Here is a 288,358-nt window from a genome sequence, read left to right as displayed (position 1 = left end):
GTTTACCTGTTTAATGTGCTGCAGCTGAGCAGCTAATTAGCATCTAGCTGCTAACTGACGTTAGCGGTGAATGTTTGTTTGGTGGCTCGTTCAACAAGCTGCAGGACAAGACGTGTGTTCATGTTTCTAAGTTATCATCAAGTTTTGATGATGTGGACAGAGGCTGTTTCATTCACTACCGTGTTTAAAAGAGGAAGGTATCAGCATTGAGTATTTTCTATATTTCATTTTATTTAAACAGTGGACATCTTAAATATTGTTTTCATTTAAGATCATGGGCAAAAGTTCCTTGCTGTTTCTGGCTGTAAGTGTGTTACAGAATAAATAGAAAACAAAGTTTTATTTGTCTCCCCCCTTTTTGTCGCTGATCCTAAAAATGATCTGATCCGTGACTCAAATGAACGAACCGTGAGTTTTGTGATCCGTTGCACTCCTAGTGTTAACATGTCAGCTTTGTAGACTATATTTTGTATGTCGTTCACACACACTTTCTGATGTGAACCTACACTTTTAGATCTGTGAATGTTTTTAGTGTTCAGCACTGATCTGTTCCTGTATCACATTATAAACTTTGTGCTACTTTATATATTTCTGTATACTAAGAAAATACACAGGAAACACGTGTAAATCATGTGATTTGTTGTCTGTTTTTGATGAGAACATAAATCTGTTGTCACAATAGAACAATACTATAAATTTGAATTTCACTTTGTTGGTAAAATGACACATTCCACTCCACGGCTAAAATGAGCACTTCTTTGTTTAGAAACAACATGTATATGCTAAATGTCTTTAAAGAAGCAGCCTTTTCACCACTCAGGGGTTTTTGTTTTTGAAAGCAAATTGTTTTATTGGCATATAAAATTGACCCCGCCCCTCTGATTTCATCAGGTGGGACAATGATATAGTTTGATGCAGTTTGTTGTAAAATTGCATGTTGGTTTTCCTCCTGTCCTCCCCAATGTTTTGAGTCACCAGTCGCCACTTACATATATATATATATATATATATATATATATATATATATATATACACACACACACAAACATATGAAATAATTACATGTACAGTTTTGCTTTACATTTTATTTTCTCTTTCTCTACACAAACAATCGCACAATCAAAATTTGCTCATTTAAGTACGAGTCTCGGGCGCGAACACACGGCATCCCGACGTACAACCAATCATCATGTGTGACATCATCTGTGAACACAGGATCCCGCCTATCTGGCAGGCTGAGCCAATCTGGTGCCTACAACGGCCCACCCACAAGACTGACACAGACCAATGACTGTACTGATAGAATTAAAATAAAGAAGTAAAAACAAGGATAATATCTTGTGATTAAATGTTGAATAATGTAGCAGTTATAGTTAAAAAAATAATAACAAATGAGAAAAAACAAAACAGCTTCCAATTGAAATACATTAGTTTGAAAGTCATGCTGAGTGTCAGGAAAAAAGTGGAAAATTCGTGTCCATGCATATGAATCTATATATTAAATTCTGTTACTATTACTGCAACCTTTAATCAACCTTTTTTTTGTGAGATTAATTTGCACGTCAATATATTTTTTCGAACTGTTGTTTTTGTCATGAGTACTTTAAGACAGAACGCGAATATTATGCAGCAAACAAGCAAGTGAAGGTCTAAGACGCATTTAAATAAAACAAAGTGTATTGTGTGATTAGCTGTAATCACCATGCAAAATAAGGGAGCAGGTACACAGAAGATGTTTGTTTTAACTGATTCTGACATCCACACTAAATTTATGCAATTGAAGCAATGATGATTTCCTGTCTGTTTCTAGCTTCTCTACTGTGTGTGTTACTTCATGTTTCTTGGCATCTATTGTCAGTTTGTCTCCATGTGTTGCTGTACCTCATGGGACTGTACGACTATGACTACCATTACTGGTTGAGCCTTAGCAGGTAGTGTACAGTGGGTTTATCAGAGCGTGTTTGCTGAAAACAGCTGCCTGCTGCTGCTAGAAATGAGGTCAATGAGAGCGCTGAGTAATTTTGCCCTAAAACCAAATCTATGAGGATACAAAGCTCAGATGGTGAGAATATGAGTGACCAGTTGTACTTTACATGTAGACAAAAGAAAACCCCTTTTATTCATTGATTTATTTATTATTTACAACTCATTTTAAGACAGAGTGAACAAAGTGACAGATAAGGAGAGAAAGATACGAGAGCTTTAAGACTTTCATGCTTGTCTTGAAAACTGAACAGTAAATGTTATTGAAACCTCTCTCTCTCTCTGAGTCACCTCATCCCTCTTTTTCTCTTCCTCCATCCCCATCTTTGTCCTCATTATCCCCCTTTTTCAGTCACCTCTCCCGACCTCTGTCTGTCTGTCTGTCTGTCTGTCCTCTCTCCCCTTCTACAGTATATCCCTCTAAATCTGTACCTTTCTGCTTCCTGCTTTGATCTCATCTGTTCCGACTTATTCCCACTTTCCTCTACACACGCTGTCTTTGCTTTCTAAGCACATTATGCACTTTGTTTCCCTCAGTAGTAGGTGAGCAAGATTAAGCTGAGTTAGTTCCTTGCTCTCCTCTCTTCATGCTCTTCCTGCTGTCAGACTTCATTTCCTCCATGTGTTCTGCAGAATGTACTGTACATCCATCTTTTCCTGTCTTCTTTGTAAACCCACTTACACTATGTTTTATTATGAGTTTATTTTTGCCTCTCTCTTATTAATATTTTTAATTATAAATAGCACCTTTACTTCTGCCCACCAGTCTGATTCTTCAACATCCTCTTTACAGTTTTCCAGTAGTAGATAACATCTTCTGTCCTTCACATTGGGTAAACGGCACCACATGCCTTCTAATCATGATGTTTGAATCTTTGTCCTCCAGCAAACTCGCCTCCTCTCCTCCCTCAGTGTCAATGCTGTTTGGAGTATTGCTTCTTGTGTGAGGAAGTTTTTTTTCCAGATGGCAAAACACTTTTGATTGGAATGTCTTTATTGACTGATCAGCTGATCTGACGGGACAGTAAAAGGAACAGCTGGGCTGGACTGTCCTGTGAAAACAGCTTTACTGCAATGTTAGTATTGTGTTTTATTATTTACCAACACAAACATCCTCCACATCACTGCAAAAACACAAGCAGAAACAAACAAACAATATAGACAATAGGGCTGTAGTCTGCTGGTCGACTGGTCGATTAGTTGGTCGATATGCTCTCTCTGACTAAATTCTCATTGGTCGAATAATCTCCGTGTTATTTTCATAAGGAGAAAAGTGCTACATCAATAGCTTTCCAGGATTAATCCATTATGTCCTGCGGCGGGAGGAACAGACTAACAAATTACGGGGTGTTTTGAATACACCCCCGTTTTCACAAGTTTGAACTCGCCCAACCTAATGGAGACTGCTGGGTCTGACTGTACTCAACGTTTACTGAACGTTTACTGAATCTGTGTTTCTCCATAATGACACAATGAGAACCAGGCTAAAAAAGTATTTTTTAATATTTGATATCCGAATGAATATCCATTCATTTGGAAATCAATAGCGTTTGGGAGTCTGTGCAGCTCTGTTCCGGTACGTGAGTCAACCTCTGTCGTTGCCTGGGAAACTACTGGTAGCGTAACGCCGTTGAGGAATACGTCATTGCATAGTGTATTTGCGTAGCGAGTGGGAAAGAGCGAGGGGCAGAGAAGTGACGGTGGATGCAGGCGGAGCAGAGGAAAAGGTTAGTAGTAAGTTGTCAGTCTGGCAGTAAATGTACAGTACAGACTACAGTGTGTCAGTTAATAAATGCTAAAAAGTCACGTCTGTTGTCTCCCCAAATGCTGGAAAAGTGAAGGAGGTTGGCTCCAAAGTTAGCAACAATGGGTTAGCCTAGCCTGAAGACACAAAACAGAGAAATACAGAACAGAGAAATGTGTGACTGCCGAGTTTACTGTGTCCTAATAGACAAAGCGCTTCCATAATCTGACCGTAGACTTTCAGGAACTGCCTGATACTGAATATCTTTGAACAGTGTCCCACTGTAGACTTCCAGTCTTGAATTGTTGGAGCCAGATTTGATTTCCAAAATAATATTGTATGATTATAATACTGTAGATTAATCATATAAACTGTGAAGCTCTTACATCATCATATTTACTCATAAAATAAAAATATTATGTGTGTAGAATTTGAGTCATAAATGAATCATTAAAACACTGTAACATTCTTTATGATTTCTTCATAAACCAAAAAGCTTTTTCTAACTTTCCATTCCAAGTGCATCTTGGTTCATTGAGGAAACGTATACAGCTACAGTCCTGCTGTTGTTATTACTGCCATAATATCAGCTGAGCCTGGACAGGACATCACTTATACTTTACCTGTGCTCTCTCACAAACTAATGAGGCTTTATAGCTGGTTTCTCCCTCACGTCCATTCTGTTCTGTTGGTAATAAACAGATTTTAATCAGTCTCATTCTATAGGCCTGACAGCTGTAGATCCATAATCAGTATCAGAGTAGCAGTTATCAGGCGTTTTCCTTTTAAAACTATGACTTATTTTACACGTTTGACAGTTGAGACGATGCACCTGGTGAGTAACTGTTGTCTCCTCAAAATGAGGCTGGAGTGAGCGAGTACGTCTGCTTTGGTGAATTAAACTCCTCCATCCTCACATGTGATGCATCTCTCTCTTTGGGCAATAATTCAGTATAAATATGAATTGAATTGATTTGACATGATGGTTAGTTGTCTGTCTCCTCCACAAGAGTCTAACACTTTGTGAACAGGAAGGAAAAAATGTCAACAAATATAAACCAGCAATTACATTTCCTTCAAAACATATTAGGCAAAACAATTCAACAGTATGAACATCTATTTAAGATCTGTCTTCTCTTTCTTTGTTTCTATACTTATTGAACGTAACACTCAGTGTTTGCTGTTGTGGACAATGATGAGACTTCTTGATCACTGAGGTCCATTTCAACCATAAAGACTCAATAACACTGAGAGTAAAATACACAAATAAAGAGCAGGATCAAATCCTTCTTAATTCTCAAGTTATTTATTTATTTCTTTTTATTTACAGCTGGTCGTTCCCAGAGAGCAAGCCACGTTGATTCAGAGCAACTCATCTCCATGTCTGACAGTAACAGTCCAATCCAGAGCCGCATTAGAATGATGTATGTAGGAGACGAGTTGTGTGGCGACAGTGGCGAGGAAAAACTCCCTCTAACGTGGAGAAACCTCGGGAGGAACCAGGCTCTCTGGAAGAAGCCCCTCCTCCTGAGGGCTGGGGGTCCTCCTGCTGCTTCAGACCACGATACGAGCTGCTGGTCCAACCTGAATCTCCATCTTCTCCTTCACCACCTGCAGAAAGACAAAAGAGAGGAACACACTTACCTGTGATGTCCAGTTCCCGTGGTCGCTCACCTCCACTGCATCATCTTCAGGAGAGTGCCACACAGTCCCCCATCTCCACACTGCTCTACATCTGAGAACAGAGAAAAACACTTGCAGTCATACAGAGTGGGTGGATTAGACAATCCCTGTGAACAACAACGTGTGTGTGGGCTCACTGTCTGGAGAAACAGTTCAAATCAAACAACATCAGAGTCACTTTGACTTCAGGAAGAGACACTTTTGTCATCTTACCCGTCTTTGGTAGAAAAGGATGTAGGCATCTCGCTGCCGCCGCTCACAGACAGAGGCCCCCTTTGTCTCTGTGACCTCTGAATCGTTATAAATGAGCCAGCGGTCAGCGAGGTCATCCAGCTCCACATCTGGGTGCACTCCGTCACTTATGTAGTGTCCTAACAGGAGAGGAGTCACTGTTAGATCAGGTGTCTTAACTTGCACAGGTTATGAAGGTCAACTGATCTCTACAGCTGACTTGTGTATGATTCATTTCAGTTCAAAAAATGGTTTAACAAAAATGCTCAAATAATGAGTCTGAGAAGCTGATAGATGAACCACAGAAGGTGACAGTGTGATGTCAGTGTGTCATCATCTTACCTTGTTCCCCTCCAGAGCCTAAATGGCTGATGACGCTCACCAGACTGTACCAACCATCAGCCTGAGGAGGAACACAGTCAACAACACACACATATAAAACACCAGTACACACAGACCACATGTTTACTTTGTATTTGGACTCAGGTGAGTTGTTTCTTACCTGGCTGGAGGTCACCAGCAGCTCTCTGAACAGCTCCACTGGGTATCGAAGCTTCTCCAGCTGCAGGAACGGAGTGAAGCGGAAACGTTTCAGATGAAGCATCAGCACCCTGTAGACAGGAAGTAAACACAAGAAGAAGAAAAGACATGAGAACAAGGAGATGAAGGAGAAGTAAAGTGTGTGTGTGTGTGTGTGTGTGTAGTTCAGCAGGTCCTTTAAGGTCAGTGGACCACAGTTGGATGTGATGTCACTCACTTGGGAAGGTTCACAAAGGTGGACTGCTGGCCAGATGTGTTGGCACCGCAGTCACACCTGAAGTCCAAGTCTGTCTCCTGAACAACAGAGACAACATGCTGTCAGTGACATACTGCATAATAAAACAGCAAGGATGATGTCACTGAAGGAGGACAGGTGGATCTTACCTTCAGGTAATCCTGGAGCATCTGCTGGACTGAAGCTCCAGGCACCAGGTCCAGAGACAGGTTGTTGAAGTCCTCTTCTCTGGTAGTCCGGGCTCCACACCTGCACATTCAAGGTACAGAACATAAAATTACAGCTGCAGAGGTCATGATGAGGCGTCCTGTTGTAGGGATTTAGTAGCACAGCTGGAAGGTTAAAGAAGGTTCAAAATCTCTGTGGCATCCTGATTTAACATTAAGACTTAATGTGGAAACTTTTGACAATGTTTTGTATTTATGGGGAAAAGAAGGAAAATGGGAGAAACATGTTTTGCTGTTTCACTGAAGATATGTGATATGACATATGGCATATATACATAAAAAAGCTGTATGAAGAGACAAGTGTGTTGAGCTGTGATTGTGTGTGATGTGTTTCTCTGTCTTCTTTTACCTCTTGCAGATCCTTGTGTTCTTCATCTGGAACTCAAAGTGGTCTTCAACGGGGCACCTGTAGCTTCTTCCCACGCGGGCAGCTGCTTCCTGCAGCGCTGGCGACAAACTCCTCATCTGATCCAGGAGAGTTGTCAGCAACTCATGAGCATCCTGAACACACAGAGACACACACAGGGTTTGATGCACAGAGGAGGAAATATCAGGAGGAGGTGAAACAAGAGAAACAATCAAAGCAGCTGACTCACTTTCTGGTTGAAATCCTGGAACTCCTGAGCCTGGACAGAGAGGGTGCTCTTGAACATAAAGAGGGCCTGGAGTTTGTCACGGACGTCGATGGAGCGGTGAAGCAACGTGATGTTCATGAGTCTTCTGCAGAGGGTGAAGAAAAAATAAGAGAGGAGAGCTTCTGCTGTTATTTCAGTTCAATGTGTGTGTGTGTGTGTGTGTGTGTGTGTGTGTGTGTGTGTGTGTGTGTGTGTGTGTGGCTGCTGTACCTGATCAGTTCAGCCTGAGGCACTGAACCCCACACCTCCACCTGGCACATGATGTCTGTGATGAAGTCCTTCATAGTGAACAGGCTCTGAAGGCTGGAGTTCATATAGCAGATCTGAGCTGGATTGGGAAAGCTGACACACAAACACAACTTGTCAGCACACACATCAACATCACTAGCTGCAGCTGCTTTTCTCTCACTAGTTAGATTTCACTTTGCTTTGATGGATTTATGTTCTATTACAGATCCATTTGTTAGTTTAGAGATGTGACAGAGCAACAACAAACCTTCTGTTAAATATTTGTGTTTTGAAACAGATTTACTCACCCAAACCAGTCGACCTGCTGACTTCTGAGGCTCTGGGAGGTCATGACATCACCATGACGGACGTGATGTGTTTTGGCACTACAAGAAGAGAGAAACACACACATAAACATACAGTCAATGTTTTCATGTAAAAGTGATGTAACGATCACACATGTGTTGACAGAGCTGATGCTGATGCTGCAGTACTGCCACACTAAAGAGACCAGATGTTGTCTGAAGAGCTTTTCATGTGAAAAAGTGAGAAAATGTTGATTACAATCAGGAACTATCTGATCAAAGAATAAGTCAACAAATCTGATCAGACATCAGATGGCAGCTTTTGATATTTTTGTGCTTTTGAATGTGAACTATGAACATGTGAAAGTGACCTGTTGGAGGACGAGTCCTGGTTGGCCAGTGTCCGATACCCAGAGAGGAGGAAAGATGTGAGTCTGTGCAGCTCATGTTTTCTGTTGGCTGCTTTCTTCTCTGTCTTCGTCACAGCTTCCTCCTCTTCCTCAGTGAGAGCATCAAACTCCACCACCTCATCAACCTCATCAGCAGTGAGAGTCCCATCTGTAGCTTTGACAGGGCTGCAACATGGAGGGAGAGACAGGCTGTAATTCTGTAGCAGACTTTGTTTTTGCTTGACTTTCTTTCTTCCTGACAAACACTGTCAGTGATGTGAAAAGAGTCTCGTTACCTCCTCTGAGGTTTCTGAGGGATTCTCTGCTCTCCGTCGTCTCCCTGGTCGTCGGCAGCCGGAGCGACTCGTCGATTTCTCTGTTGGAGGAAACAAAGACTCTCACAGTTCAGTAACACAGAGACACACTTTTGAATCCTTTACTAGTCCAGACTGGTGACTGTGTGATTGATGTGAAGCAGTGAAACTTACTCTGCAGCAGTCGAAGACTCGGCACCTCCAGCGAGTCTTCTTCTCTGGTTGTTGGTTGGCTGGAGCGTCTGAGGAGGTGACTCTGCTGACAAACACAGCTGGTTAATCTACTGCTGACTTAGTTTGAACTGTGGATAAATCATTTCCTGACTCTTAGTACAGACACTGTCAGCTCTGCTAGTGGGAGGAGGAATGATGTTTTTACCTCTGTTGGTGGCCGGAGCGCTGTCCCCTTTCCTCTCTTTCCCTTTCGCTCTTCTGACGTGACAACAAAAACTATCATAAGAATAAAGTATGTCTGACATCTTTTGTGGCTAAATACCAAATAGAGAGTTTACAAACTGCTCAAATCAGGTGAATGTGAAGCACTTCCTGTCAAACATACCACAGGTCGACCGAACAGTCTGTGCAGCCAAGGAGTCCTTCCTGGTGGCTTCTCCACAGAGGACTTCTGACTGCTGATAAAACACAAACACACTTTGACTTTTCACCATCAACTCATGTTTACAATCATTTGACAGCATTGTTTGAATGGACTGATCACTCTCCATAGTCAATACAGCAAATAACAGAATAGTGTCATTTGACTCATTTATTCAACTTTGAGTCATTTATGAAGCAAAAATCTCAAACATTTCCTGGTTCCAGCTTCATAAATGTGAGGATTTGCTGCCTTTCTCTGGTTTATGTCGTTGTTTACTGAATATCTTTTGACATTTGTGGATGTCAACTTGGAACTTGTAGACTAGAATTAATAGATTAATAGAAAAAATCATTAATAATGAAGATAATTGTTAGTAGCAGGTGTAAACCAGAGCTGGTTTTAAGTGCAAGTCAAGTCTTTGTAAGCAAATGACAAGTTAGTGTGTGACGCAGGGGACCATTACAAATATAGAAAAAGTAGAAACCCTGTAACACTTGTAATAAATCCTACTAATTGATATTTGTTGTTGATGCTGATGATTCAACTCTGTGCTCACTCTGGAGGCTGTAGTTAGTGTTGATGTGTTGGAGTACATCATGATGGAAGTTTCTGACTCCATACATTTAAGAGAAGTTGACTAAATATCAGAAACACCTTTCAATATACTGTAGTCCACTACAACATCACTACAGTCTGCATCTCATGGTACAGGTGTTTCTATTTTTCTGCTCACTCAGTTCACTGTGTGCAGGTGAACTTTTCTTACCTCGCACTAGAGATGGAGCACAGCTGGCTCTCATCTTCCACAACTGACACTTGATTTTTCTGTTCAGGATAAAGAAAAATGTAGCAAATTAATTGTTAATTGAAAGAAAAATCATGTGTCTTCATAGCAGATATAAGCTGTGTTCACAGACCCTGCTATCTATAAAACTCTTGTTGAAGAAAGTCAGAGAAATAGCACTATTTCTGACTTCCAAGTTGACATAAACAAGGTGGAAAGTACAGAAACTGTGTAACATTTGTAAAACTAACCTTTCGTAGACAGCGAGGCATTTTAAACATGGTTGTAGATCTTTCCGTAGATACAACGTGAGTAAAATGTTAACCAGCTGCTCTGTACTGTTTCAGGATCTTAAGTCAAAATCTGCTGAGCTGAATCAGAATGTCCTTTGTTGCATCATGACATGACAGTTCTAGAATGTCAGTCTCTATGACACAGACACTGCTGTCCATCCAATACTGTACATTATAGAATACAGACAGTGTACATGATTAAAATCATATATAGTCATTGCTACTAACAGTAGATACAGTATTTTAGTCTTGACTGCCTCACAAAGCATAAGCAAAGTGTCAACAAATGTTCAACAAGCAGACAAACCTGAATTTATAAATGAATATATATTGAAATGAACTTAATAGAATGTATTTACTGTCAATTATTATCATAGATCACTAATAATATCTGATCCTGAGCTGATGGCTGAGATCAGTCACTGTTGGTTAGTGTGTTCTTTAAAAGGCTGGCACTGTTTTATGTTCTCTTTACTGTCAACAAATCCCATTAAAAGACCAAAACCAATAGTGTGTTCATCCATCTCTCCATACTTTCTGTCTCAGAAAGTCTCCTACTGAAGATTCAAGTCTTTGAAAACAGCTCACAAATTACAGTTTCATTTTCTACAGCTGGGCACTGTAGTTGTAGTTTGTATTACAGTTTTTTCAGTTGCTAACAAGCACCAATTAATACTGAAACCACTTTTTCAAAACTTTTCATACAGTGTGCATTACCAACATGAATCTCAGCCAAACAGTAAATCTCACCTCAAAAACTCACTCAAACCACTCAAACAGAGTGGTTACATAGATATAAAATGAGCTCATTTGAAAATAACACGGGCAACAATTCTTATCGTCTTGTTTATCGTCACTCATGACACACTGACCTAAAAAACACTAACAGGGGCATAACATAAATGATGAAGTTTTATCTTTGAAGTTTGAAGGATTTTTCACATAAATCGGTATATCATTATAGAATGATGTCTCAACTCAGGGATGCTGGTGGGCTTCTTTGCATGAACTGCTTCAGGTCCTTCCACAGCATTTCTATAGGATTAAGGTCAGGACTTTGACTTTGCCATTCCAAAACATTAACTTTCTTCTGCTCTAGCCATTGTTTGGTAGAACAACTCGTGTGTTTAGGATTGTTGTCTTACTGCATGACCCACTTTCTGTTGAGCACAGACAGATGACATTTTTTTTGACATTTTCCTGTAGAATGTGCTGGTACAACTCAGAACTCATAGTTCCTTCAATGATTGCAAGCTGTCCTGGTTCAGAGGCATCAAAGCAGCTCAAACCATGATACTACCACCACCATGTTTCACAGATGGGATAAGGTTCTTGTCCTGGAATGCAGTGTTTGCTCATTGCAAAACATAATGCTTCTCATTTAAGCCAAAAAGTTCAATTTTGGTCTAATCCATCCACAGAACATTGTTCCAGTCACCTTGTGGCTGATCCATGTGGTCTTGAGCGAACCGCAGATGGCAACAATGTTCTTTCTGGAGAGAAGTGTTTTTTTCATTGCAACTCTGCCATGCATATAATCCACCTGGTGGTGGACTCATGAACATTGATTGTAGCCACTGAAAGAGAGGCCGTTAGTTTCCTAGACGTTACCCTGGGGTTTATTGAGTCCTCCCGGAGTATTACACACCTGCTCTTGGTGTGATTTTTGTTGTTCGACCACTCCTAGGCCGGGTAACAATGGTGTTGGATGTCTTCAATTTATATACAATCTGCCTGACAGTTGACTGGTGGGGGTTGTAACCTTTTCTAGCCTGCTAAGCATCAACAACTCTTCTTCTAAGGTCCTCAGAAATATCCTTTGTTTGAGCCATGAGCATAAAACTCATACTTTGATAGTGAGGACCCAGATTCTTCTTCTTTAAATAAGACAGGGCCTCTCAGATTCACACTTGATTGTCATCCCATTGATTGAAACACCCGACTCTAATTTCCCCTTCAAATAAATTGATAATCCTAGAGGTTCACATACTTTTCCATGCACAAATATGTAACACTGAATCATTTTCCTCAATAAATAAATGAACAAATGTAAGGTTTTTGTCTCATTTGTGTAACTGATGCCTCTTTATCTAGTTTTGGGACTTCAATGGAAATGTGATCACGTTTCAGGTCATATCTGTGCAGAAATAGAGCAAATTCTAAAGGGTTCACAAACTTTCAAGCAGCACTGTATATTTCTATAAAATGCAGCAAACCCTACTCAATATCAAATCATTCTTTCAAAGTACTGGCATGTTCTCTATCCAAGAGGGACATATAGTCAATCATAGCACAAGTATAATTACAAGTATAAGACATAGCAAGGTGTGACGTCACCCACTGGTTTGCATTGGAACCAGTTTGAAGCAAGCCCCCAGGAACAGCACCAGGCTTTGAAGCCAATTTGACATGGTGGCCAAACTGTGTAATTCACGTGATACTACTGGGCCCAAAAATATTTTTTCCCATATACTTACACTGTGAAAGAGACATCTGTAAATCAGCGGATACTTTTTTTTGAGCATCAAAGCCCCTTCGAAATGACTCATTTCAGTATCAGAATTTGATCCAGGTGAGCCAACTGTCAATCACAGCTGTCAATCAATGCCTACATGGCAGACATCAAAGCTACTATAAGTTTTCAAATCTTATTAAGGGAGCAATCATTTCCAAATTTTTGCTCATTGAAAGAAATGACTGACTTAGTATTTCTGGAGAGAAGTTGAGGATTTTTGAATGGGAGTCAGTTGGAGCATCATGTGGCCGTCAGCAGTATTGCACTTTAAGGTACTTCCGCGTTGCCTTCAGCCTCAAGCTGTGGTAGTTGCCACTTGATTTAGTATGATGCTGTCATGTATGAATGTTTTATTAGGTGTATGTAAATATTCCACATTACTGCAGTCACATTTTAGCTTGAACAGCATGTAGTTTTCAATTTGGAAAAAAGAAGAGATTCATAAACCTGAGGGTCAGGTCAAAAAATATTTCCATCCCTGTATTCCTGGTCATGCATATGAGTGTGTACATGCTGCAGTGGGTCTCATTGTTGGTGTGTGGTGTGTTTGTGATTCACTGTCTCTCTTCCTGGATACTGACTGCAGCGCCCTTCTCCCCTGGCTCGCCTTCCCAAATATCACTTGTCAATCATACTCTGTATTAGATGGTGCCCTTCAGGTGGCTCAGTGGAAGTCTTGTGTGTGAGTCCATGTTTGTGTAAACATGTGATGGTAAAAGTAGAGTAATGAACCTCTTCTTTTCAGAGGACGAGTGTAGACTCAGACAGTGTTGGTATTGATCCTGCAGGACACAAGCAGATGACACAAACACTGTCAAGGTTGGCCAGTTCACACATAAGCTTAAAATACTCAACCAACACCAAGTCTGCCATCTGGCACTTCATTTTCAGTTTGTTTAGACTACACAGGGATGTGCAGAGGATGTTAGAGGGGCAGGGACAGATTCATAAAAGGCGATTTTTGCATATAATTAAATAATATATGCATGGAATTACTACTTTTGCAACACTGTTAAAGGGATATTAAAATTTATGTATTTAAAACAAACCCATGACTGAGGTTGGTTCAAACACTGCTGGATGACATAAGCTTTAGATAAGGTACATTAGACACTGGTTTATAAAACATTTTAACAGTTAACATTCCTTCCTCCCTTCCCTCCCTCCCTCCCTTCAAAAATATTGACAGAAGTGCTTGAACTTAACTATTTTCCTAAACGTATAATGACATTTAGTAATTCATGTAAATGTAGCTGCATTCACTGTCCTTATACACATATTCACCTGTTGAGCAAACATAACACATAAAATACAAAGAAAGGAAATATGTATGCTTACTGTAAATGTAATTGTACATTAGACGTTACTTTAATGTCTGACATTAATAACACAAACACAGTGACAACATCACTGCTGACTATAGTGAACTTAATGCAGATCAATTTGACACTAGGAACTTAGATTAATTTAGCTAACACTGAACGCATCTCATTGGCTGCTAGTTACAGAAGGGAGGAAAACATCCTTAATTTTGTCATATTTCTTTAGTGCATCATATAATCCTTATCTTGTAGCTAGTGGGGCCTTAAAGACTCAAATCAGCTTAGAAAAACAATTATTAGAACATGAAAAGGTAAAGGGTAATTCATCTAAGGCCTTTCTTGTTAAAAGAGACGTCACACGATTGGCCAGCATTTTCTATGCCAAACATAGACTATTTGAAATGGGGGACAAACCTGGGCAACTGCTTACACGTCTAGCAGCAGGTAGACAGGAATAAAATCCAATCTCTTCAATAAAAGATGGTTCAGGGAAGAACCATTATGAGACTAAGGCTCTTACTGAGAACTTTTACAAAAAGCTCTATACCTCTGAGTCCACTTTGAGCATGGACTATATACATAACTTCCTAGAAAACCTCAACCTCCCATCGCTTTCTGATGCAGACCAGATTGCTCTTAGGAGTCCTATGAAACTTTACAAAAATACTTTTTCTTTTTTGCAAAGCTTGTCTCACTTTTTACTCTTTCAAATAATCAACCATCTACATAACTTTTCAGTACATATGTTTTTTTATTATTATAACATCAAAACAATGTTTTTGTCTCAAGGGAGCGTCTTATCGCTTATAACACTTATAACAACACCATACAAACAGCACCAGAATTAAATAACAATAAGTGCAATTTTTTTTTTTTTTAAAGTCTCTATAGTGCCCTTTATTATAACACCAAAACAATGTTTTTGTCTCAAGTGAGGCTCTTATCACTTAATAGAAAAAACAACAGCAAACAAACAGCACCAGGATTAAATAACAACTGCAACTTAAAAAAAGAAAAAAAGTCTCTATAGAGTGCTTTTCACTTTTTCTGCTTTTTGGCAATGAAATCATATGCCTGAAGCTTGGCTACACCTGAGACTCGTTTGAGGGTTTTCTCTGTGGGACTAGCTACAGCAGCAGTGGCTCTTGCTCCAGCAAATCATTCACACCTTCATGGAGATGGCCTCAGGCTTTGGAGAGGAGCTCCCTGACCAGTAGCACCATCTCAACATGCAACACATGGAGCATGGGCTTCTCATGCTGCAACTTCAGGAACACCTGGAATGTTGGAAGCACACCTGAAAATCAGATTAGAACCTGATTAAAAGTGGCTGAATATGTTTCTAGATATTTAGACCAAGGGTGGTATTAGACAAAGTTGCATGAGTTACTACATAATTTCAACTAGGAACAGGACTCTGACCAGGCCACTCAAAAAAGAAAAGTGACTTAACATCCCTCTGTAAAGATCTATCAAGGCTGTGAGCTTGTCGAACTGTGAGAAGAACTGCACACAGATGCATGTCTTCCAGTTTTTGTCGACCACTGTTCCGATCCTTACAGACTTTGCCATTTGCCGTCGGGGAAGAATGATCTTAGCCTTCTCATCAGGTGTCACTTGATACTTGTCAAGAATCTGATTCAGGAGCCATCTGCATCATAAAAGGCATTATGCACATTAGATTAAGGGAAGACAACACCTGAAATAGCTATATTTGTTCTGACTTATTTCATGAGTTTGCCCAATTTGCATAATTTCATGATATAACATTAAGGTTGTAATACAGAAATATACTACATGTGCGTCTATATTAATAAGTTTCACTGATAGAAGAACAAGATTTATTTTGTCCCTATTCAACTGTGGTAAGTGGCCCTAAAACACCAACCCACACCCACGTTTAGGTTATTAAGAAATTTCACATAGGATTGGCTATGTTGGCCTACTAGTACAGAGAAAATCTAAGGTTTAAGTAGTATAAAGTAAGTATCTCAATGATTTGTTAATTATTGTTTAATTGCCATTAATAATTTAACCAAAAAGAAGAATAAGAATTTAAGAATATATTAATCAATAATGCAGAAGATGAGGGATGTGCAGTGTCACTGTTAGACAATGTCCTGTAAATTTGGTGCATCACGCGGTTGCGCCACCATGTGGAGCCTCATACTTTTTAATGAGATTGAGCTACAGGAGTGTTTGGTGACTGCCCATAAGGGCCATATGAACTGTAAAACAAACACACCTCTCTGCCTTTGGAGGAAGATTAAAGTCGCAGCGTACCTCGATCTGCTCACTGTGGCAGTCTTGTTGTTAAACTCTGAGGCATGAAGCTGTAGAAATTTCTATGGAGTTGTTGTTTGATGGCTATCCGATTTAGCTATCTAAGGTTCAAGCTAATACTAAACTAGCATCTTGAACAGGAGCAGCTGCTCGGTTAATGCAAGCTGAGAGCTGAGTAATTACACATGCTTCCAACAAAATCAACTCAAAAGTGATGAACTGTATAAGCGGCAGTAAATGGACTGATAAAGTATGAGCGACAGTGTTGTTCGTCCCCAGGACATCCGTCCAGCTGAGCAGCTGTTTCCAGCAGCTGGACTAACGTTAGCTACAGTAAACACACATCACTCCATTATGTAGATCGACTCTGCAGATTATTTTATATTAAACCAGTCAGACTGATGTCTGTTATGGGGAGACTGGGGTAATCTGTTTTACATTTACACAAAATGTGGAATACATTACACTCACTACTGTATATCTGAACAGGCTGTATATACTTTACATAGCCACTTACTATATGTATACAAAGTAATGTCTTTTTTTTTTTACTATTTAATATTTCCCACCTCTCCCAGTCGCACTCTTCACTTCATTGCACTATTTGTATCCTGTTTACAATTCCCATACACAGTTTCACCTGTATATAGTCATTTCTTGAGCATATTCCTGAGGACTGTAGTATTATTATTCTTTGTAAGTACATTGAGTGCCACTAAACCGGAGTAAAATTCATTATGTGTTTAAACCTACTTGGCCAATAAAGATGATTGTGATTCTGATTGGCATCCCTAGTATAAAGGATAATGTTAATGCCATCTCACCTGTGTTTGTGTTGCTTGTGAGGGGACAGGACACCGTAGACACCGATCAGTGGATCCAGAAGCTCCTGTACTCTGTTGCACACTTCCAGCATTTGTAGGACCCTGTAACTGATGGGATGTATCAGGCTCTTGTTTTCCAAATGCAGCAAGGACTGAAACTCTCAAAAAAATTCCTTCTGTTTGGGGAATTTTTCGATGTCATATTAGACATCAAAGCAAAATTCTTCCACAAATCCCTCGAAAGGATTCAAAAGGGCCTTGGCTGCATTTGAGATCATATGAACTGTATCTGCGGAGTGATGGGTTTTCTCTTCTGGCTTGTGTCTCTACTCCAGACTTTTTCCCCCTCACAACACTGCAGTTGTCCAACAGTAGACCAACAACCTGATTCCAGTTCAGGTTGTAGGACTGGAGAATTTCAGTCAATTCTTGTGTGAGGGTTGAGGCATCTGCAATATTGCTGGGTTAAAACCTTCCCCATGTCCTCATAACGCATAAGAACATTTAGGATTCTGTCCATGTTGCCATATGTTGCCTCGTCTGCATTTAACGAAAACATCTGCGTTTTCAGTTTATTTGACAGTTCGTGTGTGCACAGATAGGATGCATATGCATTAGACATGGACAGTCTTGACAGTGCGTGCCAGTCTTCTGCACCCGATTTTATGAGGTTGACCAGTGGTTGCACGATGGTTAGTGACAGGTCATGTTAAGCAATAAACAAACATATACGCACTTTATGGTGGCACACACGGTCGGCCATGGATTGTGATTCCATTGGCTCTTGAGTGTGACAATCTGCCAATAGCAAACATCAGCTCTCACTGTTTTTTTTTTTTCACCATCGAAGTCCATAAACGAGATAGAGAGTGAGTAGGAAGTCCCACCCCCCCCCCACCATTTTTTTTTTCTCCTCGGATCTACAGTGATCTCATAAATGGCCTTTTTGAATTCTAAATGACAGAAATCCGTTGTAGCGAGGGAGAACTTTAATCCGTGATGACATTAGCCATATAAACTATGTTAACTAAGTGTTGTTAACTAGCTGATGTTAACATTATTGTTGGCTAAAAGTACTCTCTCAGCCTGAGATAAATCACGCACCAGCATCAGCAGTTAAGCAAGTTAAGTTACGTTTTTGCCTTTGTTAAATTGATGACATTAATAAAGTTCAAAATTATTTGATTTGATTTGATTAAGTATTTAACGGTGGCACTATTTACACCTAGAACACTCAATTTACCCCATCCCCATGCTCATGTTACCCCTACCTTGGGGCAAGTTGTGCCATACGGCTTTTTAGAGGGGTCATTGTTCTAAAACCACAATAATTAGATAACTTGTTTTAATTCCCATGGGTACACAACAACTTGAAGTATATATAGTAACTGTTTGTATTTGAAACAAATACTTTTTTTTTTTGTAGTAAAATCATCAAATGTAAAAAGTGGCTCATGTTACCCTGTTCTCCCCTATACAGACGAATACGCCAGAGGTTGTATTGTCTGTTTTTCTGCAGTGTTTCAATGTCTGTTACTTAAATAGTCTGTGTGACTCAAATGTGCACACATAACTCATTCATAGATCCCAGCTCAACGGTAACTCTCTCTCTACATGGGCTGTATAAATGGAGTGAGACCACAGTGGGGTCCAAATTGTCACCAAGGTTTTCTCACTGATGCATTCATCTTTTTTCCACTCTTGCCACCGGAGTATTGAACTGACACTTTTTTGGTTGTTGTTGTTTCCTCTTTGAGCTCTCTGAGAGTCACATCCCTGAGTAGCACAAAATCAATCTAACTTTTGCACATAAAGCACAGGAAACCTGCAAACACTTCCAATAATACTGTTGCTTTGAACAGATGTAGACATGCCACTCTTACCTTCTCATCAGTCCAGATCCCTGTGACCATTTGATCATTTCTTTCTTTCCAGCCATCAGAAAGTACTAAAATGTAGGTTGAAAAGTGATATTAAATACTTTAATATATGTTTGGTTTACTGGTTGATCTGTACTCAGTGCCAGTGTCCAGACCAACATACATGGCTCTACACAACATTTTTATCTCACTCTCTCAAATACAACTTCCTCCTGACTTCTCAACAACCCTGAATGAAATTCTGCTCTCTGAGCTGCAGAGGAGGCACAGGAGAAACAAACTACAGTGCAGATGAGTAAAATGAACCACAATTCAGTAAGGAGAGACTCAACTGAAAGAGAAGCTCAAAGAGCAGTTAAATAAAATTGATTTGACATAATCTGCACAATAGGAAAATATGTGAGTACTCTTTGGCGTTTAGATCCCATACAAACATCATTGTCTTCAGGGAGAGATCATGCCATGAGCTGTACAGGACACTGATGGTGGTGATGAAGGGGTGAGTGCAGTGGCTGAAGATCTGGATGATGAGATGTGGAGTAGGACCCTGAAGAGCTTAGTGGAATGACCCATAGATGCTGGATCTTATGAACACCGGAAGTGAATGAGGTGGAGCAGGGTTGCATCGATCTGACACTGTACGGGATGTGTCGAGGGCCGTGAGTCTGTAGGAGAGCTGCTATCAGTATCAGCAGTCGAGTGGAATTTGAGTCAAGTTTACAGGTTTTAAGTACTGAACGGTCTCAGCACAGCAGCGAGGCGAGTGCGTACAGCTACGGTAATACCCAAGGGACAAACATTTGTCACCACCTGCGCTGTTTAACCGCAGCTAAATGTCACACAGTACTCAAGTGAGCTTTTTACACTGTTTAAGGTTGTAATTTATCACTGGCAGCTAGTCTGGTGACATATAAAATAAAGTATGCGGGAGAAAGCAAGTGCTTTTGGATTTTTTCATTCATTTTATGTTAGCACTATTCATAATACCAAATTCATCCAAATCTGACCCAGAATCTGAAAGTGGTTTAACCTGCTGAATGAATATTTTCATTCATATACACCAACTCCAACTCCAGCCCACATCGAAGGGAGATGAGGAAACACATTAATGGGGATTTGTCCAGTTTGGAAGACCTCACAAGACTTTCTGGTTGTGCCCTTAGTAGTATGCTTTAGTTTTCTGAGTTTGAGGTGTGCCATTACAGCCTCCAGCCAGCATTTATGATATGGTGGTGCAGCCTTTTTCTATTTGAGGATTTGTAGAGCAAGCAGTGCAGAGAGGCCACATGTACACTTGAAGGGTATTAAAAACCCTTCTCCAAACATCCTCCAGCCATGGACAGGACCAAACCATATGGCTGTGAGCAGCCAGATTATCTTTAACATTCTAATCTACTCCTAAAGAAAGTTTGGCCTTTTTACTGCTGCTTTACTGGATGGAGCCTGTTAAGTACTTTAAACTGTAGCTCTTTTTCAAGTATATTAATGAGGAATGAAGATATTACTGATAGCCCAGCTCCTTAAACTGTTGAATTTTTAATCTACTAAATGTTTAATCAAGTGCCCACAAAGTGTCCATTTTAGCGTCTTCCACCTGACATACTTTTAAGCTCAGTAACTGGATGTTTCTTATGCATTCATGTGTGTCCTTGTGAATGTACGCTTTATAAATTAAACAGGAACCCACTCATTAAAAAAATACTCCATAGGTCCTGCTCCTGTTTCACAAATGTTTGCAAGAAACTACAATGACCAGCTGTTTCAGGAAATTACTGAGTTACTGCTATCAAATGAGCTGACTGTCCTGATGGATTGGAAACACTCTATGAGGTCATTTAGGTTCTCATAGACAGTGTTCGCGATCCTGCTGTTGAAGTTCCATCTTGTAGACACTGCTTTTGGCAGCCTTCATGCAACAATCTGGTTGAGAATGCTGGTGCGTTTGGGCGACTGGGTAAAAAAACTAGCAATGCCACCCAAATCGGAAAAGAAAACTCTCACTGCTGGGATGTGAGAAGTGTCTTTCTGCATAATCAAATTCAGCTGGGGTGTGTAGCAATGCACATAATGGAGAATTTTGACCAGCCATCTCTCCCCTCATCACACTGGCTCCATCATATGCTTTTGTGATGAGTTTACCTTTGTCATTGTCAGTGAAAAGACTTCAGGCTCTCCAAAATCACACTGTTCTTGCACAGCATGGTTCCCATCAGGGTATCTCAACACAAGCACCAACTGAGTGTGTGTAGAAATGTCTGTGGTTTCATCTACTTGGATTGCTACAAATCTAGCTGACTTCACCTCCTCCATGATATGTTCCCGGATAACTGATAGCATGCAATCCAGTAGTTCATTTTGCACAGCCTTGACGTGTCCTTGAAAACTGTGGCAAAGCAAGTGCTCTTCAAACACCTTGTCTAGCAATGCCAATAAGTCGACCAGTCCACGAAAAATCCCAGGGTTGCTGGAGCCCTCACTTTCATCTTTGCCTTGCAAGGCTAACTCAACACTCCACAAAACTTTGCACAGTCAATAAGACTTGAATAAGGCTAGAATATAGTGGTTTTTGCTCACCTAATTGTGGTGACGACACACAGCTATCCTGTAGCTGTTGTCCAACTGTGTGCCAATGTTGACCCTCCTAAAAGCTGAATGTTTCAGGCAACTGTCGATATGCATCTTCGTGCTTTTTCACTTTCATCGAGAGATGATGCATGTCGGTGACACCCGTAGTTGTCCATGCAGTGTCAGTGCCATCATCCGGATAGAACAAAATGCAGGGGTAGCAGAACAAAGCATTAGCTTCTTTGCATCCTGCTAACCACTTTTTACGTCCATACCAGCTCCACGAAAATCCCCAGTTACACAACCTTTGTAGATACTTGCTTGATGTTTAAATTTGGTCTGGGTGGTCCTAATTCTTTAGTTGCCAATTTATCCTGATTACTACGAGTTGAGGTAACATTAGCCATGTTGATCTTGAATGTGAGCACTGCCTCAAGTGGTGTCGGAATAATTGGAAAAATGAGTTCCCAACCGTAAAGCAATATTTTAGTGAAAACAGCTATCAAAGTGTTGTTTAAACACTCTGAGCAATAAAATACAACACACTCTTTTTAGCATCCATGTTGAACATGAACACACCGAGGTCGGAAGAACGACTTCCCAACTTGGGAAATGGGACCATCCGAGGAGCATGTGAATGCAATAGGTAATGTCTGATGAAAACACTTTAGTTCAAGCCCATAGAGATTGTCTTGCAGTGCCTGCAGATTGAAAAAAAAATGCCTGAACATGAAAGTCTATCAGAGGGATTTGGGCGATTTTCAACTGGACTGAAATCGTCCGAAAGGGTCAGTGCTCCACAGAACACGACTTGATGCTGCGTGTCATGGAACATGTTTAAGCAAGGGGAAAAAAGAGATAAATTATACTGGTCCAGCTTTTATTAAAAATTCCCAGCAGCTGCTGAGGCAGTCTGCAGCAAGAGAGACAAAGTTGAATGGCAGTCCTCCAATTCACTGTCAACTGAGGTTTTACCTCAAATGGCAGACTGTTTCTTTTCTGTATATCTTGACTGTTATTCTGATGAATGGCTATACAGAGAATGAAGCGATTTTCAAGAGAAAAATACTAAACATTTCATGGACCCAGACTAAATAACCCTGCCAGTGTGACAAAGGACAAGAGCACTTTGAAACACATAGTGCAACAAAGTTGCCAGGAAAAAGAGTGCATCATTAAAAATTGCAAGTGGTCCAATTGGTATTCTGCGTGATTTATCTATGTGTAACACAAACCAAAATCTATACCTGCAAACAGTCAAAGACATTTTTTGTCATGTTCTTGTGTACATGCATACACAAAAAAAATACACAAAGCAGATATCTCAGGTGTTGGTGGTGGATGATTTTCGCAGAGGTGGAAACTCTAAACATGAAACACCATAGGCTTCTTCTGCAGAGCAAGATAAGAGCGAGCAATGCATCTCTGCCTCCCAGGGGCATCAGGCATCTCTGAACTCCTTCAAGTTCTTTCAAGGGGTCCTGCATGCCTCAGGGCTGTCTTCTTCCCTGCCTGTCACATTTCTGGGACACCACACACAAACACTCACACACTGTTTTAAGTTCTTATATAACATGAGAAACATTGTTGTAGCCTCTCAGCTCTTCTGAAAAGCTCACACATCTGCTGCTCTCAGCTCGTGGCTGGATTCTGAGTTACTGCAAATATAGAGTGATTGATGTCACTCTACTACGTATATGTGTGTGTGTGTGTGTGTGTGTGTGGTCCAGGTCATGTTTTGGGGACATAAATCTGTTTAAACAGTCATGTTGTGGGGACTCACCTCCCTTATGGGGACAAAAGGCAAGTCCCCTTAACGTAAAATCATTAATTTTAGGGTGAAGACTTGGTTTAAAGTTAAGGTTAGTTTAGGGTTATGTTAAGGTTAGGGTAAGGGTTAGGGTTAGGCATGTGGTGGTTATGGTTAGGGTTAGGATAAGTCTCCAGGAAATGAATGTAGGTCAATGTAATGTCCTCTGAAGTGATGGAAACATGACTGTGTGTGTGCGTGCGTGTGTGTCAAGTTTATTATAGTTTTGCATTTTTCATTTGTTTTCATTTTTATTTCATTTTGACTATTTGTTTTCAATTTCAATTTAGTTTTAATTAGTTTTTAAAGTGGGTTTGCTAGTTTAGTTTTTATTTTTTCCGAAAATGCTTAGTTTTCTGAGTTTTAGTTTTAGTTTTTTGTGATATGGGTTATTTGTCAAGGGAAGAAAAAGGTCAGAAAAAGTATTGTGTAATAAAAACTTAACAAAACATCATAGCATTTTAAAAAAAATCTACTCACAGTTAGGACAGATGAACAACCATACACAAAACAACTATAAAAGATAACAACAACAACAGTCCACAAGATGCAGCCTAAAGTGCAAAATGTGTGTAATTCTGCTTCTGAGGTGAGATGCAGGTAGTGCTCTGGGTAAAAATCAAAATAGCCAATAGACTAAAGACACACCAACAGCATGAGCCACATGTGACTTTGCTCGGGAGCCAGGAGTCTCAGGGAGCTCAATATGAGAAAAAAACATGAAGAACTCAAAAACCCAAAAAGCTCTAGAGGTTCATTTCATTTAGATGAACCAACTCAAAATTGAGTGCAGCAGGTGCTGCAGCTCTATGGCAAATCATTGCAGTTATTGCAGAAATTAACAATACAATACCTCACATGTTGTACTTGACACCATACAGTGAACACAGTGAATGTTTTGGACACTTAAAATGCATATGTACCTGGTAGTACACTGAGAGCCAGGCACTCTGATTATAAGTTTAAAAATCCTTTAAGACCCTTAAGATCCTTTAAGCTGGACAGTCATTGTTTTTTGAATTTTTACTCACAACTACTTGTCCTATCCTTGAAGAGTACCCGATTTTTTACTTAAACATTACCAACACTATTGTTCTTGATCCAGTGCAGCACTCCCTATTTTTTCTCCATAATGAAATACTTTTTTATTTTCTCCTGCTGCTCTGACAGACAGAGCGATCAGAGCCAGACAGGAAGTTGTCAATCAAGTGAATGGAGAGGGAGTGTCTGTGTCTGTGTGTGTGAGGTTGAGAAAGAGAGAGAGAGCGCGCAAATAAGACCATCTGACAATCTTGACAGATACAGATACATTTCATGGTGTCTGGTTGTCTTGATGTGGTGTTCGGCTGCCATGGCAACAGCTGCTGCCGCCCCACTCCTGTCTGACATTGATTAGCTATGATTGGCTGCTCAAATCCTGTCAGACAAGCAGGAAGCAGCTGTAATTGGCTGTGACATGAGAGCTAGAGAGGCAGGTCTGGCTCTGTTCTCAGTGACCAGCGCAAAGGTTATCCTGCTTATTTTACATGTGTTAGTGTGTTCATCCTGTTATACTTCTGTCTATGTAACTCAACTCATCCAGAACTCTGCAGCACAGATTATTACATGCTCAAAGTCCATTGAGCATGTCACTCCCCTGCTGATTCATTTACACTGGCTCCCTGTGTCATTATTAACATTTAAAGCTCTTCATAATCTATCCCCTGCCTATCTCACAGACCTCCTTCATATTTACGTTCAGGACACACAGCCTGCCTCTTCCTGAGCAGCACGTGTGTGTCGCTGAACTGCTGCGGCTCACACGCATGTACTGTCACACAGACAGCGTTGCTGCTGCAGTGCTGCTACTGCAAGACTTTGATAATGGCTATCAATAATAGAATGTTTCATATCATTAAATTTAGACAGAAGAGGGTTAAGAGGCATGGGCTCAATTGTGTCGAGAAAACAAGCTCTGTGTGTTACCGACTCTCTGCACTGGAGATTCCCACTATAGAGGCTCCCTACCCCAGCGTCATAGGCTGACTCGCAGCCGTTACATTTTTTTATGTCAGTGACATATTCTACAGATATAGACATAGAAACTACAGTAAAAGGTGTAATGTTGCTGGTATGATGTCAATATGACTGTCACACGTCACATGGAAGAAATAGGCAAGACCCCAAATTTCTAGATGACACACTGCTGCAGCTGTACGGCTCATGTGGGCTGTGTTGCTGCTCTATTCTGTTAACATGGGCACCAAACTGAAAAGCTAGAGGCTCTGTGATGCACACAAACTGCTCACACAGGCTCTGTGTCCTGGCCGTTACACTCCCTCTCGTACCATGCAGTCTTCATCAGCATGTCTACTGGCACTACCAGACATCAACACAACACAATAGGTGCCAGGGCCGTCTCCTATGTTGCACCCAAACTTTGGAACTCCCTTCGCCCTCACATTTGAATACTTGACTCCATTACAGAATTCAAAACTGGTCTTAAAACCCATCTTTTTAAACTAGCGTACCCGTTTTAACTGCATCAATTGTTTCTTTTTTTTACTTAATACTGATCCTAACTCTGAGCTATGCTCTGTTGTTTATTGCATGTTTTATTTATGATTGTACTTATGTTTTATTTCTGCTTATTGTATATAATAAAATGTATTATTATATTTATTTATTATTATTAAAACAACAGTCAAGTGTCCATTTGAACAGTGAAAGAGGTTTCCCCCACTCATTCCTGTTCATACTGGCTATTAAAAGATGTCACAGTCACAGTTTTTTAGTGCAAATATGCCTTTAAGGGTTGAACTGAAACTTACATGAGGCTTCAGCAGTCTGAGTCATATCAAGTGGATATCTGCCACATTTAACTAACAAAAATAGGGACTTTGGCACTAAAAAGACTGTAACATTGAAAGATATCTACTTGATTTGACTCATTTGGACACTGAAGCTTCATATTAGCTTCAGATAAACTTTTAAATACATTTTTGCACAGAAGGAGGACTGTGGATTTTGGCCCCCATCTCATACATTGTAAGTTTATTATGAAGGGATCTTCTAATGGTCAGTATGAACAGGAGGAATGATTACAGCAAGAAAAACATGTTTCAATGTTCATTTGGGCTCCTGACTGTTGTTTTAACGCAGACTTGAAAAATTGTGAACCTGTCCTTTAAGGATTGAATTAGGCTTGGTAACAGTTAAGGTAAGGGTGAGGAAACACATTTGCATTCTTTTGCAGACTCTGGGGCTGTAGATCAAGGCATAAAAACACAACATTGACATATTATCAGCTTATAAAGTTGATATGGTGAACATGATAGAAATATATTGTTTATTTCCACATCCATCAAACACACAGCAACATTATCATCCCACTGGAGTCATGTTTGTGTTCATCTGATGAATGTAAGTCCAATATTCACTCTCTTTTTAGCTCTGGTTCAGTCTCTACCAACTTGAAAGAAAAATATCTATCTTCCACTTTAGTCACCAGCTAGTCTCTATCTATGTTTGTCTGGTGTTTGCTGCTGAGCAGGTAGTGTACAGTCAGAGCTTTTTGCAAAAAAAAAAAACAAAACATCTGCCTGCTGTGCTGACACAGAGGCAAAACATTTAAGTTATCGGCTGTAAAACAAGCAAAAAAGAGAAAAATAGCTGACACTAAAACTAAAACGCTCCATAGAGCTGAGGGAAACTGCAGTCAGGTGATAATTCTCTGTAGGTTCATCAATATCAGCGACTCCTTTCACAGTACATTTGATCCAGATGCAACAAACTGTCTCATCAATTGATCAATTTAACAATAATGTTTACAAATACTACATACAGCATCTTTTATTTTTCATTTAATTTCTGTTCATATAGTATATAAGAAAACTGAGGACACCCTGGTCAGTATCACTAAAATATTATGTAATTACAAACCCTTCCATTTAATACAATTTTATTTGATTTTAGAGAAAACCTAAGAAGAAATAAGGCAATTCACTTGAAAAACTGAATGTTTGACTAATTAAACTATAGCAAAAGATCCATATTTAAGAACAAACTGCCACAAAAGTCAGCACACCTTTCATTAATGAGACTCCATTCTTTTACATTTTAAAGGTTCTATATGTAGAATTGGACATTGTCTGTAGAGATTGACTTCATGCAAGGTCTGAACAGTCACTGAAACACCAATTTCCACACATAATACTTGTGTCAAGTCAGAAGCACTTTCCCATTGTCAATGCAAGGTTGTGTAAACAACAAATTGTGTGTGCTTTCATTTTTTGAGGTGCATCTGGGACTGCACAGACTGCACCTTCTGTTTTTGGTAATATGGGTCCTCCTTTACCTCCTCACCACTGCTGGAACTGTGTTTGGGCTTCTGTTCAGTAGCCTACTGATGATCTTGTATCCTCTCCCATCTTTATGAAGTCTCAAAATCTGGTGTCTTTCTTGTTCAGGCAATTCCTCATCATGTTGCATGAGACATCTCAAGTCTGGTCTATCTCAAGTCTGGTTCAAGATGGCGGCCGTGAGGCTCATCCCGGTACAAGCTCTGCTACTGTGTCTTGCACTTCTGTCTATGTTATATGTCAGGAAATTGTCATGTCTGTTCATGTACACACATTGGGAGCTACTATCCCTAAGAGTCAATCTGATCCCAGCCTCGGAACTACACACCCTACCAACGTCACCTGTGGAGATACTGGCCACCAACTCCTCACCTGGCTACCCGTCCTCCAGGAGGCAACAACCAGGCCGAAGAAGACGGGATGCTGGTGTTCTCTCCAGGTTCAGGAGGCGCCCATACCGGCCACCACTACCTGCACTGCTACTGACTAATGTGAGATCCATCCAGAACAAAATTAACAAACTATTTCTTTTAATCCAAACTAACAAGGATACAAGGACTGCTCTGTCATCTGCCTGACCGAAACTTGGCTGGACCACACCATGCCGGACCAAGCGGTAACCCCACCTGGATTTACACTCTACTGAGCTGACAGGTCAGCCAAGGTTTTATTACTCTGAATCATCTCACAGTATTTTATTTATTGTACTTTGGCTGATTATAATTCACAGCCTACCAGCTCTCCAGCTGAAGCCAAATCTACATCTGGAGCCAATTTTTTCTTTTCCCAGTTAGAATTCAGCTGAATACAAATGGGTAGCAGCAAAAGTTCATGAAAGGTCAGGACTCTTATTGAAAATGTGTGGCTGTACAGATGATGCCATTTCATGTCCCACTATTACAACATTACTTCTGCCCTTCAGCTCTGTCCACAGCCATAATGGCTGCTACAGGTGGCTAGTTCCTGTGTTTAATTTCATTCAGACTCAGAAAGAAATGTTTGAAATGATCCATGTAAAAATCAGGTTTATTTCAAAAGCAGTAGGAGGCTGACAGAGCTTGCCCCAATAACCATCAGTATAACGGAGGCCTCTTTCGACCAAATTTCAATCTGAATAGCCAGAATCTCAAAAATGGAGCTGGAGAGAGCAAAGTAAGCATGGCACACAGAGCCACAACTGCCACATTACAAGATATTACAAAATACACCAGGTTGAGCAAGCAATAAGTGAGCTATGATATTGTAAAATAGCATTTTACCCTCCTTTTTGCCTCATTATTTGAATATCAGCTTTTATTTGATCATTTACCTGAAAGCTTTGTGCATACTTCAATATGGACGTGGACAGCTGTGCGCATGCTTTTATACACACTACAAACAGGGCTCAGCGTAGGCACTAAAAGACGAGGTGGCGACTTCAGGACATAAAAAAAAGAGCTCTTTTGTTTGTTGTATTTGGATAAACAACAAGAAAAAGTTGAAAACAGAAAAGGGTGTTCACGAGAATAGGACCAAGGGTGAGGAATACAGTACGTACATGTAACATTAAAAAGCACCCAGTTCGCTTTTCTAGTGCATGTAATGCGTCTGTGCAGTCCCATATTTTGGGACCTTTGGAATTTACGTCACCTGGACCCACATGAATGCTGCAACAATGAACCAGCCCCGTGCTGTTAAAGTAAGAAACTGCCTCTCCATTTTTGATTAGATGGGGTTGCAGCATTCAAACGAAGTACTGAAAAGAAATAAAATACTAATAAGAAATAAAGCATAAAAAAGAAATGAATTGAAGAAAGTGAGAAAAGAAGCAAGAAAAAAATAAAGAAAGAAAGGAGGATAGAAAGAAAGAAAGAGAAAGAAAGAAAACAATGGACATCAGTATATAGAGGAAGAAATAGATTAAAAGACAGAAGACTGGAAAGACAAAGGGAGAAGTAAAGAAAGACAATGGCACCTGCAAATGCAGTTTTGAATGATAAGCTTTCTTTCTATCAGAAATCCTTTCAGTCAGAAGATGATTTATATCTGTTAGCTAACAGTGAATTCAGTCATTTTAAATCCTGCTGGTGAAATAGTCTGTTCCCTCAGTCTGGAATTTTTCAGACCATCGTTGGGAAAAAAAGGACTGAAAGTGGATGTCAGAGGTAGACTGATGGAAACTTGAGTCAGATGATCCCAGAATTTAACAGGCTTTTCTTTCCGATCCCACCTTGAAAACTGAAGCGTGGAGCTGCCTGGAAGTTCATCTTCCTGCAGTGATTCCCTGGTATGCACCACCACCACTGTGCTGACACTGATGAAATTACCTTGCACAAGTGCTGTGTCTGCATGCACTGGAAACCACTGGAAAAAGTCCACATTAATGCATTTATCCTGTAGTTCTCCTATTTTAACATCTGCTGACATCTCTCACTGAGGATATCTTCATGCACATTACAGTATATTACATTTAAAGGGGTTCCCCAAAACTCAGTCAATACAATTCGAAGAAAAGCTTTTTTTTAACTGTTTTGTGGGCTCTGAGCACTGCTAAAATGTGGATGACCTGCATTCAATACTGTTGCTGAACGCATCCTGTGTAGACAGAGATGGAGGATGAGAGCTGCTGCTGCTGCTCTGCTAAATGAGCAGCATTTGCCTGTGTAGACATTGTGTGAGGTTTCTTGGCTTCTAACTTCAGAGTAGTCTCCAGAAACCTAGAGGTCATTTTTGATTCTCAGTTGAACTTTGAGAAACATCTTAAGTAAGTTATTGAGTCATGTTATTTTCAAATAAGAAACATTGCCAAACTAAACTTAGCACAAAAAATAAGGAAGTTTGTGTTTGGTAGATTATTTCTTTGTTGTAACAATGCTTCTTGGCAATAAATCTTATACTGTTGCAAAGCCTGTTTATTTCCCTTTTAAATGGTGTCACATTTGTGAGGAATATGCATTTGTGGGATGAGCAGCAGAGCTGAGTATGTGGGTTGCGCCCATGAAAAATTTGCCAAATCTTCTCTGCCAATGCCAAACAGCTTATTCTGCCATTGACTCTTGTTTGGTGTTTGGTGGATTGGATGATTGAAGTTTGAAGAAACAAGACATATTGGCAATTTAAAAATTTATTCATTTAACAAACAGGAGCCTCAGTAGCGTGTGGAAGAACCATACACAGAACCACAACAGCCTGGCACCTCCTCCTCATGCTAGTCACCAGCCTGGTCACACACTGCTGTGGGATGGCATCCCATTCTTCAATCAGCATTTGTTGCAAGTCAGCCAACGTGGTTGTGTTGGTCACTCTGGCATGAACAACACACCCAAGCTGATTCCACAAGTGTTCAATGGGGTTGAGGTCAGGACTGCTGGCAGGCCATTCCATCCTCTCCACTCCCAAATTCTGGAGGTAGTCTCTGATAAACCCTGCTCTGTGGGGGCGGGTGTTGTCATCTTGGAGGATAGAGTTCGGTCCCAGACTGTGGAGATATGGGATTGCCACTGGTTGCAGAATCTCATCTTGATATCTCTCTGCATTGAGATTGCCTCCAATGATGACAAGCCTGGTTTTTCCAGTGAGAGAGATGCTGCCCCACACAATCACACTGCCTCCACCAAAAGATGTTACTCTATTGGTGCAGCAATCAGTATAGCGTTCTCTGCGTCTTCTCCACACTTTGATCCTACAATCCAACTGCCATAGGCAGAATCTGGACTTATTGCTGAACATAACATTCCTCCACATGTTCAGGTTCCAGTGCATGTGTTGCCGACACAAGCGCAAACGGGCTTGACAGTGAAGGGCAATCATGGCAGGGCTCCTGGCAGCCCTATGAGACCAGAGATTGGCTGCATGCGGTCTGTTCCGGATTGTCTGGGCATGGAGCCATCGGCCATATCGTCCTGCAAACCTTGACTGCAAATCTGTAGAAGACAGCCTACGGTACCTAAGTGCTGACAGGATGAGGAAACGGTCTTTTTGGGGTGTCGTCTTCTTGGGACGCCCACTTTGCGGCCTGTCTGTGACATCCCCAATTATATGGAACTTGGCCCTCACTTTGGAGATGGTACTAGGGCTTACTCCAAATAATGCCGCAACTTGGTTTTGCAGAACACCAGCTTGAAGTTGCCCTATCGCCCAGGCCCTATCCAGATCGGTCAAACATGGCTTGCCAATTCTTGGAGCAGACACCTACTGACCACTGTAGCAGGGCCCATGCTCACAGGTGCTGCCAATCAGGAGCCAATCAGGCACCTGATTGGCAGCACCTGGGGGTACCAGAAGCTCAAAACAAGAGTCAATAGCAACAGCAAAATAAGCTGTTTGGCATTGACAGAGAAGATTTGGCAAAGTTCTCATGGGCGCAACCCACATACTCAGCTCTGCTGCTCATCCCACAAATGCATGTTCCTTACAAATGTGGCACCATTTAAAAGGGAAATAAACAGGCTTTCCAACGGTATAAGATTTATTGCCAAGAAGCATTCTTACAGCAAAGAAATAATCTACCAAACACAAATTTCCTTACTTTTTGAGCTAAGTTTATAAACTAAACCCTTTCCTGTAGCCACCTGCAGCCAGGTGAAACTGACGTTGGGGGCAGTTGGTCTGGCTGGACCTGTATGTGATTGCACTGACAGTGATTGGGTGATAAGGGCCGCTGTTGGCAAGCCACGGGTTTCATTCTAGGCTTTGTCTTCTCCAGGAAGGGCTGGCACATTGTGTGCAGTGTGTTAAACACACCACCAATGAGAGTACATAGAGTTTAGTTGCACATCGATTTATTCATCTGGTGTGCAATAGTGGCAGCATGCTGATTGGGACTGCGGATGTTCCTGTTTCAGTGTAAGTAAACTATCTTGCATATAATTTTGTGGCAGTTTTGTTCTCTGTTGAGGAAATTAAATAGATAAATTTGTTCATAGGAGAGCCCAGTGTTAGGGAGACGTCTTGTCATGATGTAGCTAGGGATGCTAATAGACCACCTCTCTGAGGTACCTGTATGTTTACATTTGAATGGTTCCATCATTTTGGACATTTAATGTTAAATGTGTTACAATGTGTATTGTAGATCTCCTTGAGCATTTGTGTATGAGGGTAGTTAGGAAAATCCGACTGGGGACCCCCACCCCACAGGCCCCAGTGCAACAGCATTGCCTGCATCGTCTATATTTACAGCCCTGATCCAGTGTATAGATTGTGAGCTCCTTTTGTACCAGGTTATGTGTTGTTTTGTCCTGTTAATCTGATCCACATATTGTTAGATGGAGTGCATGTAACCCTTAATGCATTACTGCCAACCAACTTGCTAAAGTGTTTTTATTCAACTATATTTTTTATAATAAAGACTGGTATTTTTAACATAACCTTGTTTCCTATTCATCTTTGCATTTGAGCCTGCTGTTTGCAGCTGGTGAGTGTCACATTATTTTTCCAACAGAGCAAATCATCCATTATTTGTAATGCACTATATTCCTGTTTAAGGCAAATAGGCCTTTCAGGTCAAAGGGTGACTGAGCTTTTGTTGCTCTGCCTCTTAGACGATGGAACAGTCTCCTTCTGGGGGTCAGATCAGAATCTCTTTTGAGTGCTTTAAATGTCATCTCAAAACCTGTTTATTCTCAAAGACATCTTATTGATGCTTGTCCTGATTTGTTCATAGTCTGGCAATCTTTGCTTGTGTTATGAATATTAATTTAAATGGTTTTATTGTCCTTTTTAACTGTGAAGCATGTTGTAATCCTTGTTAAAAGTGCTATATAAATAGCTTTAATTAATTACCAAAGTCAGTAGGATACATCATCTGGGAACCATGATTATCTTTACAAATGTTTGTACTAATCTATCCAGAATATGTATAGAAATCTGTAGAACTCTTTCTTTGGGATCCATGAATGTGTGTACCAAATTTCCTGGCAATCCATCCAATAGTTGTAGAGATATTTCAGTCTGGACCAAAGTGGTTGACCAACCAAACGACATTACCATGCCAGGCTAGCATGGCTAAAAACAACCATAAATGAACAGTTGTGGCAGATGATTAGTGCAGGATTACGTGTAACAAGCAGTTTATGTTTTACATGTTTTAAAAATTGTACATATAATATGAATTGTAATATGAATTATCACTTTTATGTATCAAGTGCTGTACCATATACTAAGCATCGCATTGCTAGTCATGCCTAGCAAGACTGGTTTGTCATGGTTACCTGATGAGATAGGTGGATAGGATAGCTTTTAAAGCTACTATGTGAAGGATTTGACATTCTTCTAAATCAATTATTTTAACATCACAAAATATATAGAAATTGTGTTGTATTTTATTATCTAGATCTGCATGAAAATACACAAACAATCAGGGGATAGATGTGTCAGATGTTTTTCTTTCAAGGGAGTGCTGCAATCTTTTGAAAAAAAAAAAAAACACCTTGCCCTATCTCACTATTCATAGTTAAGAAATCCTTTATAAAACTTGTGGATCTGCACAGAAAACTAATTGGATGTTCCATGGCTGAAACTTCCATGTTATTGAAATACTTTCAAATGTTATTTGACATATCGTAGTCACAAACAAGGACTCATAACATGGAGCTAATAAAAGAAATGGATCTGTCTTTTCTCTATACCTCAGTGCCTGCAGGAAGCACAGGATGTATGTTGGTCAATTATAATGTCATATTCTTTTACTCTTTGCCCATGTGAGATACTGCCCCACATGTATCTACATATGCTTACAGTTAACACTGAATTCAAGTTAAATTCAGCATGACTATAAAGAAATAAAGGATTCTGCTCAGCTCATCACAAGTTGCTCTGAATACATTTACATCGGCAAGATGTCCAAAACTACACTATGCACAGCATTGTGTGTACTTTGATCATGAAAACCAGCATAGAGGTCATTATAAGACATTGATATATTTCTGACTTCTCATTCCTGTCTTCTAGAAATAATTTATGTATAATACTATTATAAAGAGCTTTGTTTTAACACAATGAGGAACTATTGTTAATGAACATATCTGCCAAGTTGCAAAATGTGATGAAAAATGATACTGAACAAATCAGCAAAACGTTAACTGACAACATAACAATCAAAGTATGATAAGACGTAGCCACTCAAAATATTTGGTTACACTTTGAGAAATATCAGAGATCTTGATTAAATACTAAAACTTGGTGTTTTTGTTGCCCAAACCTAAACACATGCAGGATTGAGGATGTGAACCTCGGTCTCCAGTGTCAAGTGTTCTGCTGTTTAAACCATCTTCCACAGCAACCTCCTTACAACTTGTGACGGGTATATAAATGATATGTTTCCTAGGAAAAAAACCCAAAACATTTTGTCCAATCACAGCTTAGCAACCATAACTAGGCATACCTGTGATGCTTTGGATTTCTCCAAAAATTATAGTATTATAGTGGGATACTTGATATTTGAAGAGTTTGGAGGTGGTGTTGTTTTAATCTCCTGCCCAAAAACAAAAACACAAGAGCAAAAGTGTAAGAAACAGATTAAACAGTGTGTTTGTCTGCTCTAACATAAGCTGCAAATGTTAGCATACCTGGCTAACTTTACTGCCTACAATAGTAAGCTAGCATTATTTCCACAGGCAAGGGGCATGTTACTAGCTGACTGTATTATTAAATATGGTTACAGATTAGGAACATCCACCCTGTATATTTCAGTTTAGGCAAGCAGCTCTGTCATGCTCTTTTTACACTCCAGCAACTCCTGTCCAAATATGTTTTTCTATTGTCAGTCTCAAACCATCCCAGGGTCATATGAGAACAAATAAAATTTTAATTACACAACAGATGATAGTCCTGTGCACAGCTATAAACTCATCCATCTACCAGGATGCAGGAGCTGGAGCAGGAATAACTTAACTTAGAGAAAAATAGAGTGGAAATTTCAGCACACACAAAGGATGTCTGGGTCATTTATTTTAAACAAATTCAGCCAACAAAATCCATGGCTGTCCACTACAAATGAGAAGCCTAGCACTTTGTTCATTTCTATGTGAAATTAAAAATCCATTGTTGCAAAAAATAATTAATCACTTTAATGCTAAATCTATCATGCAAGAACAAGAACACAGGGCTTAGTGAACAGTCAATTACATTACCTGTAAAAACATATTGTAATTGGCAGAAGAAAATTTTCGTATATATACATAATTTCTAGAAACAGGGTTGAACTACTCATTGTGTTTAAGACCATCCAAAGACACAGCTGTTCACAATTAAAATAAAATTAAAAAGAGATACAGATCTGAATGTTAAGTTAATGTTTGCAACTTAAATAAAATGAAAATACTAAATAATGGACTCTGCGTAGGAAACAACATCCCACGCGTTTTCTACACTCCACCTTGTCTACTGTTTTAGAATATGAGTATATGAAAATATGATACCTTGTTGTGTGATGACCCTATTTAATCTACCCATACTGTAGTTTGGGTCCTTTTTAGTTTAGTTTTCATGAATACTCCAGGGAGATAGTCACTATTAGGGTACTTGTATCTGTACTAGATACTTTTCTTACAGGCCTGAAGAAATTCATCTGTACTGTAACTTTTTCTGCCTCAGCTGTCACATCATTCTCATCATTTCTCAATGAAATTCTTCTTAATGGTGCAGCAGCAGCAGCAGCCATTAATCATTGTAGTACAGCAGTAAACAGAAACAACTCCTATAGCAGCTGGATATATAGTATAATAAGTCGAGGAGAGTATGTTTGAATTTAACAAGTCCCTTTGGGCTGGAGTCCATTTTGCCTCCACTACCCAGTTCATTAGGACCCTGTTAGTATCTTTTAGATAGTCCGATAGAACTGCAAGAGAAGGAAGGAAAGAAAGCAAATGCAGAGAAAGGAGACAAGTGGAAATAGACTGCTTTATTGACCGTGTTTCTCCTCAAAATCTTCCATACTTCCCAGAAACCGCTCACACACAGTGTGGCTGGCGGTCACATATGTTTTCACACTTATGGTTCATAAACCTCAGGAACAGTCTATCACACCAAGTGACAAAAAGGAATTTTCACCAAGCGGATGTTCAGAAATAAATATAGACTGGAAGCTTTTCATTTCACAAGTGGAAAACCATGTCCTGTTGAATAATTTCCAGCCTCCATACTGACCCTAAAACCTCCATCAGTTGCTGTATCCCACTAATGCCCATGGCTACCTGTGTATTAGTGGGCTAAAACTTATAATGAAACTGCTAATCAAAGGCTTGCAAAAACAGGAACCTGCTCTCACAGCTAGATGCTTGCCACTCACTTCCAACCTTCTCAGCCTCTGCATCCATTCTCTACATTAAGGCTACATATGCCCCATGGTTGACTTAACTCTAGAATCCATGTTCTTGCTGGCATTTTTTCGGCTTCCTGAGGTGCTCTGCATTTGCCCCGACTTTATCTACCTATAATCCTTCTTATCATCCCAGTCCAACATCACAATTCATTCATTCATTTCCTATATGCATTTCCACTTTGACACCTATCTCAGCCCATGAGCCAATGATCAAATATATCAGTTCTAAGTATGCCGCCAAGGCATCACCTCAACACCCACTCTTCCTGACCAAAACAGGAACAATGGCCACTAAATTCTGGTTTCACAAGCATTTTCACTAAGTCTGCATTTCTGGCATATCTTCAGAACATTCCTCTAGCCATTCCTTCCACATTGGTGCAGTTTCCACAGCAGCCAGATTGGGCATCTCAGATCAAAACATTCAGGTAATCAGTCACTGGTTATCTCAGGCTTGTTGCTCCTCACATTCAACTCAGCTCAATTAAAATTTGAATCTTTGGGGGGGCCATAATCAAATGTTGTATTAAATGTTTTCTGTGAGCACACAAATGTTGGTCAAAATCTGAGATGCATTTTTAACACTTTCACATTCTTTTCAGTAATTAGACTCTCATGGTATATTCTCTGTGTTGAAGGAAAAAATGAACCAGAATTAAGTGAGGAAGCAAGTGCAGTGAGAGGCAGGAGACTGAAGCAGCATATATTGAAAAAAACCAAAACAAAAAAAAACACTACAGCTGACAAGGCTGTCTAACTAGTCTCACTAGTTTCTTGGGAATAAGCACAAATGAACAGAAAACTCAAGACTCAGCGACCAGGAAACACTAACAGGGGTATATTTATATGCTAGGAAACAAGTCAAGTCAATGATTAAACCAGCTAATCTACTGGGTGGAAGTAACCTGGCCGCAACCCTCCCACCAGTGGGCAGAGGAGAGAAAGAGAGCACCAGGTTCACTCCCTAACCACTCCCAACAGCACTGCGATTGACACAACAGCCTCTGATCTACAAAAACACTGACCGCTTACAGTAACAAGCATAGTTGTTGGCAACTGCAGTAATCTTTATTTCATCGTCTGTCTCCACCACACTCTCTCTACTCTGCTGTGGGTTTCGCTGATGCTCTGTGTGTGTGTGTGTGTGTGTGTGTGTGTGTGTGTGTGTGTGTGTGTGTGTGTGTGTGTGTGTGTGTGTGTGTAGGAGCTCAGCCCGACACAGAGAGCAGAGGAGAGGATGCAGCGTATCAGACGAACAAATAATTCACTTTTGACAGAAATTCGTCTCTAGAGGGAGCTCTTGCACCCATGTACTAGATGGATCTTCCTCATAGCAAATGCCAGGTGCAGCCATAATTGGCAAATTGACTTAATTTCACATTTTGCAGTATTTCAGTCATATTTTCACAGGCCTAATTCTATTTTCAGTTATTTCTGAAGTTGTAGGGCTTGTAGTGAAGCTGCTGCTAGTACCACAGCAACAGGTTGGAGAGCCATCTGTAGGTTGTTGTTTTTGTTTTGATTGTAAAAATTGTGTTAATAAGAATATTAAGATTTTTTTTGTCTTTCAAGTATGCAACTTTATCATCTACAAATGACTGAACATTAAGATACAATTTCCATTTACTCGGTTCAGGGTGAGGTATGTCCTTGTTGGTATCACATAGTGTAAATTCACCCATTCACCCTAATACTGTAGGATCCTGAAGATGTACGCTGTCGGTGGCTGGGAGGGGTTGGGAGGGCCTTACATTTGTTGTATATAAAAGAAAACAGGTTTACTGAGTTTAACTGTTTACCTTAACTTTGGTTCAGGATCATTTACAGTCATTCTGACTTTTTGGTTGTAAATTGTAAAGATTTACCTTTTTAAATGAGAACAGGGTTATGACTGTAATAAAAAGGGCTGAACAACATGATTTTTATTTTGGGAACATTATTTTTGGGCTTGTGCACAAAATTGGGGCGTCTGGTAAGACATTATAAGCTGTGTTACATCCTATTGATGGAACTGGGGGGAACAAAGACAAGAGCATGACAAACAGAGAAACTGAAGGAGTGAAAATTGAATGAACAGACCATTTATTTTGAGCTAATTATATTGCAAGCATACATTATAATGCAAATATAATGTATAACACAACAAAAGAAAAAAAGAACTTCATAAAACCAATACAGAGGTGGCACCAACCAATAAACCTAATGTCTCTAGACAATGTTTTAACTAGTAACGAGTGTGAAGTGTAAAGGGTACCCCAGGTCACCTTACATTTCACAACAGCTTCTGGACAAACAGAAACCAAATATAGCCACATAACAAATAAAGTATTCCTAGAACAAAAACCTTTTTCATAACATCACTGAACACTGAAAATGTTATTCTGGGAGAAATTTTTATTCCTTTAATTTGATTTAATGGCCACACAACCAGAGCTGTTAACAGTGCCACCTACAAGAGGTTAGACATGATTCATCATTACAACCAGTTCTAACATATTTCTGTCAACTGCCTCATCTGGTAGGAGGACTTTGACATTTGAACTCAGGCCTCTCTTGTGACTCGAGGACAGTCTATTGGCCGACTTCCACCCATATTAGCACCTCTGTTCATAATTAGCTTACTTCTGCTTTTAAACATCATTGTCTCGTCCCCCCGAACTGGAAATCACCAGATGCTGAATGCCATACTGGAGGGTATTATCTTGAATAATGTTTTAAGTGAGTTTTTAAGTTTTTCCGTGATGGAATTTAACATTTTACAAAGAAGATTCTTGTAGTATATCAGAATGATTGGAGTGTTTGATGTACAAAGTTTAAACCTTCAAAGGTAAATGGTTTGAATCATATGAGGAAAACTTTGGAAATGTCTAAAGACCTGAGAACCACAAAGGATCAAATAAGTGAGAATGTGGGCAGATTGAGTCATTCTTATTGTGCAGAATAATGTCAAACAGTTGTGAATGAAAGATCAGAGCTGATAAAACCACGATTCAATCAAAATAAAGGATTTATTAAGGAAGTGATTTTATTCTGTATATGATTCAACATGGTACATTTGACTATCACTAAGAACAATAAAGCTAAGAACTAAAACACAACCTCAGTTCAAACTAGCTGTAAGTTTAAACAAACAGAAGAGGCCCCAGAATGGAGCCTTGGGGAACTCCGCATGTCATTTTTGTCCGCTCAGATGTGTAATTACCTATAGACACAAAGTAATCCCTGTCCTCTAAGTAGGATTCAAACCAGTTCAGTACTGTGCCAGAAAGTCCCACCCAGTTTTCCAGTCTGTCCAGTAATATGTTGTAGTCAACTGTGTCAAATGCAGCACTGAGATCCAGTTATACTAATACTGTAATTTTGCCACTGTCAGTGTTTAGGTGTATGTCATTGAAGACCTTAACAAGAGCAGTCTCAGTGCTGTGGTGTGCTCGAAATCCTGACTGGAAGACATCAAAACGGTTGTTGCCACAAAGTTGTTCAGTTGTTTTTTGATGAGTTTACTTAAAAACGGGAGGTTTGATATGGGTCTATGGTTGCTCATTAGTGAAGTGTCTAGATTGTTCTTTTTTAAAAGTGGCTTGGTGACGGCAGTTTTCAGGGCCTGTGGGAAGACACCTGAGAGAAGAGATGTGTTGACAAGCTGTAGAGGATCTGAGGCCATACAGTGAAACAATTTTGAAAAACCTGTAGGCAGAATATCAAGGCAGCAAGAGGAGGATTTCAGATGTTGTATAATATTCTCCAGGTTTTTGTGGTTGATCGGATGGAATTGTGTCTTCCTACTCAAATTGATTTCAAGTGGACACAGGGACAACACATATCCTGCACCTGATATGAAGGCACTGACTGTCTAATTTTCTGAATTTCGTCAGTGAAGAAGGAGGATTCATTATAAGCCTTGGGGGATAGAAGTTCAGGGGCTACTGACAAAGGAGGGTTTGTTAGCCTGTCAACAGTAGCAAACAAGGCACATGCATTATTATTGTTTTAGGCAATGATGTCAGAGAAGAAGGACTGCTTTGCATTTCTCAGTTCCAAATTATAAATGTGAAGTCTCTCTGGAGATTTGTTTTTTGCCACCTGTGTTCAGCTTTTTGGCACTCTTTTCTCCATTCTTACCAGCATGGCATTTCTCCATGGAGATCTTATCTTACCAGAGACAACCTTCACCTACCATTTTTTGATTATCTCTGTTTGAAAATTTGTGTGCGTGAAGATAGCACTCTCAAAGAAAACACAGGAATGATCAGAGAGAGCAACATCAGTCACTACAACATCAGTCACCCAACACAACAAGTGTTCAGACCCTTAGAGATGATTAAGTCCAGAGTGTGCCCCTTGTTGTGTGTGGGCTCTGTTACATGCTGAGTCAGTCCATAGTTATCAAGAACATAACACAGTTCTTTAGCCAGTTCTCTGTCCTGGGGGTTGTCAACATGGATGTTAAAATCACCAACAATAACTACACAGTCAAAGTCAATACAGATCCTTCTTTTCCAAAGAAGTATCTGATCAAGTCTTGATCACCACATGATTTTCTCTCAGCAAAATCACGTGGTGGTTGTTCAGGTTCATGGTTGAGTAGGCAACATTTCTGACAGCCAGCACCTATACTGAATCTTAAGGGCCATGGGTTTGATTCCACATTTCCAACTATCCTTCCACCCTCTGCCTTCTTTGCAATTACTGAATTGTCCCTGTATTAAAAGGAATGGAAAAGCCACAAAAGAAGTCAGTGTGGCATTGCAATGTTGGAGTTATGGTATGTTTGTATTTTTCTCTTTCTCTCTTTGAAGATCTTAATATGCAGAGACTTGAGGACCTTCTCTGGGACTCAGGGAGCATTGATGGGCAAGATTTTGGTCAGCAATCACCATTGTCCAGTTGGAGTCAAAGACAAATAGTGGTCCAGCATTGTTGGCAAGAGGTGAGGCCACAGAACCTTGGCAACTTGTTTTCAGTTGAGAACATCGTCCAGATGACATGTAATCACTATCACGTAAGAGAAGCTGTCCTCCATTGTGGGGAATGTATGCCCTCAGAGTGGTTTTGTGCAGAGTGTGATCACTTGGTACATAGACACCACACTCTGTACAGTAGGCAAACCACCATGTATGGATTTTATAAATAAATTCCTCCAACAGAGTCTGTGAAACTCCATGATGGCAAATACATCATCTGTGAATAAGGTTGGTGTCTCTTTTTCAATTGATTGGCAATTTTTCCCCCAACAGACAACAGTATTATCTCATATTGAAATCTGTTATCCAAGAAATCTGTTATCCAAGTATTTTGTACCAAGAATAAATATTCTTAAATTTCATTCTGATTGTCTTTTATCCTTGCTGATTGCTGACTAATGAGAGTAGGACATTTCTTAATTTCGTTTTTGCACGCTGTGTGCAAAGACTATTCCCAGATGTCTCCTTTTGTCTGGTGGCCTGACATTTTTTGGGTGTGTCAATGATCGACATAGGTCAAACTGACCTGGCAACAAGAGTATTTACTTTTCCAGAGATTGTAACGGGACCTTTCGGAAACAACTCTTTATCTATCTTTTCTGGTCAGTTGTTTATTTAACATGAAGTGCTCTGTGTACTTGGTACAATTCCACACGCTATCTCGCTTCTACACCAACAGCCTTTCCTCAAATGATATACTCTTGTGACACTGTTGATGTTGCAGTCTCTGTTGGTAAATCTATCATACAGGTTTGCGTAAATGGTAGGATTGTGTAAAAATTAAATATTGTTTATCTAACACATTACTTAAGTTCCTTGTTATTTATTTGTCTTTCATGCTATCAGGCCGATATGATCTTCACATTCCAATGCTAATATGCAAACATTGCAATAAGCAATGGGCTCCAGAATAAAGTGACTTTGTAAGGAGTGGTTACTGGCCTTCTACCATGCAAGCACAGACACCGTTCCACCAAGATCTGTTCCATTTCTTTGAGGCTATGAAAACAGCAGGGATGTCCAGACTGTATTTTCAGAGGCAATATTGGTGCAATAATAATATAAAGCAGTTTACATTAGTTAGCCTGTTTACAGAATCAGAATCATAAATATTTAAGGTTTTCACATAGCTTACAGGGAATTTGCAGATATGTAGATAGAGAAAAATTGGCTATCACGAAAGAGTCACATATAATAAAAAATATGAAAAGAAATGCAGGCTAAAATAGAAATTATATGTTAACTGGCATGTTAATGTAACTTCACCATGGTTGAGCCCTTTTTCTGGCTCGGTCACATAAGGGGCTGACTGTGTCTCCACTATGTAGCATTTCATTAGCTGCAGGAAACACTGCAAACATGCAGGTGAACAGAGAGTGGTCCACTAAAAAACTTGCTCAATCTGCCGCCTCTGCATTTAACTGACAAAACATTCTTAACTCAGACAAAATAAACCAATAAATTCTGTGGGACCCCCACTACCCAATATTAGATGTTTTATCTTGTATCATAATGAATAGACTTTCCTCATGATGATGTGAGAAGCCCCTGCTGTTAAATGTTCCAGTTAATGATGAGCATAGCATCTAAACATTGGTGGATTCAAGGTCACTGGGTGATGATGCTGATGATCATTAAGTATTTGGGCCGTGAGTACATTTTGTGCTGTCCAGTCTTCTTTAAAAGGCTGACTTTCCTACATGTTTTGACATCCTTGCATCCGTATAAAACTCTCCAAATCCCCAACTGATTAAGTCCATAAGGGGCCCCTGGCAGAGTTCCAGAGAGGCCACACTGGGTGCAGACTTCACCAGACTTCCTTCTGATGATTATAAAAAATTTATAACAATATGTATATGACAATATAGTAAGGATACTGATAATAATATGACTTCAACAATGTAAATATACAACTCAAATTCACGATACTCACTTTAAGACAACTTTTTTATTTTTGATTGTACATATACAGTATAAATTATATACTAATTAGTACATTGTAATCTACAGAGTTAAAGGAAAATTCTGGTTTATTTCAACCTGATGTATTTCCTCTAAATATGGTCATTGTGTTTCTATGGATCATGCTAATTTTGCTCTCTCCAGCTCTGTTATAAAGATTCCGGCAATTCAAAAAAATACACAAAATGACTATCATTGGGGCAAGCTGCTGAGCCTTCTACATCTTACCAAATAAACATGATTTTTACATAAATCGCTTTAAAAGTTTGTTTCTGAGTGTGATCGAAAGTAAACACAGAAACCAGCCACCTGTAGCAGCCATTATGGCTAACTGCATAGAGATCTACTGTATATCCAGGACAACTTGCACATCGGTTTGTTTACGTCTGATGCTGTGGAAAGCTCAGTGTCCAGTTTGTAAATTGCTGTAAATGCTGTTTAGCAGTGGCAGTATTTGTGCATCTATTTCAGTTTAGCAGCTGTTTCCAGCAAGTGGACTAACATTAGCTACAGTGAACAACACATATCACTCCATCATATAGATCAGGTCTGTGTATTATCTATATAAAACCAGTCAGACCAAAGTCCATTGTGGGGAGACAGGGATAAGCTATTTTATATTTATTCAATAACATTACAGGTTATTTACTGCTGAAAGCTGCAGCACCTTTGGTTAATGAAAAATGGGTCAAGTTTGTTTGAATTGTTAGATATTTCCAACACTTATAGTCTGATCTCATTTATGTTCTCCAATGAAGCTGGAAGTTGTGCAGCTTTTTGCTGTGTTTACTACTTTAGATTTTGTCGGGCCAATCCTTGATTAGTGACCGACACAAATTTAAATAAATAATATTGTGTCATTATTTATAATTTAAGTAACTTGGTGTTTCTTGAAATCCCTAATGTACTCTGATTTTGCATCAAACATAAGGCATGCTGCCTTATGCATTTGTCCACGTAAATTGAAGATTGTGTGCACAGTGTTGGAGTTTTCAGTTAAATCACAGTAACATTATTTCAAAAACTTGCAACATGTCTAGTGGTAATCTATTTGTAGTCATGCTACCGGCATGGCTCTAGGGATGCCAATGTCTGTCTGCTCCTTGTTCCTTTTTCATTTCTTTAAACATTATTCCTTCTAAACATTAACATTATCATTGTGTGCATGTCTTCTGATTCAGGAGAGAATAAAGCAGTGGTGTGGTTTGATGGTACAGACCAGAAAGAAATCAGCACTGGCAGCTGACCTGTCTCGAGGGATGGCCTCGCATCTAGAGAGAGCTGATCAGCAGGATTAGAGCTTGTCTAGTGCAAACAGAAACTACCACACCTTGAGGCTGAAGCCAATGCAGAAGTACTTTAAAGTGCAGTGCCACCGACAACCACTAGATGCTCCAACTGACTCCTGCTCAAAAACTTCCTCAACTTTTCTCTAGAAATACTAATGCAAACATTTCTTTCAACAAGTCATTATGGTCTCAATTGCTAAATTTGAACCCTCTGATAAGTGAGCTGTAGGTCATTTTGGAAATTATTGCTCTATTAATAAGATTTGAAGACTTATAGAAGCTTTGATGACTGCAGTGCGGGCATTGACTGACAGCTGTGATTGACAGCCTACTGCTCTCCCCGGCTCCAACTACTGTCGTAATATTTCAGTAAGTTTAATGTTACTTGATTATGATACCTGCCCCCAAACCGGCCCCAATGCAAGCCAATGGGTGACCTCACCTTGCTACACCATCTTTATATACAGTCTATGGTCTAGTGTCGGTCTCGGGTGCTGTCTTTGCTCCATTCTGTCCACTTCCTACTGCAGGTGGGGCTCTGATATTGATTTAATGATGTTGTAAAGTCATTACGTGTAAACATGAAAGAAAATAAATTATAAAATATAATAATATTAGCACCACTTACAGTATTCCATCATTGTCTGTCCCCCAAATGCACTCACCTACCAAACAGTGCATAAATATAATGATATTTGTCCTGGTTTAATCTTTTCAAACACATATATCCAAAACATTACAGTGACACAGAACACAGAATTTGGCTCTAAAACCCTCATGGGTTCGAACCAGTTGAGGCTATGGGAAGCTCCAGCTTACAGGTTGTTAAATTACAACCAATCTTAATCTAAAAATGTATGTAAATGAAGCCCCATTTGACACATGTAAACAGAATTTCCAGATTTAGCCACATCAGTGTGGACAGTGTTTTCTCTGGGCTCTACTGTCTGGTTCCTCCCTCCTTCAGATCTATCCAGATGCCGTGGGGAAAGTGGCTGACACTGACTGATGCTTCCCCACGCCCATCTCTCATAGCGGTTGGTCTTTGATAAAGCATGAAAGTACTAAATAAGCTTCCAACTTGAGCACTACAAACTCTCACAGTGAAGTATGATAACACAGGATGGCTGCTGCTTGAATCTGTGCTCCAAATCTTATGAGCTGAGATAACCATATTTTTGATTTCATACAAAGAACTCAAGAATATCTTACATGATTCGGAGAGACTCTTTTGTTCTCTTTTATTATATCTATTGGTGCACTGTCAAACTTTGTGGATGTTTGTGATCTACATTCACAGATAGTTGGTGGATTATCTTCTGCTCTGGCCATCTCCTCTACAACAGCCTGCATGTGTATAGCTGTCTCCTGCTGCCAGGATACTACACATACATATTGTAAGTGGACTGTGGTCTTTCTTCTTTCTTTGTGAATTACCTACAGGATTACAGGATTATTCTTCATGCTGATCATTATTTTATTTTATTTTTTACATATTTCTGTGATTATTCACAGATGCACAAAATGTCTCTTGTTGATATGCCATATACCACTGACTGTCCCATTATGCTCTGCTCAGTAAGGCCAGCAAACATATTGCCTGCCTAAAAGAAGACATCAAGCGCATCTCAGAAGAGCTTAGAAAGAAAGAAGCTATGCTCTGTAGCTACATTAACACTGCTACAGCCCAGACTAAACATATTTCAGTCCTGAACTCCTCAACTCATGGAAATGTAGCTCATGACAACACTGGCCCATGGTCTCACCACTGTCATGGGCCCTATGGACACCATGAGACTATGGACACCACCATTGCTTGGAACGATTCTGCCTAATATACATTTTATTCACATTCACTGGGATTGTACACATTACAGGTTTCCACATTCCCCCTGATGTAAAACTCCTGATACATCATAATAAAAACTCTTACTATCCTCATTCCAGTCTGCATGTATTCAATCAATCAATCCGTTTTATTTAAAATGCAGAATCACCATGCAGTATGGTCCCAATACACTTTACAATTAAAGAGAATACATAGGACAAAACATACAGCAACCAATTTACAACAATAAAAATTAAAATAAAACAACCACTTTAAAAACATCAATGTTAAATGGATGATAAAAGGTGATGGACCCGGCTAAGTTTCAGAGGAAGCTGTAATGAAGTGAATAAAGGTAGGTTTTCAGTCTTAATTTAAAGATTAATAGGATAAACAAGATGAGCAGGAAACAGTTCAGGAAAAAGATTAGACGGTATAGGGTCTAATATGCAGGTTGTAGGTTTGGAAGCAGTTACCAGGCTGGTTAAGGCCTCAGGGGAAATTATTTCAAACTGTGAAAGGGTGCAGTTGGTCTGAGTCACAGTGCCTGCATCCATCAAAGTATTGGAAGGTTCATAGCCATCATTCTGAGAGGAGTGTGGACAAGTGACTTTATCTCTAATTGAGTCAATCTTATTTGTGAAGAAATTTAGAAAATCATCAGCATGTAATGAAGAGCTATTGGCAGGGATGTTCTGTGTTTTTTGAGTTTAGAAACAGAATCAAACATAAATCATGGATTATTTTTATTAATGTTAATCAAGTGAGAGAAATATGCTGTCCTAGCAGCTGAAAGTGCATGTTTATACTTCCTAAAACTCTCAACCCAGGCAAGGTGATAACTCTCTTGTTCTGTCATATGCCACCTGCGCTCAAGCTATCTACAGATCTGTACTGTACATGGGTGTCATCTGAAAACTATTGCACTGATTTAATCTGAGTACGTTTTCTGGTTGTAAGAGGAGCAACAGCATCAAACTTTTTGAGCAAGGTCCTATTCAGATTGTCTGTGAGATGATTAACGGGAATCAGAATTTGCACTACAGGAGTCAAGTAGATCAGGTAAACACTCAGCCAGTATAGACCTGTAGTGGTGTCAATACAGTGATAAGTAATTGTGTCAGGCTCTGAACACTTAGTTGGAGTGCAGAGAGAAACTTTGAAAAAGACAGGAATTATCAGAAACTGGAACCTGTAAAATAGATGAAACATCAACATCAATACCCTTTGTAAAAATAATGTCCAGTCCCAATAATTTCCACAGTTGTGAGTAGCATTCTTCACATGTTGGGTAAAGTCTAGACTAGTAACAAGGTCCATAAATTCTGCTGCTCTAGAATCTAAACAGTCATTTACATGCAAGTTGAAATCACCCAGTAAAATTATTGTATTTATTTATTGGGTCAGTGTACAGTTTTTAACATAAAGGATGCACTGCACTGGAGTTAGCTCAAAGCTAATTTACATCCGCAGTCCCCCACAATCAAAACATACAACAGCACAACAACAAACAGTACAAAACAAAAAGCACACATAACACACCATACAAAATACAAAATACAAAGCTACACACAACAGCACATCACATACACCCACAATGTCAACTACAAATTAATGATGTAAACTTGTCAAATTAAAAACAAGACTACCTGTACTGTTGAGAAGACTATAGATGGAGTGGTCAGCTGATTGGCCTAGATTTTTTAATTTGGCCTTGAATGTATTGATAGAACTACAGCTCTTCATAGGACATTCCACTGAGTTGTGGCTTTCACAGAGAAAGCTGACTGCCCAAATGCAGGGCCATGAAATGTTATGGTACAATCTTGTAGAGAGGATATTCTGGAGGATCTAATAGAACTTACTGAGTGAGTGTACACAAAGTCACATAGTGGAGGAGGGGCCAAACCATTTAAAATTCTATAAACTAGACACAAATTTGAGAATAATCTAAAATTGTCAAAGCTCAGTAAATTGTATTTCTCCAGTAAACTACAGTGATGGAAATGCATTGGCTTTTTGTCCAGAATTTTTAGAGTTTGTTTGTATAAGGACTCAAGAGGTTTTATGGCTGTTTCTCCAGCCTGCCCCCAAAATGTGATGCAATAAGACATGTGGGAAAGAATCATAGCATGCATAAATATCTTGGCTGCGTTAATCATATCATCAAACAATTATCATATTTGACAAGAGCAATTGACAAAAATTCAGAAAACTCAGACAGAAAATTAGGATTGTGCTTTTGTGGTCCATAAATGGTTAAGTTGAAAAATATTCAGAGTTCAATAAAAGTGAATCACCTAAAGAGAATGAAGTCACTGAACTGCCTGATAATAGTATGTAAGACCCCTCAGGAGTTGTAATTGATGAGACAGGTGAACATCTATCATCTGTTTAATATTCCTGAAGCCAGTTACAAGGGCAAATTAGCCAGTAAATGCGAACCCTACATCTCCCTCTGGCTCCTACTGGTAAAGTGATAGCTGTTTATTTGATTAAAATGGTGGAACATGTAATTAGCAGGCTGAGCCGATCACTCACCCAGGAGCCTCTATCCATTTACCATTTGCTCTAATCTGATTAGCTGTGCATGCTGGATTAAGGGCTTCATGACTTTGATGATATGACCACAGATCACATCCTGTTCAAATACAGTAAGTCATGTCAATCACATCACATCTCTTCTGAAAGATGTTCACTCACTCCAATTATGGGTTTACCTGGAGTCTGGAGTTTGCCACTGGAATAATGAAAGACTTTGACAGTAGTATTTACATCTGCATTTACATATATCAGATTAAACATCTATAAAATCTGTAATTATTCAAATGGCACACTCCATATTTACTAAAACAGTCTTACTAGAATTAACCATGGCAAAAGCACCAAACTGACACCACTAAAGGTAATAAAATAGCTATAAGCTGTTATAGATTGATTTTTTGTGTTGATTTAAGCCCAAGGATGGCAGTGTTGGCCCTGCTGTTCTGTCAGTTCAGCTCTTTGGTATGGTGGCCCTTAAAGCTCAATGCAGTGCAGTTAAAGACAACACAGCAAAAAGACAAACACAAGCAAATGATGAAAACATCTACAACAGTTTGACACACATGCGTAGTATTTAGAAGATGCTGCAACATGAGAAAACACAAACAAACACAGAAACATGCTTCAAATAAAGAAAACACAACCAAAAATGTAGTAAATGTAACTTTGGAAGATATATCTAACTCAGACTGCTGAAGTCTCAAAGCTGAACTTCAGAACGCATTTTCAAACAGAAGGAGGACTGTGGATTTTTCCCCCCATCATTGATAATGCTTTTTTTACCAATATGGGCAGAAGAAACAACAGAGCAACAGAGGGCTCTTTCTTTATATGTATTTATATGTATTTCTACATATTTATTAATTCAAAACAGACATGAAAAAACTTAAAGCTGCCCTTTAAACACACAAACAGCTATCATCAGCTATCATATACTGTCATCATAATGAAAACATGAAGGCCATCAGATGTCACAAGGCAGAAACGCCTCGAGTGTTCAGAAGTTTAATGTGAAATCAAGTTTATTTTTACAGTCAAATAAAAGTATGCAGTTACATAAGATTATAAATTGTAAAAATTAGTATAAATTTCGAATCTGGCAAGGGACTTTTATTGCACTTCATACCCATCTCTCTCCCCTTGTTTCCTTTCACCCTCTTCGCCAGTAACTGTCCAATAAAGGCAAAGTTCCCCCTGCCCATCTCCAAAAAACTTAAAAGAACAAAAAAATCCCTTCAGGAAAATGAACTAAAACAAAAATTGGTTCATAACAAAATAAAGAATAACACACCCACCTTCAGTCTCTACTGTAAATTTCAAGCAGGGTTTCAGCCCTCCTCATGGCCTCCTCTGCCTCCTGGTATCTATCTTGTACAATTCTGCTCTTCCCTTACTTTTCATAAATGCAGCCATGTTCTCGCTCACTGAACGCAGTTTTGTTTACTGCATGGAGCTCAGAGATTGGGGCCGTATCCATGATCGTTTTGCAATCTACCCCAATTTCACTGTATGCTGCAGACTTAGTCATCTGGGTCACTTTTACATAATGGAGCACATGTTGATAGCGCTTCACAACCTCCTCAGTGGTTAAAACTGTGAAAACAAGAATGACCAACATGTTATTTTAAGTCTTTTAATGATGAATTATTATTACTTCTGCTAGGGTTAAATCATGAACTTGAATGCTTGATGCTGAGCCACGGTTTTATTTAAAAAAAAAATTATCACCAAAATTATGTTCATTTGGTCATTATGGCATTTTCATAATATCTTAATTCAGATGCAAATTATAAATAAATAAATAAATAAATAAATAAATAAATAAATAAATAAATGTATAAACTTGATTTAATTAAAATGCTAAATGTTAAGATTTCTTACAAACTGTAAAGATATGTTTATTTTATTTTTCAAATAAAAGCCCATAAAACAAAGCACTAAATCCTTTTCAGATACAAAGTGAGAGCCAGCAATGAAAACAGTATTGCATTAACTGTGTTGCCATGTTACTTTGTGACATACAAACACAGGTCATTACAGACAAGATGGACTTACTTACTTTAGTTGAATGGAGCGTGGCACATAGAACGTCTAAGTGTTTGTCTTTCTGAATGCAGTGTGGTCCACATACAGTATGTTTGGTCAAGGTTGAAGCAGTAGATAAGGTTTACAGTATAGAATACTATCTGTACATATAAGAATGAAAGCTTCCCTTGTTGAATGGAGTTTTTACTTTTTAGTTCTTACATGTCTGTGTACCTCCTAATCTGAAAATCTAGCATGATGTACACAGAAATGACTGCAGAAGCCATGGTGGGATGCTCAGAATATATTACCTGGATTTGTCTGTGCCTCCCTCCTCTAACATATCCTGCATAACATAGTAATAGTACAGACATTTCTACTAAACAATTCAAAACTACCCATCTCATAATTTAGCTGCATGCAGCAGTGAGCAGAATCCAAGCACAATATGAGAGGTAAATGAGTGATAAAAATGGAAAGACGAAAAACTAATAAAACAGTCTCTTAGTAACTCTACTGCTTCTTTGAATTTTGCCAAATTGTTAAGGTTTTGAGCATGATATAAATGGAAAACCAATAAGTCACTTGATGAGTCATCTTGGACCCTGGTGCACGAAACAAAGTTTTAACCATGATCCATACAACTAATTAAAAAAAAATCTTAATTCTGTATGCAGCAGCCATACATTTGATTGTAAAATGCCCATCAAGTCTACATGACAACTCTGAGTTGATATTTTAAGTGCACCAATTAAGCAAATAGTGATATACTTTTATCAGTTGCCATGACTTCTCTTTCAAAGAAAAGATCAAAGGTGCTGCATCACCATTCTCTATACTCTCTGTACCACCACTGATCCCCTTGAACCACAGGGAGTTTCATACAACTCTTGTTGTTCTCCCTCAGCTTGAATGTCAAAAGTCCTTAAATTAATTAGCATTCAGTGTCTTTTTCTGTTGATGAAAGATATGCACAAAACATTGCACATGGGATTATTGTATGCAACCATACTTAGTTACTGTAAAACATACCATATGTCAGACATTAACCATGAAAAGTGTGAGCCAGATTAGATGGCCTGTTATATTAATAATACCTTCTATCCCTTTCGTTTTGTAAGACATCTGGAATAACTCCTGTTGCCCTTAATGAGTATGAACCCAAGTCCCCACTTCCATCTAATTGTATTATATAATGTAATTTTTTAATATATATAATTTCACTTTTACAGGTTTGCCCAGGGCATGAGAATACGACAAAGGAAAGTTGTTTGTTTGTTTGTTTGTTTGTTTGTTTGTTTTTGGGGTGGGGTGGGGTTTGCTTTTTACTGTTTGTTGTTGTGCTGTTGTATGTTTTTTGTCGGCGACTACAGATGCAAATTAGCCTCAAGCTAACTCTGGTGCAGTGCATCTTTAATGTTTCAAACTGCACACTGTCCCATTCAATAAATAATCAGTTGCAGGGAGCAGTCAGACACTGTCTAATACGAGTGAGCAGTTGAGGAAAATGTGCTGAAAGGCAATGAGGTGAAAGCGCATGGAGACTGAGAATACCTACAGTGTTTTCCAATCCCAATTTTCACCATAGACACCTCTGGTGAGGAATTTATAGTAGATATAGATCAGCATTACTGATATGAGAAAAATATGATACATTCACTGTTGAACACAGAATCATGGGATGTACAATACTGACTGAAGTTATAGTGTTTTTAAGTATAACAGTGACTAGATGATAGAGGTTTTAACCTTGGGTACAGTCTTTGTGGTAAAACACAGTGTAACCAACAACATTTACCTAGAAACTTTTTCAGAACTTGCTACCGTATATAAAGCTGGATGTAGTGAGGTGTGATGTCACCCACTGGTTTGCACTTGAGCTGGTTTGAAGCCTAGAGTTGCTGCTTATGGTCGGTGCCATCTTTTCCATTTGGAACCAGGACCTTCCAAATAAGGAATTTCACAATCTTGAAATACACCCTGCTACCTCGGACCGAAGCTAACGCTAGCTTACTGGGAACACCAAGCGTTGCACATTTGGGCTACCATTAGCTACTTTAGCTAAATTGTGCTAACAGGACAGATATTGTAATCAAGTAACATTAGACTTTCTTTTTTTTTTGCAACAATAGTCTGACTCAGTGCAAGTCCAGGGAGAGCAGCGGGTGAGCCATCTGTCAGTCACAGCTGTCAATCAACGCCCACACGGCAGACATCAAAGTTACTATAAGTCTTTAAATCTTATTAACAGAGCAATAATTTCCAAAATGACCACCAGCACACTTACTATAGGGCCTGTATTTTTGATTGATTGATTGCATTCGAGACCATAATGACTCGTTGAAAAAAATGATTGACTTAGTATTTCTAGAGAGAAGTTGAGGAGTTTTGAATGGGAGTCAGCAGCACAGATACATTGGCTTCAACCTCAAGCCATGATAGTTGCCCCTTACTTGCAGTTATATTACAGTCTTCCTCAATGAATGGAATGGCTGAGGTGTCATCACGTGATGTAAATACAGCCCCCTCGATCGCATGATGAAAGGTGGTTATATATGACCCTGAAACCCTGTCTCACTCCAGTGATGGTCTTTGGTACCAGATGTGAATGGCCTCCTTGACCTTTCCCCAGCTGTCTATTGACTCATAGTTTATGATTTAGACTCGTTCACAGTCAATGTTGTGAGATGTTAGAACTGACATAACAGTGTGTAAAGTATATTATGACTGTAATGTCAATAAGCCATGCCAAAAGTTTGTATAGCCATTTAATTGGCATAACAAAGAACAAATGTCACATTTAGGGTAGTTCTTTTTGTTTTTTATGGACAAAAAAAAAATAATTGTTGAACAAGCCACTAAAGAGACACAATAGTAATTAATTTTGTATCTCTGGAAGTTGATAGATCTCTGCACTGAACTTAAATTTAAAATATCACTAATTTTTTAATGTTAAACTTTGATGAGCTTCACCATAACAGTAGTATAATTGCTGGTAAAAGGGACATGTCACACAGCACATTAATTTTAATAAACCACACCTTTTCAGTCTTATTTGCCACCAACTTTTCCTTTAAGGGACGACTCCACCTATGTTCTTTTCCAGGATGTTCAAATGGAAATGCCCACTCAAACGTTTGCAAAAAGCAGTGCCGTGGGCTAGAGCCAGAATACTGATGTGATCGGTATATATGTATCAATGTCATCATGCAGAAACCTACGTTAGGTCATGTGAGAAAAAGTTTTTAGAAGGGAAAATGGGCTTGGGAAAATAGCATTTTGATGATAAAACATACTTACTTTGACCAAAATTTGAATTTTTGGATTTGAATATGTAACAAACACTACTGGGAAGCTATAGAATGATATCAAAAACTCAAAAATAATTTGCCACAGTATATTAGTGTTACTTGACCATATTTCCAAACTTAAAGTGACTTTAGCATCAGTGTTTTAACTGTAACACACTAACTATAACATAATTAACATTAGTATTAGCTTGTTGTCCTTTGCTATTATTATTAGCTAAATTATTGTTTTTGTCAAAACAGATTTGCAGCACTGAAACATAAGGAGATTTTTCACAGAGTCAAGAGCTAAATAGTGTCAGTAAAAACAGCAGCTACACGTTTGTGAGCTCTCTTCACTTCACGTTAAATAATCAAAAGTGCTACGAGCTAACCAGCTAACTTTACCCCTGAGTTTAAAGCCTTTTTAATAACATTTTCTCGTTCAATTTAGCTATTATAAAATAAATGTCATTCAATTATAGTTGTAGATATGGGTGGTTTCATGATGAACATAGAAGCCAAAGCAGATAATTACTGGTAACATCTTGGTTTAACATGTGCATTGTGAAACTGCCCCCTCAAAAAGATTCACTGCATGATGCTCCTGGCTGAATCCCAGTTCCCAATTTCCAAATTCATGACTCTGGTATAGAGCATGATGGTTCCACAGAATGACTTCCTTGGACAACTGAATGGAAATGAGCCATCGTTAATATTACCAGTTCAACCTGTGCTTTTCATGCTATGACAAGTCAAAGTGTGCTGTGAAAAAGGTCTGTTGCTGAGATCAAGGAACAAGGCAACATCACTAAGAACAAGTGTGATGGGGCAAGAAGCACAAGCAGACAAATAGACAGTTTTTAAACAAACCACCAGGTTCGCCAAATTTATTATGGAGAGAAAACAAAGGTAAGTAACAAGATTGTGATCCAAACTGTACTTAATAAAGGTGCACATGCACAAAAATTTTCTGTGATATGAGGGAGTATTACTGATATTTTGGGTGTTTTTTCTTTCTGTTTTACCCCAGAACAAAGTGGTTAAGGTAATCTTGATAAACTATTGGCTTGTTTATAACGTGTGATCGTCTGACTGCTAGTAATTCTTGCCCTGTCGCACTTCTTTTTTGCAATGTCACAATGCAACATTGTACCAATGGCTTTGTTAAGTACAATGTTATGAAAAGCTTGGCCAATCTGATTTTTTCTGTGCCCACCCATGTAATGATTTCTGGCTACTCTCCTGCTTTTATGTGCTCCACTTGGGACTGTGACACATACTGTGATGATGCTGGTTGTCAGTTCACTGTTGTTCATGATAGCTTAAATATGAACAGTGCTACATAGCTATATGTCTGTTAAAACAGTTTTCAGTAGCATATTACGTCCTTCTGAATGGTCAAAGACAGCTTTTTTACCGAAGTTTTAGTTAAGTTCATATTTTTCAAATCCTTTCATCACTGAGTATTTCTGTGACATCGTGTCACATTGCCATACCTTGGCTTTTGCTGAAACATCGCCCCTGCTCAGGAGTTTCAGGATTTCAGCCAGACAGTGAGTCAGCTGCTTGTTTCTGTTCAGGAGATCAGGAGTTTGTCACCAGCGCTGCAGGAAGCAGCTGCCAGTGTGGGAAGAAGCTACAGGTGCCCCATTGAAGACCCCTTTGTGGTCCAGACGGAGAACACCAGGACCTGCAAGAGGTAAAAGAACACAGAGAAACACATCACACACAATCACAGCTCAACACACTTTTAGTCTTCATACAATCTTTTTTATGTATATGTGTGTCATATCACATATCTTCAGTGAAACAGCAAAACAAGTTTCTCTCATTTTCATTCTTTTCCCCATAAATACAAAACATTGTCAAAAGTTTCCACATTAAGTCTTAATGTTAAATCAGGATGCCACAGAGATTTTGAACCTTCTTTAACCTTTGAGCTGTGCTACTAAATCCCTACAATAGGACGCCTCATCATGACCTCTGTAGCTGTAATTGTATGTACTGTCCCTTTAATGTGCAGATTAGTTAGAAATTATGAGCTGAAAAACAAGAATCTGTGACAAATTCTGCTTTGGATGGAATCTTCACAGCACACATGGGTGCATGGGTGCATGGCTGCAGGCGTAACCATAATCCTGTTGGGAGCAGAGAGTGTATTTGAGCATGCTGAGTGAATTTAATCTGTTTTTTGGGGGGAGTCAGGTGGGGGTGGTGGATGATTTGAAACAGTCTAATTTAGGAAGCAGTTACAGAGACAGACAGGACACAAGAATTGGTGTACTGTATGTATTAATAAATAATTTACAATTTAAATTCTGCTCTGCTGACATGGTGAGAGGGATGAAGATTGCTGACAAAACTGATGATATGGAGAGCAAAGCAGAGGAGGTGGAGACTGACAAGGGGAGGCAGGTGGTGTAAAACTAGACTGACAGACTGGCAGAGATGCAGGCAGACTTACACACACACATATACAAGCAGATAAACAAAGACAGACTTAATCTGAGAGAAATTTGGATTTTTACACAAGTCACAAGAAGACAGTAATTTAATTTTCCAGTGTTTTCCTGCTTTACTGCACACAAAGTGGGCCTTCTCTTTTGAAAAGTGGTTACCAAGGACAGAAAGCTTCACAGTCTGAGTTCATAGACAAACAGGTAGGTAAGAGATGGTTAATATGACGGCTAAATGGATGTTGGACCTTTGACTTTCAAAGCTTTCAACAAGGCTTTCAGCAACTCTAAGGTGATGTCTCATATTTATCTTCTTTTGGAAAGACCTAAATGTGTGGCAAAAGGTTATATCAAGATAGAAAATGCACTTAGTTTCCCAGACTTGGAACACACTTACATTAAATATATGACAGGAACTCAGTTCTTCTACCATTCTTTTGTATACTGTATATCCTAATCCTGAGACTATTTAAAAGCATATACACTATACTTTCCATCATTCCTTGTCGCTGCATGCTGTCCTTGTCTGTTCTCATTTTCTTGTCTTTTTGTCAGATTGTGTCCCTTGTCTTCCTCACTCTTCCCTCTTGCTTGCATTGATTGTTTACAAGGCATGTTTTTATTGCTTGCATTGTGGATTTTCTGTGTCTTACTTACTTAAGCCATTTATCCTCCATTAAGCTGCTTTATGTTTTGTCTGCTTTTTCCTGGTCAGATTTTACATTTCTGCTGCTCCATTATTATTTTGATTTCACATCTGGACAAAGGACAACAGTTGGAAAGGTGTCATTTAGCTAACACTGGCACACATACTGTGATTTTGATCAATGTGCATTCTCTCAAAAAAAAAAAAAAAAAAAAAAGCAGGAATATCCATCAATTTGGAGCTCACATCCATGCCTCAACAGACAGGACAACTCATGCAGGATCTGGACTGATGAGTGCTGGAGGGTATAATCAGAGCCTAGAAGAAGGTTCAGCAAACAACATTTTGACATGAAGCATGTAAACTGTGATGAAGATACACCTTATATTGAAGTATTAGTATAAAGCTATAACTGTGCTCCAGACTGCATCCCTCCAAAAAACTTTTGTAATTGCTTTTTACTGAGTTTTCATTTAGATAAAAAATGTGCCCTTCAGATATTTTGACCAGTGCATGATAACAGATTTTACTTTATTGAATTATTATTATACAAATGGAAAACATTCACCTTCATGGATAGAAATATTTGTCTCCCTTTTCTGGTCAACAATCTTAAAATATCTATTTTATATCTTACAAAGAGAGCAAACAGTAAAGCTGTTAGATAGAGTACAAAAAAATGACATAAGCATGAATAAATGAATAAATGCATAAATAAATTTAAAAAATGATAGATATTGGTAATGAAAAAGGACATGAATTAATGTCTCGGATTTATTTTCTACATTTCCATAAATAATCTTTAGTTAGGCTATTTCTGTCTTTCTACATTTATTTATTTATTTATTTATGCATTTCTACATTTATTTATTTATTTATCTCTACATTTCTTTCTTTCTTTCTTTATTTCTGTGTCCATATGTTAATGAGGTAGGCAGTCCAGTTATTTGTTGATAGATTAGATTTTGAGTTGGAAACACCGTACTTACCGTATTTAACCCACAAAATTGTTTCTTAATGTAAATATTTAAATTATCGGCCAGCCATATTTTTTGAAAAGCTTTGTGATTAACAAATAAACTAGACAGTCAGGGGACAGACAGTGATGAAGCATCTGTTCAGTGTGAAGATCATTTTCTGAACTTAAGTTAATCGTAAATGAACAATAATAACCATACTGCACAAAGGAGGAAAGTTAGTCATCTTTTGTACTTTAGTGGTCACATATACTTACATTGAGCTCAAACTGATCTAAACTTAGCACAAAAAGTAAGGAAATTTGTGTTTGGTAGATTATTTCTTTGTTGTAACAATGCTTCTTGGCAATAAATCTTATACCCTTAGAAAGCCTGTTTATTTCCCTTTTAAATGGTGCCACATTTGTGAGGAACATGCATTTGTGGGATGAGCAGCAGAGCTGAATATGTGGGTTGCGCCCATGAAAAATTTGCCAAATCTTCTTTGCCAATACCAAACAGGCTTTCCAATGGTATAAGGTTTATTGCCAAGAAGCATTGTTACAACAAAGAAATAATGTACCAAACACAAATTTCCTTACTTTTCGTGCTTTGTTTATATACATTTAATTCACTGGTGTGATTGTATTATATTTACAGAAGCAGCTTGTGCCACAATACAGTGCAGAAGATGAAGACACCTCAAGCCTGGATAGCAGACCCTCTACTGTTCATGTCCACTCTGTCACAGTCTTTGAAAGAAATGTAGTAATGGACAAAAGTATGAACATTCACAGAAATCATTAACATTTATTTTTTATTAATGTACTTGTTACCTGAACAGACTTGGCTGTGATTCCTCTTCTTTTTCTCACTATTAATGTGAAAAGTTAACCACATATTACACATATAATTGTTTGAATGTAATGCACAGCAACAACATTAAAGCCAATGTAATACAAGGCCAGTAGACTTGTCATCATGGATTATTATTACATTTTGGTTGATGTGGACTCTTGGTAATGCAAACAGCATTGGATGATTTTCAGTAAACTGTTGCAAATAATTTATGTTCAGGTTCTCTGCAATCACGTTAACACAAAACTGTACTCATATGTTCTATATGTCACAGTCAACACTTAAGTACAGCTGGTGTATAATATAAAGGAAAAAAGACCACATCTGAATAAATAAACAGAATAAAACTTTATAATAGGAACATGTGAGGGATAACACCGATATCCAGCAGCCACAGCCCAAACCCTGGATGCTTCTGTCTGAAACTACTGAACAAGCTGATGCTCCCATCAACACACCAACACAGGTGCCATCATGCTGTCTCTCCTGGCTGGGCACACTGAGAGGATGATATCCATCTAAGGAATGGTTGCTGGATGTTCTGCATCTTCTGCTTCAGTCCTGCATCAAGCTTCACTCTCTTCATGTGTCCCATGTTGCTGCTGTGATCTTCATCACTCACTGTGATGCAGCTCTGCCCCTCGCTGCAGACTGTGGGCCTGTTGATGGACAGAAGTAAAACACAAGATGTTCCAAAGTTTAAATATTACATACTTCATATAGACAGGGTAGTGACTGTTGATGAGTAAATATATTATAAAATGAACTTCATTAACCTGTGGAGTGGGTCTAAGTTATATCACTGCTTATTGACAGTTATCAAGTGTCATATCACAGTCAAACATTTAAGAACTTCATATTTTTTAGCTATATTAATCTGGTGGATTGTATAAAATTGGTTGAATTGAGAGTAAACTGCTGGACATAAAAAACGTTCCATTCCTGTGAGACAAAAAGGCAGACGTGTATGAGTTACTAACAAGCAGTTACTAACCAGCAAAATGATAGCTGATTAATACAGCAACAGGGATTAGCTAGCGCTAAATCTTAGCCAGTTAGCTTGAGTGTGTTACAGGTTCAGGTTCAGAATGAAGCTCTGGGTCCAAACTGGACAGAGTTACCAGTGCAAAAATATTAAAAACAGTTGTCAGCAATGTTGTTCATATCAGCAAACAGTACACTGCACACTAATGTAATAACTGTACCAATATGCACTTCAATCAATAAGTACCATTCCAAACTGTAAACAGGTCAGAACCATTTCTACCAGGAGAGGGGGGAGCAGAGGGCCCCCTTGGCCACAGTGTTGCCTTTTAGTGGGTCCTCTACAGGGTTTCAAATTATTATTATTATAAAAGTTTATTCGGGCGTGAACATGGAGTCTTCTGTAGAACCAGGAAGTACTCACAGAAATACTTGCTGCAGCTGGGATGCCAAGACAGTGATGGCAGATGACCTGCTTGACACAGCGTGGGGTGATGTGTGGAGTCACGATGATAACAGGCAAAAGTACAAGCACAGGCAAAATGCACTTACTAGTCCCCGGACTCTCACTACCTAAAGGAGGCATCTAGCCTCCTTTAGGTAGTGAGAGACAGAAACAGATCCCCCACTTAGCTGTCTTCACTGTTGACAACACTAAAAGTTGCGAACAGCATCCTCCACAGTGCCACAGCCACGGACCAAAACAGTTCAGTCTCTCTCACACGCTGACTGGCCGTTCAATGCACACTTTTATCCCAACGTGATCCTCCACACCCTCTTGACACAGGTGAGAGTCACACAGCTAACCTGAAGTTGGTTATTTTGCTACTTAAGCTGCTTTTGTTTGGTGATGTGAAGCAAAACTTACTCTAACATTTCATTTTGTTTTACGGAGCAAGGAGCATATTGCTCAGCTCATTAAACTGAGGGGGGAAAATGATCACCTCTTCACCAGGGCCAAAAATTCAGCTAGCATAGCTTGGAGGTAAGGCAATAATAGCCTATAGTTAAATTAGCCCTCATCCTTTACAAAGCCCATAATAATAAGACAAGCAGTAGATGGGGCCTTTCCGTCTTGTGTTTTTTTCTAGTGTTGTCACAGGGGTGCAAGCTGTGACTGTCACCTTGCCCTACTGTGTCACAGTTTCCAATCTTCCTGCTGCTGTTGTTGTTGTTAACTGCCATGATTGATTTCCTTTGCCTTAGGATTGCAAGTGTCCAGTCGTAATTGCCTCCATCCCTGAGGGCACTCCAGGTAACATCAAGTACAGCAGTTGATGACCAGCAAGAGGAGGAGGATAAAAGCCATCCAGAGCCACTTAAGAGAAAGAGAGAGAGGATGAGCTTCCTCAGCTCATGAAGGAAGAAATGAGATTGCGGAGAGAGGCAGAGAGAGAACTGACAGGCTCTTCTCTCTACTCGAGAGATTAGTTGAAACATAAAAAATATTGAATGAATGAATCAAAACAAAGTAATTGTTAAATACATTGTTTGTTTCATTTACAGTGATCTTTACAACAAATTAAAACATAAAGTACATAAGAAGTGGAGTAACGGGGTGTCTGCAAGTCATTAAAAAGTCGTACATTCAATTTTATAAATATTAGGGAAAATGTGTTTATGTATATTTTAGTTCAGCTGAGCAGGGAGTCCCTGGTGGTGCTGCTGCCCCAATAAAGACCCTGGTTCTTCTGTCTGTGGGACATCACCTCCAGAGTGTGTTTGGGGATGCATCTCTCCACTGTCCACTGCATGGTCCATCGACTGGGTTTATAGGGCTGCGTTAATCAAAAGGCTGCTATGTCACTAAGATGTTTTCAGAAAGAGGCAAGAATAAATTGACAGTGCATTCAAAATACTACTTCACAACCATATTTTCACAAAAGAAATCTCACCGCAAAATATTTCAACAGACAAAACTGTTTCACAAAACATTTGAAATAAATAGGAATTATAGCTTTACAATTCTTTTACTTGCCTGTTAAAGGTTCTATACGTAGAATTGTGAAGCAATTTACATGTATTACTAGATTTTATTGCCAATGAGTGAATGGGTAGTAATGTAATGAAAAAAATGAGACTTTCTCTGACTTTCTCGGTTGTCTGTAACAGCCTGTGGACTGATTTCTATATGAAGGACTCGGGCCAGATTTTCTGTGAAAATTCAATGGCAGTGACGTTTTTGCGCACTCTGGAGTGCCTTGCCTCTCTCCCGCTAACGTCAATAAACAACCAGCATAATGACACAACAACACAAGAAAATTGATGCTATCTGACTAGAAACACCCTGCAGATATTACCCATCTAGCCAATGAGACAGCTAACTGCCTCCATCAACCGTTTCACACAGCCGCACACTGACAAGTCGCTCCACAGCCACTCCCGAACACACACAGCTATAGCAACATTGTTTCCTCAACAAAGGAGCAGAAAACAAGCTCCAGAGTGATAGCAGAACATAGCTTACCTCTTTAGTTTTTCCTGTTGGTAGCCCAAAGGTCAATAATAAGCACACATTCACAACAAAACTGCAGCTCGTTGTTCCCCGGCCACCGATCACTGAGCCTACCAGTGTTTAGCAAACACGGTTGGTAAAGAAAAGTTGGCGGTTTGTGGGTTGGGTCAGGTTCAGGTGATTGATTAATGCCTATTTTTGAGAGTTGGGTGGTGGTGGATTGGCTTTCAATGGTCAGCGGCCACAGTGCAGCAGGAGCCTCTGTGTGTTTGTGTGTGTGTGTGTGTGTGTGTGTGTGTGTGTGTGTGTGTGGGCGAGCAAGCGAGCGCATGTACATACAGCAGGGTGATGCAGGCTGCTACATCCACCTCAGGATCATCCTCCAGGGCCATGATGTCACCAGCCTCAAGGCAGATGTTATGGAGGACAGCACATGCTGTTATGAATTGAAATGGTAAAATGGTGAAAAAAAGAAAGAAAGAAAGAGATTATACCCTCTGAAAAAATAATTAATCCTGTTGGATTTAGGGGAGACTGGGGATGGTTGCAATACTTTTTGCATTTACTCTGAGTTACTCAAAGACTATTTGGACCAGACCAACCAAATTTTTATATAATAAACTTACATCTGTAAGTTTAATATATAAAATACCATTTAAAGATGATTACATATGACATATCGGTCACAATATTTATCAGTTAGTTATATTTATTAGTCAGATGTTGCAAATGACCCCAACCCTGGAGACACAACACGATCAGGGACGGTTGTAACATATTAAAAATACATTAAACTGCACTAATTAACTTGTGTTTTTCATCTCAATTAGCATAGCATTCTGAAAATATGTATTGTTTTACAATAATATTATAATATTATTTATTTATACAATATTATTATACAATTATTTATTTATTTAGAAATATTTATCAAATAACAGTTATGTTTGTTTATGCACAGATTATAGGCCTACCTTGAGTCAATGTGCAGATGTTAGAGATGCTAATGAATCTCTCCATATTTCAGTGTTAGACAGGTTGCAGGTCAGAGTTGGTGTGGAATAAACAGATATAATGCTGTCCTCTTCTTTTGTTGAGTGAGTAGAAGAAGGACAAGATCATCATCACTGGATGATGTCAACATCAGTGCATGTCGGCTCCATGGGAAGAAATTGACAGTGTTTGTCTTCATAAGTACATGATGATGATGATGATGCATATGATGATACATGAATCAATATATTTATTCATTGGTTTTATTTCTCTGCCCACTGTAGCGAGTGAGCCTACCTGTCTGCCTGCAGTGAAACAGGCAGCTCACAGACAGACTGGGAGCTGATCAGTCAATATAAATACAGTAAATATCTTCAAAACACATACAGTGGGATATTCAACACTCCACGTAGGCCTTCGCAATAAACAGCTGTCTGTGCAGATTGGAGGTTTGCAGGCTTCGTGATTGGTTAATGCTTTTATTCGCTGTGTGAAAACTCAGAAAAATCAGTGTATAAAGGCCTTTAAACTGAGGTTAGGACCACCCACTTAATTAACATACTGACATAGAAATACAAAAATAAATAAATGAAGAAATGTAGAAATACAGAAATAAATGAATAAATAAATAATAATTTATGTATTTAATGATTTGTTTTTGCATGTATTTATTTATGTCATGTTTTGTGCTCCGTACTGTTGATCTATAGCACATACTGTATGTAAAAAGCCTTTTGTCCTCCAGGCTTATTTATTTTATACATCTACTTTCTGATTCAAATATTCAGAATAACCATCGGTACTTGTACATAATCTGTGCATTTTACAATTTGTTTTAGAACTTGTTACAAGTAATAACCTAACCCGACATTAAAACGTGAATAAATAAACAAATAAATGAAAAACATGCTGTAGTTTTCTGACAAAGCACTGCCATGGATGTATCCCGCCATCTGGCGACTGCACAAGTACGTTACGTCTCGGACTTTTTTTTTTTTTTTAATTTTTAAAAATGTTTTTTACTTTATTTACAAAATCAAACTTAAAACAGGTTTACCATTCCAACAACAGTAACAAGGCAATGTATGCTCGGCATGCACAGATCATAATACAGCAATACAGAAGTAAAAATAAAAAACAAACAAACAAAATTAAATTAAAGAAAAGAAAAGAAAAACCCAACAACAAATATTAAGTACGCTATGTATTTAATTTTCGGGTTTAAGAAAGATTAAGGTAGTACCAAAAAGTCTGACTGAACGGACAGTCCCAAAAGTGATCAGTTGTTGTTTCATCTGAGTGGAGACACCTCTCGCATCTATTTGAAAAAAAAAAAATCTGGGAAATAACCATTTTTTCCAGTCTACACCAATATCCATATTAGTTTAAACAATTTCAGAGGTTTACAATCTATGTTTCAGAGGCATATTTACTAATTGTGCCCCTCTGGATTCATTTCTTAATACATTTATTACTAGTTTCTATACTCAAAAAAGGATCTGAATTCCCTGTATATAATTCTGGTGGAGTAGTTTGGTGGATAATATCTGTGGTTGCAGATGACAGCAGAATTTTAATACCTGATGGAATATCATCAAAGACAGTAGCAAATTCTCTAGGAAGTACAGGAATGTTATATTCTGATAAGAATTCATTATAGGTAAACATATGACCCTTGACAGACAAGTAGTATGCTATGTGAGAGGAAAATTATGTTTGTATACCAGGAACCAGCATGAGAGTAAACGTTTATGAAATTTCGAGAGTTTGATTACATACGCAGGACGCGTTTCTGTATTCTACTTACATCTTAATTAAACATTAAATCCCCCTTACATACATATGTTGACATAAAGTTGAAATAAAGTTTCATTACGTCTCGGACGTAAACTGTGGAGGGGAGGTTCCTCTGACGTCACCGCGTTTATCCTGACGTTTTTGGACTTTGCCCTGGACTGCGCTGGCGGGGAAGTTAGCACAGCAGTGACACAAGCAACAAAATACCGTGGTTCATTAAGGTATGTCCTGGGAAATCATGCGTTTAGTTTGTTTTATTTATTTCCCACAAGTTATAAATTACTTTAACTTCAAGCAGACACCAACAAATTGCAGCTAACGATATATAATTTTTCTAATCCCTGCACGCACTTTAACTGAAGCCAAACTCTATTCAAAATATGTCCATTTTAAATTTCCTTTGCTTATAAACTAAATACAAAGCTGGCTGAGCACATATAACAGTTTTTTTAAGTTACGAATGTTGTTTTGGGCAATTCGGCATAGAAATGATGTTGTCATTTGTATTGATAGGCGATTTTGTACGTGCTTCACTGTGGTCGCTGCCATTAACGTTAATGGTAACGATACCGTTATTTCAATCGACAGTGAAACTGGGATAGTCATTTGACTCTTGTCAGTGGTCTTGTATATGGCCAGATTGAAGAGTGAAGCTAAGTGAAAGCTAACGCTAAGTTGTTGAGGTTTGACTGGTCGGAGTGAAGCAGCTCTACACCGTCCAAATGCTTCAGGGGTCAGCTAGTTTATTCACACTGTCCATTCATTTTCTAAAAGTTAGCACAATGTGACAACGTGTTAGAGGTTCAGTTAGTGTTATAGTTTCACCGTTATCTACTTAATGAACCGGTAATTGTATTTCCTAAACATCTACACTGCAAACAGCTACCTTAACAAGTAATTGAACCTGTTATTGATGGAAGATTTCAGTTACCTTCCAGTGGGAGTGATTGTTTCACCTGGTTTATCTGATGAACTAGTCCTTTATTTTGTGCGCTTGTGCAAATTCTATGTTTAAAATTAATCATAGTCTCAAAACTTCAGCCAAAGGACCAAACATCCATATGTGAATTGCTATTTTGAAAAGAATCCATAGTTCAAAGCTTCACCTTAGCCCCAGAGATAACAGACATGTACAGAATGTACTATTTTGTGACACCAGGTATGTCTCAGCCTGTTGGCACATTTGTTTGTTTTCATAAAAGTGTACAAGTCTGAATCTGACACAGAATTAGACAACGGATGTTTTTTGAAGTGTATCTGTATTCTGAAAAGTCTAAAAACACACTGCATCTGTTCAGAGTTTTGGTAATCAGATACATTATGAGTTTTGGTAATGATGCTTGCTGTTCTGTTGTACAGATCAGAGATGGCCCTCACACAAGTGTCTTCCAACAAGTGTGCAGGTGGATTCCAGAAGGTTTTTGAACATGACAGGTGAGATCTAAGCTGAACCTTTTGAGTATGTGGCCTCACTTTCAGCACATAGAAAAGATTTTAACATGTACAAGTCAGTGTTTGAATATTTGGAAAAGAAGCTACAAATTCATTTGTATTTGCATTTCCTCTGTGTAGCACTGAGCTGAAGTGTAAGATGAAGTTTGCAGTCTACCTGCCACCCAAGGCTGAGACCAACAAATGTCCAGTCATGTACTGGCTCTCTGGTGAGTCTCTGATGTCAGAGCTTCATACTCACAGGCGTCTGGTGACAAAAGCGTGACACCTCATACCTGTGCAAGAAATTATTTATTCAGTTTTTTACATATATATATTCATTTATTTATAGAGCTGTCTTTTTATATGCTCTTTTTTATATGCTGTCTTTTTAACGGTGCCATGCTCGTAATTTCGTCCTGCTTTGCATCACTGATGTTTTGCTGAATGACAATAAAGGATCTTGAATCTTGAATCAAATGTTACTCAGGATATAATAGTTAATTTGTTAGGAATCATATTTAGCAGTCGATTAACATTTAGTGCTCTAGTACAGGCTTCTCAAACTTTGGGGAGTTTGGTGAGGAATCAATCAAATGATCCCTCCTAACCGATACACCAAGCATATTATAAATATAACATAAAAACAGGCACAATTTAGTCAGTGTGTTTTAAGCACCAGAGACTCCAGGTCATCAGCTTGCCTGTCTGTTGATGTTGGGATCAGTTTTCACTCTGTGATTCTCTGCAGGCCTGACGTGCACGGAACAGAACTTCATCACAAAAGCTGGCAGTCAGCTCGCTGCTGCAGAGCACGGCATCATCATCGTAGCTCCAGACACCAGCCCACGTATGAAACACACACACACACACACACACACACACACACACACACACACACACACACACACACTGCATCTCTCTCTCTCTCTCTCTGCTATAGTCTTCCTCTACTGCACTGGTCATTCTGTGGCGATAAAGCACAAATATACAATTTTCTGTGCAGCGATGATGTTTTTCTTCCATGTCGGTGTGGCCGTTAAGTAAATAAGGAGACATGTAATTCAGCTGTTAAGCGTCTAAAAAAGGGTTGCCTTAGTAAATATTCCCATAAGAGTCCATAGCCATGCTAGCAGCTCTGTGACTGTACTTAGACACAGCTGTGCTTTGAGCTAAATGCTAACATCAGCATGCTAACATGCCCACGAGGCCTACATCAATATGCTGATGTTTGCTATGTCAACCATATTTGTTTAGCATATTAGCATGCTAAAATTTGCTTATTAGCAGTACACCTGCCGCTGATGGGAATGTCAACAAATTGTCAACAACTGTCAACAAATTGAAACCCCAACTATTTCCCATCCTGCTTCAGGTGGCTGTAACATTGAGGGGGAGGATGAGAGCTGGGATTTTGGCACTGGGGCTGGTTTTTACGTCAATGCTACCCAGGACCCCTGGAAGACCAACTACCGCATGTACGCCTACGTCACCGAGGAGGTATGATTGATTCATGTCACCTGTGCACCCAAAAAAACTCACCTCTCTTTATTACTTTCAGCTGATTAGTAATCTCTCTCTCTCAGCTCCCCAAACTGATCAACGCTAACTTCCCCACCGACCCAGACAGGATGTCAATCAGTGGTCACTCCATGGGCGGCCACGGGGCGCTCATCTGTGCCCTGAAGAACCCTGGGAAATACAAGGTACTGCATATAACTCAGCAAGATACCACTTCATCACAATCAGTTTGTTGTATTTTGGCATGATTTTCATTTTAATGAAGTATTCTCTATTAAAAACTTTTATTTGAAAGAAATGGTAGCAGATCAAAAGTTGACAAGTCTATCTTAATACAATGCTGCAGAGACCCCTGCTTCACAAGATGAGGGGCAGTCAGATCAAGTGGATATCTTCCAAACATACAGTTGTTTTAGTATCAAGTTCCCTTGTCACCCAAATGTAGATTTTCTTTGCTGATGTAACTGACAGCAGTGACTCTGTGTTTTTTCCATCCAGTTGAACTCTGAAGGAACTGCAGTGTAACTGATCTGCTGTGTTTCTCAGCTTCCTCCTTGTCTTGACCTCTCTAACCTCAGGGCTCACTGTTCGGCTTTTCACAAAGGAAAATGTATCAGTATTTATATTGAATAAAAAAAGTGAAAAGGAGAGAGAAATTGTCCGAATGTTAATTAAAACCAGATTATAAAAACACCATTTGCAGGACAGACAGGTGTTTGAACATTTATTGCATATTTGCAGACTCTCAGGGATCCATGATTCACCTCACTTTCTTTTTTTGTACCTTTTCTTTTTATTGATGTTGACATGGGCAACATACTACTGGTAGAGGAACAGGGTCTTTCAATGACATATGTGATATATGCCTCTGAATTCTAAAAATGTGAAAATTAAAGGACAAACCCAAAAATATGAAAATGATCAGCCATTTACATTTATAAACTAGGCACAAATCAGTTCAGTTATTTGTCGTTACTGTGCCAAAAAAAACCCAACAAGATAACAGTTACTTCATATTTATTATGTAACAAAATATTGTCCCTATAATAGCAAAGTCACTATACAAACTCAATAACATCTCCCTGGAAACAATTCTGAATGAAAGGAACAATATCTTGAACATAAAAGCTTAAAAAGATCGAGAACATAGAAAACAGTGACTATCACTCCTTCGTCTCTCTGCTGATCCTTGCTCTCACAGTAACAAGCAAAGTTGTTGTCAACTCCAGTAAAACTTTCTCTTTCCCTTAACTCAGTTTCTTTCTTTCTGCTGTGGCTTCTCTGCTCTGTGAGGAGACTATAAACTACACCATAATCATATTTCGTGCTCCACTAAGCTCACTGCCTGCTTTCTCTGTGTACTGATAGAAGAACCAACCATACAAATACTCCAGGTTCTTATCATTTAGAACCAGTTCTTCCAATTCAGAGCAGGGTTTCCAAGCATCTTGAGTTACCTCCAGGCCCAGTTGTCTCTACTCTCTTCACCTTCTATCAGTAGAAACAGATTCTGGGTCTGCTGGATGTAAACTCAGCTGCGCAGCAGCTCTCTGATGATCCTGATGTGTCCTCATGTGTCTCCTGCAGGCTGTGTCTGCGTTTGCACCCATCTGTAACCCCATGCAGTGTCCTTGGGGACAGAAAGCCTTCTCAGGATACCTGGGCTCTGACAGGTCCACGTGGGAGGTAAGAGCACTGCAGACTGTGGTCCTGATAATAACTGTAATCATTAAACTCCTCCCGTCCTCCTCCTCCTCAATGTAAGTGGACAAACAGCTGCATTCTGTCCTGTTCATTTCTGTGGGATCCAAATGAGAAGGCAGAGTGTATTTTTCATGCAGCAGAGGACGAGTTCATGTTCCATCTGAAGGCTTCTTTGTATGACCTAATGTTGCATTTAAAGGGTCAGTAACACGCTGAACTTAGTTTGTGGTGCTGTCAGGGACTATTTCTTTACATAGTTCCAATGAAAGCTGTCGGCAGCAAGAGATGTGTGTTACATGTTTAAAATGTCATTTTACTGCTGTGAACAGCACAAACTAAATTCCATAGTCCTCTGCTGTACTCGGGGCAGAAATAAGACAAGTTGGACAATAAAACCAGAACTATCTGCATGGTTAGACACTGATCTTTACTGGTGGAAATTTCAGAACCAGATCACCACCAGAGTCTCATCAGTGGATCCTGTCTGCCCTCTAAATTCATAGACAAACAGTGATGGGTGGAAACATGTTAGTGGTTTTAAATTAAAAAAAGCATTTGTCCCTGCACATTGTTACCTGAACACTTTGTGAACACACAGAGTAGAAGTCAGAAGTAAATGAAGAAATTGCACAGGTAGGAGTTTGCGGTTTGAACAGGAAATAAAATGTGTTAGAACCTTTTCATGTAAAGTTTCTAAACCAGGGAGCGGTGAGGGAACATCTGAACCTGTTTTAACACTTGTTTTAGCTGCAGCGTGTGAAAGGATGACATCACTTCTTCCTGCTGGCCTCTTTCAGGCGTATGATGCCACCGTGCTGGCGGCGGCGTACTCCGGCCCTCAGCTGGACATCCTCATCGATCAGGGCCGTGATGACCAGTTCCTGTCAGCCAGCCAGCTGCTGCCCGACAACCTGATCGCCGTCTGCTCCGAGAAGAAAATCCCCGTCGTCTTCAGACTGCAGCCGGTCAGTTCCTTTACTCTACCAAAGTAAAAGCATTGATAACTCTCACGGTCTGCTAGATGCCAAATCTCTCCTCATTCTGACTACATGACTGTTACTGCACCGTAATAATAACATGTATACATATAATCTCTGTTAAGAGATGTAATGCCTTTGAAATATAGATATAGTTTGTAAGGTGTTGCAATGTTTTTTTTTTTTTAACTCAAAGTCAGTTCATTATTCTTCAGACTGAACACCTGAATGTGTTTCTTTACACGGCTGAAAAACAGCAAACTGGAACTCTGTAAAGTGTCATGCTATTATTTTCTCAGTGTATATCCTTATTGAGGTTTTTAAGCATGTCTCTGTTGGACACACAGTGCCACCATGTGGCCACACAGAGTATCTTATTTGCTGTTAGTCTGCAAGTGTGTGTGTTTCCCCGTCAGTTTAGATTTCTATGAATTGAAGAGCACAGATAAACTTTCAGCTAAGGAACAAGATTATTATGAATCTTACTGATCTGTACTATTAAACTTAGTGTCAGAGGTTTGAATCCAGATCCCATTTCTCACATGCCCACATATACATCATGTTAACTCTGGTTGAACTGAAGGATGGAGAACTGGAGAACTGTGGGATGTGAGATTTTGTCCCTCATCACTTCCACTGGAATGGAGTTAGGAAGGGATCTCATCACAGCCAGTATGGACATCTGACTATTTTATGAAAAAAATGAAAGCTGAAGTGTCTTTGGATGAAGTTGGAAAACTTGTTTATGGTTACTTATTAGTTTGAATGAAAGGTTAATCAGTTATCAAAATTGCTGATTAATTTTCTGTACAATCTCTAAGACAAAATATTCATTTGTAGATAATTTTGTAACACAAATCTCCAGATATGTTCAGACTTTGACATCAATCTGTTGCTTTCTGACCTTAACATTGTGTTTTTTCCTGCAGGGCTACGACCACAGCTACTTCTTCATCTACTCCTTCATGAACGACCACATCAAGCACCACGCCAAGTACCTCAATGCCTGAACACATCTCTGTCCTGTTCACTGCCATCTATCATAAACTTTACAGTTTTTATTTTGGTCCAACCTCCCTGCACAATTGAGTATTATATTACAGAATATCCTGTAATAAAGCACTGACATTTCAGCCCAGTTAAAAGTCTTTGTGCCTTCAGTCTAAACAGCACTTACTGATGGGGGAAGAGTCACCGTTCAGTGGACAGTGTTTTTCAGACATCCAAGGAAATGTTTCTGTGACCTGATGATGATCATGTATTTTGCTAAGCTAGCCTCCTGTTGGTGCAGAGACCTGTCAGTGATCAGTCACAGCTGTATTTTTCTGAATAAAATCCTCAGTTATTCATTTTGGTGTTTTGTTTTCATTGCAGCTGTGGAATAGTTCTTTCACTTATTCACTTTCCTACAGAGAGTTAGATGAGAAGATTGACATCACTTAGTTTCAGTGGTGGAATGTAATTAAGTACATTTTCTCAATATTTACTTAAGTACAATTGTGAGGTATTTGTACTTTTAAGTATTTCCATGTGATGCTACTTTATACTTCCACTCCACTACATTTCAGAGGGAAATATAAATAATCTTTTATTTTCTTTAAGAAAAAAAAAGTACTGTCAATCTACCCAAAGAATCTAAAATTGGCTCCACACCAATAAACTACAGCATTAAAATGCTCTCGTGTTTGTTAGTGATAGAACAAACAATATAGTATGCTATAATAATATAACAGTCTGCATAACAAGTACTTTTACCTCTGATACTTCTGTACTTTTACTTTAGTAACATTTTAAACTCAGGACTTGTAATTGAGTGTTTTTAGACAACAGTATTTCTACTTTTACTTATACTTACACTTAAAATAAAGCTTAATCCAGGAAGTGGCTAGCTTAGCTTGGACTGGAAACAGCTAGCCTGTTACTGTCCTACAGTAACAATCCACCAACCAGTGTCTCTAAAACTCACTAATTAACATGTTATTTGATAAATCTGTACAAAAATCAGAGTGTGAAAATGCAATGTTGTGGTTTTCAGGGGGTATATGCATTGAACAGTGATTAGCTGCAGGTTTCCTTTTTAAGCATCTTTTTCTCTCCATGTTGGCTTGTCCACATTAAACTGCCATTAATCTCACATAAAAAACTGTCTCCACAGTGGAGAAATCTTTAAATACCAGCTCAGAGTTGTAGTGTGCATGAGTAACATTGAGCCTTTGAAAAACAATGAGCAGCTTTCTGACTTTAGCTTCCTGATGCAGTTCAAATGTGTTTATAGATAATCTATCACATGATCACTCCATGTCAGCCTGTCACTGAAGTCCACTCCCAGGTATTCATAGGTATCCAGTGTTCAACTACACTAACATTTACCAACACATGATTGATCCTGGGTTTGTTTTCTCTCTGCAACTGGAGGTCATTTCTGTCACAGTTCTTTCCAATAATAACTAACATCATTATTAAGGCCTATTAGGACTGTATCATCAGCAAATTAACTTCATGACAAGCTCTCATGGTGAGGACGATACATTTTCTATCTATCCCACTGTTATCACAGCAAACATACAGTAAGAAGGTGCTGAGTGAACATGTTAAGAAAGTTCAATTTAACTGTGTTCCGATGGTTAACATTTGATAAACTGATACCATGAAGATTGAAAACATTACAAAATATCAATTTCATGAATTATACCGTGTGTATATTTCTTTCTGACAATGTTCTCTTTGTTAAATAACCCCTGGAGCTTTGTGCCACTTCACCTAAAATATGATTTATCCCTGTCAAGTCAACATTTCTCATTCTGGTAACAAGATTTATTCCTTTATATGTTCAGGCCATTCAGAGACTTTTTCATGTTGTCAAGCTATAATGCATTACATGACTGTTTACTTGATCTGGGATCCCATGACACAATCACAGAGCTGTGAAGAGTTGGGCTTTAAAGAAAATAAGTAACCAACGCTATCTCCCTTACTCTTCACCATGAAATGTTCAGTCACTTAATTGCTTTTTAAAGGAAAAAACAATTTCAACTATCTGACATCCAAAGCTTTTTCATTACTCTACATTCAAATTCAAATGCTACGAGTGTTGTTTTGCAGCAGGACATTTGCCAAACTGATGGTTGAAGAGAAAGTGTAATCACTCATCTCAAACTATGATGGAAAGGTTGATGATATTGGGTTCCACATTCATGAAAATAATCATGTACAGTCTGGTTATTTTAATTTGAACATGCACAGATCTGTGCACAAAGTAATTTCACTCTTTTGATGCAGTTTCTTTTGACAGATGAGGTCTTTACTGATAAAGTGATGAGAAATACAGTACAGTATATACAGTATTCACAGCAGTTAAGGCGACATTAAAGGGACATTTCATGCATGTAAATCTGAGTTGCTGTACAACAAATTACACAAAGGTTCACAAAGAGTTACAAAAGGGTATGTTACACTGAAATTTCAACAAACCTGAAAAGAAGTCACATAAAAATAAATTTCCTCCCAGTCAGAAAAGTACAAAAATGTGAGTACAGGCTGTTTGTGGACAATATATATATACAAAAGAAGAGACGTTTAAAAAAACAACACTGCTTCACGTTCAGCAGGCAATTCTTTCATCACACATTTACACAATTTACATCTGCATCACATTTGTCAAAGTTAGACTCTCTGTTCAGTATGCTCTTAGTTCAGATTAAAAGGTGATTTCAGATTCTCTCAGTTGCCAAAACAAAGATATAAATAGAGAAGGTTAAAGTGCAGATTCTGTCAGGGAAGCAGACGGTGTGTTTTTATTGCTTTTCCCAAGAACACAGTGACAATGTGATGTTTACAGAACTGTGGATATGATCTATGATTATATGAAGAGATGGAGATACATGTTATATATGTTATCAACATCATCAATTATTTATCTAACATCTGTAAATCCTCTGTTTCCATCTCCTGCATCTCTGCAACATGATGGCTGACATAAAAATCCTGATATCCCTGCTCAATGTTGACTGTTTTCAGCAGGTGTTTTAGATTCAATTCAAATGATTTCATGTTGAGAAATGTAATCAGGAAATATCAGAAGTGTTAGGAGACATTTGTGGCTCTGCTTATCTTCTCTTTTACAGATTTGAGCCAAAAAAGAGAAATAATACTGCTATCAGAGAATAATAGCACATATACAGTACACTGTTTCGTTGGACATGTGTGTTATTACTTCACCGAGCTGCCCATAGGGTTGAAATACATGAACATTTATTAAAGGGGGCACATTTACAAATCTATGATTTTAATCTGGGGCTCTACTGGAATATCTCTGCATGATTAAGAGTTCAAAAAACTCCTTATTTAACTCATACTGGCCATTTACACAGCCCCTCAGTTCAGTCTGTCTGAAACAGGCTGTTTTAGCTCCTGTCTCTTTAAGGCCCCCCCTCCAGATGAGCCACTCTGTTCTGATTGGCCAGTTCTCAGAAGCTGCCCCTTAGGAGGCCACGTCAACAAACCATGAAACAAACAGTAGCAGGATTTCACTTCTTTTTTCACTCTTCACTTGAAATGTCAACTTCTCAAAAACATCCGTCCATGTTCGAGCCGATATCCCTTAGCAACAACCTTAGCAACAAAGGCTACTGAAACATGGTTTATGGGCATGCGCTACGATCTAACGTCAGCTCATCTGTAAGGTAGAAAAAAACCATCGCAAACAAAGTGTTCACAGCAGGTTGAAGCCCTGACTTTTGACTCGCTGGAAGCATTTCTGTGTACGTTAACCTCAAGTTTTGGAACATTTTTAATATAGATATCTGACATCATAACTGGATATAAATAACAGAAAACCACAAAAAGCACATGTCCCCTTTAAATCCTATGATATTGTGGATTATGATTCTGAAGAACAGGTGCTTAGAGTCTGCTGATGTGAGTGTTTTAGGGTGAAATATAAAGGTACACAAAGACGTAGACACAAACAGAACTCATCACTCATCATCAAACAGGAAATCCTTATGATAAATAATATGTACATTTAAATGTGATCCTTTATCACAAGAGAGAGCATGTTTGTTTTGGCAACTGACAAATCTATCCAGTGGAAGCATTTTATCTTTTTTAATTTTTTTTTTTTTTTTACTGCTGAATCTTTAAGTAGCTTAAGCTTTGGATACCAAGCTGCATAATATGTACAGAAAAAAGCTCTCAGTCATACATGCCTGCTGGTCTTCTTATGGCATCTAGGAGAAACATGACACAATCCCAGACCTGCAGAGATTTGGGTTTTAAAGGGGCATGAAGTAAATCTGTAGCTAAACTACTGACTGTGCTCCTGTGGTGTCTGTACAGACTGTTCAAGGCTGCCTGCTACCCCTCCTCTTCATCACAATGACTACTAAGCCATGAAAAAGTCATAGAAGTGAACAGATAAACAGATAAATATTAGAAAGAATTATGATATTTTTACAATTCCTTAGTTTTAATCGTCCCATTTCTTTTCTCCCTGCTGTTCTGTAAATCCTGGAAAAATCTGGTGAACTAGGATATGATGATACAGAAGAAGTTTTCTTTCTTGTTTTTTTTAAAAAAAAAAATATGTTAACAGACCTGCTCAGATCAGTCAGGAGGTATTACAGCTTGCTACATTTTCTTCTCTTTATCCGCTACATAAAATCCTGCCCTGGCCTGTCTGAACTTCCAGCTGCTACGTTTCTTTCAGCCACAGCAAAAGCTTTGCATCTCTGTTCTTTAATAATCAAACCAACAAGGTTTCTGGCCCAAGGTCTGAAGATACAATGAAAAAAACATTGATTAAACATCTTCAGGAACTTTGTAAACTCAGTAATGTTTTGAAAGGAAACACTAGTTATATGGAAGAAGATAATGTCAGTGCTGCTGAGAGCTGCGATTTGTTCTACTTGTCAGCAGAGGTTGACAAAGGTCAACAATTACTTAATGCCCCTTTAAAGTCGCGGTTTGTGCCAAGTCTGCATTGCCACGTAATTCAAAAGGCCAACTGGCAACTCCCTTGTTCTCTCTCTCTCTCACACACACACACACACACACACACACACACACACACACACACACACACACACACACACACACACACACACACACACACACACACACACACACACACACACACACACACACACACACAGAAATACTGTTGACGTAGCAGGCTATGGAATGAAGCATCAACAGTGTGGTAAACCCAAACCTACCCTGAGTCGTAGAATCTCTAATCTCACACAGCAACAACTCCGGCCTCAGTCTCACACATTTGGACAAATTTCGACACAAACAGTTAGAAAAGGACTAACGCTCGTGTGCTCGCTTGTTTAATACAGTTTGCAGGATAATAGCAACAAAACTGACGTGATAAAAGTGTAATCTGTGTCTGTGTAACAACATATCCTGGCATACTTTTCTCCACTAAGTAGCGAGCAAGTAATCGTCTCTGGGTAGAAAAACAATGTGTTTTACGGGTGTTTATGAGTTTTTTTAAAACTCTGCGGCTGTGACTTCTAACCAATCAGGAACAGCCTTTGACCCAGGTGATTTCAGGTTTTCTGAAGACCACACTGCCTGTTTGACCCAGAGGTGTGGCTGCATGAGATCTCATCCTCACTGACCCTGCACCTGTCTCATCTTGAAATCTAAAAATCAAAACACATAACTGATCATTTATCAAGTGTCAGGCAGTACGGGTGCTGAGAAAGGATCAAAGTGAAAACAGGCTCTGCAGGTGATCGGGGGTTTGAGCTTGAAACATTCGGGGCAGTGCTCTGATGTTCACAGTCACAGAAGCTGATGAACTTTCTGTCGCACAGACCCTCGGCTACATGGAGTGTATAATTCAGCCTTAGTGACTGTATGTTGCTTTTGTGTCTTTTTTCATCAGCACCACATGTGTTTTGGCACATTAACAAGCTGCATCTCATAAAAAAATACCAAATCCAAAGTGAACATTAACTGCTGAAGTAGTTTTACTGACAGATGCCTAAAAATGCCTTCAGGCACATTTTCCCCTCCGTGAACAACGTTTACCAGTAAGTGTGAAGGAATGCAGGGTGTGGAAAAAAAACAAAACAAAAACAGAGTGAATATCATTACCTGGAGAGAGGCTTGATAAACACAGATTAGTGTTCCCACAGTGGCAGGTTAACAGACTCACACCTGGTTCAGGGACATGCTCCACACAAAGTCATTTCAAACTTTTAGAAAACACACACAATTATACCTAAAATATATTAGAGAAAAATACTTTTGGGATATTTCATTTTGAATGTGTACAACAACCCAAACTCCTATCTCAGCTTCTCTTTATATTATAAATATCTTTATATTTAAATACAAATGGTGGTTAAAAGTTGTTTCCCTCTATGTTAAGACTAGAACATTTTGGTTTTATTCTCTTCAGGGAACTGAGAGCAAAACGTGCAAGAATGGAAGCAAAACACTCACACAGTCAAGTTACACTTCACCGGAAACCAAGAAAGAAATCTATAATCTGAAGATAGATAACTGATGGTTTGTAAAATGAGTTAAGAGTTTTAAGTGTGCATAGACTGCATGATATAAAGAGGTGAAGTAATGGGTGACATACTTCAGACTGAATACTATAAAAGGCTCCACTGCCTGCTAATTGAAATTTAAATCTTGCATCTTTCAAATGTCCCTGCATGAGTATTAGGGCCAAATATCTGAGATTTCTAAAATAAAGTTGTAATATTTTAGTTAAAAAAATTGTCATGTTATGAGAGTAGCCATAATTTCATGACCATGTCATGGCCAGAATATCGTCATAATTTTATGACAAAATAAGTCACAATATTACAAAAATAAAATCATAATCTAATGATATGAATGAAAAAACTGCAATATTTTGAGAAGAAATCATTTGAAAGAATAAAGCCATGATTACAATATTACAATTTTCATTTTTGTCTTTCTCAGAATACAACTAATTTTCTCTTAATATCTCTTCTCTTGTCATATTATTACATTTTTCTCAAAATTTTAACTTAATTCTCATAACATAATAACTTTTTCCCCTAAAATATTTTGACTTTATTCTTGAAATCAAAGATTACCCCCCCCCCCCCACACACACACACACAGTGGTCGTGGTACCAACCAGTGTAAGAATTTTTAAAATAAAATTTTAAAAAACCCCAAAACAATAATTAGAATAATAAAAAATACTAATTGTGGAGGTGTATTTATGCCCTTCAGTTAAAAGTGTGTGTTTGTCTTTACCTGAAGAAATGGGGGGGGGGGGGAGGTTATTTTCACTCATGTCCCCCAGAAACTGATAGAAAACAACATTTATGGCAAGAATTCACCTGCAACCAGTCAAATTTTTGGCTCTTCCACCAGTCTTTCTGCTTGGTATTATACTAAATTCTTAATCCATGCTGACGTTCCCATTTATGAATTAGTAAATAAATCCACTTCTGACAGGTTTAGTTCCCTTAACACAATTTTGCATCCAAAATATCATAAAAACACTCTGTTGCTAGGAAGGATGCAGAATGACCACAGAGGTGTGTTGTAGCATTATGTGAAATCAAGTCAGCGTGCTGATCCAGGTGTGTGTTTGTTGTACGTGTCAGTCAGAGGAAGCTCCGCTCGTATCCGTCCTCCACTGCTCACGTCAGGAGGAGGCCTCGTCCACCAGGGCCTGGACCGTGACACACACCTTCACCAGGCCTTTCTCCTCCAGGATGTGGTGAGGAAGACACAGTCTATCCTGGGAGACCAGAGTCAGAGGAAAGGAAGGATGGAGGAGAAGAGAACAAGAAAGAAAGAGAGGAAAGAAAAAGAGATGTAGAGGCAGAAACAAAGACAGAAGGGCAGCACAGGATTTAGACAACAGTGTTTATGAATGTGAGGTGTGTTTCTGCAAGTGTTCCTACATGTACAATGACTGAATACCTTGGGCTAGAGGTCTTCACAGGTCCATAAGTTTGTACTTGACCCAAAAAGGTCCTGTGACTTTCTTACTGAAACCCAACAACATGGGACTGTATGGAAGATCATTCTTGACCTTGGGAGCAGTATGTGTGACAACATTATCTCAACACAAAGGTCCACTTGCTAGCTTTTTTGGAGCTTTTAAACTATATTGCAGTCTTCACAAGTATTTGAACCTCTTGCTCTTGCTTGTGGAAAGTCAGTAACGTGCAGTAATAAGTGGTCGTACATGAAGTCAAGAGTCAGTGGACGGCCGGGGAAAGGTCAAGAAGGACATCCACAACAACACCAGAGAGGGGATGTGCCTCAAGTTTCATACCATTAAGTGAACATTTGAGTTGAGATCATTTTGTCACACGTTACAGGACCTGAATGGTGATTCAGATGTTCCGCATCCAGTTACTTCAAAGATTGTGAGCCCTGGACACGGTCGGGAAAACCTCTGATTAAAGGAGTTGTTTTTTGGGAAATATGCTCGTTCCCTTTCTTGCCTAGAGTTAGGTGAAAATCAGTCATCCAAGAGACAATTAGCTTAGCTTAGCATAAAGACAGGAAACAGCTAGCCTGGCTTTGTCCAAAGGTTAAAACCAAAGTGTTAAAACAAACACTGCTTTAAGACCTAATAACTCAACTTTAGAGAATGACACTGTAGAACAGACAGCATCCCTAAACTGCATTTATTGACTCAGTCTAACACTGTCAAATATCATACACAAGTCATAAAAATAATACCCTCACACACAGGAAATCCACCCACATCAGCACTAAGTTAAAAATCTGTGCAGAGAAAGTGGAAACAACATCAACTGAAATTTAATGCAGGAATAAATTCACAGAATATGAATAAATAGTGATTAACTTGAATTATGACATCCATGGTAACAGACATTAACATGTTATGTACTCTGTTACTCAGCTTACACTGCTTTTCAAAAAGTCAGTGTTCTATCTGTTTCCATAACATCAAAAGATGAAGGCTAGGTACCAGTGAAGACATCTATATTCATTCATTTTCTGTGAGTCCATCCAATAGCCAATCAGCTGCTTACACGGTCAGGCAAAATTATGATTTATAAAGTTGCAGTGCGAACAGCAAATATCCACATTCTTCAGTTTCAGAATCTAATCCTCTATGTATCAAACTCTCTAAAATAAACAGCTTAATAAGACTAATATTTAACTTCATAAACTCATCTAGTGTCTATAGCCCTTCAAATATTCTCCAAAAACAGTCACATTGCATATCAGGATACGGTAGAGTTGGTTGATGTAAATGAAATCATTTCATTTAGTGCTGGAGCAGGAGAAATAAATAAATAAACAATAAGGTTTTTAAATCAGTTTTGGGCAAATTAAGACACAATATTACACTTAAGTGATGTAAATGATCAATAACCCTTGAAATATAGCTTCCATTCACTCCTCACAACTTAATAATCTCACACTGGGAAAGAACAAATACAGTTTGTGCAGCTCTGTAACACTGAGCCACTGAAAATCTCCATTCAAGAATCATGTGCTTATGCAGTTCAATTATCATGAAATATGAACAACTATGAACATACAACTTCAGGTCACTAACTGTAGTCACTCTCACAAAGAAACTACACATTTTAAATGTGCAGGGAATCATCTGATATTCAGAAGTAAACAGGAGTATTTATGTGGGAGCAGGTGTACAGTAACACTGAGGCCCTCCATTCATCCTACTCTGAAAAAACAGCAGTTCCATCTGGCAGCCATTTTGGAGGTCTTCAGTACTTCTGGTTGTAATCATTAAAATTCGATGTGGCATTTTCAAAATAATTTGGCAGATGTTTAATTTCTGTCTGACCAGGATCTAAAGATCACTGATCTATTTGACTGGTTTTGTTTACAGTGTTAGCTTGTCATTGTGTCATTCAGCAATGCCAGTAAGCACTGATTTCAGTTTTTGCGAGTCAAAAGATATCCAAGTTAAAACTGGGTAAATTTGGTTAGCGGAAGGTTTTTTTTTTTAAGATATCTTGTGGGTTACATATAAACAACAGCATTTCAGTGACTTTATCTGTAGTAGATATGTAGTTAAATTCTTTCCTGGGAGTAAAATTGGAATGTAGTTGGAACCTAGACATCTAAAACAAAAGAGCCTCCAGACATGTGTGGGGAAACAAACCCAGGAACAGAAGAAAAGTTTAATTCTTTAATTATTAATTAATTCTTTGACAGTGTGTCAAAGAAAGACAGGACAGGACTAAAAACTTGTGCCTTCCTCCACCAGCCACAGGAGGAAAATGGACAGTTTTGGGCTAACATGCTCTCAGTGACAATGCTAACATGTTGATGTTTAGCAAGTATGATGTTAACCATGTTCTCCGTCTTAGGTTAGTGAGTTAGCATGCTAATATTTGCTAATTAGCACTACACAACGTACTGCTGAGGATGGGAATGTAATTGGTTTAGCAGGTATTTGGTCATAATTTTAGATTTGACCAGATGATGGCAATAGATGAAAAGTCAGGTGATTAAAGTTATTACAATTCATCCTCTGGGGATTATGAATGTCTGTAGTCAATTTTTGTGAAGACGTCATGGTGGCGCTAGACAAAAAGTAAGGGAATCAGGGAATCACTAAATTCAGTTGGATTCATCCTCTGGGCACCATGAATGTCTGTACTTTTATAGCTTGCTAGTTAGCTAGCTAATAGTGTGATGTTAACTGAGATGACTCTTCCCAAGTGAACTGAAAGGTTTGGAGGCAGAGATGAGGGCTGCACACAAAGACAGTTTACTGTGGCCATGTTTACATGCACACCAATAATCTAATCAAGGCAACAACACAAGTGAACGAGGCTACATAACCATCATACTCAAGTTATATTGACAGGATTATTCTCATAACCACAGTAAGCACAGTACTGTTTTAGACTCACTGCTGAGCATTTGAGCTTGTAAACATATAATTACAACTCTGACTAGTAGTTTTCATTTTTACAAAACATGGAATGATGCTTAAGATATTCTACTGGTAACCTTACAAAACTTGCATCATTTATGAACTGCACACAGTGTTGAGAGTGCTGACCTTGGAGGGAATGTAGACTCGAGAGTCCAAAATGGAAGATGATATTATACAGTATTAGCTGTTTCGCACAATCCAATTTTAAAGTAACTCAGCTCTGCTGGAGTAAACTGCTTCACAAATGAGGCATAGTCAGCAGTCAGAGTGGGACAGGTTTCAGCTGATACCTTATGCTAAAGATGCTTGGAATTTTCTTTTGAGTGAATTTATTTAAGTTGTTGATTAACATGCCCCTTGGAAAACAATGAAAGTTAAAGGTAGACATTTACCATTGATTAGTTCAGATTAATAAGTCTTTTTAAACTTAGAGATAAGGCCTGCTCAAAATATAGAATAACTAGGGATCCAGCTAACTGGGAAGCATACAAATACATAAGAAATTTCTGTAAGACAGAAACCAGGAATGCTAAGTCCAACTATTATAGAAATAGTCTTTCTCAAGATTATCTTATCCCTGAAAAGTTCTGGAACAGGATGAAAAGTATCCTTAGCCCCAGTAAATGCTAAAGTAAGTTTTCCATGACCCCGCTATTATCTTGAAAGTTTTCAATCATAATTTTTCCTGTTTATAGTTTGCACTCTTTTGTTTCACCTTATTTAAATCATCATATTAGCAACTCAACTACCAGAGGCTCCTTTTCTTTTAGAGGTATTTTACCTACTGAAATTATGCAAGTTATTTCTGCCCTAAATGTTGGCTGTGCTCTTGGACCTGATGGCTTCAAGGCAAAGTTTATAAAACTAGCTTCTCAAGTGCTTATTTTCCCACTTGCTGACCTATTTAATCTGTCCCTATCTGCTTGTAAACTTCCATCTATTTGGAAATATGCTAAAGTTACTCCACTTCATAAAGGAGATCCACTAGATCTTAATAATTGAAGACTAATTTCTATTATTTGCACCACAGCTAAAATATTTGAGAATTTAATTTTTAATCAATTATCACAGTACATTAATGATCTCAATATTTCATCCTCATTTCAGTATGGTTTTTGTGCTACTTATTCTACTACTAGTGCCCTTGTAAAATTTACCAATGATGTATTTTCATCTTTAGAATATTGCTGAAAAGGGTGTACCACAAGATCTATTTTAGGACCTTTATTTTTCTCTATTTTTATTAATTATCTTCCAAAAAATTGTTCTAATTGTGTTGTTCAGTTATTTGCAGATGACACTGTTGTATATACATCTGATTCTGATATAACTAAAATTCAAAGCTCTCTGCAATCAGAATTTTCTTTTGTTCTAAAATGGGTTTTAAATAACAATCTCATACTGAACAAGCAGAGGTCTTGCAGCATGTTATTTGGTACTAGTTATAATCTTAATCATACACCTGTTGGTGAGTTGGCTATTAATTTTACTGATGGGTGTCCGCTTATTAAAGATGATAAATTTAAATACTTGGGACTTTGGATTGATTCTTAATTTTCTTCATATTTATTTTATCAGAAAGAAAATAAATACTAGTCGCATATCAGTCAATTAAATTGCAAGTTTTACTTGCCAAGTAAGAAAATGAATTGTCCAAAAGCTTTTATTTCTCATTATTGATTATGGTGATATTATATAACAGAACACCTCTGACATACATCTTCAGCCTTTAATGTAATCATGTAGTCTACAATAATATTTGTAGATTTGTCCTGAGGTGTCCTTACCACATGCATCGTTTTGTACGATACACTTCACTGTACCACTTCACTCTAGGAGACATTTTTATTGGTTGCTCTTTGTTTTCAAATGCATTTACTTTAACTATCCTTCTATTTGGATCATCATATTCACTTAGACACACTCAACAACCTTTTTTTATTGTGCCTAGAATCTGTGAAGAAATTGGAAGACGAGTTTTTAAGTTTAAAGCACCATCAGACTGGAATAATTTTCCTAACTCAACAAGATCGATTAGTTCTTTCCATGACTTCAAGACCTCTTTGTTTCCTTTAAATCTACTTGTTCTTGTTTTTGATTATTTTTAACCTCATTTTAGTTTATAAGTAGACTCAGTACTTTGACATAATGTTATTTGATCTATTCATTTATTTTATTTCTCATTCATTCTTTGGATAGATGACCCATGTCACAGATGTAGCGGGTGGAGTTTGGGATGGTGTGAGAGCCCTTATGTGTAAGTGTATGTGTTTGTCCGTGTTACTATGTTGATTTTTTGTGTCGTTGTATTGTTTAATTTATTACTATTATTATTACTGATGTATTTTGTTGTTTTCAAATGTTGTAACTTTTATGTTTTGTTCCTGAGGACTCCTTCGAAAACGAGATGGTGCATCTCAGTGGGTTTATCCTCTAATTACATTTTGAAATAAAATAAATAAATAATAGTCAGTGTGCAAAACTTTTCATCCAGTTAGCAACAAATTAGCTTGCTTTATAAGTGGCAGTCAGCATTTAAGGTGGTGGATTACTGTGGCTGAGTAGTGCTAGCATGTTCCTGGAAAACTAGCATGTTACTGGTTAGCTTAGCAGCTACAGTTCACAAACTTCACTGCATTTTTTTTTTGTAATATATTGAAGCTATTTTTAAATTTTACTGTAACATTTGTACAAATGCATGGTATTTATCTATGGTTTTGTTTTATGAATTCATGGGTTGTTTTATGGTATTCAAATGTTATGTTATCTGTGTTGGTTGATTCGGATGAGAGCAGTGTAATTTCAATTTTTTAAAATGAAAGATTAAATTGGACCTTAAACCTTGAAGTTTTAATAAAATGTACAGGGAGCATCATTATCCATTAATGCAAGCTTTGTAAATGTAGCGAAGAATGGTTGTATAAACTTAATAAAAAGTGCCTGCAGTCATTTGTCCCCTAGACCTCCATGATGGTACCAAATAGCTGCTGGGAGAGTTGTGCCACAGTATACTGGAGCCAACCAAGACAAATACACCAGGCTGTTCTACCCTAAGTACTGTACAGTATGCACAGTATTCATCTAAAAGTACATCAATAATCTGAACGCCACTACTGAATTTGTTTTGTAAGGGAGTAGATGTCAATACTGGCTGGTTTTTACAACATGGTGTTAATGTCTTTAAAGGACTGATCATCATTGCAAGGATTTTTCTTTTTCATGGATGAAGTTTTCATTGATCCAACAAGCAAAGGAAACAAGAATTTTATTCTAAACATTTTAAGCCCATGACCTCTCAGTCCTGCACCGATCAGATATCCCTGCTGTACACTATTGAAGACATCAGTGACTTCAAGTAACCTTCTGCTCCACATGTCCTGCTTCTCTTACGAGTTTCAGTGTCAATTTATTGCAAAGACAAAAACACTTCAGTGAGCTGATTTTTCCAAAACACGGAACAAGAAGAGAAAATTAAACAAGGAGTACAAGGCAAGGAGAGAGGCGTCGGCTAATGCTGATGCTGCATTTGTATCACATGGGACTGACAAATGATCTTCTGATCTGGTTCAAAGATAATCTAACTATTCATTCCAAATGGGACAAATAAAATGTCAGGAAAGTAGTTTTTGAATGATTTTCACTTTAGCTTGTTGTTAGCTTGGCTTTGTGTAAAATACAAACTTTAAAGAGTAAATACACCCATAAATTCTGCCCCTCCCTTTCAGCATGTTAAAAAAAGACAAGAGTAGTGGAGGGGGGGGAGGAACTGCGTAGTGTGATGACGTGACTGACAATAACCACTCGGTGTAAGGGTAGTGATGTGCGTGCTGCTCAAAATCTGATCCCTCTCATTGTGACATTTGAAAGACTAAGCTGATTCATGACCTCACAGTTACTGGCCATGCCTTCATCGATCTGCTTTTATGCTGAGCTTTATACTGATCATTTTTTCACTGATGATGCCTCTTAGTACAGTCGTCCTTGCATTATTTTATTCACTTGGTGGTGCAATATGAAACAATATGAGTCGAGTAATAAATAGACGTTTACTACTAAAAAACGTTTGGGTGTAGTTACTCTATAATCGATCACTATGTTCAAATACTGTATGTTGATGTAAAAGCTGACGAGCTCACAGAAATGTTGACATTTTCAGCTCCAAATAAAGTTTTATTTTGAGCGTGATTTTTCCCATGTGACATAAATGCAACAATGCAAAAATACAGAGAGGAGCCTGTGCATAAAGAGGGAGGGGCAGTCATGTGACTGACAGCAGGCTGTTGTCATGGTTACGTCAGCTCGCTCCAACTATAGGCCACGAACAGCAGAACTAGGCAGAGGATGTGAACCAGGCTTGAGCCAATAAGGTCCCAGATTTGCCAGGCTGGAGGCGGGGTTTGAGTGGTAACAGAAACCAATAAGGGAGTCTCTGACACCCCAGAGGAGGCGGGGTTTGGAGCCGAGATAGCCTCTTCCTGTTTCCTGTCCGGAGAGGTTGTATCCAAGCCAACCAGCGCCCGAACTGTGGCACGAAGTGGCTGCAGGCGGCACTGGGTGATGTCATAGGGGGAACAGAGGGAAGACTGGTATCCCCATTAGGAAGAGAGGAAAATAAATGAAGGGGGAAGGAGGGACAAACCCAAACAAGGGGAGGAAGAATAAAGGGAAAGAAGGCGGGAACAGGAGGGAAGAAGTGAAACAAAGAAGGAAAAAAGGAGCGAGAGGAAAGAACAGAGCCACAGAATGAGAAGGAGCCGTAAACAAGGAAAGTAAGGAGGAAGTAGGGAATGATGGATGAAGGAGATGAGAGAAGGATAAAGGAGCAAAAGAGGCAATGAAGATGGAATAAAGATGGGAGGAGGAAACAAGGGGATGAGTAGAAAAAGGAGGGAAGAAAGTTGGAGGTAAAGAAGTGCAGGAGTTAATTGCAGCAAGAGAGAGAAGATGACATATTTACAACCCAAAAAACGGGAGAGGAGGATGAAAGAAAAGAAGAGGAAGGGAGAAGAGAAGGGGTGAAAGACAATAAAGAACCAAAAACCAGGAGGAGGAAGAGGAGAGATGAGGGACATTAAGAGGTGAAGAGGAAAAAGATGATGTTGAGAGGAAAACAATAGAGAATGAGGAAGTTGAGGAAGAAAAGTGTGAAAAACAGAGAGCAGAAGACACAAGTGACAGAACAAAGGTTTGAGAGGAAAAGAAGAGGAGTAGAAGAGGATAATGTGATGAAGAGGATGGGGACGGAAGAAGTGAACAAACCATTGCAGAAAAACCAAAGTTTCAAAAGGCAGTTTGAAATAATCCAGAGGAAGACAGAAATATGAAAAGTGAAAAACAAAACATATGGAATAGGAAGTATCAAAAAGGAGTTGGAGAGCAGAAGAGGAAGAGGAGGAGGAAGAGAGGAGAAGAGGAAGAGGAGGAGGACATGGTGCGATCCAGCCGGAAAGTAAAAAGAGAAAGAAAAGGCAGGAGATTAACCAATGGGCACAGAGGTCCAGGGTCACAGAAAAGAGTGTGAGCTGGTGAGGTGAGGCGGGGCGAGGCGGACAGGGGTTACCATGGCAACAAGCAGGCACTTACTGAGAGGATGGAGAAAAAGTTTTGACACCTTTGTCAGGTGACCTCTCCTCTCCCCCAGTAAGCAGACCATAATGAGGAGTGAAGCGGCTGATGGGAGAGCCAGTGCAGTCAAGCCAACACACGTTAGCTTGCAGAAGCTATTAGCACGTTAGCTTGCAGAAGCGTTGTTGGTGATGCATTCAGGCTGGAGGAGAGACTGGAAGAAGCCAGCAAGCAGCAGCAGCAGCAGCAGCAGTGATGGAGGTCAAAGGTCAACCAGTCAGTTCAGAGAAACAGCTCAGAACCAGAAGGAATAAATATCTTCAACTCTTTATTTTCTCACACAGAAAAAAAACACAGAAGTCCTAGGTTTTGTATAAGTGAAAAAAGGAAAAAAGTACACATTAACCCTTTAATGGTCTTTGATGTCTGGTGGAGCATTTTAAGTTATTATTTCTTGTTGAAAAATGACTTACTTCAACTACTTTGAGCCATTTCAACACTTAGTTGAAGTGTGTACAGAATATTGAAATACAAAGTTTTTGATAAACTGTTGTCAGTATGATAACTCCAATGTTAATACTTTGTATAGTTGATGAAATTATTACATCAATTTGAATTAATTAGGTAGACCCACGGTGATACCATTGAGAGTTAAGCAATAATAGTTGTAGACACTGGGGGCACTGCAACCTCTGTTAAACGGCTGTGTCCAATTTAAAGTCAATAGAAAATACTTCATTCTGGTCTTTGAATACAAGTCAGACCAAACAGTTGAGGTGCATACCATATAATCACAGGACTCATGGTTCGACTCCAGGCGCGGAACCTATGTGGCAACCTCTCTCTCTCTCTCTCTCTCTCTCTCTCTGTTTCCTGTCTCCCTCCACTGACTGTTAAATAAAGGCCAAATGCCAAAAAATAATCTTTATAAAAAAAATGTCCATGTTTATGATCTATGTAAAAGTGTTTTATTTATTGGGGTTTAGATATTGATCCTATTTGTAAAAAGAGATGTCATTTTTATTTCACTTTAATGGAGTCAAATCTATGCAGATTGTTGAAAGGGCACTTTTACTGTAAATGGACATATTCCTGTATGGTATATTGCTTATGTTACTGCCCAAAGGTACTAACAAATAAATCATTTATCTAGTACTTTTTACTGGTTGGGACCATTAAAGTGTTAAAACAAAAACAAAAATATAAAATAACATAAACAAATATAATAAAATGATCACATTTAAAGTGGAAGGTACCAAACAATCCAGAATGATGAGAGTCCCCAAATTTTTCTATTTCAATTTCATAACATTCACCTTTTTATATTAAATTTCCGTCATCCACTTTCCTGGTTTAATAAAGATTTGTCATTGCAACTGTAAATATATAAGATATAATACAGCTGTTCACTCAGGACCAGTGTATACAATAATATGAGTGCATCAACAACCAGACTGCCATAAAGATCTGAGGTCAAGGAGAATTTTCAAATTATGTGATAAATATTAACAATTAAGGCCCTACAGTCCCCTCTTTACCAATGAAAGTGCCTTTCTCTCTTTAACTAGTATCCTATTGGCTGTGTTGCCTCCTCTCATCCTGTTTCACCAGGATGATGCTGTATTTAGTGTGCAGCACACTTTATTACATTATGTTGATTTTAGCTTTCTTTCTCCTGCTGCTGAATTTCCCAGAATCCACCTGTCAGAGCACCTGAACACTGGACAGATGCTAGTCCTGGACTGAGACACCATGTTCTCCTTTTACACGTCCAGGCTGCACACTAAGATATTTACAATACTTTAAAGTATTATGCACAAGATTTGGACACATTTGACACAGTACAGGGTTAAAATCTAAACTTTTATATATGCATTCTCTCTCTCACACACACACACACACACACACACACACACACACACACACACACACACACACACACACACACACACACACACACACACACACTAACCCCGGAGCAACTCAGTCAGCTCGGACTGAAGCTGCTGATCTGATCGACTCCTGTCATGATGGAGGAAGCTGGGAGCCACAGGCAGCGATGACAGCGGTGATGAATCAGCGTTAAATGTCGACATTAAACCCCCCCCCGTTTAAAAGCAATGAGAACAAAAAGGAGGCAAGTAAGAAAATGAACCAGTCCTGGGAAAAGGCTGAGTGGTTCTCAAGCTTCACTTTAGAGATAGTGACGGACGGATGTTACATTGTTCTCAACAACTTCCCGGGCAGTTAGTAGTATCAAAGGATCATTCGATGTTGCTCTGATTAGGAATCTTGATTTCAGGGGGGATCACACCAGAAAAACTGCTGCTGTTAAAAACATGGAACCATCATCCTTCCTCCCAGATCTGGTTTACAGTTTAGTGTCGTCATCAGTGTCCTGCAAAAATCTTAATTTGAGTTTTCACATCCCTTACCAACATAAATCGTAATGGAGGCTGCAAATGTATTGTCATTAAAAGTAAAATCAAGGAAATTTAAAGCAAAAGAGACTACGGACTTTTATTTTTTGCAGGACACCTTCAAAGTTCCTTCTACATATAGTGTGTATTTAATCAATCAGCCAACTGAAGCTGAGCTGAAACCATGTTGATGATTTCAGCTGATATTTTTGGGGTGGGGGTAGGGGAGGGGTCCTCTTATGAACTGGGGTGTTTTCAGGTTGGAGGTTTGCTGGTTCAAATCCCTGGAACTGACTTGCAGAATGTCCTTCAGCAGCAACTTCACAACAAAAACTTGAAAATGCCCCCCAGTTCAGAGAGGCGGCTTACTGTTGTCAGAGCAGTACCGGTGGAGGTGTGGCTGTGGTATAAAGGGCCATGTCTTACCTCTGGTACACCTATCTTCCTGCAGGCGTCCAGGAAGTTCTCCACATTTCTCCGACACTTAGCCATGCTGAGTTTGGGCTGGAAGTACAAAGTCACACAAAGTCACCTTTATACAGAAATAATCATTTTCTAAACTGCTTTTTGTACTTGTCTGCTGCATTTACAAAAACATACACTTCCTCTTTGTTGATCAGTATTTGTAAGAGCAACTTGTTTTATATCAGAGAACAGTTGAGACCAGAGATAAAAACAGATGACATAAGCTCTGGACTGCTAGATTTTATGAGGCGTGGGTTACAGATTGTCATGAATATTCATCTCAGGGGTCAAAAGGTCATGATTAACAGGCGTACCACTGCAGGTGAGGGAACGTGGATGCTGGCGACGGAGCGCGGGCGAATGTGGTTGGCCAAATGGCAGAGCACCACGCCGTCCATCAGAGACGAGCCGAGGTCTTCAGGAAGAACCACCTTCAGTCTGCTCTCGATGCTCTGAGGAGAGCGAGGGACAAGTTACAACAGTATATACAGGTATGTGTGGTTGCTGTGTCCCAACCACACTACATACCAACAGTTTTTTTCCAGTTAGTATATAATAAATCAACGTTTTTTACTGTTCTAGCAGGACATGATACAAGAGCCACACAGAGAAAGCCATCCTCTATTTCCTTTGTGTACTGCACTATGAGTAGGGAAACATTCCTGTCTACATTTTGGCAATTAAAAGTATGTTGAATGAGCTATTAGCAGTTCCTGTTTGCAATGTACAACTATAACTAACACTTTGATATTGAAGAAAACTGAAGTGTCTTTTTTCTATGATTCCTAAGCAGGACTTAAGGATATTTATTCACGGTGTGCATCAAAGATAAAGATTTTTTGGGACGTGTACATCACACTGAATTTAAAAATGCGTGTATCATGTAGCTTTTGTCGAGGGACCAGATATGTTTGCTGGAGGGCCACTATTTGCCTACCAGTGCAAGACAGACTTAAAGGTGCAATCTGTAGAATTTAGTGACATTTAGCAAACGTACTTGGCAGAAATGGATTATAATATTCATAAGTATGTTTTAATTAGTCTATAATCACCTGAACATAAGAATCATTGTGTTTTCATTAGCTTAGAATGAGTCCTTTATATCTACAAAGGGTTAGGGTTCTCTTCCATGGAGCCCACCATGTTTCTACAGTGGCTCAGAACAGACAAACCTAACACTGGCTCTAGAGAGGACCTTTTGTGTGTTTCGTTAAAATTGCTAAAAATGTGTATGTAGTATTGACAGTGCATGTTTCCAACAGACAGTTTGGTTAATAATTGTGACATTTGGTGTTGATTTTCTCTTTCAGATGAGTTTGGTATAACTAGGAGTTTATTTACAACACGTGTGATCATCTGCGGTTGGATCTTCCTGCCTCTGTCATTTAAAGAATGCATCATGCTTTTATGTTCTTAAATGGGAAAATCTTTGGTTTCTTTCATCAAAGCAGGTATAAGGACAAAATCTACCTGATATATTTTACCAGAAAAAGTTTTGTTTAAATGTTTAAATTAGATATCCATAAATATAAACACTCCAACAATAAACCTTTTTCCCCTGTCAGAACAGATTTGTGTGTCTGGTTATTTCAGTGTGTAACTTTACTTTCCTTTTGTTGTCTGTTGTTTGTATATGTGCAAATATGGTGATGATGTGTGTTTCTGAATAGAGTTTAAATAAAATATTATCATTAACTGTATGAATGACAGATAAAATAATCTTTACTAAAGATGAATGAATAGTGATGTAAGAGCGCCTCACGTCTCTCAGCTGCTCCATGAGCTCCAGTTCCTCTCGCAGCTGCTCCATTTTTCTTCTCATGGTGAACTGAGGATCCACAGACTCCAGACTCTTGTGGCTCCGCAGGAACACTGCAGGTCACCAACACAACACAACAACAAGGAGAAGATGGCAGCGTTAGTCTGAGACAGCATGAACACAGGACATGTCTGCATGTGCACACTAACCCAGCCAGGCCTGCTATTCATTAAAAAAGGACCACAGCAACATTTCTGAAACAAATAAAAACTGTTCATGACTTGGTCAGGAGAGTTTCACCAGCTGGTCCTGGAGATGATAAAATCACAACTGCTTCCAGATCTTTCTGAAGCAGGAGCTCAGTTTGATCAAAAATATCACAAGTGCAAACTGAAAAAGAGATGCTCGAACTACAGCCTGAGACATACCAGCACACACATAGCTTTTCACAATACTGGCTTGACTTAGTATTGACAGGCTGAAGTTATAGTAAGTGGGTTGATTTCATTTAATGACTATCAGTATCATCAGGCTGACTACACTGATCAGTGATTTGGAGAAACAAATGCAAACTTCTCTCCTAAAGCTTCAGAGCAGCTCAGCGTTTAGACACTAAAATGTCAATTGACTGTTTGCTAAGGCCCGCCCCCGTCGATGACGGTTGCTATGCCTGTGAAGCTTTCCACTCTACAACTGCACACATGCAGTTTAGAATGATAATGACGATGCCAACTCAAAATTCATGGCGATTTTTGAAACTAAGGGGTCCTAGATTTCAGACAGAGGTAGATAAAAGCAGCTCACAAGACAAACAGAACACATATTCACACTGATGAACTGACCTCCTGTACATCCACATCTGTACTCAGATATTCACTGACACAGAAAAAAAAAAAAAAAGCATTTCTGCCATAAAAAATGTAGGAAGCTTACGTAAGCGGAACATTCACATGCACTCATGCAGTCAGAGCTCAGCGCACTTTTAGCTCCGGCTTTGTCACAGGGGCAGTCATGTGAAGAGAGTTCACTGCTCCGTTATAACAGCCTGCTGAGCAACACACAGAAAACTGACTGACTTCTAGACCTTAAAGCTCCTGTGTGGAGGATGTTCATGTGTTTATAGTATCAGTCAAATTTTCTCATTTTACACCAATGATTTTATCTTTTTGGAACCTAAAAAACTATTTAAACTATTTTGTAGAATCAAATGTGTCATTTTCTTCATAGTACAGCAGCAATCATTGTATTATTTTTACTTACAGATCATGACATGTATTTCTAGAAATCTCTTGCATCAAGAAAAACTGCACTGGGAACATTTGGAGCAAATTCATCTCACTAGAATCTGAGGCAAGCTGAAAACCTGTTTTGGGGATTTTTTTTGACAGTGTAACACTTGGCTGTCTTTCAAATACTACCCTCTAAGTGGCTTTAAGCATGACATGAAGACATACAGTACATACATGCAGCAGGATGTACCTGAGAAACCTTCTCTTGGAAATGTGAGTAATTATAGAAACATTACAGCTAAATTGACACACACAAAGATCTATTATCTGTTACTGACTCTTTGCTGCTACTCTAATTTCTATCAATTCTGCTTACCACCCCCCCCCCCCACCTCCCCCCACACACACTACCACCACTCACTCTCACTATGGTAACTTGAATTAATATGCAGAATCAGAATCTGACCAAGATTCAGTAACATATAAATGAATCATGGAGAAGAGTGTGTGGGAGGGCAGTGAGTGTGAAACACGTTTGGCCTCTTCACGCATTAAACCACAACACACACACCCACACCGCTGTAGAGTGAATCACTCCACGGTGTCCTATTTTCTACAGAAATCTGCCGTTTACAGCTAAATGAAGCTGAAGACAGCTTGTATGTGTCTAGTTCCACTGAGCAGCCACTAGAGGGAGCTACAGAGTCCCTGCAGTGGGTTTATCTCATGTGGTGAAGTGAGGACAGGAAGACTACAGGATATGAATGTTGTGTTTTCACACTGCAGCCTCTTCAGCTAACTGTCCTCACAGCTCTGCTACTGAAGAAGTGCTGCAGATGTCTTCAAGCAAAAACATGTTTTTATTCTCACAAAAAACGTCTACAGTGGGGATTGTCTTAAAGAAGCCTGAATTCTATATTTTCTACTTATCATAGACTTTTATTTAATTTCCATCCAATTGGAATTTATTTGCAATTTCACGCTCCACTGAATATACTGCTTATATACAATTACTTAGATTATATGTAATATAATTTTACATGTATTCATTGAAATATTTGAGAATATTGTGTTGGTCAATTAAACTAATGGAGGTGACTGTAGAACTATTGAACTCAAAACATTCAGAGGAAACAACACGTCATCTCAGTGTGGTGTGTGACATACAAAGGTTTTACTTTTTGACAATCATGGCAATTAAGAAAATGATGAAGGTTTTCCATAAATATCACCTGTCAAATACAGTGGCAGTATTCACTGTAACACTACTCTACTGTCACATCAAACATTATAACACTTTAGGACTGTGAGGTCATCAAGGTTGAAGCTTGAGATTTTCAAACTTAGAAATCATAATGACAGAAGGATGACAACTGTGTTGTTGAAATAAAGACTTTCACACCAAAAGATACAAAGTGTCCAAAGTGAAACTAAGATGACATATAGTACAAAGAGAGAAATGAAAGAAGGAAAGATCTGTGCTTCCTCTCCTTGAGTTCATTCAGTGATGTCAAGAGAAACACACAACAAAGTATTAACTTGACAACAAGAACACAGTGAGAGGCTGCTTATCTCTGATGATGACAGCTTTAAGTGAACTAGTTATCCGCGAGTGTGTGTGTGTGTGTTATGTGTTAACTTGTCCTGTGACTGCAACTCATCTGTTTCTTTCTCTTCTTCTTATCGTTCCTAACAGAAAACCTTGAAACACACACACCAGTAACCGAACTTCACACTAGACCTGAACCCCTGAGAGCTCAAAGACCTGACCTTAACCAACTCTGGCTTAAAGGGACAGTTCACATAAATACATAGCAAAAAGAACTTAATTGCATATTTATATATGGAAGTCAGTAGCAAATACAAATGTGTACAAATCCCACAATACAAAGTTTTACCTATGATAGTTAGTCACAATTGTGACTTTGGGAAAAACGTCAGTATTTCAGTGTTTTCAGTACAAGCAGTGTTTTCTACCTTCAGGAGACACAATATTCTGTCTTTAATAGAACACAATACAGAATATCTGCAATGACAACACAAGACATTGAGGTGTGTGAAAGACACTGATGCTGGATGTTTTGATGCCTTCAATGCATCAAATGAAATTCCATTCACCTTCACTGTGCTGAGTGGGTAGCAAATAAAATTAAGTATGAAATGTATTTGTGATCAAACAGGAGCAGAGACATTGTGATAACATGAACCTGCAGGTATGTTTCCATTTCAGATGCAGGCAGGATGGTCCTGAGTCTTTTCAGGGATGCGTCCCAGTTTTGGATGCGATTCAAACCTCTTAAACAAAAAGACTCAGTAATGAGCAGTGTTTGTATGACTCTAGGATGATCCTGCATGATGTGCAGTCTCTTTAGGGGACAGAGGAAGGGAAAGAGAATGAAGGGCAAATTGTTTTTTCTCACGAGTTTTATCTTCTGGGTCAAGTCACTTTACAAGCTGCTGAAAGCCCCCCTCCTCTCCTCATCTTTTTTCTTATGTGTCTCTGTCTCGCTGCCATCTGGTCACATTGAGCCTGCAGCATCTTGTTTCTGTGTCTCTTCCTCTGATGGATTATTACAAGAGATTGGGTTGTATTTTGAAAACCATGCTCAAGGGTGTATGTGTCTTTTCATCATCTTTTTCCACAAATAAACTATTTCTAGCTCAGAACTTGTTCACACATTCCCATGCTCAAAGATTGAGACCTGATCACCATTTTATAGACAGAACCAAAGATGTTCCACCATCTGGTCTGTAAAAGTTGGCGATGATTATAATGTTTATGATCATCCTGCAGTTGTACAACAGTTTGTTAAAAGAATAACATTAACTATTCCTTGCGCTGCCAACTAGTTGTGGTTACATGTTCTTGTTCCAGTACAGCACTTCACAGCCGGGTACTGTTAGAAAAGTACAACAAACAACCAAACTAGTTGCTCTGATTCACACCTCTGGCTGACTGGCATCTTCTGTATAGCAGCGCTAGCTGAGGCTCATGCGTATCGTAGTATTTAGAGCCACCTGTCGAGTCAGCACACAGCAGCACTTTGAGCTACATGCTAAAAACAAAACATGATTTCCAGAAACAGAGATATAATTAAAACAATAATTACAACTAGTGGCCATAACATAAACCTATAATATCAATTAACTAGTAAGGACACTCCTGTGTTTTTATGTTGAGAAACATTGTATCTTATTCTATGATAATAAAGATGGATGAGCTCATTTTACATAGCTCACTTTACATTTCCAGTGTAAACCGTCTCTCTGTCACTATGGTTACTGCTTGGTGCAACAGATGCTACACCAACACACTGACACAGAGCCTTTACCACTCTCTCTGCAGTGCAGTTGACAGATAACATCTCTAATCTGGCTTTAAGTCATCTTGTGTGTGTGTGTTGTGTGTGAGAAAGAAAATGTTCTCACGGTGCTAAATGTTTATTTCTATTCTGAGATTCATGAGATTTGTTTTGAGTTTCTGTGTAAGTCCACACACTGAACAATGTGCTACAAAAGAGAGAAATGAGTTCCAATACTAGTGACTGACATGTGTTTACTGATAAACAAATATAGTCTTTCACCACATGGACCGCACGGAAAAGCCAGACAACTGAGTTCTCAGACAGCACATGAATGCAGCATGCCTTTGTGGATGTTAATGAATCTCTAAACTCCTGCATGTAAATGCAACATTAATTCAAGTTGGGCTGGTTTTATTTCTGGATAAGATGATGAAAATTGAAGTTTCACCAGTTTTTCAGTGGATGTTTTAGCATTTATATAGCACATGTAAAAACGTCACTGGCAATTCAACATCAAAAGTTTGACCACTTGATAAGACAACGAAGAAGTTTCAATCCCTATTTTGAAAGTTTCATACAGTATCTGCTTGGAAAGTAGGCGAGGGAACCACCTGCTTCACATTCACACTTCTGTTCTCAGTTTCTGCTGCTGGCTGGAGCAGTTAAGTCAAGGGTCACTTCAGCTTCATTTTTTTTATCTATGCACTTTTCTGCAGCAGCAGTCTTCAACACCTCCGTTACCGAGACGTCAGTGTCCACCTCTACACTGTAGGTAAATAAAATTTCATTTATGACGCCAACTGCATTAAAAAATTACATTTAAAAACATCAATAGCAACGTGTCTTTCCAGAAACTGTGTCCTGGTTACTCATGACAGTAAACAGATGTTGCTTTTTTCTGATGGTAGAAAATAATTCCTAATGATATCTGTTCATTAAAACTGTGGATACATGCATTTACAGAGATCTAAGCATATGGGTGAAAGTTTCAGTGAAACATTCCTTTAATAAATCCCAGATGAGCTCCTCGTGTTCAGAGCAGAGTTCCTGTAAACAGATGGAGCCTGTTTACAGAATTGAGAGGCTGAACATCCACCACTGGATATACTGACTGACTGCTGCTACTGTTACTGCACACACACACACACACACACACACACACACACACACACACACACACACACACACACACACACACACACGTATGATTGTGTAAGGCATACACGTATACAAAAGTAATCACAGATAAAAACATTCATCAATCACATTAATCTACCCCACAAAGTCAGATCACATGCACTACATGTACACACACACACACACACACACACACACACACACACACACACACACACACACTGATGATTGGTTGTTAATGGGGTCAGGAGCAGTGATGATGTGAGCGTGTCAGTTCCTGGTGATGTCACTCTCCCTGAGGCCTGAACCCATTATAGACCATTAGTCATAATCTTATCACACTAAACCTCTCATGCAGAAACACACAACGTGCTGCGCTTCAGTGAGAGAACGTCTCTATAAAACACTGAAAGGAAAAACTGGTCTTATCACTGCAATGGCAAACTGAGATCACCTCAGAGCGAAGAGAGGCTGATGATTACTGATTTATGAACAGAATGAGTTTTGTTACTGCAGCAACTCAAAGAGGTGTGAACCAGATTACTGCAGGGACAAACATTAATATGAATAAAAAGAAAAAAGGTCCACAGCAACACTAGCAGCCCTGTGAGGCTGTAATGTTCATTAAACACCAGAGAAAACTAGTTTGCGGGATGAAAAAGACACACAAATGTAAAGTTTGTCCTGCAGGTGGAGCCAGAGGAAAGGCCATATTATTACCCAAACCAAAAGACTTTATCTCTGAATGGCAACCATTTAAAGACATCTGAGATGAACTTGCCTTGCTTTAGACTAAGCTTTGCACCAAGGCTAATGCTAACTTTAGCATGCTAAAATTAGGGTGTCATATGCTAAAGAATGTCATATTTTGCATCTCAGTTTGTTAGCAAGCTTGTGTTAGTTTGTAATCATATATCATATCACTGCATGTTCAGCATGTTAATGCATGTGATAATGTTTCCCTTAGTAATATGTATATGCATGTGTTAATAGTAAAATATGTATCAGAAAAGGTGGGAGCCACTGGTTCAATGCTATAAGCATACTCTACATGGAGTGGTCACAGTGACAGCAGGCTTCATGCTAACTTTAGTGTAAACACCAATACTATTATGGGATACGGTAACAAAAAATACACTATGCTGAGTTACAATGGGCTAGTATTTTAGCTTACACTATAAGGACCCAGTCAGACCACCAATTATAACAGCAAAAACAAAAAAAAGAAAAAGAAAATTTCACCTGATTAATTAATTTAATTTCACCTGAATGCCATCAGTGTCATCAGTGGGACAGAAGTCAGTGGTACAAATACATATCTTGAATAGTGAGTTGAATAGTGTTTTAACTTTTTGTCAGATAAGTGACTGAGCTAGCTAACCAACTAGCTTGATGATATATTGTTTCTAGCATATGCTAGCATGTTTCCAGTTAGCTAGCATGTTACTGGTTTGCTTGCAAGCTACCTAGTTCATCAACAGCACCCCCTGTTTCACAAGGACACACACATTCATTTTACTGTATCACTTTCTGGTCCAACCTATACACACTATGTGGAGTGAGAGCAGGCTCTGATACACTGTACTGAGCTCCAGTAAATTCCACATGAACACATAAGCATACACCGCAGTGTCTGATTCACACATTAGCAAGAAGTCTGTCATCAGAAGTTGAATTGAGGGTATCGGATCAGTTAAAAAGTGATATGAAAATGAAGCAGAAATGTATGTCAGATAAATGTCCAACAAACTGAAAGAGTTTAGAAAGTGAACTGAAAGAGTCTCTAAGTGTTTGTGAGAAGCTTGTTAACAGCCAGAGGCTATTATAGTGAGTGTGTGAACAGTTAAACAGCTCACAGCTCACAGTCACTGGTAACTTCCTGCAACATATCAGAGCCTTTTATGGACCATCTGAAACACAGCTCGCCTCAGGGAGGGGCCACACACACAAACACACACACACACACACACACGGCTGTGATCCATCTAAAATCTTGGACTCCATTCCGGTGGAAGTGGGATACTCCTTTAGGGACCATTATTAACACTAAAAATATAGGAGCTAAAAATACACACACACACACACAAAATGTGCACAGGAAAAACCCAGACACGTAGTACAGACACTGCATGCACACAAACAACACACTCACACACACACACACACACACAATTTGAGAAATACCAAACAATCCTATCATGGCCTAAACACAAAGGTCCTCAGCCAGACTCAAACTGGGGACAGTGTGTTTCACGGTCAACATCTTAACCTCTAAGTTTCAGATCAGTTGCTGTCTGTACATGTAGCTCTCACTGGGTGCAGTGTAATGACAGAGGAAGGAGCCAGGATACAGACGCTGGCACATGTCAGAAAATTGCTGCTTTTCTAGAGACTTGACAGCGCAAACATGCATCAAGATGCTAGAGTGCCAGCATGTGTTGCCATTAAGACTTTTTTTTTTTTTTTAACAGCAATTTAAAAAACCCCAAAGTTACTCCATCTGTTGATGAAGATCATACAATGCAACCAAAGCTCCAAAAACAGCTACAACATGGACCTTGTTGCAAGATTGTCAACTACTGTTTCCAAGTTCAAGAATGACTTCAAATCCAAACCAAAACTTGTTCTGTCCAGTTTGAATTCCTGCCAGATTCTCATTTTCTCACCAGATTAACATTCTTTGAAATGAACATCAAACTCAAGACAGTATTCAAGGTGTTAAGTCAGACAGTTAAGCCCTTGAATTTTGATCATTTCAGACCTTTCAAGACTCTTCCAGGGCTTGGACGCCTCCTGTGTTTGTTCCTTTCCAGAATCTTTATACGCACACATCTGGGTAAACGTTCAGCTTCTGCATGTGTGATCACACTGCTATAGTAAATAACACACACACACACACAAGTGTAACCTCTACCACGTGTGTCTGCTTGTCTATAGCCACCACACACACACAAACAGCTGGAGATGAAAGCTGAGTGTGGTGAAGCTCCTCTTTGATCAGTGTCTGCTGCTAAAACACACTTCAATTCATGCACAAACAGCAGTCACCTGAAAGAACCCAAGATGTAGTGAGGAAATCAAGCTTGTGGTGTTGTCAGACTGCTGTATGAAGGATGTGGCTGATGATTTTCTATATTTTCCTTATTGCAGATCCAAACCAACAATGAACTAATCTACTTACATGTATTGTTTGTGTCCAAAGTCTGTTATTCCTCTGTACTGTGGACCTGTCTCCCAGTGCAGCGGAGTGACTCACTGATGTATTTTAATAGTTTTTGAACAACAACAGAGGTTTACAGCACAGAGCAATAAGATACATCAGACTACATCTGTTCATTGCTGCTTTGGCTCTGTACATGAACTTTGTTGACAATAAGAAAAATACAGAAAATGGCCAGCCTTATCCTTTAACAGCATCCATGCCAGAGGAAAGAGCTAGTGAGTCACTGTGGGAACAGATACGACACATAAACTCCTCAAAATAAGAATTGAACACTCAAAAGAGTAGAACTTCTGGAAGTAAAGCAGGAACAGACAGACCAGAAGCAATCACTGTAATGACACACTAAACTACCAGTTACTGTCTAAGGCCCTACATGAATATTATACAGGGGTTACAATGATCTAAATAACAAAACTTTATGAAGAAAAATAGATTTTTCTCTAATCTTAAAGCCACTTGTTAGAATCCAACAAATACTGGCTGCTTAATTTTTTTGTTTTACATTTATAAAAGTTAAAAAAACAACAACAGATATTTGTTTTTTAACAGCCACAACATAAGGGAGAATTTTGGATAAGAATCCCTTCAATATGTTAAAGAATTGTGACCATGATAAGTACTGACTGGGACATTTCACTATTATATATAGACAGTTTCTATATAACTCAAACATCTCTTTTACATTTCTGTACTATGATCTCTTGTAACTTATCGTCCGACACGTGTGCTGATACATATATCTATAATAAGCTAAAATTAACTGATAACTCTGCCAAAGTTATGTTTTTTAGTCATGCTAGCACCATGGCTACAGGAACGGGAATGTTGATTGGTCCAACAATTTGGACCATCACATAAAACACAGAGCCTAGTGTGAAACAAGTGACAGGAGGTCATTCCAGACTTTCTTCTGAGAGCGACACAGTCAAACCCTTGGGGAAGTTTGAAACAGAGACTGTCAGCAGACATGAGTCCAGGTGTGTGTGTGTGTAATCCGGCTCTGCAGCCTGCAGGCTTCTTAGCGGAAAAAAGCAGGACCTACCGCGGCCGTGCATGCCTCCGTCGTCATGGCTACGATGTGTATCTCTATGGAGGGGTGAGGCCTGTGAGAGGAGGGAGGGGGCGAGACAGGAAGGAGGGGGCGAGCAAGGCAGCGAGGGTGGGGCTACAATCGGGGAAGTGGGAGGGGTCAGAGAGACGCAGGAAGTGGGCGTGGCGTGTGTAGTGGAGGAAAGTGAAGCACCAAGGTGAACCAAGTACAGCAAGGCAAAGTTCATTCCACGAGAATACACCCGAAAACACCAATATCACCAGGAGAAGGTTCCGGGAAGATTGATTGGCAGGGCATAAAAACAGGGAGATCAAAGGGAAGCAAGAAACACACACGCAGGCAGGTCACATTACATGGATTTATGATTTAACATTAAAAGTCATGCAGCAGATGAGTGAAAAAGAAAATGAAAAAACATGTAAATCAGAAAAAGGAAAATGTGAAAAGTTGGGATACCATGAGATGACAACACATAACACAAGAAAGCACAAAAACAAAATAAAGATTAGTGGCATTACACATTACAGATCACCTTGACATGCTGTTAGCATCATGTTAGCTTCATTAGCAGTTAGCAACATTTCACACACTGGTAACAGTAAGCAAACAAAAGCCAGATGGTTGCTAGCTCTAGAAAAGCACGGGACTGAAGTTCGCTATGACTCAAAAACAGACTATAAAGACAGCAGACAAGCAGTGACCATGTAGCTGCATTTAACACATATGTTGGTTCATTTTGGGTTGATTTGCATTCATGTTAGCAGCTAACTCTGAGTTAGCTTGTGTTGAACTAGCCCTGATCCAGGATGGTCATGCTTATGTCACAGTCCTGGATAGCCATCACACACAACCTGGATTTTTCAAGCACTTAGGCGCTCATAAAATTTGCTACAGGAAATGTCATCAATTTGATTCAAATGTGATTGGTGCACAAAAAAACCTTTTTCTAAAAAAAAACCCTTTTTCCAATTGAGTGCTGCTCACTTCAGACCAGTGAGAAGAACACAGACAAAAACGCATATACAGAAATCTCTAATGTGATATAAACAAAACAGTTCTAACAGATTATGTTGTGTTCATGTCAGACCCCATCACTTGTAGGAAGAGGCTGATCAAGAAAATATGTTTTCAGGGTCTTTAAAGTCAATACAAACCATGTCAAATCATCGCTGGCACAAGATCACCAACTTGAGTACAGTGAGAGGGAGAAATTCTTTGCCATCTTTGATTTTTCATGATTTGTGATGATATTAGTGGAAAAACCTTTCTTGGTCAGAATTAATGGTTTTTGTTTTGTTGTTTGGGAACCACTGAACTAGTTAATCACCCTGTGGATCTGGTAGCCAATGTATCAGAGATACCCTCTTAGCCCAGAGGCAACTCACCTGAACGGGGCTTCAGTCCAAATGGCGGGCTGGAGAAGGATGGAAGTCCACTGGCTGGAGATCTGTCATGTCGCTGCGGCAACAGAAAAGGAAACAATACAGTAAGTATTTCATTAATAAACATGGAAAGTACAATTTATTGAACAGATGCTGGATATGCTCTGTCCTGTGCTTCATGTGGGAGCGGTTTGCAACGACAACACAGACTTACAGATGACTCACAGAACTATAACCTACATAGAAACATGTACGCTCCTGTGCTGCAGCTGTTAGTGTTTGATACTTTAACAGTACAGTGCCCCAAAGTTAACCTCCAACTTGGCTCAAAGGCAAGAGCGCTTCACTCTGTCCCTCCCTCCTCTGTCTTTAACCATCACTCAGCCTATGAAGCCAACAGAGACAGAGAGACTGATACAGTGATAGCACTCTTTTAGAAGCGATCAGTCTAGACATCTGCAATTTAACAGAATCTAAGAGGTACAGATTTTTGTTAAGACTGTGTGAGCAAAGTAAATTTAAAAAAATTATCCTGCAGGGAAATCCTCTTATGTCTTCCCCCTTCGCATGGATCCCATTTCCACCTGGTATGAACATCCATCTCATTTGGATCAGGAAACATGTTAGTATTAATCATTATCCATGTATCCACAGACCTCAGGTTGATACCAGGTAGAAATGCAGGAAGGTACAGTATTAGGATATTAGTATGGATTCAGCATCTTGCTGATGGACACTTCAGTAGAGCAGAATGGTTTCTTTAACTTTAAGGTCAGTCGGTCATCCAAAACAAACTAACAGAGGGCAACACAGACTCTGAACAGCTGTTTGTCCTCACTGAGGTTGTCGTGGTTTTGTGGGTTTAAAATTCAATCTTTAAGCTCTAGAGGTCAGCCAGTCCAGATCATGGATCAAGAGTGTGTGTTGTTACTTTTGTTTGTGTATAAGTTTTTTGTTTGAGTCTGATGCACTTTGTCTGTGTGTGTTCATTCTTTTACTTTGGAGCATTTTGAGACCAATCTGGAGAAACATTCTTCAAACAAAGGAGTCTTGTTCTCCTCCTTTCTAAACCTACACTCTCTTCACTCTGTTTGTTTCTGAGTTTGAGGGCGGGGCGGACCTCACATCAGCAGAATCAACCATTTACCGGATTTGGATAATACTAAAATGTGCAGCTGCTTTGAAGAAATGGTTCAACGTTTTGCTAATTTGCTATCGATTTCATGTCTGTGCGTACCAAGTACGGAGCTGGAGTCAGGACGTGGTTAGCCTAGCTAAGCATAAAGTCTGGAAGCAGGTGGATAAAGCTACACTGTCCAAAAGCCCATGTTTTATCTAGATTGTTTAAGGGATTAGGTGCTGTGCTATTTCCTCAAATGCTAAACTATTACTTTAATGGTTTAAGTTTTTATTTCTAGCTATCTATTAGTTCAGCATGAGGAACATTGTTTTCTGCCAATGTTAGAATATTTGGGAGTGTAATACTAAAAAACCAAATACAATACAAGGCAATTAAATACCACAATTCCCCATTATTTGTTGACTCAAGTGAAGTTCATAAGAAGTTCACTGCAATCTAATTGTTTTATACTACTAGTTGCTATGAAACAAACAGGACCCAAACTCACTGACATAACATATCAGCCACTTCTGCAGATGAACTCTTGACACACTGACATGCAGGACGGGAAACTGTCACTTCACCAGCCACCAGTTTTTCCTCTGTCCACTCAAGATAGCTTTATTAAAATTGACTTAATTCAAAGAAATGAATTATTTCTAATGACTGGTGAAAGATATAGACTGACATATAGCAATAACGTACATTTTCCCACTCAGTTCACATGTGTAACTTGCTGCCAGATGAAATGTGTCACATGTGAAAGCTCAGTGAGGATTGGTTACCTAATAACACGCAACTCACAACTCACTCATCAAACAGACACACGAGTAAAAGACCGTCAGTTCACTGGGAAACATGAGTGAGGACAGCTCAGGACATTCACTCTGAGGGGCGGGACAGAGCCTACATCCAGTGGTTTGGTGCTATGTTTACCTTGATTGACATATGCCATTCATACTCCTGGCATGCAAGCTGGGCCTCAAATCTGGCCTTCTCTAGAATCATCTGTCTCTTCTTCTGGAACTCATAGCCACCTCCCTCCAAGTGCTGCTACAGAACGCATCAAACGTTTAGGCTTTAAAGTAACTTATATATTTGCTATTACTTACATACTTATAGGCTTTACTTCATATCTCCAAGGAAAAAAAACACAAAATAAGTTAGGACCCACTGGAACTCTATCACGCAAGTACACTTCATCAAGAAAAATGTACTTAAGTATACTAGAGCTACTAGATTTAAAGCCACTATGAGCAGGATTTAGAAATTTCCAACTCTTGCAACCCCAAGTGGTAGTATCAAAAAATACAGCAGACAGCAATACACGCAGATGTGGGATAGTTGACTGTTGACCCAGAAAACATAAGCAGGCTGATGATCTGTTTAGGTTCTGCTAAATTATGATGGACATTTGTCATTTTTTGACAATTTGTAGACTAAATAATTAAATGATTAATTGAAAGAAAGTTATTTGACATTGAAATCATTATTAGTTGTGGCTCACTTCAGGTATAGATGTGACATTTTAAGCTCAGGCTACAATCAATAGTTATGCGAACACGACAGCTGACTACATATGTTATATCGTGGGACACAAACTGTAGACTGCATCATTCAAATCATTCGACAGACTTCATCAAAGGTTCTGTAATCTTCGATTTACCTCTTTACTCTTATTTTCTTTAAATTGTTGAAACTGTTTACACCAAACTCACTGCAAGTCTCTCCAGACAGAAGCATAAGCTAAACAACTTATAAAATAAGTGCTGTTTTTGATGGACATATTGCAATCTGGTTTGGTTATTATCATGTACGCTGATGACAACCTGCTGTTCTGTGTTGTGGCTCGACTCCAAGTAAGATAAGTTCTAAAGTTCTGCACAGTGTACCTTTGGTGTTGTGGCGCCGTCATCACTGTCCTGCCCGCTGAGGAGACAGAGAGAGACACATGAAGAAAGATGAAGTAAGGATACAATAGACTTTGCATTCACAGCAGCGGTGACAACTTGCACATTGACCATTAACCCTAACCCCCCACTTACTGTTTTCCTGCTGTCACCAGCCATGCAAGTCAGAGCAACTGAACTATACAAGGTAAGGCTGTACACTATGCATGTTTCTTTTTAGTTATGGTTTTCTTAATGATAGGAGGTTGAATACTGAGAACTGAGATTCTGATATTTCCTGAAAAATTTAGACGACAGGATGGAGGACTGACACTTACCAAAGAAACACTATGTATACAAGATTTTCAGTGTTTGTAGTTTAACCTACAGTCAGGTTAGTTTCACCAGTTACTATGAAGCATCAGTGCTGCTCTGGTTACCTTTAGTTTTATATACCATGAGCACCAGCTGAGAACAGTGACTACGCTGTTGATCAGAACTATGTTTGAAGTGTTCTGATGTACAATTTTAACAGACACCTGCCAGCCAATCAGAAATGAGTATTTTAGATGGTCATGATATAAAGTTAGTTAACATGTGGTAAAGCATAGAGGCACATGGGGTCTTACTTGAGTGACTCGTCCACTGTGACCATCTCCACTGGGTAGAGCTGCACTCCAGACAGATCGTCCTGCTCCGCGTTCACTCTGACACACACAAGAACTACATTATTAAATCAGTAGCTTTGGTTTAGAAACTAAAAACTGGCAAACATTTGTATTCTGTCCTGTTTGTCTGTCTGTTAAGAAGCAGGATATCATCAAAACTTTTAAACAGATTTTGATTACATTTATTGCAAAGTTAGGCCTTCAGCTAAAAAACAGATGATTCATTTTTGATGTGAATTCATAAACTTAGAAAGGATTTCTTAATACTAAAGAATGTGAATCATTGGTGAAGGTTTGAGCTTTGAGTGCTTTCCAGTTCAGATGAAACAAAGTAGGTGTGTGCACATCCACAAAACCTCAGTGGGGTAGGTGGATAAAAAAATACTTAAACTAGATACAAGGAGTACCCGCACACTTTTTTTCTAGTTAAAAAAAACTTTGTTAGGGATCATTATTATATTTAAAAGAACGTTGGGTGGTATTTATTTTGAATATCAACATGCTGTATTTCCCTTCTTGTATATCTGTTAGTGTTAACAGAAACTGTGCAGAAAACAGGACAGTTTTGGTATCATACTGGCACTATTATTGAGAAACCCAGCTCTAGATAAACTCCACTCTGTTATGTTGTAATGCTCAGGTTACAGGTTGGTTCTCACCTGCTGGGGTCCTGCAGCAGCTCCACAGCTTCCTTCAGCTGGTTGATCATGTCGATATGGAGCTCTGTGCCCCCTGTAACCTTTGACCTGTAACCCCAAAGACACAAGTGATGAGTAATCCAACTATAAGTGCCATTTTCACAATGGGAAGTTAACTCAAGATCAAGCAATATGGGTTTAACTTATCCCATGGTTGTTACAGCCAAGCAAATCAGTGTTGGTGCTATAGGAAATATATCAGTACATAAAATACAGTATATATACCAACTTGACCAAATAAAAACAGTATAGGTGGAAAGTTTGAAGTGAAGTTCTGTTTAACAGGCAAACAGAAAAATGAACTTACCTTTGTTCTGTTGGCCAGTGTGAGTCTTCTTCTATCCTGAGGGGCTCGTCAAAGTCTGCTGCTGTCCGCCCCTGCACAGAAACACACACACACATCAGCACCAGCTGCAGCTGTCACATGACCCACAGACTCACTCGGCCACCGGCCAAAATTCAGAGACATTACCACTATCCACTGGTACACATAACAATAAGCACACTGTAACAAAGTCTCTCTCTCCTGAGTTTATTCCGTCCTCCACTCTCTCCTTGTTTCTCACAGATGCTTAAAAGGATAGATAACTGGGATGAAGCAACATCACTATTAATCATTTCTGTGAGGACCATAGGAATTTGAGTTCAATTCACAAGTGTAAAAATAAAAATTCCAGTTTATTAAAACTTGGATCTTATTTTTGTAGTTCACTGAGCTCAGATCTGGGAGCTGAGTGACACAACAAGGAGTCAGACAATCCGACTGGTTGGAAACAAACAAACAGTTTATCAGCAGATTATTTAAAACTATTTATTTGGAGATTAAACTAAAAGTAAACACAACTAGGGTAAGTATGGTATGTCAGAGATGAAGCAGGAAGTAAGTCTGTAAACTGTGATGGATGTTTAGAGACATAATTTTACTCTTCACTTGTGATTTCTCTTCCAAATTTGTTTGTCTAACCTGGAGGTTTGTTTCCAACCTGTCTCATCATCGTGTTTCTTGACCCATCAGATTTCTTTTGAGTGATGTCACATGTTCCCAGATTTCACTATTAACCAGGTGAGTACCGTGTTATTATTGATAGAAATAACGGACAAAACTATGAAAATAAGATTCAAGTTGTAATAAGATGTACTGATCTTCTAGTAGTTTGCCTCGGTTAATCAGGTCAGTACTGTAATGGATCTGCATATTCATTCAACAACAGCACATCAGGCTCCTCAACTCTTTATGATGTCCACTTGTTTTGTGTTTAGTCCTTATTTGGTCACAGCCGAGTCTCCACAGTGACACACAGGCTCGCTGTGATGTAAGCGTCTATAACAGGACCGTCTCTCTAAATGCTGTACTGTTGGCAACCTTTCATGATAAATGACCGGATGACAACTTTTAACTCTGAAAGTTAATTAAACTCATTGTAACAAACATGAAAGCACAGCTAAGGCTGTAAGCACCATTAAAACAAATCACAGACTTCAGGAGCCTAAAATGACAAGCAGTTGAACTAACGCTGCAATAAAGGAATACACTGACACAAGACAGTCTTACAATACCTGACTTCACTCTGAGTGTGGCTGAACCATCTACAGCATCAATCTTTCATAACAAACTGACTGGAACACTACAACATGAAGTCTTGCCTTGATGTAGTTGATGAAGCGAGTGCTGAGAGCAGAGTCTCTGTAGCTGAACTGGTCCTTCAGGGCCTCTGTGGGGCTCTCCTCAATCAGACGGACTGAGTCGGAGTTTGGGTCTGCTGAAATGGAAGAAACATGAAGCGTGAATGTCTAGTAAAAAAATCCGCACCTGCAGTAGTAGCTCAAAAAATGTCGTTTGTTAAAATCTGAATGTACTGGTGAAAAAAAACAGTGAGAAGTCAGTTGAAACCTGCACATTTTTTAAAAAAATATGTGTATTTTTGGTGAAAGGTTGACAATCTCTACCTACATTGTTAAGAGATTGTTTTAAAAAAAACTCAGACAGCCCTCTTTTCACTTATTTCAGCTCAGGAAATGTGACCTTCCATCAGCTCTGACCTGATTGAGGCTGATTGAAGTCTATTTAGGCTGTGTGTCTGGGGAGCTGCTGGTGTTCTCTAATAGAGTTCAACAGCCCAGATATACTCACAGACACACTGCAGACACACAGATGGAAGAGAAGAGCAGAGCTACAATAACAGTCTTGTTTCTACACTGCAAAACACATCAGTCTAACAAGCTGTTAAATCTTGTTCAATTAAAAGGCTGACACAAATGAATTAACAACAATTTTAATCAATTAATCATTCAAGTCAGCCAGAAAGCAATAATGCCAAACTGCCAGCTTCTCAATGTGAAGATTTGCTACTTCTCTCTGTTTTTATATCTGTGCTTATCTAAGACTTCTCTCTGGTTTCTACTTCAGTTTCTCTTGTTTGTAGATTTAATGTAAAATGTAATAACATACACACAAATACAACAGACACACATATACAGTCCAGACTCACTATCTGTCTCCACACACACACACATTATACATTCACACATATCAGCAGGGGTCCGGAAAAGTCTCTGTGTTGTCTGGATTCAGAGGACACAGCAGTATTGTTCCACCACCACCATGTCCTCTCCACTATCAGCTGTGTGTGTGTGTGTGTGTGTGTGTGTGTGTGTGTGTGTGTACCTGTCAGGGAGCTGATGTGTTCACTGGAATCGTCTTTACTGATTCCGTCCTCCTCTGTGATGTGGCTCATGGGTACGTTGAGACTCAGACTGTCTTCATCTGACGGCTGCAACAAACAACAACAACAACAACAATGATGGAAAAATGTACAAAATTTGATTCAGTGACTGATCAGTTTATTTATCTCAGGATTCCTCTGTAGCCAAGAATGCACTTCCTCATTAAACAGTCAGAGTTTTTACATTCTGATTCTGTGTGAAAGTTCTTAGTTAAAATATTTGAATTTTTATTGAAGTTTACTTTTCAAGCTGTTTTTATAACTCTCAAACAGCTGACCACAGTATCAGCCTCAAAACTCTGGGCCTCAATATCACTGAGTTTTTGATGTGATGTAATATTTCCACAGCTGCTGCTGCATTTATTATCTAAGGAATTATTTTATTATTGCTCTTCAGAACATTGTGTTAAAAATACGGTTAATAAATTATTATAGTATGTTGATTCAAATGAGTTTGCTGAAAATTTGTTGAGTAGCTTTTGAACGTTAATGCCTCCAACACATGCAGACAGTCTATAGAAAGATGAAGGAATTTAGTGAGCAACTCTTGTTTCCCTCTGCAGAAACAGCTGAGTGACATTTCTCTGACAGTGACTGTGTAAAAAATGATATTAAACATGTGTTAAATATGAAAGAACATAGATGGACATGTAAAATGAGTGACACGTCTAATAGATAACAAGCAAAAGCTTTTCAATGGATACAATTCTGAGGCTGAAGCATCGGTGAACAGTCTAACATCAGCTGATAAATATCAGACAATCCATCTGTAATAAAAACATATGTGCCAAAATACACATGTACTTGTACATAAACACACAGGTACGGTACATAGACACTTTATTTAAAACACAAATACAGAAAGATGCACATATACTGTAGCATATGGAGGCAATGACACACAAAAAGCCTCACACACACACACACACACACACACAGTACCTCAGTAGCAGACAGTCTTTTGTCTCCGTTGTCGCTGCCGACTCCTGAGTCGCTGTCCTGCTTCTTCTGCTGCTCCATGTCCTCCACACTGCACACACACACAACACAGGTCACACACCTGACACACACAGTGGAGGTGTGTGCGGGTGTGTAGTCTTCTCTCTGTACCTCCTCACACACACCCACCCAGCTCTCTCTCTCTCTCTCTCTCTCTCTCTCCCTCCCTCCCTCTCCCTTTTTAGATTGTCCCAGCTGGGTTGGACCCACTCTGTCCAGACAGCTTCACACTGCAGGAGTTTCTCCTCTGGAGCAGTGGGTAGAGCTGGCTGGACCTCAGTTGGACAATCAACTGACTGGCTGGAGTAAGATCTACAGTAATAAATCAGTTACTGAAACACTGAAAACACAAGCTGATGGGAAATGAATGCTCTCTTTTAACTGATTTTTGAGACTGTGCCCTACTGCCAAACTGTACTGACCCATATCCTGCCATTGGACTGTTTCTTGAATTTAAAAACTGTTCTGGTCCTTTACTTGAGCCTGTTGACCCTGTCGGTGCTTCGTTGGAGGACGCCTCAGGGTTAAACTGATGGTAAAAACTTTGAATCAGAGTGACTGAATGGGCGCAGTGACACACTGTGGAGGACTTATGCTGATTTCAAACCAACATGGAGGTGTTTGTATAAGCCTCCTTTAACAAAGAAACATGCAGACTTTCAGTGGAGAATCCTACATGGCACACTAACAGTGAACTCCTTTATCTCTGTTATTAACGCTGCTGTAGAGGAAAAACGCCCCTTCTGTAGCCACAGAGAGACGGTGTTTCACTGTTTCTCAGAGTACACTTGACTGACAGACCGTTTGTGTTGTTGGAAACCATTTTTAGCAGATGTGGAGAAGGTTTTATGATGCTTTTAAATACGCTTGCCAGCAGAAGAGAAAGCAGAAGAACTGTTAGATATTGAACTTAGTTTTAGGACAGGCAAAGATAGCAGTGTTATATGAGCCAGAGGAGGAAGCGTTGAATGTTGATGTGGTTCCTGTTTTTGAGAAAATGGTGAAGTCCAGACTGCTGCTAGAATTCAGTTTTTATAGAGCCCCCCCCCCCTCTCTCTCTCTGGCTGCGTTCACACTGCTGCTTAAGTTTGATTTACTACTCAGATGTGTAAATTGATGACTCACATGATGTTTTTCAGTTTTACTAAATACAGCCTGAAAAACTCGCCTTAACTGCTCTGAACTGAGCTGAAAGAACAATATAGACAAGAAAAAAATAAATAAATGTAGACAGAGAAGATAGAGGACCCACTGACTAAAGTCAGCACAGAACATACTTATTGACCAAAATATGTTTTCTATATATTCACAACTTAAATCAATTTATATCAAAGTGAGGATCACATGCTAACACAGTCCCCATTTACACTCAGTCACTTTGTGCATCTTGGGAGGATCAGATAGCTATTAGACGTCAAAAAAGTTCTAATTAAAAGTTAAATGTCGATGCATCTAAGAGGCTTTCAAGACAGACTGTTCAAACCATCTCTGGAGCTGGTTTAAGGCTTGTTCTAACCACATCTTGAAAAGGTGTAAATGAATCATGAAATCATCTGTCAATGCAGCCTCAGTGATTTCAATACATACAAAAATACAATATGGATGAAGGAGAGATGAGACTGAATGTGTGTGAAGACAATTAAATAATATGAAAAATATGATTCATCCATGTGTTGGTGTTAGCTTATGGATAGTTGTTTGCGAGCTAACACTAACTAAACTGTCACTTAACTGAAGTTTAGGCGCACCAGAAACTAAGTTTACAAGTTATTCTGCCTCTGGTGTTTTTAAGTGTTACCAAACAGCCTCAGGTGCATTACCACCACCACCCTCTGGTCTGGAGCAGAACTGACCCTGATTAGCCAGGAAAAACCGTCAAGTGGAAATGGACTGAGCAATAGGACAAAACATTTGATCAAGATCATTTTTGAAGGATTTTTGAAGGCCTTTGCTCTTTTCAAGACTTGAAGGAATTTTATTCTGTTCTGAGTTCTTCATGGTTCTCATTTAAGACTTAGAAGCACAATGAAAGGATATGGAGTACCTTGGGATTCCTTTCCACACCCCTTGGTAACACTACTATTTGCAGGAATTGAAGGACTGGTTTCCCGCATCTGTAAGATGTTAATCTCACATAGCCTTAATAAACTTCCTATTACGCTGGTTTGGAAAAGGAGATACAGGGTTTTGGTTTCATTATAAGTGGCTTTGAATATATTCAGGCATTGCCTCTTCATCAGAAACAATTAGATCATCAGTTAATTCATTATAAACTTGCTCACAGGGCAGATTTCACTCCCCAATGCAAGCCAACAAATGTATAACATGTACTTTTTCTCAAACAGGTAACTTTATGCATATGTTTGGGACTGTAGTACTGTCCCAAAACTCTGGGAATTATTTATCAATGTTCTATCAATAAAGTCAATTTTGCAAATTGATTGTCCTATTTGTCCACTCCTGCTTTTTGCCTACAGTGATAATCTCTTTCTGTTCTATCAACAAGGGCAGATAATTTAGCTGCTTCAACAGCAGGAAAGATGGTTATTCTTAAAAACTGGACTGATCACCAAACACAATTCATTCAAACTTGGATATATAAATGCTGTGATATCTGCATTTTAGAAAGATCAACAGCTAACTTAGATTGCGCAAGGAAGGAAACACTTGAAAACTGGTCAAAAGCCATATCCTATATAAAGCACTACCTTTACCCCCTCATATAAAATATGTCTTTGACTTTAATGTATGTATATGTGGGTGCAAATGTATATATGCATGTGTGTGTACATGTATACACTGTATGTGTGTATGTGTATCTACATGTGTGCATAAGTATCTCTAGTACATCAAACTATCTACCCCCATACTTTTATTTATTTTTACTATTATTATAATTTCTTTTGACATTTATTTTCTTTTGCTTTTTTTCTTGTCTGTTCTTTTTTACTTGTTTTCTTTCGGCTCATTTGCCATTTGAAAGCTATCCAAATGAAAAAAACAAACGAAAATATTACTCACAAAAAAAGATGATCAAGAATTGTATGAGCTATAAACACAAAATCTATTCAAATAGATAAATTACGATAACATTACAATAACAAACAGAGTTCTTCAATCATGTCAGTGAAATGTTTACAGTGTGTTTTACTGAATGCTAATGCTTCAGGTCAAATACTTCCCATCTTTGCTGGCATCTTCTATCGTTTATATCTCCAAACTCTAACACTGTCTAAACAAGAATCAAACTAAATCATTTCATTTCTCTTATGCCCTTAATGCCCTTACAAAAACACATCAGCGTCAAATATGAAAGAACAGAACATTTAGGAAACTTTCAGCTGCAGTGTGAACGCAGCCCTATGGCAGTCTCTAAGCAACTGAACAATGTGTGCTGTAATTGCTCTCTCTCTCTCTCTCTCTCTCTCTCTCTGTCTCTCTCACACACACACATAATTTTCTAGGCTTCTCCTAAATTAACCTCCAGTGAACAATATTCCTACTCTTCTGCTCTACTAAATCATTTAATCCGGTATTTTGAATTGAATGACTGGATTTCTACTTTATCTGTAGTCACAGAGTTGTTTCATATTAAACTACACTTGTCACGTTCAGGTCTCTGTAACCTGCAACCTCTGACCCCAGACCTGCTTTTCTCGTGGCTGCTCCTTATGTTGGTGATTAAAAATGATAGCACATTGTTGCTCATTTGTTAATGTGGATCTGACAGCTGATGTGATGAGAACATCTGGAATGCAAATGGCCTTGTTGTTTTATATTGGCAGGACACCTGTGGAGAAACCTTCATGCTGGTTGAAGGTAAAGTGAGCCTCACAGTGTTTGATCTGGTTCTCTTTAAGTTCTTGTTTTAATTTGAGTTTTTAAAATAGCACCAATCTGTTGTCAGCTTCCACTAGGGTGATAGGAAGAACTACAGCCAACCCAACCAGATTGCTATTCATCTTTTACACTTATTAGCAGACTGGTTGTTCAGGAAAAGCGGTTGCTTAGCATCACATGTCCAATGTCCCATTAACAAAGTGTCCTGTTTCTTAAAACCAGAAAGAGAGAAAAGATTTGCGAGGAAATAAAGAGTCTACAGCCATGCTAGCACAGTGCTTTGAGCTAAATGCTAACATCAGCATACTAACATGCTCACAACGACAATGCTAATTTTCAGACAAGTGGCGCTAAAGGAAAAGTCAAGGGTTCACTAAAGTCAGTAGGATTCATCATCTGGGGACAGTGAATGTCTGTATAGAATTTCATGACGATACATCAAAAAGTTGTTGAGATATTTCAGTCTGGTGGAAGGAAGAAGAGTCAGAGGGAAAAAGGATACAGGATGTGTATGTATGTGTTCTTCAGGAGAATAGGAACCGTTTTTCCCGCCCACGTGTTGGGAGTGTTTTACGTGGGCGGACGCTGCAGAGCTCTACATCCTCTGAGAGTTCGGCTCAGTTTCAGCAGAATGACGGAGAATCTCACTGCAGCAGCAGCGCAGGCTTTTCTCCTCTTGTCTATTTCTGTCTTTCTCATGCTCCCTCCATCCCTCTATCCTCCATGTATTTAATCTCATCTTCAATTGTTCCTCAGTCTGTAATTTTAGAGAATGTCTGTTTCTTCCTTCCTTTCGGTGCTACTTCCTCCATCCTTACAGTCTTTTGTATACTCCTTTCCTTATTTTCCACGGTGGCTCCAGGGATCAGTCAGTCATTAGGTCCACCACTTAGGTCCATACTTAAACATCTCAACTATTGGATGGATTGATATGAACTTTGGTAAAAATATTCATGGTTTCCAGACTCCCTGACTTTTCATCTATCTATCATCCAGTGAAATATCTGGACATCTACTGGATGAGTTGGCAGACATAAATGGTTCTCAGAGGATGATTCCGACTGACTTTGGTGACCTTTTCTTTAGCGCCACCATGTGGTTGACATTTGTGCTTTTGTGTGAGAAGTCTCAACAACTATTGGATTGGACTGCCTTGAAATCTGGAACAGATATTTATATTAATTTTGGCAATCCTTTAACTTTTCATCCAGCACCATCATCAGGTCAAAAGGTTTATTTGTCCCACACTGGTTTGTGCAAAACTAATGACATTCAGCTGTACTTTGTAAGTCTTTCTCAGTCTGTGTTCTTGTGAAACATCATCAGTCATGGCCCGAGTACTGCTCCAATTCAATGTCTGCATCTAGCTAAGTACAGTCTAAATGCACTGCCCGTTTTGTCTTGTATGGACCTACGGTAACTAGTATCCCAACATGCCTTTCACATGAACTAGCGGCGCTGGTGAAGGACAGCCAAAACAACAGTTTATTACTGTTATCATTTTCAAACTGCAACTGCTTTTGTGTCACCAAATTCAGTTCTATATGTCGCTGAATATGTCGTAGACTTAAAGTAATGCCTACTTGAAATGTTGGTGCTAGTAGTACGTCCTCTGGTAGTTTACTGGTGGACTGTCATCTGTATCTTCATTCCCTTCATTGTTTCATATTCTGTTGGTCTTTCATTTGTTTTTCCTTTCTGTTCCCTTCATTTACGTCTTTTCATCCTTTGCACATTTCTTACTTCCTTTCCTCTTTTACATGTTTCCTTCAAATTTCTTAGTACAGTTTTGTTTGTGCCTTTTTTCCCCCTGTTCACATATTTGTACTTTCTTTCCTCTGCTTGTTTCTGTCCTTCTATCCTTCTCCTCTCTACAACTGCCTCTTTGTTCCTACAGTTATGCTCCTACGTTTTTTTCTTTGTAGCTACTTTCATCCATCTCTTACGTTGATCACACTATTGGATTGACTCCTTCATTCCTCTGTTCATCATGTCTACATTTATTTTCTCCCTCATTCTTTCCATTGCTTGTCTCTGCCTTTATTCCTTCATCTAGAAATCATAAGTAACACCTCAGACACCGATGACTGGATTCTGGCTTAACTTTGCAGTCGACTTCTCCGACGGCAGACAGGCTGTCAGTGTGACCCAGCAGTGAGCAGGGAGCCGGGGGACGGATCAGTTTCAGCAGACTAATGGAGGATTTGGCTCCAGTCTGAGAAACTGAGGAAGCTTAGATCACAGACAGCCATTCTGTTCCAGCAAGGAATATCTCTCCCTCCACATAGTGCAATGTCCTTAAAACCAAACAAACAGCTTCGAGATGATGTAACTTGCCTCTAGCAGCCATGCTGGAGGTCCTCAGCTAAAGAAGAACTGACAGCATTTATAAATAACCTGGATGTCACAAAAATTGGAAAAAAATTCTTTACTTTAATCAGTTTTAGTTTTTTCTGGACTAGTTGTTCAGATTTTGCAGTATTTTGGTAAGTTACAAAATACTATGAAACCCATTTACCTCAGTACCTGTTGCTATGGAGAAGATGGCAGTTACAGGCATGAATCAGAGCTCTAGTGAATTCAGAACATTTGTCTGCTGCATTTGGAACTGAAACACATTGCCACAGTTACACAAGTCATCAAAGACTGATCCACAGTCTGAAAGTGAACCGATTTAAACTGCTGAATGTTTTATATTCAAACTACTGAATGTTTTATATTCAGCTTCAACTCCCTGTTAGCAGCTCACACAACAGAATATGAAGCTCTGTGTTTGGATGTTTCTTACTGAAATGCAGAACAGACTGGTCAACAGTGGAGATGAGAGGATTCCCTGAGGGGAAGGGGCAGAGTGAAAGACAGGTGATCTTTATGACAAAACTGTTTTCAGTTTTCAGATTTAACATTGATTAACTGACTAATAAATCAGGTGAATATTAGGTGAGTGTGAGGTGGCTGTGTGGGAGTCACACTGTCCTGAGCAGTTGCCAAGCAACCAGTAGAGACTCCAGAAAGTTACTGGTCCCAGCCAAGAAATAGTCTGACACATACAACCCAGTAAAACAGTGAACTGTCCTTGTTAGGGGTTCGAGCACCGATGGTGTTGGAACTATTGTTTTTGCTGGATTTTTCATCAACCTTAATATTATTTTCCTGCCAGATTTCACATAAAAGCAGTTCTACAGCCTGAACCGCTCAGGCTGCAAAGGTGAAATTCGGAGGATAGAGAGTGGGGAGATCTAGTCAAGTGCGAAAATGTAACCATGCTCACCATGAGGGGGCGCTATTATAAAGGCAAACATGTTTTGCATTATAACTCCCACACCGTACATTGCATATTTAAATGCTTTATATCTACGCATTCGGTATATTGAGCTGCATCACCTGCATAGTATAGGCCACGCCCATATAATTATATTATATTTATTATATTTATCAGTGATGACTGTGTGTTTTTTTTGTATTAAACCAAGACCATGATCTTTGTCTAATCTTAACCAAGTGCTGACAGCACATACAACAAAAAAAAAGATTAACAATGATATAGTTACTATCATCGGATATTATATTGCAAAACCTGTTTGTTAGAAAAAAACTAAAAATATCAGGTCACTGACACATACATTAATTAATGACATTATGGCCTTGTACTCCTGGTTGCCCCGGGATGGTGCACCTTTGGTTCCGAGGTGTGTCAGTTGCTTGGACCCGGTACACCTGCTTGCAGGTCTACTTAAACTTTGTTCTTTGTGCATATTGAACAACTGAGATAAATGTGTTAATTAGTGAGATTTGGAGCTGCTGGTAGGTGTTACTGCTGGACAGAGCCAGGCTAGCTGTTTCCCCTTGTTTCCAGTCTTTATGCTAAGCTAAGCTAAGCTAAGCTAAGCTAGGCTAACCAGCTGCAGGCTGTAGCCTTATATTCAACAAACAGATGAGAGAGTGTTATTGTATTAATCTTCTCATCCAAATCTACACCAGAAAGCTAATTATTTTCCAAAATGCCAAACTATTGTTTTGAGGTTTTATCTACATAGGCTTGTATGTTCTTTGACTTTTCTTTTTTTAAATTAAAGTGGATATTTTCTAACACAGTTGTTTATCTTTTGACTTGATGGTTCAACGAGGACAGTTATATGTCCATCCGAGTTTTAAAGAGCTCCAAATATTAGTCACCTAAACCTATCCATGGAGAAAATAAATTAGATCTCTACTTCTGAAACTCTGCAGGCCTGATGCAACTATTTAAGGAGGTACTTCTTAGGATCAGATACCTTCAGTGAAATAAAGACGTATTTGTATTTGTCATGTAATGTGGTCTCAGATGAGAATGAAATCTTTACTGCAGTTCTCTGCCTGCGCTGCTCATGGACGATGGAAAGGAAATTTTAAACTGTGCTATTTTTTCATTTGCCAGAGGGCTTAAAGAATGATGAGGCAATTAGTTTTCTATGGGCCAGAACTGTATTCTATTAAGTTTTACTGATGAAACTATTGCTGTGACACTGCTATAAAAAGAGATGAAGAATGAGAGATTTTCCACCATGGTTACCACTTACAGCAGTGATGTAGAATAGTGGCAGGAAGTCTTGGCTCCCCATTGGGTGACATTTAAGTTACCACAGTGACACTGACCTGCCAGTGGTGGGCCGTGATAGGCTGAGTCGCTCCATGACAGGCAGGTAGAGAGAGTCAGGCATCTTCTCACTGCGACACGCCTCGATGCTCAGGTACTTGAATATGTGAACTTTACCCTTTATACAGATCTGAAAAGGAAAAGATAGATTCAAATTAGAATGAAGTTTCTACCATCGCAATCTGTATGAACACACACATCAACCTGGCTGCTGAGTCACTGAACTCTGAGTGATCACAGCTGGTGCTTAACATTCCCCGAGTGTGTTTTATCCTTCAGCCTAAGAGAAGATAGAGTTTGTACACAGTCTCATACCAGCTGTCCATGAACTGTGATGCAGTATATGACTGATGTCTTATCAGGTATAGCAGATTGCCAACCGCCACACCCCAGTCCTTTGGGTAGAAGAAGATTGGAAGATCGACGGTTCGATCCCCGGCCCTTCCAGTCCGCATCGTCCTTGGGCAAGATACTGAACCCCAAATTGCTGTGTGAGTGTGTGTGAATGTATTAGATTCTCCTCCTGATGAGCAGGTTGGCACCTTGCATGGTAGACATCAGTGTATGAATGTGTGTGTGTGAATGGGTGCATGTTGAGATGTATTGTAAAGCGCTTTGAGTGCCTGGAAGACTAGAAAGGCGTTATATAAGTGCAATCCATTTACCATTCATTGTTGCAATTTAGTCACGACACTCACAACAAGGTTTTAACCATTTGTGTCAACAGCTGAGCTCAAAAACCCCCTTTAGAGTCTGAGATTTGACAAACATGAACACATTTAGAGAAACACTGTAGATCAAAATAAATCTAAATGCTAATACAAGAGGCTATAGGGAGTTTTATTTAGAGTGAGCACCATTCATTCATTCACATGTTCCGCCAAGTGATGGAGACGTCATATATGATTAGATGTAACTATAAATGACTTTTGAATCAATGAATAAATGAATCCATTGGTTTATTTTTGTGTCCCTCATTGAATTAATCAGTCACATTAATCAACCAAACATGCCTACATGTGTACCCATCAGCATCTAACAGCACCATATGCTGCCCTCATACTCATTTAAACAGCCTACATATAATGTCCCTGGAGATATGCAACAAAAATGTAATGATTTATGCACACAGCGTCACATATAAACAAAACAAAATCTACATGCATGCACCAAATCATGTCAGTTAACACTTAATCCACATTAAATAAAATATGAGGATTTTATCTATCATAAGGTGTTTTTCACCCTTTATTCCATGTTAGAAATACAGAAATACAGTGTCAAAAAGCTAATCAATTAAAGCGCCATCCTCAGTTCTAATCAAACCTGAATCTGGAACTTTTAAAACAATGTTAGTTGCAAATCCTGACATGCAGGACTGTCGAGGTTATAATGAATTGTGGATACCTGTGCAGGTGGGCTCTGCAGTGGGTTGTTTGCTAACTGGAGGGACTGGAGCTGTTTCATCTTCCTGTAACACACCGGGATGGTCGACACCTTGTTACAGGAGAAGTCAAACTTCACCAGAGGAAGATCAGCCAGGTCTGCAGGAAGAAAACATACACACACATAAAAACCAGTTAGCTAAACAGGTCTGGTTATCTCTGTCTTGTGAGTTTTTGGATGAGATTTAATTTGGTCTTTCTGACATAGAGTTCATTTAGCCTTAATGCTGCTAGGCTAGTGTTTATAATGGGTTTTTCAACCCAAGAAGTTTTTTATAAAGCCCAATTCAACTTGCAAAAGTCTCTGATGGTCCGTGTAACCTTTTTTGCTGCCACCTGATGAGTGAAAACAAGTCGAAAGCTTTCCTACGTCACGTCTAACAGGAAACTTTCCCAAAAGTACTAGTCTGAATTGTAAAAACCGGCTGCTGAATTTTACACATCTGCACTGTAAAACCTATACACACACACACAATCACATGGCTGAAACCACTGACATATTTCTCATCACACAGAACACTGCAGCTGTTGTTATGTTCAGAGGAAGTTTGTCATTGTTAGCCGTCAAGTGTCTGTTCATGTGAACTCCACCCCTCATCAGATCCAAAATACCTGGAAATACTTGTAATTGTGCTCAACTGGAGTCTCTGAGCTGTAAATTCACTGGAAAGAGAGTGTTTAATGCACAAGGGGGATTGTGGCATGTATGTGCATATCAAGGACCAAGTGCTAAAGGTTACAAACTACAAGTTTAAAAGCTGAAAAAAAGGAGGTTTAAGTTTGACCATTTGAACATGGATGCTGTTGGTCACGATCTTCTGATTTACATGTGTTAACCATAAAGTGTGACAAACATGGATGTAGAAGGTTTGGAGAGAATTTCTCAAAGACTGCATGAAACAGGCAGCTGAACTTCTGGGAAAATGTGTCTTTATGAGCATTGATCACATGCTGCATTGTCCAAAAAGGACTGACAGCTTTTCATGGAGCTTCAAGGCCTGGATTTGGGTTTTAGGAAACAGGGTGGAGATGAGGTTGAGAAAACACCTCACAACCACCAACCAGTGTGAAAGGCTGAAAACACATCAATCATGCAAACTCGGCCCAAAGCATTGTTTCACACACATATGCTATTTTGACACTTAATAGACCAAATCATTAATTGATTAAAATAATTGGCAGATGAATTGATAATGAAAATGACTGTTGGTTGCAGCTCTACTCAAAAGAAAACAATACTGTGAAGTATTCCTTTAATCTTTATCTGTGTCCGTCCTTTGATGTAAAACACATCACATCACTGTCATTGTCATTCCTGATCGTTTCAGGCACTCTATAAATAAGATTGACTGCTGTGTGGGTGTTTACATGATTCCTGCAACATTCAGCTAATCAGACGAACGCTGAAGACAGATGTGTGGGTTGGTGGATAGACGTGTATCCTGCAGAATGCTAATGACACATTCCTGAGGATCCCATCAATTCTGACAAAGCCATCATCACAGACTCTTCCTGACAATCTCATGATTAAAACCATATAGGTGATAATGTCGGTTGAGTGGACAATGATGAAGAGAGGGCCGACACCAGGTAGCATTCTTCTGGATGCTTACTGGATAAAAATATATTCTATTATATGTTATATTCCTGCTATGAGGTCACTGAGGACAAATGTTTAAATTTAATCCAAAGTGCTAAGAGAAACAGTGTTTTTGCTGTAAAGCAGCCACACTAGAATACTTTTGCTAGCTCATTAGGTCAGGTATTTGGTCATAAGCTAAAACATTGGACAAATAGCAATTTTGACCAGATGGTGGCGCTGGATGAAAAGTCAGGGGATCACTCAGGGGAACATTAATGTCTAAAAAGTCTGAATTTATCCATTATTTTTCATGTTACCTACATTAGAAAATGAGTTCCACGCTGGGAGGTTTTACAGATTTTAAATGTAGGGAAATGAGAGCACTGTTGATGTTTTGGAATCTGTATTGGTGGAGAAAGTTTGGATCATTCTAGTCTACCAAATTTCATGGCATCAGTTTGATTTAAAACAGCTTGCCTTGATGTTTTGTTCTGTTTCATGCTGAATGTTACTGAAATAATCTACCAACACAGCACTACAAGCTTTTTGAAATATCAGCTCATCTAGGCTGGCTGTTGTGCAGTGAAATTTGGAACATTTGCTTGAAGAGTGGTCATGTTTTCTTCTTCAAACATTTCCTGCACAATAAATATTCTATTCCACCTCAGAAATATTGTGATCATCAGTATTTGTCCTGTCAGCTGAATGTTTGAAGGTACATTTTTGGAGAGCTAATGCTAACAATGATCATGTTAGCTGTTTATCAAAGGTCTTACATCACTGAGGTATTAAGTTGGGCATATGGTAAACTTTTAGAGGATCCCCCAACCTCCATGAAAGGTTGCAAGTTCCATTGCTTTATGTTAAATATGAATCCAATAAATAAGAAATAAACCGGAGTGAAGCGAGTAAGAGCATCCAGCTCTGTTTTAGTTTTCATTCTTATTATTGTATGTTTTGTGCGCTGTTGTAACTAAAGCATCTCGCTGCCATGGTAATGTTTCTGGCATAGAGGAAAATTCTTCCATCAGCTCCTCAGATATGATCTTCAGATTTGAGTTTGACTCCTGCCACCCCAAGCTTGGCCGACCTTTAAAAAACACTTTAACAGTCACGGTGGTCTTATCTCAGGGGCTCTCCAGTGCAGGAATGAAGTCTGCACAAGTTCAACAGATATTAAATCAAAAACAACACTCCTCCCTTTGTCAGGCTGCCGTCCAGTCTGCTCGGTCGGTCCAAGCCTCCCTGTCGCTGTGGCATCAAGCTGCTGAGCCAGATCAAAACTCATCAATCAATCTGGGAGTCCTTCATAATAGTGAGGGACAAGCTCATGCTTGGTTAGGAAAATACAGCAATAAATGCAAACAGACTGGTGCAGGGATAAAGCTGGATAAATCTTCCAGAAAACAGTTGGTAGCTGTTCATCACACTGATCAACAGGCCTGACTCCTCCGGTCTGTTTATCAAAGGCCAGGGTTTTTCTTGCATAGAGGAATTTTTGGCGCCCCCCAAAGAGGTTTTAGCCAGCGCTAAAGGAAAATCACATTTTGGCACCATCGCCAAAATGATAAGAATTGAGAATAAAAATAGCAATTCAAATCCTCTCAGAATGTGTTTAATAGCAACTGATCAAACAACTGTTGAACAAGCAGGACAAAAACTTAAATACGGCGTCACTGACTTCCAGCAGTCAAATCTCCTCTCATCTACAGCTGCTATGTGACACATGCAGCTGGCGCTGGATAAACGCAGCAGACCAACTAAGCTGCATTGTTTTGACTGGGCCTAAATGCTCCTCTGTGAAGCTAGCGCTAATGGGAAAGACGATTTCCTGTGATTTCTCGTAAAATAAAAGCAGTTTTATTTCTGGTCGAAATCTTAAAAATGCTGAATTACAACCACAGCGTACTTTTTGCATCATGTCCTGCCTGCTGCATCCCTCGCCTAAACATAACGGAGGATTTCCAGTAGGTGAGAACACATCTGACACAGACAACCTCCTGCTGTGTGCTACATGTGAAAGGGCAATTCCAGAAAATGTCCGGACTGAAAGCACCTGATGCGTGCATTTTGAAGTACGTTTTTTTAATGACTGAACGCACACCAAAAACATTATGAGACGCATCAAACTGCCTTGACGCCCCTACTCCAACTCCCGATTTTGGAGCGTCAAATGAGGATCCAGCGACCAAAGCTGTTTTTTCTGCAGCTGAAAAAGAGAGTGCGAGTGATGGAGCGAGAGAGAGAGGGACAGTGAAGTGGAGGTCGAGCGAGGAGAGGGAGCAACAGTAGAGTGAATGAGAGAAATAAAATGTTATTTTCTGATTGTTTCATGGTGGTTACGTTCTAAAGCACAAATAAATAACCATCAAACACACAACAGATGATTTACTGTGGAAACAGATGCTCTCAGTTTCATTTTCCTCCTTTGCATTTCTCATTTTCATTCATTCATTACATCCAACTAATGCAGCAGTAGATATGAAGAACAGCAGGACAAATCTGTTGGTACTGTGGTGTTGGCATTTCAAAAACGGATGTCTGCAGTGCACCATAGGAGCATCAAATGAGACGTGTCAATTATCACTTTCAGTGTGTTTGGGCCTTTATCAGTTCACCTGTGAAGTAAGTTTCCAATGAAATTCAGCTTATTTTTTCTGTATTAATATGAGTTCATGTATATAGTTGTTGATTGGGTTTCAGTTACTCAAGCATAATAGACATTTTTGTTTATCAAATAGTCAGAAATTACAGGAAAATGCATAGATTTCTGTCAAAAAAGGTAACACAGACTCATTGGGCTTCATTCACTAATATGTGCATAGAAATGTTCTTACTTTGTAGTGAAAGCAGAGCGTCCCTCCCTGCACCACTACTGAACTGTCACACTGCTGCTTAAACAGCTGCATATATCACAGTAAAATCTGATGCTGTCATATTCCATTATGGAAATTCTGATATATCGTCATCTAAAAGTGGGACCAGGACAATTTTAATATAATTTCATTACATTTATGATAATGATTTAAGGATTACAATGTCTCAGCTACTAATTTTATAATAGTAAATAAAGTGTGTATTATTAGCAATTTCACAATTTTAAGTGATGCATATTTAGGCCCAATCTTTTTTTTTTTTTTTAAATAATTGTGGTTCTAATATACTGTTTACATTGAATAAGTATTGACTACATCATTTTTTCAGACTGTGGGTTGGTCTAAGGCAGTTCTAAATGTGTTCACAGAGTAAGAACAAATTCAGGCAAGAACATATTGATGAATTCCACATTTGTGCTTTAGACATTTGTACGTATGGTTTAAGCACAGATTTGTGCGTACGCACTGTTTGTGAATGAGGCCCATTGCCACAGACTGATCATGCTTAATGTTGTGCACAGTCACCCGCCAAAGGCCCATTCTGAGCCAGGAAAAACCCTGACAGACCCACCAGTCTGTGTTGGAAGACTAACAATAAAGGAACTATTCTCATGCACAAACATTAAAAATATTTTAATTTTCGTGTCCAATCCATTATTTAAAGAGGGGAAAAAAGATTATAGAAGATTATATAGTACAAATATGGTAAGTCATCAAATCTCAGCAGGAACGAGGTTTTTACTGTCACTGCTCCAACAAGGTGCACGTGTTTTTCTACATTTTGGTCATTTAACTGATGCTCTTGCTCAGTGTTCAAATGAAGTGGAAATAAGCTTTACTGACTCAAATATCAGACATCAAATATAAGAGCCACCACATGAGTGACCGAGTAAAAACTAAGCATTTAGATCAATACTATTCAATTTAGAGTACATTAGGAGCTGCACGATGCAGCAGCATTATTCATCAGTCCACGAAAAACACAGCTGCACCTCCAGAAAGATGTGAAGGAGTAAAGACACCAGGAAGGAGGCTTCTGGAAAATATTCACTGTTTCTCACTGGGGTTCAGTCCATCAAGTAAAGACTTAGAAAAACAACTCTTCCAACTCAATATGGTAGGCTCTTGACCTGTATTGATCCAATTAAAAGAAGGATTAAGCAGGCATTCTGTTTTGAAGAACTGTTATACAGTGCAGCTGCCAGGTACAACAGCTGACAGATGCTGTTGATCTGTAGCAAATTACAATCAGGTTAAAATTGCTACTTCACCAAAACCTTGGTTCAAGACAAAGTAGCTTGCAAAGAATTGTCTGCCTTTACATTTGGTTCCCATGAATATCCAAACAGTATTGTGGATGACTATCTTCCCTTTCCTCTGGCATTTCCATCAGGCCACATTTTTTTCAGCCAGATGCAAAAAATAGACAATGTACCGGGCTGATTGGTATAGAAACTACTGAGCACATCCCTTCTCACCAGATGAACATTTTTGATTTGAATCACCCCATGAGCTTACCTCTGTCTATCACCTGTCTAATTTTCTTCGATTGCCGACAAGACAGGTAGTGATGACTTCTGTCCTCTACTAGGGCTGTCGCAATAACTGCAATATTTGCAATGCTGCGACAAGCCAACCATGGTGGATGGCAAGAAACTGCCATAACCACGCCATGTTTTTCAGGCTATGCCCTTCTTGTGTCACCCTTCAGTGTGTGTGTACTGAATGTTTGGCAGCTCCTCCGGTTCAATTCGTCTCCCGCGTGATGAGCACTAGCTACCTGGTGCCCAGCCCTCATAACAGAGCTGGGCTCGAGGTGAGCTGACTGGGGGTTGGGGCTGATGCTTGGTAGTTAAAAGCACATCTGTGTGAATATTTTGTCTGGATGATATATTTAAACTCCCCGGGGTCACCGCATCACTGAGCAGACTGCCATTTAACCTGCGAGGTAGAGTAGTTTTCCACCAATCTAAAGGCGCATCCAGCCAGACTCCATTCATAAATCCCAGGTTTACGGGGACTTGGCTGTAGGCCAACATTGTTTCCTGCCACAACAAAATTTAAAGTGTTTACCGTGTTCGTTAGGTGCTGCTGCTCCATTCAGCTGACACATTATCAGACTAACATACCTTGACTTTCATACACACACAAAAAAGGTGCTAATATTGCAGAGACTGCATACCGTGCTGTTGAACCACCCTGACTCACCGCAGGGGAAATTCCTTCACCACAACATCCCTAGCCTCTACTCAAATAGTTACCTTACAACAGAGGCTTGAAACATGGTCCACATGGATTATTATCCACAAGTTTCTTCAGAGGTGGGAGAAGAGGGCCACATGGACAGGGCTTACCAGAGGTTTCCTGGTCATTATACCTTTGGGTTTACCAGGTCTGTCCAGTAGCCTCCCCACTTCCTGCTTCAAGTCATCACCAGGTGGTGATCGGTTGACAGGTTTGCGTCTCCCTTCATCTAAGTGTTCAAGACTTACAGCCAAAGATCTGATTGTATGAAGTCCATCCATCAGTTTTGCACTGCTTATCTGCTTCTTACCCTATTTCTAATAGCCCAGCAAACTTGTGAAGGGAACTCATGTTGGCCACTTGTATCCATGTTGTCATTTTTTCTCAAAGCTTATAAGGGTTGGAATGAAGATCAATCCATGAGCCAAGAGCTGTGGTTTTAGGCTCAGCTCCCTCTTCTCCATGACAGTCCAGCACAGCATCCGCATTACTGCTGACCATCCATCTTACCCTCCCTCATGAACCGGACCCCGGGATACTTGAATTTAATTCACTACAAAGTCTCTTATCAATATCAGACACTAGATAAACTCCTAAAGCACATTAAACTTGACCGTGCTGCTTGGACAGTCTGCCACTACCACAGGAGTCCAATAACAAAGAATCACACTCTGGTTCAGACCAGGTAGGTGGTTTTTGCCAATTAACCACCTCCAGGTTTCTATTCCTGGTTTTCATGTTTTTCCCCTCCAAAATAATCTTCTATGTTTTCTGCAGGCACATCTGGGCTCAATCAGACAAAACTCATTTGGGACATCAACAGATACATGCATAAACGCATCAAATGAAAATGATGACAATATAAGGACTATTTTACAGATGTACATCTTTAAGCTGCTTCCCTACTGGGAGTAATGGTTCATATTTACACATTTTCGCATATATTTGTTTGAGAATATCTAATTTGAGGAACATCAATAATATAACCAACTACAGAAAAAAGCATGTGTATCTCATAATCTAATAAACTAAATCTAAATAAAATTTAAGAGGAGTAAGAGTTTAAAAATTCTCATTTTCTTGGACCCTCAACAGACCTTGGAATCACATACTGTGACTAGAGAAAGCAATTCCTATTAACTCACACAACCCACTTTTCCCAGTTCTTCTGGTGATTTTAACTGGCAACCCTCCAGTCGCAAGCCTGCTTCTCCACAGTTTCAGCCAATCAGCAGCAGCCAGCCAGTCAGACTGGGTGGTGTCTCTCCAGATGAGCCTCAGAGGCTTGTGGTTGCCACTGATCTCTGTGTCACTGACTTATTTCAGACCTTTGGGGGCTGGAGGTCGTACTGAGGGTAAAGTATATTTTTGGGGACTGGGATGGGTGTGGCAGTACATGCAGAGGACTGTGTGGACTGAATGCACCTCACCATCATGTACAAATACAGATTGCTTCGTTTCAAGTCAGACGCTACCACTCAATAAAAGTAATAGCACTGGCATCTTTGGCTTCAAATGAACTTGAAAATTCATGAAAGTCACAATCTTCTTCTGTGAGATACAGATATAAAGTGGGGAAAAATGTTCCGGAAGCAGAAATTATAAGGGTTCATTTGATCTAAATCCTGTCAAAGAGAACATAAATTATAGTTTGGTCTAAATTAAACTCTGAAAGTAAACAAAAGGTTGTCTAAGCATAGCTCACCATCCTTCAGGACATCGTAAGAACTGTCTGTGCTGAAATCACCCAGACACAAGACACTACTGCTGTTTAGACATAAAAAAGGATAAAAAGGATCGTTTGGGCTATTTTTAACTGCTAGAAAGATGGACTCACCTTCTGGCAGGACACAGAGAAGGTTTCGGCGTACATTTAGCTCTCGCAAAGCTTTGAGTCTGCCGATGTGACGAGGAAGAGCTGTGATCTCATTGCAGCTGATGTCCTGTGGAGGGAAAGGCAACAACATAACTCAGCAGCTAGCAGAGTCCCATTAAATACATCACTTCATTTATTTTCCCTCACAGCAGAAAGCTGCTCTCCTCACTGACAACTCACTGCTGAGTTACTTCAAATGTTTGCAGGTGCTGCTGCTGAGCATCATGACTCATGACACCTGTCTGCTTGCTTCATATGAGCCACATCTGCCACATTTAAAGGACAAGTGTGTAGGATTTAAAGGGATCTATTGGCAGAAATGGAATATAATAATCATAAGTATGTCTAAATTAGTGTATAATCACCTGAAAATAAGAATTGTTGTGTTTTTGCTATCTTAGAATGAGCCCTTTATATCTACATAGAGAGTGAGTCCTCTTCTACGGAGCCCGCCATGTTTCTACAGTAGCCCAGAACGGACAGACTAAACACTGGCTCTAAAGAGGGCCTTTCAAGTTTTTCACAAGTTTTGCAGCCACCATAGGTTCTCCTACATGATTGGAAGGGGAGGGGGAGATCCTACTAAATCTTACACACTGGTTCTTTAAGGCACATTCTTCCCAGTGTTAATTTTTTTTTTAAGTAAAAATCCTATAAATACCAATAATACACAAATCCAGGTGAAAGCTACACTGAAAAAATATAACTTTTAGTAGAAATATTTCCTGATTTCTTTTTTAACATCTTGGAAGCAGATTTTGATCTGATTGTTTACTGTAAACTCAGCTGAACAGAATCCTCTAGAGAGCAGCTAACAAACTGATACACTGAAACAGAAAAATCAAGAAAATCTGTTTCGTACGACGCTCCTTTTAAATGTGATGTTTTCGGGTGAAACTTGGTACATACACATTATAAACATTAAGCACAGACATGTCTAACAGCCTTACCAGCTCCATGAGGCTGTGCAGCTGTCCGATGGTCTCTGGCAGGCTGACCAGCTTGTTGTTGCTGGCGTTGAGGACTCTCAGAGGTAAACCACACAAACAGGCCGGCAGCGAGCCCAGCTGGTTACGACTGCAGGCACAGAAATCAAGGAATAATTACTATAGCAATATTCATACAGGAAATGAAGCCCAAAGTGTTTGACATTAAGAGAAACAGGTGAGGACAATTCAAAAGCCATTTGAGTTGGGACTATAGGTGCAGAATCAGCTGTCAAGCTAACCCTGACATAATAAGCTATTTCAATTCTAATAATAGTGTTTCAAAGACATAAAGAGCAAAAAAATGTGTCTTTGCACACTCGTAGACAGACAGGTGCGTAGGAGATGAAGCAATATTTCAAAATAGAGCTGCAACGATTAGTCGATTAATCCATTAGTTGATTGACAGAAAATTAATCTGCAACTATTTTGACAAGCTAATAATCATTTTATTCATTTATTAAACAAAAACGTCAAACAGCTGCCGGTTGCAGATTCTTATATCAGCAGAATCATCTGTATCATACATGATAGTAAACTGAATATCTTTGGATTTGTGACTGTTGATCGCAGAAGACATTTGAAGCTCTACGAAGTTACAACAGCCATTCTTACTATTTTCTGACATTTTATAGACAAAACCATTTATCAATTGCTCAAGAAAATAATTGGCAGGTTACTTGATAATGAAAATAAGTGTTAGTTGCAGCCCTAGTTCAAAACAAAAAAAAAAAGACTCCTGCACACTGTCAACACTAATGCTAAATGTATTAAATAGCTGTGTTGGCGAAGCAACCTTCATCAGGTGTTTGACACAGCAGATGATAAAAGGCCTGCACATACTGTATACACATGCACCCACAGAACTATCAGCCAACAGCAGGGACCAAGCAATACATATATATATATACCTTATAGACAAAAAAAAACATGTGGGAAGAGGTGGAGGAAAGAAAAGATAATGATAACACCCAACAGGAGGTCTTTCCCACATTCCCCGATAAAGAATAAAATCAGTTATCATTATGTAACAACCATCGTTATGAATGAGGAAAATGATTCACAATAAACTTCCAAAAAGATTAGTCACAGAGGAGAAGCTAATATTGAAACAGTAAACAGGAAAGCTCATGAATATCTTTTAAAAAATAGGTTAAAAAAACACAAAACAAATAAATATATAATAGAGTGGAAAGCACAAACTATCATAATGATAATAAACAGGAATGTATTACACTGGGACACACATAATAAGTAGACTATTCTAGGTTATATTTTTAGGTGGACTTCTACAAAGAGGCTGATAACCAGAGTGTTTAATAACTGTCCTGACGTGCAGACTGTATGACTACTATATGAATGAGAGCAGAACCATAATGAGCCATTCTTCAGAACATATGAATATTTAAACACAAAATCAGCCAACACAGCATTAATATTCTATGAGGAGAGGTGAACAGTGAATGCTTGATAGAATAAATGTGTTCTATAATGTGATTTTACATTATAGAACAGTGTTGTTTGTCTTGTATCATACAGACAACAGAAAGCCCCATGGGCAAAAAAATGAATTTCACTTCCTTTTTCCTCAACATATGTATATGTCTGTTTGTGTGTGTGTGTGTGTGTGTGTGTGTGTATGTGTTCTCTCTCCATGTGGACGAGCTGCAGGAAGCTCATCAAAGATGTCCTCTCAACGGGGCGGCAATACTGCAGCTAAAACGCAGAACACAATGTACACAGTGGGAGACATCATAGAAACAAAACCATGAACTGTTCCTTTGCTGCACTACTGCTGCATTTTCAGGTAGAGATGTCCTGATCAAGTGCGTTCTTGTGTGCCCGATCCCAATTCAAGATATTTATTTTTATATTTTTTATAGCCTAATAATCCTCAAATAATCTTATATTTAACTGACTTCAGTTGCTGTACCTGGAGCATACAAACAACGGAGTGGGATTGGATTGGGACCTATATCGATCCTTCAAAACAATGCCTGGATCATATGGAGATATATGACTACTTCTAGGCTCAGTTCTAAACAGGAAGTTGATTGAAACTGTTTTCTCTGATGTCTGTTATAAAGGCCGGGTGTGTAGCTGGTGGATTGTTTCTACTGTGCAAAGACCAATTGGCAACCACCATGGCTTGAGGCTAAAGCCAATGTTGAAGTCCCTTATCGTACAATACTACTGATGGCCACTAGATGCTCCCATTCACTCCCATTCAAAAAGCCTCAACTTCTCTCTAGAAATACTAAGTCAGTCATCGGTTTCACGAGTCATTATGGTCTCAGTGTCTAAATTCAGGCACTCTAATAAGTGTGCTGGTGGTCATTTTGGACATTTTGCTCCCTTGATAGGATTTGAAGACTTATAGTAGCTTTGATGTCTGCCATGTGAGTGTTGATTGACAGTTGGCTTACCTGCTGCTCCCCCCGGCTCTGGGATTCACACTTAGTCCAACTACTGTCGCAATATTTCACTAACTTTAATGTTACTTGATTACGATACCTGCCCTGTTAGCACAATTTAGCTAAAGTAGCTAACGTGAGCTCAAGTGTACCACACGGTGTTCCCAGTAAGCTAGCTGGACTATACATCATTTCATTCAATAAGGAATGAAATAAGGAAGGAAGCGGGAAAAAAAGCTCTCTGAGCTAATCAGCTCGCTAACTGGCAGTTACTTAGCTCACTAGCTGAGACAATCAGTTTTGGAAAAATGTTGCCATTGTAAATGCGCTTTCAATGTAAGTGATGGAGGCCAAAGTTCCTCTCACACTTTATCACGAGCAGAATAATGTCTCACGTGAGCACAACAGTCCATCTACACTCTCCTCCTCTCTGTGGCCTCCACACGTCTCACTCAACCTGCGTTCAGTGTCTGTGTCCACAGAAGCAGCTGAGAGGACAAACTACCTTCACCAGGCTGACTGACAGCAGACATTTACTGAACCAAAATAGTTTGCATGTGGGCTCCACGGGAAGAAATCAACAGTGTTTGTATTTATTGATTCATTGATACGGTTAAGAAGTTGAAAACACATTTACAGCTGGATATTTGTGATTTAAACAGCTGCCTGCTCAGATTACGCTTCACTAAACAAATGGACTCAGAGGTAAAAAAAAACGCGGGGGGTCTCTGTGAGACTGTCTGAGACATTTAATGAAACTGAAGTATATCTGTTCTGTGAGAAAACACTTTCTATGTGAATCGGCCACAGCCTCCCTCACCATTCAGCAGGGGGCTGGAGACGAGAGACTGTCATGTCCTCACACAGACAGCTGCTCTGATGACTTCCCCCTGTCCTGTGCATGAGCACCAACGCCCCCTGCTGATTGGCTGGAATAGTGTTGTGTGGCTCACTCTGAGCCACTGTGTTTCCATGCTCATTTACAGAGCCAGGGCTGTGTATGAGCACCAGATTTTTTTTTTTCAGCGCACATTAGCTATATAGACTAGGTTACATGTCAGTAACAGAGATATGTGAAATCAGACGATGGCTTCTTTATTGATGGATCATCAATAATGATGTCTTGCTTTATATTATAGCAAACGTCCTTAAATGTTTCTCCTCAGTAGCCAGGCTCAGTTCTTTGAGGGTGCAAAAGCATGCATTGCACCCTCAGTTTAATATTTTGCACCCTCAGTTAAAATCTTGTATAATAAATGCCAAACACGGAGACGCACAGTCAGAATAGGCGTCTCTATGCTCACCTGCTATTTTGGTTCATGTCTGTGCAGCAGTGCAATGTGCAGAAGGGCTGAGTGTAGATGACATACATGACATGTGAGATACAACAATGAGTGCTTTCAGTACTAGTTCAGGATATCTGCAGGATAAATACAAGAGGATGGACATTGTACTTTGAATTAGTCAGAACTGCATGTGGTTTAGTTAGGCTTATTCCTGTTGACTCACCATCTCAACTGCGTATAAACACCTCTAGTCTAATGCTTACTCTAAAAGCCAGCCACTTCTGCTTAGAGGGAAGTCTGAACTTCAAACTGTTTTTAAAACTGTAACAAACTGTTACTGCTTTGTAACTTTGTACTCTGGCAGCTACAAGTGGCAGTGGAAGGGAAGGCTGTAGAACATCTAAAAGCTTCATCCTCTATAAACTAAACACCAGACTCGGTTACATTTCTATTCACTTCTCTGTATCATCACTAAATGCTTGATGATAAATCCATAGTCTTACACTAAATGCAGCATCAGGCAGCCAGTGAGTGAGCTGGGAAATAAATATCACCTTAATCACTTTAACTTGAAATATCACTTTAATGTCCCTTTTTTTTTAAAACATCTTTCCCTCTTATGGCTGTACAGCACTTTGGGTGTTCTCAGTAAATAAATCAGACTGAGAGAAGCAAAACCGAACAGCGTCTTTAAAATAGAAACAGGAGCACACATAAGACACACTAACACACACACACACACACACACACACACACATCTTCGCCACAAGACTGTGAAACCTCCTCTGACTCAACATAAGTTAGTTTATCCAACTGTCTTCCTGTATGTGTGTACACACACACACACACACACACACACACACACACACACACACACACACACAAGCAGACAATGGAAAAAGCAAAGTTACAGCTGGAGTTGTTGCTGCTTTAAAGTTGGAAAAGCCTCAGAGATTCAGTCAGTAAGTATGTAATCCACTCTGTGAGAGATGTCCTGATCCCACTCTGAGTCCTTTAATAACGCTAGACTCTCTGATCCTGTATTTATATTTACCTAACCATGAGATAAGAACATCATTCATCCTGAAGGAAATGTTTGAGCCAAAGATGCTCAGAATACAAAGTTAAAATAAAGACATACAGAAGATCTGCACTGCTGACTCGACATGTATCTGACACAGCTGTGGACTACATTTGACACTCCTTATTTGAATCTACACACTGAAAGTCCTTCTATTATTGATATGATATGGATGAAAGTTGCATGAACAACTAGAGAGAAGATGTATGACTTTGTTGGTCTTGTTGTGAAAGGGCCTAGATGAGAAGCTGCTACCTGAATGTTTACACTGCTCTTTGCTAATATGGGTGTGAGAGGAAAGATAAATGATTTGATAACAGGTTAGTATCCAGTCACTCAGCAAAATCATTTTTCCACATTGAACACTATCATTTCACTCGTATATATATGCGCTGTGGAACCTGGCTGTCGCTGCAACACTAACAGGCTGACGTGGACGAAACACAACAGAGTAAAGAAAGGATTAGATTTGGATCTGGTTTATTTTAGCTGATATCAATCCATTAAAATATGCCTGGATCAGTCTGGTGCCAATCTTGAGACTACTGCTAACTACCACCACATCTCTACTATCTGCAAACCCGTGTGTGTGTGTGTGTGATACAAGTAGCCACAGTATGTTTGCTTTACATACCAATCAATCCCATAGTTGTTGAGCTATTTCACTCATCTGACTTTTGGTGACGTCCTGATAGACTATAATCTATCACTCCTTTCAAACAGCATCATAGAAGGCTAATAACAATGCAGAAAAACTAAACAAAACTGAAAAACCTGCAGACAAAACTCCTCTGTCTAAGATTTGACAGCGAGCTGTTTGACTTTAAAGATACTAAAAATAAAGCTTCTTTATTGGTGGAGAGGAAGCCAGAGCATCCTTCCTGTTCTGACAGGACAGACTGTGTGTGTGTGTGTGTGTGTGTGTGTGTGTGTGTGTGTGTGTGTGTGCGAATTCTTTAAAAGTGATTCGCTCCTTTTTAGTGCTGATATCATGTAGATTTGCTGTCTACAGTGCTTATGAATATTAAACATCACACACACACACACTCACAGAAAGCCAGCAGTCACATGTTTCATGCATGTAAAACTTCTAATTAAATTCATTAAATGACTCATTTACTCAGTGATGTGAAACACAGTAGCATGACTAGAGAGCGTGTATGTGTATGTGTGTGTTGGTGCATGAAGAGGATGTGCGCTGGGTGACAGTGTGTTTATTCATGCTGTCAGTGTGTTTCAGTGAGTGGATCTATAATAACTGATTCATTATCATGTGACTGCAGCTGTGAGGCTGAGCTGCGGAGAGGAGAAGGTCTGATACATTAAAGAGAGCAAACTTGATTCATTTCATTTCTTAAAGCTGTTTAGAGCTGCAGCTAATGATACAGTTCTTCTATTGATTAGATTTATAATTAGCCAATGAATCAGTTAGTCTTCAAAATTGTGAGAAACTAAACAAATGTCCATTACAGTTTCCCAGCGTGTGAGAATGTTGGAACCCAAAGAGAATCAGATTAGAATGATATAAAACAGACAATCTTCACATTTTGAGAGGCTGGAACCAGAAGTATCTGAACATTAATAGATCAGCCAAAAAAAAGTGAAGTTCACTCACAATAAAAAAAAACGATCAAACAGCACATATGAAAGTGCAAATCAGGAAGCAGAAGTCAATTTGTTTGGGCTGTCCACACTGTCATTAAAAACTACCAGTATCATGGCCGCTGTTAGAAAAAGAAAATCTGAGATTGCGAAAATTAAGTCATTATATTACAGGAGAAAAGTCGTAATATTTGGAGAATAAAGTCAAGTGTAAAGTGTTGTATGTTATGCTTACAGGTTGACTGATGTTTTAGCATTTACTCCTGTAGCCCACACTTATCTGAACTTGTAAAAACGTGTGTCTGGACTGCAGTGTCAGTGTCAGAACAGTGTGGTTAAACCAGGCACCTTTGCTCTGTTTGGGATTGTCTCCATACTCCAGGACTTAACTTGTAATATCACAACTTTTTTCTTGAAATCTCTTTTTTTTTCCTGAATGTGGCCCTAATGCTCATAAAAAAAAACTGCTTGCATGTCAGGGGACAAAAACACTGTTGTGAGCTGTCTTCACCTGCAGTGTGAGAGTGTAGACGGAGATGACACAGTGGAGACAGCAGGGAACACCTTGACCTTTCAACACAGCGTGATACAGTACAATATGGTGATGTGTGTGAAGGTCAGCAGCAGGTGTGTGTGTGTGTGTGTGTGTGTGTGTGGAAGGTCTTTGAGTTAACTAACAGTCCACTGAACTGCCTGCTGTTTTTGTCGATACTTGGCAACTATTACAATTCACCCTGCGACATCACACACATGCAGCCGTGACCTCCACGATCAGCACAAGGCTGAGGAGAAACACACACACACACACACACACACCTGCAGCGACTCACACAGTGGCACAACAGCTCTGACAGGCAGGACAGTGGAATCACTGCGACCGCAAGCCAACACACAATATAGAGTCTGCTCACATTAAAGGACAATACCACTGTTTTATTTTTGCTTTGTCACTCTGATTCAGTGTGATGCTGCATTCAGAGTGTGGACACACACACACACACACACACACTTCAGAGCTGCAACAACATGAGGTGTTTGGACCATGGATGAATCCTTAAATGAAATGTGATACTGCAGTTTAAAGAGAAAATAGAAACAAACATAAAAAGAAAGTCAAAATGTCATCCTATAACTGTTTGGAAATGTTTCCTCCGCTGTAAAGCAGACTTTAGCCCGATATCATAGTGACGTATAATGTTGGATGTGAGCCTGTGTGGTTGACAGATCTACTGGTTGGTCAGTGTGTGCTTCTTCAATCAACATTTAATTGTATCAGATACTGATATACTGTAATGACAAACATTACTGAACTGGGGCAGGAGGTAAAAAACAGACATGATGTAATCTATATTGTCAAAAGTGTACATGAGTGTGTGTGTGTGTGTGTACCTGAGATTTAAGGAGGTGAGTGACTGCAGGCTGATGATGCTGTCTGGGATGGTCCTGATGCAGTTGTGATACAGGTTTAGTGTCTCCAAGGCAACCAGATGGCAGACCTCTGTGGGGACATCAGTCAGCCGGTTCTTTGACAAGTCTGCAGAGACAAAACAGAGAAAAGATGTATAAAAAATTCAATAAATAGCATTACAAACAGAGATATGTCTGCTTGAGCTCTATATTTTAAGCAAAGAGTAAGTAAAAAAAGAAAAGAAAGAAAAATGCTAAATGGACTGTACTTGTATAGTGCCCTTCCAGTCTTCTAACCACTCAAAGGGCTTTTACACTATGAATCACATTCACTCACATTCATACACTGAATGGGTACAGAGGCTACCATGCAAGGTCCCAACCTGCCCTTCAGAAGAAACTAATCATTCATAAACTGATGGCACAGCCATCAGGAGCAATGTGGGTTAAGTATCTTCTGCCTGCATTTACCATCACAAAATATAGTCCATCAATAAGCTTCTTCATATTGATATTTAGAATAAATTAACTGACAAGCCACAATCAAAATAAACCATCACTTCTTACATTCTGCAGCAGAGACACAGCAGCAGAGAAACTTTTGTTTTAAGTGCAACTGTAGTCAAACTCAGGCTGCTCAGTATTTGTCAGAGGGGCAGAGGTCAGTCACTCAGGGCCAAGATTACTGACATCACATCCTGCTGTAGCCCAGCAGCAACATTATCAACTTGAGTTATCAGCAGCAGCCAAATAAGGCCAAGAAATGTCAAGCCAATTATTTCACATTGTTCTGGTGAGGCTGAGCTCAGGCTTCTGAAAACACATTTGTTTTGTTAACAGAGCGAGAACAGACCCAGAGTTCATTTCCTCTGGAGGCAACAATCATGGAAAAGTTGTCTGTGTTGTATTTTTGTATTCAGTGTTTAGATTCACTCTGTTCCGTTCAAATCCAACAAGGCCACATCAGCTCACATAGATCTGCTTCACTGTTGATTATTTATCATCCTGCTGGTCCCGAGTCATGAGAGAACATGAGGAACTGCACCAGTCTTCTGTTGATACACGTTACAGTGCTGACGTTATGATGACCACTAACTACCTGCAGCTTCTATTCAAATATTAACTGGTTTACATTGCTGGTTAGCAACATCACCAGCACATTTTAATGGAAAAAGACACAAGAAAAACCCTTATTTGTTGAAATATTTAGCATCGGATAAAAAGATGTGTGTCCTGTACAGAGACAGGTCCAGGACATGTTTAGCTTAGCTTAGCACAAAGACTGGAATCAGTGGGAAACACCACATTGTAACAAGAGTTGTACAATGTTTTCAAATGTTCAACTGTTTTCTTTGAATGAAATCCTCATAAATTTAATATAATTGAATATCAAATAAACCTCAACATTTCTTTATTTTATCCAACAGGTCTAAATACTACAATACCCATAAGCCTCCGGTGCAAACAAACATAAATTGAAGCTCTGTGATTGGATGTTTCTTGCCAAAATGCATCTTGGGTATTAACTTCTCACCTTCTGTTTTCATGTATCTTTGACTTTTCATCAAAGAATCAGATATTTTCTAACGCAGTTGGAAATCTTTTCTACTGATGATTTCACCGGGAGAGTTTCCTGCTGATGCAAGCTGTAGAAGAGCTCCAACTGTGAGTCATGTAACGTTGCCTGTGGACAAAGGAATGAGATTTTTTTTACGAGATAGCCCCTCCCACTTCACAACTCAGTTAAACGTGGATTTTCTGGTCACATAGCCGCCATCACGGGGTGCTATAGCGAAGAAAAACACACTGCCTGACCAACCGTACATCACACATTCAAACACCTCCAAACCCATCCATGTGTTTGTTACATTCATCTGCATCATCTCCTAATAGAGGCCCGGTCCATGTCTGTCTAAACTTGTTTTTCACAGCGCTATAAAAAAAAAAATGTTCAACCTGTTGCACTGTGAGCCCACATGTTTGTGTAAAAGTGACTACAAACGGACTACTGTGAGAGAGAAGTGCACCTGTGTTCCTGTAAACAGTGAAATGTGAACACTCAATCACAGCTGCGTCTCAGCATCAACAGCACAGGCAGCATTGCATCATGGGTCATACAGTCATACAGGAAGTGCTATTTAAAACAGTGTAGTTTAGAAAACAAAGAGCCAGTCAGTCCTGCTTTCAACTTCTGAGCAAACAGCAGCGGTCTGACTCAACTACTGACTGCACACACACACACACACACACACACACACACACACACACACACACACACACACACACACACGCTGCTGTGTGTCTGATACTATCTGTTTAGCCTCTGAAATAATACAGTGACCGTGACCTTAATGAAAAACACTCATACTGCAAAACATTAGAGCCACACACACACCGACGCATGCAGGAAGAGACACATTAAGGACACATCGATCTCACAGTCACACATCTGTCATGTTACATTTAAATGTGTCCACACATGATGCCATATAAGGCATAATACAGGCCTGAGGTCATTTACCCCAGCACGCACACACACACACACACACACATTGGTGTATTTGTTTACTACTACCACTATTCCTGCTAATCAAGCAGCAGCAGTGGTAGTAGCTGACTGATGCTTATGTCCTGCTCAGTACATATTTTGGTCACAATTCTTTGTGTCCTTGTGAAAAGTGTTAGTTGTTATTAGGAATACCATCTGTTGGGTTGTTATCAGCTCTGATATTGACCTCATTAAGCAGATCAGGTCTGAGCCAGCCGTCACCAATCCACATCAAATACTTCCATTTCTCTTCTGCTCTGGTTTTCTTCTTTTCTTAAAATTCGACTCCCTCTCCGTCTTTGAATAATCTAGAATGTATGAATATGCAAATACTGTTCATTTCAAAACTGCAAAAAATATAAAAATATACCAAACAAAATGAAAATGATTGAGTCCTGCTGCTCTCTGAGGTACCTTGCTGGAGGACACATCAGCGGATTGTTTCCTGACCAGCAACCAAAACCAGCTCCTCTAACCTCCAAGGAATCTTCCAGAACTTATCTCTGCATGTTTGAGAGGACATGAACTGAGCTGATGTGGGAGGTTAAGGCCAAATTCCCTCCAGTTAACTTGTTTCAACTCGCAGCAGCAGCAGCAGCAGGCAGCAGCAGAGATAAACAAGCCGAGCTGCCGGTAAAGGTTTTCAGTCTGTGTGCTGCTCCTGATCGTCAGCGGCTGATAATACAACCGTGTACTGGATGAACATTTCCTACTGCTTTTCAGGTTTGAGTGTATGTAAAACAATGGAAGCAACAGCCGTGAAAAGAGTTCGGAACTGTTGCCACAAGAATTTCCTTATAGGCAACTGAGCCCGACAAACAGTTTAAGACAGATAAACTTTGGAGAAGTTTATCTTCTTTATGAGAGAAAAGGCCCGATGCTGTAAACACAAACAACACACACACACACCGCACCCTGTGAAGCAGGCGTGGGGCTTCCTGTGTTAAGAACAACACTGTCTCTCTGTAAGGAAACAGGTAGTGACCTCATCAGGGTCATATAGTGGGTCAGTGTGCTGTTGTTCATGTGTGGCCTTTGACCTCTAAAAGAGGAAAGATAGCAGATTGATATGATACAACAACAAAGCTTTTTCACTACCTGAGGCCTTTATTTACCTCTCCTGTACAGAGGCAGACCTTTATATGAAACTAATTCCCCCTCTTTTAGAAGATCAGCCGTTATTTTCATTTCAAACCTGCCTGAAGTTTGCATTTATATCAACCCCGTTGGATTGATAAACTCACCTTCACTACCTGCATCAGTACAACAACAGAACCCTGCTGCACTCCTTGCTCTGCTGCTCTGAAATTCCATTTATAACACAAATACTTTTCACTCACTAGTTCCATTTGCTTACATCTTGTGGTTGCTGTTACCTGCAACCTGCCACTTGCATTAAAAAAACAAAAAACACATACAGTCAAAAGTTTGGACACACTTCCTAAAGGGAATGGGAAGGTGTGTCTGAACTTGTAATTTTCCTGATTTAGACATGAAAAATATCTGATCAGAAAAATAAGTAAAAAGACAACAAATCTGACCAAACACTATAGACGTTTGATTCTCAGGACTGAGAAGGACTGAGTTCCAAGGTTACATAAGGAGTTTGGGTTCAGTTAATGGGACGTGAGGTGGCCTACAGGGAAACAGGAAGTACTATATTTGTGGCGTTTTGTTGTATGCGAGGCTATGATACTGATACTATCTTCTTAAAGTACGAGCTTTATTTAGCAGCCAGCTTTTCCCCGACACGTGTTCACCACGTGACTTCACATTGAACCAAACAATACAAGTGAACACTGACATGAAACCCAGATCTGTTCATCCACATCCAACAAGCTGGCTGTGAATACGACTACCTGGTTAAACTGTTTCCATGACAACAGGAGTAACGGATGTATAAGTGACCTGTTTGAAGTGCATAAGGGCAACATGTGAGAAGTGATGTGAACTGTGTGGATGACTGTGTGACCTCAGTTTGTTGTACAAAGACTTGTACTGTACAAATACTCAGACACAGTGGAGGAATGTGGAGGCTGAGCAGCTGAGACACAAGAATGTTTGCTGCCTACTGATTAACACAGAGCTCTGTCATCTGACAACACCACAGCAGAGACGAAAAGGGAGGGGAGGAGTGAAGAAGAAGGAAGGGAGGGAAGGAAGGAAAAGAAGGAGGGAGGGAGGAAGGGAGGAGAGAGGGAGGGAGGAAAGGAAGGAAGGAAGGAAAGAGGAGGGAGGCAAAAAGAGGATGGAATTAAGGTCGTTTCATAGCACAACACTGATAAACTCTAGATCATGTATAACAGCTACTAACCTAGCATGTCAACAGATGCATCTCAACTGTTTCTAGCTAATCCAGCGAGTTAAATACCTGACAATTCAGGGTGTGAATCAGTGGACACTGGTTACCTTGGTAACATACTGTAGTAACTACAGCAGGGCTAGCTGGTCGACGGCTGTGGCTGGTGAGCTAACCCAGGCTTTCACATGCATTCATTTATTTAATATCAACATTGACCACCACATATTGATTTTCTGTTGTTTTTTTACTATTAAAATGGGTTCAATCTTATTTCATAGTAGACCTGCATACAGCACATTGATTGGCTCAGCCCCCTTGCATGACTCTCTCTCTCTCTCTCTCACAAACTCATTGACAACTGTCTGTGAACAGCCCCTCCTCTCCGTGCACACTCTGAATTAAAACATGATCATGGGCGGGAAGAAGGACTGTTGTGTTATCAATACTTAGTCAGACGTCTGACACAGTTCTAAACTAAAGTGTTTGCTCTGTGAGTCTGCAGCAGCAGCAGAGTGGCAGCAATTCATCTGTTGATCATTTCCTTGATCAATCAATTCGTTATTCGGTTTATAAAATGTCGATCACTGTTTCCCTCCAAGATGACGTCCCGACTAACAGTCCACAACTCAAAGATATTCACTTTATATCACAGAAACCAGAAAATATTCACATTTGAGAAGCTGGAATCAGAAAATGTGGACATTCTTATCTCAAAGCATGACTCCAAACGATTAATCCATTATCAAAGTAGTTGGCAACTAATCAATTAATCATCTAGTCATTGCAGCTCTAATTCATAATCAATAAACATGCAGTTCATAAAATAACATGCAAACACAGACAGTTAATGGCCAAAACTGATCATGAGCATGACATGGTGAAGCTCCAAAAATACTGGATCCTACACTTCCCATAATGCAACTCAGTGTTGTTTTGTCATTAGACCCTCCCTGACTGCTAAACGCCCACATCTTTCAAACTCCGTACCTCCAGACTCTCTCAACATGATGACATCACTGTGACATCATGCTTTTACAGGCTTCTCATGACTAGTAAACTGACCTGTGTGTAAAATGTGAGGACTGGCATGTAATTATTAATTTCCCTGTGGAGCTGATGAACATAGAGAGAGCACAAACTATGAATACTAAAAGCTCTGTAGTGAGAGGGGATGCTAGCACTTATTAGCCAATATGGCTGCCTCATGGACAAACATACAACAGTGTTAGAGGAGCAGACACAAACTGATGAACACGCCTCACTCATATTATTAGACTCGCTGGTCCTGATGGGTCAAATCTAAATATTGCAGAGTCAGGTCATCTGGTTGTGTCTGGGGTAAGAATACACTGTACAACGTGTGTGTGTGTGTGTGTGTGTTGGTGTGTGTGTGTGTGTGTGCAGCTGCATCCTCTAGTTGTGCAGGAAAAGGCAAGACTCCTCCCTGCAGTACAGTAATGACAGGGTTTACACCACACACACACACACACACACACACACACACACACACACACACACACACACACACACACACACACACACACACACAAGAGCAGCACAAAACCAAAAGAGCAGCACTACTGGACATCAAACACCTTATTGCTTGGGTTCATCCTCTTAGTGAAAGTGAGGGTTCAAACCACACACATGACATGTGGAGAAAACACACTGAGGAGAGAGAGAGAGGAGGTGAAGGAGATGAAGAGGAACCAGAAAAGACAGAAAATAGAGAGAATGTTAAGAGGAGGAAATGAAGAGTCAGGGATTAGCTGAGTAAGAAGAGGCAGAGTGAAGACTGCAGTGGCTCTGTGGTTACCGCCTCACACACACACACACACACACAGAGAGAGAGAGAGAGAGAGAGAGAGAGAGAGAGAGAGAGAGAGTCATTACTCACACGTGTAAGCTTTCAGGCAGACAGGAATGAAACACAACTTTGCTGACTGTATTCTCAGTGTTGTAATATACAAATCACCATAAATCAGATGATTAAAAGTCAGTGATCATCATTATCAGTATCAATATTAGCAGAACTGCCACGAAATATGCCAGAAATGTATTTTTCTTCCCAGAAATAAACATTCAAGAAGACACCAGAGACTGTTTACACCTCACTCACTAAACAAAGCTGTTCTAACAGAGTCATGACTATGTTTGTGAAATACATTTCATAATTAAAGGTTTTTTTAAAAATGAAGAGATTGACAGATACAAGTGATGGAAATATGGATGTGTGCGAATTTCCTGTTGAATATAGAGTTTTCCATGAAGACTGTAGTGGGTGATTTTTCACCATTAGGGGGCAGAAAGAATCAACACTAAACTTACAGAAACATATACATATACATATTTTAGCTAATATGTCCACATCAAGCAGACACACAGTGACATTATCATCCGAGTGGGCTCCTGTTCATGATGGATGGAAGTCAAATACTGACTCAGCACCGGGTCGCTCAACAACTCACATTTATCAGTATAGATTAGTCAAAATCCTCCGTGGTCCCGGCTGTAGTGCAGCTTTATTTACAGTTGACTATGAAGCAGAAGCTGTTGTCTTGTGACGGCTGTAAACCAGCTGCAGCCCTCCAGCACTGACGGCTCATTCTGAATGATGATGCAGCTACTTCACTTCTCTGGAGATACTGCACAACCTCCAGCAGAATCACTGGCAGGTATTTTTACATGGCAGCATCACACACGGTGTAGACGTGGGATACGGCTCACTGAGCTCAACTACACGGGGATGTTGTACAGGGTGTGTGTGTGTGTGTGTGTGTGTGTGTGTTTTAGGTGCTCTTGCTGTTAACTAACTAGCTTTAAAATGTCACTGAAGCATTAAAGTTACCACAACATCTAGAAATGTGCTCAAATTCAATTCCAAGGTTTACTCCGTTCAGAAATGTGTTTGAATTTATAATTAGTGATTGTTTAATTACTTCTACTAGTTGAAATGCAGCTACAGCACCAAAATCACTACTTTAAACACAGCAGCAACTAGCAACAACAACATTCATACTTCATACAACGTCTGCTAACAAACGTTACATCTGCCCCTGAAAAGTCGTTGCCCTGAAATTACCAACTGTTCATGAAAAAGAGAATCCAGAGCAATTACTTGACTGTAATTACACCTCTCCATGACTACAAAAGGCCATTCTCAGGAGGAGAGTGCTGTGTTTGCTGAGTCAGCTAACTTGTAAATGTAGGAACAGCAGGAGAAGTCAGAGAAAGAAAGAAAGAAAGAAAAAGAGAGAAAGAAAGAAGTAGAGGATGGACCAAAGGATTGAAAGACCGGAAGACAGAGTCTTTCTGCATGGATGCAGAGACACATGTCATGTGTGTGTGTGTGTGTGTGTGTGTGTGATGCTGTATGTATCAGCATCAGCGGTTGTACCAATGTGCAGGCTCGGGTGTGTCAGTGTGTGTCTGTGTGTGTTTTGTGTTTGTCTTGGAGCAAAAAAAAAAAAAAATAAAAAAATGCATATTTGCTGTTCGTCCAAGTGTTTCCAGATTTAAACATAGATGCACAGTACATGTGTGTGTGTTTGTTTTAAATGTGTGTGTGTGTGTGTGTGTGTGTGTGCATGCACGTGCGTGTATGTAAGAATGGCTGGTCCTCCCACAGGAATTCTAAATGACCTATTTCTCAACCAACGTCCATCTGCCGCCACCTCACTCACACACACACACACACACACACACACACACACACACAAACAAACACTCATTTAAAACACATAAGATTTGCTTTATAAGGTCTGTTTATGAGAGGAAAACACACACACATACACCCCAAATTGTTTTTCTGTGCTACTGGAACATTCCTCGTCTACCAGCTGATTTATTTGACCCCAGAAAATGACTTCAGGTCCACGTTGTATTTCTACTACAGACAGTGATTCTACTGAGGACCACACTGACATCTCACCTGTTTATACATGCTGATTTATCCACAGTGACCCATCCCTGCCTCCTGTTTGGGGCAGGGGGAGAAACTGTCTCACTCTCGTCGTCATTCTCCTTGATCAACAAATGAATTGATAATGAAAATAATTCTAACTGGCAGCCTTCATGAACAGTTTTGCGGTGTGATGAACGCTGCAGCCTTGAGACGACATCATCAGCAGCTTTTTCAGGTTTGTGTTTTTAAAAGCAAATCAGAATATGTCAGTTTTATCTTCCTCTTTTCCTCCTCCCTCCCTCCCTGTCCTGTTTGTCTCTCAATCTCTGCGTTTTGTTCTCCGGAGCGACCGACATGAGCTGACTGTTACATAACAGCGAGCAGCATCCACCCACATCCACTCGTTCTGCCTCACTGCCAGGGCAGCGGAGCCTCGTGTGTACGACGACCGCAGCTGAGGGTTCTATTCCCCTTTTTGGACAAAACAAAAACGCAAAGAAAACAATCTGTGTGTGTTTTGTTGTCTAATATTTACTCATGACACAGTGGAGAACAATGTTCAGTCCTCCCGCTGCTGCTGCTTCCTCACTCGTCCCACTTTCCTGCTTCCCTGGAAGGAAAAGTAGGACGAGAGGAGAACACCCAGAAAGATCAGTCTGGTTCTATATCATCCACACATACACACACACACACACACACACACACACACACACACACACACACACACACACACACACACCGTTAGCTAATTGAGTTGTTCCAGCAATGATATAATACTGTACATGTAGTTGTTTTAATGCATGGTAAGTGGAATAAGACGACCAGGGCTGAAGATAGCAAATTAGCAAAACTGACAGCAGAAGCCTGAAAACAGACTTGAATATAACACACACACACACACACACACACACACACACACACACACACACACACACAGTATGTAGGTTAGCAGAGCTGCAGTAGACAGTATAACAGAGTGTTTTTGGACTGAGGAGATAAATAAAAACAAAGCTTGTGTATACTCTACCTGACAACTAACTTGGTCCAATAAATGTCTGACATCAGTCTTTAGCCTGGTGAAGAATTACACAGCTCCCATCTGTTGCTGCTCAACAACTGGCTCAACAAAATCCACAGTACTGAACATCAAACAGCTGCACAACTTCCAGCTTCACTGGAGGAAATCAATGAGATCAGACTCTAAGTGTCGGACATGTCTAACAATTCAAACAATAACCTGTGATGTTATTGAAATATAAAACAGGTTACCCCCGATCTGCACACGACAGACTTCACACACAGAGCTGATCTACATGATGGAGTGAAGTGTGTTGATCGTTGTAGCTAACATCAGTCCAGCTGCTGGAAACAGATGCTCAGCTGGAACAGATGCAGAAATACTAAACAACGTTTACAGTCGCTGTGCTCCTCATGTGAACACACACAGGCAGACAAGTGCTCCGTGCCAGTCACTTTATGTGTGGTAACCATGGAAACGCATTCTGTACACTACTGTATCCCTGCCAGTACGACTGTATTTTCTTTATAGGCTATAGCATATATGAATATATTAAAATGATTAATCATATTTAAATATATCTTCCAGTAAATAACATTACTACTAAGTTAGTGAGTTTACTAGTGAATTGAGTTGAAGTGTTTCGTTTAGCCTGGGTGTCCACTGATGTAATCAATGAGACTGATAACTGATATTAAGATCAATATACATTTGCAGTAAAAATGAAAATCTTGGTGTCATAATTTAGAACACAAACTTTATTTTCAGTTATGATTTTGGCTTCCAATGATTATGAAAACAAGATAATTGATAAAAACGATTATTGTGCTGCGTTCCTGTTCACAAGAACGCTCTGGTTTTGTCATGTGTTAGAAATCTAGTGCATCACGTGTGGGAGCAGCAGGACAGTGCAGTGAGAGACAGATAGCGGAGCTGGAAACAGACTTATTTAGACGTCTAACGGGCTACTTTTAGTTTCAGTCAGACTTTGGGTGATATTATTTTAGATACAAGGATGCTCTGCTCCGTGTAATGATCTCTGCTTTCATCCAGCCGCTCAGCGCTGTGCTTTCTCTGTCTGCAGTCACATGCTTACCTATAAGAAGCTGATTAGACACCTGTAAAAGGTAGAACAATCTACCTGTGGAAGCCAGGTTCCTCTAATCCCAAACTACCATTACAGTTAAGAAATCAGTTTCTGGAGGAAAGGGACTGTAACCTGGTTACTCAACTGCTTGTATCATCAGCAACATGCATCTTAACAATCACTACAATAATATCATCTCAATGATTTGGTCTAATTCATCTTTATCATTTTTATATATTGAATAAATGTGTAGTAGTTTTCAGTAGGTTGTACTACTATATATGTAGTACTGCATATATAATTTTATTTATCTCTTTTTTCATTTTTTTTAGAATTTTTTTTAAAGTTCAATAAATGCATGATGTTTCCAAAGTCAATGAGCAATCATGTTAAATAATATGAATATAATCATGATTATTAGGATCAGAATGGAGCAGCCCTAGTTTGCACTTTGCTTTTACTGTTACATCAACTTTTTCATCTCATCTAAGCGTAAAAACTTTTTTTGCCACATTTCAACATTTCCAGCGTTTCCACTCACATTGTTTTATGCAGAAACTGAAAAAGTCCATAAAAAAGGGTGGATGGAAACCCACCTAATGACAAAGTACTCCTTCTCCTGGGCGCAGCCTGACACATGTCAACATTCAGTCCTAGCCCAGGAACCTCTGTTGAATATCATTTCCTCTCTCACTCCCCTCATTTCCTGTCATCTCTCTACCTCTGAATAAAGTCTGCTCAGTCTGGGCCACTTAGTGTTGACAGAAGAGAGATAAAAATCATACAGTACACTCGTTTGTCTTCTGATCTAGTCACTGTCCGTCATTGATGATTCTTCTATCCATCCATCCATCCATTTCCGCCACTTATCCGCGACCAGGTCATGGTGGCATCATACTGAGTAAGGAAACCCAGACATCCTTCTCTCCCCCGGCAACGCCCTCCAGCTCCTCCGGGTGGATCTCAAGGCGTTCCCAGACCAGAAGAGATATGTAATCCCTCCAGTGTGTTCAGGGTCTCCTACCAGTTGGACGTGCCTGGAACACCTCCAGACACAGGCGTCCAGGAGGATCCTAACCAGGTGCCCAAACACAGAGCAGCACTCCAAGCCCCCCCCCAGATGTCCCAGCTACTCACCCCTCATCTCTAAGGCTGAGCCCAGACACTCTCTGGAGGAAATTCATCTCAGCATATCAATTCTTTTTAATTCTTATAACTGCACTCAGGACCAAAATGGTCAGAGCTATGTAGATATACTGTATATTGTCAGTAACATGCAGCACTGTGTGGCCTCTCAGTTTATCAGCTGTATCAGCTGTATTCCATCTGGCACTCACACAAACACAAAAGCTGTGATGTGTGTGTGTGCGTGTGTGTGCGTGTGTGTGTGTGTGTGTGTGTGTGTGTGTGTGTGTAAAAGCCTGGGGGCGGGGGGGTTCTCTCTGTCTGTCTGACCCAGTGACCAGCAGACAGTCATGGATTAGTAGCACAGTGGATTTAGAGGGTTAGGGTGATTATTATGAGGGGCTCACACAGATAAATATTGATTTCCAAACAACAGGGGATCTAATTCCACATTCCATTTTCTGAGCAGAGATGTTCAGTATGTTTACCAGAGAGTACAGGTCATAAACAGAATGAACACTTTTACAATAGTAGTAAGAAAATAAAACGGAGAGTGAATAAAGAAAAATACATTCAAGTGACAAACTGGAATAAACAGCTAGAGTGTTGGATTAAATAGACTCACATTTAATAAAAAAGCAGCGAAAAACAGCAAAGTTAGCATTGGCAGAGAGAAAAGTCACAGATGTTATAGTGAAGACAGACTGATGAACAGACAGACAGAGAAAGAGCAAAGCAGTGCCAGAGACAGAGACAGAGGGAAAAAACATCAGGTTTAAAAAAAGAAAGACAGAGGAAAAGAGGAAGAGAGCTGGCAGGCAGAGACATTAACAGGATTAGAGAGGGGGAGTTTCCTCAAACTGGCAACCTACCAGGCACACTGTCAACACACACACACCCCATCATCATCAAATAAAACAAGACCCCCACCACTGACCCACATCTTTCTCTGCTGTCAGCATATCACTAACCTGTGTCTGTCTGTGTGTGTGTGTGTGTGTGTGTGTGTGTGTGTGTGTGTGTGTGTGTGTGTGTGTGTGTGTGTGCGTGTGTGTGCGTGTGTGTGTGGGCACTATCACAGCCACAGGGGATGGCATGCTCATAAAACCACACCCACCCCCGTCTAACACACACAGACTCTCTCTTTGCCACACAGACACGGAAACAACAGGATTCAAAATAATTAAAATTCAAAGTATGACTCGTGCAGGGCGTGTCTAGGGAGGTTAGCACTACTACAGTGATCTGATTGGCTCCCACAGATATACGGCAAATCAGAGGGCTGAGAAGGAAGCTCAACTTCACAGTGAATTTCAGACACAAATTCAGCTTGAAAGCATTTTTATCTCTCCTTCATACCACCTTCACTGACTGTACAGACAGTTTAATAGACAGCACTCTAACACCACTCTCACTAACATGCTGCAACCACTATCTATTACTTACCAACTGTAAAGTTAAGTTTGATAACAGATTCATCTTTTCAATCATTTTTTTAAGAGAAAATATCCAAATTTTCTGATTCCAGCTTCTTAAATGTGAATATTTTCTGGTTTCTTGAGTCTTCTATGACAGTGAAGTGAATATCTTTGGGTTGTGGACAGAACCAGATGTTTGAGGATGTTATCTTGGGCTTTGGGAAACACTGACCATTAATAAAATAAACCTTTATGAAAAAAGAAAAGGGTGCTATTTTACCGGCAGTTTTCCCGGATGATAATACAGTCGAGCAATCTAAACAGCTGCATCCATGAAAACAACAACAGAGAAAATACCTTTACAATGGTGACAAGAAGAGATGGACACAGATAGTTAAAGGTACCCTGTAGAGGCTTCTGGTGTGTTTCTCACCAAACATATTGTGTGTTATATTCTTCATAAAACATTTGCAAAAGGACATTTTTGAAAAATATTTGAAATCCTGGATTGTTTACATCTATGTTTGCTTGCTAGCAGTCTTCTTCTTCTTTGCCTTTGTTGCATTGTTTAATTTGTTATCACCACCAGCTGTACATCAGCAGGATAAATCCAATAAAATGTGTATCATCACCCACATGCTCACACAAAACACAGACCTGCTCTAAACATCACCCAATCGCACCACTAGTGAAACTCCACAAGGTAACGTCACTTACTACTGATAGGTTAGTGCAAAACAAAACAAAACAAGCCTCGATGCAACTTATGAAGTATCAGCTACATGATGGTTTACATGGAGTGAAGGTTGGGTTCAAAGACATCTACATCTCCAACAGAAAAGGTGGAGCCAACAAACAACACCAGACTTAAAATACACTCAGACATAATCTCTCATGAACATGCATGTTAAATTATAACTGCACACACACACACACCACCAGAAGTACCTCTGCAGTATGATTGAGTGTCTCACCTGCTACAAACTGCAGCTTTAGCTGAAATCTCATCAGATTTCACTTTATTGGACTTAATGCTGCAGCTTTTCATTTGTCTGGATATGGATTTATTTAGCTTAATGTGTGTGTGTGTGTGCATGTGTGTGTGAGCATATGTGAACACTTATTATGTATGCTGGCATGTGCTTCATGGTGTATTAGGATAAGCCTGAAGGAGTGCTGTATGGAAAGTGTGTGTGTGTGGGTGTTACGGTGAAACGGTTACGGATGTGTGTATATGTGTCTGTGTGTGATGTTTGGATCCCGATATGATGCCAGGAGGATTTAAGTGGGTGGGAGGTGTGTGTGTGTGTGTGTGTGTTGGGGGTGAATTTGGCCTACATTTGGAGGGATGAGAGACTGTTCCTGTTTATTTATTCAAAGAGATCTGGCGAGTGTCGGGGCAGACTCAAACTGTATATTTCAGATTTAGGGAGAGTGCAGCTGCAGGACGAGATGAGACCGTGTCATTTGGCTTCACAGCTGCACGTTACAGAATGTTTCTTTATTACACACAACACACAGAGGAATAGTTTCTCAAAATAGCTCTCCCTTGTCATATTTTACTATTTAACTGTGCTGCTATTTCAACAGTGGTACCACACGACAGCACAAAAGTTACCAGTCCAATGTGATTCATTAGTAAAAACATGATATAAAGCCACTACAAACAAAGCCAAATCAAAAGGAGTTATGGGTAGAGGGAGGTGGATGAGGTCTGTATCAATGATCATATTCAGATATTTGTCATGTTGACTGGTCTGAATTCCACAGGAGGTCAATTAAAGTGGTGAGGATGGATTCATTTGTCATTTGTTACCAGGTTGCCGAGTTAGGTGTCTGGGGTGCAATTATTCAGTGTGAACCTAAATCAGTTTGCTATTTCATTCACATTTAAATAACTAGCAGGTCTAGCCAGTCATCTACATGTTAATATAATCAAATATGGCTGGAGTTCAACTGCATTGTATCCAGTATTGAATCTAAACTGAATTTTTTAAAAACTTCTCTCAAATCTACTATAAACTATAAATATTTTAAAGTCCCCCAAACTCAAAAATATGTTTTTCTTCTTGTTCCTACAGCTGGATGTTTTGAGCTTGACTGTGCAGAATGATGGATGCACATTCACATTTATCTGCTGAAGATGGAAAGTTTCTCTGAGCTCACTGAAATAAAGGGTGGGCCTACGAGCATGATTTGTGACACCACAAGTAGTTTGATGCCGATCCTGGTCCAATATAAAAACTTACAAGTGCACTGGAGGTTTCAAGTAAGCCTCCTCCATACACTGAGATTGCACTGATTTGCATATTTTAAGGATTTTAACATGCTAACTGTACTTTTTTGTGGAAAACCATATTAGACACGTTGTTGTCCAAAGCAGAGTATGTTTATGTGTTTTAATACATGTCTGGAGAAGATCCTTAAGTACTAAAACTCAAATAGTGTAAAATTAACTCATTTACATATTTGCTCTTTGGATAAAAGATTACCTGAATATTTTGTAAGTGGCTCTTTGCTAATAAATAACAATAAGAGTCTATGCCACAGTGGTGCTTTGAGCTACATGCTAACATCATCATGCTAACATGCTCAGAATGCAGATATTTAGGAGGTTTAATTACCTTTGGCCTCCAGCTTAGCTTAGTGCATTAACATGCTAATATATGCTAGTTAGCGCTCAGAGATACATACACAAATATGCTGCATTCTGGGCTGTGGGGTGCGTCTCTATAGTAGAGAGTACCAGACTTTATTAGCTATGGCTGATGGGAATGTCAGTGATGTTGCAGATATTTTTGGCCTGATGGTGGTGCTAGAGGAGAAGCCACACCGCTGCACAGTAACCGCCCTCACAACCGCCTACCTGTGAGAGCGCTCCCCAAAAAAGCAAAGCGTTTTTAAAAGCGGCTGCTAGCGCTACAGTCCAAGACTGTCATGACAGGCAGGTGAACGTCATAGTGTTGGTACCATAGACTGTATAAAAATATGGACATAGTTACCCGTTGGTTTCTGAAGGGTGGTTTTGAAGCTCAAAGTGAGCCACTCCGGACGTCGCCATCTTGGCAGTGCTTGACGCTGCCTAACTCCAGCCAATCAAAAATGGGCAAAGAGGCGGGCCGAATGCCTGAAACAAGCCACCTAGCAGCTGACAGACCTGTCACTCAAAGCAGCCATGTCCTTCATTATGCATAACTTTACGGCTTAATAAAACTTAAACGGGCGAGTTATAAAAAAATTCACCCCCCGTACAGTTGTCATGAAAGTGGAAATTAGTTATAGAGACCAAAACCGCTTTTTGTAAAGTTGGACATTTTAACTTGGGGGTCTATGGGATTTGACTTGCTTTTGGAGCCTCAAGTGGCCATTCCAGGAACTGCAGTTTATGGCACTTCAACATTGGCTTCATTTTACAGCCGCAGAGGTTGCCGCTTGGTTGGTATAGCCCACCCAAAAGTCCAAAAAATCATCTGAAGTCTGGTGGAAATGTTTTCCCAGACCCAGTATTATCAGCTCCTCAATGATCGCTCTTCTTTCTGCCCACCATTTTGTCTTTGATTGGCCAAAGCCAGGCGGTTACCACCATAAGTTCAGACCAGTGAACTATGAGCAGCAGAGAAAAATCTGTACGTGTTCATGTGGGCGGCAACCACTTCATACTGCCACCACCATGATCCAAACCGCTTCCTCTCTGCCGCCTTCTACTCATGAAAATGACTGGAGGTGGTGAGTTACTGCTTGGCAGTGTGAAAGCTCATTCAGGATTCATCTTGTGGGGAACGTGAATGTATGTACCGAATTTTATGTTGTCCAGCCCTGGTGTCTAACTGGTCTGTGTGCTGTAGGATGAAGATCATCAGCAGAGAGAAGTCTGGTCTGTGGTCTGTGAATGTGTTTTGTATTTTCTGCTCCACATAGCAGCTTCAGAGAGTTGGTCTGATGTGTGCAGAGAGCAGCACCAGATGAGAAACACAGAAAAAAAAAGCCTCAAAAGACCTAATTTAGGCACAAACACAAGATACAGCCTCAACATCACTGCACCGCTGTAATGACGCACACTAACAGGACTCAGCTAGAAGTGAACTGGAGGCTATGTTTTTTTTAGGAAGTGAATATATACAGAGAAAAAAAAGATTCAGAAACATGATGTAATGTGTGACATCATCTTCATTTCAGTGTGTAAAACAATGTCAAAGCCCGCAGTCATAGTCTGACTCACCAGTGTCAGGTATCACTTCCTGCTGGGGTCAGCGGTCGGGTGTCTCAGAGAAAAGTCTTGACTTCTTCTGATGTACAAAGATCCTTTCTGAACAAACGCTCTCATCACAGAAAAATGAACTAAACACTGTTTTTTTTTTGGGGGGGGGGGTCTGACTAAATCAAACATGCTTTAGATAATCATATGTCTTTAGTATTGACTGAAAAATGGAGCATGAAAGTTCATTCTTGACCCTGGGAACAAAAGTTTGACAAAATAATCTGAACTCAAGGCCCGGTTTTCAATGTTAGTATATCACAGTCTTCATCAGCACATGGAGTTAGCATAGTTGTAACACTAAATACCACATTTGAACACTCCAGGAAAAGCCTGCAGACCTTAACTTCAGAATATTTGTCAAATTGACGGAAAGGTTTCATAATGATCATAGACGCAACTTCAACAGCCAATTTAGAGTGATGTCAGTGCTCCAGCAGGGACACTGGGCTGCAGTTTTCATGATAATTCACGTGTTTACACGGTACACTCACCCAACACTTTATTAGGAACACTTGTGCAATCTAATGCAATCCAATACAACAGCTCTGCCATAAATTCTACTTTTACAAAGCTTATCCATTTTCAGTTTTTGTTGACATTGTCAGAAAGGTGATAATTCTACTTCATGTTTATTATTGAGGTGGTAGTGGCTGGTGGTGGTGTACTGGACTACATTATACTGAAAAGTGTTCCTAATATTTTGTAGCCCTCATGTATATTAATGGGGTGGAGGTGACTCCCAGAAAATCCTGTTGAGAGTAAAAAAAATGTGTCACAAAATCAAATGAAAACCTGACTTGAACAAAATGTGTGATGTTTCAGAGGGATGAAGTAGAGATAGTACCAGATGCAGCTTTACTTTATAGTTTGGGGGGGTGGTCCTGACAGGAAAATATCAGAGCTACTACCTCCTGAAAACAATGAGGTGGGGAGCGGTCACGTCCGGTCTCTGTGCTGGTGAGAGCAGCTCTGCCGTCACTGCTCCACCTCAGTGTGTCATTAAGAGAATTACAAGCCTGCCGTCTTCAGGTTAGCTTCTGTTCCACTAGCTAGCACTGCTCAATGTCGTCTCTCAGTGAAAGAAACCCAAACCCTCTAGAAGAACTGTCTGACCAAACCTTGTGTTACTGAAGCCATTTTTAACTTCAGCTTTCTACAAGTCACCATTATTTTCTTGATTAATCATTTGGTCTTAATTTAAAAAAGTGAAAAATACCTGTCACAGATTCTTTAAGCCTTGTGTGATGTCTTCAAATGTTTGGTCAAAGATATCCAGTTTACTATCACATACAACAAAGAAAAGCAGCAAATCCTCACATATGACAGGCTGGAACAAGGGGAAGTTAGTCATTATTGCCAAACAATAAATTAACAGACAGAATTGTTTCAGCTCTAGTTGAATCATCTGGCTTCATCATCATTTGCTTCTGCCACGGCACAACAAAAACCTAACCTACTTATTCAAAATATTGCACACAGGCGTTCAGCTGTGCAAGGCGGCTTTTGAGTGTGTGTATTTCTATTATCAGCTGCACCTCGTCCCAGTGCTGGTTACAAGTTAAACAGTTACTGTGATGGGGCTGGTTCATGCCTTACTGTTAGCAGTTAGCTGTGAACGTAGCAGTGTGTGTACAGTTTAGGCTATTTGTCAGTGAATAAATGCTACAACTCCACAAGACCCAAGCCAAGGTCCTGTGTCTTGCTTGCCACCTGCTGATTAAAGCAAAGGAGGTTAGACCTGAAGTTAGTGAGAGAAGTTAGCCTCTTGTGATGGAGCATAAACAAGCTACACTGGTGCTGTGATGAGCGTCAGAGCCACTGTCCAGGACAAAACAACCAACATCCAGGAATACATCAGGAAGATGGCCCCCAAAGATGAACTGCTAAGTGAATACCTCAGGCAGCAGAAACCCGATGATGCAGAGGAGGAGGAGGAACCATCATGGAGGGACAAGCCCCTTCATGGCATGTACCACCGACAGATAGAAGAAGTAGCTGATATCAAGAAATCCTACCAGTGGCTGGAAAAGGCTGGACTGAAAGACAGCACAGAAGCACTGATCATGGCAGCACGAGAACAGGCACTCAGTACAAGATCAATAGAGGTGAGGATCTACCACATCAGACAGGACCCCAGGTGCAGGCTGTGCAAAGATGCTCCTGAGACAGTTCAGCACATAATAGCAGGGTGTAAGATGCAGACAGGAACAGCGTACATGGAACGCCATAACCAAGTGGCTGGCATAGTGCACAGGAACATCTGCACTGAGTGTGGGCTGGAAGTCCCAAGGTCACAATGGAAGTGGTGGTTGAGAATGACCAAGCCAAGATCCTGTGGGACTTCCAGATCCAGACTGACAAACTGGTGATGGCTAACCAACCGGACATTGTGTTGATCGACAAACAACAGAGGAAGGCAGTGGTGATAGACGTAGCAATCCCAAGTTCGAGAAGTTCGAAAAATACCGAGGGCTGAAAGAGGAGCTAGAAAAGATGTGGGGGGTAAAGGCAACAGTGGAAGGAGGGTGAGAGGGGGATTTTTTGATTTTTTTATATATATGGCAATGTCAGTTTTTTCCAATACAGCTCTAATTCTCTTATTTTCTACCTCTGTGCTGTACTCTGATCTCCTCTAATCTTTATTAATTCTGTTCACTTCTCTGAGAAGAAGAAGAAGAAGAAGCTTCATTCACTATGCATGAGGCACGCCCTCCATGAATACGACTTCCATTGTTAGAAAGATGATTAAGGGAAGCGTTCATGGTGAGTTGTGCATTTCTGAGGTTCAATTTTATGAACATGTCCAGACTTTGTCACTGAATATCAAACTTTAAAGAACTGAATTCTACACCGATTCTTGAACAGTTTCTTTTTATGTAAATTTGTCAGAAATGTTAAATGAAAAATATGTTTTGTTATGGTACCCAAAGAAATTTCAACAAAATCCAGCTGCAGTCAATATCTGTTAACTATATTGTCCTCACATTAAGGGTGTGTGTGTGTTTCTGTCACAACTGTCATTATGTTCAGGTGTGGCGGGATCACTTAGCGGATAGACCCTCCTCTAACCCAACATCACATTCCTGGGAATCCACAGCTTCCTCTGTGTGTGTGTGTGTGTGTGTGTGTGTGTGTGTGTATGTGTGGCGTGTAAATGAAAGGGAAGGAAGAGCGGTGAGGTAAGGGAAGTGAGGGTGGTAAACTCTGGGAGGTGTATCATGCCTAAGGCACACATTATCACTTTATGTATCCTTCCATACACATTACAAACACACCCTGTTCACATCTAACTCGGGTTCAGTATCATTTGGGTTTTTTCTGATACCGCTACTAAAATGATACTTTTCAAATGGTATCTGTGCCTAAACCTGTGTTTTGACTGTGTTTGAGGTAGCTACTAGCTAACGGTAGGCTACTTGCTGCCATCAGAACAAGTGTAGTGTTAGCTAGCGAAGGCACGTGTGGTGATGCTTCTGTTGCCTGTAAGGTCTGTTTTAGAGCAGCAGAGGGTGAATATTTCAATTGACAGGTTTTGGTACCCAAACCTTACATCTAACTACATCTATCATCCTGCAGCCCTCCTACACTACTGCTGCACTGTGACTGACTTCCACTATTATTAGACCAAATACTATAAAACACTATACACTTCTATACTACTAGTACTACACAAAAATATTATAAAAAAAAAAAAAGCATCAAAGAAAAGCTGTGATGCAGGTTGTATTCTCTTAGTCCAGTAGTTTATTTTGACAAGATCCCACACATATCATTTTCATGCCACAAATACTCACTAGAGCACCAAATATGTATCTATCCGCTGCTGAAAATAGTACCCATTTCCTCCTGTTTGAGTAATGTTTGTGAAAAACCACAGTGCCCAGCTGTTTTAGGATATTAAAGGCCCTCTTAACATCTATGGTTTCTTTTTTTGCTGCCACATAGTAGACAGAGCAACACAGGGTAACAGCATGGCCAGCTAGAAACTTTTACAAACACAATCTGTACCTGATTATAAAATGAACTGGAAATAGAGAACAGTGATGGAAACAGAAGGCAGAGTGACTTGTTTCTGTTCACTGCTCTCAGCCCTGGTGCTCAGTGTTAGCAAAGTCAGCTAAACAACTTTTTTTTTTTTACCAGATGCTGGTAGACTTCCCCTATATGTATAGTCCTGAGTGACTCACTGTTCAGTAGGAGAGACGCTCCATGGTGCACTAATGACTGAACAATGACTGATGAACAAAATGCATTAAAGTGTCAGTCTTACAGGTAAAACATGAAACTTGAAATGTAGGCTGTTATAGGAGGTCAGTGTGGTCTGCTGCTCTGCTCTGCAGGTGAGCTGGACTGGACTGTAACTGGACAGAGGCCAGTTAATAATATATTTCTCACAGCTGCAGGTGAAGATCAGTAATAATGTTGAGTATTTAAAAAAACAAAAATTATCTATAGATAAGACACTCGTACATGACAAATTCAAATTCAAATATTCTGCAAAAAAATGCTGATTCAGTTACAGCCCGAGAAATTACTGTGACTTTTAAAACGTTAAACAATGTGTTTGTGAACTGTTTTTTAAAAGATTGTTTACATGTTCAGTAGGAACCAGTGGGTTTGGAGCTGGGAACCACAGAGACAGATTAACACATTGTTGGTTTTGGTCTTTTCTTGAATGTTGCTGACAGTGAGAAAACTTTGCCAGCCTTATCCTTTAAGTTGTCAAGCAAATCTAAATAAATCAAAGAACAATAAAAGGCTTTAATAACTTTTAAGGTGCCATGTAAAGATATAGTGGAGTAATGGTGACCTGAGCAGTGAATGAAGTCACACTCCCTCTGTGTGTGTTGTTATCAGAGCTTCTCTGTTCTTTGAAGTGGTTACTGCACCGGCCGTGCATGCATGTGAGCGTGCATGTTAGTACATTTGAGTCCTTCTGTGTCTTCCACGTCTGTTTCCAAGATGGCGGCCGCATCACAAACTTTCTCAAATTACAGCTAAAGATTACACTAAAAGCATTTGAAGCGAGAAACAGACGATGCAGCAACAACTGTGTTATACTGTGGGGTGTCTGCCTTCTGTATTTCAAACTATAACTGAATTTTAAGGGTCAGTCTGTGGGAGGAGGCCGGTGTTTCTGGGGTTAACCGCCTGTTAAGATGAGCCGAACTGAAGCTCCACTTCTGCAGGTCAATATAAACCATCAACAATGTTCTATTCCTCTCTTCGTGTGGGAGACACCTTCACATCAGACTGCAAAACCACATCATTTGTCATCTGACTCACAAGTAAACACACAGCAGAAGAAGAAGTCAGAGTGAGCTGATGATAAATTGGTGATCATAAGGCTGTAACTAAAAATTTTAATTATCAATTAATGTTTTTTTTTTCAGTTAATCAATTAACGGTTTAGTCTAGAGAGTGTCAGGAAATAGTGAAATGTCCAAAGTGACATCTTCAAAAGTCTTGTTTTGTCTGACCAACAATCAAAAAGTTTTCAATTAACAAGAAAATCAGCAAATCCTGATAATTACTAACCCTAACCCTAAAGCTAACCCTAACGCCCTGATGCCCTAACCCTGACCCTAACGCCCTGACGCCCTAACCCTAACGCCCTAACCCTAACGCCCTGACCCTAACCCTAAAGCTAACCCTAACGCCCTGATGCCCTAACCCTGACCCTAACGCCCTAACCCTAACGCCCTGACGCCCTAACCCTAATGCCCTGACGCCCTAACCCTAATGCCCTAACCCTAACGCCCTAACCCCTTAACCCTAACGCCCTAACCCTAACGCCCTAACCCTAACGCCCTGACGCCCTAACCCTAATGCCCTAACCCTAACGCCCTAACCCCTTAACCCTAACGCCCTAACCCTAACGCCCTAACCCTAACGCCCTGACGCCCTAACCCTAACGCCCTAACCCTAACGCCCTAACGCCCTAACGCCCTGACCCTAACCCTAACGCCCTAACCCTAACGCCCTGACCCTAACCCTAACGCCCTAACCCTAACGCCCTAACCCTCACGCCCTATCCCTAACCCTATTTGACAAATGAGAACCTTATTAATTAGTAGAACTGTTGTCCTGTCAGTCGAATGATGTGTTATTTGTTTCACCACTATGAAAGAAGTCCACCTACAGAAATTGCATCACGAGATGATTGAGGGAAAGTAACGCTGCGGTGATGAGAAATGGGTAACAAGGTCAGAAACTAGAAAGAATCTGAATGGGTGTGCAGATGAATAAAAGCCTTTGTTTTACAAGCAGAGTCTGGTGTGAAATCTACTGCACAGCTATTTTTATCTGGATTTGTGTGACCGATGTGAGCAGGAATGGAGTTCAGTCAGAATTATAAAAAAAAAAAAGTCCTGCAGATGGATTTAACATGAAGCACAAACGTGTAATCTTATGTAATCTCTCCCTGCATGGTTCAAACAAACACACACACACACACGGACTTAGGGGATGTTATTTCTGTCAATATGACTTAAACACACATACAGTATTGGGCTGAGCTCTCTCTGTGTATGTGTCGGGGTGTGTGTGTGTGTGTGTGTTTGTGTGTGTGTGTCTGTGTGTGTCCACTGGAAAAACTGCCAAACACTGCAGAAATGTGTATTGTCTAGAGCTGGGAATGTGGTGGGAAGCGGGCTGCTACTGGTCACACACACACACACACATAGCAGATACACAGAGTTAATACCCAGTCATTTTCTGCATTGTAGAACAGAACAGAGTACAGCAGGAAAGAGGCAGTCAGAGTGTTTCTATATTATTCTTCTTCAAGCATCTGTAGCAGAAACTGCAGTATAAACACAAAAAGTGAAAGAGTGGAGGGTCCTGCTACTAAGAACAAAACTGAAACATATTAATGAAGGTTCTCCTTACCGCACATCACACTGAACTCATTTGTTCCATGGAACTACACTACATGTTTACCTTTCAAACCTCAACAGGTTGGCAGTTACAGGATAACACACACACACACACATACACACTTGCATGGCTGGTTGATACCACCATATGAGTCAGTGAAGCAGAGAGCAGACTGACTGGTTGGTTTGGTTTGGAAATCACCCTCCTTCACCTTTCTGTTTCTGGACTTCATCTCTGAAAAAAAAAAAATCCCCCACAACTCCAAGGATTCACTGCTTCCTCTTCCTCTTCGCCCTATCATCGGTTGAACTATCTGTCATGAAGGTGAGATTCGAGGAGTCGAAGGAGACGTGCAGTATGGACAGATCATCATTTTCATAACAGATTCATCTTTTTTGTGTGTAAAATGTCAGAAAAGATGCTGAGCCCACAGTGATGTCTTCAAATGTCTCCAACAGTCCAAAATCCAAAACTATTCACTATTTACAAAAATATCAAACAGAGAAAAGCAACAAAGCTCAACATGAGAGAAGCTGGAAGCAGAGAATGTTTCATGTTTCATTTCATTTGTTGCTTAATTCTGTGTTAATCATCTTATCAGTAAATCATTTCAACACTGTGCCCTACATCTCTGATTATATTAAGCCATTGTTGGCAATCTTGTGAATCAATAAGCTAGACTGTTGACATATTAGCTACAAAACAAGCATTAGCATCTGGTTCTTTTATCTATAAAAAGGTTCTCAACTTAATTTCTATAAAATGTCTTATTTCACAATGAATAAACAGCAAATACAACAATATCAAAATGAGAGCTGTAACAATTAGTCAATGGACAGAAAATGAATTGGCAACTTTTATAAATACTGCAAATGGCAACACTTGACTCTACAGCTTCTTCCATGTGAGGATTTTAAACTTTAATGTTTCCTACATATCAGTTGATCACACAAAACGTGACATCTGAGCACTTTGGCTCTAAAAAATCTTATAACAGACATTTTTCACTATTTTCTGACATTTAATACACAAAACAATTAATGGAGAAAATCATCAGCAAATTAATCAATAATGAAAATAATCATTAGTTGCTGCCATAATAACAAACGACCTTGCATACTATGAAAGAAGATCCTATTCATATTGTCCATCCCATGAAAACCTGGAAGTAGAAGTCTCCATCAGTCCAAAAAACCTCCATGAACCAAACATGCATAAATACATGTTCAGAAAAAAGATGTAAAAGCAATCTGGGGACAATTAGAACCAGTCCAAAACAGAACCAGTCCAAAACAGAACCAGTCCAAAACAGAACCAGTCCAAGAAAAGAGCCCCCGTCCAGAATGTGACTCAAACAGAGAGACAGCAACACTGGCAGCTGCTGACTTCTCCAGTCATAGCAGCTCATTCCACATGTTCCAGATGTTTCTACCTCCTTGTGCTTTTATCTCAACTTCCTCATTAACGCATTTTTCACCTGTGATGATGATGATGATGCATCACATAATCAGAGCTCAGAATAACACATGCTGACATGTAAAATGTTTTACAGAGACATGACAATAAAAATCAACAAATGTATTAATCTTTAAAAAGCCTGAGAATCAACAATTTGGGGTAAAATGTAAAAACTTAACAGGAACATTACACATAAATAAAAAAGCCATCAGTGTGACCAGTCATGTCTGCATGATGACTATAGATCTGGGTCTTAAGATGGGATTTAAACATACTAACTGGAGAGGAATTAAATACTGAGCAGCAAACACCCCTGGAAGTGAAGAGCAGTGATAGGTCGGCAGATGTGAGGGGTCTGGAGGTGGAGGAGGGGAGGAGATCAGAGATATAAGCCGGTGCTGGTCCACGCAGTGCTTTAAAAACAAATCAAACTATCTTCAAATCAATATTGAGAGGCCAGTACTGCTTTCTCCAGCTTCAGGAGAGATGAGGCAGATTCCTACATAAAGACAACTGGAATAGTTGAAGTTCTTATTTACAAGCAACATCATCAGAAGCATGAGTCCAATACTTCATAAGATCAAAAGGTGATAAAGGCAGTGAAATGTATGAAATATAACTTGAACAGTATAAGAAGCTGTAGAAAGACTAGAAATAACATATGCTGCATTTATCATTTCTAGTTATCATCACATCACACAGTTATTGTTATTCTCAGCTGCAGTGATGGAATAAAAGTGTAAAAGCATCGACAGCGTCAGAAATCATGTTGGGAATGAAAGAAACAGTCGTTGATTATATAATCCTGCTGTCCTTTAAAATGATCTATTGCTCTTAATTATCTGTCCCTTTATTGTGAAGTCAGTGTGTCCATGTCAGGATCCTATAGGAATGATGACTTCACAGTGATCTGTTTTGACCACGCTGGTGTGCACACAGGCTGTTATTCTCCATTGCAGTATTCTCCAAATACTAAATATCCTGTGAAGAATCAAGAAGTCAGCGAGTGTGACCAGAACGACGTCATAGACCCGAAAAAGCAACGGAAGAAGAGATGGTGGCTGTCTCTTTCCATGAATTTAAGGCCATCTGACTGAACCTGTGGTCTCTCAACTACAGCCTGGTTAAATGAGCCGGCTTCATCATACCACAAAACTTGAGTTAAGCCCAAAGACAGCTGGAGAGCCAGTGATGGTGCTGTGTGGTACTGGCTCCTGCTGCTTCACTGCTGTTAGCTGTGTTAGCTGTGTTAGCTGTGTTCGCTGTGTTAGCTGTGTTCGCTGTGTTAGCTGTGTAAGATGTGTAAGCTGTGTTAGCTGTGTTAGCTGTGTTAGCTGTGTAAGCTGTGTTAGCTGTGTAAGATGTGTTAGCTGTGTTAGCTGTGTTAGCTGTGTTAGCTGTGTAAGCTGTGTTAGCTGTGTAAGATGTGTTAGCTGTGTTAGCTGTGTTAGCTGTGTTAGCTGTGTAAGATGTGTAAGCTCTGTAAGCTGTGTTAGCTGTGTTAGCTGGAGGAAGGTGTGTTAGCTGGAGGAAGGTGTTGGTGGGAGGACGGTAGAAGGAAACCAGCTCCAGTTTGTCTTTCACTGCAAGTTGAGGCTTGTGTGGCTGCTGATATGAAACTAGGCTGAACCACAGTGTGTCTCTTTTATGTGTGTGTGTGTGTGTGTGTTGCTCCTGCATGCAGCATTCAGCAGATTTGTGTAAGACATTTGTACGTGCACATGAGTGTGTGTGTCCACCTCGTGTTCATCAGTCACACTGACTCACTCTGTTCCCTCTCATCTCATTTCCTTTCCTTTCATGGGGGTTAATCACAGTTCTCATGGGATCAGAAACACACAGGACACAACTATGAGCTAGCATCAGAGCGGCGTGTTAATGTAGCACTAAACTAAGTAGATGTTGACATGTTCCCTCCAACAGCAGCCAATCTGTTTGACTCTGAATCATAAAACTGAGACACCTGAACAAGCAAGTCTGCAGGTCACATTCATAAACTCTACAATCATCACCATGGGATTGTCTGGAAACAGAAGTTCTCTATATATATCCGAGCTGCCATGTTGCATTTTTTTTCCCTCATGAAGGAAATGATGTTTCCAACCTTCAATCAGCAACAATAAATCTGTTTCATTCCTATTTACTCACATCACTGAACATTGACTTGCTTTGGGATTTAAACTGTTGCAGACAAAACAGTTTGAAGTTGTCACTTTGTGCTCTGGGAAATAATAATGAACAGTTTTTTACTATTTTCTGACAATTTATGGAGTAAACTATTAGCTTATTAATCAGAAATCATTAGTAACAGTAACACATACAGCTTTATTATAGAGCCATGTGTGGTTTTACACTTGATGTCTGTGGAGATTTTCTGTAAGAATGTACAAGAAGAGGAAGGAATCAGTGATCAGTATTAGATTGGATCAATGATCAGTACACAGACACTACACCCTCAACTTAAAGCTTCATTCAAAAGACCACCAGATATGAAACTACACTAAAATAATGTCACTGCTGCAAACCACACTTGCTATTGAGCACGCTAGCATGCAAGTACAGTGCTGGAGCAGAGAGAAACTCTGAGTATGTGCACAAAAAAACAAACTATCAGTGTCTTGAATCCACATGCAAACCCCCCCCCGATCCATGGCTCCACTTCATCCTGCTGTCTGTTTCTGTGGTTACGTAAGCCACGTTTCTCTTCAGTGCACATAAACAAAGTTACAGAGTACAGTGATCGAACATCACTAAAGACTCTCCAGTCCTGTAACACAGCACTGAAAGATTTGAAAAGAATCCACAGCGAGGTCTCTTCCCAGTAACACTATGACTGAGATCATCCACAGAACTCGCTGTGTAAGACTTTCTTCAGGACTATTTTTGACCAAAGAAATGATTTGTTCACAGTGAGGTCATTCTTTAGTGCCTCGAGGAGCTCAAACTCAGTTCCATTCACCTCTGTTGTGTTCAGATGTCAGCCAAAATCTCTCATAACAAAACCAAAACTATCTGCATGGAGGAACAGCACTGGAGCTCAGTGAGACAACTTAGAGGAACCGAGTCTTTTAAAATGTGATGCTACTGCTGGCATGATGTGAGCAGCCTGCAGCTAAGTCATTACTGATTTACTGCACATTAAAGCAAATCACTTTAATCAACTCCTCTCTAAATCAGAGCATATAGATCACTCACACTCCTTGTGCTACGATCAAAATGCTCCTTCTTTTCCAGAGAGTCTTAACAAACCACTTCATAACAACAGCTTGATGAAGGTTTCTTATCTGAAAACGGTACACGGTCACAACAGGATGAGGAAGCAGCAGCTGCTTGACCTCTGCCAGGTTGAAGTCATGAAGACCGTCGCTGCTTCTAGCCTTCAAATGTCATCCATCCCTTATCTACTGTGTACCTGCTTATGCTGGTCAAGTGGCAGGGGGGCTGGAGTCTGTCCCAGCTCATACTGGGTGAGAGCAGGGCCACACTGGGCTGACACAGACACTCACATTCATGCCTGTGGGCAACAGGTTTGGTGCCATTCAGACATCCTCTGGTGTGTTTGCTGGTTTAATGCAGGTCATTTAGGGAAGTGTGAACATCAACAGTCGGACTCTGGTGCATCTAGACCGCCTCGGTGAGCTAAGACTGTGGTGCTGTTTGCTTGTTGTGGGAAAGCAAAAGAGAAGAAGCACATCACTGTGTGAGGATACGCAAGTGATCTTAGAATGAATCCAAAAGCTAAACTACTGTTAAATCTATCTGCTGACCATATTTATACAAGATCATTTGGTTACCATGATAACATAAATGCATCACAACAAGCGCAGGCTTTTTCCCTGATCAATCAGAAAGGAGAAAGGAGTTAAGTGTTTCTCAATGAAAAGTACTTTGTCACTATTTATTACATTAAGGCCCATTTTTAATGATTTCTTCAGAAAAGATACATGAAGATCATTAAAGTGCTTCATGAGCTGCTGTTAGTCACCAGAACTGTTTTTGCCAACGAGGGTCCATGTAGAGCTGATTAGAGGTAGGCCATATAGTTTTAGGATAACTATATTTTTGACGATACACACGTGTGTGTCTACAGAGCTACAATATAAATACAGTTACAACATAATTGTAATAACATCATTTCAGCTGGAGCGTCTGTGTTCAGTCAGTGTGACAGATGTTTTAGAGGAGCAGACGGAGGCAGAGCCTTTGATCACAGTCTCTGATGTAAACAGACCTGCTGTAATGACGTTAGTCAGCTGATCTATACCCAACTGTAAGTTCACTTTATTGGGTAAAACGTGTCCAGCTGGTGATAACGAAACTAACTTCAGCCTGCTGAAGTGCTGACTGTACTGTCACTTTTCCCTCTCACATCCCCGACTGGCAGCACTGTTGGCCTCTACTCTTCCCAACTTTTAAAAACGATGTTCACGATGTTGCGACATGCTGTTCTAATGAATCTCCACAATGCAAACATATAAAGGTCATGATCAATCAATCATTGTCACCTGAGCTACATCAGATCCTGATGCGACTTGTCTCATGATTTAATGTGACTTCTAGATGATGGAGCATGTTGTATAGAGCCTCTGCTCTTCATCCATGAAGGTAATGTTATCAAACCAGAGATGGACTCCTCCACAGCAGAGGCTGCAGCAACCTCACATTCACTTTCAGACATGTGTGTTGCTGCTGTGCACAACATCAATACATCAAAGCCACACATTACCCTAAGTATCATCAGATGATTCATTTATACAACATTAAAGGTACTGTGGGCAGTTTGTGATCTCTAGTAGTGCTATGGAGGAGTTTTGTTACGAGTGGGTCACATTTGGTTTGTCTTGTGCACAATCGTACACAGTCCTGCCAACGGTTTCACACTATTCCAGTGATCTACAGGTGGCTGGAATGCACCAAAGAGAGCAGCATAGACAGTGAAGAAAAAGACTGCAAAATAGTAAACATGACGTAAACAACGCAGAATTTAAAATACTTACAAACCCGCTCCAGAATACACACAGTGTGTTTTGGTGAGTAACACTCAAAGCAAAAATAACTGTTTGTTTACAAGAAGATCTAAACTAAATGTAGTATCATCATGGACAGTATCATGAGCACTATCATATGGCATGCCCCTCGCACTGACCATGAATCCAATCCATGAGTTACTACCTGTCACTTCCTATGACTTCCTGTTGACAGCTCTTGGTATGTTTGTAAAGACAGAAGTGTGAACATGAAGCAGACCAGAACTGAAAGGCAACAATGAATCTTTAGCTTCCTTGATCTGGACCAAATGAACCAAACTATAGGTGTGAAAAACACCTCAAGAGTCACCAGTTCACCTTCATCTGCATGTCTTTGGGATTGTAGATGGAAACCGGAGCACCGGGCACACGAGGAGAACATGCAAACTCCAGACAGATTCAAACTCAGGACCTTCTTACTGTGAGGCAACACAGCTAGCCACCGCAGCGCTATAACACCCCACGTTAACAGAATACTAAACTATGCAGAGGTGGCAGTGTACAGCCTAGTGCTGGACCATATGGACATAATCAAATATCACCATATTTTTGACCTCGATATCCATATTGCAACAATATTGTAGGGATGACTATTGGTGTTTTCACCAAATATTTACATGATGACATTTTTGATAAATAATCATCACTTATATGGATATAATGATTAAGTGTGTAAAGGCAAATAACACAACAGCTAGAACAGCCAAGTAAGTTCAGAGAGTGACATCATTTCACTGTAATGCAGCCTTTAAAACCAGGAAAAGACAACACTCAAACCATATCTTGATATTATGATCCAAAATCTAAGATGATATCTAGTCACATATCAGGATATCAATAGAATATCGATATATAGCCCAGCCCTAGTACAGCCTGTAGACTTCACACCTAACAGCTAAAACTGCTTTCATGAATTCATCACCTCATGGATGCTTTTGCCACATTTTATCATATTGCTAATGGGTTTTTTTTAAATACACATTTCCACACACCTTTCACTAGTGACCATAACGTAAACTATGTGTTGTGATGATTAACACTGAGCTCAGCTCCTCTGTTCCAGTAAATCAAACAGTGTGGCTGGGTGCACCCTGCTCTCCATGCCTGTTTACAACTGTAACTGGATTAAAAGGAAGTGGTGGGGAATTCCACTGCGGGCCCACTGAGCAGCTAGATCCACGATAAACATTTCAACATCCACTTCCACTGTAGTCCCCCACACACACACACATCATCTGTAGACATGTACAGCAGGCTGGACACTGACGATATGTTCCATGTGTTTTATGTGTGTGTATACAATCTTCCGGTTATTCCAGGTTATTTAGTGTCAATGAGACCACACATCTGCCAGCAATGATACTCAAATTCAGCTGTGCATCTGGTCCAAGTGAAAAAGTTCAATTCACATATATTGTTATTCAAATGACCTATGGGGAGATGCATTTAATGCAACCACTGAGGTCGGGGCTCAATGACTACGTTAAACACGCTCTTTGGGTTATAAATGGGTAACGGAAATGCCAGAGCCATAAATAAAGTACAACGGTCACTGAAGCAAGCATCCACGCTGCTGTAACGCGTTACTGAGAGTCGTTACCGTTCAGCATTGGTTAACCGAGGAAAGATGCCCTACCTGCCTCTACCGTGTCCGTCAGGTCATGGTTGGCGGCTGTCCGGGGAAACTCCTTCAGTTTTCGGGAGCTGAGGTTGAGTGCGCCGCTGGCCGCCGCCTCCTCCAGCGCCCGCTCCAAGCCCCGGTTGGGAGGCAGGTTGGCGCTGCCGATGTGAGTCTGGATCGACGGAGAAGAACCGAGCTGGGAAAGAGGAGTACGAGCCGACTCCGGTCCCAACGTCGCCATAATGTTTCCCCCTCTTCGCGGTTCTCCGCTGCGTGTGTGTCGGTTCTGTCCGAGAGAGAGCGAGCTTACGTTCAGACAAACAGCGGGACACAGACGCGCCGCGCGTTCACGTTCCTCCGCGTCTGCCGCCCTCCTCCCTGCGCGGTGTCAAGCGTCAAAGTCTGCGACGCGACATCCGGTCATCAAATACCCGCAGTATATTAGAGACGCTCTTTACCAACACAAACGGTAATGTTCAACAAACTAAACAAATAATAAATAGGTAGACACAGAAATAATAATAAAAACCTTCATCTGCACCGTGATTGAGGTCAATTAGAAAACTGTCTGAATTATAGTGATGACTATAAATCCAGCAGGAGAGGATATCATTAAAAAAAGGGAAGGTGCCTCTCCTGATAATGCCAGGATATTGTCTTTTTTCATATTTGAGTCTTTTTCACCAATGATTATAGTGAATTCTCAGAAACATCCTCTTAAGAAGAAACAGAATTTAAACAAAGAAAAAATATGTGAATTTTAATGGACACCATTCAAACCAGTTAACTTGGAAGGATGGCTTCTTTTCAATTAGTCACTTTCATTTATTTTGAAAACAGGCCTGCTTCGTGTCCGGTCTCACACTGCATTTCTTCGAATTGACGCAGTTTTCTCACTGCGGCTGCGTACTGAGCTGCAGCTGTGAAACAGCAAAGAAAAAAAAACTCAGCAGTGAAAACTCAGTTAACAGTGACATCTGCTGGACAGGATCAGTGCAACATGCTGAGTAGCAGAGACATGACAACTTCTGCTTTGTCTGCGCCAAATAGATATTTCACTGCAATTTCTTAATTCTCCTGTGTTGTCACTGTAATATTAGTCGTAGTTGACGAAGTTATGGTCCTGTTGATAACAGGTTTATGGGCCCCTAAAAGTCTGTTAGGGGCCCATAAACCTGCACGATGCAGCAGAGGCCAAGATATCCTGCCTATTAATACCTTAAAGCCTAAAAATACTGGATCATACATTTCCCATGATGTAACTCTGTGGCATCTATCACACTTCCTTTGTTTGGTAAATGTCAAAGTTTTTCAAACTACAGGCCTCAGCTTGTAATGCAGAAATTCTGTTAAAGATTTGTGGTCTTGAAGCCTAAGCCAACTTGAGACAGCTCCTCCCAGAGCCACATAAGAAATCAAACAACTGTTTTTACAGGCTGAGTAGTACTAACCATGATGAGTAAACTGAATGTCCATAAACACAGCTATTGACATTTGTTTAGATCAATGATCATAACTGTAGAGGAAGAGATACACAATGTTTCAATGCTACTTCTGATATGATACCCGGAACCAACCACTAAATGATACTTTAAAAAAAAAAAAAAATTTACTTGAAATATAAAATAAACATTCTTTATCTATGAAGCCCTTTTTTTGTTAAAAAAAAAAAAAAAAAAGAGGCCAAACTCCTCAAGTATTAAACAGCACTTTGCAGACATAAAATAGTCCAAAATTATCATATCAAAGGATAAAAAGATTATAAATCTTACCAGCTTTACTATGCAGTTTTCAGTACTAATGATCCCCACATTTGGACTGTCAAATTATATTTTTGTTGGCTGTCAAACCACAAATGACATGTTTAATAGAGGTTGCACAGAATCATACTTTGTGTTGCAAGTAAAAGCCCTTATTTACTGCCATCTGGTGTTCATGTAGAGTGTGTGTATGTGTGTATGTGTGTATGTGTGTATGTGTGTGTGTGTGTGTGTGTGTGTGTGTGTGTGATAGTGAAAGAACTCCATTGGGGAGCTGGAGAGCTGAGTCAACTGATTACATAACAAGCTTGCATCAGCAGATATACAGTGCTGTTCACTGATTACATTATGTGGGCCAACAAATGTTTGAATTTCCGTACTTGTGAGGACCTTTAGTGACACAATATATCCCTCAGCCCCTAACCCTAGAGTTAACTTAACTCTAATTCTAACCATAACACCAGACCAAATCTTAACCATCAAACAGCTATTTGAAAAAGTGAATCATTTCACTTTCCAACAAGACTCTGTAGCCATACTAGCAGCTCTATGAGACTGTAGTTAAGCACAGCGGTGCTTTGAGCTAAATGCTAATATCAGTACAGTAACATCCTCACAATGACAACACTAACATACTGATGTTAAGCAGGTGTAATGTTTACCATGTAAACCATCTTAGTTTAGTGTGTTAGAATGCAAATATTTGTTAATTAGACACACAAAGTGCAGCTGAGGCTGATGGGCATGTGATCCATTTTGCAGATTTTTGTTCACAAACCAAACTATTGGACAAATTTAAATGCTGACCATAATTATTACAGTTTATCCTGAGGGGAACATGAATGTCTAAACCAAATTTCATGGTAATGCATCCAACTGTTATGGAGATATTTCACTCAAAACCAAAAATGTCAACTTGCTAGTGGCAATAGAGGAAAAGTCAGTCAAACGTTAAGGTCGGAGGGCTTCATCCTCCGAGGGATCATGATTGTCTGTGTAAAATTTCATTGCAATCCATTGAACAGCTGTTGAGATATTTCAGTCTGGACCAAAGGGGTAGAGCCATGCTGCTAGCATAGGAGAAAAAAATGAACCAGTACTTTTAAAACAAGTGGAAAGTTTAAAGAAACAAAACTGTGTTGAATAAATCTGTTAGTTTGGAGATACTGCAACAATGTTGGCAACAAAATTTTAAGAAAAAGATGAATGGAGAAATTTAAAGGTTTCATTTTTGGGAACATCTTCCCATAGGAATCTGCCCGCTAGTGACAACAGCACAGTAGGTCCGACTGTACTCTACGGATCAAATACATTTTGAGACAGATACTTAAAGACACTTAAACTTGCATTGCAGATATATACAGGGACAGTCCAAGTTTTCAGGGGCCCTAAGCTCTGCGAATCCCTTTCAGAGTTCAAAAACAAACACAACAAACAGTAAAGGCATTTTAAAAGTACTTGTCAGATATTTATGTACTGTTGATACTCCTATTGTAAAGGGAACTTTTTGTCTCAGAAAGATTTAATCTGAGCTGCTTTTACTTGTGTTTCCCTGTAAACATGAAGGTAAAATTAAACCAACTGATACTTTGACTTCCTCTTTCTTCTCCACTAGCTGCCAGCTGACGTGACAGCCATCAGTCCGCTCAGCTGAGACGCTTTATAGCAAATATTTCTGGTCAGCAAAGCTTCATGCTGCTGTATGGTTACTGTTAGGCTGAGGAGGATACACAATTTCAACCATAACCTTTAACATAACATGTTACTCCAGATGTGGCTTTCTCTGTGATGACGTGGATGAAAGTGAAACCCATTCTTGATGGTCACCAGTTTGAGTTTTTATTTGTTTCTATTGAACGTTATAATAGCTGATAGAAAGTCACTTGAGGAAATCTCATGGATCACTGTGGTGCAATATAGCGAGAGTGTTGAGGCCTATTTGTCCTATGAAGAAATGCTACTGACAGCTCAGCCACAGAAAGTACAAAGCATTGTTAAATACAGGAAGCCCTGATAAACAACCGCCTCTCTTCCTTTCTCCTCAACAGTGTTTGGTAACTGAAGACTCGTTTCAGTCTCCGCAGCCTCTAACAGGTTTCCTCGCGAGGTGGTGAGTAGCTTGATTTATTTTGGGGTTTCTAAGTGTTGCTGGTTTTTTACTTGTTCGTGTTTTGGTCAGTCTCGTTCAGTTCTCTAGTTTTTGTCTATCGTCTAACTTTGCTTTTACTGAAATATGAAACATCTGGGTACTTAATCATTGACAATCTGTGAACAAGAAACTGTTACTAGGTGTTTTAACTAAACCACTGTGAGTTTCAATGAACACGATAAACACAATTTTACTCACACAGAAAACTGGATAAAACTATAAAAATAAAGGGAGTTTGGGGGTAAAGTCAGACTAAAAACCAACACTGTTCTCAGTCCTCGAGCTTAGAAACACTCTGTTTTTCAAATTCAGGAAATTACAGTTTTGTGTTTTACTGTTGTTGTCGTCTTAATGCGTGTTCAGTAGTAAATGGCTGGGATTGAAAAGGCAGTCAGTATTGGCTGCTTTGAGTTGACAAATATGGGTAATAATATATGTAAGAATACATGTAGGAGCAGTGGTGCACATGTTGCATGTGACCTTTTCAGTTACTGTACATATTAATATCAATCAAGTTCTTTTATGGTATTTAATAGCTTGTGCACAATAACACTGACAGACCCCTTGGGAAACTAACAAAGTTAAAACAAGTAATGACAAAAGTTATTTAATCACATGTAACCTCTAACACAGAAGAATAAGATGTAAGGGACACATTATAATCACAAACTATAGTTCTCAGGCCAGAGGAGTAGTAATTCTAATTCAGTTAGAAGTAATGTAACAATGTTGCAATGATGTCGAAGATGTAACTAATTTAGTTACATCAACACACACAGACAAGCACAATAGGCAATGTTGCCGCAAAATCTAAATTTATGCTAGCAGGTACAGTAGTAGTAGCAGTAAATCCCAACAAGACAGATGTTTATGTTATTAAACTACATATAAAATACTACAGAATAGACTTAAAATAAAAATCACAGACATTGCTACAAAAGGTTAAAACACAGCTCTGAGTGGCTCCACTTAGCCACAGCGGTCATGCTGAAAGACTTGAGAACCACAATATTTTCACCCTTGTTTATTATAGTCGAGTTGGCTTTTATGCACAGTGACATAAACAGGGACACTCAGTTTACATATATATCATATATATACATCATATATATTGTAGGCTGTGTGAGATCAGATACCTGAATGTCATAAACCAATTACATGATGCGTGAATTACATAATCATGCCAGTTGGAGAAAATTCAACAGGGCACAGTTATAGTGTGTCACAGCTGAAAAAATGATTGGAATCAGTGAAGTTTTCAGTTCATCGTAGCTTTGTGATGCAGAAGCCTCCGGACAGACAGATGCATTGCAGATAGGCAGGCCCACATCATTTTGAAAAATATAAGTAAAAGTCAAATAAAAGTTCATCACTGTCAGTAAACGGTTAAAGTAACAGCTCAAGACACATGACAGGCTGAGACAGATGTGAGAAAACTGTTAAAAAAAAACTCTCAGTGTTTTGGCTGCAGTTCAGCTAACTGTGAAAGAGCGGATGATCAAGTGTGAGAGTCATTTTGAGGACTGAATGAAGAACATGTGCAGAATGGACATTAACTACTTGTTTGTTGGTGATGAGGAAAATAAATCCCTGATACAGAGAGAGATTGACCCCCTGCATGTAAAAAGCACCTCTGTGGTGCACATGAAAGCCATATTTTTGATGTAAATATTTGATCTATTTTTTACGTAATACATCTCGCAAGGGAACGCTGAAATAAAGTAGACTGTCCTCCCAAAAAAGTCAGACTACCCTTCCTCCCGATAATCGTATCGTATAACAATCCCTTAGCAAGTATAATGTTTACCATGTTCACCATCTTAGTTTAGTGTGTTAGCATGCTAACATTTGCTAATTAGGACTAAACACAAAGTACAACTGAGACTGAGGGGAATGTCATTAGTTTTACAGCTCTTTAAAATTGTGTCCATATATATATATATATATATATATATATATATATATATATATATATATATATGAGTGTGTGTGTGTGTGTGTGTGTGTGAAAGCAGCAATTGATTATGGGTTTTATTGTTTATGGGGCAGCAGCCAAATCTTACTTAACAAAGCCTTGAGACTTTGCATTGGTGCAATGAGATGGACTCCAAGTAATGCTGTGTTGGTAGAGTCAGGAGAAAGCCCATTAGAGCTCAGAAGCGACAAACTTTCATAAAGTTACTGGATTCATCTTAGAGGATGTGGGGCTGAAAATACCACCAAAAGTGTCCTACACGTGTCCTAAACGACAGATTTAAGGGAAGTGGTTTTGGACGGAAGATAAATGATGAATCAAAAGAATAGGACATTAAATAAACAAGTTTTAGTTCCCCTACTCCAATAAGTTATGTTCCTCCATGGCTATTTTTAAGACTAAAGTTGATTTTAGTATTATGGAATTAAAGAAAGATTGGGTGGAAAGCAAAATAGGACACCATGCAAACTAAGTGCCTACAGATATTTACTGACATCTCGAAAGATCATAATGATCATGTAGGAACAGGAGTATAAATCCCACAATTTGAAATATAGAGCTAATTGTTAGAGCTAAGATGATAGCATCGATTGTTGGTCTGCAGCAGGTGGAGGAAGTGAGGCCTGACAGGTTGGTGCTGTGTATTGACTCTGCAGCAGTACTTTTAAGTTTACAGACTATGAAGAGAACGAGGGAGGATCTAATGTTTGAAGTTTTTCAGTGTTTATTCAGAATTCAGAGATTGGAATAGATGTAGAATTTTGTTAGGTACCTGCACATGTGGGATTAAAGGGTAATGACAGGATCTGACAGGATGCAATGTGTCAAATATAATGAAGAAAGGGTAAGCTTCCAACAAAGGGTGAGAGAGGCCAAACAAGGATGGGATTTGGAAAGGATACTAGGAACAAATGGAGATAAGGTGTGGGACACACGAAGAGGGTTAGTAGATTTCTTAATAAACACCTGATTGTTTAATAAAATATAGTATTTTTATTTGTTATTTAAATAAACGTATTGCTTTTTATTATTATAGATTTATGTAAACTAGATCCTGTTCTACATTTCCGGTACAGTAGGTAACAGTATGCACCTAAAAGTTGGTATTGTAACCCGTTGAAAAATGCAAAACAGAAGAAGAAGAAATTTGTGAAGATTTACTACACCCCCACAAGCAAATCCTCCTATCTCAGCGTCTCCTTTGCAGTAAATTGAATTTGATGCGAAATTTTGCTGTTTGTACATCTAAATGCTGGTGTGACTAGAGGTTTCAACTAGTCGAGAATCCGACAACAAAGCTCAAACTTTGTTTTCAAAGTTTAACAAGAATTTCCCACCCCGTCAATATTAAAATATTTCCTTGTTTTCTGAATGGAGCAGAACACAATCCCTGGAAACCTCACCCAGATCAGAAACTTCTGTTATTGAACTGACCTAAATTTAGTCCCTGCTTCCTGTGGTCCAAACACTGCAGTTCCTAAGTAAGTTAAAAGGGCTTTTTTTCTGTTGATCATTGTGAAAAAGCAACAGAAAACATAAAATCTACTTTGAGTACATGAACATACAAAAATTCCAAGGGGAGTGAATATTTTTTATAGAGAATGTATAGACAAAAAAATAGTAAGTAAATTATAGGTCAACAATTGTACAACCAACATACCTACAGCTATTCATTATATGTATGTATACTATCCTGTATATGTTATATACTGTATACAATCATATGTATATATTTATAGCTGAGGTGGATGCTGAAGTGTTTCATCATTTGTATATGTTTAAAAAAACTTAAATGCATATAAAGGGAGAATCTACAATCTACAATGTTGGGAACAACTGGACTGTGGATCATGCAGATCATGATGTGATTGTAGAGATGGAAATGGTGCTATATATATGAAATACATACTGGACCTTAAAACATTAGATTTTAATTTGTTATGACATTATATGTTGAGTTATTACTGCACATTAAAAAAAGTTGCCACCAAACTCCCAATGTAACAACTTGCACAGTTTCTACATGGACTGTAGTTTGTGCTTAAAAGTATATATACTCTTTGAATTCTGACTGAACCAAGTACAGATATTGTCTTTGGCGTCACATTTCTTAACAAATGTTTGTGTGTGTTGCCAGTGATGGATTTGAATCACCAAAATTTCTACAAGCTTTAAATTCCTAAAACGTATCTCATTTCTCCTCACTGTTCCTCTGAAATACCGTCATACCAGTGTAACACTACCTGTCAGATCTCATCTATTGCCCTCAGTGTAGATGGAGGAAGTAGTGTTCGGACTTGAGACTTTGACTTTTAAGGAGCAGTAAGTTATGATCTTAATCAGATGTATGAGTGATAAAACTGGTCAAACTTCCTGCAACCTACTCTAAAAAGAATACAGAACAAAAAGCAAAAGCAAAATTCATAAATTTCATCTGGTGGCCAAGTCAGCATTGGTATTGATCAACTGCCTGCGGGTTACCTGTGTTTGGGTAATTTTGTACTTATTGCCACAGCTGGTTGTTTTTTACTCACTGTACCGGGAAGTTTGCACCAAAGCTGCTGTCATTGGGAAACTGTCTCCTCTTCTGTACAGATGGGAAGCTGCAGGGGCAGGTCCTCCTCTCCCCACAGACCCAGATATGTCAGCTGGTGTGTGGACTCTCCACCAACTGCAACTACAACTCTGACAACAACAGGTAAGATCCACCACACTCTCAAAGTAAGTATACAGAGCTTTGGGGCACCTTTAGGGATTTTAAAGATTGCAACCATATGGGAAACATCAGGACATTGCTTGGTCATTGTCAATCAAATCTGATCAAACCACACATACACAGTCCTGATGAAGTAGATTAGCATTTCTAAGTGTTAGAATCTTAATAAATATGAACTTAACGTGTTCTCAACTTATAATTGGTTTATTTGGTCATGAATGTCTACTGTTATAGAGTAAAGTTAAGATTTGAAACCAGGCTTTCGGGGGTTTTAAAGGAGGCCTGATGAGGTTGACATGCTGTGCCAGGGGAAACTTAACATTTAATTCTCAAAGAGTGTCTTAATGTGCTTTACGTAATGCTATTATGGAAATAGTAGTATAAGTTGGACTGACATATCTAACACACAGTGCATTAAACTGTATTACTCATGTCATTATATAATTATACTATATTATATCATATCTCATATATTGTTGTTGTATTTTTTATATTATATGCTATATCGTTTTCTTTTCTATATTTATCATATGTATTTCATAGTGTTGTATCATTGTATGGTGTGTGTATATTACATATACTTTATATATACTGTATATTACATACAGCACAATGTATGTATTTTTTGTGTGTTGTATTTTTTAATCATACATTTGAAGTCTGTATGTTTAAACTTTCCATTAGTCATATCTCATCTTACTTTATCTCATTTAGGTCACTTCCTTTTGCTGCTGTGGCAGCCTGCAATCAATAAAGTTAATCATATAGATCTTTATCTGGTTGAGAGGGGCCTGGTAGACAGGCCTTTATTTCCTTATAAATATATATACTCTCATATTCATATTTTTATGATCTGGTCCAGTTTTCATTTGCTGTTGATGCAAAACTAACACTTCCTCCATGTTTCTTGATAAGTTCAGTATGTATGTAAATGACCAATTAAAAGTTTGGACACACCTTCCTATTCCCCTGGTTGAGAAAGTATGTTCAAACTGTTGACTGGTTCTGCATGCACATTTCCACAGAGTCATGTCACACTCAACCCTCTGCTACTGTTTCCTCTCCTATTGAACAAAAACAAGCACTATTAACTACTGTCAGTGAAACCCAGCACTTTCAAGGATGATTCACATTAAACGCCTTCCAGCAGCTCCAAAGACAAAATCCCACCAGTTCCTTGTAGGTTTTCAATTTGAAATATCTGAACTTGTTATTAATCATTGACTGTATCTTCATTTCCACCTTCTGCCCTCTCAGCTCTCCATTTGTCCTCTTGGCTTCTGAGTGACACATTTCTGGTTCAACATCCAGACCAGCTTCTGGGTAGACAGAGAAAGAAACTCCCTGATATCCATTTGAGAGAGAAAGAGGCAAAAATTAAAATATGTATTGATAAAATATTATCTCTCTCCTCTTTCCATAAGACACTCCAGAAGAATTTTCTCACCAAAACCAACAGTTGGCTGGTGCAGGATTGAGCCCGCTCGTCCTGCTTTCACCACCAGAAACAAGTGGAGGAGAAACAGATGCAGAACTTTCCCATCAACTCCCACAGCCAAAGAAGGCCTTCAAACACTCCTGTCACTCCCAGTCAAACACACACTCCAGCACTACTTCAGCCCTGCACAACACTGACAAAGCAACAAACAGTCGTAGCAATGAGGGTGAGGATGATGAAAAAGGTAGAGAGGAGAACTTCACACCTTCAGAGGCTGACAACAGTAACAAAGAAGACCAGTCTCTTCTTCATCCAGAGGACAAAGGATTTTACCTTCCCAGGAGCAGTCCAGTCATCTCCAGAAGCCACAGGCCCCTCTCCTGGCATGGAGGGGGTGCTGACACGTCTGCTCTATCAAGGTAACTGCATACATGAAAGCTTAAAAACGCTCTCTATTCAGGTTAAGTCACATTAATTCAGCACATTTCAAGTGGAATATTTTTTTGCACTTTTGCACCAAAAACAAAGCCAATAAAAGGCACTCAAGAGGCCAAAACCAGTGAAGAAATCACCTCATGTGTTGATCGTTTAAGTGCATTTGTTTAATCAATATGCTTTCAAATCTGCTGACGCATATCAGTATATAGCCATCATCAGAGCGTGTGTGACAGCAATGAAATCTCTTTTTAACAGACACATGTGAACACCAATTGAAAGGAAACACTTGCAAGAGTTGCAACCCCACATTACAAGAAAAAGAAAAGAGAAACAGAGAGAAAAAAAGAAAATAGACATAAACAAAAAATATATATATATGCATACAAATATGTGATTATTGCATCTTTTAAAATATTCTGATGGCATAGGTATTTGCTTCTGGAAATTGATGACAGGTATGGTCTGCTGCCACTGTGTCACTTTGATATCACCACTTGATGGCGCCACAGTAAAGATTTTTTAAATCCTAAACCTGGTGGCTTCAACTGACTGGTGAAACTAACAAAACCATGGGTAAAAAAGACTACAAAACACTTTAAAACATAAAAGATGATTCAAATATACAGAAGCTTGTTAATGTTTTTGTTGTTAAAATGTAATTATATGTGTGAATGTCTACAGCCCATGAACTTGTTTCCTGCGAATGCCAGATTAATTAAATTTACTGTGCATGACTCACTTGAAACTTGATGGTTAACGTTTAGAAAGTTATGTGGTGGCCTACATGATGTAAGGAAACTGGGGTTGAAATGGAAAATAAAGAGACTCTCTAAGGAGAGAGTTTTTATTTTTTTTTATGCCATGGGGATTTTATAGCTTAATGCAAGAAGGGAGGCACATAAAAAGCCTTTTGGGTGGACATCAAACTATCCTCAAATCTACACAATGCTGTTTCTGTTACTTTCAGTGTTTACACCATTTTTAATGTCACCCCAGACAGTAAGTTATATTTTCATTCAACCATCAAACATGCAGTTTTTTGGTAAAACACTGGTTCAGTCTGATTGCTGCAGGATCTGATAAAGGAGTATACATGACTTTATTGATCTAAAACAGGCCTTTTATTTCCCTTCCTACTCTTTACATTAAAATGTCATTTAATTCTGTTTTGTTTTTTTATTGTTTCTTTAGCTTGTATGCTGGAAATTTCTCCTGGGTTTTCTTTATCTTAAGCATTTTCTCACTTCTATATTTTTTTTTGACTAAAGTGAAACATTTCTGCTCCTAGCTTGGGCTCCCCATCTCCTCCCTCTGGTTCACTGTTCCTGGATCAACATGGGGGCCTGACAGTAACCAGTATGAAGGATCTGGGATCCAAACCCAGCTCCAGTCACAGCTCATCTCCAGTCCAGGAGGACAAGAAGCCGGGCTGTGTCTCTGTCTCCTCAAATCCGAACCATTTCCTCAGCCCTGGGTTCCACCTTCCCCTCAGTGGACAGCAGAGATTGGCTGAGGAGCACAGAGGACAGGGCCCGACCAGTTGTGATGCCCCTCACACATCAGGTAGAATAGGATTAATTATTACCAGTATCTACTGACCCTGCTGTGTAGGTGTTTATATACACAGAATACTCCTGCTATTTCCCAAACCACCCAAGGTTATGATTTGATGTTAAAAAGTTAAATCGCCTAAAACTGACAAATTAGCTAACCTCCTGTGTTTCAGCTGCACATTATTTCTTATACAAGGAATATTTGCTACAGGAATAGCAAGTACTGATTGCCATCATGTTTTTGTCAACATCAAAATGTACCCAAAATACTTCTGAGTCTGTGTTTGATCAAGTTGGAGATCTTTTTTTTTTTTTTTTTTTTTTTTTTTTAAAATGGGAGCAGTGAGGCTGTAGTGCTGCCACAGTACTCCAGGTATCTCAACCAGGTTTCTGCTAATTTAGGTATGAGTACAGCGGCCCTGAGAGCTCACCACACTGCAACTAAAGAAAACACATGCAAACAGACAAAACACAATCAAATGAAAAATGCTGTACTTCACCAATTTTACAAGACTTGTGCAGCAAAACAAGAGGCACTTCAGGCAAAAGGCAATTCAGAAAACACAACCAAATACAAAAAACAACCAAATGCAGAAACACATGAAGTGGACTACTTATCAGTGGTTTAAAAAAGTTTATTTCAGTTTAACATCCTGATTGCATGATTCAGTTATTACTGCAGATATCTGCTGTTCACATAGTTTATAGCAGGTGTATATAGTGTACAGGCTAACACGGCCTGTATTACTCTAAGTCATGGACTTGCATAAAATGTACTTGCTTGGGTTTGTTAGCTGAGGGCAGCTGCCTGTGCTTTTTTTTATAATGTATTTTTGGTGAGAGCTGGAGGGCTCCACCATACACCATTTAGCTGAAAGCTGCATAGAAGTTCATTTGATTCAGTGTTGATATTACTGTCAAATAAAGCTGAACTCTTTCTTCATGCATGTCTATATGTGCGTTTTGTCAGGCCTCTCTATATCAACACAACATAGCAGAGAGAGAAGGAGCAGTAGTATCCCAGAATTCTCTGCTGCAGACGTCTTCAAGAACACATGTGAGCTGGAAAAGGTGTGTTACTAACTGATTTTCTGAATTTCTAATTTCCTTTTGGTGGATTACTAACAATAGTTACCAGTATGGTACAATTACAGTTTCAAACATCAAACACAATTTGAAGATATGGGGAGTTCAGTGGGTTAAACACAGGTTCAGAGGGCTTCTTGGATCACGTATTAACACAATAGATGAACATTTTGACATGGGAAACATTTGCATTTGAGTGTTTGCTGTCACAGTCAGACCTGGATTAGAAAATGGAAGTCTGTTACATCTCTTGATCTTAATGAAATTATGATTTCCATCTTCTTATCTGACACTGGATAATACACAAAACAATGTTAGTATGTTCCTTCTCAACAGTGCTGATGATGATAATGATGGCAAGCTGTTTCACCTATGTTTGTACTGTGACTGTGTGTGCAGGAAAATGCTCATTTCATTGTGGTGGACATGGTGTTGGAGGTGCTGGAAGGTGCAAAGTGGACTCTGAGCTTTGATCAATGGACATCCGTGATGGACACACACCAACACACATACAGCAGGTGCAGACAGACAAAGACAGGCTCTTCAGTGGATCACAAGCAGAGACGTAAGGCATGCAGACACAAACAGCGCTGCAGTATAGTGGATACCAAACAAGAGGATAATAAGAGCAGACATTCTGATGGAGACAATGAGACGTCACACAGAAACACACACTCCTCTAAAACTTATGCACACCCACATCAGCACAATCAGGATAAAGAAGAGGAGGGAGCAGGGAATAATGACCATCAATCAAAGACTTTCTCTGTCCTCTCCACTGACAGTGGATTTGGAGGTAAAATGATTTTAACTGTACGTATACAGTGAGATACCATAGGATAAAGTCAAATATTTTTGTGTTAATTTTTTTGGTTTAAAGACACACTCCTTGGTTTTGATAATCCCCAAATATCCAAAATAACCGTTTCTCAAATAATTGCATCTAGTGGCTCTGAGGGGTAAAACATGAGAAAACACAACAAATCTGAAAACACAATGACATTTCACAGAGTGGAAATAGATAATTCTTGTTCATGATTGGACAGAGTCTGAGTCAATTCAGATTTCTTAGAAAATAAAATAAATCATTTTAGTTCATTAGTTTACATCAGTTTTCTGTTTTGTTCATTTGTTTTCTCTAGCGTTGTTGTGTTTTCTGAGGTTTTACCTCTAAGGGCCTCTGTAGACATGTCCCACTTTGCAAAATCTTATTTCTGCTGCCCTTTTACAGTTTCAGTTTGATTTATTCATTAAAATCTGTGAACAGAAAATCCAGATACGAGAAGCTCTGAGTTGTTAAAAGATTGAAATAGTCATCTGAGTTGCCTGCAGCTGTTACCATGCAGTCATACAGCAATACATTTTAAGCAAGTGCTTTGTCCACTTTGTATTGCCCCTGGTTTGACCTAAAAAAGAAGCAACAATTGAACAGCTATCAAAGACAAGGCACTGAAGGACAGCTGCATGTGATTTTTAAGAAGGATTAGTGCATTATTTTGGAAAGCAAAACATGTTATTTGCCATACTGATATAAATGTACAGTTTATGTTTGTTTGTGTGTGTTTTTTTTTTTTTTAACTTTGGTTGAAGAACCCATGACTTCATTGTCAAATATATTACATCAGGATAACCCCGCATCTCACTATGCTGATAGAGACAGGGGGTGACATGAAACAAAGGCCCTTTTCTGGGCCCAACCCGGGGAGGGTCTTGTGACAGTTCAGGTTTTTGATATGTTCTTATTTTTCTTTTTCTTGGCATTTTATATTATTAATCATTTATTTCTGGCATCCCTAGGATATTGTACATGCACATGTATTTACAGTAACATTTTCATGGCATGACTAAACAGGTTTAAGTAACAAGGGAAAAGTTCTTCTCACATCTTCTCTTGAAGTACTAATACAGTGTTTGGATGTACTAACAGCACTTTTCTACAGGTGAAATACTTGAGATAAAGTGTTACAAAATGTCATTGTGACACACTTTAGGAATGATTTTCTTCTTATTTAATATTGCATCACATATGAATATAATACGAATATCATATTCTGTGTTTTAATTTCAGACTGTGGAATAGACACTACGTTGACACAGAGAGATTCTCTCAGAAAGTAAGAAAATGCAATCAAACCCAGGACGCCCGTCTCCAAATCTATACATTTGTTCTGATTTTGTGATTTCTGAATCAATCTGTGGTGTCCCATAACTCAGTGCAGAGTGGCTGGCCCAGCAGCTGGTGTTGGAGTTCAGAAAGAGATGGCTTCCTTCCCTCGGGCCTCGGCGTGGTCGGCAGAGCCTGCGTAGCTCACTTCAGGAGGTAAGAACACTTACAGCAAACAATTCAACTACAGTATATAGGTGTGAGTCCTTAGAGCAAACTAAAGCTACATCTTTGAAAAAAAAAGTTAGTTTTCATGTTAGTTTTTAGTTTTTTGGCTACCCTTTGTCCCTCACAACCAACCATGAGACACAATCTTGAGCTGGAAACTGCCATAAACTTTCCTCTCTGTCTTCACCAGTTGCCGGGTACTGGTGGCGTGGCAGTGAACAGTGGGAGCCTGACAGAAGAAATCAGACTGAGGACCAGGATGAGAGGATCCCTATGCTGGGCACCTCCACGCTTCCAGATCATCTTCACCGTGCAGCCGACACACAGGTCCTTCATTACATGTGACAAAACTCAACAACCAAATACAGATAGATGGATAGATAGATATATAAATAGATTGATTGATAGATTGATAGATTGATAGTAACTGACTCTGTTTGTTTCCTCCTCCAGACGCAGTGAAATAGTGGCTTCACAACACTTCCTGTGTGCAGGCTGTGGGACAGAGGTAGAGCGCAGTGAGTACTGGATTGTAAAGAAGACACTGAGCAGCACCTTTTTTTTTGTCAGAAATATAACACAAGAGCAACTGAAGCCAAACAAACTCACATTGTTTTAATAAAGATGTCAGTGTTTAATTGGCCTTTTTCCATCAAGTCATGAGCATCACAATCTGATTTCATGCTGCAGAAAGTGAGTAGTTTTCCACATAGCAGCAGGCCCACAGTTAAAGGAGTTGGAGGAGTGCAGCCTGTTACCTGCAGCTCTTTATCTAACAGCTCACTGTGGCTGCTGCTTCTTACTCCCTGCAACATCTAAAACTGATCTGCTGTCACAAATACCCCAAATGACTGTTCTTTCCTTGTTTTGACTATGTCCTTGTGTTGTAGCTACATTTCTAAGGAATGATCACTGTCTGTGCTGACATCTGTGACAAATACACTGAGTTTTCTGTGACTGCTTCACAATAAAAGCCATCCCGTGTTACGCCAGGTGAATGTGAAGCAGCAGGAGGAAATGCTGTGTTATCATTAGCAGTAAATTAATACAGCTCTGATACAGTTTTAGGAGAGTGAACAGTAAACAGTGAGACTGATATCAGTAACACTGGATTATCTGTGATTACATTGTGCATGTCAAGGCACTGTCGGACTCCGCCACTAATGATGAAAACTACTATATATAGAGAAAAAAATGCAGACCATAAATAGTACCAAAATTTTTTTTTAAAGTGTTGACTCTGCGGCCACTACGTGTGATTTTTGAATGCATCTAACAAGTTATTCTGATGGCATATGTTTTTGTTTGTAGAAAAATAAGACAATGTATGTAAAGTTTGTCTTTCAGTTCTTCTATCAGAATGCATTGCAGTCCTTTTTCATACTACCGCTGTGGAGCACTGAAGTCAGAAATGACCCATTCCTGCACACAAGTTGGAATACATAGTTGAAACACATAGTAGAAATACTATGGACAATTTAAAAAAAGAAAACATCTATTTTATAGTCTATTCTCTATATTATTTACCATTTTCCCGTGGTGATACTATCCTCCATAGAAATCATTATTGATCTCAATAATCAGTGTTAACAAATATTACATTATCTCACAATGTTTGTACTAAACTAAAAGGCTGTGGACACAGACTGTCTTGCTTTGGTCATACAGTAACGATACAATACTAATTGGAAGTACTAATAAAAAGCATGTCTGAGTTCTGTTTCTCTCTCTGCCACCAGAGTACATCAAGAAATTGCGGTACTGTGAATACCTTGGCAGGTATGTAGCCTTATTTATTGTTATAAATGTATTAATAAGTCTGCAGCCATGCTAACGGCTTTGTGAGGTGGTATCTGGGCAAAGTGGTGCTTTGAGGTGAATGCTGATGTTTATAAGGTAGCTTTTTCTATGTTAAAACCATGCTACATTAGCTTAGCATGTTAGCATTCTAACATTTGCCTATTAGCGCTAAACACAAAGTACACAGGAGAGGCTGATGGGAAGGTAATTGGTCATAAACCAAAGTATTTGACAAAGTAATTAGAATTTGTCCTGAGGGGGACATGGATGTCTTTACCAAATGTCATGGCTTTCCATCCAAAAGTTTCACAAAAAAAAAGTGAACCTCATAGTGGTGTTAGAGACTAAAGTTATTAGGATTCATCCTTTCATTTGCCAATCCATCTTGCATTTCTTTAGATATTTTATCAGGATTCAACCTCTGGAGACCATGAATGTCTGTACAAAATTTCAAGACAATCCAGTATTTGCAGAGATATTTCAGGGTGGCTCAAAGTGGTGGACTGACCAGCAAACCAACATTGTAATCATTAAAAACAAAATGTAAAATATTCTTTCTGGTGAACGTACAAATAGTCTGATTTAGGTTTTTGGAAAACCGCAGATATAGAGTAGAACACAGTTTCCTTATAGTCTGCATGCTTATGGTCTTCAACAAAAACATTATACATGTTAAATTAATTATGGTACTTTTATTCACTAATTCTAATTCATTTGGCAGATATTTCTGTGACTGCTGCCATAGCGGCTCTGAGGCTGTGATCCCTGGTCGAGTTCTGTCCTGCTGGGACTTTGGCAGGTAATAAAAACACTTAAAAAGTAAACATTTTATATATATATATATATATAATTCAATCAACTCCCAAAAAGCTGGATGGCACAGTGGGAAAAATAGCATAGGCAGATGTACACTTTGACTCTTGATTAAATCTATCATAATAATATTCATATTTCAGATACCCTGTGAGTGATTTCTCCAAACAGTTGCTGGATACAGTGTGGCATCAGCCTCTGTTTGACCTGACCTGCGTTGGTAAGACACTCTACAGCAGAGTGAAAGAGCTGGACAGGTTCAGGGTGAGTTAAAGACAGAATTATTATTAGTATTCCGGTCATGGTCAGATTTTTGGAGTATGGCACTTTTATGTTTGCACATGTAATCATCACAGCCTGGGGACAGAAACCTGGATATGTCTGTATCCTGATTTAAAGAAAGAAGCTCATTTACTACAAAAAAAAAAGAAACAAAGAAATTCCCCCCAAAAAAGTTCAAGTGGAAGACAAATACAGGACTAAAAGCTCAGGAAAGAGACAGAGTTGGACCCGCTTGTTTCAGAGAGTGTAACATCTTAGAAGCCACTCAGTGCAGTGAAATCACTGATGCTGATAAGAAAAAGTTGCAAATCCCCAATGATTTGTTATGATTAACATGTGCAAAGAGTCAGTAAAATGTTGTTGATCACTTTTAAGTGGGCCCAACACAGAAAATACAGCAGCTGAAATTTATTTAAGTTTTATTTCAGTTTACTTTTCCTTTATTCTGTCCGTCTTTGGGTTTTTGCTTCCAAACTTCTCCTTTTTCCTACAGGAAGTCCAGGAACAGCTGCTGGGCATCAAGAAGCTGCTGAAAGCTTGCAGATTATCTGGAAGGTAGACAAAACTTTACTTTCTCTTACATACAGAGTATACAGATATAAACATGTGAATATAGAATATTACTGATTACTGAGGATAATGTTAATATACGGTATTCAATATGTAAATATTATACATTAATAGACTGTATATATTATACCATATTTAAAATTTGTACTACTTTAGAGTTGCAAACTTCAAGAATTGACTCAGACTACTTTAGAATTCGACATGATCAACACTTATACGTTAAGCGATATCAATATATTTATGGATCAGATGACTACTCGAACGTAAGAAGGAACTGCTTGTTGTGATGGACCCACAGAGCATTATCATGTAACAGTCAACAATTTCCATATGTTTCTAGCCACGCTGTGTGGCTCTCGGGAAGGCAATGTCAGTCGATCCACCACTTTGGTCCAGACTGAAATATCTCGACAACTATTGGATTGCCATAATTTTTTTGTACCAACATTCCTGTACCCCACGGGAGGAATTGTAACTTTGATGATCCCCTGACTTTTCCTCTAGCACCCTCATCAAGTCAAAATTTTTAATTTGTCCAATACTTTATGACCAAATACATACAAACGTGTTTTTAGTGATGGCAATGTCGTTTGATGGTCAGTCCACCACTTTGAGCCATACTGAAATACCTCAGCAATTTGTCCTGTTGCATTACCTTAGAATTTCCTACAGACATTTGTGGTTCCCAGAGGATGAATCCTAATGACTTTAGTGTCTAGCGCCACCATGAGGTTCAATTTTGTTTTGTTTTTTTAAATGTAAAATGTAAAATGATATGTAATATGGACATTCATGTCATCCTCAGGACAAATTGTGAAAATTTTGGTGATCCGTTTACTTAGAAATGTTGCATGTTACCACCCTAACACACTAAACTAAGATGGTGAACATGGTAAAGATGCTTGCTAAACATCACCATAACAACATTGTCATTGTAAGCATGTTAGCATGCTGATGTTAGCATTTAGCTCAAAACTCTTCTGTGCCAAAGTTAAGCGTCACAGAGATGCTAGCATGGCTATAGACTCTCAGTCTTGTTAAATGATACCTGCCATCCAGGTACAATCACTCAAAATAAACCCCAACTACCCACAAATGGGATATTTGTCATGAGGTTTTCATGTCCTGTGTTTGTGTGTGTTTCTGTTCCAGGTTAATGACTGAGTTTGAACAGCTTCCCTGTCACCTGACCGAGCGGCCACACCTCTTCTCCATGGATGACCTCTTCAGAGTGAAGAAGGGTCAGCTTGTAGCGCAGGCCAGAGCAGTCTTTCACTCCGCTATTAATCATGTTGAAAACTGTGAGGTCAGTCTGAAGCACTATAGCCTTCTCTTTTACATGGAAAATACATGCAGTGTATTTCTAATGCAAGGAAGTATTATTATTAGTATTATTAGCAATCCCCACAGTAGGAAATACTGAATGTTTTTTAATAATCAATACCATTATCCCAAACATGTTTAGCTGGACATTTGAAAAAGTTGAGATTCACTTTCTCTCATTGTGTAGAGATCTGTTTTCACTTTTTTTGTTGATCAGTGTCAAAAAAGCCACATTAAATCTATTTTGATTCAATGTTGTAAGACAATGCAAAGTTTCAGGGGGAGTCAATAATTTTCATTACAGGCAGATAATTACAGGCACTTCTTCAGCAAATAGATCTTCCTCAGGTGTCATCATGTGACCTCAGTGCTCAACTTAGGTCATGTGATAACATGGAGATTGTATTTACAACTTACATTTGAAGACAACAGGCTCGAGACATAAAACAGTCAAGAATCGGACACTGAAACATCAGCAACAGCACTCCTGCACATATTTGTTTTAGAGGAGATACACTTCAGGATGTTACTTCTGCATTCATTGTGGAATAAAACCTCTCTAATTTTGGCCATTTGATTTCTTTCACACAGCTGTGTCTGGCCCGAGGTTTTATCTGTGAGTTCTGCAGAGAAAGAAACATCATCTTTCCTTTTCAGAGTGACATATGTAAGCGTTGTCCAGGTAGGAACAGACTTTTCAAATAAATTATATATGCAGAATATAAGAATGATACCATACAGTTGGTATGCTCCTCATAACTTAATTCAATGTATGCATTTTTGACATTGCCACATTATGTGGTGGTGGTGGTGGTGGGGGGGGGGGGGGGGGGGGGGGGTGGTTTCCCCAGATCGTTCATATTAATTTATTAATTATTTATTGCTTACTTTATTACATATCAAGTTAACTAAAGATATGGCACATTCGCATGGGAATCACTTAAGCAAGTCTGAATATGACTCAGTTGACTCTTTGATGACCAACTTGCTAACTCAAAATGATAATAATAATAATAATAATAATAATAATAATAATAATAATAATAATAATCTTTATTTGTATATCAGTTTTCAAGTTCTTCACAGCTTAGATGACACCAAATGTAAGACAGTTGTGGAGTTGCTTAAAGGATTGGTTCACAACTTTTTAAGGCTGTCTTAAAACAACAGTCAGGAGCCCAAATGAACATTGAAACAATTTTTCTTGCTGTAATCATTCTTCCTGTTCATACTGACCATTAGAAGATCCCTTCATAATGTACTTACAATGGATGGGGGACAAAATCCACAACTTCTGTGCAAAAATGTATTTAAAAGTTTATCTGAAGCTAATATGAAGCTTCAGTGTCCAAATGAGTCAAATCAAGTAGATATCTTTCAATGTTTTAGTGCCAAAGTTCCTCTTTTTGTTACTATTCTTCCACTGCAGCTCAACAGGGAAACACTGTCTGAGGAAACACAAAGAGGAAATTTGATGCTAAAAAGACTGTAAATGTGTCAGATATCCACTTGATATGACTAACTCAGACTGCTGAAGCTGAATATAAGCTTCACATCAACTTTTAAATGCATTTTTGCACTAAATGACTGTGTGGACACACTGTGGATTTTGGCCTCCATCACTTCCATTGAAATCCCATGACTGTACTTGCTGTATGCAGTACAGGAATGTGGAGCACCATGGATCAAGGATTCCCAGAACTGTGAGCTTAGCCTTGTACCTAGTACCTATGCAATTTTTAAGTATGTAAAACAAAAAACAAAAAAAGTCCAGTCACAAGGGAACTTTTTTGTTTTTGGGGGGGGGGGGGGGGGTAGGAACGTAATCTGACCTTGACCTAATCCTGCTACAAGTTTGAGCTAAACAGCTGCTGTAGCTAGATGCACTTTGCATGCTGAGATGTAGATCAGCGAAATCAACAGTTGCTAACAGCTAGCCAGATAATGAATCTAGCAACAAAGTATGTTGCTTCTTGATATCTGGACCTTCCTCCTGTGTTTATGTTTTCAGTCCCGCCCTTGACTTATCTGACCAATGAGAGGAGTGAACGTTCTCACCTGGCTTTTAGTGATACATTTCAGTTCACTTAAATTTTTTCTGTAGTCAGAGAAACCAAACCCTGAGGAAAATGGAACAAGTTTACCAACTCATCCACTGATTTGGTCCAGAGCAAACAAAGTACAAGTTTGAAAACTCCAACTGTTAAACTGTTGATCAATTTTACAACAAAATGTCAATGGCAAAAAATGTTTTGTTGCACAAGTTATGTCATGCATGACAAGACTTAAGGTTTTTTCGTGCGCATTAACTAATTTGTCAAGTCTGAAGCAACACCTGCAACAATTTAAGCTTAAAAGAGAGTTTAAAATTGGTTCAGGTCTATCTTCATATAATACTAAAAAGCCATATGTGCTGTTCATTAGGAGTTATTGGCTACTGTAATTATTTCTCCTGTCCATACTGTTAGTGTAGCAGTCCCTATACAGGGCGGCTGGGAGGAAGCGGGAAACAAAATCCATAGTCCTCATGCTGTGCTAGCTCAGATAAAGCTAATATTGAAGCTACAGCAGTCTGAGTTTGATAAATCAAGTGGTATATTCCAAAGTTACAATCTTTTTGATACAAAATTACCTCAGTCACCTTGCCATAGATATGGCTACATGATGCACAATTCAAACATGCTTTATTTTCTAGCATCTCACGGCGGTCTTTTCTGTAATATTCACAGTGTTGGGACCAGAAGGTGAAAACAGAGACACAACCATTGTAGTTATAAAAACAGCAAAGAAATTATCAGCTGTATAAATATTGCCTTTTCTTTTTACAGTGTGCAAGGCTTGCTTTCACAAACAGTGTTTTGTGGAAAAGAAGTGTCCAAAATGTCTACGAAAGCAGTTACGGAAAAAAACTTTCTAAACTGATCCATGAAGTGAGACATCTGAACTGCTGCAGCTCAATGGTTGTTAATTCAACACCCTAATTTATTCAGCTACATTGTTTTTACTACAGTTTCACATTAAACACAGTTGTAAATTAAATGTAAATGAATTTCTGTACTCATCCCTACTTAGTGTATATACAAATAACTTCCTGCTGTATAATGCTTAACTGTAAACTGTAATTAATCGTTCATCTTCCTTTCTAAAATCAAGGAGTACTTACTCAATGTTAAATATTTGAATCCCTCTCAAATACCGCGTACTGTATCACCTGTGAGAATAAAATTGGTATGAGCCACTCTTTACCTCAAGCTTCATATACTTCAACACCATTTCAAATTGTCTGCTGTCTTTTTCTTTTTCTTTGCATGGATGTATGATGTGTGTGGTCTGTATGATGATCTCTAGCCATGTCCTAAATCCATACTATACACTGAATCTAAGCAGGCTTTTGAGTATGTAGCATGTTCACACTGCAAAAATGACTAAATTAAGTATGCCCATAACAGTTAGTATGCATACTAAGGGTACTGTTCATATACATGTTATTCTCCCACAATGCCTTGCACAAATTTTCAAGAATCAAAAGCTCTTATTGTCAGTAAATGGGAGAGCTGCTCACAGCTGGCAAAAAATAAAACTGATGGTGGATGATGGTGAAAAAGCTCCAGAAACACATCAGAGAGCACAAAATAACTATTGAGTTTTTGGAAAAACAATTTGATTGCAGTGGCATTCTAAAGCTGCATTATGATTGTCTTTGCACAGTGCATATATTGGATCTGTCCCAGAACAAGACCAGCCACTGCTAAGGCCCCTTATTCCAAATATTAAGGGCATTGCTAAGAACTTGGGTGTTATCTTTGACAGTGAGCTACACTAAACTAAAGACACAAAAATATTTTACCAACTCAGGAATTTTTTCAAGATCCAGGCAATGTTGTGTTTTAGCAATACCAAAAAAAAAAAAAAAAAAATCTGCACTTTAAATCTTCACACCTGGACTATAGTAACGCTTATAGTAACGATTTACCTGCTACTATAATACTGGAGCTGTAGCTCAGCTTCAGACTGTGCATAAGTCTGCAGCCAAATGCACTTCTCACATCACCCCAGTATTAGCCTCTTTGCACTGGTTACCAGTTTCCTTTAGAATCCATTTTAAAATCCTACTCATTACTTAAAAGGCTTTACATGGCCAGGTGCCTGACTACATCAGTGAACTCCTTCACTCCTCTCTGTTCAAAAGGCCTCTTAGATCTGCTGGGTGAGACCTGTTAGTTGTTCCAGAGTCCAGGTTAAGGTCAAAGGGTGATCAAACTTTTATTGTACAGGCTCATCGGCTTTGGAATAGTCTTCCAGTTCGTGTTCAGTCTGCTGACACTGTCATTTTTTAAAACTGTCTTCAAATACGTTTTTATAAAATCACCTTCTTGTGTGACAACTAGACTTGTTTACATAACAGCTTTGTTGTGTAACTGACAGATTTTGTGTTTATTTTGATGGTTTTATTTGTGTGATTGTATTTTCTGCATTGGAAAGTACTTTGTGCTCCTAGCTTGAAAGTACTATACAAATAGTAGCAGTAGTATAAAGTATGTATACTATCTGCAAAAAACAGCATACTATAAAGATTAGTATATACTGTATACAGTACAATTAGTATAGTATCAGTTCCAGTGGAAAAAGTAGCCCACATAAATACTATATCTTTCACCTAGTTCCACGACCAGATAAAAAAATTAATCTGTTCAGTACTTTTGTTTGAATAAATACTGTAAAACTATTTATTTTCTGAGTCCCAGCTGTACTGCATGATTGGCGCTAATTAGCAAGTGTTAGCATGCTAACATGCTACACTAAATTGGTTACATGTAGCTCACTAGCATGTCTGTAGGAGTCTTGTTTTCAGAAAAAGGCCTAGTTCCACCTCTCTTGGAAGTATTGGACAGCATGTCAATGTCACTCTTGATGTCAAAGGCCTAACGATATCTCTCAGTTGTTTTTATAGTATATTTATTTTATAAAGTATAGTAATCTTCTTTCTTCCTCTTTATTATCTTCATCACCCATCACTGTATGTTGCTTAACAGGAGGAAATACACAAGTAGCGTACCAGGTTTTTAAATTCTCAAACCTACATAGTTCTTCACTATAATATGTAGTGCTGTAATATATATATATGTATAATCACAAGAAAAATAATGGTGTCTGTAGTTTTGTTTCAGTTTTAAGCGTATTCATGAAATTTAAGGAAAATAAAATGTGAGTATTTACATCAACTACCTTTGAGTTCACTTCTGACACCCCTACTCCTTTTATTCTTTATTGTTTGCATTCTGCTGGAGTGGAGGCCTGTAACGGTGAGTGGCTGCAAGACATAAATGCTTTGTCAACAGTAGAAGAAACAGCAGCAGGTACCACAACTGAAACAGAAATTCTCTTTCCATCAGCCTTTATTGCATCTTTTCTTTTTTGATATGGTAAATGTTTTGCAGTGTTTTAGCTTTTGTCAGGACCATTTTGGTGTTTTGCTTGCAAATTGAAAGCGCACATAAAACAAGTTTTAATGCTTTAACTTTTCCACTAATGTTCATGTGTGTGTGTAATGTTCATGTGAAATGCTATGTAACAGTAACATGGGGAGTGCTGAGGTCATAAATCAAGTTATCATGCATACAACTATATGGAAGTCAAAGGAAAAACTAGATAAAAATACAGTCTTCTGCAAGTATTGTCACATGAGACATAATTAATGTAAATGTTGTGGTGGACTTTGTGAAAGTGAAGTGCAAAAACTCAACTCTCAATAGATCAGTGTTTGTTTGGCAAAATATCCATTTACTGCATATTACCTCAGGCATTTGCCTGTGTGTTGTGGCTAAGCACACATGCACATGTTCAGATTAGTCCTATGCGATTTAATTTGCCTCTCAGTGAACAACATTTTTGCCCATTAGTTGCTCTTAATGTCAGTGTGCTGAACCTCCCCAGACAGGAAGTGTGTTCACACCTGCATGGATTAGTGTCAGATGATGACATCTCATTTTCTCAGGTGTCACTGCAATCAGAGGTGTTAACAAAAACAACGTTCAGTGTAAACACATGATGCAGCCACCACATAACAACATGTGATGCAATCATTGCTGAACAATGATGCTTTTTTTCTCCAGTTGATGATGTCTATCATGACCTTTAGTATTTGTTTGCTCAGCGTCCAATATTTAAAGCAGCTATAATCAATATTTCTATAATAACAATGGATCATAATAACAATGAATACAGTATGTGTAGTGTGAGAAGGGTCACTTGTAGTCCCAAACCCACAGAGAACCATCACTCGACTCTGCAGCTCCCATCAGCTCTGCAGAGCCATTAGGCATCTTTTAACTATCTAACTACCTTCAGATCCAGGTACTCTGAAGGAACTCCTGAGAGATCTGGACACTCAGATACAGAGGTGTTACTGGGAGCTTAAGACAGGGCAGATGTGAGGTAAACAATATAACAGTGGTCACCCCATCCCAAAATAACCCTAGATGACTGGTTTGTGAGGGTTATGCCTGCATAGCCATGGAAACACCAGAATGAGAGGAAGTTGAGGTGTGTCAGTGACATGGAAGGTGAGTGTTGCATGGTGGTTACCTGACATACCCAGCTGGACAGGAACAGTTCTGTTAGTCACCAAGAGATGATATCTAGGATGCTTACTTCAATGGGTTTGACCAGGGGTTCCCACCCATTACCCAGCTGCATTGCGAATGTGTTGTCTATGAAACTGGTGTCAGTCCCGGAGTGAAAAACACTGAAACAGTGTGAAGACAGGATGAGCTGCACATGGATCAGACGATGGGAGGGCATTTCATGGTCTTGAGTTTTGCTCAAAAATACCCCTTAAATAATGTTTGCTTCTTCAACCCGTGGAGTTATAGAGCTGAAATACGGACAGCGCTACTCTGCCATTGAAACCCACATTGTGGTCTGAGGTGGGATTACATCCATAGTGTTAATGATTTGAAAACGTTTAAGAGACCTAAGATCTGTGTAACGTTACTGTGAATGAAACTCGGCATGAACATGCAAGACTTAGTGCTGGATGTCTCAGGCACGTTCAGAAATATATGAAATACGTCATAAACAATGTTGTTTCTACAATGTTGATTTGCTGCTTCTTCTGCCTGTGGAGTCAACAAATGGAAATATGGACGGCGCCACTCTGCCATTGCAAAAATTGTAGTCTCCAAACATTCTGTGTGTGAGGTATTTAGGGAGCATCGGTAAATTGCAGCGTCTACCAATAGCCTGCGTGTGAAGCGTTTAGGGAACATGGGTAAATTATAGTGTCTTGCAGGCGTTTCGGGAACATCGATAAATTGTAGAGTCTACTGATAGTCTGCGTCTCAGGCGTTAAGGGGAGGGGCACAACTCTCTCTAGGTATTGAGAAATCAGCCCGTTCCGACAAGGCACGTTTTGAGCGGGCACTGCACTAGTTTGTTTAAAAAGAGAATGTCTAAAATGAGCAAATTGAAACGGCACATAAAAACAGGGGGATGGAAGTACCACCTGAAATGAATGAATGGCTGATTTTTCATGCAACACTGTTTTCTGTTTAAACATTAAGTGACATGAAAAAAGGCAGAAGTAGGACAAAAGAAAGGAAACAAGCACAGAGAACAACAAAGATAGGAGGCAGGAGAGAGAGAGGCAATGAGAGAGGGAAAGTTGCAAAAGTCAGAGGGAAAGTGATGAGATAATGAAGGTTTTTATGTGTAGAGAGCAGGAGGAGGGACATCGCAGTCCAACAGAGACTAAGAGAGAGGGGGGTGGGGTGAGTGAAGAGATAAAGTAGTTGTATAACTCAGAGTTCTGGTCAGAAAGCTGCCAGAGCTGCAGCTCTCTGATGATCTCTGATGATGGAGGTCCAGGATGGAGCAGAGCTCTGCTTTCCACAACTCCTCAACACTTCCTGCAGGAGGCCAATGTCTTCTGGGTTCCAAACTGTGTTTCTGATGATTCTGCTGTCCTCCTTCTCTCTGCTCACTGTGGCTCCCAACCTGCTCGTCATCATCTCAGTCTCCCACTTCAGGCAGAGATACGATTATCTGCAGATCCTACATTTTTAAAACGTATTAATATATACAGTTAGATTTAAAAGAAGAATTGTGTTTGAGCTACTACTAAGTAATGTTGCACCTTGGAACACTAGACTAATATTGTGCCTTACTGCCAATGTTTTTGCAACACTGGAGACAGTGGTTCATGTCCTGTCTCCCCCCAATAATCAATGTATGTCAACCATAACCAAGTAGTTTTGATTGTCTACACTTAACCATGTGTTAACTATAGATGTGGCAGGTCAGAAAACACTCATAGTTTTTTGGAATAGTTGTTTGAGTTGTTTTATCATTTAGATATAAGGACTTGTTGGTTTAATGATGCATTTCTCTTTATTTCCAGGCAGCTCCACACACCCACCAACCTCCTCCTTTTCTCTCTGGCTGTATCAGACTTTCTCGTGGGCCTCGTGCTGATGCCAGGAGCAGTTCTCCAACAAATATCCTGCTGGTTTCTTGGTGATTTCATGTGTTTTCTGTGTCATTATATATCCTTCATCATTACCTCTTCCTCGGTAGGAAACATGGTGCTCGTATCAGTTGACCGCTATGTGGCTATTTGTGACCCTCTGCATTACACCACCAGAATCACTGTGAGAAGAGTTAAACTCTGTGTTTGTCTGTGTTGGTTCTTTTCTGCTCTCTTCAGCATTGTCTTTACAAAGGACGAAGTGACTCAACCAGGTAAACACTCTCCCTGTCAGGGAGAGTGTGTGTTTGTCCTTGACTATATTTCAGGACTTGTTGACTTTGTTCTGAACTTTATTGTTCCAGTTACTCTCATCATAATCCTGTATATGAGAGTGTTTGTAGTAGCTGTGTCTCAGGCTCGTGCAATGCGCTCTCACGTTGCAGCTGTGACACTCCAGGTTTCACTGACTCTAACATCAAAGAAATCTGAGTTGAAAGCAGCCAAGACTCTTGGTATTCTTGTAGTTGTGTTTCTAATATGTTTATGCCCATACTATTGGGTTTCTCTTGCAGGGTACATTTCACCCAATACTTCAGCTGAATTATTTGTGCTCTCTCTCTTGCATTTTAACTCCTGCCTGAACCCTGTGATATATGCCTTGTTCTACCCCTGGTTTAGAAAAGCTATTAAACTCATTGTGACTCTTCAGATACTGCAGCCTGGCTCCTGTGATGCCAACATACTGTAGAGAGGATGTGGAGTGACTGAGATGATATCTGCTCTACAAAGACTTTAACTGAATTCAAAAATTTGTGAAAATCCTTTCTTCTCCTTCTGTACATATGAACAGTACATGACAAAACTGCGCATCACTTTACTCATTGTCAGTTTTATGAAGGAATTACAATCTGTTGTATGTTTTTTCTCTCTGCTGCCATTTTCATTTTATAAGACAGAAGAGGGCTGATGCTACAGTTGGAGACAAACCACAAAATGAGCAGTTTTAGAAATAAAAAACTAAACAATGGCATTATAATTCCTATCACTGTATCCCACAAATGTGACAGGAGAGGTGGGTCCAGCACTTAGGGGGAGAAAATGGAACAGTATACATGAGCAAAATGACTGCTGTGGAAATAGACATGCTGCATTTTCCAATCCACTTGACAGTTTGTTCTGTACCAAAAAAGTATTGCATAACCTCACACTAAAGCTGAAATACAGGCAAAAGAGTTACCACATTGATGAAATGTCTGTTTACATTAACAACAATATTTGTTTAAACACATCTGTAAACTCAATCAATCACAACCTTTTGAGTATCAGGTTTTAGAATTATAACCTACATCCTGGAAACTGACCCACTTCAAACATGCAGAAACCCAAATAATCAACTCATTTCTTGCTATTGCATCTTCTGTGATCACAGATGCTGTTTTGGCCTCACACAGAATATTCAGGCCACAGATCAGAGAACAGTCATGAAAAATAATTTAGTATTACAGATTAAAGCTTCTTGTTTGAAACTAACAAAATGCCTTTGAGACATTATAGAGGAAAAATCATTGATGGTCTGTATTGTTCAGCACACACGCAGTATATCAGCATGTACAAGATGTGTGGAGGCAAGTGACTGTGTACGAGAGCTGCTATGAGTATTGGCAGTCGAGTCAAGTTTGAGTGAAGTTAACAGGTTTTTAGCAGTGTTGCCAACTATTTTCAGTGGGAAATAGCTAAAGCCTGCAGGAAAAGTTGCTAGATGTTGCTAGATGACTTCACATGCTGATTTACATATATATGATGTCATGGCGTAATTACATACATACAAGATTTTTAAAAATTTTAAGAAAATGAAGTTAAATGAAGTTAAATTAAGCTTTTCAAGCAGCTCTTCAATGTACATCTGAATCTACCTCTAATTAAAGCTGCAAGCAGTGTTGGTGGGATCTCCCACTCTGGCCCTTTGGGATCAGATCATTTTGCTTTTTAAAAATGATGGATATTTCTTACAAGTGTGGTGTGCTTTTATTTTGAACGTTTGATTGACAGGATGAGAATTTTCTGCAGGGTGAGACATGTCTGTCTTGCTCACATCTGTGTCATCAAAATCATGCAAGTTTTGGGCCCATTCACTTGAATTTCAATTAGTAAATTGAAAACTCTTGATGATTTTGTGTGTAAAACAAATTTATTTCCTAATTTTCATCAAGTCTATTTTTAGAAAAGTAAAGACTTTTAACCCACATGACCTGGTCAAAGCTTGATTGACATGTGTACTGTCAGGTGTGTAGAGACAATAAGTAACTGCAGCTGGACACAGAAAAATACTCATATATTTGAATGGAGAGTGTGAGCAAACCCACACCTTTTTGAACATTTACTGCTTCCACATAGTTTTAGATACATACAGTTGTGATCAAAATAATAGCAGTCCCACATCACTAGCAAGATAAATCACTGTTTTTGTTAGAATTTCAACTTCTACACTGCAAGTAAGTTTCTAGAAGGTTTAGTAAAGGTATAGAAAACCAACAGACCCAACAGGCGTGACGTGCATGCTGCTGATTCTGTGAAACTGAATCATCTACTGAAAGGGGCGTGTTCTAAAAAACAGCAGTGCTGAGTTCAATTAGTGAGGTCATTGATTATGTGAAAAAAATAGGTTTTAAACAGGTGGCCCTTATATAAGGATCAAGGCAACTGACGCTGTATATGCTGGCTGTGCATTTGTCCTTGAAAAACAGAGTAAAATGGGTCGTTCAAGACAGTGTTCAGAAGAAGAGCGTTCTTTGATTAAGAAATTAATAAAAGAGGGGAAAACCTATGAAGAAGTGTAGAAAATGATATCAAATGCTTTAAAATGGCAGCCAAAACCAGAAAGGCGAGGAAGAAAAAGAAAAACAACTATTTGAATGGATCGGAGAATAACCAAAATGGCAAAGGCTCAGCCAATGATCAGCTCCAGGAGGATCGAAGGAGATCTAAGATTGCTTGTGAGTACTGTAACAATTAGACGACGTCTATGTGAAGCCAAGCTACCAGCAAGAAGCCCCCGCAAAGTCCCATTGTTAAAAAATACATGTGCTGAAGCGGTTACAATTTGCCAAAGAACACATTGACTGGCCTAAAAAGAAATGGCGTAATATTTTGTGGACTGATGAGAGTGAGATTGTTCTTTTTGGGTCTAAGGGCCACAGACAGTTTGTCAGACGTCCTGCAAACACTGAATTCAAGCCACAGTGCACAGTGAAGACGGTGAAGCATGGTGGTGCAAGCATCATGATATGGGGATGTTTCTCGTACTATGGTGTTGGTCCTATTTATCGCATACCAGGGATCATGGATCAGTTTGAGTACATCAGAATACTGGAAGAAGACATGTTGCCGTATGCTGAAGAGGGTGTTTCAACAAGACAATGACCCCAAACACATCAGCAAGCGAGCAAAATCATGGTTCCAGACAAACAGAATTCAAGTAATGGAGTGGCCAGCACAATCCCCGGACCTTAATCCCATAGAAAACTTGTGGGCTGACATAAAAAATGCTGTTCATGAGGCAAAACCAAGAAATGCAGAGGAATTGTGGAACGTAGTACAATTGTCCTGGGCTGCAATACCTGTTGACCGGTGCCAGAAGTTGGTCGACTCCATGTACCACAGATGTGAAGCAGTTATCAGAAACCGTGGTTATGCAACTAAATATTAGTTTATGATTCTCAGGAAAGTTGAATCTTCAAGCATTTCTTAGTTTATACAGTACATTTTTGAGTTTGTAAAGAAAGAAATCAACACTGCTATTTTTTTGAACATTTTATTTGACTTTCTGTAAAATATTATCAAATTCAATTACTTTTTCCAGTTTTCTTGCTTTGAAATAGAATGTGCTGTGTCCCCAATTCATTTGTGTTAATTAAAATACAATTTATTTGAAGCATTTTGAGGTTTACTCACCTTTTTAAACACACTGCTATTATTACTTCACTTGAACTTTGACCTTCATTTGAACTTTAAATGAGCCATGAGACTTTGACCTACAAATCTTGAATTTACATGTTTTTTCTATCTTTTATTGTTTTTGAGATATTAGAGTGTGAGTTTTAAAGTCTTTTCTTGCTCCTCCTGTGATTTTATAATGAGTGTGTATTGCGGAATGTTCCACAGCACTGAGGGAGTGACATCACCAGGAGCAGAATTGTAGGTTACACTTTTTGTGAAATCTCCTCATAAATCTCATTACTTTGGCCAAATCTTACATCAAAAATCATATATTTTAGTAGGAAATTTTGTGGCGAATCCATTGATACAGGTTTGAAGGTAGTCAAACTTATAGTTTAGATGTCAGAAGCCTCTGTTTGACACAAAGTTCATGCCCATAGATTGCCTCCCCATTGTTTTACATTGTAAGGTGTGATGTGGCACTGCAACTTCGAGTTATTACAAAGTTTTTAACTACTCGAACGTAAGAAGGAACTGCTCGTTGTGATGGACCCACAGAGCATTATCATGTAACAGTCAACAATTTCCATATGTTTCTAGCCACGCTGTGTGGCTCTCGGGAAGGCACTGGTGAAAAAGCTCCAGAAACACATCAGAGAGCACAAAATAACTATTGAGTTTTTGGAAAAACAATTTGCTTGCAGTGGCATTCTAAAGCTGCATTATGATTGTCTTTGCACAGTGCATATATTGGATCCATCCCAGAACAAGACCAGCCACTCTTAAGTCCCCTTATTCCAAATATTAAGGGCGTTATCTTTGACAGTGAGCTACACTAAACTAAAGACACAAAAATATTTTACCAACTCAGGAATTTTTTCAAGATCCAGCAGGCAATGTTGTGTTTTAGCAATACCAAAAAAAAAAAAAAAAAAATCTGCACTTTAAATCTTCACACCTGGACTATAGTAACGCTTATAGTAACGATTTACCTGCCTTAATACTGGAGCTGTAGCTCAGCTTCAGACTGTGCATAAGTCTGCAGCCAAATGCACTTCTCACATCACCCCAGTATTAGCCTCTTTGCACTGGTTACCAGTTTCCTTTAGAATCCATTTTAAAATCCTGCTCATTACTTAAAAGGCTTTACATGGCCAGGTGCCTGACTACATCAGTGAACTCCTTCACTCCTCCCTGTTCAAAAGGCCTCTTAGATCTGCTGGGTGAGACCTGTTAGTTGTTCCAGAGTCCAGGTTAAGGTCAAAGGGTGATCAAACTTTTATTGTACAGGCTCATCGGCTTTGGAATAGTCTTCCAGTTCGTGTTCAGTCTGCTGACACTGTCATTTTTTAAAACTGTCTTCAAATACGTTTTTATAAAATCACCTTCTTGTGTGACAACTAGACTTGTTTACATAACAGCTTTGTTGTGTAACTGACAGATTTTGTGTTTATTTTGATGGTTTTATTTGTGTGATTGTATTTTCTGCATTGGAAAGTACTTTGTGCTCCTAGCTTGAAAGTACTATACAAATAGTAGCAGTAGTATAAAGTATGTATACTATCTGCAAAAAACAGCATACTATAAAGATTAGTATATACTGTATACAGTACAATTAGTATAGTATCAGTTCCAGTGGAAAAAGTAGCCCACATAAATACTATATCTTTCACCTAGTTCCACGACCAGATAAAAAAATTAATCTGTTCAGTACTTTTGTTTGAATAAATACTGTAAAACTATTTATTTTCTGAGTCCCAGCTGTACTGCATGATTGGCGCTAATTAGCAAGTGTTAGCATGCTAACATGCTACACTAAATTGGTTACATGTAGCTCACTAGCATGTCTGTAGGAGTCTTGTTTTCAGAAAAAGGCCTAGTTCCACCTCTCTTGGAAGTATTGGACAGCATGTCAATGTCACTCTTGATGTCAAAGGCCTAACGATATCTCTCAGTTGTTTTTATAGTATATTTATTTTATAAAGTATAGTAATCTTCTTTCTTCCTCTTTATTAGCGTCATCACCCATCACCCATCACCCATCACCATCCATGCTTAATAGGAGGAAATACACAAGTAGCAGACCAGGTTTTTAAATTCTCAAACCTACATAGTTCTTCACTATAGTATGTAGTGCCGTAATATATATATATGTATAATCACAAGAAAAATAATGGTGTCTGTAGTTTTGTTTCAGTTTTAAGCGTATTCATGAAATTTAAGGAAAATAAAATGTGAGTCAATATGTATTTACATCAACTACCTTTGAGTTCACTTCTGACACCCCTACTCCTTTTATTCTTTATTGTTTGCATTCTGCTGGAGTGGAGGCCTGTAACGGTGAGTGGCTGCAAGACATAAATGCTTTGTCAACAGTAGAAGAAACAGCAGCAGGTACCACAACTGAAACAGAAATTCTCTTTCCATCAGCCTTTATTGCATCTTTTCTTTTTTGATATGGTAAATGTTTTGCAGTGTTTTAGCTTTTGTCAGGACCATTTTGGTGTTTTGCTTGCAAATTGAAAGCGCACATAAAACAAGTTTTAATGCTTTAACTTTTCCACTAATGTTTATGTGTGTGTGTAATGTTCATGTGAAAAACTAGATAAAAATATAGTCTTCTGCAAGTATTGTCACATGAGACATAATTAATGTAAATGTTGTGGTGGACTTTGTGAAAGTGAAGTGCAAAAACTCAACTCTCAATAGATCAGTGTTTGTTTGGCAAAATATCCATTTACTGCATATTACCTCAGGCATTTGCCTGTGTGTTGTGGCTAAGCACACATGCACATGTTCAGATTAGTCCTATGAGATTTAATTTGCCTCTCAGTGAACAACATTTTTGCCCATTAGTTGCTCTTAATGTCAGTGTGCTGAACCTCCCCAGACAGGAAGTGTGTTCACACCTGCATGGATTAGTGTCAGATGATGACATCTCATTTTCTCAGGTGTCACTGCAATCAGAGGTGTTAACAAAAACAACATTCAGTGTCAACACATGATGCAGCCACCACATAACAACATGTGATGCAATCATTGCTGAACAATGATGCTTTTTTTCTCCAGTTGATGATGTCTATCATGACCTTTAGTATTTGTTTGCTCAGAGTCCAATATTTAAAGCAGCTATAATCAATATTTCTATAATAACAATGGATCATAATAACAATGAAAACAGTATGTGTAGTGTGAGAAGGGTCACTTGTAGTCCCAAACCCACAGAGAACCATCACTCAACTCTGCAGCTCCCATCAGCTCTGCAGAGCCATTAGGCATCTTTTAACTATTTGTTTTGGTTTTACGGCCCACAGTTTTAATGTTTTGGTCCATTCTCACTGCTTTCATCAGCATTATTTCCAAATGCAGTAGGCAGCTGTTTTTAGCACAAAAGCTCTAAAAACCCAGTGTACCAAACAGTGTGAAACAGCAAACAAACAAACTTAGCGCCTATCTGGTGAGCAAGCCAAAGAGCCAGATATTTCCATCAGGAGTTAGTAGAGAGCAAAAACAGAGCTGAAAGGAGAGTGACTACTGGACATCCATTTGCACATTTGTCCGGTAATCTTAAATATGACTCCAAATGAATGCTAATGTTGCTCCATGTTTGCTGCTGGATCTGCAAAGAGGCAACTGTTTGCTAACAAGTCAACTTAAAAGGTGATAATATGTCAGTATTTCATTCACAGCTTGTTTCTGTTCCTGCCAAGTGCAGAAAAATCAAGGCCCAAAGCTGTACACTTACACATATTTGATGGAGGGACTGCTCAGCTGAGGTGTTTTCCTGAACTTGTTTCACAAACTTGATATTAGGTTTGGGCAGTGTTGTGGAAATTTTCTCTCGAGAAAGAAGGCACATGGAGACATAAAGAAAGCATTAAACATTGTTACTTGTTGAAGCAGTTGTAAACACTGTACAATCCATCACATCGTCAGTAACAATTATACAAATGTCCAAACACAAACAAAAATACAATCATCTTGTATTTTTGGAGAGAAAGCATGATGTTCAGCTGGCCCTTTCCCTAAAGCCAGCCCTTTCTCTAAAGATTGTGAACTCAAACTAGACAGCTTTATACCTCTCCAGAAGCAAAGCTAAAAACAGTCTGGTCCCTAAATGGACACTTCCACAAACCATTACACCTTCTTACAAACAAGTATGGTCTCTAAAACAGCAGGCTTAAGACAGATATCTCTAGCTAACCCCAGAGGTCAGCAAGCAACCCTCAGATAAAAACAGGTTCAAGAATTCAACTAGCCTAGGAGTAGGATTTCTTCACCAACATGTGTCCCCAAAATGACGATGACATTACATCACATTCAGTTGATAACAAACATTGACTCCTTAGTTTGAAAACATTTGTAACATATATACAAAAGATTTATAAAATGATAACCTACTATTCAATTTTCTTTTACAGCAGTATAACACAGTATAGAGTATACTGTGACACAGTGTCACATGTCAACTGGTACAGGTAGCTATCCCTTTAAGTTCAAGCTCACTGCAAATAAACAGATGAAATAATAATATAATTTATGAAACAGACTTGTACATTAACATATCATATTGGTCTTATATTGGTCTGGGTGTTTTCCAAGGCTTGAAAGAAGGATACAGTACAGGAAACCGCTTATAGTGATCACGTCCGTCTAGGTCAAATTGATCACTATAAGCGGATGATTACTATAACCTTTTTTTTCTTTTTCTTAATTTCTTATGCTGATTACCATCTTATTGACATTTGTATATTTATTACATGAATATAAAATAATGAAATGGGCAGCTTCACTATTTACTGAATTTTATTGACTGTTTCAAAATACAGAACAGCTGTTTCAAATGCTTGTTGTTTCACTGCTGCATCTCATTGACTTGTTTTTGGCAGTTTGCCATAAACTTCAAGGAGACTACGTTTTTCATTGAGAGACTTTCTTTTTCCCATCATGATTTCAACATGCACGCAGCACCAACGTCAGGTAACTAGCTGGACGCAGACAGGTTGTGTGTTTAGGCTGCAGGGGTGGGGGCCGCAGGGGCCCGAGTGAGAAAGTTGAACTAGTACAACTTTTGGAGAAGTGCAATATGTCACACTACAGTGGCCAATCACAATCTGATCAGAGCTGTAACCCTGCCATGAGGGAGGACAAAAACATTACAAGGAAGAGGGGAGGACATTTCTCTTCATTTGATAACATTAAAAGTAAAGTTAGGCTTTGCTGACGTCTTCCTGACTCATTTTAAAAAAGACAAGAGAGAGAGAGAGAGAGAGAGAGAGAGAGAGAGAGAGATTCATATTCAGATTCATATTCTATTGTTTGTATGTCAATTTCATTGTAAGTAGTTTCCACTGTATATTATGGTTGTATTGTTGTTACTGGCTGTGGCTCAGGAGGTAGAGCGGGTCGTCCACTAATCGGAAGATTAGCGGTTCGATTCCCAGCTCCTCCAGTCCACATGCCAATGTGTCCTTGGGCAAGATACTTAACCCCAAATTGCTCCTGATGGCTGTGCCATCAGTGTATGAATGTGTGTGAATGGTTAGTTTCCTCTGATGGGCAGGTTGGGACCTTGCATGGTAGCCCCTGTATCCATTCAGTGTATGAATGTGTGTGAATGGGTGAATGTGATTTGTAGTGTAAAAGCACTTTGAGCGGTCGGAAGACTAGAAAGGCGCTATACAAGTACAGTCCATTTACCATTTATTGCCCAGTAAAGTGGGAGGGCCGGATGACAACTGCTGCCAGCCTCACTGATGTACTTCTACATGGCTTAGGTTTCAGGGGCAGACAAGGGTAGAGGTGTCCGTTGAGAGGAGAGGTGCCTGGGAGCAGGTAAATTTCACAGTAATACAGATGGTGGGCAGTAAGGGAAATGGCCCTGGTCTTATTAAGGACCTCCTTCAGATCCAGGTACTCTGAAGGAACTCCTGAGAGATCTGGACACTCAGATACAGAGGTGTTACTGGGAGCTTAAGACAGAGCAGATGTGAGGTAAACAATATAACAGTGGTCACCCCATCCCAAAATAACCCTAGATGACTGGTTTGTGAGGGTTATGCCTGAATAGCCATGGAAACACCAGAATGAGAGGAAGTTGAGGTGTGTCAGTGACATGGAAGGTGAGTGTTGCATGGTGGTTACCTGACATACCCAGCTGGACAGGAACAGTTCTGTTAGTCACCAAGAGATGATGTCCAGGATGCTTACTTCAATGGGTTTGACCAGGGGTTCCCACCCATTACCCAGCTGCATTGCGAATGTGTTGTCTATGAAACTGGCGTCAGTCCTGGAGTGAAAAACACTGAAACAGTGTGAAGACAGGATGAGCTGCACATGGATCAGACGATGGGAGGGCATTTCATGGTCTTGAGTTTTGTTCAAAAATACCCCTTAAATAATGTTTGCTTCTTCAACCCGTGGAGTTATAGAGCTGAAATACGGACAGCGCTACTCTGCCATTGAAACCCACATTGTGGTCTGAGGTGAGATTACATCCATAGTGTTAATGATTTGAAAACGTTTAAGAGACCTAAGATCTGTGTAACGTTACTGTGAATGAAACTCGGCATGTACATGCAAGACTTAGTGCTGGATGTCTCAGGCACGTTCAGAAATATATGAAATACGTCATAAACAATGTTGTTTCTACAATGTTGATTTGCTGCTTCTTCTGCCTGTGGAGTCAACGAATGGAAATATGGATGGCGCCACTCTGCCATTGCAACCCACATTGTGGTCAGAGGTGAGATAACATCCATAGTGTTAATGACTTGAAAATGTTTCAGAGACTTAAGTTCTACTATTGAACTGTATGCTGTGAACGAAACTTGGCATGTTCGTTCAAGACTTAGTGCTGGATGTCTCAGGCACATTTAGAAATATATAAAAATACCTCATAAACAACGTTGCTTCTGCGTCTTCTTCTGTACATGGATTCAACGAGCAGAAATACAGACAGCGCCATTCTGCCATTGTAACCCACATTGTGGTCAGAGATGGGATTACATCCATAGTGATAAGAACTATCATAGAGAATGAATTGAAAAAGTTTGGAGAGTTAAGCTCTATTCTCGTTCCTCACATGCGAGAACTTTGTATTTATGCTCAAGACATACTGCAGGATGTCTCAGGCATGTTTTGAACGGGCACTACAGTTCATCTGATCAACTTCAGCTCAACTCAAAATTGTAGTCTCCAAACATTCTGTGTGTGAGGTATTTAGGGAGCATCGGTAAATTGCAGCGTCTACCGATAGCCTGCGTGTGAAGCGTTTGGGGAACATGGGTAAATTATAGTGTCTTGCAGGCGTTTCGGGAACATCGATAAATTGTAGAGTCTACTGATAGTCTGCGTCTCAGGCGTTAAGGGGAGTGGCACAACTCTCTCTAGGTATTGAGAAATCAGCCCGTTCCGACAAGGCACGTTTTGAACGGGCACTGCACTAGTTTGTTTAAAAAGAGAATGTCTAAAATGAGCAAATTGAAACGGCACATAAAAACAGGGGGATGGAAGTACCACCTGAAATGAATGAATGGCTGATTTTTCATGCAACACTGTTTTCTGTTTAAACATTAAGTGACATGAAAAAAGGCAGAAGTAGGACAAAAGAAAGGAAACAAGCACAGAGAACAACAAAGATAGGAGGCCGGAGAGAGAGAGGCAATGAGAGAGGGAAAGTTGCAAAAGTCAGAGGGAAAGTGATGAGATAATGAAGGTTTGATGTGTAGAGAGCAGGAGGAGGGACATCGCAGTCCAACAGAGACTAAGAGAGAGGGGGGTGGGGTGAGTGAAGAGATAAAGTAGTTGTTTAACTCAGAGTTCTGGTCAGAAAGCTGCCAGAGCTGCAGCTCTCTCATGATCTCTGATGATGGAGGTCCAGGATGGAGCAGAGCTCTGCTTTCCACAACTCCTCAACACTTCCTGCAGGAGGCCAACGTCTTCTGGGTTCCAAGCTGTGTTTCTGAAGATTCTGCTGTCCTCCTTCTCTCTGCTCACTGTGGCTCCCAACCTGCTCGTCATCATCTCAGTCTCCCACTTCAGGCAGAGATACGATTATCTGCAGATCCTACATTTTTAAAACGTATTAATATATACAGTTAGATTTAAAAGAAGAATTGTGTTTGAGCTACTACTAAGTAATGTTGCACCTTGGAACACTAGACTAATATTGTGCCTTACTGCCAATGTTTTTGCAACACTGGAGACAGTGGTTCATGTCCTGTCTCCCCCCAATAATCAATGTATGTCAACCATAACCAAGTAGTTTTGATTGTCTACACTTAACCATGTGTTAACTATAGATGTGGCAGGTCAGAAAACACTCATAGTTTTTTGGAATAGTTGTTTGAGTTGTTTTATCATTTAGATATAAGGACTTGTTGGTTTAATGATGCATTTCTCTTTATTTCCAGGCAGCTCCACACACCCACCAACCTCCTCCTTTTCTCTCTGGCTGTATCAGACTTTCTCGTGGGCCTCGTGGTGATGCCGGGAGCAGTTCTCCAACAAACATCCTGCTGGTTTCTTGGTGATTTCATGTGTTTTCTGTGTCATTATATATCCTTCATCATTACCTCTTCCTCGGTAGGAAACATGGTGCTCGTATCAGTTGACCGCTATGTGGCTATTTGTGACCCTCTGCATTACACCACCAGAATCACTGTGAGAAGAGTTAAACTCTGTGTTTGTCTGTGTTGGTTCTTTTCTGCCCTCTTCAGCATTGTCTTTACAAAGGACGAAGTGACTCAACCAGGTAAGCATAGTTCCTGTCAGGGAGAGTGTGTGTTTGCCATTGACTATATTTCAGGACTTGTTGACTTTGTTCTGAGCTTTATTGTTCCAGTTACTCTCATCATAATCCTGTATATGAGAGTATTTGTAGTAGCTGTGTCTCAGGCTCGTGCAATGCGTTCTCACGTTGCAGCTGTGACACTCCAGGTTTCACTGACTCTAACATCAAAGAAATCTGAGTTGAAAGCAGCCAGGACTCTTGGTATTCTTGTAGTTGTGTTTCTAATATGTTTATGCCCATACTATTGGGTTTCTCTTGCAGGGTACATTTCACCCAATACTTCAGCTGAATTATTTGTGCTCTCTCTCTTGCATTTTAACTCCTGCCTGAACCCTGTGATATATGCCTTGTTCTACCCCTGGTTTAGAAAAGCTAGTAAATTCATTGTGACTCTTCAGATACTGCAGCCTGGCTCCTGTGATGCCAACATACTGTAGAGAGGATGTGGAGTGACTGAGATGATATCTGCTCTACAAAGACTTTAACTGAATTCAAAAATTTGTGAAAATCCTTTCTTCTCCTTCTGTACATATGAACAGTACATGACAAAACTGCGCATCACTTTACTCATTGTCAGTTTTACGAAGGAAATCTGTTGTATGTTTTTTCTCTCTGCTGCCATTTTCATTTTATAAGACAGAAGAGGGCTGATGCTACAGTTGGAGACAAACCACAAAATGAGCAGTTTTAGAAATAAAAAACTAAACAATGGCATTATAATTCCTATCACTGTATCCCACAAATGTGACAGGAGAGGTGGGTCCAGCACTTAGGGGGAGAAAATGGAACAGTATACATGAGCAAAATGACTGCTGTGGAAATAGACATGCTGCATTTTCCAATCCACTTGACAGTTTGTTCTGTACCAAAAAAGTATTGCATAACCTCACACTAAAGCTGAAATACAGGCAAAAGAGTTACCACATTGATGAAATGTCTGTTTACATTAACAACAATATTTGTTTAAACACATCTGTAAACTCAATCAATCACAACCTTTTGAGTATCAGGTTTTAGAATTATAACCTACATCCTGGAAACTGACCCACTTCAAACATGCAGAAACCTAAATAATCAGCTCATTTCTTGCTATTGCATCTTCTGTGATCACAGATGCTGTTTTGGCCTCACACAGAATATTCAGGCCACAGATCAGAGAGCAGTCATGAAAAAATATTTAGTATTACAGATTAAAGCTTCTTGTTTGAAACTAACAAAATGCCTTTGAGACATTATAGAGGAAAAATCATTGATGGTCTGTATTGTTCAGCACACAGGCAGTATATCAGCATGTACAAGATGTGTGGAGGCAAGTGACTGTGTACGAGAGCTGCTATGAGTATTGGCAGTCGAGTCAAGTTTGAGTGAAGTTAACAGGTTTTTAGCAGTGTTGCCAATAGCTAAAGCCTGCAGGAAAAGTTGCTAGATGTTGCTAGATGACTTCACATGCTGATTTGCATATATATGATGTCAAGGCTTAAATGAAGTTAAATTAAGCTTTTCAAGCAGCTCTTCAATGTACATCTGAATCTACCTCTAATTAAAGCTGCAAGCAGCGTTGGTGGGATCTCCCACTCTGGCCCTTCGGGATCAGATCATTTTGCTTTTTAAAAATGATGGATATTTCTTACAAGTGTGGTGTGCTTTTATTTTGAACGTTTGATTGACAGGATGAGAATTTTCTGCAGGGTGAGACATGTCTGTCTTGCTCACATCTGTGTCATCAAAATCATGCAAGTTTTGGGCCCATTCACTTGAATTTCAATTAGTAAATTGAAAACTCTTGATGATTTTGTGTGTAAAACAAATTAATTTCCTAATTTTCATCAAGTCTATTTTTAGAAAAGTAAAGACTTTTAACCCACATGACCTGGCCAAAGCTTGATTGACATGTGTACTGTCAGGTGTGTAGAGACAATAAGTAACTGCAGCTGGACACAGAAAAATACTCATACATTTGAATGGAGAGTGTGAGCAAACCCACACCTTTTTGAACATTTACTGCTTCCACATAGTTTTAGATACATACAGTTGTGATCAAAATAATAGCAGTCCCACATCACTAGCAAGATAAATCACTGTTTTTGTTAGAATTTCAACTTCTGCACTGCAAGTAAGTTTCTAGAAGGTTTAGTAAAGGTATAGAAAACCAACAGACCCAACAGGCGTGACGTGCATGCTGCTGATTCTGTGAAACTGAATCATCTACTGAAAGGGGCGTGTTCGAAAAAACAGCAGTGCTGAGTTCAATTAGTGAGGTCATTGATTATGTGAAAAAAATAGGTTTTAAACAGGTGGCCCTTATTTAAGGATCAAGGCAACTGACGCTGTATATGCTGGCTGTGCATTTGTCCTTGAAAAACAGAGTAAAATGGGTCGTTCAAGACAGTGTTCAGAAGAAGAGCGTTCTTTGATTAAGAAATTAATAATAGAGGGGAAAACCTATGAAGAAGTGCAGAAAATGATAAAATGATATCAAATGCTTTAAAATGGCAGCCAAAACCAGAAAGGCGAGGAAGAAAAAGAAAAACGACTATTTGAATGGATCGGAGAATAACCAAAATGGCAAAGGCTCAGCCAATGATCAGCTCCAGGAGGATCGAAGAAGATCTAAGATTGCTTGTGAGTACTGTAACAATCAGACGATGTCTATGTGAAGCCAAGCTACCAGCAAGAAGCCCCCGCAAAGTCCCATTGTTAAAAAAAAATACATGTGCTGAAGCGGTTACAATTTGCCAAAGAACACATTGACTGGCCTAAAAAGAAATGGCGTAATATTTTGTGGACTGATGAGAGTGAGATTGTTCTTTTTGGGTCTAAGGGCCACAGACAGTTTGTCAGACGTCCTGCAAACACTGAATTCAAGCCACAGTGCACAGTGAAGACGGTGAAGCATGGTGGTGCAAGCATCATGATATGGGGATGTTTCTCGTACTATGGTGTTGGTCCTATTTATCGCATACCAGGGATCATGGATCAGTTTGAGTACATCAGCATACTGGAAGAAGTCATGTTGCCGTATGCTGAAGAGGAAATGCCCTTGAAATGGGTGTTTCAACAAGACAATGACCCCAAACACATCAGCAAGCGAGCAAAATCATGGTTCCAGACAAACAGAATTCAAGTAATGGAGTGGCCAGCACAATCCCCGGACCTTAATCCCATAGAAAACTTGTGGGCTGACATAAAAAATGCTGTTCATGAGGCAAAACCAAGAAATGCAGAGGAATTGTGGAACGTAGTACAATTGTCCTGGGCTGCAATACCTGTTGACCGGTGCCAGAAGTTGGTCGACTCCATGTACCACAGATGTGAAGCAGTTATCAGAAACCGTGGTTATGCAACTAAATATTAGTTTATGATTCTCAGGAAAGTTGAATCTTCAAGCATTTCTTAGTTTATACAGTACATTTTTGAGTTTGTAAAGAAAGAAATCAACACTGCTATTTTTTTGAGCATTATATTTGACTTTCTGTAAAATATTATCAAATTCAATTACTTTTTCCAGTTTTCTTGCTTTGAAATAGAATGTGCAGTGTCCCCAATGCATTTGTGTTCATTAAAATACAATTTATTTGAAGCATTTTGAGGTTTACTCACCTTTTTAAACACACTGCTATTATTACGAACATAACTTTACTTCATTTGAACTTTAAATGAGCCATGAGACTTTGACCTACAAATCTTGAATTTACATGTTTTTTCTATCTTTTATTGTTTTTGAGATATTAGAGTGTGAGTTTTAAAGTCTTTTCTTGCTCCTCCTGTGATTTTATAATGAGTGTGTATTGCGGAATGTTTCACAGCACTGAGGGAGTGACATCACCAGGAGCAGTTGGAGAGGAGAATTGTAAGTTACGCTTTTTGTGAAATCTCCTCATAAATCTCATTACTTTGGCCAAATCTTACATCAAAAATCATATATTTTAGTAGGAAATTTTGTGGCGAATCCATTGATACAGGTTTGAAGGTAGTCAAACTTATAGTTTAGATGTCAGAAGCCTCTGTTTGACACAAAGTTCATGCCCATAGATTGCCGATACCATTAACGCCCTTGAAGGAGATAGCGTTTGTTTGGGGGCCAAAATTGGGGCAAAGTCTTATTTTGAAAGGCTAATTGCGGACTTCCTGTTGGATTGAGGTCAGGGGTGTCAGTGAATGATTTGTAGGTCTTAATTAGATGAATAATTGAGTTTTGGTTTTATCTCTCTATGATATTCCTACGGGCTGTGGCGGCCATTTTAGTTACATAGGTGGCGCTAGAGAGCGCATTTTGGCACTTTGAGGGTTACTTTTTACCACATTTTTCACCAGACCTGATGTGCGTGTGAGTTTTTGAGCATGTTTAGGGGGTCAAATTTTAAGTGGCATAATAATAAAGAAATAAAGAAACAAACAAACAAACACACGAAAAACAATAGTGCCCTTGCCCTTAGCCTATACTGTTTTACAGTAGTCCTCTGCCTTTTGGGCTCGGCCCCTAATAATAATATTTATGCAGGCTGTGAATAGAGTGTGGGAATAGAGAGATGATCATGTACTGGAATAAATTCACTATTGTTAACTATTTTGATAAAACAAAATCAAACTTGGATAGTAAAGTTAAATCATTTAGAATAAAAACAATGAAGATCAATGATTGGTCATTGAATGTGCTGCTGCTCTGTCCCACTGAACAGTCAATCCAGAGAGCCACATTAGCGCTCATTAGCTGAGAAATACTGGTGACTCCCTTCAAGGAGAGGAGTTAAGCTCTGTCCAGAAAGTCACTGGATATGTTGCTAGCCACTTTTTTGAAAAAAAGAGTTGCTAAAGGGGTCTGAAAAGCTGCTAAATCTAGTGACAAAGTTGTTAAGTTGGCAACACTGTTTTTTAGTAATGAACAGTCTCAGCACAGCAGCGAGGCAAGTGCATACAGCTATGGTAATACTTGAGGGACAAACATGTCAGTCAGTCACCACCTGCGCTGCTTAAAGCAGCTAAATGTTGTTACTCAGTACTCAAGTAAGCTTTTAACACAGTTTAAGGTTGTAATGCTTCTATTTTTATCTCTGGTAGCTAATCTGGTGACAAATAAAATGAAGTATGCAAAGAAATGCAAGGGCTTTTGTTTGTTAAACTTCGGCACTACTTTGGCACTTCATCACTCCCTGAAGAATGGAACCACAGAATCACTCAAAAGTTGAACACTTTCTCCGATGTCTTCTCACAACATGATCTCGATTTTGGTCACACAACCAAGCTTCAACATCACATAAACCTGAAAGACAAGACTCAATTCAAATTCAGACTCATTCAAACAGATATCTCAACCCATTCACCCTCATGATTTTGACGCAGTCAAAAAGCATATTAAAGCACTTCTAGATACTGGCGTTATCAGAGAGTTCAAGTCCCTGTTTTCATCGCCTATTGTGGTAGTGCGAAAGAAGAATGGTGATGTGAGGCTATGTGTGGATTATCGGAAGCTAAATCTGCAGACCATCTGTGACATCTATGCACTGCCAAATCTGGAGGAGTCTTTTTCAGCTCCTGCTGGGTCAAAATGGTTCTCTTTGATGCACCTCAAGGCGGGGTATTATCAAATCGAGATGAGTGAGGCAGATAAACCAAAGACAGCCTTTGTGTGCCCCTTAGGGTTTCTACAAATCTAATCGTATACCCTAAGGAATCACGAATGCCCCAAGCACTTTTCACAGGCTCATGGAAAAGTGTATGACAGACATCAGACTTCTTTTACTGCTTTTTACAAAAGAATCCCTTAAAGCCTTCCATCTGGCCTTGCAAGCATCAACTGAAAAAAAGAACACAGAGACAGATGAATAAAAAAGACTTTCACATGTAACTTAGATTTTCTTTTCTTCCCTAACTGGTACTTGGCTTCTGGACTTTCACTTGTAAGCCTAGTTTTCAGCTATCTCCTAGGGCACACAACTGTGATCCACTCTGTTCATATGGTGTGTGCAACCATTGAGAAGGTGATGATAGAGAGGTTCCTACCCAGGCCAACACAAGACACTTGGGAGGAGGTGGCTCAAGGCTTCTGGGAAAAATGGAATTTCCCAAATTGCCTGAGAGCAATAGATGATTAACATGTTACTATTCAAGCACCACAACTGTCTGAAAGTCAGTACTTAAATTCCAAGAAGACTTTCTCCATTGTGCTTTTGGCACTTGTGGATGTTGACTACAGGTTCCATGTTATTCAAATAGGAGACTTTGGAAGAATCAGCGATGGTGGGGTGTATGCTGGATCAGATTTGAGGAGAGGAATGGAGAACGGAACACTTCATATGCCACCCAGTACCTCTCTGCCTGGCCTGGTGCTGCTTGCCTGGGTGATGTGCCATGGTGGTGACGCAGCTTTCCCATTCAAGCCCTACTTGATGAGACCGTACCCCAGACAGAACCTCACTCACCAGAAAAGGATTTTTAACTACAGATTTTCATGAGCAAGGATGGTGGTTGAAAATACCTTTGGCATTCTGTCCTCCTTTCATCGCAGAATCAGCCTGCACCCACAAAATGTGGACTCACTTATGGTGGCTGCATGCATCCTGCTTGCCCCTAGTGACAATGTGAGGTTGCTGGATGAGGCAGAGCAGCTGGGGAGATGCCACCAGTAAGGAACATGGGAGGAAAATGGGCATCAAGAGAGGCCTGTAATGTGAGGGAGGTATTTTGCACCTTCTTCAACTCTCCTTAAGGCAGTGTGTCTTGACAGGACAGGATGGTGTGATAAAATGACGAAAGAGGTTATTGTGGACTGAAAGAAACTGTGTATATATAAATTTGTACATAGCTCTTTTGTTATTCAGATGTTATTTGTTATCATGCTCGTAAAGGATTGAAAGAATCTGATAAATGATTATACTCCGAAAGACAAGTTATTATTGTTTGTGAAAAAGCCTTCATTCTTTGTAATGTCTTTTTGAAAATAAAACATTAAAAAAAACATTTTTGTTTACCCAAAAAGAATGGGAAAAGAGGTCCTGCCACTCTGTGGAGCCTCTTTAGCAATTAACATTAGAATAAGAAAGCCAGAGACTGCAAGTGGAAGCACTTTTACTTCTACAAGCATTTACACTGGGTAGTTGGTGTAACCCACACACCACTGTACAACCCTGCAGCAGTGCGGAGCAACACTTAATTTGGTCTGAATATGGCCTCAATCCATCCTTGTTTTTTCCCTCCCTGGCCTGTATTCGGGGCTGGCCTTTATTTGTTCATGTCAACCACACCCCCGGCTAATATTGGCCGGGGGTATAATTGAATTACCGGCCACTATTAGAGAAAATACAGTAATTATTTCTTAAAATAGCAAATAATATCTCACAGGCCATGTCATGTGAAATGCAAGGTTACTGAACATTTTTTAATGGGTTTTCAAGATGGATAACTACTGAATGGCTCTCAAGTCAAGTACTTGACTGTACAAGTCACATTCATTAAGTCAGGAAAAATCACCTATTTATCAGTTAATTAGTAGTTTATATTCACCATCCACTCCCAGAACTCCTGCAATTAAATTCCACGCCTTGTCCTTTCTGGCATCGTCCCTGTAAAAAGGATCTGTGGTGTCATATAAAATCTTGTGTTTTTCCACTTCTAAAATGAACATCTTGTCATCCATGGTGTCAAATATCCTCTGACCAATTGACTTCTGGCTTCTTGGCACCGGTGATGACGTGATATTGATGTTGTGGTGTGATATACGATCAGGAGTCTGCACATTGTGTTTTATTATGAAAATTGACCGTATGCTCTATGCTGTGACTTCCTGCCTCACTCGATCTGCTCTGTGCAGCTTGACACAGCTTCCGTCAAAAATAGACTAGGCGCATATATTTAGTGGAGCAGAGAGCTGCTTCTGGGACACTTCTGAAACACGCTGCGGCGTGCCCGGTGGGATCACAAACAGAATGGCAGTGCACCAGAATGGTGTTACCGTCAACACTGTCCCAAGCCTAGGAGGTGTAACAAACTGGATGGAAAAAATGGCTGGATTGCTAATGAATGACTGGGAATGGACTGGCATGAAGACTACTAGGCAGATTGGGGAAGTGGAAAAAGGTGTGCAGGAGGGCACAGGGACGTCAGGTGATGGGGAATGGAAAGGGAAAGGGGTTGCCGCAGCTCCCGGGCACTCAAGGGGAAAATTCATCATTGTGACTCAATGGTGTTGGGCCTCAACCATGAGGTCACACAAAGAAGGCCTACATATAAACCCTGAGGCCTGGCCACAAGGCGCCATGCACCACGTTCGCACCTAGGCGCTAAACAGGAAATGGTCTCAACAACAGTCTCTCATTGGCAGAGAAGCTCCTGCACAGAGGAGGATCATGATGACACAGCCATGACATCAACGCCCCTTTAAAACCAGAGGACACCCAGAGAAACATGCCTTTCCATGTCAACTGAGCTAGGGGGAACCTCTGTCCCTCTGTGAGTCAGCTTGACTAAAGGGGGGACCCCATGCACGTGTTTCCCCCCACCGATCGGAAGACTCTCCCCTCGCCGGACGAGATGAGACTTCACCGTGTTCACCCGAACATCATCCCTGGATCCAAGAGAGACCGCTGCTGCAACCAGCACTCTCACATCCTGCAGAAGGAAGAAACGGAGTTTTTTCAGGAAGATGCGGAACTTCTCTGCCCTGCTCTTCTTCCACTGAGTCAACTGCTGTATTCTCGGCCACGCTGCTGAGGACCAGCTCACCATTAAGTCTGCTGACAGAAGCACGGCACCGTCAGCATCCGAGTCGAGGAACTGAGCCGGACCGAAAAATGGACTTAACACACACCCTGCTCGCTTTCTGAAGCGACCAAGTAAGAGGCTTAAGTCTGGGCAGAGGCAGTGTTACAGTGTGTTAGTTTCAGCATCAGCGCTGTTGTTTAACTTTTAGCTTTTTAAGCTTTATTGCTATCATTGTTTTGTTGTGTGGATTGACGGACCGCCGAGGCCATTTGTATTATGTTGTATTGTATTGTGTTTTAAGTTTTCTGCCTGTTTAGTTGTGTTCACCACACTAGACTTGGGACTACTGCTGTGTTTGTGCCACCGTGAGTGAGAAAGTAAGTTGCCTTGTCAATCAGAAACCAGACAACTTGCATTACAGACTGCCGTCTGTACGCGTGCTCTCTGTGGACAAAGGACCCACTTCTCCCCCCCTTACGGTCGCTTTCTCTCCTCTTTCTTCCCTCTTTTGCGACTAACATGCAAACACAAGCTTGCACACACACATACACGCACCGACATCTTTTTGCACATCTGATGGTCAGATAATGTGGGACTTGTCCCTCGTTATCCGCCATCAGAAACGTGTGTTTTTCATGGAATTTGGTGAGTGCAAGAAGCCGACCACCAGGCGGCGCCATCTTGCTATTGTCTAACCAAGACACCGCCGTACTTCCGTCATTTGGTTCTCGCGTGACATGACTTCCTCCCATAGTCACGTCCGCGCCTCAAACCCTCGACGTCATCATGCCGCCATCTTGTCACACACACACACACACACACGCACACATACATAGCTGTTTGTGTTTTGCTTTGGTAGAATGAGATTTTAGAATAGTAGTTTATTGAATGAAGCATTTGTTAACTTTGTTAATTCTGTTAAGTTAAATAATAAATCTTTAAAGAGAAGTTTCTTTTGTCATTATTGTGTTTAACATATTGTGAAAAGTGGCTGATTGAGGGAGTCAGAGCTCGAATTCAACCCTTCTTTGTTCACCTGTGAATGTTGATATCACTCAGATATTAATATTCTAGGTGAACTCTTTTATGAGACTACCTTGTTTGGTTATTGGTCCCGGTTTCCAGGTGGTGCCCTGTAATAGTTAATTCATATTAATAATTATATTAATTGTTATAATTAATTAATTATGCAATTATCTATGATAATTATGAATTATTACTAACAACCAAACACACTCCTACCCATAGCAACAATGGGTTATGGCCACTTTTCACTCGCCAACCTTTGTGGTAGAGATTCTGGAAACAGCGACTTGTGCACAACAATGTATATTGGGACAAGCTGCCTGACCCTGCTTCCAATTAAAAATCTGAGGTGAAAAAACACACAAATATACTAGTGAGGCGCTGACTTGCAGGTTATCATTTGTTTAAAAAGACAATATTGAAAATGTGCAAATTGAAACTGCACATAAAACAGGTAACAGAACACACCACCTGAAATGAATGAATGGGCTGTTTTTTCATGCAATACTGTTGTTTGTCTTAACATAGGTTAAGTGATGTGAAAAAGGGCAGAGGTAGGACAAATGAAAGGAAACACGCAGAGAAAATAATAAAGTGGGTAGGAGAGAGAGGCAGTGAGAGAGGGTGGGTTGCAGGGAAAGTGATTAAGATGAAGGTGTTATGTGTAGAGAGCAGGAGGAGGGATATCACAGTCCAACAGAGACTGAGAGAAAGGGGTGTGCGTGTGAAGAGAATGTGAGAGAGATAAAGTAGTTATATGACTATGTATGACTCAGAGTTCTGGTCAGAAAGCTGCCAGAGCTGCAGCTCTCTGATGATCTCTGATGATGGAGGTCCAGGACGAAGCAGAGCTCTGCTTTCCACAACTCCTCAACACCTCCTGCAAGAGGCTGACATCTACTTGGTCCGAAGTTGTGTTTCAGATCATTCTGCTGTCCTCCTTCTCTCTGCTCACTGTGGCTCTCAACCTGCTCGTCATCATCTCGGTCTCCCACTTCAGGCAGAGAAACAATTATCTGCAGATCCTACATTTTTAAAACTTAGTAATATAAAGTTAGATTTAAAAGAGGAATTGTGTTTGAGCTACTACAAGTAATGTTGCACCTTGGAACACTAGAACTATTCTGTCTTGCTGACAATGTTTTTGCAAAATAAATCTCAAATGTCTGACTTTGACACTGGAGACAGTGGTTCATGTCCTGTCTCCCCCCAATAATCAATGTATGTCAACCTTAACCAAGTAGTATGATTGTCGACTCTTAACCATGTGTTAACTATAGATGTGGCAGGTCAGAAAACACTCATAGTTTTTAGGATAGTTGTTTGAGTTGTTTTATCATTTAGATATAAGGACTTGTTGGTTTAATGATGCATTTCTCTTTATTTCCAGGCAGCTCCACACACCCACCAACCTCCTCCTTTTCTCTCTGGCTGTATCAGACTTTCTTGTGGGCCTCGTGGTGATACCAGGAGCAGTTCTCCAACAAACATCCTGCTGGTTTCTTGGTGATCTCATATGTTTTCTCTGTCATTATGTGTCCTTCATCATTACCTCTTCCTCAGTAGGAAACATGGTGCTCATATCAGTTGACCGCTATGTGGCTATTTGTGACCCTCTGCATTACACCACCAGAATCACTGTGAGAAGAGTTAAACTCTATGTTTGTCTGTGTTGGCTCTTTTCTGCCCTCTTCAGCATTTTCTTTATAAAGGATGAACTGACTCAACCAGGTAAGTATAATTCCTGTCACGGAGAGTGTGTGCTTGTCATTGACTATATTTCAGGACTTGTTGATCTTGTTCTGACCTTTATTGTTCCAGTTACTATCATCATAATCCTGTATATGAGAGTGTTTGTAGTGGCTGTGTCTCAGGCTCGTGCAATGCGATCTCACGTTGCAGTTGTGACACTCCAGGTTTCACTGACTCTAACATCAAAGAAATCTGAGTTGAAAGCAGCCAGGACTCTTGGTATTCTTGTAGTTGTGTTTCTAATATGTTTCTGTCCATATTATTGTGTGTCTCTTGCAGGGGTCAACACTTCAGTCAGTCCATCTGTATTCTTTTTGGGTATTCTGTTTTATTTTAACTCCTGCTTGAACCCTGTGATATATGCCTTGTTCTACCCCTGGTTTATAAGAGCTATTAAACTCATTGTGACTCTTCAGATACTGCAGCCTGGCTCCTGTGATGCCAACATACTGTAGAAAGGATGTGGAGTGACTGAGATGAGATCTTCTCTACAAAGACTTTTACTGAATTGAAAAATTTGTGAAAATCCTTTCTTCTCCTTCTGTACATATGAACAATACATGAGGAAACTCTGCATTACTCTAGTTATTGTCAGTTTAACATAGGAATTACAACTTATTGCATATTTTTTTCTCTCTGCTGCCATTTTCATTTTATGTCAGGGGAGGGCTGCAGTTGGACAAACCACAAAATGACCAACCTATTGCATATTTAGGATAAAAGAATTATTATAATTTATCACAACAATTATTTTGTTCTAATCTGTTTCATTATATTGGTCATTGTTGTATATTTTTTCTCTCTACTGCCATTTTCATTTCATAAGACAGAAGAAATCCCCTCTCCTTAGGGGGCTGATGTTACAGTTAGAGACCAGCCACAAAAATGAGCAGTTTTAGAATCAGAAAACTAAACAATGGCATTAAAATTACTATCCCTGTATCCCACAAATGTGATAGTGCAGGTGGATAATCAAGTATGGGGAAAAAATGGAGCAGTATCCATGAACAAAACAACAATAACAACAAATCTCAAACTCAAATCGATCAATCACAGCCTTTTGTGTATCACATTTTAGAATTATAACCTAAATGCTGGAATCTGACCCAGTTCAAACATGCAGAAACCTAAATAATCAGCTCATATCTTGCTATTGCATCTTATGTGATCACAGATGCTGTTCTGGCCTCACAGAATATTCAGGCCACAGATCAGAGAGTATTACAGATTAAAGTTTCTTGGTTGAAACTAACAAAATGCCTCAACTTCTGAGACATTATAACTGACACATCAGCAGTACTGTCCAGGGTTTGAACTGCTTTGTCAGAATGTTTTTTTGTCATATCAAAAATAGATATGATAGTACAAGCAAAGAATCATCTGCATCCAAGAAAAGAGGGAGGGAGAAAAAAAAGGTACAGCAATATGCTGGTCCCAGAGTTGGAGAAGTTTTCAGATAAAGTAAAGTAAGCAAGCAATTTCACAGATACTATAAAATTGTAAGTGAACATCTTGCATTCAAAGATTAACTCGGGTAAATTACAGGAGTATTAGTAGCAAAATGTACAATATATATTAAAAATAGCTGACTCACTATGTTGAACTAGTGCAGTGCCTGTTCAAAATGTGCTTGTTCTGTCAAAGTGTTATTATATTACATTACTGGATTATTCTGAATTGGTTGAGTTTATTTTAATGATTTTGTATACTGTTGTATTGTTTATTCAAGAATATTACATCATGTAAACTGGTAACGTTGTATAAGTAAAATCATAATCTGTAAGTAACTAGAACTGTCAAATGTTGTTTAATAAAGAGAAAATATTTCCCTTTTGATAGTAGAAAATGGAAAAATTCATGTAAAGTACTTGTAGGTTAATTAAAAAATGAAAGGAGAATGAAAGGCACAGATTAGTGCTGGTAAGTTTGAGTCTTTGAAATGTATTGGTTATTTTGAGTATCTCCAGTTTTCTAGTACTGGGTGTTGAACCTCTCAGGCCACTATAATGCAGGACACTCTAACCAGATGTGCTTGTATCAAGTGGTAGTAAATACACTTATACAGTACTTCATTATCCTCCCAAAATATTAGACTGTATGCTAAATATAGCTGATCTTTTATTAAATCCTAGTCATTTGGTTGAGCTTGTTTATGTTATTTGACTTTGGGGGACTTTCTTGCATTTTCAGTTTGATTGTGGTTTGAATGTTGTATGTTGTGGGATTTGGTTTGCTCTGTGTTTCCCTTGTGTTACTTCACTCCTCCTGTGTTCATGTGCTCCTCCCCTCACCTGCCCTGCATTACCCTCGTTAGCCCTGCCCTCAGGTCCGGACTGGGAAAATCACTCAGGCTGGGAAATACAGGGTGAAATGTAACTCTGGTCAGGCCACTTTTTGAGCGGGGGTCTGGTGATCCCCCATTAGGAAAATTTTAGTTACAAGACTTGATTTCCTGCATTCTGGTGAATTTTAGTGCATGTGAATAACAAACTAATGAGCCAACAACTGCTTAGTACAATGTACTGTTATGAACCTCAAATAAAACCAAAGGTACATATCATTAAGGAGGGAGATGAAACTACTGCTACTACTACTGTGGCACCAATGCTTCTCTCTCCACCTTCAAAAAGAAAAAAGCAAGAGCACGCCATATTTTTAATTTACCATTATAATACAGTTAACCACTCTCTTCACCTGAAAAAAGAACAGAGCAATAGCACAATACCCTATTCAGTGTACTGATATACACCCATCAGAAGTTTGAGTACACCTGTTAAAAAATATTTCTCCATAAAATTACCCTGAACTATACAACTTACATTTTATTTTTCTAACATGTCTTGTACCTGCACAATGCTCTGAAATAGTGGGCTTCTGTACTACTGTGACACTAATGCTACTCTCTCCACCTTCAAAAAGAAGAAAGCAATAGCACAGCACACCGTATCTTTTAATGTACCAATATAATACAGTTAACACCTATTCAAAAAACAGCAGAAGAGCACAATACCCTACTCAGTTTACTGATATACACTAACAGTTACCCATCAAAGGTTAAAATAGCCCTTTAACCCACACAAAAATTAAATTATGAGCTCAAAGTATGCCAATTAGATATGCCAATTATGCCATCAATGTTTTTGAGGAAATTAAAAAGGGAACTACCACTTTTATTATTGATTGTCCAGTTTCTTGGCTGCCATCTTTGCTGACACTCAGTTAGACCTCCAGTTGGCCATCTCTGCTAATCCACAGCCAGATCTCCCACATTGTCAGTCAGCCATCTTTGCCGACCACAAGTCAGATCTCCAGCTTCCTGCCTCCTTCTCTGCACTCCAGTGGTCTGCTTCTCCAGCGCCCTGCCCAGACCTGCAGCCATGTCTTCTGGTGCCAGCTTCGCTGTTGACCTCCAGATTGGCCCAGCCTTCACTGTCGACCTTCACATCGGCCCAACCTTTGCCGCTGGCCTGCACTCCAACCTCCAGATGGGTTCCGCCTCCTCCAGATGGGTTCCACCTTCGCTGCTGGCCCCTGGCCCTCCAGAGTGGTTCTGCTTTCACCGCTGGTCCCCTGCCTAACCTCCAGAGGGGTTCTGTCTTGCCGCTGGCCTGCACCCCGACCTCCAGAGGGGTTCTGCCTTGCCGCTGGCCTGCACCCCGACCTCCAGGGGTTCCGCCTTTGCAGCCAGCCCCCTGCCTGACCACCAGAGCGGCTCCACACTTCTGATCATCCTCCTGGTCGCCATCCCGAGCGACTTCAACTGTCTGTCCTGCACCCCAGTCGCTCTCCTGAGCAACTTCACCCTTCTGTCCTGCCTCCTGGTTGTCCTCCAGAGCAGCTTCAGCCATTGCCCCTGCCCACCAGTTGCCCACAGGTCCTCAGCTTTCCCTTGGTCCTGCCTCCAGGCTGCTTGTCTAAGACTTTCTGCTGTGCCTTTGTTCGGCTCCCAGGCTGTCCCCCTGAACTCTCTTGTTTCACCCCTCTTCGGCCCCCAGGCTGTCCGCCTGAGGCCTCTTGCTCTGACCCTGTTCAGCCCCCAGGCCACTTCCTTGGTTTCCTGCGTTCTGGTCACCTGTCTTCTTGGTTACCTGTGCTTTGTCCTGGCCAATGGACTGTCGGTTTTAGCCTCCTCCTCCCCCCGTCTTTAGACAGCCGTGCCGTCCCTTGAGGGGGGGGTACTGTCATGGATTCATGGGTTGGGATGCTTTGTGTTCTGTGGGTTCTCTGTGTTACACTTATGTTGCCTAGTCATTTGGTTGAGCTTGATTATGTTATTTGACTTTGGGGACTTTCTTGCATTCTCGGTTTGATTGTAATTTGAATGTTGTGTGTTACCACAGTACATGCCCTGTGGTACTATGCCATATGTTTACCTAGCAGTACATGACCTTTACCACAAACTGCATTTTCTAGGTTTATCTATCTATCTATCTGAACATGAGGTTCACAAGCAGAAAAGCAATATACTGAGCAACGTTAATGTATTTTTCATATATCTTTTATTCTACATAGTAAAAAACAAAAATCAAAGCAGTTTACATAGAACCCTTAATGTGCTGTGCCAAAATTAAAAATGTATTCTTTGTCACTATGGCAGGGTCAATAACATTTCACCCTACATACATCAACAAAGATGTGAAAAAAAAATAGGCAAACGTTGCAGCAAGTGGGGAATTACGTCAATGAAAACATGTATTGTGTCGTGTACACTCCACCCAAATTAGGCTTTCTGAATATTTTTGTTCATAATCACTGCTGTTCAAAAACTTAAATGTATTTAGCTACATAAATATGAATATGTTTAAAATATGCCATACAAATAACTTGATGTGACGTTACTGCTCTTTGACGTAAGAGCAGTATAGTTCAGGGTAATTTGTGACGTTACTGCATGCGTGCACGCATGCTGTGTGTGTGTATTAAAGAGCTTGTTTTGCTTGATTGGTTATTAAAAATTCAAAAGTTAAAATAGTTGCAGGTGAAGGAGGAGAAGGGTAGGTGGTGTCATGGACTCATGGGTTGGGACTCTTTGTGTTCTTTGGGTTTTCTGCCCTGTATCAGCCTCGTCAGTCCTGCCCTGCTCTTAGTGTCTTCCCCAGTCTATCAGCTCCTATCTTGCCCTTGTGTTGTCCCACCTTTTCTTTGTTGTCTGCTTTCAGCAATCACACATTGTTCTTCTCACTCTTTATTCTTATTCCGTCTTCCGTACGTTTTTTGCCGCGTTTCAACTGCTGCATACTTTGTGCTATAAAAACCATTCAACTGTCAATCTGTGCAACTCATTCAGCAGATGTGTGCTTGTATTTTTCTGAAATGTAACATGTTTCAGTGATTTTATATAATTTTTTAAAACATTAAAATTTACAATGGCAGTCTATGGGACGAACTGTCCAACTGAGTTGGAACCTTGGTCACTTTGACACTCAACTGCTCGGAAGCCCCTTATCGTACAGATGCCATTCAAACTGTAAAATGTTCACAAAACTTTGAACTTTCAAAGTTATCAGATTGTTTAGTGATATCTTTTGTAGTTTTTCAGCAATTTAAGCCCAAAGTCAGGGGTTTTTCAGACTTTTTCAGGTCTTACCAGTGTGTCATGTGACTGTGTCACAGTGGAGAGCACAGATAATTTTAGACCAGAAATATTTTTCTAAACTGCTGTCACTCCCACAATTTTAACTCCTCAAGCACATATCTTGCCTCAGTATGTTGCCACAGGCTTCCTCTCTCTCAAAATGTAAATACATTTCACATAGGACTTATAATTTTTGAGATCTGAACCTTAATTGATAGAGAGTCCCTGTCATGTTCTCATTGACTGCAATACAGTCTGCAGGATGTGTGTCTCCTCTCACCCCGGTTCTTAAACTTACAGATTCTCTCTTCCTTCAAACACTTTTTACACATATCATTCATTCTCATGTTAAACTAGTCTTGCTTTCACTAATGATGTACAAATCTCTGGGCTTCAAGCTCAAGTTTAAGACAAATACATTTTCCTCATCAAAATGGAGATTTTTTCCTCTCTTTTTTGTGAATGTCTGTTGGCTCAGTGGTTTAGAACACTGTTCTGCTGATCAGCTTCACCTTAGATGACAAGGTTGTGTGTTTGATACCTGCTCACTGCAGTGCTCCTCATAATATTGCTCTCATGTACAAAGTTGCTTTACATCTCTATCATGTACTGTAAGTCAATTCCTCTTTAGCTTACATTAACATTATTACCTAAAATGTGAATTGCTATTGCTAATACTTCTTTTCCTATTTTACAGATCCTGTCTGAGTAGTCCAGTGGTTTAAGCTTAGATCACTTCTGAACTCCTTTTAGATCCAAAGGTTGTGAGTTCGAGCCAATCTGCTTAATGAGCTGAGCTGAACTGCTTTTTTGTCAATTTCATGCAATTGACAGACTAAATAGCAGAATCTGGCCTGGCATTCCTGTGTGACATATTAGCTCAGTGCATAGCATGTCTGTCTTACATGTATGAGGGGGTAGGTTCAATTCCACCCATTGCAGATTTTAATCTTGCTAGATTTTTCAATAGTGTTCAGCTTCCAGTCATGCAATCTAAATTCGCTTTCAGCAATCACGCGCAATTTCTACAGAAATTGCATTTCCTAATTCAGTTTGTATTTCATATGTTCAAGTTTCTGTTCAGTCCTTGTCGAGTCATCTGTTATGTTCAGCAAGACAGTTCTGTTCTGTTCCATTCTGGGAGTTTGTTCTGTTCATCCTGCTCAGCTCAGCCAGCTTTTGTGTTTTTGCCTGCTGATCCCAGAAATAAAGGAGGTTTTCTTCAGTCCTGCTTTTGGTCTCTGCATTTGGGCCCAACTGCTCTGCAGCGTGTGACGGGGTAGTGGAAATAAAAGCGGACAAGAAGACTAACTTATGTTAGTTAGATAGAAACCAAGAGTGACAGAGACCCAGCTGAACAGAGTATGGACATAGCTGCTGCTATTTCAGTGTGTTTTCAGTTAGTTAAAGTAACTAACATTTTGTTCACCTAAAAAAAGTCTTGTTCTGTGTTTGGTTGTGATAAAAGACCCTCTAAGGAGTCGGATGTTGAGTTTTTCCAGTGAGTACATTTTGTTTTAATGGTTTTAGACCTGTTTTTTGCTATCAGAAATTAGCATTAGCATTATCACGTTAACCACAGATTGTAAATGAGCCGTGCTAACCAAGCTAGCTGCTAGCGCTATGGTCAGCTCCACCCTCTCATCCAAATATGGTCACTTCTGGCTCCAAAAATCAAAAATGGCAATGGTCAAATCGTTAAACTTAAGGCTTCAAAACTGCAGTCCACAAACCAATGGGTCACATCACGGTGACTACATCCATATTTTTTTACAGTCTGTGATGGGTACCTACAAGTCTCCCAATTTATGCTAATCCAATGCAGTTTGGGGCAAAAACATGTCGTTTTTTGCATGTAGTATAATGTATTGTTTTCAACTATTCTAAAAATGTTATTTTTTTAATATTTCTGTATACTAGGGTCCCTAAACAGTCTTGGAATTGCACAAATTTGATGTGACTGGAAAGCTGAGACTCTTGTGAATTCAATGAGCCTTATTAAATCTATGTGTGATGTTTGTCCCCATAGTTGCTATTTCATTGTAGTGAGGCCATTTTTTGAAATTTGACCTCATTGTATAAAATGACCTATTGTGACTTCTAGGACAATCACAGCCTCATGAAACTTTACAACCACAAACAAGAGACATAGGGGATTCAGACGATGTATGGCTTGCTAGGTATATTGACAATAAGGGGTTTCTGAGCAATGTTCAGAACAGAAGTGCTCGCCATCCAACCACTGAAAAATACAATTTTCACAGAAATCTCCAAATGTCAAAAGTTTTTGAAACCAAATCACAGTATGAATTTTTCTGTGGTGTTCCTCAAGGTCTTGGTGTCTTAATGTGGTATTTTGGAGGAATTTTTGACCCTTTTTTTAAAAAAATCAATTCTCAAGTTGTCAAAAGTGGTTAAATTCTCACCAAATCTGCAGCACTTATTACTCTTTGCCCTTCTTCCCCCTCTGTACTTAACAGTGAGCCTTCAGAAGCTGCAGACCTCTGAGGATACAGTCGTCACCGAGGATGCCAAGGCTACTGGGAAAGGCAGGGTGACCTGTAAGGTGTTGACTCCACAGGGGATGGAGGTGGACATGGATGTCATGGAGAATCATGATAGGGCCTTTTGACATTTACTACACAGCCCCTGAACCTGGGAAATATGGAGCTTAGCGTAAATTCAGACAGGAAGACTATCTTAACCATTCATTCATTTCCTACTCACTCACTCTCCCCTGCTAGTCCCACCTTCACATCAGCTGTTTAGGGGCGTCACTTCTAGTTATCAAATCAGATTCCTCCACGATCTCTAACCGCCAATCACAGCTCAGCTGTCAAATGTTGTTTGTATGGTTTTAAAAAGGCTTTTAAATTTAGTGTTGAAATGAAGTAGTTTAAAAGATGATGAAACAACTATAAAAAATGGAAGTCTTTTTAACTTTCAACTAAAACCGGACATAGATGGGTGTCCTTAGTCATCTCTTCAACAACATGAAAATGTCTTTTCACCTTTCACTTTCAACCAAAATCAAACACATCTTAGACGACTGGCAAAGCTCCCACCCAACTACATTTTGCTCGGTGGGTGTATGGTATAGTACCACAGGATGTGTATTACAGTACCACAGAATGTATGGTATAGTACTACAGGATGTGTAATATAGTACCACAGAATGTATGGTATATTACCACAGGACATGTATTACAGTACCACAGAATGTATGGTATAGTACCACAGAATGTATAGTTCCACAGAATATATGGTACAATACCACAGGATGTATGGTGCAGTACCACAAAATCAGAGGAGGCTCATCTACAGAGGCAGAGGACGTTGCTTCTCTATTTTTGAGAGGCAAGAGAGAGATCAAATATACAGGCAGAGCTTTGGATGTCTTTTAAATGTCATTGCACCGAATTGTTGATGAATATTCATTTCCTTTGTTCTGGACTTTTAAGGTGTGGTTGTCTTCGACTTGAGATGGCAAATAACTTTCTTACACTGGGGAATTAAGTTTTAGTTTTAAACACAAAGTTCATACTTCAATCACTATCTTTGAATATTTCATGTACCATATATTGTAAAACCATTCAGGAAAAACTAGTTCAACATTATACATTAATTTCCAAAATAAGTTAATCCTTCCTTCAGCATACCTAACATTAACATTCATAGTAACGCTTCTTATAATGTCTAGACAGCCAACCTTCATTGATTTAGCTTTCTCAAACCATCTACACATCTCAAACCATCTACACTGAAGTAAAAGTTTAATACTATAGTGAATAAAATAAAGTGAAGCAACACTTACATGATAAAATTACTTTCAGAAACATATTCCATCTAGCCATATCTAGAAATATGGCTGAGTTTATTAGCAGACCAAAACCACGACAACTCAGAGTTGAGACCAGGAGGCAGAGCTGCAGTCCGACATGCTTCTCTATGCTTCCATTCGAGTGGTTACCCACCCAAAATAAGTTGGATGTCATGTCTCCGAGCGTTACTCATGCTGTCCTTAGTGTGGCCTCCTCGGTGGACCTTCCTCACCCACATACGTCTGTGTAAGGGGGGCTGGCAGTCAGTCATCAAGATAAGGTTGTCTGGCAATACAGGAGTCTCCATATCCCATAGTGAGACATCAAAACGAATGCTATTAAAGAGAACTTTAGGTATGGATAACAGGTGGCTAAACAAACTGGCGGGAAAAAATGGTTCGAGCGCTAATAAATGGGCTGGCATAAAGACAACTAGGGAGATTGAGGAAATGGAAAAATGTGTGCAGGAGAGCATGTGATAGTCAGGTGATGGGGAATGGCGGGAAAAGAGGTTACTGCAGCTCCCAGGCACTTACTCAGTGCCCTTAAGGGAGAATTCATCATTGTGACTCTATGGGTTATTCTCACTTTTCACTTGCCAACCTCTGTGGTAGTGATTTTGGAAACAAGGACTTGCGCATAAAAATGCATATCAGGACAAGCTGCTTGATCCCGCTACAGCTTTCCAATTAAAAATCAGAGGGGAAACTCACATCTATTCTAATGACTTGCAGGTTATCATTTGTTTTAAAAGACAATGTCAAAAATGTGCAAATTGAAACTACACATAAAAACAGGTGGATGGAAACACAGTGAATGGGCTGTTTTGTCATGCAGTACTGTTGTTTTAAGTTTCCTCAGCAGCTGGAGGCACTGTTGGGCTTTTTTGTACACTGAGCCAGATTGCAGAGAGAAGGAGAGAAAGGTGTCCAACTCTGTCCCTAGGTATCTGAAAGTGTGCACTTGCTCTAGCAAATGTCCAGCCTGATGGCTTCAAAGAGTGGCTGGGGTGCGTCCAGTTTACCCCTGCTCCCAAAACACAGCTCTTTGGTCTTGTCAATGTTCAGCTCCAGACAGCTTTCCTCAAAAGCCTGGACTAGTGCATGCGATTCCATACATACTTTCAGGGGACACAGACACGTTCCATATGTACGCACTAGTAGACAGGGCTCTAGCATGATAACTTTCCAGAGTTGTAAAATCCACTCTGTGAATATCACAATCCTTTACAAGACTTTAAACGCAATAATCTGTTACTCCAACTGGACTTGCTGGATCGTATTTCATTGTCTCACCGGCACTTGAAAAAACACGCCCACACCAACACAGCTCCATGTATTGTTTTGCACAGCACTGTTTTCAGTCTGACTACAGCTGAGGAGTTCTTGTATGTTTCTGAATAGCAAGAAAAAGTCAAAAAAAGAAAAGCGACTGCCTAATGAGAGTAGGGATACAGTACATACATGCAGAAGATGAGACAGGTATTCCTGTGCTTTTCTATCACGTAAGCAATTGGTGCGCTTGCTATGCATACAGTCCATGCTGTCACAAATTTGGGCTTCACTTGGACTTCTGCAGAGAGCTGTGCGCACACCCTCGCGGATATAGGCTGATAATGAAATTTATGTCACACGGACCAACACTGACCCTTGCGGCCACTTGGATACAGAAAGCATGAATTAGCCTTTAGCGTCAGTTGTGCCACCAGAGCCATGTCATCTTTGTATTTAAAAAGAGTCATTCCCTCACTGTTGCATGAGATTCACTTTGTGTAGATGGAGAAGAGAATGGGAGATAAAACATTGGTTAAATGATGAGAAAAAAGGCAGAGGTAGAACAAAGGAAAGGAAACAAGCATAGAGAATAACAGGGTGTAGGAGAGAGAGGGAAGGTTGCAGGGAAAGTGATGAAGATGATGAAGGTGTGATGTGCAGAGTGAGGGGAGGAGTCATATCGCAGTCCAACAGAGACAGAGAGAGGTGGGGAAAGAGAATGTGAAGAGATCAAGTAGTTGTATGACTCAGAATTCTGGTCAGAAAGCTGCTGGTCAGATGATCTCTAATGATGGAGGTCCAGGAAGGAGCAGAGCTCTGCTTTCCACAACTCCTCAACACTTCATGCAGGAGGCCAATGTCTTCTGGGTTCCAAGCTGTGTTTCTGAGGATTCTGCTGTCCTCCTTCTCTCTGCTCACTGTGGCTCCCAATCTGCTCGTCATCATCTCAGTCTCCCACTTCAGGCAGATCCTACATTTTTAAAATTTAGTAATATTAAGTTAGATTTAAAAGAGAAATTGTGTTTGAGCTACTACTAAGTAATGTTGCACCTTGGAACACTAGACTAATATTGTGCCTTGCTGACAATGTTTTTGCAACACTGGAGGCAGTGGTTCATGTCCTGTCTCCCCCCAATAATCAATGTATGTCAACCTTAACCAAGTAGTTTTGATTGTCTACACTTAACCATGTGTTAACTATAGATGTGGCAGGTCAGAAAACACTTGTTTGAGTTATTTAATCCTTTAGATATAAGGACTTGTTGGTTTAATGATGCATTTCTCTTTTCCTCCAGGCAGCTCCACACACCCACCAACCTCCTCCTCCTCTCTCTGGCTGTATCAGACTTTCTCGTGGGCCTCCTGCTGATGCCGGGAGCAGTTCTCCCACAAACATCCTGCTGGTTTCTTGGTGATCTCATGTGTCTTCTGTGTAATTATGTGGCCTTCATGATTAACAGTTCTGCAATAGGAAACATAGTGCTCATATCAGTTGACCGCTATGTGGCTATTTGTGACCCTCTGCATTACACCACCAGAATCACTGTGAGAAGAGTTAAACTCTGTGTTTGTCTGTGTTGGTTCTTTTCTGCTCTCTACAGCATTTTCTCCGTAAAGAATGTACTGACTCAACCAGGTAAGTATAATTCCTGTCAGGGAGAGTGTGTGGTTCTCATTGACTATATTTCAGGAGTTGTTGATCTTGTTCTGACCTTTATTGTTCCAGTTACTATCATCATAATCCTGTATATGAGAGTGTTTGTAGTGGCTGTGTCTCAGGCTCGTGCAATGCGTTCTCACGTTGCAGCTGTGACACTCCAGGTTTCACTGACTCTAACATCAAAGAAATCTGAGTTGAAAGCAGCCAGGACTCTTGGTATTCTTGTAGTTGTGTTTCTAATATGTTTATGCCCATACTATATTGCAATTTTTGCAGGGAACAACTCACTCAATACTTCATCTGCATTCTTTGTGCTCTATCTGTTTTATTTGAACTCCTGCTTGAACCCTGTGATATATACCTTGTTCTACCCCTGGTTTAGAAAAGCTATTAAACTCATTGTGACTCTTCAGATACTGCAGCCTGGCTCCTGTGATGCCAACATACTGTAGAGAGGATGTGGAGTGACTGATATGAGATCTGCTCTACAAAGACTTTTACTGAATTCAAAAATTTGTGAAAATCCTTTCTTCTCCTTTTGTAAATATGAACAGTGCATCAGAAAACTGTAAATCACTCTACTCATTGACAATTTTACGAAGGAATTACAATTTGTTTTCATTTTCATTTTATAAGATAGAAGAGGGCTGATGCTACAGTTGGAGACAAATCACAACATGAACAGTTTTAGAAATAGAAAACTAAACAATGATTTTACAATTCCTATCCCTGTATCCCACAAACATGACAAGGTGGGTTCAGCATGTAGGGGGAGAAAATGACTGCTGTGGAAATAGACATGTTGCATTTTTCAGTCCACTTGACAGTTTGTTCTGTGCCAATAAAATTATTGAATAACCTCACACTAAAGCTGGGGTCCACCTGCTCCACACACCCTCATGACACAAAAGGCCTCAACCTTTGAGACATTATAACTGACACATCAGCAGTACTGTCCAGGGTTTGAACTGCTTTGTCAGAATGTTTTTTCATCATATCAAAAATAAATATGATAATAAAAGCAAAGAATCATCTGCATCCAAGAAAAGAGGGAGAGAGAAAAAGAAGATGCAGCAACATGCTGGTCCAAGGTAGAGAAGTTTTCAGATAACATAAAAGTAATCAAGCAATTTCACTTTCTTTCTTTACTTTCACAAGTTCATTTTCTGTAAAAATACAAGTGAACATCCTGTGTTCAAAGATTCACTTGGGTAAACTTAAGGAATATTGGCAACAAAATGTACTATATATATTAAAAGTAGCTGACTCGTTATGCTGAATGTCCACTCTCAAGGTGTTTATAATATTAAATTATGGGATTATTCTGAATCGGTTGAGTTTATGTTAACAACTTTATATACTGTTGTATTGTTTATTAAAAAATATTGCATCATGTAAAGTGGTAATGTTTTAAAAGTAAATCGTAATCTGTAAATAACTAGAGCTGTCAAATGTTAATAAAGAGAAAATATTTCCCTCAGGATTGTTTTAGTACAAGTAGAAGGAAATGGAAGCATTCATATAAAGAACACGTAGGTTATTCAGATATGAAACGCTGTTGAAGAATGAAAGCTACAGATAAGTGCTGGAAAGTTCAATCTTCGAGTTGTCTCTGTACACTTGAGTACGGATTTCTAAATATATCTAGTATTTTGGTTGTATTTCAAGTTTTCAATGGTGGGTGTTGCACCTCTCAGGCCACTAGAATGCAGGACACTCTAACCAGATGTGTTTGTATCAAGTGGTTGTAAATATATTTATGCTTCATGATCCTCTCAAAATATAAGGCTGTATGCTAAATACAGCTGATAGTTTATTAAATCTACTTGTTTTTTAATATACTTACAGTGATTATTGTTTTGATGCTACATGTGTATGATTTTTACAGTAAATAAAGAAAAATATTGTTGCAACATAACACTTTTATTAATGTAAAACATAACCTCGTCTGGGCACCATCTCCTTGAAGTAACCTTTAATGTCCATAGGAAACATTAAAGCTTCTTGTGACAAAGCATCATAACACACTACATCAGACGTGAGATTGATAAAGTTGTTTCTGTGTTTCTTCTTGGCACAGTTAAATTAGACTAATGGGAAGTGGTGCCCCTTTTCAAATGAGGATTTGGTATTAACAAAGGTGATGTTCCTACATGCGCTTGCTATGTGTACAGTCTGCACAGTCACAAATTTGGGGCTACACGTGAATGTCCACAGAGGGGTCCGTGCAGACCCTCACAGACATGGGTGGATGATGAAACGTGGACCCTTACGGCCACATAGCCACAGAAAACATGAATTGTCCTTTAGTGTCAGGTGTGCCACCAGACCCATGCCATCTGCAGATTTAAAAAGAATCATTCCCTCACTGCTGCATGAGGTGCACTTTGTGTAGATGGAGAAGAGAATCAGAGATAGAACATGGGTTAAGTGACAAAAAAAGGGCAGAGGTAGGACAAAGGAAAGGAAACAAGCAAAGAGAATAACAGAGGATGGGTAGGAGACAAAGTGGTGATTGCAGGGAAAGTGATTAGATAATGAAGGTGTAATATGCAGAGTGAGGGAGAAGCGAAAACGCAGTCCAACAGAGACTGAGAAGGGTGGAGAAAGAGAATGTGAGAGAGATAAAGTAGTTATATGACTATGTATGACTCAGAGTTCTGGTCAGAAAGCTGCCAGAGCTGCAGCTCTCTCATGATCTCTGATGATGGAGGTCCAGGACGAAGCAGAGCTCTGCTTTCCACAACTCCTCAACACCTCCTGCAGGAGGCCAACGTCTTCTGGGTTCCAAGCTGTGTTTTTGAAGATTCTGCTGTCCTCTCTCTCTCTGCTCACTGTGGCTCTCAACTTACTCGTCATCATCTCGGTCTCCCACTTCAGGTAGAAATACAATTATCAGCGGATCCTTTTTTAAAACTAATTAATATAAACATGTAAAAGAGCAACTTCTAAGTAATGTTGCACCTTGGAACACTAAACTATTCTGCCTTGCTGACAATGTTTTTGCAAAATAAATCTCAAATGTCTGACTTTGACACTGGAGACAGTGGTTCATGTCCTGTCTCCCCCCAATAATCAATCTATGTCAACCTTAACCAAGTAGTTTTGATTGTCTACACTTAACCATGTGTTAACTATAGATGAGGCAGATCAGAAAACACTCAGATAAACACTAGATACTAACTACACAATTTTTTTTTAATATTTGTTTGAGTTGAGAATTGTATCATTTAGATATAAAGACTTGTTGGTTTAATGATGCATTTCTCTTTTCCTCCAGGCAGCTCCACACACCCACCAACCTCCTCCTCCTCTCTCTGGCTGTATCAGACTTTCTCGTGGGCCTCCTGCTGATACCAGGAGCAGTTGTCCTACAAACATTCTGCTGGTTTCTTGGTGATGAAATTTGTCTTCTGTGTAATTATATGTCCTTCATCATTACCTCTTCCTCAGTAGGAGACATGGTGCTCATATCAGTTGACCGCTATGTAGCTATTTGTGACCCTCTGCATTACACCACCAGAATCACTGTGAGAAGAGTTAAACTCTATGTTTGTCTGTGTTGGCTCTTTTCTGCCCTCTTCAGCATTGTCTTTACAAAGGACGAACTGACTCAACCAGGTAAGTATAATTCCTGTCAGGGAGAGTGTGTGTTTGTCATTGAATATATTTCAGGACTTGTTGACCTTGTTCTGACCTTTATTGTTCCAGTTACTCTCATCATAATCTTGTATATGAGAGTGTTTGTAGTGGCTGTGTCTCAGGCTCGTGCAATGCGTTCTCACGTTGCAGCTGTGACACTCCAGGTTTCACTGACTCTAACATCAAAGAAATCTGAGTTGAAAGCAGCCAGGACTCTTGGTATTCTTGTAGTTGTGTTTCTAATATGTTTCTGCCCATACTATATCACAGTTCTTGCAGGGAACAATTTGCTCAATACTTCATCTGCATTCTTTGTGCTCCATCTGTTGCAATTTAACTCCTGCTTGAACCCTGTGATATATACCTTGTTCTACCCCTGGTTTAGAAAAGCTAGTAAATTCATTGTGACTCTTCAGATACTGCAGCCTGGCTCCTGTGATGCCAACATACTGTAGAGAGGATGTGGAGTGACCAAGATGAGATCTGCTCTACAAAGACTTAAGACTTTAACATGATGCATTTTTCAATCCACTTGACAGTTCATTCTGTACCAAAAAAGTATTGCATAACCTCACACTACAGCTGAAATAGGAGAAAGAGTTACCACATGAATATCTGTTAACATCAACAGCAACAGCTGTTCTGTAAACTCAAATCAATCAATCACAACATTTTGGGTATCACACTTTAGAATTAAAACCTCAGTGCTGGAAACTGACCCAGTTCAAACATGCAGAAACCTAAATAATCAGCTCATTTCTTGCTATTGCATCTTATGTGATCACAGATGCTGTTTTGGCCTCATAGAGTATTCAGGCCACAGATCAGAGAACAGTCATGAAGATACATTTAGTATTACAGATTAAAGCTTCCTTGTTGAAACTAACAAAATATCTCAACCTTTGAGACATTATAACTGACACATCAGCAGTACTGTCCAGGGTTTGAACTGCTTTGTCAGAATGTTTTTTCATCATATCAAAAACAAGTAAAGAATCATCTGCATCCAAGAAAAGAGAGAGAGAGAAAAAAAAGGTGCAGCAGCAGCTGGTCCCAGAGAAGAAGTTTTCAGAAAATAGAAGTGAAAGTAAGCAAGCAATTTCACAGATACTGTAAAATTACAAATGAACATCCTGCATTCAAAGATTTACTTGGGTAAATTACAGGAGTATTAGCAGCAAAATGTACTTAAAATATTAAAAATAGCGGACTTACTATGTTGAATGTCCCGTCTCAATATGTTATAACCAGATCATTCTGAATTGGTTACTTTAACGACTTTGTATACTGTTGTATTGTTTTTCAAGATATTGCATCATGTAAACTGGTAATGTTTTATAAGTAAAATCATAATCTGTACGTAACTAGAGCTGTCAAATGTTCCTTAGTAAAGAGAAAATATTTCCCTCAGAATTGTTTTGTAATATAAGTAGAAGATAATGGAAACATTCATGTAAAGTAAATGCAGATTATTCAAATATGAAACACTGTTGAAGAATGAAAGGCACAGATGTCTAGGTGCGGCATCACACACTATCATAGGTAGAAGCCAGAGAATGTTATTCCTGTGATACAGAAGCGATGGTTAGTTACTGCTTTATGCAAACGTGGTTTTAAAAAGGATTTTGCTGGCTCTGTGTAATGACATTATGCATATATGCACACAGATTACCCATATATGTAGACCCCCCCATAAATAGTAAACATAATGTGCTGTAGACACAAATGTAAACAATTAAAATGTAAAATAAATTAAAATAAAAGTCAAGAGAACTCATCTCTGATTGTACTAACTTTACTGGTGAACCCTGTGATATATACCTTGTTCTACCCCTGGTTTAGAAAAGCTAGTAAATTCATTGTGACTCTTCAGATACTGCAGCCTGGCTCCTGTGATGCCAACATACTGTAGAGAGGATGTGGAGTGACTGAGATGAGATCTGCTCTACAAAAACTTTTACTGAATTCAAGAAATTGTGAAAATCCTTTCTTCTCCTTCTGTACATACATCAACATGCATTTTGGCAAAGTCCAGTCCGGCTTTTTTGTGTCTCCCTCTTAGAAGTGGGGTCTTCCTGGGTCATAGTCTGCTTAAAGTATCACTACAAATCAATTATTTCTTACAACTTCTAAAGGTTACCAATAATTTTGTCCAGGCTGTTTTAAAATGTCTTTGTTGAATAAGCATGAATGCAGTTATTTTCACAACTATTTTGTTTTGTTCCGCTGCAAACCAAACATTGACATGCATTGATAATAAAATATCTTTTAATTCCAACACTGTTCAGGGTGATATATATATCGATATGTATATGGCTCATGATGTGCAACAATAGAAAAGATGGAATTCTGAGAATGTTCCTTTATCCTTCCAAGGTGCTTTGTTTTGCAGTCTTTGCTTGTGTGGCCTATACATTCAGGCACCTGAGACAAATTCATTTTTCCTTGATGAAATTAATCTTGTCCCAGTGTTCTTTTACTTTAAACTATTAGCATTTATCAAGTGAGTGACTACTTTGTCAACAAAACAGACAGTTGTGAGTAGAGGAGGAATGACACTGGTGGCAAAACTGCTTCACTTTTTCCTTTGCTTTACATGATTAGCATTGGAGGCATTAGAGTTGGTGGGTTGTGAGTCCTGAATATTGCCAAAAAATGGATCTGAGGCAATTTTGACTTGCTTTTTGATCAAGGCATCAAGGTCAGTACACACTGCTGTCTCTCGACTTCACCCTTGGAGATCACGGGCAAGATTTCTCCATTTTTCCCTTAAGTTGTAAGGAAGTTTCAAGATAATGGTCCTCGTGTTAGATTGTGGGTCCAGTTCCTTCATATGCACCATTTTCTCTTTTAAATTTGATAATCATCAAAGAAATAGGGAGAATGATTGTACTGTTTTAATATCCTCCCTTTTAACAGGTGTCAAGCTGAGAGGATTCTCAGCTTGACACCTGTATTCTCTACCTTCTTGAGTCAGTAATCATGACAGTGAATCAATAAAAGTCAATAATCATCATGACAATGAATCAGTAAAAGTCAATAATCATGATAGATAATCATTAAAGGCCAAGAGCCATTTATTTTTATTTTTACTTTAAGGAGGATCCAGAAATAATGGTGACTCAAATGAGCTATATTGAATCATTGCCAACATACTGAAGGTCATCATATGACGTCAGGAACGGAGGAACGACTGTATCAAAACCATAACTATTGGTGTATAAAATAGCTCAGTGTACAAAAGACTTGTAACTAATGGTGGAAAATACCAGGAACTGCAAAAACAAGGAGGAGTCTTAGAAGATAAGATAACAATAAGCCTCACAGAAGGAGTTGTTGAATTGGGTATATAAGCAAGTGCTTTTGTGACTGTGATTCATGGACCAGCCTCAGTTTACTATTTTGCTCAATACATAGTAAATCTATTATTATATTGCAATGAACACCAGTTTCAGTGTATTTCTGGATTGTTGGAATATCTTAATTTTTGGGATAAATATGTTGTGGAAGACTTGAAGACCTATTGGTCCAGCTGAAGGACTTTTCCATGACAATATGCAAATGTAACCACATTAAATTGACAGGTAGAGTTATCCCATAAATGGTCATTAGAGGGTGCTATAACACAGTGTAGTGCTAGTGACAGTACTGTAGAGAGTCAAGGTTGAACCATGGAGAAAGACACTATGTAAGTGCTGCTCAGAGAGAGTTATAGAGAAGAATGCAGGAGCTTCCACAAGCTGTGCCAAAAGCTTATGATATTAAGACACTTAGTTAACTTTTCTTCTTATCATTTTACTGGTTGGGAGACCGGAGGATTATTTTGATGTTGATGTACCTGCTTTTGGGAAAAACCTGTGAATCTCTGGTGAGTTAACGTACTAAGTTAGCATAGTAGGCTAGCGGTTAGTCAAATTGTAAATGTGGATCTTGTGTTACCTTTATAGACTACTGCATTATTTTGTGTTATGTTTTCTCTACCTTATCAATACCATAAACCAATCGGAGATATCCATATGAGAGCATAGGAATGGTTTTCCCTGCTGAAAAAAACAGCTTAAACCAACTCAAGATGGTTGCTTGTTTTAGCTAGTTTGAAGCTGGTTTTGCTGGTTAACCGTGTTGGTTAAGCTGGTGATAGGCAGGTGCAGCTAGTTGGCCATCCTGATTGAACTAGTCCCTCAGCTGGGCCAGAGGTCAGGCTGGTCAGCCAGCTTGGAAAAGTTGGTGTCAAGCAAAAAATAGATGGTCGGCCAGCTGAGAAAAGATTGGTCAAGCTGAGTCAAGCTGGTGTAACTGGTAGGCCAACTTGGTCAAGCTTGTGTCAGGCAGGTGAAGCAGGTTGCACTCAAAATTAAAAATTCAATATTAAACGGACATATCTCTGTATAGAGAACTGCATAAATCAACAGAGATTTTGAATATATGTACGTATTTAAAAATTTACACTTGCACTCAAGAAACGCTTGGTTCCAAGATTGACTTAAACAACCCAAATACAACCTTTTAGGGCTTTCCCTTGCCTTCTTGGGGCCCAAGACAAATTTCAGAGAATCTCCCAAGAATCATAACCTGTTAACCATAACCAAGCTGTTCTATCTCACTTATTGCTTTAATATACCACCTAAAACAACCGTATTAAAGATGCCATCTGTTACGACTGAGGTTGTTTTTTGGACCCAAAAGCAGACACGGAAAACAGACAGTTGGATGAGAAAAAGATGGTTTAATCAGCAACCTTTGGTTATGGAGGGTAGAAGGGAGGGGTGCTGGCACTGGCAAGGAGCAGGCAGGCTGGAGAGGGGTTGTGTGGCAGAGAGAGGCAGGTGGCTGGGTGTGCTTGGCGTGGTGTGGCTGGAGAATGGGCTTGCAGCTGAAAAACAACAGATGACCGGGTTGACGGGTTGACACTGGAGACCTAGGCACAGGAGAAGTCGTGTTAGTGGAAGAACCAAAAAGAAAGCACATGAAAATAACTCTAGTATAGATAATACTGAGTGGCCAAGAATGTAGCTACCACTAAGGTGACTGAACAATCTGGTGATGAGTGGAAGGAGAGCTGGAGTATTTGAGCTGTGGCTTGAGGAGCTGATTGTAGACAGGAGTGGAATTGAACCCAGGTGCCAGGTCAGGGAAGCTGCACTCACACACACACAAACAGACAGGGGAGGAGGACACACAGGGGAAGACAGGGAAAAAACAGAAACAAGGAGAAAAGCTAGAGACCCAGCCAGAGTCCAGAGCTAAAACACCCGTTGAACTGTGTAGAGTTCTGCATTGCTGGTCTGGCCTCGGAATCAACACAATAGACACCCACAACTTTGCTGATGACAACTTTCCCATCCTTTCTCCATAATACTCCCTTGGTTGCAAGTACTTTTGCTTGATCAACAAAAGACTTGAGAAAAACATGCATCTGAGGCTTTACTGATCCAAACTACAACCCAGCCGACATCACATGTTTGAACCGAGTGTTTGGTGGCAGCTCATTGAGGTGAAGGTGAATGGGCCAGATGGAATATTTGGATGACTTGTAAAGAGGTGAACCATCTGGATTGAACGTGTATGACAGATTGTTAGGATCTAATAAAATTTCACCTGGTGCTGACAGCACTTTGTACAGGTCACTGTCTGATATAATGTTTTCTGCTTTGCTTGGTCTGTCCACCCTGTAGCTCAATTTGCTCTGTAACTCTGGAGTTTGAAGAATGTACTGAATCTGGGGAGCTATTGGGGCACTGATAAAGAAGCTCCCATTGTCCAGGGTGTTTGGGAAAACTGGTGAATTACATCCTGAACATTGTGTGACACTGTTCTCTAACACATCATTTTGACTTCCCAAATTGGCTTTACAGGCCTTACAGTAAAAATGAAAGTTGATTTATCCATGTTATTTTGAAACACTTAATAAAGGCATACTTTGACCCTGGTACAACATCTTGTTCAAATAAGTGATAAGTTTAAGGGCAGATCCAGTTATTTGATGCCTTGCTGCATAGGTCATGATCATCAGTACTGCCTCAGCCCTTGATGTTGTACCTGTGGCCACCAGAGGCGTGTCCATCCCTGTATACTCCATTCCCAAATGGATCATTTGAACAGTCCGAGTTGCTATCTTTTGGTGACTCTGAATCTTCTTCTGATGACATGTTCTCTTGCAATGTGTCCACATCATCGTCTGATGGAGTCAAAGCCCAGGAAGAACAGTGACATGTTAAACTCTATTTTGACAACTTTCAGAACATCTTTATACAACAAGGTTCATTTGTGTTTCTTCCTGAAACGTGGATCCACCATGTTGATCTACTCACTTTGCAACTATTTTTGAAGGTGTTGGTTTAAAGGATAAAGCTGGCGATTTTCTATATTGTCAACAAATCTTATGTGCAGAGCCGAACCATCAATGAATCAATCCAACTTTTAGTATTGTGTGTGTGTATCCAAAGCCTGATATATGTTATACCTCTGTGCTGTAGACCTCCGTTGCTTCCGCAAGACAGTCAACTAATATAGTGTGGAACTGTATCAAAAGCTGCACTTAGATCTAAAAGAATTAAAATTGCGCTCTCCCCCGTCAGCTGCTAAAAGGAGGTCATTAATTACCTTGAGGAGGGCAGTTCCTGTGCTATGTACAGCTCTAAAACCTGACTGAAATTTCTCAAAGACGTCGTTTTGACACATAAAAGCTAAAAGTTGGGTTGAAACCACTTTTTCTAGAACTTTGCTTTAAAAGGGAAGTTTAGAAATTGGTCTGAAATTATTAAAAACGGAGGGATCAAGGTTAGGTTTCTTTAAAAGAGCACCACAGCATGTTTAAAAATAGAAGGAAAAAGTCCATTCTCTAGGGAACTGTTGATAATCAATAAAATACTGCGGCCAACTATGTCAATTACTTCTTTGAGAAATTTGTGTGCATCATCATCATGTATGACCAGCTCAACCACCAAGCAGTCCCAACTAAAGTGTATTCAAGATCATACCAGCTTGACCACCTAATGGTGACCAGCTAGACCACCCATGTCCAGCTTTGACCAGCTTAACCAGCAATCCTGGCCAGCTAAAGTGTCCAAAACCCCTCTAAACCAACAAACCTGGTCAACCAGCTTGACCAGCCTTGTTGGTCTCAGTTGTTTGTTTCAGCAGGGTTCTGAATTTATTTTCTGTTTCACTATAAAGAAGAATGTAAACATGAGCGGTCTTGACGTGTAACACCACCAGCTTCATTTTAGTTTCTCTCTCGTGTAGTAATTAGGCAGGTTTGAGACATTTTAGTGCGACATAGTTTTACTGTAGCTAGTGTTCACAGAAGATAAACAATTTTGAATATAAGATGTGAATGCATTCAAATTCATATGGAATTAGACACATTCTTTTTTCTTGAAACACAGCACACAGTTGATTGAATTTACTAATTATCTGGATTAAGTCGCATACATATAAAAGAGTAAGAGAAATATGATTACAAATGATAATGAAATTTTTGTACAGTAGTAATAAGAGATATTTTCCCTGCTGTTGTTTTCAAATCCTGATTAAAATTGTTTTTACTATATTCCCCTCAGTTTACAAGCATTAAGTGTAATTTACACTGTGGTGGTAACAATCAACACCTGTAGACAGTAGACTCAGTGCTTGTTAGCCTATTAGCTTGTTGGACTGTAGATAGTAAACTCAGTACTTGTTAGCCTGATAGCATAGTTAGATTTAGTGCCTGTTAATAATTGTTTTGCATTTGGATTGAAACATGATACAAATATGAGTCTGTATTTTTCTTTACTGCAAAAATCATACACATGTAGCATCAACACAATTATCCCTGTAAGTAAATAAAAAACAAAATATCTGCTGTATTTAGCATACAGTCTAATATTTTGGGAGGATAATGAAGCATAAGTGTATTTACTACCACTTAATACAAACACATCTGGTTAGACTATCCTGCATTGTAGAGGCCTGAGAAGTGCAACACCCATAACTGGAAACCTCGAAATACATTTAGAAGTCTGTGCTCCAGTATACCGAGTCAACTCAAACACTGGAACTTACCAGCACTAATCTGTGCCTTTCATTCTTCAACAGTGTTTCATATTTGAATAATCTACATGTACTTTACATGAATGTTTCCATTTTCTACTTGAACTACAAAACTATTCTGAGGGAAATATTTTCTCTTTATTTAACATTTGACAGTTCTAGTTAGTTACAGATTATGATTTTAATTATAAAACATTACCAGTTTACATGATGCACTATTCTTGAATAAACAATACAACAGGATTAGAAGTCGTAAAATAAACTCATCCAATTCAGAATAATCCAGTAATGTAATATTATAACATTTTTAGAGGGGAAATTCAGCATATGGTTCAATTACTCCTGTAATTTATCAAAGTAAATCTTTGAATGCAGGATGTTCACTTGTAATTTTACAGTATCTGTGAAATTGCTTGCTTACTTTTACTTTATCTGAAAACTTCTCCTCTGGGACCAGCTGCTGCTGCACCTTTTTTTCTCTCTCCCTCTTTTCTTGGATGCAAATGATTCTTTACTTGTATTATCATATTTATTTTTTCTATGAAAAAGCATTCTGACAAAGCAGTTCAAACCCTGGACAGTACTGCTGATGTGTCAGTTATAATGTCTCAAAGGTTGAGATATTTTGTTAGTTTCAACAAGGAAGCTTTAATCTGTAATACTAAATGTATCTTCATGACTGTTCTCTGATCTGTGGCCTGAATACTCTATGAGGCCAAAACAGCATCTGTGATCACATAAGATGCAATAGCAAGAAATGAGCTGATTATTTAGGTTTCTGCATGTTTGAACTGGGTCAGTTTCCAGCATGTAGGTTATAATTCTAAAATCTGATACCCAAAGGGTGTGATTGATTGATTTGAGTTTACAGGTGTATTTAAACAACTGTTGTTGTTGTTTTGTTCATGGACACTGCTCCATTTTTCCCCGTATTTTGATAGACTCACCTCGTCTGTCATATTTGTGGGATACAGGGATAAAAAATTATTATTCCATTGTTTAGTTTTCTATTTCTAAAGCTGCTCATTTTTGTGGTTAGTCTCTAACTGTAACACCAGCCCTCCAAGGAGGGGAATTTCTTCTGTCTGTCTAAAATGAAAACAGCAGGAGAGAGAAAAAACATACAACCACTAATATAATGAAACAGTGGAGAACATAATCATTATTTTGTGATAACTTGTCATAATAATTATTTTATCCTAAATATGCAATAGGTTGTAATTCCTATGTTAAACTGACAATAACTAGAGTAATGCACACTTTTCTCATGTATTGTTCATATGTACAGAAAGAGAAGAAAGGATTTTCACAAATTTTTCAATTCAGTAAAAGTCTTTGTAGAGCAGATCTCATCTCAGTCACTCCACATCCTTTCTACAGTATGTTGGCATCACAGGAGCCAGGCTGCAGTATCTGAAGAGTCACAATGAGTTTAATAGCTTTTCTGAACCAGGGGTAGAACAAGGCATATATCACAGGGTTCAGGCAGGAGTTCAAATAATACAGAATACCCAAAAAGAATGCAGATGGATTAGTGAATGAAGTGTCGCCCCCTGCAAGAGAAACACAATAATATGGACAGAAACATATTAGAAACACAACTACAAGAATACCAAGAGTCCTGGCTGCTTTCAACTCAGATTTCTTTGATGTTAGAGTCAGTGAAACCTGGAGTGTCACAGCTGCAATGTGAGAGCGCATTGCACGAGCCTGAGACACAGCCACTACAAACACTCTCATATACAAGATTATGATGATAGTAACTGGAACAATAAAGGTCAGAACAAGATCAACAAGTCCTGAAATATAGTCAATGACAAACACACACTCTCCGTGACAGGAATTATACTTACCTGGTTGAGTCAGTTCATCCTTTGTAAAGAAAATGCTGAAGAGAGCAGAAAAGAGCCAACACAGACAAACACAGAGTTTAACTCTTCTCACAGTGATTCTGGTGGTGTAATGCAGAGGGTTACAAATAGCCACATAGCGGTCAACTGATATGAGCACCATGTCTCCTACTGAGGAAGAGGTAATGGTGAAGGCCACATAATTAAACAGAGAACACATGAGATCACCAAGAAACCAGCAGGATGTTTGTGGGAGAACTGCTCCTGGTATCAGCACGAGGCCCACGAGAATATCTGATACAGCCAAAGAGAGGAGGAGGAGGTTGGTGGGTGTGTGGAGCTGCCTGGAGGAAAAGGGAAATGCATCATTAAACTGAGTCCTTATATCTAAATGATAAAACAACTCAAACAAGTATTCCAAAAAAAACTATCAGCATTCTCTGATCTGCCTCATCTAAAGTTAACACATGGTTAAGTGTAGACAATCAAAACTACTTGGTTAAGGTTGACATACATTGATTATTGGGGGGAGACAGGACATGAACCACTGTCTCCAGTGTCAAAGTCAGACATTTGAGATTTATTTTGCAAAAACATTGTCAGCAAGACAGAATAGTTCTAGTGTTCCAAGGTGCAACATTACTTAGTAGTAGCTCAAACACAATTCCTCTTTTAAATCTGTTAATATCAATATGTTTTAAAAATGTAGGATCTGCAGATAATTGTATCTCTGCCTGAAGTGGGAGACCGAGATGATGACGAGCAGGTTGAGAGCCACAGTGAGCAGAGAGAAGGAGGACAGCAGAATGATCCGAAACACAACTTCAGATCCAGAAGATGTTGACCTTCTGCAGGAGGTGTTGAGGAGTTGTGGAAAGCAGAGCTCCGCTCCTTCCTGGACCTCCATCATCAGAGATCATGAGAGAGCCGCAGCTCTGGCAGCTTTCTGACTAGAACTCTGAGTCATACAACCACTTTCTCTTCACATTCTCTTTCCCCAACCGTCTTAGTCCCTGTTGGACTGCGATATCGCTCCTCCCTCAATCTACACAACACACCTTCATCATCTTCATTTGTCCCACCTCTGCCCTTTTTTCACTTAACCCATGTTTTATTTATTTATTTTCTTATTCATCTATGCAAAGTACATCTCATGCAGCAGTGAGGGAATGACTCTCTTTAAATCCACAGATGGCATAGTTGCACACCTGACACTAAAGGCCAATTCATGCTTCCTGCATGAATTCTGCATGAATTGGTGGCGACGAGGGTCCACGCTGGTCCGTGAGATGTAAATTTTGTTGTCCGCCCATATCCGCAAGGGTCTGCATGGACCCCTCTGCAGACACCCCTGTTTTGATCTTGATGTCCCTCCTCCCTCACTCTGCACATCACACCTTCATCATCCTCATCACTTTGCCTGTCTATTTTGTCTATTTTGACAACTTTCAGAACATCTTTATACAACAAGGTTCATTTGTGTTTCTTCATGAAACGTGGATCCACCATGTTGATCTACTCACTTTGCAACTATTTTTGAAGGTGTTGGTTTAAAGGATAAAGCTGGCGATTTTCTATATTGTCAACAAATCTTATGTGCAGAGCCGAACCATCAATGAATCGATCCAACTTACAAGTATTGTGTGTGTGTATCCAAAGCCTGATATATGTTATACCTCTGTGCTGTAGACCTCCGTTGCTTCCCAAAAACTATTACAAACATGTCATTGAGACACACCTCTGCACTGGGTAATGTGTTTCTTCACCCAGAAGGCAATGGCTAGTTTTTTTTTTAGAAACAGCTTCAGAGACAAATAACAGTGATAAAATATGAACAGCCAGAAGGGCCCCACCTGAGGATCTAAGGCTGCAGGCTGGCTTGTACGGGGTCAATATATCTGTTATGTAGCTTGGAGCCAGACCCAGACATGCTTTAAAAGTGATAAGTAAAATCTTAAAATCAATTCTATAATGAACAGGGAGCCAATGGAGAGAAGCCAGGATTGGGGTGATGTGATGTCTGTTAAAACCAGTAAGAAGCCTAGCTGCTGCGTTCTGAACTAGTCGGAGGCGAGAAAGGGATTTTTGTGTTATGCTGGAAAGGAGGGAGTTACAGTAATCTATTCTGGAGAAAATGAAAGCGTGGATGATTTTTTCAAGGTCAGAGTAGGAGAGCATTGGCTTGGGTTAATTCGGTCAATGGTTCTTATTTGGAGGAAGCAGGACTGGACAACTTTTACGTGGTTCAAAACTTAAATCAGAATCAAATAGTAGAATTCTAGCAGTGGGCTTCATGTTGGTGGATAGGGAATGAAGACTGATGGGAATTTTTCGGATTAGGGGGACCGAACAGTATGATTTCTGTTTTTGAGTTGTTGAGTTGAAGGAAAATTTTGTGCCATCCAACAGTTGACATCGCTGAGACAATCTACAACAGCAGCTAGGCTTCTTGGGTCACCGGGTCTCAGGGGAAGGTATATCTGTCTGTCGTCTGCATCGCAATGAAAAGAAATGTTGTGTTGTTGAATGATTTGGCCAAATTTAAGCATGTAAATGGAAAATAAAATTGGACCTAAAATTGAACCTTGCGGTACACCACTGGTAATGTGGGCTGTGGAAGAAAAGAAGTTATCGATGGTGACCAGGAAGGTTCTTTCTAAAAGGTAAGAATAAAACCAATCAGGTGCAGTGTCCTTGATGCCCACCCAGGTCATAAGACAGTCAACTAATATAGTGTGGAACTGTATCAAAAGCTGCACTTAGATCTAAAAGAATTAAAATTGCACTCTCTCCCGTCAGCTGCTAAAAGGAGGTCATTAATTACCTTGAGGAGGGCAGTATCTGTGCTATGTACAGCTCTAAAACTCTAAAAGTTGGGGTGAAACCACTTTTTCTAAAACTTTGCTTAAAAAGGGAAGTTTAGAAATTGGTCTGAAATTATTAAAAATGGAGGGATCAAGGTTAGGTTTCTTTAAAAGAGCACCACAGCATGTTTAAAAGTCCATTCTCTAGGGAACTGTTGATAATCAATAAAATACTGCGGCCAACTATGTCAATTACTTCTTTGAGAAATTTCGTGGAAATAGCGTCAAGGCTGCACGTGGTGGGCTTCACCTGGGCTATGATATCAGATAAAATGACAGTGATATATGTTTAAAATTACTAAAATAACAATGACTGTCCCTGCTGGTATGTAAAACATAGGCTGGGGCATTTATTAAGTGACACACTTAATGCAGCTGCAGCTGCTCAAGACCAAGAAATTTCATGTCTGTTTCCCCAACTGCTGGAAAAGTGAAGGGGGTTAGCTCCAAAGTTAGAGATATTAATGGTGGCATTTTTTGTTTAATAACATAAAAGCATGTTTTTAATACAGTTCTATAAAAGTTGTGGACATTTTTGTGAACATTTGTGCTTATGTGTTTTTTAAATATCAGTTTTAGGGTAACGCCGTATTTCAGATAGAAGTGGTAGGATGCTAAAAGGTTATTAATGCTGCTAATTTTCATTTTTTCTTCATTTTATAATAATGATCTGCTGAATTGGGAAACTGTAAATGTGAGCTGGAACAGGAGGTGGCCATTTACAGAAACGTGAACTTAACATTGCTGAAACAGGTCTTTTCTCAGAGTGAGTACATTTGTTTTTACTAATTGCAGACAAATTATTTAAGAATAATGGTCAGTTTAGCTTTTCTAACTGTTTATTTTTATTAGAATCCTCATCAGCTACTACAATAAAAGACACAAACAGACAAGATTTGCAGTGTACTGAAATTTGTACCTGTACACAATCAGCCCATCAGGATGGGCCCACATATGAACTATTAAGGTGCAGTCACATTGAAATTCTCTTTCTGTTCATTTCACTAAGGAAGGGGAGCAACACTCTCTCGTGGACTGTCTCTCCATTGTTCGTCCATCCAGTATTTAAATTTATTCTGGTGTGTAATAAGTGTTACAATCTCACAGGGCTGCTGTCATTGCTACAGACAGCACGTTAATGATAGATATCCAGTGTAATATTAATTAATAGTATTGTTGAACTTTTTCTGCATGCCCTTCTTTGCGTTACATATCAGCATTCTGTGGAGAAAGAATCTGTGACCTCAAGACCCTATGAGCCAGCCATTGCACCTCTGATACCACCAGCAATCCACAACCCCACCTCAGAGAGGGAGCCACTTTGAGTCTTTTGGAAAAAAATGTTTTCCATAGGTTCTTTAGCCATTTGTTTTTGACTGCTCACATCCAAATTGGTGTCCAAATCAGTAGTGTGCATGTGAACACTCGTGTGTTAGTCCTTAGGCATGGCATAAATACTCTCTCCACAAAATTTGTGACCATTTTGTCAGGTTATTGGACTAACAGACAAGCATAGGGTCACACAGACCATAACATTACCTTAGCTTGACTGATGTCATTACTAAATAAGTTGCAGTAATGTAATTGCAAATATGTAAATAAACATGTAGTTTGTGTTAAGTAATTTGACCACAATGGGACAGAAAGACTCCAAAACATTAGCAACATTATTTTATATAACATTGGCTTAAAAATTGTTTATGGCTAATATGTTAGCAATATACATACATATGTTCTGATCTGAACTGATAGAATTTTTTGAAAGTGCTTGTCATACACACATTTTTACCTTGGTGTCTACACTCTTCTACTTACAGACCACTAATGATTATTTCTCTTTAACACTTTGCTTTCATCAGCTAATATTTTTAACTTTAACATTACAGGATGGTGGCCATGCAGATGTCAAAATAAGTCTCTATTCTCCATTAATTATTTTTTCTGGACTTATTTTGTTGGTAAGGAAAGAAACAACAACAATTTTAGAGGTTTACAGTCAAAACTATTATTTGATCAAAACAGTGTATTGCCGGAAACAGGCTTCATGCACAAAATTCTTTGACCAGCTTAACCAGCAATCCTGGCCAGCTAAAGTGTCCAAAACCCCTCTAAACCAACAAACCTGGTCAACCAGCTTGACCAGCCTTGTTGGTCTCAGTTGTTTGTTTCAGCAGGGTTCTAAATTTATTTTCTGTTTCACTATAAAGGAGAATGTAAACATGAGCGGTCTTGACATGTAACACCACCAGCTTCATTTTAGTTTCTCTCTCGTGTAGTAATTAGGCAGGTTTGTGACATTTTAATGCAACATAGTTTTACTGTAGCTAGTGTTCACAGAAGATAAACAATTTTGAATATAAGATGTGAATGCATTCAAATTCATATGGAATTAGACACATTCTTTTTTCTTGAAACACAGCACACAGTTGATTGAATTTACTAATTATCTGGATTAAGTCGCATACATATAAAAGAGTAAGAGAAATATGATTACAAATGATAATGAAATTTTTGTACAGTAGTAATAAGAGATATTTTCCCTGCTGTTGTTTTCAAATCCTGATTAAAATTGTTTTTACTATATTCCTCTCAGTTTACAAGCATTAAGTGTAATTTACACTGTGGTGGTAACAATCAACACCTGTAGATAGTAAACTCAGTACTTGTTAGCCTGATAGCATAGTTAGATTTAGTGCCTGTTAATAATTGTTTTGCATTTGGATTGAAACATGATACAAATATGAGTCTGTATTTTTCTTTACTGCAAAAATCATACACATGTAGCATCAACACAATTATCCCTGTAAGTAAATAAAAAACAAAATATCTGCTGTATTTAGCATACAGCCTAATATTTTGGGAGGATAATGAAGCATAAGTGTATTTACTACCACTTAATACAAACACATCTGGTTAGACTATCCTGCATTGTAGAGGCCTGAGAAGTGCAACACCCATAACTGGAAACCTCGAAATACATTTAGAAGTCTGTGCTCCAGTATACCGAGTCAACTCAAACACTGGAATTTACCAGCACTAATCTGTGCCTTTCATTCTTCAACAGTGTTTCATATTTGAATAATCTACATGTACTTTACATGAATGTTTCCATCTTCTACTTGAACTACAAAACTATTCTGAGGGAAATATTTTCTCTTTATTTAACATTTGACAGTTCTAGTTAGTTACAGATTATGATTTTAATTTTAAAACATTACCAGTTTACATGATGCACTATTCTTGAATAAACAATACAACAGGATTAGAAGTCGTAAAATAAACTCATCCAATTCAGAATAATCCAGTAATGTAATATTATAACATTTTTAGAGGGGAAATTCAGCATATGGTTCAATTACTCCTGTAATTTATCAAAGTAAATCTTTGAATGCAGGATGTTCACTTGTAATTTTACAGTATCTGTGAAATTGCTTGCTTACTTTTACTTTATCTGAAAACTTCTCCTCTGGGACCAGCTGCTGCTGCACCTTTTTTTCTCTCTCCCTCTTTTCTTGGATGCAAATGATTCTTTACTTGTATTATCATATTTATTTTTTCTATGAAAAAGCATTCTGACAAAGCAGTTCAAACCCTGGACAGTACTGCTGATGTGTCAGTTATAATGTCTCAAAGGTTGAGATATTTTGTTAGTTTCAACAAGGAAGCTTTAATATGTAATACTAAATGTATCTTCATGACTGTTCTCTGATCTGTGGCCTGAATACTCTATGAGGCCAAAACAGCATCTGTGATTACATAAGATGCAATAGCAAGAAATGAGCTGATTATTTAGGTTTCTGCATGTTTGAACTGGGTCAGTTTCCAGCATGTAGGTTATAATTCTAAAATCTGATACCCAAAGGGTGTGATTGATTGATTTGAGTTTACAGATGTATTTAAACAACTGTTGTTGTTGTTTTGTTCATGGACACTGCTCCATTTTTCCCCGTATTTTGATAGACCCACCTCGCCTGTCATATTTATGGGATACAGGGATAAAAAATTATAATTCCATTGTTTAGTTTTCTATTTCTAAAGCTGCTCATTTTTGTGGTTAGTCTCTAACTGTAACACCAGCCCTCCAAGGAGGGGAATTTCTTCTGTCTGTCTAAAATGAAAACAGCAGGAGAGAGAAAAAACATACAACCACTAATATAATGAAACAGTGGAGAACATAATCATTATTTTGTGATAACTTGTCATAATAACTATTTTATCCTAAATATGCAATAGGTTGTAATTCCTATGTTAAACTGACAATAACTAGAGTAATGCACACTTTTCTCATGTATTGTTCATATGTACAGAAAGAGAAGAAAGGATTTTCACAAATTTTTCAATTCAGTAAAAGTCTTTGTAGAGCAGATCTCATCTCAGTCACTCCACATCCTTTCTACAGTATGTTGGCATCACAGGAGTCAGGCTGCAGTATCTGAAGAGTCACAATGAGTTTAATAGCTTTTCTGAACCAGGGGTAGAACAAGGCATATATCACAGGGTTCAAGCAGGAGTTAAAATAATACAGAACACCCAAAAAGAATTCAGATGGATTAGTGAATGAAGTGTCGCCCCCTGCAAGAGAAATACAATAATATGGACAGAAACATATTAGAAACACAACTACAAGAATACCAAGAGTCTTGGCTGCTTTCAACTCAGATTTGTTTGATGTTAGAGTCAGTGAAACCTGGAGTGTCACAGCTGCAACGTGAGAGCGCATTGCACGAGCCTGAGACACAGCCACTACAAACACTCTCATATACAAGATTATGATGAGAGTAACTGGAACAACAAAGGTCAGAACAAGATCAACAAGTCCTGAAACATATTCAATGACAAACACACACTCTCCGTGACAGGAATTATACTTACCTGGTTGAGTCAGTTCATCCTTTGTAAAGACAATGCTGAAGATGGCAGAAAAGAGCCAACACAGACAAACATAGAGTTTAACTCTTCTCACAGTGATTCTGGTGGTGTAATGCAGAGGGTCACAAATAGCCACATAGCGGTCAACTGATATGAGCACCATGTCTCCTACTGAGGAAGAGGTAATGATGAAGGCCACATAATTAAACAGAGAACACATGAGATCACCAAGAAACCAGCAGGATGTTCGCCGGGAAACTATTCCGGGCATCACCACAAGGCCCACGAGAATGTCTGATACAGCCAGAGAGAGGAGCAGGAGGTTGGTGGGTGTGTGGAGCTGCCTGGAGGAAAAGAGAAATGCATCATTAAACTGAGTCCTTATATCTAAATGATAAAACAACTCAAACAAGTATTCCAAAAAAACTATCAGCATTCTCTGATCTGCCTCATCTAAAGTTAAGTTGTCTACACTTAACACATGGTTAAGTGTAGACAATCAAAACTACTTGGTTAAGGTTGACATACATTGATTATTGGGGGGAGACAGGACATGAACCACTGTCTCCAGTGTCAAAGTCAGACATTTGAGATTTATTTTACAAAAACATTTTCAGCAAGACAGAACTTTAGTCTAATGTTCTAAGGTGCAACATTACTTAGTAGTAGCTCAAACACAATTCCTCTTTTAAATCTGTTTATATCAATATGTTTTAAAAATGTAGGATCTGCAGATAATTGTATCTCTGCCTGAAGTGGGAGACCGAGATGATGACGAGCAGGTTGAGAGCCACAATGAGCAGAGAGAAGGAGGACAGCAGAATGATCCGAAACACAACTTCAGATCCAGAAGATGTTGACCTTCTGCAGGAGGTGTTGAGGAGTTGTGGATAGCAGAGCTCCGCTCCTTCCTGGACCTCCATCATCAGAGATCATGAGAGAGCTGCAGCTCTGGCAGCTTTCTGACTAGAACTCTGAGTCATACAACCACTTTCTCTTCACATTCTCTTTCCCCAACCGTCTTAGTCCCTGTTGGACTGCGATATCGCTCCTCCCTCAATCTACACAACACACCTTCATCATCTTCATTTTTCCCACCTCTGCCCTTATGTCACTTAACCCGTGTTTTATTTATTTATTTTCTTATTCATCTATGCAAAGTACATCTCATGCAGCAGTGAGGGAATGACTTTCTTTAAATCCACAGATGGCATAGTTGCACACCTGACACTAAAGGCCAATTCATGCTTCCTGCATGAATTCTGCATGAAATGGTGGCGACGAGGGTCCACGCTGGTCTGTGAGATGTAAATTTTGTTGTCCGCCCATATCCTCAAGGGTCTGCATGGACCCCTCTGCAGACACCCCTGTTTTGATCTTGATGTCCCTCCTCTCTCACTCTGCACATCACACCTTCATCATCCTCATCACTTTGCCTGCAACCCTCCCTCTCTCAGTGCCTCTCTCTCACCAAAAGGACTGGACAACATAAGTGTAACCAAGAGAACAAAAACACAAAGAGTCCAAAAACCATGAGTCCATGACAATGTGATAATACTCAAGCACGTGCACAGATAAAATGCAGGTGGTGCTCAAACACCTGCCCTTTTGGCCTCTGACTAATTAAGTGCCTTTGTTGCAAGACAGTTTTTTTCTATTTCTCTTTCTAGTTTTATATTTTAATTTGACCCATAGTATCAATTCTCAATCAAAAGCGCATTGTAATGCTGGACATCTGAGTTCTAATTCTGCAAGAAAGCACAAGCCCCTGCCCCTCCGTCTATGACTTCCCCTGTCACAGCCTCCACAGTTAACGCATGAGAGCACCCTTTGGAGCAGCATGATCCATGTCTCCCTGATCTGCCGTCACTGGTGACAGCCAGGTAACAACAGTGTTTGCCCTAAGCCCTGGTGTTTGTCACTGTTGTGAAATTAAACCACAATAAAACATCTCAATACAGCCAACTTAATTAAGGCAACAACCCACCATTAAGCTTAACAACAAGTGAGTTAGCCTGGCGTAAAATAGCATTGTCAGGTAGGCTAGTTAGTTCATTTGGCAGGAAATTGAAATAAATAAATATGCATTACATGGTTAATAGTCTATGCAATCATATTTGGATATCCTCCTCTCCTTTCCTGTCTCCAATTCGTGAAATAGTCACGAAATTTGTGTGCATGGACACGATTGTTCCATTTTTTTGTGACAGCACAACTTTCAAACTAATGTATTTCAATTGGAGGTAGGTTTCATGCCTGTAGCACATTTTTTTTCTGTCAGTCAGGACTCAGGAGCACAGGGGCTGTATTGTTTTTCTCATTTGTCATTCATCTTTAACTATAACCGCTTCATCACTCAACATTTAATCATAAGATTTTATCCTTGTTTTTGTTTTATTCTAATTTTACCAGTCTGATGGGTGGACTGGATGCGCTACGTATGAGTATTTTCCTCACTGTCGATTTTAATATCTTTAACATTTCTCAACACAAAACTCAATAACTCAACAATACTGTAATGTTGGTGTATTGTTAACGTTAACTTGATTAAATCTATTTCAGGTCGGCAAGGAAAACAGCAAGGCGACAACTTCTTCAGAGAGTAACGTGTGTACTTTTCCATCCATTCAAAACAGTAGAACCCCTCAGACTTGATACATCACTTCACTGTGCAGCGTATCACTCCACCCAATCTGAACTATCCTAAACACTACAGACAAGTTGCATAGTATAGTATAATTCCTAATTTACATAAAAATATAAAGAATCTATTCATCAAATCTTGAACTATTAATTAAATCATGTAAACACCCAGCCAATACCAAAATAAGATAATCTTCAAACAGTTCTTCACAAAAATAAATTTCATGTTACATTCTTCTCTCTCTTCAGATGAAATGTCCTCATTTTGAAATTTATGAAAAAAAAATCTCATCTCCAATGTGAAAGACAAAATAACTGCACTGTCACAGCTAGGTACATGGGAAACAGAAAAACAGTATACTAGGCATATGAGCAGGGGGTAAAAACAAATATGCTTATATGGCCTAAAATGACTGAAATCATAGTCTTATGACATTACAGAAACACAGCAACATCCTTTATAATCACAACTATAAACCCATGAAAGATGATATCAGCCACATTTAACATATGAAGTTTTTGTGTGTGTGATGCAAACAATGTCCATCTGAAAAATGAATTGCAAAAGATTTAGTGTCCCAATAAATGTGCATATCAGTTCATATCAGGAGAAAACAGTCCATATCTGTAATTTCACTAACCATGACCATGCCAACAACAATAATATAGATTTCGATAGTTTAATTGAGATAATGAAAGAGAGCTGAGATGTTGAGTGATGGATGGGGTTGGAGAACCTGATGAAGGGATTAGGGATAGAGGGATCAAGTAATGAGGGGAGGAAAGGGTGAGGGTTGAGGGATGAGGGTTGAAGAATGTGAGATGGAGGGTTGAGGGGATGAGGGATGAAGGGAGGGGGGAGGGTCAATGACGGATGTATGGTATTTTGTTTGATGAGATGATGACGACTGATGGTGGGAGGGAACAAGGGGGAAGGTCAAGACTCTGAGTGGGGGAGCTGTCCCGTCAGTCCATTGGCTGGATAGAGCCCCCAAAAGAACTTCATGTGGAGAGGCGTTCATGGAAGTTTCTAATGTTGTCTGGGTTGTGGTGGGTGTAGATTAGGTAAGTGGGGAAAGACCAGCAGTCTAGAATTTTCTTCTCTCTGGGTGATCTGAGATTCCTTGTCTGGAAGCAGTTGAAGTGGCTCAGATATGGAATAAGTTGCCAGAGTATGGTTCTGGAGAAATCGCTGACTTGTAACCAGGAACGTGTAATGACTCTGCCTGATTTGGTGGTAAAGAGTGGGTCTTGTGGAGAATCATGGTGGGCTAGTCTTTGGTTTATGTAGGTTTGAATGGGCTCTGAAGGCTCAGTTACAGGTTTAAGCAAAGAGAAATGTGAGGTGAGAGAGGCAAGGCTGGTCAGTTTGCTTTGCTTAAGGTTAATTATGAGAGTGTCGGGAGTGGCGTCTTTGTCTCAGAAGAATGAATGGAAATATCAGATGTTATTGCATGTCAAAATGGATTGTAGTTGAGGGAAGAGGCAGTGAATTCTGAGCAGCCCAGAAAGCCGGAGAATGCCCGTAGGAACATAGGTTCTAAGATTTTGTCAATGTAGGGAGACAGGTAGCTTGTGCAGAGAATTCCGATGTATCGGGCCAGGACGTCTGAAGTCAGGGGTAAACGTTTTGGCCTAAGACGGAGTTCGGCCTTACTGACCTTTGGATAACATGCTGAAGTGTGAGGCAAGGCTGGATACGGTACCCGAGGATTTTTTGTTTATTATGGTCAACGACAATATAGTTGTATGAACGAGGATGACTAGGACCTCTCATGCCCCCAAAGAAGGGCTTCGATGATGACGTGGAATGATTCGCTGAGAGCAGAGAAGGGAGGGTGGGGACAGTTGAGGTGGCTGATTGGAGGTGAACCACCTATGGCTGATGTAACCCTGAAAACAGAAGGAGGTGTTGTGTCGGACTGCAGTTGTATGTCGTGAGACCAGGCAATGCGGTTGTCTCAGAAAGCACTTGGGGGTGGGTCGAAAGCTGGTAGGGCCATAAAGGGCTGGATGAAGGTCGGTTACGGAGGGATGAAGGAGGGGCGAGGGTTGGCATGAAGGAGGATCGAGGACAGAATGGCAAGTGGAACCAAGAATTAGAAAGTGGACAAATTGGCGATCAGAATGGTCCGTTGGAGCATAGTTCAGGGCAGTTAATGTTTATGAGTGTTTGACATATTGGCATGACTGTAACCATGCTTGGTGGTGGGATGAAGGAGGGATCAGGGGAGGGATGAAGGAGGGTTAAAGATTGGGTGGAAACCGCAGGTGAACCAAGAATGGGAAAGCGGAAGAACTGGTGGTTGGATTGGTCTGTCGGCACATATTTTAGGGTGTTTAATGTTTACGGGTGTTTGATGTATTGGCGTGATTGTAAGCAGCGCATGGTGGCAGGATGAAGGAGGGACGAGGGGTGGGATGAATGGCGGTTGAGGGAAGGGAGAAAAAGGGGGGAAGGGGTCAAGTGCAAGGACTTGGTGGAAACTGTGGGACAACCGCGTACAGGAAAATGGATGATCTGGCCATCTGGATGGTTCTTCGGGGCTAATTTGGGGGTGCTTATAGTATTTGGCAATTTGGAATATAGCGATGTCATGAACCATGACATGGTGGGGTTGTGAGGGCCACTGTGCTTGACATGGGCACCACCACAGGAAGAATACTGTCACGTAAGTGACGACAGGCATGATGCACCTAGATGGAGTACAATGGCCATCAGAAGCGAGAAGAGAAGCATAAAGCCTGTGATAAAGGGTTGAGCCGTCAAGACTGTAGTAGCCTGTGCTAAAGGCTTGAGACCGTTGAAGACCTAAGAAGCCTGTGGTATGAAGGTGCAGCCGGGACATGGAGAAACACGACCTGGCCCTCAGCGAATGCTGAAGCAGTCTGCTGCTTCACTCCAATGGGTGGCGTGATGCTATAGGCGTGCTGCATGCAAGAGACACTGGGCAGGGAACCCGGAAGCAAGAAGCCGGCTGGAGCGGTGATGGGGCTGGAGGCTGTGTGAAGCAGGAAAAGCACGGCTTTTGTAGGCTGTGGAGGGGACATTTTTCTCCTTGAGGGCATGACGAAGCCAGGCAACTGTCCAGTCAGAGATTCCCTTGAGTCTTAGGGCTTAAGGGACTTTTGCGTGGAGGAGATGATGACCGAGTCAGGTAGAATGCCTGTATAATATGCTGAAGATGATCGACGGCCCTTTTTTTTCTGGAGAGAAGAGGATGAGAGTCCCTGAAAAGCAATGGAAGTAGCAGCACCTATCCTGAAGAAGTGGCCTGAGTACTGCAGAAAGCTTAGACCATGCTTTTTGGGTCTCTAACTTAAAGAGTATGGTCTTGACCCACGTCATGTGTCATGAGACAACTGTAGTTGTGTTTGGCATCATATGAACAAGACTGACTTGACTTAAGCTCTTAGTGTACTGTATTGACCAAGAAAGCTGATTTATTTATTTATTTAATTTTACGCCCTATTCCTTATTCAGATATTCAAAATAAGGTTGAAAATTGGCAAATTGGACCTTTAAGCACTTGCCTTAGTTATGAATAAACCAGAACGTAGACATGAGATATCCATCAGTCATAAAAAGAAAAGAGATGATGGGCCAGACTTTTCTTTTCGAGCTTTAAAACGTTAATGTGGAAACCTAATGACAGAAAAGTGAATCAGTATGAGCAATAAAAATTAAACAAGCACTTAAGAAATAAGCAGGAGAATTGGGACGAGGGGTTAATTCAGAAAATACGTGTGGAATGCAACCTGGCCCTTAGCCAGGGCTGAAGAAGTCAGGGCTCCGTTATAGCGCGCAGTGTGGTGATGTCATAGGTGTGCAGCGTGTGTCAAGATGGCGTTGTAGCCGGCAGCATGGTGACATCATTGGTGTGCGGAGTGCGTCGGGGTGGCATTAGACAGTGAACCTGGAAAAGCGGGATAATTTGAGCTGCTGGTTGGAGAGGTGACGAAAGTAGAGTCTCTGTAAAGATAGAAAAGTTTGGTATCATTATTGTTTCGCTGGAACGAGATGTCCATCTCTCTTAGAGCACTCTGGAAGTGTGCTGGTTGAAGATGTTAATCACAGGAAAACAAGCCGCCTCAGAGTTGGCCGTTGCGTGGATGTGTATGGAGCGTTTGGATCCCAGCTGATCAGTAGTACAGCGTCTGAGAGAGTAGCTTTCCTTCGAGTAGCAGCGATGAAAATGGCCTCGGTGTGGATGTGATGGTGAAGGAGGTATTTTGTTGGTACTGCTGGATCGAGAGTCATGGACGGTATTTGCTGAGGAACGTCGATCACGGAGCATGGGTGGGAGGTAAGCGTGATGCAAGTCTGTCACAGGTCACTTGAAAACTGAGACAAAAGGGGAGCAGAACGGATAAGGCGTACCTAAATACTCTATTGTGCAGAAATGGGATGTGTGCGAGGTGTGGTCTTTGCTCCCAAACTTTGTCTATAACAATCTGCTAACAACCCATCCCAAACAAGTTGTGGATGAGCCCAACAAGCACTGCAAGAGCAGTATCAGACTGTTGGTTTTGTTGTGGCAGGACTTGAGATACCCATCCTGAAGGTCTCCTTAACAGGGGAACAGAGAGGCAGGCAGGGGCAGAAGCCTGTCCAGTTTCAGGTTGTCTCAGATACAAGGGGAGTGAACCAGATAATGCTGTATATCTGGGGAGAGTGTCCATATGCTGTGGAACCACAGGTTGGTTCACTTGCGCTGAGGATGTATTCCAGGTGGATCAATATGGTTTTAAGCGATCACAATGAACAACTTTTGGTCCGGCTTGAGGATGTCTCACATCCAATAGCTTGTATAGGAGTATCTTGTTATCTGAGGAGACAACTTTGTAAGGTCCAGTCCAGTTAGGGTCAAGTTTCTTTCTCTGTGTAGTGGGATCGTCCATCCAAACAAGATCTGGTTTGAATCTCATGTTTGTTGAAGTAGTACTCACGCTTTAGTCTCTGTTCCTCATGATGAGAGTGAACAGCTTGGAAAACCAGGTCAAGCCATTTCACCAGTTCTGTGCCATAGTTCTGTGGTGTTAGTGATACTACTGGTGTGAACAGAGTCACAGTAGCAGGCAAACAAGGTCCTCTGCCATGAGCAGGAAAATAAGGTGAGTATCCAGTGCTAGAGTCTGAGGTGGAGTTAAATGAGAGAACCACTGCTGGCAGATAGTGATCCCATTCACCACCATTTTGATGAATGAGTTTAGCCAACTGTTCTTTTAGATTCCTGTTAAATCAATCATCCCATTACCACTGGGATGGTATGGTGAGGTCCTTTTTGATGTTCAGTCTCTGACATATTGTCTGGATGATTTTTGATTCATACTGTCATTCCTCATCTGAAAACAGTTCCTCTGGAGCTCCATGTTCAGGAATGTAACGCTCACACAGCAGTTGTGCTACAATAGTCGCTGATCTGATCTAGCATAGGTAATGCACTGACATACTATGTAAAGTGGCCTTGCACTACAAACACATACGTATGTCTTGTTTTCTCTGTGAAGTGAGAGGCAGCTCAATAATATCTGTGTACAAAAACTGGAATGGTCTTTCTGCCTGTATGGATTGTAAGGGAGCTCTGTGTTGTAGTACAGGTTTTCTGTAAGACTAATCACAAAAATTGTCAATGTCAGACCTCATGCTAGGCCAGTAGCACATAGCTAGAGCCTTCTTGAATGTGTGATCAGCACTGTAATGACCAGAACAGGGGTTACCGTGTAAAATGTTCATTGTCGTTGTGATGAGTGTTTTGGGAATCAGCACTTGAAACACCACTGGCTTCCCTGGTACAGTGTGGGATTTTCAGCAGAGCAAGTCATTACACAGTACAAGTTTTGGGAACTGCCACCACAGTTGTCTTTGCATTTTCCCTTTAGCATGTCTGAGGTAAGGTTGTTTGTTTTGCTGTACCTACGTTTACTCTTCTGAGAGAATGGGATCAGAAAGTTGTTCAGCTAAAATGTAATTTCCTGACTAGAAAATGGGTGTTCCAACAAGTCCAGAAGGATGTTAAGCTCCATGACATTGATGTGGATGTTAATTTATTCATTGGAACTGATACCCCAAAAGTGGTGGAGCCTTGGGAGCTAATAAACAGCCAGGATGCAGGACCCTATGCAGTCAGAACCAGGGCCAGTTGGGTCATTAAAGGTGCAATGTATAGAATTTAGTGGCATCTAACGGAACGGCCTTGGCAGAAATTGAATATAATATTAATAAATATGTTTAAATTAGTGTGAAATCACCTGAAAATGACAATCGTTGTGTTTTCATTACCTTAGAATGAGCCCTTCATATCTACACAGAGAGCGGGTCATCTGCCATGGAGCCCGCCATGTTGCACTGCCATGTTTCTACAGAAGCCCAGAATGGACAAACCAAACACTAGCTCTAGAGAGGGCCTTTCATATTTTTCGTCAGTTTTTCAGCCACTGTAGGTTCTTACACATGCTTGGAAGGGGAGGGTGAGGGGAGGGGTATTCAGCTGGTTGCAATCTGCAACCTCACTTCTAGATGCCACTGAATCCTACACACTGCACCTTTACTGGTCCACTTTGTAGTGGAAGTGATAGCAGGAGTGAGGCTGCCCTGTGCTGGTTAAACAATATAACCATGCCTTTAATGAGAAATAATCAATGTCATGAATGTCATGAGAAGCACAACAGAATTAACTGGAGAACATTACTGTATTGACTTACCTTTCAGACAGGAAAATCTCATCTTGCCAAACAATCACTCTGTTGCAGAGCAGTGCCTCCAGTACTAGCTGATATCTAAGCCATATTTCATCAAGTTTGTGTCTCAGTCAACTGTCTCCGCTTCCTCTGGTGGCCTCATTGTGACACTGCACAGTGTCCTTTGGAATATTGTATGAAAGTGCCTCTGTTTGGAACTGTGTTATCACCAAGTTGTCCAAATTATGCTTTGGGATATACTGCAGAGTGTAATGTCAAACACTTGAAGTGTTGGGCATTATAGTGGTCAGTTTAACATAACTTTCATGAGGATGACTGCCTTAAATCCATGGCTTCAGAGGAGGAAGCAGTGTAAATGATCAAGGATTTGACTGCTCTCTATTATAAAGGAGTATTATAAAGGAGGATTCAGTCTTTCAGTGTAGATCAGCAAGAGCTGCACAGTACTGATGTCAATCGCCGAGGACAGCAGAGGAAAGGAAATGATGGAACTGGATTTGGATACAGACCAACTTCCAATGGAGTGAGCACTAGGACTACAGTGGTGCATTGAAACTGACAAGTTGAAGTTCAGGATCTCAGCACAAGAACAGCCATAGACCAGAAAAGGCATTGTTTCAGTGGTCAGCTCACTGTATGACTGTTAGGGATTTCAAGACCCATTCAGTATGTCCATTCAAGCTGTTGCTGCAGGAGCCTTTTAAGAGAAACTTGGGGTGGAGATGAAGCTATTCTCCTTTACTCTCTAAGCAATGGACTGATTGGCTGGAGGACCCCACAAAGGTTGCTAAGTTCAAAGTAGATCGCCAAATTAAACCCAGAGACTTTGGAGAACCTGTTACAGCACAGCTTCACCACTTTTCCAATGCAAGTCAAGTTGGATGTGGAACCTTGTCTTACTTGAGATTGGAAAGAGATAATAAAGTACACGTTGCATTTCTCTGGGGAAAAGCCAGAGTTGCTCTACTTGAGCAGAATACAATTTCTCAACTGGAACTCACAGATGCAATTCTTGCTGTTCGAGTTGATAGAATGCTTCAGAAGGAGTTGCAACTTAAGCTGGAGAAGTGAGTTTTCTGGACTGACAGCGCAACAGTCCTAAAATGTATCTGTAATGAAACCAGATGATGCCACATCAATTGCAAACACAACTGCTTCTCTGTCATCAGAGCGAGATGTTGATCAGTGGAGATATGTGAGTTCTAGGGAGAATTTCCTGAGGATTTCCTGAAAAACAGATGGATAAATGGGTTTCTCTACCAATTCACAAAGACCATCCCATTTGAATGGTATAAAAAGTAGTTTTATTTGGATCGTCGAGAGGGTTCAGGATTGGATGAGGATGGTGTACGGTCGGTTTGATGGGGGTCGAGGAGAGGGATGAAGGGGGTCGATTGCCGGGGGATGAATGGGAGCTGAAGGGTGGTCTTGGTCGTGTACGGTGGGATGATGTGGTCGAGGAGAGGGATGAAGGGGGTCGATGGCATGGGGATGACCAGGGACCAAATGAAATCACAAAGAGGCTGGAGCGTCTAGGAACCCAGGGGTCGAGACTCAGGGTGGGGGACATGTCTCGATGAGCTTTCTGCTTTGTCATCCCCCTGTGGTTCCTGGAATAGGACAAGAAGAATCACTTATGCAGAAGTATTAACCCTAATGAGCATCTCTTTGATGGTGGGAGGAAACCTGAGTACCCGGCGGAAACCCACGCAAACACGGGAAGAACATGCAAACTCCACACAGAAAGGACCTGGGATGGCCAGTGTTCGAACCCAGGACCTTCTTGCTGTGAGGCATAAGTGCTAATCACTGTGAGCCACCGTGACACCCATTGAGAGGGGAGAGAGAAGAAAAATAGGGTTTGGGGGGGAGGGCCGTGAGAACTGAGACGAATGGGAGAGAAAGGGCTTAGACCGACCACCTACTGCTGCGTCTGAGCACGGCAGGATGTCATGGGTTTTGGGGCGTCGGAGGATGAGGGGGTAGAATGAGAGCTGGGAGGTTCATAAAGGGCTGGATGAAGGGAGGGGGACAGGGATAGAACAGGAGGAAATGGAGTGGGTCCAGTAGAGGGAGCACTGTAGCTCGGTGCGACTGTGGCTGAGGTAACAGCAGGACCAGTAGTGGCTATGGGAAGAAAGCTGCGGGGGCGAGTGGAGCTGAAAGTGACGAGGTACCTGCAGCTCTTGGAAGGGAAGAGGAAAGGATGTTGGGATGAGGGGGATGTATGTGCAGGGGGCAATTGTGCAGCCTGCGGACACAGGAATGAGACAAAAATGAAAACAAATACAAAATGGAGGGAGTTAGAAAGGAGGGAGCTCTGTGGCTTTCTTACATATCAACTAATGATGAGGAAAACCAGGCTCCCTGAAGCAATGAATCGATATGAAGCAGTTGCAATGAAAATTGTACACTGTGGCAAAGCAGTTGATCCAGTCAGTCAATGTCACTGAAAATTAGTTCCTGAACCTTTGTTATAATAATAACTCCATGAGGTTCAAAGGGACTTGCCAGTGAACACTACTGTCAAGGATCTGGAAAATACCACCAACAGCCTAATCTATTACTTTTCATCTTGGCTGGAGCTAAAAACTTCTGTCGCTTGGTTTCTCAAGGTCAAGGAAATTCTCATGTTATTGGGACAGAAGATAAAGGAGTTTTGTGCTCCTGCAGGTGTCAGTAAGGACAATCTAGAGATTCTACATTAAGAGGAAAGAATTCAGAGCTTTAAACCCACAACAAAGAAAACAAAGTCTAACTCCAGAAGATCAGTTGAACACACAATTTCAAAGCTGAAATCGCCTCACTGAATGTTACCACAGATACCATAGACTGTATATAAAGATGGACGACATGACAGCTCCCCAAAAGTGAAGCCAAAATATCTCGATTGCAGTACTGGTTGCAGTAGAGGTTACAAATCTCGCCCCCTCCATGATGGGACATGGGCCAATATGTTTTACCAAAGATTTCCAAAGAGTTTCATTTTAGGTAGCTCTTATGCTGATGTATGTTCCAGTGCTCATTTTTCTCCTGAGTTCACTTGGCTCTCAGTGGCGGGACAGCTGTCAGTCAAGTGGAGGGGGCGTCATCCCACCCCCCTGACTCTACTGCACAGACTCTGGTTGCAAATGACATCACACAAGCAAGATGGCAGCTCCTGAAAACGCAATATTTTGGCTTCACTTTTGCATAATGGTAGGAAGTAGAGACACAAGGTCCATCTTTGTATACAGTCTAGGGTATGACTTTGTATTTGCATGTGTCATAGATTTGGTTGCAACTGGACAGTGTGGTCACTGCTCAGTGGTCATGGATCAGACTCAAACTGAGAAGATTGTTGTACAAAGCCAATGGATTTAGATATTCTACAAAAAACCATTGTGTTGCAAGATTTGTGTTTTAAACATAAATCCTGCCATTACATATTTTTGTAGATAAACCTGGAAGTTAACTCCACTAAAGGTTTTATAATGCATATTTCAAAAATGTCTTCATTTTATTTTCGATAAAATTAAAATGAATACAAAATAATTAATTTATGCATACACATTAAGAAGATAGATGGACATTAACAATATGACAAGATAAACAAATAAATGCATTGTGAACAACAGACCTCATTCTATTTTCTGCACAGTAGAAGAATTAGAAATCCAGCAACCCTTAGCTCAAACAGTTCGAGTTCAAGGACAACAAACCACAACACTATTGGTTATCGTGTTTCAGCAGACAGACAAAGTGCCTGGTTTATTCCTTTAATGTCAAAAAGTTATAGAATCCTGTCCTTTCATTATATCTACTTCTATTTGCCTCAGGCCAAAAAACCTGATGAAACGTGTCTACACAGTGAATTCTGTCAGTTGACAAACATGGAGCTACTTCCAGCTTGTCCAGACCTGTGGTAAATGTAATGCAGAGTGGCTTGTGTGCTTAAAAGTCCAGATGACACATTCAGACAGGGGACACCCTGTCCCAAAAATGAGTGGATATTTAAAGTGTGGTATGTACCATATGTGCACTGTGCAGAGAGGTAAACTGTGACCTCTAGTGGCAGAGAAGGTTGTTGAAGAACAACATGGGTGAAACCACAGCAGCTGGCATTTTGGAAAAAGCATTTGTTGCAGGGGCGATCTAGAGGGCAGGAGGCAATGGGATCATGATCCAATTAATAACAAAGAGCTGCAGGTATGTCATTGCAGTGTTAAACAAACTGTTACATTATTTTTGACTATAACGTCAAGGGAAAGAGGAGCTTGACTGTTTATTCATAAGGATTTAGTGAAGGTCTGATGCTGACTTCAGCTTTAAAACTGCTGTGACAGAGGATCTATTATAATCATGTGATTATATATCAAATATATAAATATATTTTAAACTGTTCTTCCTCTACTCATCTGTTAATGTGAGCACATGAATCTCCACACAAACAAGCTGAATCATTAACTGTTAGATTGGAGATATTTTTTACCATGATCTAAATATCATGTACTGTCGATTATTTGTTTGATTGTAGTTTACTATATGAAACATGTGCTTCTAAACACATATTTGAACAAAGACATCCTTTCACATCTCGACTACTATAGGTCAGTGCAGCTGGATTGGACTGATAGAAAGTTAAAAGGCAAAAGAGACTTTATCACTGGCTCAAGCAAAAAACACTGCAGATTGGGCAGGAGGAAGAGATGGAGGAGAGCAGAGTGAGAGGCAGGAGAGACAGAGGCTGACAAACTCACAGAGAGAAGAGATCACTTGTGGTATGAACCTTGTGGTATGTTTTCTCTCTAGTACAAAAACACACTCAGTAGTTATTAGCTATTACCTGCAGAAGTATGTATTTTTGTGGGGACCCCTCCCATGCCACCCTGCCAAAACCTCTAAACCCACCTCTAACCTCTAAATCCACTACTATTCGTCGCCTCTTTAATGTCAAAGTAAAAGAAATCTCTGAACAGCATTACCTCAGTGAAATATGAGAAAAATTCAGAGTAACTTGAGATGTGACTAGACGTTTCTTATGAACTCATCCTTGATGGACCTTGGTTTCTCAACTGCTTTACTCAATTTCTGTCATGGATAAAATAAATCAATGGCTCCATCTTCTGGCAAGTTAGCAGGCGAAACAAAACAAGGATCAGTTCTCCCGATCACATCACAAGCACCATGAGAACAAATTCATGAGAAACTACAACTATAAATTTGGGCTCTAACGTGTGTTCATGAATCACTGACAGTTTAAATGTGCAGATAATACTGCTGAATACTGAATAATCCTCCTCAGTGCATAAAAAACAAAGAGAAGGAAGAATTCTACAGTCACCAGTAAAGTTAGTACAATCAGAGATGAGTTCTCTTGACTTTTATTTTAACTTATTTTACATTTTAATTGTTTACATTTGTGTCTACGGCACATTATATTTACTATTTATTATTTACAGGAATAACAGTCTCTGGCTTCTACCTATGATAGTGTGTGATGCCACACCTAGACATCTGTGCCTTTCATTCTTCAACAGTGTTTTATATTTGAATAACCTGCAACCTGTCAATAACTAGAATAATACATAGTCTTTTCTCATGTATTGTTCATATGTACAGAAGGAAAATAAAGGATTTTCACAATTTTTTGAATTCAGTAAAAGTCTTTGTAGAGCAGATCTCATCTCAGTCACTCCACATCCTCTCTACAGTATGTTGGCATCACAGGAGCCAGGCTGCAGTATCTGAGGAGTCACAATGTGTTTTAATAGCTTTTCTAAACCAGGGGTAGAACAAGGCATATATCACAGGGTTCAGGCAGGAGTTCAAATAATACAGAATACCCAAAAAGAATGCAGATGGATTAGTGAATGAAGTGTTGACCCATGCAAAAGACACAGAATAATATGGGCAGAAACATATCAGAAACACAACTACAAGAATACCAAGAATCCTGGCTGCTTTCAACTCAGATTTCTTTGATGTTAGAGTCAGTGAAACCTGGAGTGTCACAACTGCAATGCAGAGCGCATTGCACGAGCCTGAGACACAGCTACTACAAACACTCTCATATACAAGATTATGATGATAGTAACTGGAACAATAAAGGTCAGAACAAAGTCAACAAGTCCTGAAATATATTCAATGACAAACACACACTCTCCCTGACAGGAATTATACTTACCTGGTTGAGTCAGTTCATCCTTTGTAAAGACAATGCTGAAGAGGGCAGAAAAGAGCCAACACAGACAAACACAGTTTAACTCTTCTCACAGTGATTCTGGTGGTGTAATGCAGAGGGTCACAAATAGCCACATAGCGGTCAACTGATATGAGCACCATGTCTCCTACTGAGGAAAAGGTAATGATGAAGGACATATAATTACATAGAGAACACATGAGATCACCAAGAAACCAGCAGAATGTTTGTTGGAGAACTGCTCCCGGCATCACCACGAGGCCCACGAGAAAGTCTGATACAGCCAGAGAGAAAAGGAGGAGGTTGGTGGGTGTGTGGAGCTGCCTGGAGGAAAAGAGAAATGCATCATTTAACCAACAAGTCTTTATATCTAAATGATAAAACAACTCAAACAACTATCCTAAAAAAAACAAAAAACAGACTGTTTTCTGATCTGCCACATCTATAGTTAACACATGGTTAAGTGTAGACAATCAAAACTACTTGGTTAAGGTTGACATAGATTGATTATTGGGGGGAGACAGGACATGAACCACTGCCTCCCGTATCAAAGTCAGACATGTGAGATTTATTTTGCAAAAACATTGTCAGCAAGACAGAATATTATTCTAGTGTTCCAAGGTGCAACATTACTTAGAAGTAACTCAAATGCCATTGCTCTTTTAAATCTGCTTATATTAATTTGTTTTTTTTTTAAAAAAAAAGGATCTGCAGATAATTGTATCTCTGCCTGAAGTGGGAGACTGAGATGATGACGAGCAGGTTGGGAGTCACAATGAGCAGAGAGAGAGAGGACAGCAGAATGATCCGAAACACAACCTCGAACCCAGAAGACGTTGGCCTCCTGCAGGAGGTGTTCAGGAGTTGTAGAAAGCAGAGCTCCGCTCCATCATGGACCTCCATCATCAGAGATCATGAGAGAGCTGCAGCTCTGGCAGCTTTCTGACCAGAACTCTGAGTCATACAACTACTTTCTCTCCCCACCCGTTTCAGTCCCTGTTGGACTGCGATAGCGCTCCTCACTCAATCTGCACATCACACCTTCATCATCTTCATCACTTTCCCTGCAACCCTCCCTCTGTCACTGCCTCTCACCAGAAAGACTGGACAACAGAAGTGTAACCAAGAGAACAAAAACACAAAGAGTCCAAAAACCATGAGTCCATGACAATGTGATAATACTCAAGCACGTGCACAGACCAATGAACCGCAGGCCACACTTAACCCATGTTTTATCTCCGATTCTCTTCTCCATCTACACAAAGTGCATTTCATACAGCAGTGAGGGCATGACTCTTTTTAAATACGCACATGACATGGCTCTAGTGGCACACCTAGGCCAATTCACTAGCAAGAACCACGCCACAACAATATGTTGTTTTAAGGTTTAATGGAATACAGGAGTTATTGAATGTTGAGAATAGATGAATGGATGTGGGTGAGGTAGAGGGAGATGTCATCTGTTAGGCTGGTCTGGGAGAATGTATTGAAGACCGGGTGGAGGGAGACTCAGTGTGGGGGTTCCATCTCAGGCATATATATCCACCCGAGCTGATCACTGGCCCCAAGACAGTGCCTAGAATGAGACATGGGAGAGGTATGCACTGGATTGAATAGGAAGGAAGGGATGAAGGGATGAGGGTAGGGATGAGGTAGGAGGATGATGGGATGAAGGGATGAGGGTAGAGATGAGGTAGGAGGATGATGGGATGAGGGGATGAAGGGATGAGGGTAGGGATGAGGTAGGAGAATGAAGGAATGAGGGGATGGAGGGATGAGAGTAGGGATGAGCCGCGTCTGTGAAAAGTTGAATGTCCTCGGGCTGGGTGATGAAGTCGTCGTAGAAGAGAGAAATGCCATTCCAAGAAGATAGGAAATGTAGCCACATGTGTATTTCCATTTTGCAGGCATCGTCCAGAATGACCCTATCAAGGAGAGAGGGAATGGCAGCAGCCTTGGACAAAAGGTGGACAAGAAAGATTTAGCTTGAAGGATTATGCAGATGGCATAATTGAGATGGCCAAGGAGGGCTAACAGCTGGCATTTGGTGCATCTGTCTGCCAGGAGGTAGTTTGACAGAAGCAGAGAGATGCGCTGTATTTTCTGATGCTTGGAAGGAAACTGAGTCCAGGGTGATGCCTAGGAACTCAATGGAAGTGCCAGGTCCTGATGTTTTCTCCTCGGAAAGAGGGACGCCGAGTTCAGAGAAAGCATTAGTGAGCGTATTGAGCCTGTGGCGAGGTGGTGAGGATGGTGGAGTGACAACGAGAAAATCATCGAGAAGATGGAGAATGCAAGAGAGCCTGTGGTTGTTGGTGAGGATCCAGCATAGGGCTTCTGAAAGCGAATCGAAGATCCTAGGACTGCTTTTGTAGCCAAAGGTAAGGCACACAGAAAAATAATATGCCCCCTTCCAGCAAACGCTGAAAAAATACCAGAAGTCAGGATGAATGGGCAGAACTTTGAATGCGCTGGTGATGTCTGCTTTGGAAAGCCAAGCTCCACGTCCTGCTAACCGAATGAGGGTGATGGCATGGTCGATGGTTGCGTATTGCATGGAGAAATCCGGACTGGGAATGACACTGTTGCTTGGAATGTGTGAGTCGTGTGGGGAAGACAGGTCCATGATTAGCCTCTTTTTTCCGGAGTATTTGCGAGTGGCAACACCTATTGGGCTGATGCAGAACAGTGGAAAAGGAGGGATATCGAACGGGCCTATTGTGAATCCTTCTTTGACTTCTTTAGCCAACTGGGTGTCGATGGTGTGAGGTTCTGCAAGAGCAGACTGGAGGTTGTGACAGACATGTGAAATGTCAGGGAGAACTGCCATACTGGGATGGAAACCGCGTGTGAAGCCATCTATGAGAAAATGAACAAGCTGTCTATCAGGATGGTTTTTAGAGCAGTGGCAAGGACATTTACCTTAACGGGGGTGCTGTGGTGCTGTACTAGTTGGTCTGCAGCTGTGGTTGGATTGTGGGGACAGGTGCTCCTGGTATGCGCACCACCGCAGAAGGAGCAGACATACAGGGGGCGGCAGTTAGGAAGAGCGCAGCCCAGGTGGTTGAAATTGTTGCACACCATCCTGCCACCGTGGTAGAGGATCGGCCTTCAGTGTCTGTCGACCCCCTTTGGCATGGGGACACTGACCGAAGGATGTATGTTAACGGGCCTAGGAATAATGGGAGGTGGGGGTGCGGCAGGTGACAGGCAGTTGAAGACTGTGGTGTTGCATGAGGAAGATGGACATGAGTGAGGTGGTGGAGCAGTGACAGTGCATGCTATGGCAGGGTGGGATGGGGCTCCACATAACTCACAGGAGAGGGACGTGCAGGCTGCAAATATGCAGCAGTCGAGTTGGGAGTCAAGGGTGCCGCAGTACGTTCCCTGGTTAAACTGTTGTATCTGGCCAGCTGCCTGGTTGGCGAAGTGCACATGGTAACTGTAAAACCCTGTCCCTCCAAAGCGTAAAGCCATTTCAAGCACGATGGATAGATAGTCATCCAGCTCTGCTCTCCGTGTGGGAAATGCAGAGCAGATAACATCACGGTAAAAGGAAAAAGCGAAGGCAATTCTGTGAGGGTTAGGTCTTTAGACTGTGAGGGTAGTGAGTGGCGGAGTTGCACGGAGCCGAAGTTTATCTGTGCTTCCCTGATCTGATCAGTGTCGATGACTGATGGCTTAAGGAGCTGGGCTAAATCTACGTAATTACCGGAGAGAAACTGTTGGCGTAGTGCAGAAGAGACAGGAGAAGGGGGGTGTGAATGGGGGCCAGTTGAAGTTGAATCGAGGCTGGAGCGTCTAGGAACCCAGGAGTGGAGACTCAGGGTGGGGGTACTTCTTGATGAGTTAATCTGCTTCATCATCCCACAGTGGTTCCACAGAAAGGACCCGGGGCGGCTGGAGTTCGAACCCAGGACCTTCTTGCTGTGAGGCTACAGTGCTAACCACTGAGCCACTGTGTCACCTGCTGAGAGGAGAGAGAGGAGGAGAATGTGGTTTGGGGGTAGGGTTGAGAGAACTGAGACGAACGGGAGAGGAAATGGTTAGACACGCCTATATAGGTGCACACAGGTGAATGGCTTAGAGAGATACAGGTGATTTGAATTAACGAGGCACAGGTGTTTGAATTAGTGAGAGAGCAGCGTGTGGTCTTGTTCTTGAACTTAAGTTATAATAACTTCATTTAGTATTAGTATTTGCCTACTATTCATTGTATCAATAGCAGGCTACTGGTTTTGTTTACTATTGGTTAGTAACATATGATAAACTCAAGAAATAAGATGGTGGAGGTGAGCTGCAACGTTATTTCCTCAGCCACATTGAACATGCTAAACCTAAATCTATTTGCACAAACTGACAACATGCCACTTATATAAGTTATGTAAGTATGATGTATTCAATAATATAGCAAAGTATGAGATTAACCAAGTTTAGTTTCATTTATAAGCTATCATTACCTTCGCAATCCCTCCTTCAGCCAAGAACACAATGGGCTGCACCAGCAGGTCCTATTAAAATTACTTCTACCATCAAAAAGCAAAATTTATAAAAAAAGCACATTAGTATGACTTACATGTGTCAGCACATCTTCAAGATTTAAAACAATAAGAAACACCTACTGAGCTGTGATGTGTCATTTCCAATGCTTCGGACCCTAACAGAATTGAATGAAAATCAGAGAGGATTCACAGTAATGTAGTTGCAGGATTTTAGTGAAATAAATTCTAGCAGTATTTGCACATTACAGTATGCACAAGTCCAACTGCTTACTGTAGGTTCGACATTGCTTTAAATCCATATATAGGCTACAGACCAACAAAGCTTATATTCTGATACAGGTTTGAACTCTACATTAACAGATCTAAAACCTTATGTTCACATCAAAAAGTGTCAATGCATGTATCAGATACATGACTTACACACCCTCATTTATTTGCTTGACATGCAAAAGCTATCCCTCAAGACGTACAAAACTATAGTTAGTTACTAAAATTTATACAACACAGTTTGAAAACAAGTTGTGAATGAAGACATTTCATCAGGACCAACCAGCAGACCTTCTCCACAGGCCCCAAACAATCACAAATCACAAACAGCAGCAGCAACAGGGGTCCATTCCAGAAAGCAGTTCAACAAACTCTGAGTCGAACTCTGAACTATGAGTTGATGAACCCCTTGGAAACTCTGAGGTTTGGGTTCCATATCAGCTGATCAGAGTTTGTTCAGTCAACTCGGAGTATTTTCACTCCAAGTTAAGTGCATGTGTGGTGAAGGAAAAATGGAGTCCTGATGCTGCAATTCACCATGGCAACAGGTAAATAAAAGGCAGAGCAACTATGTGCCACTGAACAAGTGATTAGTTATTCATGTAGAGCCCATAGTGCAAAGCAAGACTTATCAGTATACACTAAAGTTTTTGCCACTATTACAAACCTCATCCCCTCAACGATTTTATTACCCAATTACATGGGCCTCAAAAAGACATATATTGTTTTCCTTTAATTGGTAACATGCAAAATGTAATTGTAACTTAACTGCCATGAATCTTATACACACTGTCCGATTGCAACCACATCTATGACACATACAAATACAAAGTCATACCACTGAATGTATGTAAAGATGGATGACATGACAGTTCCCCAAAAGTGAAGCCAGAATATATCAAGTACCCCCTGGTGGCTGGTTGCAGTGTAGATAAAGCACGCTTCAAACGTGCATGTCAAATAAATTTTTCCCAAAGATGGTTTGTGTCATTTTAGGTTGTTCTTATCATGCTGATGTATGTTCAAGTGCTCATGTTTGTTTTTAATTAGGTATTTGATGATATGAAAAGGGGGTGTGACATCATGATTGACGGCTGTGATTGACAGCCACCCTCAAACGTCCGTCACATGCGGCAGACAGCTGAGTGACTGCAGTGGTTTCTGATGGAGAACGCTAAATGTACATTAATGCGGCTCTCATTGGCAAGACATCTGTCATCCTGCCCCCCCCCACCCGACTTTATGATGTCACACAAACAAGATAGTAGCTCCCGAAAACATGGTATTTTGGCTTCACTTTTGCATAGTGGTAGGAAGTGGAGACATGAAGTCCATCTCCATATATAATCTATGGCCATAACTGACTCAAATTGTTGTACAAAGCCATAATATATTTAGATATTCTCCAAAAAATCATTGTGTTGCAAGATTTTTGTTTTAAACATAAATCATGCCATTACATAGTTTTGTAGATAAACCTAGAAGTTAGCGCCACTAAATGTTTTATACTGCATATTTCGAAAATGTCTTCATTTTATTTTCGATAAAGTTAAAATGAATACAAAATAATTAATTTATGCATACACATTAAGAAGATAGATGGACATTAACAATATGACAAGATAAACAAATAAATGCATTGTGAACAACAGACCTCATTCTATTTTCTGCACAGTGGAAGAATTAGATATCCAGCAAAAGAACCCTTAGCTCAAACAGTCAAAGAGTTCAATGACAACAAACCACAACACTATTGGTTGTCGTGTTTCAGCAGACAGACAAAGTGCCTGGTTTATTCCTTTAATGTCAAAAAGCTATAAAATCCCATCCTTTCATTATATCTACTTCTATTTGCCTCAGGCCAGAAAATCTGATGAATTGTGTCTACACAATGAATTCTGTCAGTTGACAAAGATGGAGCTACTTCCAGCTTGTCCAGACTTGAGGTAAATGTACTGTAGAGTGGCTTGTGTTCTTCAAAGTCTGGATGAGACATTTAGACAGGAGACACCCTGTCGCAGAGCCTTCAGGTAGAAAAATGAGTAGATATTTAAAGTGTGGTATGGACCATATGTGCACTGTGCAGAGGTATACTGTGACCTCTAGTGGCGGAGAAGGTTGTTGAAGAACAACATGGGTGGAATCACAGCAGCTGGCATTTTGGAAAAAGCATTTGTTGCAGGGGGGGATCTAGAGGGTGGGGGACAATGGGATCATGATCTAATTAAAAACAAAGAGCTGCAGGTGTGTTGTTGCAGTGTTAAACAAAGAGTGTTACATTATGTTTGAATATAACTATCAGCATATTGGTTTCTTTTGTATGTTCTTTAGCACCACCAAGTGGTGATTCTCAACAGTTGCACTGAAAAGGAAGTGAACAGGAAGCCGAGTTGAGGAAGTTCCTTTTGCCCCTGTGTTCATGGAGTGAGCATCACAGTGTAACAGTCCTCTTAATGCTGTGCCTTAAAGTCCACAAAAACAGCTTCATCCGTAAATCATCTACTATTAACGTCGTACTGACATATTATGTTACTATTTCTTGGGTTTAAGTGCAGTATTTTTGATGATGGTTACTTTATATTCAACTACATATGGATGTATTAGTGTAGGCGGTTAAAGCATTGGTGCTCTTGTAAATGACATTTACTGTTGTATTTTCATCCTTTATTACACATATTGACATATTTTTACACACCTGTTCACATGGGTTTATGTCTTTTCTCTATTGGTGTACTAGAGATATTAGGTAGTACTTAAAAAGGTAATTACTTATTTGTATTTTGTGTTCTTTTTCAGTTTTACAAATTACGTATTTTCCTCAATTAAATCCTGCCAAACACGTCAACCTGTCTGACTTGGAGGATGCAATGCTGGAGAATATAATGTTAAGCTGGCTGTATAGCTGAAAAATATGTTGCTTGCAACAACTTTTAGTGAGGACAGCATAATAACGTTAAGGGAAAGAGGAGCTTGACTGTTTATTCATAAGGATTTAGTGAAGGTCTGATGCTGACTTCAGCTTTAAAACTGCAGTGACAGAGGATCTATTATAATCATGTGATTATATATCAAATACACAAATATATTCTAAACTGTTCTTCCTCTACTCATCTGTTAATGTGAGCACATGAATCTGCACACAAACAAGCTGAATCATTAACTGTTAGATTGGAGATATTTTTTAACCATGATCCAAATATCATTTACTGTTTTTATTATTTGTTTGATTGTAGTTTACTATATGAAACATGTGCTTCTAAACACATATTTTTAACAAAGACATCCTTTCACATCTCGACTACTATAGGTCAGTGCAGCTGGATTGGACTGATAGAAAGTTAAAAGGCAAAAGAGACTTTATCACTGGCTCGAGCAAAAAAAACTGCAGACTGAGCAGGAGGAAGAGATGGAGGAGAGCAGAGTGAGAGGCAGGAGAGACAGAGGCTGACAAACTCACAGAGAGAAGAGATCACTTGTGGTATGAACCTTGTGGTATGTTTTCTCTCTAGTACAAAAACACACTCAGTATATATTTTTGTGGGGACCCCTCCCATGCCACCCTGCCAAAACCTCTTGCCACCCCATGTAAAAAATTCAAAATCCACCACTATTCGTCGCCTCTTTGATGTCAAAGTAAAAGAAATCTCTGAACAGCATTACCTCAGTGAAATATGAGAAAAATTCAGAGTAACTTGAGATGTGACAAAAAGTTTATTATGAACTCATCCTTGATGGACCTTGGTTTCTCAACTGCTTTACTCAATTTCTGTCATGGATAAAATAAATCAATGGCTCCATCTTCTGGCAAGTTAGCAGGCGAAACAAAACAAGGATCAGTTCTCCCGATCACATCACAAGCACCATGAGAACAAATTCATGAGAAACTACAACTATAAATTTGGGCTCTAACGTGTGTTCATGAATCACTGACAGTTTAAATGTGCAGATAATACTGCTGAATACTGAATAATCCTCCTCAGTGCATAAAAAACAAAGAGAAGGAAGAATTCTACAGTCACCAGTAAAGTTAGTACAATCAGAGATGAGTTCTCTTGACTTTTATTTTAACTTATTTTACATTTTAATTGTTTACATTTGTGTCTACGGCACATTATGTTTACTATTTATTATTTACAGGAATAACAGTCTCTGGCTTCTACCTATGATAGTGTGTGATGCCACACCTAGACATCTGTGCCTTTCATTCTTCAACAGTGTTTTATATTTGAATAACCTGCATTTACTTTACATGAATGTTTCCATTATCTACTACTTATATTACAAAACAATTCCGAGGGAAATATTTTCTCTTTACTAAGCAACATTTGACAGCTTATAAAACATTACCACTTTACATGATGCAATATTCTTGAATGAACAATACAACAGTTTACAAAGTTGTTAAAATAAGCTCATCCAATTCAGAATAATCCAATAATGTGATATTATAAAACTTTGAGAGGGGACATTCAGCATGATGAATCAGCTGTTTTTAGTATTTTGAGTACATTTTGCTGCTAATACTCCTGTAATTTACTGTGGGAGACTGAGATGATGACGAGCAGATTGGAAGCCACAGTGAGCAGAGAGAGAGAGGACAGCAGAATGATCCGAAAACACAACCTCGAACCCAGAAGACGTTAGTCTCCTGCAGAAGGTGTTGAGGAGTTGTGGAAAGCAGGGCTCTGCTCCTTCCTGAACCTCCATCATCAGAGATCATGAGAGAAACTCTGGCAAATAAAATGCAGAGCCTCCATTTGAATCCAGTCGACATAGAGATATTAATGCCTGTGTATGTGGACGGTGCACATTTATCTTAAAAAAAAAAAGAGCCTGAGTCAGAGCAGGAAAATTGTCAATAATGTTTTATTCAGTGTTGTTCATTAATTCATCATTTATCAGACTTACATTTCCTTAATGATGATAAAGTGGAATCTGACTGTGTATCAGGCTATAGCTACATTACATTTTAAATATATTTGTTCACCTTTAATCTGACGGGGACAAAACACAGGAGGCAGCAACTGAATATGAAAACCCAAACCACATAGAAACTGTGTCTGTCTCCCGACCACTTAAATCAATTAAATCTAAAATAAACAAAAGAGGAGTCATTCATAAAAATCTAACACAAATTAACACCACGTCTGCAATTGTACAACAAAATAGGAGAATTAAATGTGGACTCTTAAACATTAGATCACTATCATCTAAAGCCGTATTAGTAAATGATCTAATCTCAGATCATCATATTGATTTATTTTGTCTTACTGAAACCTGGCTGTGTCATGAAGAATATGTCAGCCTAAATGAATCCACTCCCCCCAGTCATATTAATACTCATATACCTCGAGACACTGGCCAAGGAGGAGGAGTTGCAGCCATTTTCAACTCAAGCCTAATCATCAACCCTAGACCTAAATTTAATTATAACTCATTCGAAAGCCTTGTTCTTAATATCTCTCACCCAACCTGGAAAACTTTACAGCCAGTTCTATGTGTTATAGTGTACCGTCCTCCTGGCCCGTACTCTGAATTCCTATCTGAATTCTCAGATAACACAGAAACTTAGTCCTTAGTACAGATAAAGTAATTATAGTAGGTGATTTTAATATTCATGTGGACATTGATAATGATAGTCTTAGCACTGCCTTTATCTCATTATTAGACTCGATTGACTTCTCTCAGAGTGTGAATAAACCCACTCACTGTCTTCACCACACTCTTGATTTTGTTCTGACTTATGGCATTGAAATTAAACATTTGATAGTTTTTCCACAAAATCCTATTTTATCAGACCATTATGTGATAACTTTTGAATCCCTATTACTGTATTACACATCATTAGACAAAAATGTCTTCACTAAATGTCTATCTGATAGTGCTGTAGCTAAATTTAAGGAAGCAATTCCATCAGTATTGAACTCAGTGCTATGTCTCAATACTACAGAGGACTCTTATGTTAACTTTAGTCCCTCCCAAATTGATAATCTTGTTGATAGTGCCGCAGGCTCACTGCAAATAAGACTTGACTCCGTCGCCTCCTTAAAAAGGAAAATAATGAGACGTTAGCTCCATGGTTGAACTCCCAAACCCGCAAATTAAAGCAAACATTGTGAAAATTTGAAAGGATTTGGCGTTCCACCAAACTAGAAAAATCTTACTTAGTCTGGCAAGAACATCCGATCTATGACCATGTAAAATGGAGTGCCCACCCGTAAAAACCCTGTGCCCCCTTGTTGATAATTGTCTGGCGTTGGCTTTGACAGTCTATCATCACCCTTGTGGATGATTGTACAGAAGAATGGGGGATCCCAAAAGAAATCCTTACCAGTATTACTGACAATGGCAGGAACATGGTTGGGGAGACAGTGAAGATGACACCAGTTCTAAGGAGGAATCATAATTTTCCATTTTCAGTTGCAGGATATGTTTGTCATTTAACCAAGTTTTTTTCTATATTTTATGACACTTATACATGTCGTGTGTTTTAAGGCATACCCATAAATCATATCTGTATCCTTCAAATTATTTGCTTGTTTGTTGTAACTAATGTTTATTTGTTTCTTTCATTGTTTAATTGATTATTCATTCATTCATTTTGTGCATGCCAATGGGGTACATTTTTTATTCTTCCTCTGAAAGAAGCAGCCAGATTTCTTTCTCATGCTTACATTTTCTTTTCTCATACACACCCACCTCAGATCGCTTTTCAACTGTTTTACTGTAAAAAATTCAAGCAGTTTGAAATAGGTGTATTTATCATCTTCTGTTCACTTCTGCAATCTTCTGTAAACTATTGAACTAACTACCTTTATTTCTGTTGTGCAGCACAGAAAGGTAGGTTTGTCATGTGCTTCATGTAACCAACAAAGGATCAAACATTTCAATGTCTTTACAGTTGTTGCAAGGTTCCGTTGCAGATCAGAACACGTTCCAAGTCTGGATGTATTGCTTGAATTGATGACATCTGACCAGACACCCTCTCTGCAAAGTTGCATTCTTAATCATTAATTTTGTATTTTGACTAATTCCAGTACGAGTTCTTTTAGCCTAAAATCAGGTATTTGAAAGCAGTTTGCTGAAGTTTGACTAAAATAGTCATTCTTGGTCTTAACTAAAACTAGAATAAAAAGGTTCACAACAACTTTGCTAACTTATCGTTTGATGAAAAAATAAAAAGTTTTTGTTGAATATAACTAGACTAAAATGTTTTTGGTTTCATTTAAGATAAGGCTTAAAATGGGACTAAGATGATACTAAAATGTCCAGAAGTTGACTAAAGATAGCTGACATGATAAACACTACCTGCTAAAAAATAATCAAATGAGGAAAAACATAACGTTGTTGGTGAGGTAGTGAACAATGTAGCATGAAACCACTTGGCACTCATATGCTAATATAGCTTTAGTCATCCTTCCTGATGTACTTACAGTTAAAACCCAAAAAGCACAAACACACCTTCAGTATGAGCAACACACTGTGCACACACGTCTCTTGGGCCTTTGTGGTTGTGTTTGACTCAACATGTCTTGAGCTGCTGCAGCACATTCCTCCGTCTGCCTGTTTGATGCCTGCTGCCAACCGGAGCGTCCAGTTGTTTAACGGGCAGGAGGCTCAGCAGGCAGAGCAGAGCTGCTGCTCAACAGCTCAGAGTAATAGTGAAATGTGACACACAACTGTTTTCTTTCTGAAGGATTGACTGATGGATGAAATGACCAACATGTTTCCTATAAGTTCCAAAATAATGTAAAATATAGCTGTCCCCTAGGGCTAAATTCCAAATAGAGAGGCCACTGTGTACTGTAGGCCCTAATAGAAACAGAGTACATTTTTTAAATATAGGGCCAGTTTCTCTTGTGTTACTAAATGTTGAAACTGCAATCATTAATACAAAAGTTTACACAAAAGAATATAAGTTGAACGTAAAATGACTGACAGGTGGTTGCTTTTTTTGAACATATGTCCATAATCCTCAAAGATTCTTCTGTCCTGCTACAAAAAGCCTTTCCTCCACTTAACCTTTTTGTGCGTCTGCATTTTTTGACTCAAAGATGGCAACCACACATGCACGTAGATATCACTTCAAGTTGTTTTTGTTTGTATTCTGCCTTGATTTTTTTTACACAACCAAACTCATCAGTCATCATAGTTTAGCAGCCACTTGGGGTTTCACACAATCAACACATTAATGCCCCATAAGTTTAACTCTGCCCTTTTAACAAAAATCAGTCAGCTTTTATCCATTGTGAATATACATGAATATTCTATTATAATAGTTTATTGAAATGAACTGAGGTTGAAAACACACCTACAACCACCTGCACTACACTATAGCATACTTTGGGAAGTGTAAATAAAATGTAAAGAATACATGGTTTAAGACATGCAAAAAAAGTT

The 288,358-nt window shown here is 39.7% G+C and overlaps 11 protein-coding genes and 1 pseudogene across 21 annotated transcripts; 7 read left to right on the top strand and 5 right to left on the bottom strand.

Annotated features, from left to right (window-relative positions):
• Positions 1-5,017: 5,017 nt before the first annotated feature.
• LOC121907490 (ubiquitin carboxyl-terminal hydrolase 37-like) lies at positions 5,018-11,720 on the bottom strand. 5 transcript variants are annotated; one of them, XM_042427091.1, is made up of 17 exons: positions 11,628-11,720; positions 9,879-9,937; positions 9,074-9,146; positions 8,894-8,964; positions 8,689-8,770; positions 8,497-8,576; positions 8,183-8,386; positions 7,815-7,892; positions 7,489-7,620; positions 7,240-7,363; positions 6,993-7,144; positions 6,566-6,665; positions 6,399-6,475; positions 6,144-6,252; positions 5,984-6,044; positions 5,624-5,781; positions 5,018-5,462 (listed from the first exon to the last, which is right to left on the bottom strand). In XM_042427091.1, the coding sequence occupies exons 1-17, from the start codon at positions 11,703-11,705 to the stop codon at positions 5,457-5,459; spliced, it is 1,644 nt and encodes a 547-aa protein (XP_042283025.1). In that variant the 5' UTR covers positions 11,706-11,720; the 3' UTR covers positions 5,018-5,456. The 5 variants fall into 5 exon arrangements, with proteins under 5 accessions (XP_042283025.1, XP_042283028.1, XP_042283024.1 ...); XM_042427094.1 differs by lacking the exon at positions 11,628-11,720 and adding an exon at positions 10,148-10,801; XM_042427090.1 differs by lacking the exon at positions 11,628-11,720 and adding an exon at positions 10,030-10,141.
• A 54,466-nt stretch (positions 11,721-66,186) lies between these two features.
• esd (esterase D/formylglutathione hydrolase) lies at positions 66,187-73,055 on the top strand. Its single transcript, XM_042427365.1, has 9 exons — positions 66,187-66,294; positions 67,433-67,507; positions 67,646-67,734; positions 68,256-68,354; positions 68,880-69,004; positions 69,091-69,210; positions 70,613-70,711; positions 71,527-71,694; positions 72,636-73,055. Exons 2-9 carry the CDS (start codon positions 67,440-67,442, stop codon positions 72,714-72,716), a joined length of 849 nt encoding a protein of 282 aa, XP_042283299.1. The 5' UTR covers positions 66,187-66,294; positions 67,433-67,439; the 3' UTR covers positions 72,717-73,055.
• Positions 73,056-79,831: 6,776 nt separating this feature from the next.
• lrch1 (leucine-rich repeats and calponin homology (CH) domain containing 1) lies at positions 79,832-173,553 on the bottom strand. 7 transcript variants are annotated; one of them, XM_042425482.1, is made up of 20 exons: positions 173,183-173,553; positions 140,505-140,649; positions 132,697-132,823; positions 131,708-131,813; positions 123,131-123,267; positions 121,723-121,853; positions 113,191-113,278; positions 112,191-112,296; positions 111,170-111,285; positions 109,833-109,903; positions 109,487-109,573; positions 108,789-108,866; positions 108,163-108,199; positions 107,207-107,323; positions 105,154-105,226; positions 103,760-103,882; positions 93,827-93,936; positions 92,379-92,516; positions 92,026-92,103; positions 79,832-80,452 (listed from the first exon to the last, which is right to left on the bottom strand). In XM_042425482.1, the coding sequence occupies exons 1-20, from the start codon at positions 173,406-173,408 to the stop codon at positions 80,357-80,359; spliced, it is 2,190 nt and encodes a 729-aa protein (XP_042281416.1). In that variant the 5' UTR covers positions 173,409-173,553; the 3' UTR covers positions 79,832-80,356. The 7 variants fall into 7 exon arrangements, with proteins under 7 accessions (XP_042281416.1, XP_042281417.1, XP_042281418.1 ...); XM_042425483.1 differs by having other exon boundaries at positions 107,207-107,320; XM_042425484.1 differs by having other exon boundaries at positions 111,170-111,282.
• A 3,360-nt stretch (positions 173,554-176,913) lies between these two features.
• Positions 176,914-196,674, top strand: rubcnl (rubicon like autophagy enhancer). Its single transcript, XM_042425845.1, has 17 exons — positions 176,914-177,037; positions 181,647-181,749; positions 183,192-183,624; positions 184,932-185,206; positions 186,167-186,267; positions 186,682-187,095; positions 188,308-188,396; positions 188,497-188,602; positions 188,805-188,941; positions 189,068-189,132; positions 190,354-190,393; positions 191,136-191,213; positions 191,371-191,491; positions 192,003-192,064; positions 193,232-193,385; positions 193,994-194,084; positions 196,231-196,674. Exons 2-17 carry the CDS (start codon positions 181,647-181,649, stop codon positions 196,317-196,319), a joined length of 2,358 nt encoding a protein of 785 aa, XP_042281779.1. The 5' UTR covers positions 176,914-177,037; the 3' UTR covers positions 196,320-196,674.
• A 4,582-nt stretch (positions 196,675-201,256) lies between these two features.
• LOC121906568 (trace amine-associated receptor 13c-like) lies at positions 201,257-202,617 on the top strand. Its single transcript, XM_042425489.1, has 2 exons — positions 201,257-201,429; positions 201,801-202,617. The coding sequence occupies exons 1-2, from the start codon at positions 201,257-201,259 to the stop codon at positions 202,615-202,617; spliced, it is 990 nt and encodes a 329-aa protein (XP_042281423.1).
• Positions 202,618-213,675: 11,058 nt separating this feature from the next.
• Positions 213,676-215,062, top strand: LOC121907368 (trace amine-associated receptor 13c-like). The gene is made up of 2 exons (XM_042426891.1): positions 213,676-213,848; positions 214,220-215,062. The coding sequence occupies exons 1-2, from the start codon at positions 213,676-213,678 to the stop codon at positions 215,034-215,036; spliced, it is 990 nt and encodes a 329-aa protein (XP_042282825.1). The 3' UTR covers positions 215,037-215,062.
• Positions 215,063-225,149: 10,087 nt separating this feature from the next.
• LOC121906599 (trace amine-associated receptor 13c-like) lies at positions 225,150-226,529 on the top strand. The gene is made up of 3 exons (XM_042425527.1): positions 225,150-225,322; positions 225,713-226,053; positions 226,354-226,529. The coding sequence occupies exons 1-3, from the start codon at positions 225,150-225,152 to the stop codon at positions 226,527-226,529; spliced, it is 690 nt and encodes a 229-aa protein (XP_042281461.1).
• An 11,005-nt stretch (positions 226,530-237,534) lies between these two features.
• LOC121907360 (trace amine-associated receptor 13c-like) lies at positions 237,535-238,856 on the top strand. The gene is made up of 2 exons (XM_042426881.1): positions 237,535-237,707; positions 238,040-238,856. The coding sequence occupies exons 1-2, from the start codon at positions 237,535-237,537 to the stop codon at positions 238,854-238,856; spliced, it is 990 nt and encodes a 329-aa protein (XP_042282815.1).
• A 2,255-nt stretch (positions 238,857-241,111) lies between these two features.
• LOC121907392 (trace amine-associated receptor 13c-like) lies at positions 241,112-242,501 on the top strand. Its single transcript, XM_042426917.1, has 2 exons — positions 241,112-241,284; positions 241,685-242,501. Exons 1-2 carry the CDS (start codon positions 241,112-241,114, stop codon positions 242,499-242,501), a joined length of 990 nt encoding a protein of 329 aa, XP_042282851.1.
• Positions 242,502-251,454: 8,953 nt separating this feature from the next.
• On the bottom strand, positions 251,455-253,608 carry LOC121907330 (trace amine-associated receptor 13c-like). Its single transcript, XM_042426833.1, has 2 exons — positions 252,665-253,608; positions 251,455-252,274 (listed from the first exon to the last, which is right to left on the bottom strand). The coding sequence occupies exons 1-2, from the start codon at positions 252,838-252,840 to the stop codon at positions 251,455-251,457; spliced, it is 996 nt and encodes a 331-aa protein (XP_042282767.1). The 5' UTR covers positions 252,841-253,608.
• A 5,579-nt stretch (positions 253,609-259,187) lies between these two features.
• Positions 259,188-260,586, bottom strand: LOC121907395 (trace amine-associated receptor 13c-like). The gene is made up of 2 exons (XM_042426920.1): positions 260,414-260,586; positions 259,188-260,007 (listed from the first exon to the last, which is right to left on the bottom strand). Exons 1-2 carry the CDS (start codon positions 260,584-260,586, stop codon positions 259,188-259,190), a joined length of 993 nt encoding a protein of 330 aa, XP_042282854.1.
• A 13,832-nt stretch (positions 260,587-274,418) lies between these two features.
• LOC121906986 lies at positions 274,419-276,092 on the bottom strand (annotated as a pseudogene).
• Positions 276,093-288,358: the final 12,266 nt, after the last annotated feature.

The sequence above is a fragment of the Thunnus maccoyii genome, chromosome 11 (assembly GCF_910596095.1).
Source record: "Thunnus maccoyii chromosome 11, fThuMac1.1, whole genome shotgun sequence".
Lineage (NCBI taxonomy): Eukaryota > Metazoa > Chordata > Actinopteri > Scombriformes > Scombridae > Thunnus > Thunnus maccoyii.
The sequence above is the reverse complement of the archived record's forward strand: the minus strand, read 5'-3'. Positions and strand labels throughout refer to the sequence as shown.

What these genes read in the sequence shown, in the direction of transcription:
- LOC121907490 (XM_042427090.1), bottom strand. Translation starts at nt 10,134, where the DNA reads ATGTTACACAGTTTCTGTACTTTCCACCTTGTTTATGTCAACTTGGAA. An exon ending in TCCAGGATTTCAACCAGAAA is followed by an intron (nt 7,145 to 7,239) that starts GTGAGTCAGCTG and finishes CTGTGTGTTCAG; the next exon opens with GATGCTCATGAGTTGCTGAC. An exon ending in AGGCTCTGGAGGGGAACAAG is followed by an intron (nt 5,782 to 5,983) that starts GTAAGATGATGA and finishes CTCTCCTGTTAG; the next exon opens with GACACTACATAAGTGACGGA.
- esd (XM_042427365.1), top strand. Translation starts at nt 67,440, where the DNA reads ATGGCCCTCACACAAGTGTCTTCCAACAAGTGTGCAGGTGGATTCCAG. An exon ending in ACGCCTACGTCACCGAGGAG is followed by an intron (nt 69,005 to 69,090) that starts GTATGATTGATT and finishes TCTCTCTCTCAG; the next exon opens with CTCCCCAAACTGATCAACGC. An exon ending in AGAACCCTGGGAAATACAAG is followed by an intron (nt 69,211 to 70,612) that starts GTACTGCATATA and finishes TGTCTCCTGCAG; the next exon opens with GCTGTGTCTGCGTTTGCACC.
- lrch1 (XM_042425482.1), bottom strand. Translation starts at nt 173,408, where the DNA reads ATGGCGACGTTGGGACCGGAGTCGGCTCGTACTCCTCTTTCCCAGCTC. An exon ending in TGCAGAGCCCACCTGCACAG is followed by an intron (nt 121,854 to 123,130) that starts GTATCCACAATT and finishes TTTCCTTTTCAG; the next exon opens with ATCTGTATAAAGGGTAAAGT. An exon ending in TCACGGCCCACCACTGGCAG is followed by an intron (nt 113,279 to 121,722) that starts GTCAGTGTCACT and finishes GTGTGTGTGCAG; the next exon opens with TGTGGAGGACATGGAGCAGC.
- rubcnl (XM_042425845.1), top strand. Translation starts at nt 181,647, where the DNA reads ATGGGAAGCTGCAGGGGCAGGTCCTCCTCTCCCCACAGACCCAGATAT. An exon ending in ACCGTGCAGCCGACACACAG is followed by an intron (nt 188,942 to 189,067) that starts GTCCTTCATTAC and finishes TTCCTCCTCCAG; the next exon opens with ACGCAGTGAAATAGTGGCTT. An exon ending in ATCATGTTGAAAACTGTGAG is followed by an intron (nt 193,386 to 193,993) that starts GTCAGTCTGAAG and finishes TCTTTCACACAG; the next exon opens with CTGTGTCTGGCCCGAGGTTT.
- LOC121906568 (XM_042425489.1), top strand. Translation starts at nt 201,257, where the DNA reads ATGGAGGTCCAGGATGGAGCAGAGCTCTGCTTTCCACAACTCCTCAAC. An exon ending in ATCTCAGTCTCCCACTTCAG is followed by an intron (nt 201,430 to 201,800) that starts GCAGAGATACGA and finishes CTTTATTTCCAG; the next exon opens with GCAGCTCCACACACCCACCA.
- LOC121907368 (XM_042426891.1), top strand. Translation starts at nt 213,676, where the DNA reads ATGGAGGTCCAGGATGGAGCAGAGCTCTGCTTTCCACAACTCCTCAAC. An exon ending in ATCTCAGTCTCCCACTTCAG is followed by an intron (nt 213,849 to 214,219) that starts GCAGAGATACGA and finishes CTTTATTTCCAG; the next exon opens with GCAGCTCCACACACCCACCA.
- LOC121906599 (XM_042425527.1), top strand. Translation starts at nt 225,150, where the DNA reads ATGGAGGTCCAGGACGAAGCAGAGCTCTGCTTTCCACAACTCCTCAAC. An exon ending in ATCTCGGTCTCCCACTTCAG is followed by an intron (nt 225,323 to 225,712) that starts GCAGAGAAACAA and finishes CTTTATTTCCAG; the next exon opens with GCAGCTCCACACACCCACCA. An exon ending in GGATGAACTGACTCAACCAG is followed by an intron (nt 226,054 to 226,353) that starts GTAAGTATAATT and finishes TGTCTCTTGCAG; the next exon opens with GGGTCAACACTTCAGTCAGT.
- LOC121907360 (XM_042426881.1), top strand. Translation starts at nt 237,535, where the DNA reads ATGGAGGTCCAGGAAGGAGCAGAGCTCTGCTTTCCACAACTCCTCAAC. An exon ending in ATCTCAGTCTCCCACTTCAG is followed by an intron (nt 237,708 to 238,039) that starts GCAGATCCTACA and finishes CTTTTCCTCCAG; the next exon opens with GCAGCTCCACACACCCACCA.
- LOC121907392 (XM_042426917.1), top strand. Translation starts at nt 241,112, where the DNA reads ATGGAGGTCCAGGACGAAGCAGAGCTCTGCTTTCCACAACTCCTCAAC. An exon ending in ATCTCGGTCTCCCACTTCAG is followed by an intron (nt 241,285 to 241,684) that starts GTAGAAATACAA and finishes CTTTTCCTCCAG; the next exon opens with GCAGCTCCACACACCCACCA.
- LOC121907330 (XM_042426833.1), bottom strand. Translation starts at nt 252,840, where the DNA reads ATGATGGAGGTCCAGGAAGGAGCGGAGCTCTGCTTTCCACAACTCCTC. An exon ending in ATCTCGGTCTCCCACTTCAG is followed by an intron (nt 252,275 to 252,664) that starts GCAGAGATACAA and finishes CTTTTCCTCCAG; the next exon opens with GCAGCTCCACACACCCACCA.
- LOC121907395 (XM_042426920.1), bottom strand. Translation starts at nt 260,586, where the DNA reads ATGGAGGTCCAGGAAGGAGCGGAGCTCTGCTATCCACAACTCCTCAAC. An exon ending in ATCTCGGTCTCCCACTTCAG is followed by an intron (nt 260,008 to 260,413) that starts GCAGAGATACAA and finishes CTTTTCCTCCAG; the next exon opens with GCAGCTCCACACACCCACCA.